The sequence below is a fragment of the Crocodylus siamensis genome, chromosome 10 (genome assembly GCF_052110815.1).
Source record: "Crocodylus siamensis isolate JL-2025a chromosome 10, ASM5211081v1, whole genome shotgun sequence".
NCBI lineage: Eukaryota > Metazoa > Chordata > Crocodylia > Crocodylidae > Crocodylus > Crocodylus siamensis.
In genome coordinates this window covers 18,393,729-18,682,086 of record NC_143404.1, presented here as the reverse complement: position 1 = coordinate 18,682,086, position 288,358 = coordinate 18,393,729, and the positions used below count along the sequence as shown (strand labels likewise).

General features: G+C 44.4%; 3 protein-coding genes and 1 pseudogene across 5 annotated transcripts; 3 read left to right on the top strand and 1 right to left on the bottom strand.

The window, feature by feature from the left end:
- Positions 1-100,960: 100,960 nt before the first annotated feature.
- UBTD2 (ubiquitin domain containing 2) lies at positions 100,961-192,934 on the top strand. Its single transcript, XM_090064205.1, has 3 exons — positions 100,961-101,127; positions 150,696-150,932; positions 185,566-192,934. The coding sequence occupies exons 1-3, from the start codon at positions 101,058-101,060 to the stop codon at positions 185,961-185,963; spliced, it is 705 nt and encodes a 234-aa protein (XP_089920331.1). The 5' UTR covers positions 100,961-101,057; the 3' UTR covers positions 185,964-192,934.
- On the top strand, positions 140,794-140,966 carry LOC149856314 (U2 spliceosomal RNA; annotated as a pseudogene).
- Positions 192,935-197,087: 4,153 nt separating the features above from the next.
- Positions 197,088-206,557, bottom strand: EFCAB9 (EF-hand calcium binding domain 9). The gene is made up of 4 exons (XM_090064206.1): positions 203,000-206,557; positions 200,182-200,330; positions 199,060-199,236; positions 197,088-197,192 (listed from the first exon to the last, which is right to left on the bottom strand). The coding sequence occupies exons 1-4, from the start codon at positions 203,133-203,135 to the stop codon at positions 197,088-197,090; spliced, it is 567 nt and encodes a 188-aa protein (XP_089920332.1). The 5' UTR covers positions 203,136-206,557.
- On the top strand, positions 199,793-286,296 carry STK10 (serine/threonine kinase 10). Of its 3 annotated transcripts, XM_090064204.1 has the most exons (20): positions 199,793-200,292; positions 201,402-201,448; positions 229,396-229,560; positions 254,334-254,382; positions 258,238-258,387; positions 260,815-260,887; positions 261,729-261,923; positions 263,270-263,351; positions 264,790-264,924; positions 267,397-267,990; positions 273,544-273,674; positions 276,136-276,259; positions 277,740-277,919; positions 278,279-278,371; positions 278,529-278,658; positions 279,080-279,204; positions 280,660-280,848; positions 282,177-282,302; positions 282,719-282,832; positions 282,948-286,296. In XM_090064204.1, exons 3-20 carry the CDS (start codon positions 229,474-229,476, stop codon positions 283,086-283,088), a joined length of 2,718 nt encoding a protein of 905 aa, XP_089920330.1. In that variant the 5' UTR covers positions 199,793-200,292; positions 201,402-201,448; positions 229,396-229,473; the 3' UTR covers positions 283,089-286,296. The 3 variants fall into 3 exon arrangements, with proteins under 3 accessions (XP_089920330.1, XP_089920328.1, XP_089920329.1); XM_090064202.1 differs by lacking the exons at positions 199,793-200,292; positions 201,402-201,448 and adding an exon at positions 210,312-210,570; XM_090064203.1 differs by lacking the exons at positions 199,793-200,292; positions 201,402-201,448 and adding an exon at positions 228,148-228,222.
- The last annotated feature ends 2,062 nt before the right edge of the window (positions 286,297-288,358 follow it).

The window sequence follows — 288,358 nt, the reverse complement described above, 5'->3', positions numbered from 1 at the left end:
CTGTGAGGATAGGCTGAAAGAACTAGGATTATTTAGTCTGGAGAAAAGAGGATTTGATAACAGTCTTGAAATACATTGAGGGTGCTTGTATGAAGGATGCAGCCAGGGTGTTTTCTGTGGCCACAGAGAACAGGACAAGCAGCAATGGTCTTAAATTATAGCAACAAAATTTAGGTTGGAGATTAGGAAGAACGTTCTCATTCTATGAGTAGTTAAGCATTGGAACAGGCTGCCCTGAGAGGCTATGAAATCTCCATTCTTGCACATTTAGACAGACACTTGACTGAGGTGTTTAGTCAGCAACAATCCTGCCTTTTGCAGAGGGTTGGACTAGGTGACCTCCTGAGGTCCCTCCCAGCCCTACTATTCTGTCTCAGTGGCTGCTTGCAGATGTTTAAAAAACAAAATACGCTTTACCAGAAGAACCAGCACATTAGTTCAATCCAGCTCTACAGCATCTGTATAGACCCGGTGCTTCAGCGAGGCTTTCTGGCACTTTTATCTGAAGCTGATTCAATCGGTTATTAGATAAAAGTGCCCCAAAAAGCCCCACTAAAGCACCCGATCTATACAGATGTTGGAGAAGCCAGGTACAACTAATGCACTGCCTCTTCTGGGCATGCTCTGAGCTCGGCATGGGGGTGCATGGAGTTTAAAGTAAAGCGCCATTTTATTTTGTTTTTTAACGTCTGCAAGCAGCCAACAATTCTAGCCCATCCAGCTGTGCACACAGCTGGTCTATCCATGTTCTTGCTGCTCCTGAGTTGGAGGGCCAGATCCAAAGCCAATGGAAACATTCCCATTGACTTCACTGGACATTGAATCAGGCTCCTCAATACAGCAGATATTCCCATGCTAGGAGAGAGTGAATATTGACTGGACAAGGCTGCAGCCCATCATCTGGGATCCTATTTCCTGAGAACCAGCTATTTTCAGAGAACATAGCTAAATCTTTGGGCTGGGAAGTGGACAGTTGTGTCAAGTGCTTGCCGCAGCCCTCTGTGAAATCACAGAATCTTTAATGAGGGTTAACACTATAACCTCCTGGGCTGATTGGCACAATCTCTGTGTTATTTAACACAGCTGGTTATTTTACTCTGAACTGACTCTGAGGAAGGAAGAGAGGGCAAGAGGCAGAAGCTGCCTTTAGATAAACTCCAGGGCATCAGAACCTAGTGAAAGTGAATGTCCCTCTTCAAACTTTCAAGTTTTAGCTTTTTGTTACTCTAAGGAAGAGCTAAGGTGTCTCCTCTTTGAGGATCCAATAATTATTTTATCTCCCAAGCTTCTCAGAACAGCAAGAGGCAGCTCTCCACAGGCATCTGCCACTGAACTGTAACATGACACTTGGCTTTGACAAGGGGTCAGATTTGACGTCAATGGGAGTTGTTGGCTCTCATCATGGGTGATATTGATACATAAGTACCCTCCTCCCTCCTGTCCTTTCTTCCTCCGCCCCTCACCCTAAGGCCTTGCCAACTCCCAATGAGAAGAGAGCTGGTTTTGGAAGGAAGGGAGGGCTAAGTCAAAGCTGTGAGGAAGAGCAAACTTACGGCTCAGGCAGAGTCTGTGGCATTTCTTCTCTTTGTCACGACTCATCATATGATCTCAGGTGTGACACTTCCCTTGACTGCACCTCAGTTGTTTCCCTGTAAAATGGAAATAATACTACTTATCTGCCTCATGGGGGCTTGTGAACCTCCATGAATGGACATAAAGGGATTGGAGAACTTCAAATAGGAAGCACTGAAGAGGAACAAAGCAATCTCAGGTGGAAAGAGGCAAATTGCTATTGAACAAAAACAGCCTTCCCTTCAATGGGATGTGAGACATGGCGGCTGTTCTCACCCAACTTCTGTACAGCCAGCACCATCCTTCCAGCCAAGAAACACTGAGCAGGAATCCCACTGAAAAGGCTGGTCGCTAGCTGGCTACAAGGGGCAGAGCCCAGCAAGGCAATACACTTATCCTGCTGCCCCAGGAGCTGTAGATACTGCATGTGACTGACCAAAGAAAGAAAAGGATGTATATGCACAGGACCCTCCCACTTACCTGAATCACTCTCTGTGCAGTGCAGAGCCAACAAACCCAGGAGCACATCCAGGTGTGGAGACAGTTGCACACATACAGTACCTATGTGTCCCTGGAACAGCTCTGAGCTGGGCTTTGTTTGTGTTAGAAGAGGACCTTAGGAGAGTTGCCAATAAGGTGATCTAGCAGCATGCCCAGAGCCAAAGCAATGAACAACAGACAACAGGAATAATGGCTGGTTAGTGAATAATGGCACAACCTCAGACCCCAGAGAATCCTGAGCTTGACTGAAAACGTGTGGGGTTTTAAAAAATAATAATCTGTTTTAGTTTCTTTGTATTGGTCTCTTGTTTTTCAGCTTTTTAGATGCGCAGCATGCATTTTCATGCTCCTCTTGGCAGCCACAAGGACTGGCAGCTGACTTCATTTTTAAGAAATTTTGATTCATGGGTACTAATTCACATCCAGGGTCTGAGCTCCATAAAAGCATCACGAAGTATGAGGCTTGGGAGAAAAAGCCTGAGAGTTGGCAACATGGGTCACTGGGGATCCTGGCAGGGCCTGATTCTGATTTCATTTAACTGAGGTTTTGCCAGCAAAAAGCCTCTGAAGGGAGAGAGTTGTGGACAGGAGCAGGGTCAAGCCCATGGCACTATTCCCAGGGAGCTTCCCCTACCAGCACAGAGTGGCTCTGAAGGTGACCTTAAGATGGGCCCCCAGGCAGAGTTGTCTGTTGCTTGGAAATCACATGGCACCTCATGGACAGCTTTGAATCTTGGGCTAGGTAAATAAACTGCCTGAAAAGGGCTGAGGAATCTCAATGGAAAGCTTGCTTACAATGCTTCATCTAACAGCGTGACATGTATGTGGATAGACAGCAAGGTGGTGACAGGGCTGGCAGGAGCAAGGGAAATCTCTTGATACTTGATACTGCTTCCATGTCACCCGCTCTCCCTGGCTCGACTCTGTCAGGCCAACTGCTGTCAACCCACACTGCATGCCACCCCACCCAACTTGGGACCCACAGGGAGCAGTGGCACCTTTGGCTTCACCTCTCCCTTGGCTCCTGAGGGTTGTTCCAGTGAAGGCGAGCGCTCCCCCAGCCTAGTACCTGAGGGCGCTTGTCTATGTACTCAGCATTGGGATGCCTACTCCAGTTCCATCTTCTGCTGGAGGCAGGTTTGCAGGCCAGGATCAGTCCAAAGCATATCTTACAATGGAGGAACTTCTGCATTGGCCCCATGCTATTGCAGTGGCATTTGCTGCACAGCTTCCAATTATGGTTTGCACCAGTGGCCATGGCAGCTAGGACACAAGGCCCCTCACAGTCCTTAACCAATTATTTTTGTTCTTTTCAAGGACAGTAGACACTTCTCTGGGATCCAGGACTTGGTAAGAGCACACTGGGCACTTCCAAGACCAGTCCCCAGTAGCCAGGGCACTTTGGCTACAACGACCTTCTTCCTGTACTAACCCAAACCCCACCACTAGGTCTGTGTCCCTGGAGTCCATCTGATTCCCTCCCAGGGAACCAGGCCAGGAGAGAAGGGGCTGATTCTGGTTTTCTGCTTAGCAAATTTATTACCCCCTCCACCTAGGACTTACCCCTGCTTCCAATGAGAGAAAGAGTGCTTGTACACCTGGCAGGCAGCATTCACCTCACTTGACCCTACTGCTTTTTTTCTTACGGTTGCTGCTCTGCACACATGGACACTGAGCTGCTACCTGAAAGAGCTACGTGCTGGCAGCACAACAAAAACCACTGGTTGAGGTCTTTGCAGTCAGCTCATTTCAAGTAGCTGGGTACACACTGTACTGTCTGCCTGTGTGAGCGTGCAAACCCCTCACGTCAGGCTTTTAGCCACACTTTGTCTTGCTTCCTAAGGATACTGTGCTGTGTGCATGCGTGCATGTATGTGTGTGTAGGGAAAATAGGGCTTCTCAGCCCTGAAAAGAAAATCCTAATATTTATCCCTCTCTTGATGATATAGATGTCCCTAGCCAGTGTATTTAGCTCCAGCAGACTTAGGGTCCAACCTGTTCCTTTTACAGACCTAGCTCTCATTCCTGTCAATCTGGGATGAAAGTAAAAGGGGAGCATTGACTGCTCCTGTCATAAGTATAGAGGCCCTGAGATCTGAACTGCCATAATTTTGTTCAAGCCCTCAAAGGAAAGTCATCAAGATTCTGAACAGCTCGCAAAATAGTGACGCTGGGTGAGACACCCACAGTCTAGCCCAAATCAGCACTGATCTCACTTGGTCTGGAAAAGTGACAGGTTTGTCTCAAGGGCAAAACTCAGGCCAAGTTTATCCTATAGACCCACAGCCCTCCTTGGTTTAGAACTTGGGATTGGTGTGTGGTTTTTATTCAAAACGTGGAAAATGTTGATACCTTGATAACTTGAGTTTGAATTTGATTCCATTTATTTCAGTATCCTGTCTCCTGGGTAGTTTACTGTCAACTGATGATAAGCATGCTCACATCCCACTTTGAATCCCAACCTGGCAGAATTCTAACTCTTGACCACATCCACCAAGTGATCTGAGACCACTGCAACTTGCTCAGCACAGGTGAAAATCAAAATTAAAATCCAGCACCTTCTGACAGAGAACTGAAAATGGCCCCATTTATGGGTGTGCTGTATATTTCTGCAGCCAAAAAATATAAGGAACTAGAAGTTAAGTGAGTATGTCATGCTGACAGTGATGGCATCTTTATCAATACTGGAGAGAGAAAGTTAGCAAGTAGGGAAGCAAGTTGTGTTGGTTTGTATGACATCATAACCTGATTGAAAGAAAAAATAGTGGCAAAATCACAATCCTTGTAGGGCCAGAAGTAGCACCAACAGCGTGTGACAGATTGTTGATGCTGTTAAATCATTTACCAGAACAATTTTTCTAATCCAGACCATCTGTAGATTAGGGGATCTGACTGGCATAGCAGCACAGTAATGAAAAGGACTTTATTTATTTATTTTTGGTTTTTTAAATAAATTTATTTTTATTTATTTATATTTATATGTATATTTAGGAAGATATGGAGAATAAATTGTGCAATTTTCGTATAAAATTGTGTTTGCCTCAGAGTGAAAAATTGCAGAAAACTGGATAAAAGATGAGAATGCCTTCTACATTAATAACTACAGAGGGCAGGTAACAGCACAAATCATAGACAGAATGATGAATAGCCTGCCACCCAGGTTTCTAAAAGTATAAGAGCAAAAAATCACATCATGACCCCAGGTAACCAAAGAGCTGATCCAAGGATGCATTCTGGGCTTATAAATGCCATGAAGAATACTGGATTTAACTTACACATGTTATGCCTCTGAGGAAAAAATAAAATATACAGACTTAAATATGACAAAGGAAGATATTTTGGAAAAAGTCTGGACTTTTCGTGTTGAGTTTAACCTCAAGGACAGAGACATAAGTAACCGGTATGGCTTCTCTATTACAGTCAGTCTATCCATCATATTGGATATGTCTTTACTCATGTAACTCACTCACAAGACCAGAGAGCTTTTCCAGTAGAGATCAGGACGTGACTCTCTTGACCTAAAGAAAATCTCCCAAGACAGAAAACACAGCATATAAGAGGCAGAAGTTATTTTACTGCTGATAACCAGAGTTCCAACAGCCATGCAGCATTACTTTCATCCTGATTTTCCTGTAGGCATTCATCTGCTGAATACAATGATTACAAGAGCTAGTGTAATGTGGCAGACTGATCAGTGTCCCTTCTAGTAGCAATGACAGGCTGCCACAGCACAGGTGCATTGGCAGGCTAGAGAGGTGCTTTCACAGGGGAGAAACTTTTGCAGCAGCACAGCACATACACCAGCCTTAGGTCTCCTAGTGATTTTAGTCCTTCAGAATCTGTGTCCATTAAGTTAACCCCAAACTTATTTCTGGGGGGTGAAAATACATTATGAAAACCAATTCACATCAATGTATTGATTTGGGAGAATTGATGCAGGGTCAAAATAAAAATTAAAAATAAAATAGACCAAGGTAGAATTTGTGAAAGCCACTAATTCTGAAAGCAAAGGTAATGTTGAGAAATGCTCCCTCAAGTTTATTTCCTCTAGGAGCACCTAATAGAAACTACATAATTCCCTCTGACTCTATACACAAAAGCACCAGGTTTGTAATTGTGTGTGGCATCCCTTTTTCATATAAATTTAATATAATTAATGTTAATTTAAGGTTAATTTAATTGGGCCAAAAGATAAATAAACCCTATGAATCATAAACACTCTGAATCATCCTAGCATCCATTTCCAACCCAGTGCGGCCCACGAATTAGAACCAAGATCGAAGTCCTTCAGTACCAGTGAAACCACAAGCAAAACGGACACATTGGTAGATGAAAGAGTGCCGAAGAAATATTTCCTCAAACTGTGAGCACAGATGGAAAAAAGGCCTAAAATTTGGATTTAGATCAAGCCAAAGAACAGTGAATAACCTAGACTGGCAATACGTGGACTTCCCATTTACATAATTAAGTCTAAACTTTTCTATTAAAAAACAACCCACAGAGGCTGTAATCCTTCATCAATGGTAACAACAATAATGCAGACAAAACATTGCTTCCCCTCCTACTAGACAGCCAATGCAACAATTTCCACAGTCCCAAAATAGCACCTATTCTTTTATTAAATATATTATATTATTTTCCATCTCCCATCAATCATGCTGAGGAAACTGGGGGACTGAGACATATGGGTTAATGCATTTTGACAACATATCAGTCAATGTGACTGGCAAGCACTGGGAAAGAGTGCTGGAAAAATGTGGTCTACTTTGCATATATTGCACTTCGTTCTACTGATCTGGAAATGACATCTTGTATGATGGTTACATTGTAAAAGAGGATTCAGTTTTCATGTACAATGCCTAGAACAATAGGCCACTGCTCTCACCTGGAACCTTTAAGCGCATTGTAGTGCAATAGATGTTCATCTTTCTGAGCCCCAAATTCAAGGCTTGATGCACATGGATAGGATAGGCAGACATCTAACTGCTGAGATCAAACACACAATGCATTGCAAACGCCACAGTGCAGCTTTATCTTAGAAAATGTAGCAATGTGCTGACCGATTTCTCATTTATAAGCAACCATATATTAAGTTGAGGCGTATACAGCTCAGAACTTAAGAAGCAACTTTTAAGATACAGCATTTGTAGCCAAGCAGAATAAATCAAAGGAAATGAAAGAGAGAGCTTCTAAAATCAAGTTCAAATCCTAACAATGAGCTAGGACCTGCCAACGCAAGCTTTCTGGGTGTCACAGATAAGGAAATTTCCATTTATATCCACAGGTACAAAAGGCTTGAGAAGAGTTTTTTATTGCACTATATTTTAAAGCTATATATAGACATTACAAATTTATGATGTCCCATAGCTGCAGCTTTGTTACAATGAAACAAGAAGTAAAAGGCAGTCATATAATAGTAATTCAGACAGAAAACTGAACTGGAAGTTAGGGAGAATAAGTTTCTGTACTATGCATCTCTGTTGTGCTTTATCACCCATATAAACCCAAATTCTCAGCTCATGTTTTGATGGAGTGGTTGGTTTGTTTCTGAGACACTTTACTTTTGTATCTTGTATTTTCTCTAGTCTATTACCTCTGTTATGCCTTGGTTGTAAAACATAGTGTTTCTCTGAACCATTAAGCATATTCATTTCCTTTTTCTGTGGAGCAGTCTGTTTCCCCATATTGTCACAGCATGGAAGGGATAAATACAGAAGCTTAGGAGAAAGGAATGAGGTTCTTGGCAATTCCCATCTATGCCTGTGCACAGGAGGAAAAGAAAAAGTTCGAGCCACAGTGTAGGCCACAGTCATAGGTTTGCGTCAAAGGTCTTCAAAGCTCCTGTTGATGAGTGCCAGGAAACACACTAACAGGCAGGCAGCTAGAACCTGTGGTGACAGAAATCTGCTCAAAAAGAGCATTCTCCTTGCTCATCACCCTGATTCAAAGGTATTATTCAAAGAAAAAATAAATATGATTCCAATCCTGCAAAGCTTACTAACTTTTGACACATGGTAAAGGTCACACAACCTTATATTTGCAGTGATGCTAAAGTATCTCTAGTATTATCTCACTGCTTCATGGCTAAGTGGGATATTAGGAAATGGGAACTGCTTAGGGTAAGTGATTGATGGTGAATTACAGAATCTCACACGTCTAAATCCCTGATTTGCATCTCATTGTATTCCATGTGTGTAGAAATCCAATAAACAAATATATAGTAAGATACTTACCACACCTCCGCTGTGGGCTTACTGGAGCTTGCTTGCCTTATTCAACACTAAGAGAGATCAAGGACTGGTCGGGGTCTGCTCTGAGCTGGGCTCTGGGCTCTGGATTCCTGGAATGGGATCTTATGCTTCCATGTGATAACCAGAACAGGAGACTTCAGCCCCTTTCAAGGCAACAGGCTGATTAAGAAGTACTATACCAGTGAGTCTCGTCTGACCATAGAATAAAAGACCAGTCATCTCCATGCTGGGTCTTCTTTGAATCAAATAAAGATCTCTTAAGAGAGAGCATTCAAACCAGAGGAGGAATGATGCCAGCTTTAAGTCCTGGCAATGGAACAAGGCACCATAGTATTTCCCATGATGGATGGGGAAGAGAGAAGATGCCCTCTGAATGAAAGTGCTGTCCTGCTGAAAATCCTGGAGAATGACTTCCAGCCCTGGTACTGTATGCAGTTTGCAAGGTGGAGAAGATGCATAACAGGTACAGGCCTAACTATTCCTCTGCTTCCCTGACTGCTCAGCACAGCTTCTTCAGGGTAATACAGTGGCCACTCACCCTCTGGCAGTCCTCACCCACTCCAGATGACTAGGCAGTAGGTGGCCTGAATTGCCCCTGGTATTCCAGACTAATCCTCTGGACAGGGTTGTGCACCCAGGCGGGTTTCAGACTACTGCAGACTGCATGCATTGATTTGATGTATTAGTTAGTGGAGGGCAGGGGGAATGGAAGGCAACAGCTGGCCTGGGTTGTTTTGTTGTGATGGGTTGGATATATAGTACACAATCACAGCATCATGAGATACTCTGACCTCCATGTCCAACTCAGAAACAGTGGGATTATTAGCTTCCCTTATAACGAAAGAACCTCACTAACCAAGATCCAGGGGTCGGCTTGAAAGAGACTATAAACTGAATCATTCTCGCATTTCCCTTCCAGGTGCTGTAATGAATTAATAATGGCAATGCATAAAGTACTGTATTTTTCTCTTCCTGCCTGGCAGGGTAGAGGCTCTGTGCCTTCAGTGTGCTGCTTATATTGACTAGAGCATCTAGCAGGCAGTTCAAAGGCACCCCTTAAAGACAACTTGTAGGCCCATCCATTCCCTGGCGGCATAGTGCTGGGCCTCGACTTCTATCCTCTATCCCTTGTGTTGCTTATCCTCCCTATTCAAGGACTCAACATGTAACAGACTGCCAGTGGGCTCACCAGATAGGCTTGAGATGCTTACCCTGGGCTAGAAACAGTGCCGGTGAACTCTGAGCGACCCCAAGGGTGGAGCAGGGAGCCCTGCCCCATGGAAAAGGGGAAGCCAATCTAGAGAGGGGGTTTTCAATCCCCTCATTCGCAGGGAAGGGGGATGGCCAGGGTTGGGGGCCCACCACCCTGAGCCCTGGCTGGCTGGTTTGCAAGCCAGGGAGGGGCGGCCGGAGGGGATAAAAGCAGCAGCCAAACTGGCATGTGGCGGCTGCTGACAGTGACTCTGGGGAGCGACGTGGGAGGCCTAAGAAGAGCTGGGGTGAGCTGACCCAGCAGAGGGAGGAGAGAGACCCCGCCGAAGAGCCTCGAAGGCCCTGGGAGGAGAAAGCAGCGGCAGTCGGCCGTGCCTCCAGCCCTGCAGCAGAGAGGGAGCTGCGGCCAGGGCTTGGGGCAGAGAGCTGGTGCCCCAAGGCCCCATCCCAGTGTGCTGGATGTGCCGGGTGTCCCGGAGGCTGGGGGGGGACAGTCAGCCCCCCACTCCACTGCGGAGAAGAGGCAGCGGCCAGGAGCGCATCCTTATCCGGAGCAGGGAGCTGGGCTGGTGAGTTGAGGAAATGTCTCACCTTCCCTGGGGAAGTGGGACAGCAGCAGGCAAGGCACTGGGATCCTGAGGAGCGGCAGAGCGCCAGGACGAGGGTCCCTGGGAGCTCGGGGCGCAGGGCGGTGCTCGGAGTGGGATTGGCGAGGCATGTGGGGTGCCTGGCCAGTCACCTGGAGCAGGGGTTTGGAGCAGCAACCCCTGAGAGCTGCCTGTGCTGTTGACCCTCAGCCACTGACTGCCCCAGAGGGGACTCAGTCCTGTCCCTTATTCTGCAGCTGATTGTCATCGGATGGAGTCCCTGAGCTTTGTGCTTGGGTCATGCTGATTGCTGCAGAAGCCTACTCTTGCTTGTTGCTTGCCTTTTTGGTTGCCATGGAGGGTCACCCTTCAGCCTCTTTGGAGGGTTGGGGTTTGATACAATTTGATTGCTGCAGACCAGAAGAGTTTAACCTGTTGCAATCTGTCACTTACTGGGAAGCCTGTTGGAGCTGCAGGGAGCGACCACCTTGCTTCCTTGTGGTAGCATCTCAGTAGTGGCTGAAAGCTGCCAGTTACCGTACCTGTGGTTCTTGAGTCAAGGGTTGACTAATGTGTTCTGGTCTGTTTTGTGAGTGTAGTTATGCCATTTAAATTCACTTGTAAATAACGTTTCCTATTATTCTTTTGTAAATAAAGTGTAACTAGTTAAAGCAGTTAAGTGTTAGACCTTCTTGGGGCCACGGGCTGCTCTGGTGAGCAGGGGCCAGTTGAAAAGTAAATTGGTGCAGGCCGGAAGCCCTGCCCTACTCACCACACCATCCCTGATATTGGGCAGGGGTGGCAACTATTGGGCTGCCACCTGGGTTACAAATGCAAAGTTCTTGGATTGAGGACCATTCAGCATTACACCATATCAGAACCTTAAAAGCAGCCACTGATTTGAGACCAATTCTGTCTGACCCCCATTGACTGACTTAGAAACTTTTTGATCTTCTGCATGACCTGAAAAACTATTCCAGCTGCTCCACACTTCCCAGCACCCATGTAGTTACTTGCCAGTATATGTAGTTCAGTATCTCCAGGGCTGGATTGTGTTTTATTAAGCATCCTTGTTATGTATACAGATGTTCATGTTCAAAGCACTTCATAAACAAATATCTTGCCTTACAGCCCCTCTAATACTAAAAAGGAGGACTCTGAAGCAAACTGAGGTCAAGTCACTTGTCCAAGGTCAAAAGACCTGGAACCAGAGCTCTGGACTCCTTAGCGTCTCCTGTGTTTATTCTATCAAGCTCCATATCACGATTATAAACACAGGTGAATAAAACAGGGTTGCATAACTCAAAATACCATGTCGCTGTTCTTTTAACAGCTGCTCTGACTGGCATGTGGATGGAATGTAATCCTACCCACCAAAACAGGGGATCTTTCTGTTTGCAGACAATACACTGCATCTCGAATAGTCTGATCCAAAGAGCAAGCCAAGGGAAAGTTTTTTCCATTCCTCTTTGAAAGCTGACTGGCTTCCTCATGGCTCCCTAGTTGCTCACATCCTGACCCTGAATTGTTCAGTTGTTAGGTGTCACAGTCCACAGGTTACACTGGTCCTGGGCAATATAGCATGATACAGCATTTAAGAAAACTAAAGACAGAATATTAATCCCTGGGTTTGGTTACATGTGAAGTCAAATTCATCCACTTTGAAGAAAGGTGGATGCAGTTTTTCCGCAGCACTCCTACCTGGTCCACCCTTCCGTTCTACTTTCTGAATACAGCACATGATTCCCAGCAAGGCATTCCATGGATGGTTTAGGGGTTGAGAAAAGTTTCTGAGGAGCTATTGGCATCATATTTATTAGCACATGTAAGGCATAGAGAGATATTTTTGCTACTGTTGTGCACACAATTTGCCCTGCATGATTGAACAGCCTTACATTTGAATGTTATGGCACTGTACGCACTTACTTCAGGTGACCTAAGCACTATCATGTTGTGCTTTATGGGGAGTACTCTGAGAAGTGAATAAATTTGCCTTCTGTTCACCCTCCATTCCTTTACCTCACCTCTATCCAAATGCAGTAAAATCATTTACCTAATGCCTCATAAAAGCTGTGCACATTGACAGGTAAAAAATATGCATATTTCAAATGTACAGTATTACAGAACCAAGCAATTTTTAAGGCAGGGCTGTCCAAGTTCTGGGCCATGGGGGTCCCCATGGGTCCCTGTCCCCACCTCCACACCCCAGCTGCACAGCTAGCCTGTTCCCCCCTTGCCACAGGCAGCTCTACTCCCCTGCCTGCTCCCAGAGCATGGGCAACATAGACCTCTTCCTGGCCCCATCTCTCATCATTTATATTGTCTCCTGCCCCTCCCCCCCAGCAGGGCAAAAAACACAAGCTGGAAGAGAGAGGGGGAGCCCAAAGCCCCCAGTCACCATAGAAGCAGAAGCAGTGGAAGGAGTGGAGACTGGGAGGGAGACCACAGGCCACATTAACCCCTCACAGGCCACCAGTTGGACAAGCATCAATTTTCACTATAGTTGACTAAACATGGTGAACATTCAGAGATATGCAATGGGCCTTACAAATGAGCAAACTTTGAAATACAATTCAGTTCCTAATAGGGACTGACATTCTAAAAGCCTGAGCCTGAATTAAATCAATCTTTGCAGGTTAGTCTAACTTGTCTAGGCTAAATCAGTTTTGTAATGTAGGCACATGCCTGCAGTGGCTCAGGCTAGAAGCTGGGGGTGCTAGAGCAGCCCTCCTATCTCTTCCACAGCATGGAGCTGAGGAGGAGGCGTGGCCAGACTGGCAGGATGCTGTGATTAGCCCAACAAGGAACTGATAACAGTTTTTATCACCCAATTAAGAAAACAACAGAGGGAAATTACCAGCTACTTGTTGATTCTGCCTGTTGATTCAGCACAGACTGTAGCCTAGCCAGCATGTGGTCTGCTAGCTAATCCACAGACACCTCCTCAGCAAAGCAGAGGGAAGGGGGAATTCCTGCTTAGCAGGGAGTGGTGAGGAGAAGGGGGAACAGCTGCAGCCGGGAGCAGAGGGGAGAGGGAAGACCTGCTGTGCAGCAGAGAGCCCCATCCACCCCAAAGAGCATGCCGAGATGCTGGGGGTATCTGGTTTAACTTAAACCAGCAAGGGGTCTGGAACAGACATTGAGTAAACCAGTTTGACCCAAATCAGTTAAGTTTGCTATTACATTCAACCAAGGTTATCTCAAGCCAGTTTCAGCTCAGTTCCCTTCCCCAGCACTGTGATCGGCGTCCTGCAGCCTGGCCACAGGAGGCAGAGAGAGCCAGGACTGCGCTCCCCACCCAGCTGAGCCACATGGGGCTGCAGAGCCGCTGGGAGCACAGCCCTGGTTCTTCCCTGTCTCCCACCACCTGGCTGCTGACTGCTTTGAAACTCAAAACGTTTCAAAACATTTTGACTAGCCTCATTTTGTTTTGAGGCTGTTTCGAACCCCTTCGTTTCAATTTCACTGTTTCAAACTCGAAATTAGTTGAAACAGTGTTGAAATGAAACAGCTGGCGAAATTTCGCCCAGCCCTACTGAACATCTGTTCTATTACAGGTTTAAACCAGTTTCTGATCACTTAAACCAGTTTATGTTTATGTGTAACGTCTGTCCCTAATAGGTCCAGGAAATACATGGCCGAGTCCTGAATGAAGTATTTGGGCAATGGTAGGGACCGGGCATGGATGGAATCTAAAAGACCGCTTGCATATCTTGTATCTGTAGTCGATCACATTCAGGACCCTAGTCACTTTTCAAGCATTAAATCCTTTCTTCTGCAATTTTCTTGTTAGTTAGCTACTCCAAGCACCTGCATTTCCTTTGGTTTAAATCAGCATGGTTGAACGGAGGACATGAGTATATGGGAAGCTCAGTGTCTCCATATATGCTGTCCACCCTGTGGAGGTCTCTCCAGCTCTGCTTTATCTTTCAAGCATGAGTTGTATTCAGTGAGCTGATGTCTCACACAGTGTAATTATATTGTCTCGCGAGACAGACAGATGCCTGGCAATGTGCGTCTCCTCTGATTTCACAGCCCTACAGACTGGTTTTAGCTTTAGCTGTGTCTGCTTTCCCTCCGACCTGAAGATGAATGCCCTGCATTGCAGTTTGACTAAGTCTATTCCAACCATGTAGTTGCTCCCTTAAAAGATACCACCCACAAAAATCCTTGTCTCTCACAAACGTTACTTGTGTTTTTCCAGAAGCTCTCAAGTAAATCAGATCCCTTAACTCCTGCTGTACTATCAAAGAAAGCACTCAAAAAACACTGGGGTTCAACACACATCTTGTATGAGGCAGTCCTGATTGATCTGAGTCAAAACTTAGGTTTAAAGAAAAGTGGCACAACCCTTTACACACACAGCCCGTCCAAGTTGCATTGCTGTTCAGTGACCAGGGAGAACACGCTGCCTGGCAGGTTTCTCCGTGGAATGAATGGCAATTAATTGAATGTGCTGCTATTAACTTAGAGACACATGCAGTATTGTGAGGGCAGGGAAGGGGGAGGAAATGTTAGCACAGTTTATCTCAGGTCTGATCACAAGGACCCAGGCCCAACATAATAAAGTTTTACTATGCTATGCCTGGCTGGCTGTGATCAGGCCTGAGGAAGAATCTCTTGAATTCAAAATCTTGTCTAACTCTATCCCAACTACATAGGGTTCGATGCAGGTAGGAAGCCCATTCCCAGCTAAGCGGGGGGGAGTTCCCAGCTCCACTCCGGCCCCGGCCCCGGGGAGGGAACCCAGGCATCTCCAGTACGTGCTGCCCCTACCCCGTGCCCCCCGTAGCACAGCCCACATGTGCGCAGCCTGGCCCCAACTATTTTATTTCAGTGAGTTTATACTGCAATTAACCACAATTTTGATTTTTTTCAATGGATTGGGGGGCCCAAAACTATAGGGGGGGGGCAAAAAATTGCAGGTCGGCCTTGCACTAACTTCACCAGGGCTTCAAATGGGACAATGGACAAGTACAGCTGCAGGATCCTAGAACAAAAGATTTTTTTCCTGAGACCCTGTAAGACCCCTTTATACTGAAATTGTTCTTACTGAGCAAAGGAAGAACTCTGTCCAGTCCACCACATCTTCCGTTAGCCAACAGGAATGCATTTTTGTCCGGGGTATACTGTACACTTCTGACTCAGTGAACCCAAAGGTATGAACCTGACCACTTCTTTTCCTTCCTGATCTCTGGAAGACACCTACTCACAAATGAACTGGATAAAGTCAGTCAGGGAAGGTCCAGTCCAATGAGGTTGCTTTTGGTGTAGATATGTTTGCACTGGCATAACTCAAAAGGGAATTTGATGTGAACTCTCTCGGGGAGATTTGCTCTCTGATCTGACACCGCTGTAAGAGGGTGGACCCAGGTGTGCTGATATCGCTGACAGAGTGATTGTACCCTGAGGAGATATTACACAGTCCTTTGGCACCATCTTTCATGAGAGGCGGCGGAGGTTCCCTCTGGAACATTTCCCAGTGCTGTGAAGAGAGATCCTAACCTTTACAGATCTGCACAACATTTGTCTTCAGTTTACTCTGATGTGCTGCTAAGTGTTATTGTTATAGGAAATGAAGGCCTCCTGCCACACAGCACCTGCTCTCTCATGCTGAGTGATTTGCAGCCATTAGCTCTAGCGAAGTGGGACAGTATATTAGTCCTCTCAAGATCCTCAAGCCTTGAGTGAAGCAGGGGACTTCCCCCTCCCTGACACCACAAAAGATCTGTTTGTAAAAATGTCACTGCACTCACTTAAGAGAGTGTATGAAAAAAATTTTTTCCCTCTCTATTTATCTGCTCCCAACATCTCACTGAATCATATCTGCTGCTTCAACTGTCTTTGCCTTGCTTAATACTGCACTGGCAGCAACACAACAGGAGAACAAACTTCTAGTGTTGCCGACCAAGTCCTCACTGAAGAGTCTTATTCAGGGGAAGACCTTGATACTGAGGAGGGCTCCAGCAGGTAGCAACAGACCAGGTGCATGGATCCTATTTCCCAGACTGAGTCTGTAGCTACAGTGAGCCAATAAATTAACTTTTGATTCGTAAATTAGAAGGGGAAAAATTCTGGCACTCCTGAGAGAATAAATTTGAAACTGCATGGAGTACTGCATCCAATTTTGGGCTCCGTGATTTAAAAAGGATGTGGAGAAGCTTGAGAGAGTGCAGAGGAGAGCCACGCGCATGATCAGAGTCAGGAAAACAGACCTTACGACGACAGGCTGAGAGACATGGGACTCTTCAGCCTGGAAAAGCGCAGGCTCGGGGCGGCCTGGTGGATAAGTTTATCAGGGACGACCACCAGGATCTGGGGGAACATTTGTTCACCAGAGCCCCGCAAGGAATGACAAGGTCAAACGGTCACAAACTCCTCCAGGATGGTTTCAGGCTGAATATAAGGAAGAACTTCTTTACAGTCTGAGCCCCCAAGGTCTGGAACAGCCTGCCTGCAGAGGTGGTGCAAGCGCCTACTCCTTTAAGAGACATTTGGAAATTTATTTTGCTGGGATTGTTTGACACCAGCTGACTTCCTGCCCCTAGGGCGGGGGGCGGGACTCGATCTTCTGAGGGCCCTTCCAGCCCTAGTGTCTCTGAAATCTATGAAATTCTTACCATTTATTATTTGTGACTGAAAGATTGTGAAGGACAGTGTTGATGGATGTGACTAAGACAATCAGAAGTTATGGAGACCCATCTCTTTTTACAAATCCAATATCCCCAAAACATGGAAGGACTGTTTCTGAGTGATTTGTTTCAGATATCAGACTTCTTTCTTAGATTCCATTATACATGTCTGTCTGCTCTGGAAGAACGACAGGGACTGTGCAGAATAACTTACTGCACTTTGAAAGAGGCCATTAAGCATTTATCCTTCTAGTTCAGTGAGCATGGAAAAGAGTGACCATAGAAAATGACATTGTGCGGTTTCATATTTATTCTCTCAGGAGTGCCAGAATTTTTCCCCTTCTAATTTACGAATCAAAAGTTAATTTATTGGCTCACTGTAGCTACAGACTCAGTCTGGGAAATAGGATCCATGCACCTGGTCTGTTGCTACCTGCTGGAGCCCTCCTCAGTATCAAGGTCTTCCCCTGAATAAGACTCTTCAGTGAGGACTTGGTCGGCAACACTAGAAGCTTGTTCTCCTGTTGTGTTGCTGCTGTGGCCTTACCAAGGGAGGATTACATCCTGGGATTTGCTTGAGAAGCATCTATGGATGCAAGCCAGAATTTTGCTCGCTTTACAAACTGCAACATCACATTGGTGGCTCATATTCATCTTGTGGTCAATCATGACCCCCAAGTCCCTTTCGGCTGTGGTGCTAGCAAGTGTAGCACTGCCGAGCCTATAAGCATGCTGCAGGTTTTTCTTCCCAAGGTGGAGTACCTTGATTTTTCAGTGTTGAACGCCATCAGGTTTTCTTCTGCTCGTTTTCTGAGACTGTCAGGGTTGGCCTGGGTCACCATCCTGTCCTCGGCTGTGGATTGTTGATTAGAAATGATCGTCCAAAAGGATTCCTGGAGGAAGAATGCTCTGGATGAGATGTTTATTCATCTGCTGATGGCTATGTTCCTTCAATTGTATCTCATTTTTGTATGGTACATATAAAGAAAACAACCCCATTCTGGTGCAGAATATGTTCAGGATGCCACATGTTCCACCTTTTCCACATGCAGATTCCCCCACCATGTCATAACACTTCATTAAAAATAGGAGACAAGGGATAAAAAATAGTCTGTTAATTTTCTCATTGTCACCACAGTGACAGCTCTATCATTTCCACAGGAACCATCCTCCACACTAAATGAAAATTAAATACTAGGTTCTCTGCTTCATGGATTCCACATCCGTGACAACTATCAATTGAGATTCCTGCATATCTCTCTGATGTTTTAAGTGGATAGATCATGCTCATAGGCACCTGGAAGTCTAAAGGAAAGAGTATTCATTGATTTTTTTTAGCTACCTCGACCTCTGTAAAGTGTGGTTAGGGTACCAATCAATAAAGTGGGTATAGACCAGAAGAATCATCTACCATCTCACTGCTTCAGCCTTCTGATGTTATCACCACACAAAAGAGTTAAATTGCTTCCAAAATTAAATGCAGAGGAAGGAAAGTTTTAAAAATTTAATAATACTTTTTAATATTTTAAAATAATTTTAAAATAATTTTTAATCATTCAATCATTTAAAACCTCAATACTGTGAGGAAAATGATTATTGCAAACAGCCTGGCCTCATGATTCACTTCAGGGACAGGGAGTCAGGACTCTTGGGTTCTAGTCTCAGCCCTCTCTCTAATTTGATGGACAAGTCACTTGACTGCCCCTGACTCAGTTTCCCCAGCAATAACATGAGAAGAAATGATGCAGTGCAACCAAAGTTTTTCGTTTGATAATGTCTGACACTCATCTTTAGCTGTTCCTTTTGGAAGTGAGAGAGGTCTAAGAATGATTTCAGATCAGGTTCTTCTGGGTAAAAGTTCTTCTGACTAATCACCTGCATCCTGTGTACTTGGGGGTGACATTGGACCAAACACTTACCTTCAAAGCCCATGTAGAGAAGACGAAAGGGAAATTCAGTGCCCACGATAACATACTTTGAAAGTTTGTCACCTCAAAGGGAGGAGTAAACCCAGCTACATTACAAACCATTGCTATTGCCTTGTGTTACTCCATTGCAGAGTATGCATGTCCAGTATGGGAATGATCAGTTCATGCCAAGAAACTAGAACCAGCTCTAAACATCAGCTGTTGTGAAATAACAGGATGTCTAAAACCAACACCAAAGCATAGTCTGTACTTACTGGCTGGCATTGCACCATCTGATACCAGAAGAAAGGTAGCAAGCCAAAAACAAAGATCATGGCAGATGGAAGATCCCAGGCATCCATTCTGTGGTCACACAGAAGTAACCACAACAGCTGACAGGGCATAACTAAGGTTATGGAAAGAAAGATTACGGGCAATCAGATTCCCTGAAATGGATCTGGAACCCCAGTAGATCCTTCCCAGAGGGGCTGATCTAGACAGGCTGACATGGCGATGCCTGCACCGCCTGTGCACACGAACTGGAAGATCAAAAACAAACACGATCAAATGAGACTACTTTAATGGATACATATGAGTGCTGTGAAGTGAGGCCATGGAGCACCAGCTTGTTTGTCAGCTCCTTGGTAAGACCTCTGAGAAAAGGCCCTCACTGCAGCAACAGAAAGACCCATTGCTTGTGCAGGATTCTGGAAAAACATCTAGCTTATGACAAGGACATGAGGAGGAGAAGAAGAAGAAAGCTTTTCCTTCCTCCTCTTTCCCACCCAGGAAACTCTTCAATATTTAGTAAAGCCTGTTAGAAAAAGTAAATGAAATGAGAGTCAGAACTGTACTATTCCCACACTATAGAAAGGAGTGATACATGTAGGTAGTAGGTAGCACTGCGGTGGAAGAGGAGGTGGGGAAAGGGCAGGATGAGAATGTATGTGATGAGCAGATGGCTTATTACTCTAGCTGCCTTGTCCTCCCCACTTTGTCTGCTTGTCATTTTTGCTGTTATTTCCCAACTGCATTGAAAACCCTATGGGACCATTTTTATGCACATGTTAGACACCGTGCAAATAACAGTTAACAAGAATCAGGTTGTGCTCTATACATGTAGTGAGTGAGATACACGAATGTGCCAAATCTGATCATTATCTGCACTACAGCTGAAACCAACAGGAGGATTATGCTTTGGGGGGCAGAAACCATCTTCGGGCAACATGTTTGTATAGCATGTAGCGCAATGGGCCCCCAGTCTATGACTAGGGTATATAGGTGCCATTGCGTAAATGGGCCCAATGACCATACATTCTCAGGTAATATGGATCCCCTGATGATGTGCTAGTGAAGCACTAATGGGAAAGAAGGAAGGAGGAAGTCATTCTTAGTGATAAGTTTCCCAATAAGTGGCTGCAAGTACTACTCCTGACCTTCGAGAACATAGTTCCCAGTTAATTAGTTGCATCTGGGCTCAGCATAAGCTAAGCATCCAGTGTACATAAGAGTTTTCTGAGTAACTATGGAAACTCATTCTAAGGGAGAGCACATTTGATATATCTGAGCTAAAAGACTCCCATTGTCTTCTGTTATGAGTCAGTAAGGGCCTTTACCATGTGCAAATGAAGAACTCTGCAGACAAAAGACAGGTTAATGGTTAGACTGGAAAAGTGCTTGTTATCAGCTCCCACTGGCCATAATGGCATATGTGAGGGTTCAGTTTAGTTCTGAGAAGCACAATACTTCTGCTACACCAGGGCTCTTGCTTGCCAGCACTGCATTTTTAATGACTTTCAACTCTATGTCTAGTGCTAACAGGACAGGTGACAGTTTCATGTATCTAACCACAGGGACTCATCCTGCTCCTGTAGAAGCCAGGTAGTCTTCCCATTGACCTCATGGGAGGCAAAAATGGGCCATTAGCGTCTGAAGGAATAATAATGCCCTGGACTTCATTCATTTGTTATCTGACATCTCTTCAGATCAGGGCTGGTTTTACTGGGATGACATTACTGATGGTTATACTTTGGTTTAAATCTCAAGCATCCATCTGCTGAGTAGAACCGATAAAACCAGAGACCTTGAGAAGAGGAATCTTAGGAACTGCCCCTCTTGCTTGTTTTCCTGTGCACACCCATCCAGGAAAGTTTATCAACCTTGAGCAGATGTTTCTGAGACCCCAATGGCATCCTGAAGCACCAATAATGACCTTTAGAAATGCTTATATACTACTGCCTATTGCGTTCACACACACATCCTGGGACAGCTAGCCACACTGAGCATTCTCACTTGCACAGCTTGGGGTTTAGTAGGTGACAGTCATGGCTGGAAAATTGTCAGGGCTAATACGCACTTGGATGGGTAAAATGAGGAAAACTAGATAGCAAGGGGGCTTCTGGCTAACCACTTCTCTGTATTCTAGATCTGTCCCTGACTTCCTGGTTTTTTTATTTCCTGAGCTAAGTATCTCAATGAAAGCACATTTTGTCCCAAAACATCACTGATTGTAATGGATGTCAGCAACAAAGGAGACAGAGAAGAACAAAACAGTCAGTGCATAATTCACCTAGGAGGGGGAGCCTATTGCTGACCTGTCACTTTGGAGAGCCACACCAAGGAAAGTGGCATTAGGGTTCTTTTCATCCTCAACTTAGATAAGCACTGTATATTGCTGACTTCACCTCGACATGCCCTTTTATGGTCTGGAAGTGTTATTAACCTCATTAATAAGGAGAACTAAGGGGAAGGACCAACATTTTTAAGGACAGCCAATAATGCTGGGCCTGCCTTCAACACATTATGCACTCACAACTTTATGTGAGTGCATAATGCAGTCAAGTTATTGGGAGCTCAGTGCTTTTGAAAACCAGCTTCAAAATGCTTCAAAGTAGGATTCCAGCATTGGCAGCCACTGAAGCTGACATTAAACACTTGATAGTTTGATGACATTTTTCCAGAAAAAAGTGGTATTTTCAATCCTTTTCTGAGCAGCCTAAGAGACTGGGTTTGTCCTCAGCAAGTGTCACAGGCTCACTCTGGGTATCTGTGGTACACATAGGGATAAAATCTAGCTCTCCTGGGTCCCACGTTAGTTAGACCATTCTGTCTGACAATTAACAGAAGACTCTCAAAAGGTCTGCTGCTTCCCAGAGGCTCATATCCGAGACATCGAGGAGAAGATCCCTAAGCTCCTTCAGCCCACATCCACAATCCTATGTTCCTTATTCATGTGAGCACCAATGACATGACTCGGAGTGCTCCTAGCCAGGTCATGAGGCACTACAGGGATTTGGGAGCAGGGCTAACGGGCCTGGGGGCACAGGTGGTGTTCTCTTCAATCCTCCCAGTCTTGGGCTACGGGCTGAGGAGGGAGAGGAGGATCCAAGTAGTTAACCAAAGACTGCGGCGTTGGTGTCGTCGGGAAGGCTTTGACTTCCATGACCACAGCCCGCTCTTTGGCGAGAGAGGCAGCGAGCTGCTGGGAAGAGATGGCCTCCTCTCTCCACTGGGGAGGAGGCTCTTCTCAGCCCGATTGGCTGAGCTGCTCCACTCCTGCTTTAAACTAAGCTCGTTGGGGGATGGGGGAACTACTGCCACTGCTGACCCGCTGAGCAACCCTTGCAAAGCCAGCGGACCAAGGCACTTAAGGGAGCCTACCCTTGCCCCAGCCCTGGTACAATCTGTGGGCAAGGCAAGAGCCCCCAAAGGGACACTTGCCTGCCTGTACACAAATGCCAGGAGCTTGGGGAAATAACAGGAGGAACTCATCCTCCTGCTTAACACAAATAATTATGATGTCATAGGGATAATGGAGACCTGGTGGGACTCTACCCATGACTGGACCTCAGGTATAAATGGCTATACCCTGTACAGGAGGGATTGAGTAGATAAAAGGGGCAGGGGTGTAGCTCTCTATGTTAAGGAAAGCTACATGTCCCTGCAAGCTGATCTTGGCAACAAGGGTGGACAAGTGGAGACCCTCTGGGTTAAAATCCGTGGGGAACACGGCACAGGGGACACAACGGTGGGAGTCTACTACAGACCTCCCACTCAAAGTCCCGAGCTTGACCAGGAGTTCACCGGGACCTGGCTGAGGGCGCATGCACCAGGACCATGGTTGTCATGGTTGACATCAATTACCCAGACATCTCATAGGAGGATCACTCAGCAAAATCCGAGCCATTGCAAAGCTTCCTATCATGCGTGGATGACCTGTACCTGACCCAAGAAGTCTATCGGCCAATGAGAGGTAAAGCGCTGCTCGACCTGGTACTGGCTACTGGGGATGACCTAATCGGCAACCTAGAGGTCAATGAGAAGCTGGGTGACAGCGACCACGAGCCGATCACCTTCACTATCCGCTGTAAAGCTGGCAAGTCAGTCAGCAACACAGTAGTCCTTGATTTCAGGAAAGCTGACTTTGACAAGCTCAGGAGGCTTGTCAGTGAGGCCTTAAGGGACCATGACCCCAGGGGGAGGGGAGTTCAAGAAGGGTGGTTGCTCCTCAAGGGAGAGATCCTCAATGCACAAGCTATTTCGATTCCATCTCAGAGGACAGGCAGCAAGAGGGCACAGCAGCCCCCCTGGCTCTCCAGGGACGTAGCAGACCTCCCGAGGCTAAAAAGAAAGGCCTACAAAGGATGGAGGATGGGAGTCGCCTCCAAGGAGGATTATTCTGCACTGGTCCACTCCTGCAGGGAGCAAACCAAGAAAGCCAAGTCTGCAACTGAACTCCAACTACCTTCGAGCATCAAGGACAATAAAAAGTCCTTTTTCATATATGTGGGGAGCCAGAGGAAAAGCAAGGGCAACATTGGACCCCTGCTAAACCAGATGGGACAACTGAAAACTGACGCCCAGGAAAAAGCCAACCTATTAAATGGGTACTTTCCGTCAGTCCTTCATCAGTCCCATGGGGCACCCATACCCGCTATGGGACAGGGAGGTCCGGGTGAGGGAGATCCCCTGCCCTCCGTCAATGCTGACCTCATGAAGGAACACCTTGAGAGGCTGGAAACCTTCAAGTCAGCCGGCCCTGACAATCTACACCCCAGGGTACTCAAGGAGCTGGTTAGCATCATAGCCCAGCCCCTGGCACGCATCTTTGAAAACTCCTGGTGCTCTGGTATAATGCCCGAAGACTGGAAGAAGGCCAATGTGGTGCCTATCTTCAAGAAAAGGAGGAAAGTGGATCTGGCTAACGATAGGCCTATCAGCCTGACTTCTATTTAAGAGGCCATCCTTAATGGACTGGCCAACGCCAACTTTCTGAGGGATAGCCAGCATGGGTTTGTTGTGGGTAGGTCTTGCTTCACCAGTCTCATTTCCTTCTATGGCCAGGTGACCTATCACCTGGACAAGGGAGAAGAGATTGATGTCATATATCTTGACTTCAAAAAAGCTTTTGATCTGGTATCCCATGATCACCTCTTGGCCAAACTGGCCAGTTGTGGCCTTGGCTCCACCACGATCCGCTGGCTGGGAAATTGGCTTCGTGGTCGGACCCAGAGGGTTGTGATTGATGGCAGTCACTCATCATGGTGCCCTGTGACCAGTGGGGTCCCTCAAGGCTCTGTCCTGGGACCCATCCTGTTCAACATCTTCATTAACGATGTGGACATTGGAGTCAGGAGCGGACTGGCCAAGTTCACCGATGACACCAAACTTTGGGGCAAAGCATCCATACCAGAAGATAGGCCGGCGATCCAGGTTGACCTGGACAGGCTCAGCAAATGGGCGGATGAGAACCTGATGGTGTTTAACACCAAAAAATGCAAGGTTCTCCACCTTGAGAAGAAAAACCTGCAGCATCCTTATATAGGCTCGGCAGTACTATGCTGGCTAGCACTACGGAAGAAAGAGACTTGGGGGACATCATTGACCAGAAGATGAACATGAGCCTGCAATGCGAAGCTGCGGCTAGTAAAGTGACCAAAACGCTGGCTTGCATCCATAGATGCTTCTCAGGCAAATCCCAGGACGTCATTCTCCCCTTGTACTTGGCCTTGGTGAGGCCGCAGCTGGAGTACTGCGTCCAGTTTTGGGCTCCACAGTTCAAAAAGGATGTGGAGAAGCCTGACAGAGTGCAGAGAAGAGCCACACGCATGATCAGAGGTCAGGAAAACAGACCTTATGACGACAGGCTGAGAGCCATGGGGCTCTTTAGCCTGGAAAAGCGCAGGCTCAGGGGTGATCTGGTGGCCACCTATAAGTTTATCAGGGGTGACCACCAGTTTCTGGGGAAATTTTTGTTCACCAGAGCACCCCAAGGGATGACAAGATCGAATGGTTATAAAGTACTGCAAAACTGTTTCAGGCTGGACATAAGGAAGAATTACCCCCAAGGTCTGGAACAGCCTGCCGTCGGAGGTGGTTCAAGCACCTACATTGAACACCTTCAAGAATGAATTGGATGCTTATCTTGCTGGGATCCTATGACGCCAGCTGACTTCCTGCCCTTTGGGCAGGGGGCTGGACTCAATGATCTTCTGAAGTCCCTTCCAGCCCTAATGTCTATGACATACATGAATCTATGAAATTTTCTAGCCACTACATTTTTCCTAAGACAGAGGCATAATAGGGCAGCTCTGCACCCTGGCAGATTTGGCACATGAAGCAGTGATGGCACAGCCAGCCACCAGCTGTGGCAGGAGCTATTTTTATGTCCCACAAGCAAGTTGGTGCCCAAGGTTGCTGCCCCAGTCACAGTCCCGCCCCCCCCCCAATTATGCTCCTGATCCAAAGGCGTCTAAATCTCAGCTTCTCCTGGATAACATGAGACGCAGCTAGCAATGGAGTTCAAAATAGACTGCTGGGGTGCTTATCTGCTATCAAACTGGATTAGACATTGAGATTCATTGCAAGTCCCAGCTTTTCAAACTCTCTGGCACGGGTCAGCAAATGAGAGAAGATTGCAGAAATAGATTTACAGTCTCTCTTCTATGCCCCTTCCTCCAAAAAGCCAAAGTTATCAGTGGTGAAAGATGCTATGTTTGTATGATCATGGAGACTCCTATTATTTCCTGTTCACAAAGGCATTTTTCTTTTCACAAAGTGTACACAAACTAAATATAGCAGAGGGAAGAAATGGAAAAGTGCTTTGGTTGAAAGGAAATGTGTTTTTGCAAATGACATCTCAATAGTTCTCTAGTCACCTTGCAATTTCATTATCTTTTTAAAAATGAAACCTGAAATGATCAAACCACGGAGAGAAAAAGGCAATATTATCACCAGTGAGGAATAAAAAGAGACATAGAAGCAAGGTGTGAGCTACTTAGAGACTCTATTCATCTTACTATAGTCAACAGAGCTGAGGAAAGAACCTTGTCTGTTTGTCTCTTGTACACTTTTCTTTTTCTTTTATTTTCTTTTGTCAGAGGGCTGTACGTCCAGTTTCTTCAGGAAGATTTCTTAGGTCTTTGAAGTGCTGTATGAGGGCAGAATACACAGTGGGGGAAATGCAGGACTAGAAAGATAACAGAGGGGGGGAAATTATCAGTGGAAACCTACAGAAAAGAGAATATTGGCTCAGTAAATAATACCATATTAAGCAGAATTCAAGAGCTGTCATGTCCTGTTAACAGAGGGTGAATAATTAGAGAAGAGGTTAGAAGGTGCAAGCCTGTCTCCTGCAGGCAACAATGGAAGGGATAATAAGCTTAGCATACTCACAAAGACAGCCAAAGAAATCTGACCCCTTATTAAGCAGTTATCTGTGGTCAAGTAAATGTGATTAGGCCTATAATGGGATTGATGCCACATGAAGCTTTGCATTTCTGATGTTGCAAGGAGGTTATTGACACCAATCCCTGCTAATTTATCAAATTTCTGAAGTAACAATGTCTCCCCCACTGAAAATACCAGGGAGTAACCGAATAAACCTCTTGAGTAAAAAAGGGATTCATTGCCTGAAGAGGATTTGCAGGGCACCATCATTATTGAGTTAGCAGCTTTGGAAGCAGCCAGCTTCTCTTACAGCACTTGAACTGCATAATGATGCTTTGCCCAGCTGCTGTGCCTTTCATCTGAGGAACATGTCACATTTTACAAAGGAGACTGTGTCTTTCTCTTTACCATTGGGGTTGGAGCACAGTGAAGGGAAGGGCCTTGTCCAATTCATCCCTACACCAGTGTTGAATGAAGTGACAGGATCAGGGCTCTGGTGTTCATGCTTCCCCTGTTCTCTGGGAGACTAAGGTCCAGGGTAGAATTGCCCTTATTTGTAGCCCCTGTGAGCCATATAATGGTGGGGATTCACTGGACTACACTGGCCTGCCATAACCACACCTCCTTCCCTCCCCTTACACATCTCAGCTGGTCCCCCATCCCCAGCACACGTCTCAGCAGCTCCACACCAGGGATCAGGAGCTGCAAGAACTGCTTTGGTGCTGGATGGGGACCTGTTCTGTGCTGGGGGAGAATGTGAGTGTCACCGCAGTGGATTCCTCCAGGTTTCCTGTGTCAGAGTCCCATTAGATCTTAATGCAGCTCCTCTTTGACGCAATATCTCTTCCCTAGGTAAAGAGCCAGTCCGTCAGCCACTACGTAAAACAGGTAGGAGAAAGAAAGAGTGTCAATGAGGCAAGGAATTTTCTTCCTTTAACTCACTGGAACAAATGCATGTTAGAAAGGCTAATCAACATTCAGAATAATGGGAAGAGACTGGGCTTCATCTGATAATGGCTAAAATCCAGATTGTTAAAGGTATTAGGCACTTAACTCCTGCTGGTTAAGTCTGTTGCCTCAAGTTTCAAAAAGAGATGGAAAAGTTCGGGACCTGGGTCATAGGAACATCCAAATCTATTTTTAAAACTAGCTGTAACATTGAGAGGCCCTTGGTCACATCACTAAGGGCTTGATTTCTAAATGTAAGCAATATGCTTATACTTGTAAAAATGTGCGCAGTCATGTGAGTAACTTGCATACACAGTTAGCCATGACTGCATATGCAACCCAAATCACTGAAAGTGCCAAATACTATAGCAGTTATACAGTTGACAGCCTGCCAGCAAAATGTACCTGTAAAGCATGGGGGGGTGTTAATTTTGAGGGCAGAGGGAGCAGGGAAAACAGACAATCACCAATTAGTTTCCATTAATTATGCCTGTCTACTCTGCAGCCAGGAGATTCAAGGTTTGTTTAATTAACTTCTATAAATTGTTTTGAGATCTGTTAAATGAAGGATCTGTTGGTGAGTGAAACACCTCATTTATATCCATCCAAAATCATCCAAGATGGAAATGTTTGCCTTTGCAAAAAAGATTATTTTTATAATGATGGCTAAATCTAGTCAGAGAGTCTCCATTTAACGTGTTCATAATAGATGTGTGCCAAGGTCATGACAGCTGGGAAGAAAATTAAGATCTTCCTAGACCTGAACTACTTCCATTGCTGCATATGTTGTCCTGAAAAACATTTCAATTATCCTGCTATACAGGAGTGAGACAATCAAAAAGTTGTCAATCACTGTGCAACCTACATGGATTTTTTCCCATATTAACTGATTGCAGGGGGTTCCCTTCTATTCTTCTTTTTCTGGCTATTGAATTTCGAATTAGACAGACTCCAATCTGTCTGTCTGGCTTCAACTTTCATTTAAAGTAGGGTAGGTCATGAAGTGAAGCATCCAAAAGGAAAGGAAGGAAACCAAAAAAAAGTCTTAAAAATCCTAGACAGCAGCACTCAATGAATTTAAAAACAGCCGAATCTAAAGAGTGGAGAAAGGCACATGCTGCTGATGTCCCTGCCCTGAGTCAGAATCACGACATGAAAAAGGGATGCAAAAAAACCCCAAACAAACTTGGAGCTTCCAGACATTAGAGAACAGCTTCTCTTCCACCAGGGGCCAAGAGTACCAGACAATGATCCTCAGATTTTTAATCCCATTCTTCCCCATGTATAAGTAGTTGGTACACTGCCTTTATAATTCCAGTCAGTGTCATCACAATGGACCATATGATTGCTGTATGCATACTACCTGTGGCCCAGGGACGTACGAAACTCTGTCTGACCTTGAGACATTGCAGGTGAAAGATCAGGATCCTGCTCCACTTCACAGAGATGTTCTGTGTGACCATGAACAGGTCACCTCACTTGTCTATATTTCTATCTCTCCAACCTTCCACACAGATGCTCATATTTGTTTGCCTCAGCCAGAGGCTCAAAGGTGTATTCATTCACAGATTTTAGTGAAATATTATTTTGGTCCTCGGACAGAAAATACTAGAAAAGGACTGAGTACGAATCCCACTATCCTGGTGAAACATCTGTCTCCTTGTTCCTTCTGCTAGCTGTTTCTTGAATGTATCTCTTCCCTGTGGTTTAATCACTTTCATGGGTAACTTATTCCATATATTTCTCATCCTTAATGTGAAGCAGTAGACTTCATTCATGCTGTGTACCAACATAAAGTAAAAGTTTGGCTTTTCTAATTTTGGATGCCTCATAGATTCTTGGACCCCCCTCCTCTCACCCAGCTGATTTAAAGAATGAATATGTTAGAAAGGCTAAGCAACATTCACAGTCTGAGTTTGAGTTTTTGAGTGCACACTTCCTTCTCAAAAAATGAAAGCATTTACTGATCTCCTCTTTGACCAGGAGTAGAACTTCAGTTCCTTAGCAGAATATTCATCCTAAAGTTTCTGGTTTCAAGAAGCATCAGTGAGGCTTTTTGGAGATACACTTCTGTTTCCTCATGTAAGAAATGCACTTATTATTCACACTTAATGGAATGTGCCCAAACTGAAGGTTGCCAATTGACTGTCCTTAGGGAAAAGTTAAGTCATTTGGGAAAAATAAGAACCCAACTGAAATGATAACCACACTTATCTCGAACTTGCTGGAGGTTCAGAAAGTTGAGCCACTTATTGCCCCCCTAACCACTATCACCATCCAGCTCTGTACTCCCTAGGTTTATCCATAACCTCATTTGAAACAAAATGGGACAAAACACTAGGAAATGTAACATAGGGAGCATTTACTGTCAATAGGGAGATGATCTGGATTATCCAACAGTACATCTCCATCTCAGACTCATTTCAATTGCCCTGCGCTTTTCCTGATCACTTATACCATTGCAAAATGAATGTAAGAAATGACTACTCTGATTTGGTTAGTTTTATGGCACTTGCACTTACTTTGCTGTAATGTGAATGATATCACAAGGTGCCAGGACAGTGGTGAAACAGCACCATATGATCTCCAAAATGTTTCTGACTCACCTGGAAGTACGTGGTCTGGCAGAAATGACCTATCCATCCTGGTAGCCAGACCACAGAGGTGAGGAAAAGCTGTTAGACACTTTTCTGAGTTTGTTCTTCTGAGATTTTGCCATCACAGACCACAGAAGGGAAAGCCTGTCAGTCAGGCATTAAATGTGCTTTACAAAACTTCTGACTTTTTACCATTTAGCACATGGCTGACTTTTCTTCCCCATCTTTCTGTGTGTGTCTCATCTGTTCATGTGGCAACCCCTTCTCAGATGCATTTGTATCTTGGGAACCCACAGCTGCTATTGACAGAAAGAGATTGTGTAATCAGCAACTAGTGATAAAGCACAGCTACAAATTGCTAGATATTTAGGGGAGGAGAATGTAGCTGATTGTCGATGGAGAAGGTCAAGAACAGAGCTGTGAGAAAAGTTTTCAATTATGGTAATTTTGCCAAAAATGTACAGTTCTGAGATAAAAAGTATTTGCAAAAAATGGAGAGGAGCATTTTAAAAATGGTCCACTCATTCAACATTTTCCAAAAAAAAAAAAAAAGTTTTGTCCTGGAAACGTTGAAATGTTTCATTTTGAAAACAATGTTTTTCAAATTTTAATTTATAACCTACGTGTTTCATTTGAAAAATTACATAGTTTTTGGTTTTAATTAAAAGGTTTAAATAATCCTAAAATAAAACAAACATGTCATTAGGGATCAGGTTAAATGTTTTCTGCCTTCCCAAAATGAATTTGGGAAGAGAGATCACGTGCTTATTTTGTCCAAAAAAATGAAACATTTCTATTTTGGTTTGACCAGAAATGATTTTTTCCCTTACTGTTTCATATCATACATTGAACTGAAAAATCCACCATTCATTCAGGTCTAATTAAAGATGTCTTTGACAAGAAGGCAGAACTTGGAGGTACTCTGGACTGGAGAACTAGCTCTTCCTTTTTGGCCCCATAATGGTACTTTAGGATCAAATATGTCAAGTCCCAGTGGCATAAATAGGCAATTTCTGCTTGGAGAAAAACCTGGGATGGAACAGCAGATGCCTTAGGACAAAGATGAGGAGCGCCGACAGAGCTGTATGGGGAGCTGAGTCAGAACTGGAATCCAGCAGGAATGGATGCTGCCGTTCCAAAGGTGGATGGATGCACTGACAGAGCTATGAAGATGGACGGGATTAAAAAATGGAACAGCAAGGGAGGTGACGGGTGAAAATCCAGTGGTTTGTCATAGCTGGGCAGGAAAGAGGGATCCGGGCCTAGAATTCAGAATTTTCCTCCTATACTTATTTTCACTCTTTGCCATTTGCCTACTGCTTCCTGGATCAGCTCTGTAGCGCTCTAGCTGGGTCCTAAAAAGGCCAGTAAGCAAACCTCTCATGATACCAAATGGGGCATGACTTATTCTTCCTGAAGGATTTTTTTCATCATTGCTGGAAAAGTGAATGAACGAAGCAGCCTCTCCCGCACAGGGAGCCCCTGGCACTATTGCAAACAATGAGAGTTTTGTCATCTGCTTCAGTGGGGCCAGAATTTCACTCATGATCTTCATGCCACTTTGTGTTATTAAAGCAAAGCTTATTTAGGCATGATTCTATTGGCACGCTAGTGTAAATCAGGATTAATACAATGATGTCTATGTAAAACTGGGGTGAAAAAGTAGAAAGTCAAGCCCCAAGACAGAGCATCCAATTCAAGGTACAGAGCCAGGTGGCAAATCCAGATAGCAATAGGCACAGAACAGAGGGAACCTGCCCTAAGCAGCCACTCGTGGGACTGAGGAAGGCTGTTCCCTCAAGAGCATCGGGGATTTTTAAGTGAAGATGGTTAAGAACAGCACTGAACAAGCAATACGTTCCATACATCTTTTCTGGCAGCAGCTGTTGTTATAAAACCCTCTTCTAGATTTTCTTAAGTTATGTGACTTGCATAAAACGCAATAGCCAAATATTTAATGCCAGGATTTGTTAAACGTCCCTTTCAGCCAAATCCTGCTTTGTTCCTGGCAGGAGCAAATAGGACTGTCACATCATGTTTATTATATCTAATGGTTAGCTGGTCATTCAGAATAAAAATTAGAAGCCCATACAAGACTAACCCAACAGTGCCATCCCCTGCATGTGAACAACGGATCATTTCTCCAGTACTCTGCAGTTGGTTAGCATTTTTGCTTCCAGAGTGAGCGTTAACATTGTGCCATTCAGATTTGGTGGCACTTCACACCATTTCCAGAGGTATAAACGATGATTTAGGATGAAAAACAGCAAACAATCAGATCTTCCCCACTCCCTTTCCTGCAGTTTACCGTACCTTTGCCTCCTTTTGCTCATTTAATTGGAAAGTATATTTGCTTGCCCTACTTTCCGATGCTTGCCAGGTGTCAGGCTCCATGCTGATTGTTTCCACTCTGTTTGCTGAGGTACTAGTTCTTATGCATCAGTGACTGTGTCTGCAGAGAAGGCCATCTCCTCCTGAAGGCAGTCTCTTTATCAACCACTCATGTCCTGTAGACGTGAGGCTACTTGACTTTCTCACTGTATCGCAAAAGAACATGTTGTTTGGAATAACATGTTGAATTTCAACTCCCCGTGAGAGTGGAGCCAACACAAGATTTTAAGGGTGGCAGGGGACTTGTGCTCATGTTGTATGGTAATAAATAACAGCGCAGTACCCTAGAAATTAGACATCTAGAACTAGGCCTTCTTGTCTGTGTCCTTTGGCAGGGCACGCTTACCCCCTAGGGCTACACCTTCAGTGCTTTGTCCAGAGAAGGGGGCAGGAGATCTTCTTGGTCTCTGATCAACAAGAAGTTTAGCCTTATTTCACTACTTGCACAGCACCTTGGGCTGGGCTATTCATGTGGTGATTCAGAGGCAAGGTGGGAAGAATAGCTTTGGGAGGAAAGACTCCAAACCCAGGGTTCTTGGGACCGCTTCTCTATTTTTGCTTTCTTTTCATAAACCACCTGTATATGTCTTTTTTGGAGTCATTGTGCCCAGTCCTTCTATGATGGCTGTAAATCTGCGCTGAGGTATCTCACTGGCCATTCTGGTGGACAGAACACGCCATCCTCATTCTCATTGTATACCCCTCTTATGCCCTCAAAGAGCCCACCATCCACACTAAGCCTTTCCTGCACCATGAATTTTGACCTTTTCCCAAAGGCACTGACTGCTTTTAAAACTAAGGCTGGCTTAAATGTGACTGTATGTGTTACTGGCCATGAGGATACAGGAGGTCAAGGCAGAGCTGCTCTGAGATTCATCCATCTGCTATATTTAGAGTGTGTGTTGTTGCATCAGGCAGGAAATAACTTCAAGGTGTCATCTATTGTTGCATGATCATCATTAAGATGATTTTTCTTCATCTTAATTATAAGCCTATTATTATCCCTTGGCAAGCCCTCCTTTCCCCCCTCCCCCCCCTTTTCCCTGAGCTTGCATGTGTTTTTTCTGATGGTTTTGGCACTCTCACTATCTAACTAGCTGCAGTGGTATGCTGTGCCCAAACAATCTGCAGCAATCATGCTGCTCAATTCACATCAGGCAGGCACCACATCCTGGCATTGGAGACATCTAGCTCCATTTCCTGTGGCCTTCCCCTTTCTTACTTGATCTCTGGATATTTACTAATATACCCATGTTGTTCCTTTCACAGGATTCCCCCTTGGAGAGGTAGCTTCCCTGTGGCTCTGTTAGAAATTTTGTTTTGAAAATTGAACCTTTTTTATGATTCCTTTTCTTTGTTTGGAATGAAGTGGAGATGCAGCTGATGAGAAAAGCACCCAGATGTGACAGTCCTTGACAAAGATAAATTGACCTGCACTAGGGTTGTTCTTTGATCTCTTAGGGACAGGCGATAATATAGAAGGAATTTACATTCAAATCACATTATACATAACCACTACCGTGTGCCATTTTAGCTGCCCTTGTGTTCAGACCTTTCCCTGTAGAATCACAGTGTTAAAAGGGACCTCAAGAGTCCTCTGGTCCAATCCCCTGCATGAATGCAGGAATAATATTCCTAAATCAGCCCTGACCAGTGCATATCCAGCCTCTTCTTGAAAACCTTCAAGGAAGGAGATTCTACAACTCTCCTTGTCAACCCATTCCACTGCCTCGCTGCTCTAACAGCAAGGAGGTTTTAACTCAATGTGTACTTTACTGTAGTTTGAAGCCATTGTTTTGTGCCCTGCCCTCTGCTTCAAGGAAGAAGAGTTGTTCCGTCCTCTTTATGGCAGCTTTTCAGATATGTGAAGGCTGATATCACATCCCCTATAACTGCTTTTTCTGCAAGCTAAACATGTCCAGTCCTCTCATTCTATCCACATACTGCTTACCTTCCAGCCCCTTGATCATTTTTGTTACCCACCTCACAGAACTGCACACAATAGTCTAGATGAAGCCCAAAAATGCTTTTCTTTTTTTTTTACACCTTCATCACATTACTGATTCATATTGAGTCTGTGATCCACCAAGGCCCCAAGAGCCTTCTTCACAATGCTGCCACCTAGCAATTTGTCTCTCATTCTCTATTTGTGCTTTTGATTACTCTTCCCTAGGTGCAGTACCCTGCATTTGTCTGCATTGAACATTGTCCCATTGTCACTAGACAAGCTTTCCAATCTATGTGGATCCTTCTAAATTCTACTTCTAGCCTTCAACATGTTTATAGTTGCCCAGTTTCATGTCATCTACAAGTTTACTCAATAAGCTCTTTATCCAACATTGCAATCATTAATCAGTGTGTTAAACAGTTCCAGACCCAGGACAAACCACTGTGGAACCTCACTCAAAACCTCTTGCCATTCTGGAATTGATAAAGGTACAATTACTCTTTGCTTCTGGTTAGTGAGTTATTTATCCACCTTGTCATAATTTCATCTAACCCATAATTTTTTTCAATTTGCTTATGAGAAGTTCATGAGGACTTTATTGTAAGCCGTACTAAAGTCCAGGTATACTATGTCCACTGTATTCCGTCCCTCACTCAACGTTTTCAGAAAAAGAGATCAAGTTGGTTTGGCTTGGTTTGTTCTTAACAAATCCATGCTGGATGCTTGTGATCAACCTTCCCTCTCCCAGACGCTCACAAACTGACTTCTTGATAAGTGTCTAGATGAGGAAAGGCTGATCATCACCTACATGTGAATCTGTCTGACTTCTTTTTCTGCAGTCTACTAAAGTCAGCCATTCTAATCAGGACCGCATGGTCCAGGGCAGGACTTATGTAGATCTTGCATGGTGACATTGACAGCAGGGAATGTCTTTTGCCAATTTCAAGCTACAGAACTAGAGAAAAAGCCAGCTGTTAACAGCAGCCTGAATAAAGAATCCTCTTTCTTTGTGATTTAAAACCCACTGAATTTGATGGAAAAATTCTCACTAAATTTCAGTTTGTTTTAGATCAGGCCATATATCCATTAGAGACAAGTAACATCTTTTTTTTCTAACATTATCCAAGAGACCATTCCCTCTCATAAAAACTCCTATATAGAAACTTAACAGTGATGACCACTTTGATATATCTGCACTACACAGAGATAGGACCTTCACGGATGACACCATGGGCATGTTTAGGCAAGCATGCACATGTGGTATTTGGCACTGTAGACCCATCTGTGGAACTGCAAACCACATGCACCACACATGCAGGCATTCACTGCACTGCTAACCTGCAGCACCGTGGGGGGGTTTGACACTGAGAAATCCTGCTACCAAAAAAACCTGAGCCTAAAAAAGTGGGGCGGTGCATGTGGTGGCAGCGTGCACCACCCAAAACCAAAGCCTGGTCAACCAGAGCCATGCTCCAGCTGCTGGCCAGGCTCCATGTGCCAGGTTGCCTCCACTGTAGCCCTGGGAAACCTCCAGAACTGCAGATAAGGCTGCTGGGGCCAGCCCAAGAGCTGGCCCCAGCCTCCCCTACCCCACCTGGGGCAATTTGCCATGCACTAGAGCATATATGCATGGGTGTCCCTGGGGACAAGTAGCAGCGGCACAACTATATGCCGCTGTTCTTTGTCCCCAGGGAAATGCATGTGCGTGCTCATCTATGTGCACCCTATATGTGGGTAAACAGGAGACTGCAAGGTCCATGGAGCAGGGACTGTCTTTATGCCAAACACACTCATGTCACTCAGTCATATGTTTGACATAATTGTGCTTCCTATCAAGAAATAATAACCTAGTATAACTGTGAAAGGTAGCATTGGTTATCAAACTAGATGACAAGATTCAGATGGAAAGGAATGGATGAAAAAAAACATTCACTAGATAGAAAAATGTGAGGCTGGAATGCCTTCCCATTTATCTTGTTTTGCACTGCAGAGGGGGCTGATACATGCTGGTTCAAGCCCTTAGTGTGGTGAAGTTTCTTGCAAACATTTGTATAGCCCTATCTTTGGATAGTATCTACCTACTCATATCATGTGTCTGTCTTAGGCCCCTGCCACACATTACACTTAATCACATCTTAAGATGCAATCTGGCCACATGTTAAAGCAATTAATGGTATCATAAAACAAGGAATAAGCCACAAAGTTATTCCATAAATATTGCATGGATCATACATCAGATCCCATCATGCCTTTACCTGCACATCTGGCAGGGGTCTTATAGGCACATGCACTTATAGGACAGTTTAGTATTAGCACATCTTATACGTCTGCAGAGAGTGCATCAAGTACCATTCTGGTTCTGCCCAGCCCTATGATCCTGTGATCCTCAAGCAAGACAAAAAATAGCAAGATATAAGCACCACTTCCAGTGTCACAGGGCTGCCTGGAGCAAAGAAGCCTCAAGTCCTTTTCAAATCTTATTTCCAGAAACAACATTAACAAATTAGCATTTATCCCCAGTCTTTCATAGAGATACTGAATCAGCTTAGACACACACGCACATATACATCCACTTGAAGTTCTCATTGTGCCTTTGATTCATTACACTACAGTCACAGCCATAGGAAATGCTTAGTTTGAGTTCTTGTACAAGGTGTCACTAGGTGTGGTTTGGCCAGACCTACCTCAGATATCCTTTTCCACTCAGCAAAATAGCAAAATATGTGCAGGCAAGCACGTATTGAAGGTGCGCCAGAACCCTGTAGCCCTCAGGCAATTCTTCCTATTCATCCCTCCTCTTACAGGCTACTAGCACACCTCAGTAATTCTAAGACTACTTCACTATCTGGGGCTTTTTATTCCATAGGCCATTGCAAACACTACCTCCACCAAATGAAAGGTCAGGCTCATTCTCTGCTCTGTTGCATAAAGAAACATTGAAATGTAGGGCGGTCTTGAAGAGACTGAAAAAGATTATCCAGTCGATCCCCTGCTCTGAGATAAGATCACATTTATCTAGATCACCCATGAAAATGTTTGTCTAATCCATAGAGAGGTAAAGATGATGCATAACTAATCTATACTATTACACATACTGCGTGCCATCTCCTTTAGAAAGTATGAAGACTCACTGCGTACTGTGCGCCATCTCCGTTCGTAAATGAATCCTTACTGCAATAGATTAAATTGTTCAGAGAGAGAGTTGGGTGAGAAACCCTTGCCTATTCATCTTCTCATGCCTAGCTCTAGGAGGATGCTGCATGGGGCAATGCTGCCCAAGGCATACATATTCTTATGCCTTGCTCATTCTTGGAAGACATCTGCACTCAATGGCTGTCAAATGCATTAGCAGAGGAGCTGTACTATAACTGGCAGGAGCAATGCCAAATTGCTCAATATTCACTGCCATATATGCTTCCAGCTCAGCAACGAATGGTGGATGCAATCTTGAAAGCAGTGGAGAATTAAGAGCCACTTTGTGCATTTGTTGATGCACCTGGTGGTACAGGAAAACCATTCTGCTTCAACACGATTTTTTCAGCAGTGTGGGGGAGGGAAGATTGTATTGGCTGTGGCATCCAGTGGAATTGTTGCTATCATGCTTATCATGCTTAGAGGAGGCAGGACTGTGTACTCAAGGTTCAAGGTACCTCTGAATGTGCTGAAAACCAGCACCTGCAGCATATCAGCACAGTCTGACCTTGCTGAGCTGATTCAAGAAGCAGCTATCATCATCTGGGATGAAGCACGAGTGGCTCATCGGTACATGCTGAAGGCTGTAGAACGGATGCTGTGAGATTTACTGCAGAGCAATTTACCTTTTGGTCTCAAGGTAATAGTGCTTGGGGGTGATTTTCAGCAAATCCTGCCTGTTGTGCAAAATGTCTCACGGCCACAGATAGTAGAGGCATGCTTGAAGCGATCTGAGTTGTGGAACCACTTTCAGATTTTCCAACTTCGTGAGAACATGTGAATACGTAAGGGAGGTTTTGATGCACAAAGTGTAAAATACACTTAATGACTTTTGGATCTGGGAAATGACCAAGTTCCAAATATTGACAAAATCATTACCCTGCCTCCTGAGCTCTGCATGCCTCTGGATCTCTCAGCAATGTCTCAGCAATGGACATTTCCAAATCTATTGGATACTTATCAAAATCCAGGATGGAAGTCTGAAAGAGCTATTTTGGCACCACATTACTCCGTTGTACAGGAAATCAACAATGCTATTGTGGCAATATTTCCAGGCCAAGGATGGATTTGTACAAGCACAGATGCTCTTTCAGAGGATGAAAGTGTTATGGCTGTGCCAGTTGAGTACCTGAATTCCATGGAGGTGTCAGGTTTGCCTCCACATCAGCTCAACCTTAAGCCTGGTATGCTCATCATGCTTCTGCAAAACCTTGCCCCTAAGGACGTGCAATGGAACGTGGCTATTGGTGCAATCCGTCATCAACAGCAGACTACTTGAGGCAAAAATTGTTGGACCAGAAAGAACAGTACTAATTCCTCAGACAGCACAGAAGCCGTCTGACGACACATTTTCATTCACATGGACACGTCAGCAGTCCCCTGTGCAGGTGGCATTCTGTATGACCATCAATAAAGCCCAGGGACAAACATTAAAAAGAGTAGGAGTGTTCTTTTGGGATCCTGTCTTCACCCATGGACAACTATATGTGGCTGCTTCTAGAATCTCCCATCCAGAAAACATCTGCTTTGCAGTGACTGCCCACTTGAGTAACAAAACCAGGAATGTTGTGTATATAGAAGTGTTGTAAAACTCTTACAGTAAGAAAGCGTGATATGTTTCAGGATTTTGTGTATGTGGAAGTACTGTGAAGCTGTTGAAGTGCAATAAAATGTGATCTCAAGCAAAAATTGGCTCATTGGATTTTCATGCAAGCAACGCTCCATGGGGCATCTAGTTATGTATTATCAAAGGGTTCATCCTTTGTAGGAGACATTGAAATGTGGTCTCTTTTACCCCACTCTGAAGTTGGTCCTGGTAGAAGCCAAGTCTCCTTTCCAAGAGCTATAAAGGGTGCTTAGTGGCATTACTCCTCTTTCAATAGCAATGTCCAAGGCTATGAGGGCTAATGAAAATGCAGAATGACAACTTGTCTACACCCTCCATGACTTACGACTACTCAGTAAGAGCTCTGGGAAACACTGGACGCATATACACGTGATGCTATATCACTGTGGTGACATGCTATGGTGACGTAGCATGTCACTATGGCAGCACATCACTACAGCAACGTAGTGTTGGCAGGCACAAACTGTGATGCTGATACTACATCACTGTAACAAGGAGCTGCCTCCCTACAGCACTTCGCTATGGCGACGTAGCTGCTAGAAATAACCATGCACTGCCAGGATGGTGCAGTAATGGCTGCTTCTGCACCATCATTTGGTACTTTCTAAAGCAAGTACAATGAACGCAGTAACAACTGTGCTGGGGAGAGAAGGGGAGCACATGTAGATGTGCCCAGTGACTATGAATGGTGTTTTAGAAAATCCAGTCTCTTGGAAGACCCTTAGGTATTGCCTTCTCAGGGTTTCCTCATGTGCTACTTTTTCTAATACCTTTTCCATTTATAAAATACAAAGAACCTGAGCAAAGCCCCTTGAATGTCATAAATATTCCTATTAGCTTCAGTGAGCTTTGACTAAGGCACTCACAGGGCTTTCTTTCCAATGACCTCAAAGCACAATACTGATGTGAATGAACTAAGTCATCATGAAGCACAGTTGCTCAGTGTGGTTATCACCCTTATTTTCAACAGAGGAACCGAGAGGGGAAGCAGCTTGCCTGAGTTTACAGAACCAACAAGGCTGAGGTTTCCAAACTCCCAAGCCCATTAGCACAAATATAAGAAACGGAAACATCAGATGTCTTCTGGGACTGCTACATCACTCTCTATTTCCTTCACTTTGGACTTGCGGAAATTATTCTGTGGTAACCAATCAGAGAAAAACTTTTCTTGTCAAATAACTCCTGACTGAGCAGAAGCAAGCAGGTAACTAAATGATGCGGGGCTCTCGAGTCGTCCGCTCAGCCAGGCCATTGTTCCACTTGCCTCAAAACACTCAGGCCGCAAACAATTACACAGGCAGAGCAATTTGTCATATTGTCCTTCCAGTGATTAAAGGAACATATCACAAGCTCCTGCGTCGCTTCTGGGAAAGAAACATAAAGAGCTCATTGATCCTCATATTTTCCTGTATTTGGAGGGAAACTGAGTACATTATTTTAAACTATTTAAAATTATCATCTTCGTATTGAAGCTTATAATTCCCCACAACTGACATTAGGTTGCTTTCAAGCAAGAAAAGGACAGGAAAATTACTGTATAGAACATCTCCTACTGCTCATTGATTGCTGTTCTGTAGGCTGCCTGGATCTGTATTTTAACATCAGCTAATCTCCCCTCATTTCCTGCAAAGGCTAAGAGTCACATGCAGTTCTACCAGTGCACATCATGCCTGCCCCTCTACTCCCCCACTACTCCGATTTTGTTCTCCTTTTACAGTTGTGCTAATGCACTTCAATGAGGAGTTGACATCCGCCTCCTAGATATCCCTACAGCACCGCTGGGAAAACTCTGCCAAATTGCAGCATTATCTAATGTGCCTGCACTGGGCCCATTTTAAAGGGAGCCTTTCATTTCGTACCCAACTCTCTTATGGGGGCAGGTGCTCCCTGAGACTCTGATAAGACTTATGAACTCCTGTGTCTTATGAGCCAAACCAAGTTTTGTACTCATATCTCACGAACCCCAAATTTCCAGAGACCAGGTAGTCTAGCTGTGTCAATGAGACCTGCACTGCACTCAGTTATGCACACAAAATGGGAGCCTTGCGGGGCCTTGGTATCACTCAGAGCTAATTGTTCAGGAAAAGAGATGTCTGAAAAAGCACCCATTACATGGTAGAAAATAGAGAGAGAGACATAAGGTGGGGAGAGATTGCTTCCTTCTGTGGCTTTGTCTACTGTGATGGTCAAGCACAGGGAGCACAGCCCAGGGGGAGGCAGGACAAAGGTGGGCTCTAACCCATCTTTGCCTCTTCTAGATGAGGAGCTGCTGCAAGAGGCAATGTGGCCCCAACACAAGGAGCAGACCTGGGGTAGCTCTGACAACTGCTTTTGCTGGGCTTCTTAAGGTATGTTTAAAACCTGCAGAGCCTCCATAGGCACCTGTATTGCCAAAACACACTCCACCAGGCTTTGTGAGAGGGGCAGCGCAGAGCTGATTATAGAGGGTCTACTCTGCTCCAGTGTGAGTTCTTCTTTGGGTCCTTGCAGATTGTCTATGCTGACAGAAGTGGATAAGTGCATCCCACCCTGGGATTTTAGCAGCCCTTGTACCTTCATTGGTACAGTCCCCTAGCACAGACATGATGTCAGGTGATAGTACAGCAAAACTTGTACTTATTTGACTGAGCAAAACCTGTATCATAGCCATAAGATTTGATACCAGGGCAAGCTGTACAATGTGGATGTTGTAGCACTGACTAAATCAGAACTGCTCTTATGGGTCTGCGCTGGTGGAGCTGTAACCCCAGGCCAGATCAGGATTGAGACCTGAGAGCAGGGTGAAGAAGGGGTGGTGATATACTGGTACATCATGAGCAACAGTGCCTTGGTCCATAAGGACAGCGCTGATTCTGAGTGATGTGATATCCTCGCACTCAGCATGGAATATCCAACCATGATCCCACCAGGCAATGCCAAGCTATTGCTGTGAGATTACCACGTAAAGATGCATGCACTGCTCGTTTTAGAGCGCTTCCCGAACTTCCTAAGGCACAAAAGGGCTATGTTCCCTTGGATGGATTTGCTTTCTTATCCATTTCTGAGGGAAGGAGTGCAGGGTCCTATCTATGCTATCTATAAACTCAGTGAGATTTCCAAGTGCTCGTTGAACCCCAGGGCTCTACAGAGCTGCTATTGTATATGGAGATACAGCTAAATACCCCAGTGGGGTTTAATCCCAGTTAAGTCCCTTTATGAGTACTTCGGGCACTGAAGATCATAGACAGCAGCTTGAAAAAGTACCTAAAGCTTTAGTGATTCTTTCCCACTCAGCCCTGCCAAAATTTGAACTGAAATATCAACGTGGCTTTCAGAACACTTGGCTCTGATGCAAAGGAGGGACAAGGTGCTGGACAGATGGATCAAGTTCCCCTTCCTGGGCTTTGGATTCAAGCCATGTCTGAGATACAAATAATTCAGAATTGCTGGCCCCATTTCAGTCTCCTCTGGGCAGGGGTCCACAGTGAACACTGCTGCACACACTCAGCTCAGACCCCCTCTGCCCTTGATCTGGAGTAACCATGGCCAAGGCAGAATGTATCGACACCAGATGATATTCCATTATCGCACCCCTTGAGCAGAAGATGACAGCTCAGTGGATGTTGTCTAGCCTGAACGAGCAAAAGGGCCACCTTAAAACAAGTCAGGCAGAGTCTGCAAAATGCCACAGTCTCTTGGAAATGCCGATGTCTAAATCAACTCCCTAAGGATCCTTCCCACCCACTGAGGGACAATATGGTCAAGTAGAAAAACAGGACACCTGGGCTCTGCCGCATGATGCCATCTGTGCGTTCCTCTAAACTGAGGGAGAATCTTGAACTACTAATGTAAAGCTTGTTTAAGGCTCCTTTTCATGGCTCTGGTGGTACAAAAAGCTTATGGGAGTGTCATATCTGGCCCACTCAGCATTATGTTTCTTCTGAGTCCTTGACCTCTACATTAGCAATTTGAAATGGAAACTTTTCAGGACTAAGGCCCTCTCTTCATACATGTCCAAGAAGTACCTTGCTCACTGCTGCTGCTGTATGAATATGGGTCATTGCAACCATCATGCCAGCATATGAGTGGCTCCATTTCCAATATGTGTGGGAGCAGCTGCAGAGAGATGACCCAAAGCAACCTCACTGGCATATTTCTGGGTTTGGAGTGTACAAGCCTCCACCCAGATATGCTGCTGCCACAGCCTAGGCATATGCTTTCTCCCTAAGTTAGAAAAGCACAGTACTGAACAGAGCTAAAGTTTCACGTCAATCTGGTTTCATTCCCCAGGTTGAAAAAGACCAAGTTGACCCAGAGGATCCACCCACCCACCCACCTGTTTTACCTACGTGACATGTAATTAGTGTTGAGACACTTGCAGCAAGTGCCCTATTATGTTCCATATTCCAAAAACTAGTGCTTTCCTCCCTCACCCCCTCCACACACCCTCATATTCATAACCACATAAAACCCCATCTTCCACTCCTGCCTGGCAATACTTATATATAATCAGAGAAGCTACAAAACCCAATTTACTCATAGAGGGAGTTACAGAAACCTCCCACATCTCTCTGTAGCGATTCCCATATTCGAAGCTGGTCTGATGTAGATGAGCTCTGCAGATGACTCTCTCTGTATTTTCTTTAACTCCAGACAGAGACAGTAGCCTCACTTTCAGAATATGGTTGAAAAACATTCTCCTTCAAAAATTTAAAACATTTTAGAGGATCACACACACATATATAGCATCATTTTAGCCTAATTCTGTTTGGTGCAATTTATAGGGATTCATGCTATTTCAGATTTTGTTTCATATTTATTACTCACCACCCAGAAGTATAACAGTACAGTACCCAGGGCAGCTGCAACACACAGGGGCAGCAGTGACTTCCAGTTCCTGCCATGCCGATAGTGTGGCAGTGTCAGCAGCACACCTCCCCATCCACGTTGGCACCTGGGGCAGCTCCCTTGATCACCCTCTACCCACCTAGTTATGCTACAGTCCCTGCCTGATTTTGTTAGATGTGTGGAATCCTAGCTGGCTATGGAGTTTTCTCAGTAACTTTTTTAATTATGACCTACTTTTATACAAAACCAATTCTAAAAAAGTTCTGAGTAATGTAAGAAATTGGCCATGCCATGGGCACAGTTCTGTCCTACGCTGGATAGAATCAGAACTGCCCAAACAGTGGATGTAAGCCCTCTACTGATAACAGAGTTAGCTCATGTGGTAAGGAAGTATGATGCAGGACAATTGGAGTGCTATCCTTCCATCACGAGTACGTTTCAAGTGCCCACTTTAGTAGCAAGTGTGAGATCAGCAAATACTACACAGCCACAGATTTCCTGCTAAATACTCAATCTTATTTATTTTCTAGCGATGTCATTTTTATTTGCTGTTATGAGCACCTAGTGTTACAGAGAGAGGGCCCAGCAATAATTTGTCATTCCTTAGGTATACAAACCTACATCTTACAAGCTGGAGAAAGAGTTGGCTCCCTCACCACATTGTGAGGTTACCCTGTTGGCATCTCAGCCTTTTTGTTCTTGCAGTGTGCTTTTTGAAATAGTTAAGCATGGGCATGTTGGCAGGGGCTCCCAGTGGGACATGCCAGGACTCCGTCCACTTAGGGGCCTTTCCTGGAGCCTTGTTTGCTATGGAAAAGAAGTGGGATATTTGGCAAGAGATACCATGTCCATAGGTAGAACCTTCTGGGCTTCAGCAGCTGTCCCCTTCACATGGGAAGCACAGGGGCAACAGAGCTACATTTAGTCTGTGGGCTGCAGATGTTTGGTGCCATTACCTCCTTCACCCTCAGACCACAAACATCCCACAGCTCATGCCTCAAGAATGGCTGCAAAACACCCTCCAGACAATAAGTGAGTGTACCTGAACTGCAATTGTGCCTTTTGATGCTGGGCACGTTCTGCGAAGGGCAGGGCAATCTGTGAGCAGGGCCAAGAGGGACTGTGCCACTGTTGCAGCGACGGAAAACATCACAAGAGATATTGCAGCCCATTCCAAGGATGGGAGTGCTGGCTGTGGGCAGCAGCACCCAGAATCTGCCTGCCCTTCAGCATCATAAGAGTTTATAGGGGCTTTTCTCTGCTGTGATATGGAGCAGACACTATTACCAGTTGTACAAGAGTACCAAAGGACCAACCACCCAGCACTGTGCTTGATGGAGTCAATCTACCTCATTATTCTCAAGCTATGTCTGTGCAGTAAACTCACCATGGCCAACAGTGGCCTACTCAAATGCATGGTACTGCCTCCCAAGCCAGAAACAGTGAGGTAGGCAAGTGTCAGTCCTCTGGATCATGCATCAGGTGTCTGACAAATCTGCTTGCACAGGGTCCTGCAACCAGTACACCAAGAGCTTCGACACATACACCTAGGCAGGAGTATGGAGGAGTGGAGGCTGTCCTAGACCACCCCCTTTAGACCACTGCAGACACCACTGGTGAGGGGGAAGGGTGGTGAGCAGTGAGTGCCACAGGTGCCGCTGATGCTGCCTTTTTTCAGGGGTGCACATGCACCCGCATGCACCCCTATGCATCTCCAATGAGCGGTTGCTTGACTGCCTAATGCCTCAGTGAGGTCGTGTTTCTGTCATAGTGTGAATGTGCCAGTCGCCCGCCTGGCGACACGGTCCCAGTATCCCCTCTTCCGGTCACCACCCTCCTGTCTCTGCGCCCACCGCGCTCGCCTGCCACGACTTTGTTGTTATCCTGGTTCAGTTGGATCTTCCTGTGCGGCACCTGCAAGAGTGTCCAAAAATGAGACTGGTGATCTGGGGGGACTCCTGAGGGCTCCTCCTCCCCTACACCCTTGCCCGGTCCTCCGGGATGAGCGTCCTCACCGCTCCCCTTCATCAAAGTCTCAGTCCCTCTTTTTACCAGGGGTGTTGCGGGGTACGACCCTGCAGCTTCCATCCTCCGTCCAGGGGGTTCTCACAGTTTCCCCTGCGTCGTATGGCGCGGCCACCACTTGGGGTCTATCGGCTACAGCCGGCCCCAGGCTTGCATTACGCCCTCTGCCCACCGGGTATTGCAATCCCCGGGTGCCTGACTCACCGCTGGCTCCCCATGTTCTCACCGGCTGTCCCTGCTCACTGCACCGGAATGTCCGGGTTCCATGTCGGACAACGCCTACTTGCTCCTCCACGTCCTCACCCGCAACCGCGGTCCTGGCCAACCACTCTGGCTCGGCGGATCCTCGCTGGGCAAGGTGGACCCGCCCCTCCTCACTCTTGCCTGCGGCTGGGGACCACGCCATACAACGTGGCTCTGTGGTTCTGCACTGGGCGGGGTGACTACGCTCCCCCACGCCCTTGCTGTCGTCTGGAATCCACGCCAGCAACTCTGGCTCGGTGGCTCCATGCTGCATGGAGTGAATCCGCCCCTCCGTCCCCTTACCGGAGGCTGGATAGCCTGTCAACTGCTCCTGCTTTGCGGCTTTGCACTGGACGACGTGGATCCGCCCCTCCGCCTCCTCCGCGGCTGCTGAGGACCACGCTCGCGGCTCCGGCTCCGCGGCTTGGGGCTGGCCGGTGGGGATCCGCCTTGCCGCTTTCTCCCCGACAGCTGGGGACCACCCTCGCAGCTCTGGTCCGGCGGCTCCTCGCTGGGCGGCATGGATCCACCCCTCCGCTTCCGGTCCCACTGCTTGCCATCCCCGGACAGGTCTCACACTCTTCTTTAAACTGCCCGCTTCATCCGGGGGCCTGGATCGGGGAAGTGATTGCTCCACCCCCTGCACCCGCGCCGCAGGAGCCTCCCGGAGTCCCCTAGTCCAAGTAACTCCCGGACACATAGTGATGTCCCTTAGCCTTTTCTAACCAAGACGTATCCACAAGGCAGGAGGGTCTCAGTTTCTGAGGCACCCCATACTTGCCCTACAACGGAGGTTGCAAAATTGTAGCCCCACCATGTTGTCACCAGGCCCTCCAGTCAGATACAGTTAATAGTCATACCCAGGACCATAAACCAGGAGCAGTGAAGTGCATCCTTGTTCATTTGCATTGGAGTGAGCTAATGGGGTATGTCACTCAGCTGTGCTAATTAGCTGTGCTAATTAGACCTCCCTAAGTGCCACATAGACGTGGCTACACTGCTCTGGTTTAGGAGACAGTTTGGTTGAGAAGCAGTACAGCGGGCTTTAGGGCACCATTGTGGGCCACAGTAAGTTTACTGTGCAGCCATACCTTCAGACACTACAGTGGTGAGGCCTTCAGAGATACCTGCATCAGCTCACCTTCTATCCTAACCCAAACCAACCATGTTGCTTTGGCAGTCCTTTGTTTCCTCTTCCTTTCCCTGGAGGACCCTGATCCATTCCATATGTAGCAGTAGGTGCCTTCAGATCAGGGAACAGGAAGAATTCGATGGCAAAGTAGGCCATGTGGTGGTGGACTGTGGAAAGACACTGGAGAACATAGGTGGTCATGGGTCACAATGACACTAACCTGGGCCCTTCTCTGGAGTGCTTGAGTGGGCAACGATTGCAGGAAGCTCATTTCAAACCTGCCAGCAATGCCAGATGCAGGTTGGTGAATGCACAAGCTAACAGGAACAGTGGAGACAATCTCATGTGAAACTGATAGTAAAGACCAGCCCTCAGATCCCTTAGGAATGAGGTCCATAGAAGGATCTACATGCACATTATTCCCACTTCCCAGATAAACCAGCCAAATGGCTTCCATTTTTTCCCCTTCTTTCTCTGTTCTTCCTTTTTGCATGTTTTCCCACTGCCTTTCCCCTTGCCAGTTAAGAAAAGAAAAAGGCCCCTTATCTGAGGCTTTCTCAGACAGCCACCAGACAGAAAAGGCCCTTATCTCGTGCTGTTTAAACAGAATGGTTCCTGGCTGGTAAACAGGAAAAAGCCTCTTGTGGTGAACATCGCCTTTCTCCAAGGAGTATCCCTCCTCATATTAACCTAGGAAATTATTGGGAGCTTGGAAATACCCTCTGGATATAAAAATAGTATGTGGGAAGCCTGAAGTCACCCTAGGCTTTTGTGTGCCTCATCACTTTATTTTTAATTTCTAAATTGGTTCCAAGTCCTCTGTTTCTGAGGCAACCAGTCACAAAAAAGCAAGGACTTCTCCCTGGAGATCGGACCTTTACAAGGCCCATCAAAATGGCATAATTAATGATCTTCCACCTGAACTTGGCCCAAGGACTGGGGGAGGAAGCCACAAAAATAGATGTGTGTGCCTTGAACTGTTGAGTTCTGGTAGAGAAATCTGTGTCTGCTGCTCTTTAAGGGCAGTGCTGCAAAAAAGTCTCTGCATGAATGCAGATGACTGACCCCCTCATTCACTCTCTTTCTCCAGAATTCTGTTCCTGGCATCTAACTAGAAAGCCTAGCTCTGTTTTGTCCTCTAACCTCCTGATTATTCCCATCATTCTCTGGTTTTTAGGCCAATTTAAGATTAAGGTGGCTTTGCTGTGGCCTTTCATATCATTAGGACTGACATTTCTGCTAACTAGATCTCACAAAACATTTCAGGGGCAGAGAGGGGTGGCTAGCCACATCAGTCTGAAGTATGGCAGAAGGCAAGATAGAACTGCAGCTTAAAGGATAAACAAATCAGAGATGTGTACACATTAGTGAAAATTTCAGCAGCTGTTTCATTTCAGAGGTGTTTCCGCCCATTTTGGCACCCAAAACACTGAATCCAAAATGAAATGGAAGGCTCCAAAACATCTCTGAAACTAAACAAAACCATCCAAAACATTTCGGATGTTTTGGAATGTTTTGGAGGCGGGCTTGTGGGGAAACAGAAACTCAGAAGAAAGAGCGGGAAGAGAAGAGAGGAAGGACTGCTCTGATATTGACATCTGTAGCTGGCCAGTGTCTGTGATCTGCCCCTGAGGTCCCTTCCACTCCCAGTGCTCTGGTGGAAGGATGGAGAAACATCATATAAGGCTCTGTGTGAAGTTGTTCTCTGCCTTTTGTGAGCTGTCTGTTTGAAAGCAACAGCATGTGAAAGGTACTGGCTAGCTGCAGTGGCTGGTATCCTAGTAGTCAGTCTCTTGCTAGTCTCTCTTCTTGAAAAGGATTGGACACATCTTTCCAATATATTGCAGATAGAAGATATATTGCATGTAGAATATTATAACAAACACACACATATATTAAACAGATACAAGAAGATGTATTGCACAAAGAAGATATATTACACACACATGTACATTAAACACATACAAGATATATTATACATGTACACACACATTTTCCAGCACAGCAAACATTATGAAGTGTGCTGGAAAGGCAGGTGCCAGGTCTCCTGGCGAAGGAGCAAGAGGGTCTACAGGGGGTGGGGGGAGAGCTGCAAGTCTCCCTCCTCTTCCCCCCCAAATTTAGACACACCCTCTTCCCTAGCAGGCATGAGGCTTCTGCTGCTAGTGGCAGCAAGGAGGTGGGAGCAGGGTCTGTACCTGCCCCGCCTCCACTAACACTCACAACAATAATAACCTCCAGCACCACCAGCATGACAAGCTCCAGTATGACAGTCTCCTCCACCCCAATTTCAGTTCCCAGCCTGAGCCTTCCAGTGTCAAAGGAGGAGCTGGATCTGGAGCCAGGGAGCTCAGTACCATAGCCAGAGAAGTTCTGGGGAAGGAGGGGAATCTGAGTTTCTGCTCCACACCCCTCAAAGTTCCCCTAGAACCAGGTCTCTCTCTCTGGAAAGCACCACAGTGTAGGTTGAGGTTGTGGAGGCAAGTGGATCAGCTGAGTCAGCTCTTTCTATTGTTGTGCCTCTGCCCGCTGAGGAGGGGGATAAGGCAGGATCCAAACCTGCACCCCAGAAAGAAGGGAATAGTGTAGTGTGGGATCATTTTGAGGTGGCAGATGATCCCAAGTATGCTATCTGCCTGCACTGCCAATGCAAGACCAGCCAGGGCAAGGACAAGAAACACTTCAGCACCACAGGGATACTGATCCATCTCAGGGGACACCATCTCCTTGCCCTTGCTCCTCCTCAGCCTAGCACCAGGGGGAGCATGCTCAAAGGGAAGTCCCCCTCTTGCTTTAAAGCCCCCATCCCCCAGAATCAGAGACAGGTCACCCTGGACTAGTGGGAGAAAGATAGAGGGAAAGGGAGGCACGTTCCCAAGGTGAGCAAGGTCATTCAGAGCACTGGGGAGATGCTTGCTCTGGATGGCCGGCCCTTCTCCTTAGTTGAGTAGCCAGGGTTCAGGCTGCTCATGGCCCCATCATACCGTGTGCTTGCATGCACCAGCTTCAGCAGAAAGGTGGTGCCCTCCCTGTATGAGGAGCTGCACAAGGCAGATCCGCAGGTGGCCTTATACTTCACCTCAGATTTCTGGAGCAGCTGGTGTAGAGATCATGCCTAACTCTCCCTTACAGAGCATTGGTGTGATGAGTCAGGCCATCGGTGGTGGGCTGTCCTTCAAGCAGAGGTGATGGATGAGTCCCACATGGCAACGGAGATCATGGGGGCCATGAACCACATGGTGCAGAGGTGGTTCATTGGGCAGGACAAGGTCACTCGTGGGCTCATGGTCACTGACAATGGGGCCAATATGGTGAAGGTGGTCCTTGATGACAACTTTGTTGGCATCCGCTGTGTGGCACACAAGTTCCACCTCATTGTCAGGGAATCCTTGGAGGGGGACAGGGCTCCCATCAGAACCAGCCAGCTCATTTCAAAATGCAGGAAGGTAGTGGGCTACTTCCACCGGAGCATCAAGCGGGGCAAGATGCTGCGGGACAAACAGGCAGAGCTGAGCATCCTGCAGCACAGAATCATGCAGGATGTGGAGACTCAGTGGAACTCCACATACCTGATGCTCAAAAGGTTGATCAAGCAACAGAAAACCATCCATGAGATGGCCTTGCTCAGGGAGATTGGGATCAGCATCCCCCTTAACAAAGCTGAGTGGGATACCATCTCCCAGATCTTGGTGGTCCTCAAGCCGTTCCTTAAGGCCACCGAGAGCCTTAGGACTGGTGATGCCCTCCTTATCCAGGTGGTCCCCATAGTGAGGGAGATTGAGAACCAAATGGAGAAGATCCAGGGGATCGATGTTCCTGGCTGGGGCAAGATGCTGACACCAGAGGTGCAGGCACTGGTGAAGCAGCTGAAGGTGGACATCAAGAAATGGCTGGATCCATTGCAATCCAGTACGGTTCACATGCTAGCAGCCATGTGTGACCAAGTTTCCCTCCAACGTGTGCGCGTGCGCAGCCACACACAATTTAATAGTGTCACGCACTAACTTATTAATACCGCGCACCCTCCTGGGGAGAAGCTGGGCTGCGGCACAGCAAGGCAAGGCAGGGGCTAAGGGCTGGCATGGTCTCTCCTCATTTCCGGAGTGCCTCCTCACTCCCAGAGGTGGGGGCTGGGGACTGCTGCTGGGAAACTGCTTCACTTCCTAGCCCTGAAGCCATGTACCTTCTCCCTCCCAGAGGTGAGGTGAGGTGGGGGCTGGGGCTGGGGCTGGGGCTGGGGCTGGCGCAGGCTCTGCAGCTGCCAGGGAACTGCTTCACTCCCCAGCCCCAAGGCCATGTGCCTCCTCACTCCCGGAGGTGAGGGCTGGGGGTACTGCCAGGAAACTGCTTCATATCCCAGCCCCGAAACCATGTGCCTCTTCACTCCTGGAGGTGAGGCAGGGGTGGGGGCTGGGCTCTGCCAGCTCTGGGAAACTGCTCCACTCCCCAGCCTGCATGTGCATTTTCCTCCTTGTTCCCAGATCAGGGACACGTGGAGAACTTGGCTTCCCCAGATCTCAGGTGCATGGGGTAGATCAGGATGGTGCAGAACCTGGGTCTGCATCAGAGGAAAAGGAGCAGGCACAGGGAATCATTCCTAACCATGATGTAGTTTGGGGGTGCTGGTTACAGCTGTGTTAGTCTAAGCATATAGACAGACAAGGTGCTTTTGGTAAATTATACCACATTTACCCAAAGCACTTTGTCTAACCATGACAAAAGATTTCTGCATCATGAATGGGGAGTCCCCATTACTGGCTCCAGGGAACTGCTCTGCTCCCCAGCCCACAGTCTTGTGCTTGGAGAATTATTGCAAAATCCATTGCATGAGGATCCATTACATGAGGATTCTAGTCTGTTAGGCTTAACATAGTCCGGATCCAGGCTTAGCGAAAGGGGACTAAAGTGGCACACTCAAGGACTGAAGACGTTGGCTCATGGATCGCTACACCTTAGAGGGAACATTGTGTGTGACCCACAGGTGAAGGGGAGCGTGTGTGCCAGCAAAACCCTGGATCACTGGACAGATGTGTTGGTAAACAGTCAGGGAGGCAGACAGGCAGAGGTGGGGAGGATGTGGAAGAGGGGGAACCATTGACCCATGCCACCACTCCATCCACCAGCTAGCCTTCCCCACCAGAGGTGCTGCCAGTGTGGACCGAGGGCATGGCTTCCATGTTGGGGCTTCCATGTAGGCACCAGACCCCAGCATCGGGCAGGTAGCGCTGAGGCCTCAATGGCTACCTATCTCACCTAGGATGTGAAGCTGCTGCTGTGCAACCCCTTGGCCTACTGAGCAAGCCACAGCCACATGTGGCAGAATCTGGCCCTGGTTGCCCGGAAGCACCTGTTGTATCCACCGACCAGTGTACAGAGTGAGAAGGTGTTCAGCATTGCTGGGGATGTTGTGCCACCCCACCACACCTCCTTGGATCTTGGTTTGGTGGAGCAGCTGGTGTTCCTGAAGGTTAACCTCCTGCTTCTGAGGTTCCCTAAGCTCCATGTGCAGATGGAGTGAGTACCATCTGCCTCACTCCATCCGCACCTATTTCCTTTTCTTATTTTTTTTTTTAAACTATTTAATGCCCCGCTCTCAGAGCTGGAGTAGGCACTCACTGTATCACCAGCCAGCAGGGGAAGAACATCTCTGTGCTGAGCTCCTGTGCCAGGATAAACTTGGAGGTATGGGCTGGGGCTATGGGGAAGGAAGAGGCCTCAGATCCTGGGCATGACCTAAAACTGCACCCTGCCAGGGTTGGGAGGCCTGATCCTTGAAGGGGATTTACAAACCAAGTTTCACAGATAAGCCTATGAACTTCACTTCATCAACCTCCTGGATACAAAAACTCATGAACTCAATATTGATGTTGGATTTATGACACACTATAACCTGCCTGACATCTGACTCACCAGGTACCTCTCCACTTTTAGCTGCTACATCCCCTTTCTACCCCCCCCAGCCAACATGCCCCTCACCCCCTGACATCTCAATTTACATTTTCACTGACTGGCTTTCTTGCCTGCATTGCATGCCAGCCTCCGGCTTCTTTACAATTCCTTCCATCCAGGAAGAGCACACACCAACTATGGATGCTTCCTCAGCCTGATGAAGGGTTTTTAAACCCAAAAGCTTGCTAAGATATATTTCTCCAACTATTCAGTTGGTCTAATAAAAGATATAAGAGGTACCCTCAACTGGTCCATGCTGGGGCCAGGACCCAAAGCGCGGTCAAAGGCCGGGGGCCCACCGCGTGGAATGCCCAGAGCAAGAGGCTTGGGATTCCAACAGGCCTGAAGGCAGGGCTGGGGCCTAAGTGGGAGCCAAAGGTCCCAGACAGGGAACCACAGCTGGAGGGTGAGGAAGCATGCGATGTGTGAGGCATGGGCTGCAGTGTTAGGGGAGGTACCGAACTGTGGAATGATGTCACCCCCAAGACACCTAAATGGGCAGCCTCCTGCCTGGGAAACATCTGAATCAGTTTTCCATTAAGGTGTGGCAGGAAAAGGGGGGCAGGTGGCTGGCCCAGAAATAGGTGGGTAGGCGGAACTCTAACCAGCACCAGGAAGGCCCCCTGTTACAGGCTACCATCTCTGCTGGTTTCATTCCACTCTGCCTACACACACAAACACGTGTCACAAGTTTTGCTTTGAACAGTTTGAGGTGCAGTTTCACACAAACCCCTGCACCTATCTCCTTGAAATCTGGCAGGCTTCATGGCCTCAGAAGGGGCTACCATGCCTGCTGTTTTCATCCTGCTGTGCCTTAACACACACACAGTCAAACAAGTCACAAGATTTGCTTTGAACAGTTTGAGATGCAGTTTCACATAAACCCCTGCACCTATGTCCTTGAAACATGGCAGGCTTCATGCCCTCAGAAGGGGCTAACACTCCTGTAATTTTCATCCAGATCAGGCAAGAAATGACAAAGTTAGAGGCATTTTAGTGATTCCCCAATATAGCCTATGGCCAAATCACCAAAACAGTATCAAAACTCTGAAACAGATTCAGCCAAATTGAAACAGAACAGCGATACAAAATACTGAAATTAATCATTGTCCCTCCAAAATGGCTAAAGCTGAAACTGAAACAAAACTTAGACATTTTATACAGCCCTACACGACAGGTCAGAATTTTGTGACACTATGGATTCCTGTTTGAAATCTCTGAGTTTTTCTTATGAGTCATGTGTAGATGATTGCATACCTAACAGTGCTAATATTGCATGGCACTGTGCTGCACCCTTAAAAGGATCTCACAGCATGCCAGGTTGCTATGGCATCCTGGCTGAGAAACACGGTTCTAATCACTCTCTCATAGAACCATGTAGAATCATAGACGTCGGGTCGGAAGGGACCTTGTAGATCTTCAAGTCTGACCCCCTGCCCTGGGCAAGAGAAAAACTGGACTCAAATGAGTCCAGCCAGGTAGGCATCAAGCCTCTTCTTAAAGACCCCCAGGGTAGGAGCCAGCACCACTTCCCTTGGAAGTTGGTTCCAGCTCCTAGCCGCCCTGACCGTGAAGTAGTTCTTACACATGTCTAATCTAAACCTCCTTTCCAACAACTTGTGGCCGTTATTCCTTGTCATGCCAGGGGGCGCTAGGGGAAACAGTGTCTCCCCCAAACCCTTCTGGTCCCCCCAGTGAGTTTATAGATGGCCACCAGGTCCCCACTCAGCCTTCTCTTGTGAAGGCTGAACAGGTTCCGGTCCCACAGTCTCTCATTGTAGGGTCTGCCCTGCTGCCCCTGATCATGCGAGTGGCCTCCTCTGGACACTCTCCATGTTGTCCACATCCCGCTTGACGTGCGGTGCCCAGAACTGGATGCAGTACTCCAGCTGCAGCCTGACCAGCTCCACATAGAGAGGGAGGATCACCACCTTGGATCTGCTCGAGATGCATCTGTGGATGCACGACAAGGTGCGGTTGGCCTTCCTGACCGCGTCCCCACACTGCCAGCCCATGTTCATCTTGGTATCAATGATGACTCCAAGATCCTTTTCTGCCTCTGTACTGATGAGAAGGGAGTTCCCCAGCCTGTAGGTATGGTGCTGGTTCTTCCTCCCCAGGTGCAGCACCTTGCACTTCTCAGTGTTGAATCACATCCTATTCTCATCCGCCCACCCTGTAACCTGTCTAGGTCTGATTGCAGCCTATTCCTCCCATCTAGCATGCCCACATCCCCCCCACATCTTAGTGTCATCAGCAAATTTGAACAGGGTGCTTTTTACCCCCTCGTCCAAGTCACTGATGAAGATGTTGAACAGAGCGGGCCCAAGGACCGAGCCCTGGGGGACCCCACTGCCCTCATCCCTCCAAGTTGAAAATGACCCGTCCACCACCACTCTCTGGGTGCGGCCCTCCAGCCAGTTAGCAACCCATCTGACTGTGTAGATGTCGACACCAGAGTCCCCCAGTTTTTTTATAAGAACGGGGTGAAAGACAGTGTCAAAGGTCTTCCGAAAGTACAGAAAGACCATGCCCACTGCTACCCCTGCATCTAAGGATTTGGTGCCGTGGTCATAGAAGGCCACCAGGTTGGTCTGACAGGACCTACCTCTAATGAACCCGTGTTGGTTGCCCCTAAGCATAACTTCCCCTGCTGCCCCTCTCAAAAAGCTTCCCCAGGATCGAGGTAAGACTAACTGGCCTATAGTTTCCTGGGTCCTCCTTCCTCCCTTTTTTGAAGATGGGAACCACACTGGCCCTCTTCCAGTCCTCTGGCACCACACCAGAGCACCACGAGTGCTCGTACAGCCATGCCAGGGATCCTGCAATGACCTCAGCTAATTCCCTCAGTACTCTGGAGTGGAGATCGTCCAAACCAGCTGATTTGAATACATCCAGTCCCTCCAGGAGTTCCCTGTCTAGTTCCTGATTCACCCTTGGCCTAGGTGTGCCTCCCCTGGGGCCTGAGGGAGGCCCAGAGAGGGGTTGGCTTTTCCGGTCCCTGCTCAGGAAAATGGAGGCAAAGAAATCATTAAATATGTTAGCTTTGTCGTCTAGTGTGACGACCAAATTTCCTAGCGTGTCCTGCAGGGGCCCTACGTTACCTGGTACCTTCTTTTTGCCCCCTATGTATTTAAAAAAGGACTTCTTGTTGTCCTTGATCCGGGAAGCTAGTCCCAGTCCCATCTCCGCCTTGGCCTTCCTCACTGCCCCCCTGCATCCCCGAGCAACCACAGTATAATCCTCCCTGGTGATGGCCCCTCCCTTCCATTGGGTGTGTGTCTCCCTTTTAGCTAGAAGACATTCCTGGATGCTTTTGGTGAGCCATGGGGGCTTTTGCACCCTCCTGCCCGCTTTGATCCGTGTTGGGATTACCTCTCTTTGGGCTTGGAGGATCGTCTCCTTAAGAAGCAACCACTGTTCTTGGATACCTGGCTCCCCTCCCCTGCCCCCCAGGACCTCAGTGCTTCCCCAACTATTCTCCTTAGCTCATTGAAGTCCGCCCTCCTGAAATCTAGGGCTGCTGCCTTGCTCCAGGCCTTTGCCACCTTGCACTGGATGGTGAATCCCAGCAGGCGATGATCGCTGTTGCCCAGGTGGTCGAGCACCCGCAGCCCCCTCACCAGGTCATCACCGGTGGCCAGCACCAGGTCCAACAAGGTGTCTCCCCTGGTGGGGCTGTGCACCTCCTGGGTTAGATGGAGGTCTGCATTTGGGCTAGGAACCTATGTGAGCAGTCAGACCTGGTTGACTACTCTTCCCAGCAGATGTCTGGAAAGTTCAGGTCACCCATGATGACCACGTCCTTTGACCTAACTACCTCCATGAGCTGACTTTTGAATTCCTGGTCTAGCTCTCCCCCTTGGTTGGGTGGTCTGTAGTAGACACCCATCATTAAATCTCTTTCCCCTCGACTGCCTTGTTTTTCTAACCCAGAGCACTTCCGTGTGCCCCTCCTCTGACTCTGTGCTGCCTGATGAGGATGTGTATTCCTCCTTAATGTAGAGCGCCACACCCCCACCTTTCCTCCCTGTCCTATCCCTCCTGTACAGCCTCTAGCCCTTGATATTCACTGCCCAGTCATGCCTTGGGTCCCACCACATTTCAATGAGCCCCACTATGTCTGGGTTGGTGTCAGCTAGCAGGAGGGTAAGTTCCTCTTGCTTGTTTCCCATACTACGAGCATTTGTGTAGAGGCATTTGAGGCCCCCTGAGGATGTGTGCACTGGCCCCCTACTTTCAGCATTACCCTGGCCCCTGTTGCTTACCTGCGTATATGTTCCGCTCATCGGTCTAGGCTGGGCTGTACCTGTGGGTGTTGCTTGTTTTGGCAGTCCAAGGCTTCCTCTGCCCTCATCTTTCCCTTCCCCCAATGAGCCTAGTTTAAAGCCCACCAGAGGAGATCCGCCAACCTAGAAGAAGATACACACTTACCTTTAGGGGAAAGGTGGAGTCCATCCCATCCGAGCATGTGTCTTGTCGTGATGTGCGGGTCGTTGTTGAGGAAGCCAAAGCCTGCCTCGAGACACCATTCCCGAAGCTGTCAGTTGGTCTCTGCGATGCACGTCGCATGCCGTCTTCCACATCTGCTCACTGGTAGGACAGAAGAGAAAACCACCTGTGCACCTATCTCCTTCAGCACGCCCCCCCAGAGCGTGGTAGTCTGCCATCAGTTGATCAGGGCTTCTCCTGGCCTCATCATTAGTACCCACATGGACTAGGACCATGGGGTAGTAATCGGTGGGCTGGATCACAGCCTGGATCATCCCCTTCATGTCCTGAATCTTTGCTCTGGGTAGGCAGTAGACCTCACGTGTCAAGGGGTCCTGGTGACAGATGGGGCCCTCTGTACCTCTCAGGATGGAGTCGCCTATGACAATTGCTCAACGCTTTTTCCTCTGGGACTGCTTGGCTCCTTCGGCCTGCTCGGATCGTGGAGAGTGTGGACTTGCCTCCTCTCCAGTTGCCTCCCCTCCTTCCTTCTTCTCCAGAGTTGCCAGGGCCTCATACCTGTTATCCAGCTGGACTGGAGGAACTGGTACTGCTGTGTTATGAGCAGCCCTGGTTCTGGAGGTGACTGTCTGCCACTCTGCAGTGAAGGGCACTTCCCAAGGTGCTTCTTCCTTGGGTGTGTGGCCCTGCAGGGAAAGGAAATAGCCATCAATTTCATCCTCCACCTCCCTGATTCCCCTCAGCCTGCTAACCTCCTCCTGGAGCTCCCTCACCTGCACCTCCAGGGCCCTAAGATGGGCACCTGCAGGACAGGTGTGGGGGTCCCCAATCCCTGCCCCCCTGGGACCCACTCCCGCAGGCCAGGGGGTGGGGGATGCCATCCTCCTCATGGACTCTGTCTGGGTGGAGGCCTCAGACAAGCCTCAGGTAGGCTGCGGCCCCCGGGCAGGGGCCCTGGCAGCACCCCATGTCAACACCATCGTAGGAGTTGCTGCTTGTTTATGGCTTAGTGTGGTGCCTTCACCCTGCCCTAGCAGGAGTCTCCCTCCTGGCCCTTCCTGCTCACCCACTGGCATGAACGCTGATGCAAACGCCGGCATGCTCTTACAGAGCCTTTTTGAACGCTCTGTTCACCCAGTGCGGCTCAGGAGCACAGCTCCCTACAGGCTCAGCTAAGAGGGATCCAGGGGGCTCCCCCTCCAGATCTGGCTCAGCTGTGTCCGGTCCCTCTGCCCACTTACCTTAGGGGGATCAGCTGCTGCTGCCTCTGCTGCTGGCTCAGTTGCTGCTCCGTCCACCTCCACTTCGGGTCAGGTAAGGGGGCACACGTGCATGCAGGACACACGTGTGCTTGGATCCCTCCTCTTCTCCCCGCTCCTGGCTCTTCTTGTTGGGATGCTGAGTATTCTCCTTAAGGAATGACCACTCATCTTGGGCACTGAGTTCCCCTGCTCTCGAGAACCCCAGAACCTCTCCCACTAATCTCCGCAACTCGTTGAAGTTGGCCCTCTTGAAGTCTAGGGCTACCGCCTTGCTGCAGGCTCTTGACACCCTGTGCTGGGTGGGGAATTCCAGCAAGGAATGATCGCTTTCACCCAGGTCAAGAAGCTGGAGGCCCCTTATCAGGTCATTGCCTGTGGCCAGGACCAGGTCCAAGAGGTCATTTCCTCTGGTGGGACTGTGCACCTTCTGAATTAAGTGGAGGCCCGAAAATTCCAGGTCCAGCTCCTCCCCTTGGTTGGGGGGTCTGTAGTAGACCCCCACCGTTAGATCCCTCTCCCCATGGCCCCCTTGTATCTTGACCCAAAGCACTTCTGCTTGCACTTCCTCTGACCCCATTTTGCTGGCAGAGGATGTTGTATTGCTCTTTGACATACAGTGCCACACTGCCACCTTTCCTTCCTTCTCTATCCTTCCTGTAAAGCCTATAGCCCCTAATGCTAACTACCCAGTCATGGGATGAATCCCACCAAGTTTCTGTAAGCCGTATTATGTCTGGGTCTGAACTGGCTGTTCTGAGGGCGAGTTTCTCCTGTTTATTCTCCATACTACAAGCATTGGTATATAGGTATTTAAGGCCCTGCCTGGCTGCGTGTGCCACCCCCCGATTTGGGAAACTGTTTGGACCCCTGTTTCTTACCTGGACACTCCTTGCATTTGTCACCTGTCTTGCTCTGGTAGTGTCTCCTTGTCTTCCTGCAGCCCCCTCCCCGGCGAGGCTAGTTTAAAGCTCGCTGTACAAGATCAGCCAACCTGGAAGAGAAGACACGCTTTCCTTTAAGAGAGAGGTGAAGCCTGGAGGTAAGGGAGGAGCTGTAGGTGATGGACAGGAGGCTCCTGGTCCTGGGTACAACCTAAAACTGCACCCTGCCAGGAGTGGGTGGCCTGGTGGGGCTCCCAGTGGCACAGGAGCCCCCAGGAAATGCCAGGCCAGTTACCACCCTGGTGAAAGGCAGGTTGGGGGCACCTTAACCCCTAGCCCCCACAACTGGGTGGGTTACCCCTTGGAGGGCCCTGTTACCAGATTTGCCCACTACTTTGGGGTGTGCTCATTTATTAGGGCTAGGGTCTTGGTAATCCTATCAATGTGCTGCTTGTGTTACTTGTGTTTCTGTATGTAGCTGTATCTCTCCCTTCTGCAAGCCCTCACCCCCCAATGGAGCTATCTTGCAGGACTCAGTTGAGTGGGGCTGGGTTCCTCCAGTCCCCAAATCAGTCATACACACAAACACACACAGATTAATGTGACACGCCTGACCTGGCCGGGTTGGTCAGCATGGACAGGCTGACACCCTCATATGCCAAGAATCAGTTCATCAGAGCAATAATAACCACAGTCAGACACAAGGACACAAGTAAACAGAATACCTCTGAATCTGGCTGGGTGTCCAGATGACACCCTCATGGGCCAGCATTCAGTTCATTAGGGCACGTCTGAGCCAAACTGGGTCAATCAGCCTGTACAAGCTGATCCCCTTACGTGTTTCAAACTCAGCACGTCCCAATCTTTTAGTCTTTTGATGAGCAGACCCCACAGTATTTCTGGGCTACACAGGGATCTTTAGCTTAGGTAAGAGGGGCATTGCTACAGAGCAAGTGGGGAAAGAGAAGTAAAGAAGGCAAAATATACCCAGTTACCACCAGTTTGACTATAAAAGTTATTTATTGCTAAGTAGATGAAATATATATTGACACTAGTAGTGATAGACATGCAAAGGAAAAACAAACACAAACAGTCACAGTATACCCTGGTTTCACTAAGTATTTGGGGAAACTTAGCTCAAGCTTAACTAATACAGTTCAAGTTCAGAAATCTATGCCTAGAGGGAGAGAAGAGAAAAGAGAGAGAGAGAGAGCTGGGATCTTACCAGTCCAAGGCACTAGGGCTGCAAAGCTGACAGCTCAAAATTCTCAGCACGATGCTTGAAGGGAGATGATCTTCTTCCTGCAGGCTCTCCAGAAGAAAGCGAGTGGTGTCAGCACACACTGCTGCTTCTTTTACAGATTTTTATACCCTCAGTTCAGTTTCTTTCAAGCATTCTCAATATTGTAAATCAAATTGTCTTTTCTATTGACAAGGGGTTATCTGGGTGGAACATCTCAGGAACTTGATTGATACTCAGGAAACATCTACTTGGAGCCAGCTTGATAGCAGATATACTTGATGGGATCTCTCTTGGAGTCTTCAGAAACAATAGATTGCAGCATCAGGGTTTTTGGATTTTTACTTGCTGTGAACAAGCCCCAGCTTAGCATGACTTTTCCAGATCTTACTATAGTCTTTTAACAGACTTAAGGCAATTATTAGAGTGTTCATAACCTGTTGTGGAGAGGACTTCCACCAGTCGTCTCGGGAAAAGTATGACAACACTTGTGGTCAGGACTCCAACAGGCTGGACGCTGTGATGAACCCTGTACCATTGTTCAAATGTTGCCCATACCCCTTCTGACTCGGTCTATTGCCTCAGCATTCCCTAACCCGGCAACCAAGTTGTAGCCAATTAAGTTTACATAGGCCTCCCATAGTGGGACCAGGGAATGTACGGCCCGAGTTGCCTAATAAACTTACTTTTGCTTAGAGGTGTGGGGGGGGGCGGGGGGGGGGGGAAGGAAAAGTCCTTTGTAAATGCTGAGCTGGGTGTGGGGGTTGATTAGCATTTGGAACACAGCTTCCCATCATGCAGTGCTTCCCTGCTTTGCTGATCCCAGAATTCACTGCAGTCTCTGCTTCAGGTTTTCTGTTCTCCATCTCTCATGTAAATGAATGGTCATCTGTTCCCATCTCAGATGCAAATGAGACCTAGGGCACTTGTTGCACTTTTGTCACCCTTATCTGGAGGGTTTTAGATGTGTCTCTCACTGCATCTTAATCAGTTTCTGTTTAGGTTGGGGGGGTGATTCTTTGTGAGTCAGACAGTCTGTGTCCTGTGTCAGGGTTCCCCAAGAACATGGAGCTGACAGGTAACAGCCCAGAGGGTGGACCCTCACAGAATGAGAAAAGGGTCATAGACTCAGGCCTGTCTGAGTTTCCCCTGACTGGCCCGTGCTGGGGCCAGGACCGGAAGGGTCAAAGGGCCAAGGGGACCCACCATGAGGGACGCTCAAGAACTGAGGACCTGGGGTCTTGACTGGCCTGGAGGTGGGCCAGGGCTAGATGAGCCGAAGGTCTCGGTGGGGGGACCACACCCAAAGGAGAACAACCACAGGGAGCTATGCAGCCCGGTATGATGGCAGAAGAGGCCACCTGAGGGGAGGAATCTAGGTGGGATTTATTAGAAGGATTCTAGGGCCCAATGTGGGGGCCGGTGATTGAAGGAACATAGAGATGCCATCTGTGAGGCTTGGGCTGTGGTGTAGTGGAGGAAAGGAGCCACAGATAGTGCCCCCTGGCATTGGGGCAGAAAATGGGCAGCCTTCCGCTTATTTGACTTCTATTAATCAATTAATATGAAGGCATAGCAGGCGAGAAGGCATGGCAGGCGAGAAGGCGGGCGGTTAGCCCAGGAACAGGTGGGCAGGCCGCAGGGAAAGCATCCCTGAGGAGGCCCCCTGTTACAGGCCCGTTTCATACAGACCTACTGATGACATCATATGCACTACCGGCCTACTACATCAGTAGGTATGGGTGGACATGGAAAGGAAGATCTGCCAAAGACACAAATCCTAGAGAGGGGCTTTCTGGCTTCAGCATAAGACCAAGAGACTCTCAAGAGGCTCCTTTAACCTGAGTCTGTTTCCCAGTCTGAATAATTAAATCTCCCTGGTTCTGTGAGAGAAGGAACATGCTGTATGGTGAGCTGCAGTTCCCATGTCAACAGCCCCTGAGCTTCCTAGATCATCAGAATAGACATTTAGCTCATGTACCAATCCTTCACTTTAACACTTCTTTGTTAATCGCTGCCATTATTGAAGCATGCACAAGGCTACACTGATGTTGAACAAATATTAGCCTGTATTTATACAGCAGATATGAAGCAAAAGGTTCTGGAATCTATTAGTTAAACAAATAAGGAAAAAAAGTTTTAGAAAAAGTGCAGTTGAGGTGGCAGAACTCACCCAAGTCCCAATCAGGAATGGCAAAACCTTATCTAAGCTGAACCCACTAATTTCTGTTCCTTTATTATGTAGTGTTTCCCTGCATTGTAGTGAACCAAGTAAAAGTAGCTTGTTGGCTCCTGCCCATTACTGAATCTATTGCCAGGGCTGTTCTAATATATGCAATTATGTCACTCTCTGCTGGCTGCAACCTGCAGTGGTTATAAACACAGTGGCTGCAACTATATGAGACGCCGACTGCACAGTAGCCTGATACTACTGCGCCATAACATCACCTGGCAAAAGCCAGAATGCAACACTACTGTGCAGTAGTATTAGGCTACTACACCGTAGCATCACAAAAAAGGCATTCACTGGCACTACTGTGCAGTAACTTGGGTCCTGCTAGTTTATTTCCTGCTTGTTTATACAAATACTAAATAAATGTGCGGTAACAACTGCTCAGTAGCATCTCATGTAGCCATGGCCAGTGACACAACAAATAATAAGGAATCTTCTTTAGCTGCAAATATAGGGTCCTTGGACCACAAAATCCTGAGTCCTGCCCTCCATATTATAGGTACGTATTTGAATGCAGCACAGACTTGAATTCATTCCAGTGGAAAAGTACAAAGGATGACAGTGAAGACAAGGGAAGTACCATTCCATGTAGACATACCAGTATCTAATGCAGAGGGAGAAGGAAATTAGATTTCTGAAGAACCTTATTTTCCTTCTGTGCAGTATGTGGTATCACAGGGCTCTAACCTAGTTAACCTCCACATGCCGCTACCGTAAACAATAAATAAGAGTGCAAACAACATGTAGGATAAAGAAATGATGAAGGCTGGGCACCTCCATGAAAATGTTCCTTTTTGTTTTGGGGCATAGACAGAAATCCTTAATTTTAACTTGTTCTCAAAAAAATATTTCTTCAGAGTTTCAGTTGTGCTCTTGCAAGAATTAACAGCGTTCTTTTTCTAACCAGTTCATGCTCTGAGCAGAGAGCTCAAATCCCAGCCCCCTCTGAGTCTCTGGCCAAGTCCAGTACACCCCAGCTCCCGTCCCAGCAGAAATGGCAAGGGCTAGTTAGTTACTGTTTAACCAGTGTTTTGAACACTGAAAAAGGATCGGACAATTTGCTAAGTAGTAGTAGTAGTAGTCTTCAAGTATACTACTTTCAATGACCCCTTCTTCCAGCTCTTTTGGGGATGAGACTGGGATCAACACCCTTAGCTGTAAAGGGGACCCCTTCTTAAAGATCTGAAAGGAAAACTGACACTTAACTAAGGGGAAAGAGAAACCTATTTGTTCCTGCTGATCCATGACACTTCGGAGAGATGAATATTTCTTTGATCAAAATTCACCTTCCTGCTTTCTCAGCAGGGTGATGGGTCAGGGGGTTGCAGGCAGTTTCATCATATCCTTATGGATTGTGTTTTTGTGATGGCCCACACTGTTTATTCATAGCATGTAGCTGGAAAGAAATTGTTAGGGTTGGCAAATTCATGACATATCACACTTTCACTGTGCTCTAGCTGCTATTCTGAGACAGAGAAGCGAGAACAACTTTTCCAGTTTCCTGCTCAGAACACGGCAACCGCCTTGGAATTCTTTGACCAGCCAGTTCCAGGAAAACTCATCAGCCCTTACTTCATTTGTATTATTTGGTTAGAAGAGAAATAACTGAACATTTTAGCTTTCTCACATTCAGTGAATCAAAGATAACCTCCTCAGTGGACTTCAGTGGACTCCCTTTCTCTTGGGATAAATTTGGTTTTGTGAAGTGGGCTGTGAAGTGGAAAGACTCTTCCATCCAGGGATGACTGCCAATGTTCAACAACATTATTCTTTCTCTATCCCATGTCCTTCAGGAGTCAACTCATCTAAAGACAAGAGGTGGTGAAACATTGCAAAATGTATTCATTTTTAAATGCGTTACCATAACAGCAATGGAAGAGAGAGGCAACAGCCCTGAGCATATAAGCACTTATTAGAAGTACCCTCTGTGAGTGCTTATTCTTTGTACCTGCAAAGTACCCTGGGTATATTGCTAGCTGAACAGAATCATGTGTTTTGGAATGTGAAGGGGGAAGGAATCTCTTCTCTTGTCTGGCAAAGAGAAAAAAATCATTATGGTTATGAGCCTGATGGATGAAGTATCTCTGGATGGAATAGTTTTGTGGGATCAAGAGGGAGGGTGGCTCTCCTCAATGCTCTGACTTGCCAAAGAGATTCCCCTGCAGAATCCCTCTGCTTTTACTTGGTATGGCTGCCTGTCTCCGCATTTTACTACCACCTCATCACCTCTTTTGTAGAACAAGGTTGTAATGCAGCACCCCTCAATGTGTGTGTGTGTGTGTGTATGGCACAAACAATAAACTCTGGTGCTGTTTATACCAGAGTGTTTTGCTCCTGGGTGCTGAAAACCACAGCCAAGTCAGAGCAGCCCCAGCTGACAGGGACCCAGGGGCTCATCCTGCCAGCCTGGGGCTGCTCCAACTCAGCTCAAAGTGCTGCGGAGGGGCTGGCTGGGGCATGAGGGTGGTACTGTGTGGGGCTAGCCAGCAGGCAGCACCTGCACTGAAGCACCCTCATGCCTCAGCCAGCCCCGTCAGCATCTGCACATGCATTGCAGTGCAGTAAATAATGCAGCCATAGAATAGTACTTATGGCTGTTTGTACACACCATGGTTTTTGCCCTTTCTTGCACCACAATGGTGTGACTGTTCGCCTGGCAGGATTTCCCGATGCTTTAAAAGTCTTCCTGGTGTATTAAACTTAAACTTCTTGGATGTAGTTTAGTTTGGCTCACTGGGAATCAGGGCTGTCCCGGGAGGGTGGGGGGATGGGGTTTGGAATCAGGGCAGCTGTCCTGGGCCCCGCGCTTTGGGGGGCCCCGTGGAGCTGGGTAGAGTGGCCACAGCTCCTCCTTCAGGGCCTGCCTGGTGCTGGTGACTCCATGCCACCACCACCACTGGCTTCACATCCAGTTGCTCACTACCTCCCTGCCTGTTGCTGCCGCTGCCGCTGCCGCTGCCGCCAGCTTCTTTGCATCTGAGCCCTGCACAGGCTGATTTGCCCTGGGCCCCGCACCCTGCTAGGATCATCCCTTCCAGGATTTAAAGCATTGCATCCATGGTTTCATTCCATGCAGTCACTCAAAGATGTGTAATGACCCACTTTGTCCACCAGGTGACACTGTAACTTTTTTGTAGTTGTAGTGCCTTAAAATCGCTGCCTTTTCAAATTGCTTCCACTTTTTTTTTTCTTATGCCATTTGCTCCCTGCTCCCACAGCTGCATGGCAGGGCACCAGGTGGGAGACCCCAGGCCAGGGGGGCAGCGCAGGACCATCCTGCTGTCCTGTGGTGCTGGCCGGGGGGGGGGGGGGGGACCAGGCTTAATTAATTCAAAAACCTAGTGCATGCAACACTGACTCAATGCTCCAAAATAAAGAAGTTTAAATTTTATAAACCTAATTAATTTAATGAGAATTAAACCCTGTGACATGTCCTATGTTTACAAATACTATCCTATGGTGGAGTTAATTAGTTTACTGCAGTCTAATAGGGCCACATGTAGATGCTGAGACTTTACTGTGGAGCTAATTAGTCAGCTCCACAGTAAACATCTTATGTAGATGCACCCACAGAGGACCTCTTCAAATGTTCAGAGTCCTAGGTTTAATTTAAAAACTACCATAACTGGCTAACTGTGGCCTCAGCTTCACCACGATCTGCTGGCTGGAGAATTGGCTCCATGGTCGGACCTAGAGGGCAGTGGTTGATGGAAGTCAATCGTCATGGTGTCCTGTGACCAGTGGGGTACCACAAGGCTCTGTCCTTGGACCTGTACTATTCAACATCTTCATTAATGATGTGGACATTGGTATCACAAGTGGACTGGCTAAGTTCGCTGACGACACCAAACTTTGGGGTAAAGCGTCCACATTTGAGGACAGGAGGGCGATCCAGGCTGACCTTGACAGGCTTAGCAAATGGGCGGACAAGAACCTGATGGTGTTTAACACTGAAAAATGCAAGTTTCTCCACCTTGGGAGGAAAAACCTGCAGCATCCTTATAGGCTCGGCAGTGCTAGACTGGCTACCACTATGGAAGAAAGGGACTTGGGGGTCATGATTGACCACAAGATGAACGTGAGCCATCAGTGCGATGCTGCAGCTAGTAAAGCGAGCAAAATGCTGGCTTGCATCCATAGATGCTTCTCAAGCAAATCCCAGGATGTCATTTTCCCGTTGGACTTGGCCTTGGTGAGGTCACACCTGGAATGCTGCATCCAGTTTTGGGCTCCACAATTCAAAAAGGATGTGGAGAAGCTTGAGAGGGTGCAGAGGAGAGCCACGCGCATGATCAGAGGTCAGGAAAACAGACCTTATGATGACAGGCTGAGAGCCATGGGGCTCTTCAGCCTGGGAAAGCGTAGGTTCAGGGGTGATCTGATGGCTACCTATAAATTTATCAGGGGTGCTCACCAGGATCTGGGGAAACGTCCATTCACCAGAGCTCCCCAGGGGATGACAATGTCAAATGGTTATAAACTACTGCAAAACCGTTTCAAGATGGACATAAGGAAGAACTTCTTTACTGTCTGAGCCCCCCAAGGGCTCAATAGACTGCCACTGGAGGTGGTTCCAGCACCTACTTTGAACACCTTCAAGAGACATTTGGATGCTTATCTTGCTGGGATCCTATGATCCCTGCTGTCTTCCTGCCCCTGAGGCGGGGGGGGCTAGACTTGAAGATCTTCCGAGGTCCCTTCCAGCCCTAATGTCTATAAAGCCTTCTGGGCCACTGACTTGTGAAGGAAATCTTCCAAAGATGAATCACATGTATGCCCTCCTGAATCTGCAGCCAGCCTTGAAAAACAAGCCAGATACGTGAGCTCCCGGTTCCCTATTAAACACATTGGAGTGTTGACTCTGAAGCCCCGTGCTAACACTCCAGTGTTAATGTAAAGGGTGGGAGGGAAACTCATGGGGAGATGGGCATTGAGACCTGTTGCAGGGAAGAAAATATGGAGAGGGGAAAACAAAGGAAGGAATGCAAGAAGAAAAAAAATAAAGAGTAATTTTGTTTCTCCCCCACTGACCTACAGAATGATTACTAACCTCCTGTGTCTATCTAGAAAAACAAAACACTGAAGCTTTTACTGACATTGGACTTTCTGGAATACATTTTCCTCCTAGAGGAAGGAAATCAAAAAGTATGTGTTCAACTCCCAGAACCCCAGTTTCTCAGCTTTTACTAACATTTTACATACCTCCATGCTGAGGGTAACTTTTTTGTATGAAACTGACTCTGATGGAGCCACTCAAAAATGGGGCCATACAGCAGCATGAAATGACTCCAATTTTTGTGGCTGCAAAAGGTTATTTACAGCTTCTTTCTTCCTTAATTTTGTCAGCCAATTCTTGCTGGTAAATACTGTTTTTTCCCTTCCTATGATGCTGATGCTATCACTGTTGTTTGGCGGAAATGAGTTTTCCACTTATGGCAAGTAAGTGAAGTAACCACGGGTCAGTTGCACTGGTGGGAAAGCAATTTAACCTTGCAAATGATAAAAAAAATGTGGGACTCTTAAATAACAGGTCAGATCCTGCATACTATTTGTGGAAAGGTAAAGTCACAGCATCCCCAAGCTCCCTTCTCTTGTCATCTCCAGAACTTCCAGGAGCTTTTAGAGAAAAGAACCCTGAATAATTTGCAAGTTGTTGCAAAGTCCTTTGAAGTCAGTAGGTACCTTCCCACTGACTTAACCTGGACTGGAATCCATTCTCTGTTTTGGAAGAAAAGCCTTACTTGTTATCCCAAAATCTTGTGGAAAGGGGAAAACAGGAATGGTAGATGCACAAGTCATGGATAGGGCGACTCGGACTTTCTTTGTTTACTTCTTGCTTGGCATTTACTGGCTCCGAAGCAAAGCTGGTTGGAGAAAATACCACACATTTTCCCCCCCAATATGTCCCCCCCTTACAAAATTGAGGTTTTTGTAAAATTTCAAAAAAATTATGTTTTTAACCAGCTCTTTAGTTACTTGAAAATTGGTAAAGAATATTCCTGGAGACATTATCAGTACTTTCCCTGTGTATGGTTTAAGCTTCAAAATTTATCACAGCGATCTGAACTCTAGGGCTTGTAGTGTCACTCAAACTGTAAAAGACAAAATTCACAGTTCTTAGCACAGTGGAGACCCTAATCTACAGGTCCTGGGTGCGCACACAGATATGAGCTCTGCCTTGCACAGGAAGGGACACAGCTCATGCTGTGCATTCTCCACACTAGGGCTTCCTAAATTCTGGTCCACACTGAGAAATCAATGAATTGGGTTTCTGGTTATATTACAGGAGGTGCAGACAAAGCAAATATTCACAGTGATACAGCATTACAATGATGTAAAAAAAGTAGTGGGCAGACATTGCAAACTGCTCTGCCAGGGTAACATCATCCAAACCACTGGAGAATTAGAAGAATCAGGGGTAAAATTCTAATGGTATCATCTACACCTGCTTAGATTTCCTCTGCTATGAAGTGGCCATTTACCAGATACAAACAGGCTATTATCTGGTACCTCTCTACCAGTGGGGAAGTACTGCAACGGCATCTACTACCTTAGAACAAATATCTGTCCATCTGTCCATTCCTGACCCCAGGGTATATATCTGTATAGAAAAATGTTATGAACCTGGTTAAGTGAATGTCTGTCCACACTGAGGTTTTAACCAAACCACTGAACTTTAATGTCTGTTGAAGATGCCTTTTGGCTGCAGCAAGTCCTTTTAAAAAAAGGCTAGAAGGAAGTTAAAAACAGGGAAGGTACACAGAGATAAAGTAGCAAAAATGTAAATCTGTTTTTGAGCCTGGCAGCCACATGCTGAAATTCAGGAGGCAAACCTGCAGAAACTTAAGTCTGTGAAGTTTCATTATCAGTTAATTTGTATGATGTTTATTACAGTCCTCCTGTATATTACGTGACACAATACTACAGTGGAGCCTCTCTGCATTAAAATGTGAAACCTATTCTTTAGTTTCCTGATATTTATCCCCACTCGGATATTACTAGGCAACACAATTTGATTATTAAAACATAGAGCAAAAATATTGAGAGGAGATGAGGAGATATGCTGAAGGCAGCAGCAAATGTTGATCTCAGGCACATAACATAGGGGAGATAGAATTGAAAGTGCAAGTCAAAATAGTAGGTATCTCACTGTTCATGATGGGACTTGTATCAGCTCAAATAAGCCACTCACTGGAGGACTGAAATGGATATGAAGCCACCTACCCAGGGGAATCACAACTGCTTCCCTCTAAATATGCAAAGAAGCACAGAGGACACCGAGGTGGACAGGAAAATGCTGGTCTGAATCAGGATTACTCTTAACTAGGAATTCCTTAATTCATTAAGTTATATTAATAGGTGTCCCACTCTCCATATCCAGCCCCCCATAAGACAGAACGTAATTTGGATGACAGTGGATGCATCTACACGTGAAACCCTGAATAAACTCCAGTACAGTTCATGCTGAAATGTATTGCTCCTGGGCACATCATTTACATGTGTGCCCAGAACTGCAGCATGTTAAGCAAAGATGGAGCAGCCCTGGCTGGCAGAAGGCCCAGGGGAGTCAGCCTGTCAGCCAGGGACTGCTCCACCCTGGCTCAGCGTACTGCGGAGGGGCTGGCGGGAGCATGAGGGTGCTCCAGTGTGGGGCTAGCTGGCAGGCCCTAGTAAGCCCTGTCAGCATCTATAAATGCATTGCGGTGCAGTAAGCAACACCACCATTGAATGGTACTTTTACAGCAGAGTTAATAAGTTTACTCCAGCCTAATTTCACTGCACGTGTACACGATGGTACTTTACTACAGAGCTAGTTAGTCAACTTCACAGTAAAGTACACATGTAAATGCCCCCAGTGGCAACCAGATGATGGAGTTCAAGATCAAAAGGGAGAAAGGAAGGAAAGCACCAGAACAAGGAGACTGGACTTCAGAAAATCAAACTTCAATATACTCGGGGACCTGGCAGGCAAGATCTCTTGGGAGGTAACTCTAAGGGGAAAAGGAGACCAGGAGAGCTGGCTGTAATTTAAGGAAGCTCTCTTAAAGGCAAAGGAATGAGTTCTCCCCATGTAACAGAAGAATGGGAAGTGCATCAAGAGACCAGGCTGGCTAGACAGAGATCTCAAGGAGCTGAAAATCAAAAATAAAAAGTAGAAGTTTGGTCATAGTACTAGACAAGGGTATAAAACTATCACACAAGCATGCAGAGAAAAAAATAGAAAGGTCAAGGCCCAATTTGAGTTGTAGCTGGGAAGGGACATAAAAAGCAATAAAAAGGGATTTATAGGTATGTCAAAAGTAAGAGAAAGACCAGAGATTCCATAGGTCCTTATGAAATGCAGAAGGCAATCTGGTCACAGACAATGCAGAGAAAGCTGAAGTATTTAATACCTTTTTTACTTCAGGTTTCACAGATTGGGGCAGCTACCAGATGATGAGTGCAGTTGGCAGCAGAGATAGGGAAGGAGACACACAGCCTAAAGTAATGACAGAACAGGTTAAGGATTAGTTCAAGAAGCTAAATGTTTTCAAGTTGGCAGGGCCAGATGGGAGGCACCCAAGGGTACTGAAGGAATTGGCTGTGGAGGTTGAGAGAGGTTCCAGGTGACTGGACAAGGGTAAAAATAGACTGGACTGCTCATCTTTAAGAAAGAGAAGAAGAAAAATATGAGGAACTACAGAACAGTCAGTCTGACTTCTATACCTGGAAGGATCATGGAGCAGATCCTTAAGGAATCTACTGTGAAGCACCTAGAAGACAAGGTGATCAGAAACAGTCAGCATGGATTCACCAAAAGTAAAGGCATGCTTGACCAATCTGATTTCTTTCTATGATAAAGTGATAGACTCTGCGGATGAGGGGAGAGCAGTGGACATTATATACCTTAACTTTAGCAAGGCTTTTGGCACTGTCTCCTACAACATTCTCATTAACAAGCTAAGGAAATGCAGACCAGGCAAAAGTACTGTAAAGTGGAAAACTGGTTGGATCATAGTACTCACTGAAAATGTCTTGTTGGGAGAAGGTATCAAGTGGGGTTCTCTCCTGGGTCTGTTCAGTATCTTCATTAATGACTTGGATGATGGACTGAGTGAATGCTTAGCAAATTCACCAATGATGCCAACTCAGATGGAATTACAGACACTTCAGAGGACAGGGCTTGGATCCAGAATGACCCAGAAAGACTGGAGAAACTGTCCACAATCAATGAAATTTGATTCAGTAAGAATAAGTGCAAAGTTCTGTACTTGGGATGAAATAATCGTATGCACAAATATAGACTTGGGAATGAGTGGCTAGGCTGCAGTACTGCAGAGAAGGACCTGCGGGTTATGATGGACCATAAACAGAATATGAGCCAACAGTGTGCTCTTGTTGCAAAAACAGCCAACAGTGTCCTGGGTTGTATAAACAGGAATGTCACTTGCAAATCAACAGTTTGGAAAGAGTGCAGGACAGGGCAACAAAGATGATCAGGGACCTGAGAGGCAAGATATATGAAAAAACGCTGAAAGAGCCAGGGTCATTTAGTTTGAAGAAGAGAAGATGGGCGGGGAGGATTTGATATAGTCTTCAAATACCTGAAGTGTGATTACAGATAGGATGGAGGTGGGCTTTTCTCTGGCCATAGGAGACAGGACTAGGAGTAATGGCCTCAAGCCACAGCAAGGGAAATTTTGGCTGGAGATGAGGAGGAACTTTCTGGCTCGGAGGATGGTCAAGCATTGGAACAAGCTGCCTAGAGAAGCTATGGGATCTGCATCCTTGGAAACTTTCAAGAGCCAGTTGGCCAGACACTTGGTTGGGATGGTTTAGTCGAGGATGATTCTGCTTGGAGCACGGGGCTGAACTAGAAGTGACCTCACAAGGTCCCTTCCAGCCCTACTTTCCTAGGATCGATCAGCTCCGTCATCAGGCAGGACATGGGCTGGGAGATAAGGATCTCCCAGCCTCAGCCCCATGACTGCAAAGTGGGGGGACTGGAAGCTCTGTGCTGCCAGGGTGGGGGAACATTGTCCCTGCTCAGGCTCCAGTAACAGAGCCTACCCCGGTGGCAGGCAGCTCCCAGGGGCAGGGAGAAATCTCCTGCCCCTGCTGTCCTGCTGCCCAGGAGCACATTTGCTCTTGGTCAGATGTCTGCACGTGCACTACTGCACAGTTGCTAATCACAAGTAAATTTGCTATTTGCATTTGCAGGTAGCAAATTTACTCACAATTAGAACCAATTACTGTGTAGTAAGCATCTGCAGTAATTAGCTCTACTGTGCAGTAAAGTGTCTCGTGTAGAATAACCCAGTGGAATGGGAATAAATGCCCATGACAAGATATCAAACTCAATTTCACTGGCACACAACAACAGTTTTAACTCAAGCTTCTGAAAGGGAAAAACCAATGCCCTGATCAGTGGAACTACACAGCCATCTGAACCTTTGTGTCAGCATGAGACACATACCCAAACAACCAAGATTTTAAGTGCTACAGGAAATCTTAAAAAACCTGAATGTCATTTCATTCTTTGATGTCTTACAAGCCCAAGCAATCAGCTCTAGATCAACCTGCTCTGAGAGAAAAAAGCAGATTTTACACTGTTTGTTCAAGCAGTAATAATCCCTTAGGGAGTATGACTGATCTGCGTTAATTAATCTGGGGAATAAATGATGTCAAGCCGTAGCTTTTGTTTTCTGTTTTTGGAAAAACATGGAGGCGGAGATTTATGCAACCATTTAATCTTAATGGTGCAAAGCTTTATATGATCACATGAGGAGACCTGTTTGTTTAACTAGCAATATTATACACAAAGACTTGGCAGGCTGTTTTAAAACTATTTCAAGAAGCCTTTTTTAAATAAGAAAGACCCCTGCTACCCTTTTATGTTCTGCAGCATGAGTGTTGACAGAACTTTCACCATTCATTCTCTAGGGTGACTGAACAAGACCTCAGGAGCCTGTGAGGGCTACAAATCACTCCAACCAAGTCCCCGCTGAGTTTTAAATTGTATTTATTTTGATTATATTATGTTTCTTGTCCCCACCTTTTCCCATATGGCTACAAAGGCAGATGAATAAACAGATAAATATCTGAGTTCCTGTGTTCTTTAAAGTTCACAAGTCGTTTCTGTTCCAATGACTTCATGCTCATTTTCTTTCTACTGTCTCTGTGCAAAAGGCTCCTTCCTTAGGTCCCTTTGTATCATATTAAAATATCCCAAGATCCCTGCACAGGCCTTTGGGACAAACCAAAGAGATTGCAGACATTCCAGGGCTTGTTGGGACAGGACTTTGCCATCTTAGTCAATGTGATGTGGATTTTCATGTGTTGTAGATAAGAAATACTTAAAGTTTATGCACCTCATCATTGACCTTCCATGCTTTGAGAGTGAGATGTATCAGTCCTAAGTCACCTTTGATACCTCCATCTATTTCCTGACACTCTTTCGTCAGCCTGTGGACATAGCTAAATTGAGTTTAAACTGTATATTAAGTGTTCAAGACTAGGTAGTCAACTACAAGGCCCTATCTACACTGACATTTTCCTTTACATATCCCACACCAGCCTTTGCCATAGTCCAGTTGTTGGAACACCAATGCGTTTACTACCACATCGTCTAATCCTGCTCAGAGTGGGTCAGAGGTAACAAAACTCAGGCAATTTCAGAGCAAAACTTAAGGCCATGTTATGACCATTTAAGTGTTTTTAATAGAACTGAAGATAAGACAGAATATTTTCAGCATTCCTAAAGAGATCTGGTGAAGTATTGGCTGTGTAGCAGCGTTCCTGCCTACCACACAGGAGATCGGGATTCAAGTCCCAGCAGAGGTGATTTGGGGTGAGTGAGATAACAAGAATCAAATCTTCTTGCTAGCTGATACCAACTCAGACATAGTGGGGCTCACTGAAACATGGTGGGACCCAAGGCATGACTGGGCAGTGAATATCAAGGGCTAGAGGCTGTACAGGAGGGACAGGACAAGGAGGAAAGGTGGGGGTGTGGCGCTCTACATTAAGGAGGAATACACATCCTCATCAGGCAGCACAGAGTCAGAGGAGGGGCACACGGAAGTGCTCTGGGTTAGAAAAACAAGGCAGTCGAGGGGAAAGAGATTTAACGATGGGTGTCTACTACAGACCACCCAACCAAGGGGAAGAGCTAGACCAGGAATTCTTAAGTCAGGTCACAGAGGTAGTTAGGTCAAAGGACGTGGTCATCATGGGTGACCTGAACTTTCCAGACATCTGCTGGGAAGAGCAGTCAGCCAGGTCTAACCGCTCATGTAGGTTCCTAGCCCAAAAGCAGGACCTCCATCTAACCTAGGAGGTGCACAGCCCCACCAGGGGAGATTCCTTGTTGGACCTGGTGCTGGTCACAGGTGATGACCTGGTGAGGGGGCTGAGGGGGCTCGACCACCTGGGTGACAGCGATCATTGCCTGCTGGAATTTACCAACTAGCACAAGGTGGCAAAGGCCTGGAGCAAGGCAGCAGCCCTAGATTTCAGGAGGGCAGATTTCAATGAGCTAAGGAGAATAGTTGGGGAAGCACTGAGGTCCCGGGGGTGGGGGGGAGCCAGGTGTCCAAGAACAGTGGTTGTTCCTTAAGGAGATGATCCTCCAAGCCCAAAGGGAGGTAATCCCAACACAGGTCAAAGGGAGCAAGAGTGTGCAAAAGCCCCTATGGCTCACCAAATCATCTAGGAATGTCTCAAGGCTAAAAGGGAGGCGTGCACCCAATGGAAGAGAGGGGCCATCACCAGGGAGGATTATACTGCGGTTGCTCGGGGATGTAGGGGGCCAGTCAGGAAGGCCAAGGCGGAGATGGGACTGGGACTAGCTTCCCGGATCAAGGACAACAAGAAGTCCTTTTTTAAATACATAGGGGGCAAAAGGAAGGTACTGGGTAACGTAAGGCCCCAGCAGGACACGCTAGGAAATTTGGTCGTCACACCAGACGAGAAAGCTAACATATTTAACAACTTCTTTGCCTCCATTTTCCTGAGCAGGGACCAGATCAGCCGCCCACCGGACCCCCTTCAGGCCCCAGGGGAGGCGCACCTAGGCCAAGGGTCAGTGAGGATCTAGTCAGGGAACTCCTGGAGGGACTGGATGTATTCAAATCAGCTGGTCCAGACAATCTCCACCCTCGAGTATTGAGGGAATTAGCAGAGGTCATTGCAGGACCCCTGGCACGGCTTTACAAGCACTCATGGTGCTTGTTGGGGTGCCAGAGGACTGGAAGAGGGCCAGTGTGGTTCCCATCTTCAAAAAAGGGAGGAAGGAGGACCCAGGAAACTATAGGCCAGTTAGTCTTACCTCGATCCTGGGGAAGCTTTTTGAGAGAATTATTCTGGCATACGTCCACAAGGGGCCAGCAGGGGAGGTTATGCTTAGGGGCAACCAACACAGGTTCATTAGAGGCAGATCCTGTCAGACCAACCTGGTGGCCTTCTATGACCAGGTCACCAAATCCTTAGATGCAGGGGTAGCAGTGGACATGGTCTTTCTGGACTTTCAGAAGGCCTTCAACACTGTCTCTCACCCCATTCTCATTAAGAAACTGGGGGACTGTGGTATCGACATCTACACAGTCAAGTGGGTCGCCAACTGGCTGGAGGGCTGCACCCAGAGAGTGGTGGTGGACAGGTCTTTTTCTGGAGGGATGAGGGCAGTGGGGTCCCCCAGGGCTCAGTCCTCGGGCCTGCACTGTTCAACATCTTCATCAGTGACTTGGACGAGGGGGTAAAAAGCACCCTGTTCAAATTTGCTGATGACACTAAGATGTGGGAGGATGTGGGGATGCTAGATAGAAGGAATAGGCTACAATCAGACCTAGACAGGTTACAGAGTGGGTGGACAAGAATAGGATGGGATTCAACACCAACAAGTACAAGGTACTGCACCTGGGGAGGAAGAACCAGCACCATACCTATAGGCTGGGGATCTCCCTTCTTGTCGGTGCAGAGGCAGAAAAGGATCTTGGAGTCATCATCGATGCCAAGATGAACATGGGCCGGCAGCGTGGGGACGCGGTCAGGAAGGCCAACCGCACCTTGTCATGCATCCACAGATGCATCTCGAGCAGGTCCAAGAAGGTGATCCTCCCCCTCTATGCGGCACTGGTCAGGCCGCAGCTGGAGTACTGCGTCCAGTTCTGGGCACTGCACTTCAAGAAGGATATGGACAACACGGAGAGGGTCCTGAGGAGGCCACTCACATGATCAGGGGGCAGCAGGGCAGGCCCTACGAGGAGAGGCTACGGGACCTGAACCTGTTCAGCCTCCAGAAGAGAAGGCTGAGGGGGGATCTAGTGGCCATTTACAAACTAGTCAGAGGGGACCAGCAGGCATTGGAGGAGTCCCTGTTCCCCCGAGCACTACCAGGATTGACTAGGAATAATGGTCACAAGCTGGCAGAGGGTAAATTCAGACTAGACATCAGGAGGCGCTACTTTACTGTCAGGGAGGCTAGGATCTGGAACCAACTTCCAAGCGAAGTGGGTGCTGGCTCCTACCCTGGGGGTGTTTAAGACAAGGTTTGACAATCACCTTGCTGGGGTTGTGTGACCCCCAGTACTCTTTCCTGCCATGGCAGGGGGTCAGACTTGATGATCTGCTCAGGTCCCTTCCAACTCTACTAACTATGGAACTATGAAACTATGAATTCTTGAGAGTACTGAAGAAAGAAATGTTTCATTAAAACTAACCTCACTGTGCACAAACGCCAGATTTTCAAGAGGGACTCAAAATACATTTTCAGCAGTACCTACAGCTGGGACCAAATTTTCAGCTCCCACTATGCCAGGAGAATAAGGGAAAAAGACATAAACCAGTCCAAAGGCATAAGATAGAAGTTCTAACTGATGCTTCACTTATTCAAACGTATTGCTCATATTACTGATGTCTGAAAACATCGTTGCAATTATTGGTAGATTTTGTGCAAAAGTTAGCATTGGATATAGTTCAGCACACTCTAGTGGTCTTAAGTTGAATCAAATTTATGTTATATTGTATAATTGCTTTAGGATGTTTTTAGTACAGAGCAAAACTATTCTGTTGCTTTTGTGCACTTAAGCAAACAAACTGAAAAACAAACTGGGAGTTGCTGAATATTTGATGATTTGTTTCCAGACAATAAGTGTTTTTTTATAAATCACATAAAACCCCTTTTGTTCACTGCATTGCAATATAACTTCATTGTATGTGGTACATTTTATATTACTCAAATAGCAATTTCAAGAATACACAGCAGCAGGCTTTATCCTTTGGGAGCCCCATACAAAGATTTCATCTTGAGTCCCTACTCTTTATGGGAATGTCATGTTAAACATAACAGTAATGCAGCAGGGGACCCCTGCCCAAGTTCAGAGCCCCATGAAATTGCATAGTTTGTACAGTCATAAGGCTTCCCCTGCCAACGCAATGTCCCTCCTGCTGGACAACAATATAATCAAGAGCTGAGCTATGAAGAAAGACAAGAACATGACCAAATCTTGCCAGATCTTGCCTCTCCATCTCATAAATATGTTCGTTATGGTCTAAGAGTTTATTCTTAATAAATTTACTGCATTTTCTTTCAAACAATACACCCCACACATAATATGCATCTTGTCTTTGAAAGGCAGAATGACGAAATAAGATTTTTTTTCCAGAGTTATGTCTACATAGAGGACAGACAGAGCTTAATCTTCCGTTGACTCACTCTCCCTTTTCTGCATAAGTAAAACTCAACCCCTAGCTGCTGCTGAAGACTGTCTCAATGGGTGGGTCTATGATTTTTTTAAAAGCTAAAGAGTCTGTGGCAAACCACTAAACAGTCTGAGCTAAAAAGCTAAAAAGGCTGTGAAATAGAGATATCAAGAGCAGCTAGCAGGCAACAAAATTGTCCTCAAAAGGATTAGCTTGATTAGTGGAACATAAAAACCAGGGATCCACAACCTCCAGCCCATGGACCAAATCTGGCCAACAAAGAAATTGGATCTGACCAGTGATTAATTGGTGGCGCACTGAAACCCTGTTGGAGCTTAGGTGTGGAAACCAGTCCAAATTCTGCATTCCTCATTTTTCTAGAAGCCTGGCTTCTGGCTTCTGGCTTCTGGCTCCTGCAGAGGGCAACACGGAGTTCCTGCTCCAGTTCCCCTTTAGTTTTACGCAGGGGATTGATCTCTCTCCCAACACTGCAGCCTCTGCTTGCTGAATAAGTCACTCTGGAAGATGTGGCAAGAGACAATTTAGAGGAGGTAGCCATTGGGGTAGTGGGAGACCGAGAGTTCAGCCCTTCTGGCCAGAGCAGGGACAATGGGCACAGCAGAAAATGGGCAGCCTACGGCATTGGCCAGGTTGCAAGGAATGGCCTGCAGTGAGTAAAAGGTTGCCAGCCCCAGATCAAGACCATTAAAAGGTGAAGCAATTCTTAAAAACGATGAGCCAATAAGTCAACTGACTCTCTCAGCTGCCTGAAGCAAGAATTAACCCAGCGTGCTTCCACCCCAGCCAGAAAATCAACTTCTCCACTTAAAACACCACCCCAATTTGGAGGGGGCTGAATTTGGAGGAAAAGTGTGTGTTGTACATTAGAAAATATGGTGTTTGAACTTGCACACTTGGACTCTTTGTTCCCTACTCATCCAGACAGTGATAATCAGTACTTCCACATCTGGCACTACATGAAACAAAATGTGACAAGTCATAGGGCACAATTAAAAATTTAGACCTTTGTGTGTATGAGCATCTTTCTGCATTAGAACAAACCCTTTGGTTAAGTGAGATAGCCTATTTGTACACAGCTGTATGCATGTGAGTTTGTAGGATTAAGATTTAGGCAAAGATATGCTCAGATAAGTGATAGGAAACAGCCAAGCCTTCCCACAAAACATTACACATTGGACAACCAGCCAAGGGCTTGAAACAAAACAAACCGAAGTCAATGGAAAGATCCTCGTTGACATCAGCAGGTTTTGGATGAGACCAAAAGCAACAGCAGAACAGCTGTAAAAATCTCTGGGGATGTTCAGAAATTTGGGTTCTTAAACCCAAATTTAATTGTTAAATCTCCTTCGTCTGGGGCTTGAATGTCCTCATAGAGCCATATCAGGCCTACTATCCTTCTGGCCCAGGGCAGTTGTCCTACAGGATTTCATGGAAAATAGGAACAGCCTAATCAAACTTCCAGAAATGTTTGTTGATTCACCTCATAGAACTGAACATAGTATCCATGCTAGGTTGGATTAACAAAAACAAGATAATAAGCTTTTCTTCAGTGCCATAGGCTTTTAGAATAATTGAGATACAGCCCAACAATTTTCCCAGGTCCATTTATGACATTCCATGATTGGCTAAAGAAACCCTGTTTAGGAACCCGACCAAGTCTAGACAGAACTACTTCCCCAAAGGCCCACCCATCTGCACATCTTCCTTTTTCTGAAGCTATTTGATTCGTGTAGAAAAAAGAACACAGCATGTTCCTGCTTGACTTTTGCTGCCCGTGACCCACCAGATGGAGAGGTCAGCTGTGGCCTATCTTCTCCTGTCCACTGCTTCGACACTAGGTGTGCCACTCTCCTCATACCACACCAAGCTCAACAGAACAAAGTCTGGTTCCATTAACCAACATTTCACAATACTACTGTCCTGTGGAACAGAAACACCCATTCACCTATATGTGAAGTCACCAGTCTTCATTTGGTACCCATGATGCAGACTCAGCCCTACATCCAGGTGAATGGGAAGCAGAAAGAGGTGTGTGTCAGGATAACTTTGTGCAGGGTCACTGGCACTTGCTGAAAGAGATTATATTAAAGGAACAACAGCAAAGTATCCCAATAAAGAGGAATGATAGGAAGCCTGGTAAAAGACCTTGTGGCTGAAGTAGCAACTCTTTATGGGCCTGAATATAAAATTGTGAGTCATACAAAAAATAGATACTGTCATACAAAAAGTAGACTAAAGAATAGCGCAAGCATGTAGGGCTAAAATTAGAAAAGCAAAGGTGCAAAATGGATTACAATCAGCAAGGGAAATAAAGGTAAAAAGTGCATATAAATACAAATTTGTATAAGACATTAATAATGTGTTATTTATTTATATATTCACATATCTGAATATTAGAAGCAGGGGCAATAAAGGAATGTAAGGTGCATCACTTACAAGGAAGGAGAGCAAATAACAGATGATGGAAAGAGGGTTGAAGTATTTAGGGACTTCTTTGCTTCTGTGTTCACAAGTGTCATTGTGACCGGATACTTACAAAATTAAATTTAATAAGGGGATAGGAACACAAGCCACAGAGGAAGGAAAGAAAAAGTTAAAGATGGATTCAGGGCAACAAGGCCTTACAACATTCAACCTTATGTGCTTAGGGAACTGGCTAAAGCAATCTCTGAACCATTAGTAATTATCTTTGAGAACTCAGAGGGGAGGGGGGAGGTCCCAGAGGACTGGAGAAAGGAAGGCACAGTACTGATATTTAAAATAAAAAGAAACAAAAACATCCCATGGAATTATGTACCACTCCACTTACTTTCAATCCATGGAAAGATAGTAGAACAAATTTTTAAACAATCCTTTTATATGCACTTAGAGGATAATAAATTGTTTTTAAAAATAGTCAATGTGTTTTTTTCAAGAACAAATATCAAACCAATCCAATTTTGTTTCATAACAGGATGACGTGCTTAGTGGATAAAAAGAAAGCAGCAGATGTGATGTATCTTAACTTTAGTAAAGCTTTTGGCAATGCCTTACATGGCATTCTTCCAAGAAAACTAAATCACCATAACATGGGAGCACAACTAATTGAAAACCACACTCAGAGAGCAGCTATGCCCAAAGTGGACATTTCAAATGGGGTTTCATGGTACCAAATCTTTTCAATACCTTCATTAATGTCTGGGGTGACACAATAGATGTATGCCTCTAATATTTGTGGATGGCACCAAGTTAGAAAGGTATACCAGCACTCCTTAGGACAGAATCAGGACTCAAAATGATCTTGATACATCATAAAAGTGGTCTGAAATCAATAAGATTGTAAAGATCTTTTTATTTCTGTATAACTGCCGCATGGCACTCTCACATTTATGTAACCTTGAAGTTTTAACTTTTAATCAAAATGAACGCTTTGTACTTTTCTACGCTTGTATTAAGCTGCACATGCACATTCTGAAAATTTCATTTCTTATCTGTAGTGTCATTTCTGCCGAAACGAAACTTATGTAGAAAATCTACCTAGTAACTACTGTGTAAAAGAAACTATCCTATCCCTGTATGCTTGGCTTATATCATAGTTAGTGTCACAGAGGCAGTCCAACCAACATCTATAAAAGAGGCAAAGAAGCAGAAAGTAGCAGAGACGACGACTGGACGACCCTGCAGGCCTGATCACCCTGCAGCCAGTCCTCAGCCTCCCCGCCTGGGCGTATCCCAGCGAAAACCAAGGCCTCGAAAATCCGACAATTGACAACGATTCACCGTGTTACAGTTTTGTATTCACCATCCCATTTATGAGCTGTTGACCAGTTCTGGGACTTAAGGAGCCGGCAGCCGCACCCATCATTAGACTGGTTCCAGTGGTGGAAAGCAAGGGCTTGCTCCCGAACCCCATGAACCAACAGACCCCCTTTGTATCCGGCATGCTGTAACTGAAAAAACACCGGAGACTCCACTTCTCAACTGCCTCTCTTCATAGCTTAGACAGCATATCTACGCTCTCTATACTTACATTTACTGCAACTTCGTTCCAGCCGGCCTCCCCTCTTATTCGTAAGACAGTGAGGCCAGATGAGTAAATAAAACAAATTTTTACTTCACTTTATATCTGCTCCGTAATAACTTCTACTACTAACATCCCATCTCAATGAGCTGTTAACCAGTTCTGGAACTTAAGGAGTCAGCAGCCGCACCCATCATTGGACTAGTTCCAGTGGTGGAAAGCAAGGGCTTGCTCCGGAACCCCATGAACCAACAGACATCCTATAAACTTATTATAAAAAAAAACTAACAACTTACTCTAAGTTGTCTACTTGCGCCAGCTCGGCAAACCTCGAAGGCAATTATAAAGCTACCTCCAATCCTGCCCCACAAGCCGCACGCTCACCCGCTCCGTAAAGCCCGCGGCTCCCCAAGCGGTGCCGGAATCGCAAGCCCGGCATTCCGCAACAAAGATAAAAGTCAGTAAAGACCAGTGCGAAGTATTACTCAGGAAGGAAAAATCAAATGCACAAATTCAAAATGGGGAATTACATAAAACCCAATTTCATCAGCTTTTCCTCATACGTCCCATGTTTTAAACCTCATCATTCTTGTTCTCCTCTCAGGTTAAAGAAAGCTTAAATTGTGGTGTCCCAAACACAGGGCACAGTACTCTAGCTGAGGCCCCACTGACTGATTAGCATCGAGTAAACGTCTCCTGTGTCTTACATATAATACTTCTGGGAATAAATCACAAAATGGGATTTGCCTTTTTCGCTATGGTGCTACACTGGAATAATTTACTAAGAGACGTTATGGAAATCCCTTCAATGTACTTTTTAAAAATAAGTTAGACAAACACCTGCATGTGATTGACTAGGTATATTGAAATTTGAAACTGCCTCCTTGTAGGGGGTTGGAAGAGATACTTTCTCTTGAGGTCCCATTTAGTCCTATATTACTATGTTACTATTACATGGTTTTGTGTGGGGAGGAGAAGAGAGCTAGATTTCATCTAGTGGGCATGAAATCACACATATGTAACATCCTGTGACATTTGCTCATGTTGTTGAATGAAATGACTGGGAAGGTGTTTGCCTGGGAGGCACTTCCCTGTCTTCTACCAGGGACTATGAACATGATATTTCAGAACTGGGCATAAGCCCCCCATCCTCCTGGATGGCAATGAAAAGTATGTCTCTAGCATGGCAGTGGGATCTCAAAGTGATGGGAGCAATTACTTTGCTCTGTACATGCTCAGTAGCTTTCTGTTAGAAAGGGCAAACAACAAAAAGCCTGAGATCTGGTGGCCTCTTGAGATACTCTTATTCTTTGTCTGCAGAGTTGATGAAAGTTCATGAGATTTTTCTGTAATAGAAACTTATTTTTCTCAAGATGGATTTGTAACAAAATCCTTTTATTTCCCTATCCGGCCAAAGGGAGATTTGTACTACATGCCATGGTGGTACCCCCTGCCACCAAAATCTCAGGTGGTGTATGTGGTTTGCACAGTTTAGTTTTCCATTAGAATGTGCCTCTCTCCTCCTTTCTGCTCTGTTTTCAAAGTCTCTCTATATTAGGTTCCCCTCCCACCCATTCCCTTCTCTTTGCTGCATTTTTCATTATTACAACATAGTTTCTGTTATGTGAAATGGAAATAGCAGTCAGTATCAAATGTAACTCAAAACCCATCATTGGGTACAGGCTTAACAGGAGACCACTGGACTGGGACTCAGGAGATCTGATTCTAGTCTTGGCTTTGTTGTGTGACCTTGCTCAAGTCATTTCCCTTCCTTCATTTATCTGCCTTGTCTATTTAGGTCATGAACTCTTCAAGGTCATGAACTCCATACACATTGTATGCGTGTTTGTACAGTATCTAGGGTCCCAGTCTCAGCTGGGTCCTCTAAGAGCGCTGCCATATTCTAATATGGAAGGACTGAGTATTTTTCTGACTGATAGTGCAACTAATGAATATAAATGAATTTTGCCAGGTGCTTATAATAATAAAATTAGGCAAATAATTTTATATGAAATATCTACAGCATACAAATGCAGTGAGCCAAATGCAAACCAGGAATCAATATGGGTGAATTCTACTGAGGTGAATGGAAGTTGCATCTGCTTAGATCAGGGTGAAATAATTGTCCTAAGAATGGAGTCATGTGAGTTTTACTCAGCTGCATGCAATAGCTTCTGGCCTTCAGCCAGGAATTTGAACAAGGAGCAGTTTTTCATTTTTAAAAGGAAGTTGCTTGAACAATTTTCCTACATGCACTTAAAATCAGTCCCCATCCCCCTGGCAGACACTCAGACTGATTTACTTAAAAATGAGACAGATAAAAGAGTGAGGATTTGTACTGTGTTTCTGTGTACCTGTGAACTAAAGAGGCAGTATAGTAGCAAAGCTGGTGGGGAGAGGGAGCAAGGAGGGGAGAATCACATACGTACTACTGGCCTTTTCCCCACACAGACAAACTCTTCTCATTTAAAGCAAAATTATAATCAAAGTTAAACTGTATTTTCAGAATTGTGCTGCCATCTACAGATGAGATCTATTGTTCCCACACAGGAATATGGGATTTGCCGTACTTCATCAGGCAAGTGCACCATCAAGGTACTTAACAGGAAGGCACAAGAAAGCTCAAAATAGGTTTGTTCATTGTCTCCATCAATGCCCTGGAAGATGGCATCAAGTGCACCCTCAGCAAGGTTGCATATGACATCAAGCTGGAGGGAGTAGTAGGTACACTGGAGGGTAGAGCTAGGATTCAGAGTGACCTACACAAATTGGAGGATTGGGCCAAAACAAATCTCATGAGGTTCAACGAGGACAAGTGCAAAGTCTTACACTTAGGACAGAACAATCCCATGAAGCTGGGGTCTGACTAGCTGGGCAGCAGTTCTGCAGAAAAGGACCTGGGGGTTACAGTGGGCAATAAGCTGAATATGAGCCAACAGTTTGCCTTTGTTGCAAAGAAAGCTAATGGTATACTGGGCTGCATTGGTGTTGCTGGTAGGTCAAGGGAACTGATTCTTCCCTTCTACTTAGCACTAGTGAGGCCACATCTGGAGCACTTTTGGACCCCCCACTACAGAGGATGTGGACAAATTGGAGAGAATCCAATGGAGGGCAACAAAAATGGTTTGGGGGCTGGGGGACATGACTTATGAGGAGAGACTGAGGGAACTGGGCTTAGTTTTGGAGAAGAGAAAACTGAGAGGGGATTTAATAGCAGCCTTTAACTACCTGGCAGGGGGTGTGAAAGAGGATGGAGCTAGACTGTTCTCAGTGATGGCAGATGACAGAACAAGGAGCAATGGTCTCAAGTTGCAGCAAAGGAAGTTTAGGTTGGATATTATTTTCTCACTAGGAAGGTAGTAAAACACTGGAACAGGTTACCCAGAGAGGTAGTGGATGCTCCATCCTTGGAGGTTTTCAAGACCCAGCTAGACAAAGCCCTGGCTGGGATGATCTAGTTGGGATGATCCTGCTTTGAGCAGGGGTTTGGTGGACTAGATGACCTCCTGAGGTTCCTTCCAACCCTCTTTTTCTATGATTCCGTGGTTCTATGAGTGGAGAGAAAGGAAACCAACCAGTAGAGCTGTATAAGCTCTCTGTATAATTTGCAGTATTATTCCAAGAAAGGCTCTCTATAAATGCCTAGCTGCCATCTGAATACTTGCCTCTATCCCACCTGCAATTGCTGTCCCACAGAGGGTGCAAATAGGGAAATGGCTTTATTGACGTTGGACTAAGAATGCAAAGTAAGAACAGATCCAAAATAATTCTTTGCATGCATAATAACACCCTTGTGTGCTCTCTACAAAGGTGGGTCTGGCTTAAAGTACTGCAAAACTATAAGGAATTGCAATGATTCTGTCTTCTGTATAGTGTGTCATTCCTCTTATATGACCATAGGGGACAGGAAAATTTCTGAGGTAATTCAAGATGGGCAATATTACAGACTAAAAAACACACATTAATATATCTCCAATATGACTCGTTTTAAGGGACAGCATTTGCTTCAGTTCCAGTCTACATTCTGTATAAATTAGTGTCACTTATTTTAATTGTTTAAATGAGTTACACCAAAAATGCAGAAGTATGAAGCAGAGGTTACAGAGAAAATGTTATTTGCACTGAAAAACAGCTTTTAAGTTTCTTGCATGTGTTTGTCACTTTGGGTCACTGGTACATATTGTATCCTATTACTGGACCAGGGCAGGCTATGCTGCATATCCTCGCAGACATTTTATTTCCTTGTCTCTGTTGGGTGTAGGTCCAATAAGGCCACAGCCCATGCCTGCCTGCTGTCTTACTGGCGTGCATCATCAGTTAGGGTCCATAAGACAAGCAACTCAAATCAAATTCATTCCAGGTTCACAGGTCAATCAGTTTCGATCAGTTCGTTAAGGGTCCTTAAGACAATCAATTTAAATCGATTAATTCCATGTGCCTTGGTCAACTTACTTTGTTCTCCCCTGCAGAGCTAACAACCCTGTCTAAATATCAGTTCCACCCAGTTAACTCCACAGGGGCAGGGCCAGGAGCTTTGCAAGGGGGGTTCCCTCCCTCTTGCCCCTTTCAACAGAGAACAACAAGGGGACTTAGAGAGGGAAAAACAAAGAAAAGAAAAAAATCAAGGAAGGAAAACTCACAGACTCACTCCCTGTGCTGGCGCTGGCTCTCTCACTCTCTTCCCCCCCCGTCCCCCCACTTGGTAGGATGATCTCTCCACTTCAGTAGTGGGGACATGCCATCCTTGGTTCTAGCCAAAGCTGCACCACTCGCACCAAGCCTGTGCAGCAACCCGTTGGCATCAGCTCCTTGCCCCAGGCTTCCTGCTTCAGTCTCTGGCAGGCTGGATCAGTCCAGTTCCCTGGTGCTGTGAGTCCATGGCTTTGCCAGTGGTACTCCAACCGCTCTGGCCTGGGGTCCCACTTTCTTCACCCACTGTTTTCTGCAGGATGCTGCTTGCTGGGGAGTCCTTAGGGGTCCCCTCTCCCAGTCTTCTCTCCAGGGTTGGAAATACTTGTCTTTGCTCCCTCCACCAATCCAAAGGGAACACATGCTGCAAACACACAGCGGCACACTGCCTGCTCCAGCTAGGCTTCTCTCCGCGCCTGCAGTAAGTACCCCTTGTCTGTGATTCCCAGGGCTTTCTCTTTGCTCCATTCTTCTCCCCTCACAATTTCAAATAAAAGTTATCTAATATGGAGTATAAAATGGCTCTTCACTTAAAAGAAACATAACAAAAAGGTTCTGTTCTATATCTCTGGACCAGTACACAGCATAAATTGCTACTTAGGTTCTCTTCCAAGACTGACAAAAGTTGTTGCTGCCAATTCTTTTTAAATCTCATAGTCAAAACTTCAAAACTTAGTTTGAGTCAAATTCACCCTTGGTGAAATTCCATCAAAGTAAATAGAAATACAGCAGGATTAAATTCAACTTATTCTTGTTGAGTACAATTATACAAGGAGACAAGCTCTCAACTTAACAAGCCAGGTCAAAGCTGGGCTGCTGCCAAAAATATTTTTTTCTCTCTGTGAAAACTCTGTGATATATGAGAGAGAGACATATTTCACTTCTGGATCTTATGCAAAAAATTCTGAACTAAAATTTTGTCACCTGGAACTGATAGCCCTTTGAGGAGCCCAGGATGAAGGTGTTGCCATTTTGAAAAGGGACCCTTCTCCTTGGTACTTTTATTATCTGAAGTGTCAAAGGACAAGGTATTCCCCAAGTTCTAGGCACATCAAAGCATCTATATTCTCTATCTCACTGAGCTTAATATTTTAATTGATTTTATTAGATAGGCCATCCGATTGCAAAATCTGTTGTTTTTTTATAATTGTGGATGATGTTGGCTTTCTTGTACTGTACCTCTTTCATTTGTTTTTACTTGCTGCATGGTATATATTTGGATCTTACATGCACACACGTGCACAGCTGGGGGAGGGGACTCTGCCCATAGACTCAGTCATTTGCACAATACCATTTCCTCCTCCGTGGCCCACAAGGGAGAATGCTCCACATGGCCAATAATTGACGGACTCTGAGGAGGAGTGAAGGGGTCAGGTGTGTGCACATCATCTTCCATTTAGACTTGCAGAGCTCAGGTGAAAAAGATCATAGTAACTGTGGTAGATTCTATGCTTCTGCTAGTGACCTGCCATGTGACCTGTTCATCCTTTTCTGCTCTTTCCAAGCCTCAGTTTCCCTATTTCCTAAATGGGGGTAATGGTAAACACCTTCCCTTGTAAAATGGTTGCAGCTCTATAGATGATAAGAGCTAAGCAATAGCTGTCAAGGACTTTCTACTTGTGTTATTTATCTGCTGAAGAATGTGGAAGAGGAAAACACAGAGAAGCTATTGCAATTCAAGTGGGCGCTTCCCAAATGTATGACTTCTATAAAGCAGGCCAAGAGATAGCTCAAGATATATACCACAAATATTTTAAATAATTAATATTAATTTGGTATGTCAATTTGCTACATTTCTTAAAGTAGCATATTTCCTGCATGGCTGATCCTACCATATGGGGCCATTAGTCTGCATCATTACCATCTGCTTCATCTTTTTATTTTATCAAGAAACTTTTTGTCAGGAGATAGTATTTTCCATCTTTCAGCACTCTCTTCCCACCCCTTTGAAAAGCTGCATGATTTCTCATTGAATGAAACACCCCATTACATCTGTACAGTGCTTAGTACCTTGGGGTGCAGAGCTGACAATAGGCAAGCAATTTTTTCCCTTCCAAAGGGCTTCTTGATGCTCATTAAAGTAAGGCAGAAATTTTCCATGAACTCTTATTCAAATTCCGAGTTTTATTGTGTCTCCTCCCTTCCTTTGCATTCTGTGCTCTACTAGTGATGCCAGCTTTCTCTGCCTGTTTGTTAATATAGAAATCTCCATGCTTTCTTCCATGCTGCGCCTTCCACACAAAACACTCTGGGCTGCTTTGGATTAAGAGAAACGGAGAAATTGCCACTCTGGGTCAAACACAAGATTTGTCCAGTCCAGAGACCTAGTTCCAACAGTGCATTGGGTGCCTTAGAGAAGGTGCAAGAAATCTTGCAAGAGGCAGATGTAAGATAGTCTGCCACAAAGAAGAGTTTCTTCTTAAGCCTTATTAGTTAAAATGATTGCTGTAAGTCTGTAGCATGAATTGAACTAATGTAGCTGATGTTAAAATAGAGTGTAATAATAGTAAAATATAACCTTGTTAGTCTTGTCCTGTAAGCAATTTGAAAACTCCATTTTGTATCCTTCTGCTTGACATAAGTGAATGAACTCTATGTAGCCTTTATGTATGAGTGTGTGTAAAAGAGTGAATGGTGAGAGAATGGCATAGAGACAAGAGAAAAAGATTTAACTGCTTATGTAAGCAAGGCGCCAAATGTAAGTTACCAGTCAGTAAACTAATTAATGAATGGCGGAAGAATCCCTCTTAGGCCTAGGGCACAAAGAAGATAACGAGGAGAAGAAATGCACTCATCCTGCCAGATGGGCAGCAGAAACACTCCAAGGCTAAGATAAGCTGAAGACAAAAGAAGAACAACCTCAAAAATAGAAGCTGGGTATGGAAAAGCCCCAACGCACTGAAACAAAGGATGCCAATCCCTATAAAAGAACACTTTGAAAATGCCAAGTTGGGTGAGTCTCTTTCACTACTGCTGTTTCATCAGAGCATAGATGCATCTGTTCACCCCACTCCTGCTGTTATCTTCAAATCACTGTTGTCTACTCAATAAGGCCAGGTTGCCCACCCTGGGCTGATACAGAGCAACTATTGCTGGTAACTATAGCTGGTGTATGTGTGGATGAAATGGTTGTTTTGTATATGTGTATGCCTGTGTGTAATGATGTGTATAATGATTTGTGTGTGTTTCGTATGAATGGTGTGCCCAAACCTCTCTATCTAACTCATGTGATCAATAAACATGGCACCTTGCCTTATCCCCCTTTTATAAAGTCTCACTCATGATTTGAGCAATTGGCAATTTGAGTAACAAGTCTTAGATGCTGATTTTACACACACCACACACACACACACCACACACACACATACTATAATGTGTTTATGGTATTTATTATTTAATTCTTGATATGCTTGTTATCCATATAAAAGTCCAGTCTTTCAATCTTCTTAAGTACTTGGCTTCAGGAATATCCCATGTACCTGCAGTCCAGATTGACATTTATTTTGCTTGATCTTGTTTGCACCACCTTTCATTTCTATTGAATTTTCCCCTTACCCTTGCATTAGGAAACAAGTAGAACAAAATGTCTGGATCCTGATCCACTCCCCCATTCATTATTTTAGATCCTTTTGCCTTCTTTGAGCCTAGGATCATGTTCTTTGCTTGGGTTGCCTTAAATACTTCAGTGTTCTTTTTTTAATTTAGCTGACCAAACCCAATGAGTATCCCAAATGAGGCCACACTAATGATTTTATACTTGCATTATAGTATTTTCCATATTATTCTCCATCTACTTCTTCACATCTGCTAACATATTTTTTGCTTTTTTTCTACAACTGCCCTTTGAGCAGAGAAAGGTCTTTGAGCAGGCCTTCTGTAATGGGGCCCCTACCCCACCACTGAAGAAGAGAGGGACCCAGGGAGCAGCTAGCTGGATCCAGGCCCCTGGAGGAACTGATAGGGGCAGAGGGCCCTTCAATAAAATAGCCACCTGCCCCAGGTATGACCAGTATAGTTGGGCCAGTGATTGACAAGCCTTGGGTGAAAGTAGGGGACAGATGACCCAGAGAGGGGGCTAAAGGCATATAATCCCAGGGCCTGAGGCAAGGGGGGCAGTCTGGCCCTGCCAGCTGCAAGGAGCAGAGCCTTACTGGCCAAGGAGGAAAGACCCCAGACTGCAGAGAAGCTGTAGCTCATTGTCATGGGGTGGTGTTGACTCCGAGTTGGAAAACCTTTTGATTGGGAATGGATGCCCATATTTTTCATTTACGTTGAAGTTGGACTGGAGGATCGGCTTGTGGCTGGAGGGGAGGAAGAGACCCCTGAGGAGGGTGCAAGAGGGGCCCCAGGTCCTATATCCTTCCAAAGGGGAGGGAGTGCTGCTGTCAGCTGAAGGACTGCTGCATGAGACTGTAAGCTCCTGTGGCGTTCACTAGTACGCCTAGCTCTTGGAGACCTCTCAGGTTTCACCATTTTGTTGGGATCCAGATAGCTTGGTCTTGGAAAGCCTTTAGGGGGTTCTCACCTGCCATGTCTGATGGAAAAATAAGATGTTACCAGGAGTAGGATGTTATGTCCCACCTTCCCTGGGACTTTCTGTATCTTTGCTTGTCTAGTTTCCTGATTCAAGGCTCTGCCCCCCCCCACACCCCATCTTACACCAACCTTAAGTTGTTATCTTCTGCTCACCTCTAAAGTGAGCCACAGTAGTAATTTTTTTTTGTCTTGGCCTTTTGACCTTAAAGAAAAATAAAATGTGAACCTCATTTGGCCTGAGCTCCCAGATGTAGTGAAGATTGGCTTATGGTCCTTGCTGTCCCTGGATTACCTTGTTTCCAGGGACATCTCTGCTTTTTGGCTATGTCATTACTGTGGTCCAGACTCCTCGCTCTCTCTTGCCTTTGCAGGGTCCTTGGCCATCCAGTTGTCTCTCCCCAGAGCCCACAAAGGGCAAGACCAGGGCTGAGAGACCCAGAGTCCATGAACAGCAAGGCTGGATCTGGGACCCAGAGCCTAGGGTCCTGGGACAGTGGACCTTGGGCAGAGTGGCCCAACCAGGGTAAAGTAGGCCAAGGGCAGGAGGTCTCAGCCCAGACAAGGGCCTAAGACCTGAAGTGAAACCCCGCTAGGCAGCTTCCCTATCCAGATACAACATGAAGGTGTGTCAGGAAAGACAATAGGGTTGGGACCCTGAGAGGCCAGAGCAGGTAAGCAAGTTGAGATCTAGGCAAACACTAAAAGGGTAACTTTGCCACCCCAGCACCAGACTGTTACACCTTCACAGTATTGCCAACAATAATGCTTAATTCTTATGTAACACCTTTTATATCAGTAGATCTCAACATGCTTTACAAAATAGGGCTACACCAGTGTCTCTGTTCTACAGATAGGGAAACTGAGGCACACAGAGGTAAATTTTACCCAGCAGGCTTGTGGCAGAATGGGGAATAAAACCTAGATCTGCTGTGTCCCAGTCCAGTGATTCCCTGGATCCTTTTCTGAATCGATCCTGTTATTTTAGAACCCAGTAAGATACATAAAGTCAAATAATCTCTCCAATGTGCATTACTCTACATTCATCAACCCCAAATTTCATTCACCATCTTCTGCACCTTTCCTATCACGTCCCTCCATAAGACTCCCAAAGCTGTGATGTCTACATTAAATCAACCAGCAAATGGTGGTCTGGCTGCATGTCATTTGTAGAGAGTTCATTTTGGTACCTTCTGGGCCATCAATTTGTCCAATAGCCATCTATGAATCATATGACCCTAGTCTCATAAAACTTCCCTTCATTCTTTTCCTATTCCTGTTTGTCACACTTACATGTTACTTCTCATCTCTAATCAGGCTGTAGTAGCCTTGCTAAGGTCTGAACTGTTCCTTAGTCTGATTTAGTCCAGCCAAATTACTGCTGCTGGCATAACTGTTCACTGAAGACTGAAAAGATCACATTGCCAGCCAACAGAGCAATGCCAGAAAAATCCCCTATCTGGACTCACCTATACCAATAGAAGAGAGCTTCTGCCAGCAAACCTACTCTCATTTGGGGAGGCAGTGTAAGGATACCACTAAAAAAATCCATTGTCTGCCATATGACACGTCTCTACCAAGGGGCTATGCCGTTATAGTTAGGCCAGCCATGCTAAGACAGCAACAACCCTATAATGTGGACAGACTCTGTTTGCTCACCTAATTCAGCAAAATTCTGATCCTGCCTGGGACCTCTGGGCATTACACCACCCTATATGTACTGATAACAAGTGTGGAAATGTTGAAATCATCCACGACAGGGTCAACCATCCTTATTGGCCCTGTAGTATCCAATGACCTGTAAACCAGGTCACACAGCATCATTACATTTTACAAGTAGGTCTCAAGCCCACATCTATGTTTATTTTCCTGTCCCAGTGTCTAAGCTACTCCATTATTTAACACACTGATACATAATATCCATGCCCAGAAGGACAACAAGTGAATTAAAATGCAGTCAAAAGCAGAGGAGGATCCGTATGGATCCCATCTCTTCAGTATGTAGTAAGACACGGGTTCTGCTAGAGGAGACTTGCATGGTTTGTTGAATTTCGTAAAGTTAAATGCTGGTTACATTTTGAAAGAACGCAGTTCCTGAAAATGGAATGGTACAGAAGAATATGATTTTTATGTCTCTTGTATTGTACCTTTAAAGGATCGCCAATGACACTTTAATAAACATTTCTTAATAATACATATTGTTATTATTTTTTGAACATTCTAGCAGTCTAATATTTCTGGGAATTTTTCTGGTGAATTACAGTACAGTCACCACAAGAGGGAAGCAGAGTTTCATAAGTTTCATTTTTATTACCTTAGGCTTCAAGAATAAAACCAAAACAGTACATTTTGATGGCTAGAAAAGCTACTATTCCTCTGACAACTGCACCAGCCATTAACTAAATCAATCAGAAAATTGAAAATGGCAGGAGCTAGAGTGATTGTGGATTAAGAAACTCATTCTGATTTCAGAATTCCTTGCAAAAGTCAGAATGTATTAAAACTAAGGTATTTTCAAAGCCAGAAGAACCAGCAAAGCTATCGTGAAACATAAAATGAAAGCTGACAGTCCACATGCTAGCTGTCTAACATGCCATCTCTCACATTGACACCCACCAGCCAATAGCTACTACTTTATGCTGTATTTGTAGCACTCCTGGAACCAAACACTCCAGAAAATTAGCCTGTAAATTTTTTATTTTTATGCTGTGCAAGAAATGGAATTGTATACATAAAAATGTTTGGCCATACTAGCTGCTCAAATTATAGCCACATTTTAAATACAGAAAAATAAATATTTGATAAATATGATCTTATAAAACCCTTTTTAAAGAGTAAAATAAACAGTGAAATATCTTTTTCCATTATACAGATAGCAGGGAAAGTTACCAGTCTGAGTTTTCAGCCTAAAAGGCAAAAGATTTTCATGGGCCTTGCTAAATATACAGGCTTTGGGATGAGCAACTAACCAATGCTAGAGTTTTCCGAGTTAGAAAAACCTGGAATATCACCAGGAAGCTAAGGATGTTTCAGTTCTACTCTATTGTTTCATCCTGTCCATTCGTGACTTTTGAGAAGTAGAAGTGCCTGCAAAAAGGAATGGAGGCAATTCTGTGGGAATCTACAACGGGGTCTACCTCACGCCACCTAGATTCCTGCTGAAGAGGTCTGACAGAACAAGGGCCCCTGTATATTTCTGACCAGTCCTAAGAAACCCCTTTCCCACAAGTTTATAGCAAGGGCAGAAACTGCACAGAGCCCCAGCATGCAGAGGAACTTAAAATATGATGACTTCTGTTTGAACAGAATGGATTAACACAGCAGAAGACCTGCAAAAATAGATCATGCATCAACCTTTTTCTTCCTCCAGTCTCTAAATATTTTGGGCTTTGTGTGTGGGTCTGAAAAGGCGAAGTAGATAAGAAAACTGCTCTCCATTGCTTTGCATACCACACCAATCTGCAGAAATTTCCTCACACTATACCTGCTGTGAAATTGCCCTATGCTCTTTCTGAATAAAGTGGCTGGACCACTGAAAATCCACCGGAGCAAGGCTACCAAGGGAGCTCTATTATGATAAATGAGAGGTACCTAGGTAGTAAGATGTAAGGATGTAGACATGCTGCAGCCAGCTGCAATGTCCTGACAACGGCTGAGTTTCCCGAAACAGTTTGGGAAGACTGTCCACTAAGAAAATTATCCTCATTGCTGATTCTATGAGAAAGGAGTAAACTCAGCCCAATATGACTGGTTGATTTAGAAAATCTCTGGGCTGTCCAGGTTCTGAAGGATTACCTGCCACTTCTGCCATCTCTAGGGTTTTTCAGGACAATGTAGTTTGGCACAGAGACATGCTAATTATTGGAATGGGAGCTGGCATTCTAGAAACTACATCTAAATGGGTAAGCTGTTTGCCCTGTATGGTAGAAGGGAGGGTAACCTTCCACACATCCTCATTATTATGAGGAAAGAAAATGAAATAGAAGTAAGTATAAATGTAGTAAAAAACTAGATATCCCGGGACTCTAAGAAGGATGGTCCCAAATTACGCCAAACTTCTATTGCACTCAATGAAGTTGTGTTCATTTTCTGGCTCTACCACAAACTTTCTGTGTGCCTTAAGCAAGTCTGCTAATCTCTCTGCCTCAGTTTCCCACTTATAGAGATTCATTCTCTACAGTCTAGTGTTGATGTGTGGGTTAGACGCTGCAGTCATGGGTGCCACAGAAAAGCCTCTAAATAAAAAATCAATATGCTGATGCACAAAACATAACTTTGATCACTGGTGCAATTTGTCAGCATCTCATATTTGTTCCTACGCAAAGATGAATCATCAGAGAACAAGGATTTATCATATTCTGTCACCAATGTGATGGCAAAAACACCATCATTCACTGCAAGCAAACAGTAGGTCCAGGTTGGAAAAGGAAGACTGGCAGTTCATACAAAATATGTTAATGTGTAAAAAATACTCTTGTAATACAGAAATCCCAGGCTGCCTAGGGACTTTACAGAAGCCTCAGTGCTGTACTCCAGGAGCACTTGGGTAGCCATGTTACAACTCAGATCCATCTTTTACAAAAACAGAGACTCCTTAGCACTCATACTAAGGGAAAAATCTCTTTTAGCAGTTATCTCTACAAAGATTAGGACCACAGGGGTGCATCTACATCTGCATATTAATGAGACACAATAAGCTCCAGCACTTATTGCACAGAAGTTTATTGTTTCGAGGCACCATGTTTACAAGTATGTCTGGACTGCAGCATGTTGAGCTGGGTCAGAGAAGCCCCAGCTGGGAGGAGACCTTGAGGGTCAGCCTGCCAGCCCAGAGCTGCTCTGACCTTTCTCAATGTGCTGCAGAGGGGCTGACTGGAGCATGAGAGTACTCTAGTGTGGGGCTAGCCAGCAGGCAACACCCACACTGAAGCACCCTCATGCCCCAGCCATCCATGTCAGCATCTACACACACAGTGCTGCAGAGTATTTTACTCTGCAGAAGGATAATATTTGTATTTACAAGTACTACCCTGCTGTAGGGTTTATTAATTTACTCCAGCCTAATGGCCCTGCATGTATAGACACCAAGACATTTACTAATTAGTCTACTCCCCAGGAAATGTCTTGTGTAGAAGTGCCCTATATGAACAATAATGATTCTGTCTAATACAGAGCAGTTAAACATATATGCACTAATTTAACACTTATTTAACATTCCTGGTCTCTAAAACACGATTGGCAGTTAACAACTTAGGAAGAGTAAGAAGTAATTAATTATAATCATATTCTTGAAAGGTATATAGATAAATTAGCTGACCTGTAAAAATAGAGAAATTGAATTAGAGGAGTCATGTGGCTTGTACAGAGTTAGTCTGTGGCCAAACCAGGATTAGCATACAAGCATTCTTTAGCCTGCATTTCAAATCTTGGTCCATGCCTCTCATAAACCATATGGGTGGACAGGATAACATAACTTACTCTTCGGAACAGAATTTCTGTTGTGAATCAATCATTGGTGAGTCGCCTGTGATCTATTTTAAAAGTATACCTAAAATATGGAGGTCACATGCATCTTGCGGTAACTGTGCCTTCACTATTTTGTTCAGAAGACTATTTCAAGACTTTAACGCTTAGTGCTTTCATCTAATTTCCAGTCTAAATTTGTTCATTCATGACAGGTTTGTGCATTTGATTTTTATACAATATTATCTATTAACTTATATTGCTCTTTCCCTTCCCTGATATTTACACCCCAAATGTACTTGTTAAATTGACACTAAACATACATTTTGCTAAGCTAAATAAATCAGGCTGTTTTAATCTCCCCTCATAAAACAGGATTTCCATTTCCCAAACCAAGCTCAAAACCCTTCTCTACACCTGTTCTAGTCTGAGTTACACTTTAACATAGGTACATTGGTACATAATTGGGAGATCTGCTTCTGTTTGGGATTTTAAGTATTCACAGATGCATTGCCTTAAAGGTCACAAAGTTTTGTTTTAAAAAGACACAAACGCAAAAAAAATCCAGAAATACGTTTGTTCATAGATGTGTTTCTTTAATTGCAGTGGATTCCCATCCTAGAAATGTCTGTGGTTTTCTAATGATGAAGAATATCCCCAGAATGTCATTTTTAAACAGGTGAAATAAGTTATTAAGTAGTTTTGTTTCTACTGTTTTCTTTGTCAGAAATGCAGCAGACTTCCTCCTTGCACAACACAATTTGCAAGGATCCTAATTTTTAAAGAGCTGCAACGCATCTTGTGGCATACGTATCCATAATTCTCCAAGCTCATTGTGAGACTGGAACTGAAATGATGTAATCCCAGTAGACATGCAAAACCAACCAAACAGGTTTTTTTCCTCACAGGAATGAAGGTAGATGCTGATTAATTCAGAAGGTGATTCTGATGAATTTTTTGAATGTTTAATTGGAAGTGACAGGTTATTAACTCAGATTCAGGATTTAACACATACAGACCATCAGTGGGAAGTACAGTAGATGTCTTTGTATGTGTTTGGGCATGTGACGTCTTATTGTGTGAATCTAATTATTATGAAACTAAACATAAATTAAGGCAAAAAGGGGGCTTGGGGGAGCAGAGGACCCTTCAATAGAAAAGTAAAAGCATTTATAAGTCTAGCTAATCTTGCTACTCTCCCAATATGACTACCACAAAACAAAATTATATCATAAAAGTAAGAGGAAACAAACATAAAAAGGCCTAGTGTGCTTATTTTTTAATGTTCTAAATAAAAACATCTGTAGAAATAAATTACTCTAATCTAATTACTCTTATCTGTTAATACACATACAGCATACCACACACAATCTTTTTGTGCTACAAGATAATACTTAAGGGTGCTTCATGTGTAGAGACCACTATATACAGGTTTCCCTCGCCAACCACAGTTTTGCCAACCACGGTTTTGAGTATCCACCCTTAATATGCTGTATACATGATATACAGTTCTGAGTAACCATGGTTTTACATGGCCATGCTTCAGCCTGTCAACTGTGTGAAGGGGTGGGGTGCTCACACGTGGTGGCCGCCACATGCCACACTCCTTTCCTATGGCCAGTCATGGCTCTGCAGGCTGCTGACCATCCAATCACATGCTGCTGGAGGTGGGCACAAAACACACCTACCCCACCATTCAGACGGGTGGGTGCGGGGAGGCACCACGATGTGCAGCGTGGGGCCAGTGGCACCTGGCGTGTCCCTCCCCTTCCCCCAGGCAAGAAGTAAACACACCGGGGTGACCCCACTGTCGTGGCCTAAATGCACTCCATCCCCACCCACCCACACATACCCCCTATGACCTAAGTACCCTAGGGGTATGCATACCCGTTGACAACCCCTGTATTAATGGTAAATAAACATTATTTGTATACACTGTATGTCCCTTTATTATTCATATTCAAGTTCCTAACTGCATTTTTCCCATAAGCCTTTTGTCTTACCAGCCACAGTTTTGCCAACCACAGGAACCTGACCCCCATGGCTGGCAAAGGAAACCTGTATTTTCTTTAAAGTATTTAAATGTCTTTTGTTTGTAGCACAATCTGCATTCAGCCCAAGTGTGGAATACAAAATACCTTCAACTAGGTACGTGGAACTGCACCCACGTTAGGTCTGAGAATCTAGTCTCTTTGTTTTTAACCAACACGATTAGACGAAAAATTGAGTCACTTAAGTAGAATCATTGGATTTTATTAGCTGCGCAAACAAATGAAACAAGGAAGAGCTGGCAATTGATGGTTGGAGCGCAGAACTGGGAATATCTGAGTTCAGTTCTTCACTGAGCTGCTGGCAAGGATTTCTTTAGGGTGATATCTTTTATTGGACCAACTGTGTAGCTGAGAAAGTTAGACAAGCAAGACGTTCTTCGAATGCAAGACATTCTTCCTCAGGTCTCACATTTGAATGTCTTGCATTCGAAAGCTTGTCTAACTTTATCCCAACTACACAGCGGGCCCAATAAAAGATATCAGCCTAATATATCCTTGCTTTTCACATAACTGCTGCATCACTCTTGCACTAGTCGTCACTGAGCTGCTGCCATCTGGCATCGATGAACTCGGTGAGACTGGGAGTGCTCCTGGGTTCCTTGTTCAGGCAACGCTCCACCAAGCAACAAACCCTGCATGTCACCTCTGACTCTCTTGCAAACTCTTTGGCACCACAGGCTCAGTTTTGTTTTTTGTTTTTAATTATATTTTCCATATTCCAAGCCAAATTAGCCAAAACAAATTCCACTAGCCAGTCCAGAACCACAAGTGGCCCTACTACTAGCAAACATCCTGTACCCCGCATCTGAGGCTTCAGATGTTTCCAAAACCTTTGGCGGGCGTCCTGCTTCCGGGCCCAAGCCCGGACCCTTGGGGCTCGGCCACCCCCGAGCATGGGCCACATGTAGGGGCACGTGGCATCCTCCACGCCTCCGCAGTCACCGTGTTGCCCTTGCCAGGCAGCATACTGAATTGTATTGGCAGACGTTAAGAGTTATGAATCCATAACGCCACGATCTGAGCCCACAAGAGGCCGAGCAGCTGTTCCTCCTCAGGGCTTCTTGCGGGGCGGCGGGGGGGTTGAAAAGGGCCGCACGGAGGTGACGAGCGCATTTGTCCAGCGGGGAACCGGGCGCACCGGCCCAGAGCAGCGTCTCGCCTCAGTCCTCCGGTGCGGGCTGCCCGGGGGGCGGGGCCGGGGCGGGGGGCGGGGCCGGCGCAGCGCGGGGGGCGGGCGCGGCGGCGGCGGCGGCAGGAGGCGGCCCCGCAGCCATCGCGCCTGCCCGGCCGGCGGCGGCGGCGGCGGCGGCGGAGGTCGGGTGAGCGGCGGGTCTGCGGCCCCATGGGCGGGTGTGTGGGCTCCCACCACGACTCCTCGGGCAGCCTCAACGAGACCTCGGACGGCACCGGAGGTGAGCAGTGGCCGGGCCGGCCCGGGCCGGGCTGGGCTGGGCTGGGCCGGGCCTGCCCCCTCCGCGAGTCGGGCCTGAGGGAGCTCCCCGCACCCACCCGCCTGCCCTCACGGCAACTTCTCCCGAGCCCGGCAACTTCGCCGCCCCCTCCCGCCCCGCGAGCAGGTGCCCCCGTTGCTGCGGGGCCGTCCCCACAGACTCGTCCTGTCTTGCCCGGACTGAGCCCCCGTCCCCGCCACACCGCTGTGTCTCGTCTCTCGGCGCAGTCCAAGCTGAGGTCGTTCCCCCCCCCCCCCAACTTAAATCCTTGCTGTCCAGTCATGACACCCTCACCCCGTGTTCCCGTGTCGAGCACGGAAGCTGCAAGCCCTCCCGTCTCTCCAGTTTAATGCACGCCTGCGTCATGCGGGGTAGGTCCGTGAGTGCTATTGCAGCATGGAGCAGCTTCTTCTTTTTGTTCTTTGAACTTTTCAGTTTAAACAAAAAAAAAAAAAAGGAAAGAAAGGAAAAGAGAAGAGGGGATTAGAAATGACCTGTTGGCTCCCCCGAATGGCTTCGGCGGCGGAGCGGCGTTGTTCTTCACAGCAAATGATGGGCAGCTTTGTTCGCTGGTCCCATGTGATGGGGCGTTCTTCGTGGTGGTGCTGTTTTACACGGCGTGTGCAAAGTAGCAAAGTGACAGTGCTTTGACGGGCTGTCTGTAATGACAGGAGCTCTGCGAGGTGGGGGTGCGTGGCCACAAATGCTTAAATATTTAGAGGTATTAAGGATTTTTGTCTCCAGACTCCATTTAAGTAAATAGGTGGCTGTCTACAGCATGACTCTTTTTTCAAACTTTCAGAGAAATGAGTTATGTAATGAACTCATCCACACCAAGCTAGCAATGGCCAGCTGACAAATGGTAGTAGAAAGGAGAGAGACAGGTTCATGTGGAAAGAACAGCAACAAACTATCATAAGGCTTTTATGATTATTATCAGATGTGGATTTTTCAGCACACGTGTTCGGGATTGTCTGTCGAGACCTACGGCAGTAGCCAGGCGTTATGAGGTGAAATAGTTTCATAGAAACACCCTTAACTGCTTACTTTTCCCTCCACTATAATAATTAGTGGATTAGATACAGTATCAGCCAAACATAATGCCATGTTATTACAGTCTCAATGATAGCATATAAAACAGGCAATTTCAACAGAATTGCTGAAACCCAGAGTCCCGGATCTACTTGTTAAGAGCTTGCTTCTACGTATGGTTACATAGCATGCACCCTTATTTATTTGGGCAAGTAAATTCCTGTGCATTGGTGCATTAATACAGCAGCTGTATTTTCCAGGATGTGCAGAAGCAAAGCACATATTGCAGGGCTCACTGGCTCATGCTTGAAGGGTAACGTACTTTGAGACTATCTCTCTAAAGTGATATCTGATGCGATTTCAGCTAAACCGTGTGGGGCTAATTTAAAAGAAACTATCTTCTATTAGTAGTCATGTATTTTGAAATGTTAACTCAGGTTTCTGTTGTTTAAAATAGGTATAGTTAATCTGGAAGTACCTCAAAAGATCGTTAATGACTGTAACTTGGAGCTTCTGATGTCAGAGACCAACTTTCTCACTTTTTTTTTTTTTTAAATGTAAAACCTTTATAAAATGTGCTAAATATTAAATCGGACTCCTCGTAGTTCAGGGAGAGGACAGGACTCTTATGATATAAGACATGTAAAGCAAAACTGGCCAAAGCATATGGGAATATGATTGAAGGAGGAATACAAGACTAGAAGGGGGATGGAACCAGGTAGTTCATTAAAGCATTTCTGTCTCTAATTTTCCATTCTGTGATCTAGTACAGTGTATCAGCTTTCAGCCCAGTGCAAGTGAATGGGGCCAGATCATAAACCCCAGGAAAACAGTTTAGAACTGAAACATTCCAGTTTTTAACTACAGCAGTTGTTTTCAATCTTTTTTTTTTTCATTTACGGACTCCTAAAACTTTTTGAATGGAGGTGCAGACCCCTTTGAATTGTAAGTGTGGGTATTCACATACTTTTCATAGATTTCATAGATGTTAGGGCTGAAAGCGATCTTGGAAGATCAAGTCCAGCCCCCCCAGAGGCAGGAAGTCAGCTGGGGTCATAAGATCCCAGCAAGCTAAGCATCCAACTTACTCAATATAGGTGCTTGAACCACCTCCGATGGCAGGCTATTCCAGACCTTGAGGGCCTGGACAGTAAAGAAATTCTTCCTTGTGTCCAGCCTGAAACAATCTTGCAGTAGTTTATAACTGTTTGACCTCGTTATCCCTTGGGGTGCTCTGGTGAACAAACATTTTGATTGATCATAGTTATCTATCGCGAGCCCTTTAGACCAGTGGTTTTCAGCCCCAGGGGTCTGCAGGCTGTGTCTAAGGGGTCTGTGAAAGATGACTATAATCACTCAAAATATGGGAATACCCACATTTACAATGCCAAGGAGTCCACACCTTCATTCAAATTTTTTTAGGAGTCCGCAGATGAACACTGCTGCCTCAGCCATAGTGTACAGCAGTGGTCTCCAAACTTTTTTGATCACGCACCCCTATCAGTAAAAAATTTTTGAGCATGCACCCCCAATATATGTATGTATATGTATTTATTTATAAATTATATACATGTACTACTGTACTAATATATTATGTACAACATATATAGATAAAAATAAATAGAAGTTGTACTGTTTTCTTCCCACACCCCAGTGGATCGTTTTGTGCGCACCCCACTTTGGAGACCACTGGTCTACAGTACAGATCCTCCATAGTTTTCAGTGGACCACAGGTTGAAAACCACTGAACTAGAGCATTTCCAGGGTTCAGAAAGATAATTTACTTTTCCACTGCTTTATCCTTTCTTGAAAAGTTTCTTATTTAATTAACCTTTCCAGTGATCAGGCCTGTTAGCTAGTAATAAGTGTTTGCTGCTGGAGGACTCTTGGGGTCAGATCTTGAATTTATTTACTTTAACCTGACTTAACTCCATGAGAGTTAGGGGAGTTTTCCTGTGAATGAAATCCCGATATTCCTCTCTCTGTGTGTTCTTCTGAGTTGTGTAAGCAGTCCCTAGTGTTTTCAGATGAGTATCCCTTGCTACTCAGTCAGGATACTAAAATGGCTTGACCGAATACCATTCCTTTTTCTTCTAATGCTGACATATTTCAAGGGCAGCAAGAGATTTACAAATAACTAGTTCTCAGGGTAAAGGCAGCAGAGTGGGTATATATTGCACAATTCGCTGAGTGAAAAGTATTGGCATATTTCTCGTTATGCGTGAAGCCTTGTAGCTTGCTTCTGCTCACATAGTCTTCAGCAGAGGTAGGAGCTGGCTGTTAGTAATATATGGTTATCAGCAGATGATAATGTCCTTGTTTTGCTGAAAGAGAAAAGTTTCCTGTCCAGGTTGTTTCCAACTTTTCAGTATGACTGCTCTTATAGAACCATAACAGTAGGCAGCAATTTATAACCATAAAAATATTGTTTTATGCTTAACATTGTTGCTCTGAAGTGTTCACTGGCTAATAGCCAAAGAAGTACCAGGAGGATCCTGAGTACTGCTATTGGCAGGCTTCGTTCAACAGGTGCCTTTTCATATCCCTTTGGATATATGCTAAACAGGAAGTCATGGTAAATAAACACAAGATACCTTTTTCTCTTTATCCTCCTTTAGTGTCTTTCAGGATGCGGGGCCCAGACATTTCCTCAGGGGTGGCCAACCTAAATTGGTAAGAGAATTTTCTTCCCTAGATGCCCCATGCTTAGGTGAGGGCTCAGCAATCTGCGCAGAGCAGCAAGCTAATTAGCACAGCTCACTCTGAGGTCAGGCTCTTGCACTCTCTGATGCCAAATTGTCCCTAACATGCTTCTGACCCAGCTACTGCTTTCATTGGAAGCTTTACTTTTTTGTGCTTGTTTTTAAAATGTTAATCGTTTTGTACCAGCCATGTTCAGTTTGGTTCAGGATTACATAAACACTGAGGAGATTTCTCTTTGCTGGAATCATCAATATCTGGGTCTTGCCCTATCATGCAAGTTCGTCTTTATTCTAACTTTGGCCCTTTGAAATTCCTCTTTTATTCTTTGTCAAGTCCTTTTCTTCTGGTAGGTCTGTAAAAACCTTACCCCTTTTAGGAGTCTCAAAATGTTTGTTAGTTTTGCCTTTCTTTTGCCTACTAAGTTTTTAGCAAGACGGGTATTTATATGAAGTGAAGGGAGGATAAGAGATCCAATATCTTAAAATACAGGTACGACAAGTCAATACAGATTAAGTCTTTGGACTGCAGTGGTCTCATTGCTGCTGTTTTTCTTTCTGTCATGTTTCTAGCCTGCCTGCTGGATTGCTGCTCTTCCCCTTTGTTACAAAATGCTGTAGTCATTCTCTTTCAGACTTTGTCATCTTTACTACCTACTCGTTAACCTGTATTGCCAATAGGAACAAGTAGAAATAGATTGTATCCTCCTCTGATTCACTGGACTAACAGATTATGAGTTCAAATTCTTAGTGCAGAACGTAGGACTATGCCAGTCTCTCACTGAAATGATTGGTAGGCCAAATACAGTTCTTGGTCTTCACTTTGTCTACTGAAGAACAAACAATTCTTCAGAATTTTCATTAGGAGATTGTGTAGGTTTGCACTTATCCTGTCTGTTTTGGAGTTACAGTAACAGCTTTTGTGGTTTTTCTGTTGAAGACTGACTAAAGGAATTTGCATATTAAGTAATCAGATTTGTCATTCAACTCTGACCAGTATAGTAGTTCACCCTGTGGCAAGCATAGGGTATTTAGAAAGGATCTTTTGACTGAACAGTTAATAGCTTTTAAAACACCTCTTAGATCAGCACATGTTATACAGCATGTCTGAGCTGCTTATTTCAAGCTCTGAAACTGGTGCATTCCAGGACATAGGTGTCAATACAAATCACTGCCATTTTGCAGAAAAGACTGTACTGAATTTCTGGTAATTCCTGCTGTAAACTGTGCAGAGAATACTGAAATAAGGTATCTTGTGTGTATGTATATTCAGGACCAGTGTGTGTTGTTGTGTTTTATTGTGTTGTATGTCATTTTCTTTAAGGAGTTAATTTTTGGAAAGATGCAGTATTAAAAGTTGCACTGTTTTTTAACATGAAATGACATGCTTATATTTTGAAGATATCATGAAAATTATACAACAGTAGCCTTTGAGTCAGAGCTTATCCTCAGGTCAGTCTATATAGTTGCCTGATTTCTGGTTGTGATGAGCACCCTGCAGCACTAATTGAAGCTCTTAGTGACTATAGGTGTTTTGTCCAGAACACCTCAAAATCAGATGCTAAACATTTTTTCTCTTGAAATACCCACCCCTTGACAAGTAAAACATGTCATTTCTTCGGGCTAATGGGCCATGTTAGATTTATGCTGTATAACTGCAGTTTTGTTTTACACACTGAAATAAGGCCTAAGGACAGAAATTACACATAAATCGATATGTGTGATCAGCAGGGATCCAGATTTTCCATGGAGAAAATGGAGAAAGCCACAGATTTTCCCCTTTACTGGAAGAAACTGCAGATTTCTCATTTAGCCAGAGAAACCTGTGGATTTTGCAGTCTTGCAACAAGCTCTATGCAGGATGGCAGAGTTCTAGCCTGCAGGGGGCTGAGGAGAGCGGTCAGGCAGGGGGCACCATATGTATGCACATAGCCACCAGGCAGCCTGGGGAGTAGTTCCTGCAGGTAGATGAAAGAGGGAGAAGAATGGAGGGGATGGAGTTGGGCAGGGCTGGGGCTACTGTCCAGCCAGGTGGTGCATGGTTCAGATCTGTAACGCAACAGAAGTTCAGTGTGCACAAACCTTTTCAAAATGGCCAAAACCAGTTTAAGTAGAAGTGCACCGATGCACCAGTCCGATATCAGATTGGCACCAGTGTAAGGAAAACTGACTATATAAGAAATTAGTCTGAAGTGCCAGATAATTTGCCAATTAAATGCTCATGCATGTACGCTGCCGTAGCGCGGCAGGCAGGAAGAAGCACAAGTCCAGCAACTTGGAGAGCTGTGTCCAGCTAGTAAATCTGGTGTGGTGGAAGGGGCATGGAGGGGCAGATCAATGCCCCCACAGTGAGGGAGGGAGTAGGGCTGGGCCTGGGGTAGGCACTACCCAGCTAGGGCAGGGCAGGCAATGGATGGAGCTGCAGCTCATCGGGAGGGGCTCCTGCTGCTGCGTACTGCTCATCCAGTAGCTTGTCCCACTGCTACTCCTACCACTTGGCCCCAGCCCACAGCTGCAGCCTGCCCTGCCCTGTCCCACGCAGGTCCAGGGACATAGTCCCCACCCCCGTGCCCTTCCAGACAAGTGACGGGAACTACCGGACAAGCCTCCAGATGAGCGGTGCACAGCAGCAGGAATTGTCCCATCCCTGCCCCCCACCCACACTCCCTGGATGAGTTGCAGTTCCGTCCTGCATCAACCTCACCACCCCTGGGCAGTGCCTGGCCCAGCCCCACTCCATCCCTCACTGGGGGAGGCGTTAATCTGCCTTCCCCGCTCCCCCCTTTCACCACAATAAACTTATCAGCTGGACTCAGGTGTATCGGAAATCAGATTGGTATCAGCTGATGTGCCTTCTTAAAAATCAGCTATCCGTATTGGCTTCCAAAATGTCCACCGGTGCACCCCTGGGTTTAAGATAAACCTGGATGGATATAGTATCGGACGTAATTGATTTAGGTCAGGGGTTGTCAGCAAGGGGTATGTGTACCCCTAGGGTACTTAGAAATGCTGTAGTGGTTATTCACAGGCAGGCTGGGATGAAGCGCATCCTGGGGCACATCAGCATCTCCCCCGGTGCATTCCCATATTTTGCTTCATACCCCGAGGAGACGGAAGGGTGCACTGAGCACCACTGGCCCCACGCACTACACTGCAGAGCCTCCCTGCCCCCCACTTCAGCTTGATCCCTGTGCCTGCTCCTAGAAGCAGAGCCGGGGTGGTGGGGTGAGGGCAGTGGTGTCCCTCTGCAGATTGCACATGTGCCGTTCAGGTGGCCAAATGGGGGGGGTTGTTCCACACAGTGGCCACCACCATTGCCATCCTGCACTGCTGCACCCCACGCCACTTTCTTACGGCCAGATGCATGTGTGGCTCCATGGGCTGGTGACAGGTGGCACGCTTGTCTGGGCATGTGGTCCATCATCAGCCCACAGAGCTGCATGTGCGACTGGTTGTGAGAAAGTTGTGTGACAACAGCAGTGGCGTGGGGCAGTGGTGGCAGCAGCCATCGCATGCGACACCCCCCGCCTCCTCCCCGTCCAGCCATCCGAGCAGCGCGTGTGCGGCCTGCAGAGGGGTACCGCTGCCCTCAGACCCCTGGCCCACCATTTGCGATCTGGCCCCGCCTCGCCCCTTTCCCCCACACACATTTACCTGCTAGGGGGGTGGTGTCTGTGTGTGTTTCTGCATCTGTGTGTTTGTGCCTCTGTCCCGTGCCTGCCTGACAGCAGCAGGCACATGGAGTTGCATAGCTCTTGGGGCAGTGGGGTGCAGAGTCTAGCCTGCAGCAGCAGCTGCCTACACCCTGTGCACAGGTCTGGGGGGGCACACACGCCTCTTCCCACACACCTCCAGATGAACCGCTCTCGCGGCTCCCTTGCACACTCCGCCTCAGCTGTGCAGCCCTGCCCCACTCCCTCCCTCACCACAGGGGCCTCGATCTGCCCCCCTTTAAAAACAAGAGAAAAATATAAAGGGGTACATGAGGTGAAACTTTGAAGCAGAAGGGGTACATTTGTTAAAAAAGGTTGAAAACACCTGATTTAGGTTAAATCAGTGTATTGAACTTCTGTCCTAGATTAAGGTGTTATCTCTTCTGTCTGTGGAGGCAGACCAGTTAATGAAACTCCTCCTTTCATTTGCTTTTTCTTTTCATTTGCTCTCTCCACCTATCCCTCCCACTCCTGGCTTTTCCCCTCAGCAGTGGTTTGAGCTGGATTCTGATTTGAAGTGATCTTTTTTTAAAAAAAAGATCCTGCTTGGAGTTATGGTTTCCAGAGCTGAAAGTAGCAAAAACCTCCACTGAATTTTAAGTAAACATAATAAATGAAACATTAGTGGTGCTTTAAAGATGTATGGCCAGAATAAATGTGGGGGAGAAGGTAGTACAATTATTAGTATTCTGTCCTGAACTGAGCTTTCAAAAGTAGTGACCACTTTTTTTAGGGAGGAGGGAATGTTTTCTAAGAAATAAAATTTTGATTCATAAGTAAGCTGGGTCAGTTCCCACAGGAGTGTTTGCAAGTGAAAAAGTCTCCAGTTGATTACAGCCAGCCTCCAATGTAACTTTAAAAGTAAGGTTGCAAAAATTCCTTTGTTCTAATGTCATTTTTAAAAGAGAAATCATAATAAATAACCACCCTACTCTTGAATGGTGTTTACTTTTTATAAGCAAACAAGGACTGAGGTACTTGAAAGTTTTGATATATAAAAGCAGTCCCACTCTTCCTCATGAGTTCATGATCAAACATTGTACACAAAAAGAGAAATTCTGAGGCAGTGATTTTTTTCAATGTACTGCGTGTGCTGTACTTTAAGATCCCTTTTCTTGTGCTGTAACAACTTAATTATTTTTCTTGCTTTTGTTGTAGGATAACTGTTTTGCAACCTGTTACACCAACTATATGCAAGTACACACTAGTAGTTTATAGAAGTTTCATGTTCCCCAGTTCCTGTCTCATCATATTCAGAATAACTTTTTGAACTGGCCTGATGCAATGCTACTTCCTTCTGTAGAGGAGTCACTTCCAGTACCTCTGCTGTTCATTGTAGCTTTCCGAAGCAGTGCTCAGGGTAAAAACTAAAAATAAATAAAAGCTTGGCTTCACTGCTGGCATTGAGCACCCATGGAGGTATACTCATAAACAAGGCTAGTTAAGGTACCGAAGACTAACACATACTTCCTTCAGCAGTTGGAAGCATCTGTTTACTTTTTGGTGGGGAGGTAGGAAAAGTTGTTGGTATAAAATAGGCAATCTTTTATTCACCCTTTTAGCTGCCTTTGGATAGCAGGCTCCTGGGACATCATGCAGAAGTTGAAAAGTTATTTTAGTATGACTTTTTCCCCTTTTGAGTTAGAGACTTAGTAGCAATGCTGTGTTTTGCTTATTGACCTCAGCTTAGAGAAACTGGAAACAATCACTTTCAGGAACAAAGAGTATTTGACATAAAAGTTTATCGCACTTCAGACTCCCAAATCCTGAATTCCCATAGGAATACAATACCATGAGCTTATCACATCAACTTGATTTTCATCTTGTCCACTTCATACACTCTAGTTATGAATTTTCACTTGCTGAAAGACTGCTGACCTTTAGTTGATGCCAAGGCCACCAAGAGCTTTATATATGTGTTTGGCCTTCAGAGTTGTCTGTTTGTCTTCTTCACTGAAAACAAGAGAGTTTTATTTGCTCACAGTGATGATAAGCTTTTGGCATTTATGTTGTGACTCTGCAGTCAGGGATTTGGCATGGTTGGTGAATCTGCTTGTCAGGAGCTAACGCACAGAGGCTGTTCAGCTGAATTCTTGATGGAATTGGCTGTACCATAGCTCCAGATTTCTAATGATGGATCCTGTCACGTGACATTCCTTTGCATAAGGGTGCAGTGAGCAAGGCCGGGCTCAAAATTACCCTGCATGTGAAATGAAAAGCTATGAAATGACCCATTGCATAAACCAAATAAAATACAGGGAAAGGGGAAAGAGCCTGTAGCCACTTACTCTGCTATTCCTCCCTGGTAGGGCTGCTGAATGAGACACTTAAACTGTAATTAGTGATCTGAAAATGGGAAGAATCTGCTTTCTATGTGGTAGCTACTTAAAACCTAAGAATTGGAGGAAGAAAGTTACTTTTTATTGTTCTACATTGTCAACAAATGTTATCCCTTCCCTTTGTTGTTCTGCATCAAATGCACAAAGTGGCATGAATCCATCACTGAAATTGGAATGCGAGTTACTGAAGTATCAGCAAATGCTAGAGTTAACCTTCTAACAGCAGGCTTCACTCGGTCACATTGTGCAGCTTTTATAATTTATGGAAAATGTTTTACAATGCACTGTGTGTAGCTTGAGATTTTACTGTCTTTATCTGTACGCAATAAAATATGCAGGATGTCGATCTCATGTGGTCTACTTAATGTTGTCGTTGGATACTTAACTTTGCATCCTGGCTTTTGCTGACCATAGCCCTCATGCTGCTGGCATTACACACTCAAGTATTACTCACTTTTCCTCATTTTTAGTGAGCCACATACTACTAAAGTGAGTAATAACTGAAGCATGTGGCTGTGCAAGTTGGATGTTGTACTGAGGATTTTAAAATTTCCTAGTTCTCTGCAAAACGTATCTCAGGAAATGTAAACGCTTATTTACTGCTCTAAATGCTGAAGAGGCTTGATATCCTTCAGTTACCTTAAATATTTACAGTGACACAAGTGCTGTCACATCTTGACAGCTTACAATAGTGTGAAATGTAGAAGCAGTGCAAATTCTACAGGCAACAAGTGCAGAAGTTGCTCATTTCAAATGCCAGCTAGAGTGCATTTATGAATTCACTGGAGCAGTTTTCAAGCCTTTTTTTGCTAGTTAGGACCTACTATCTTAAACCAAAAATAGCACTCAATGACATAGTACAAATAGTGACCAATTGATGCTTTCAGATGTACATGCATTGTAGCTAATTTTCATAACTGTTTTTCCATTGTTTTTTTCTAACACCAGTAGAATTAGGGACTTTCCAAAGAAATCTTATTACGAGCAGAACTTCAAAGTACGGGTGTTTTGAAGTTAACTGTGGGAGTACCTGGTAGAAATTTTACAGGTTAACATGAGGCTTTTTCTGTCACTTTGCAGAACTCAAACATGACCAGAGATTTTGAAGGGGGGAACTCTTATGTTGAAGTTACCATGATCAGTCCACCCAAAAAAGTCACTTTTGCAGGAAAATAAAAGTGTGTGAAAAACATACAATCAAAAATATTTTTGAGTCTTGATTATAGTAGTCTTACAACTTGCTCACTGTAACATGGGTACCACAGAACTAAATGTGGGAGTTAGGCTGAAAACTTATTGCAATGAAGATTGCTAGTAGCAGAAAAGAGATTTTTTGTTTTTCTGGGTTTTTTTTAAACAACACTGAAATTTGAAAATAATAATTCTAGAGATTTCTGAAAAGGGAAAGGTTGTTTTTGTTTTTGTTTCTAGTAGGTGAGTTTGTTACCCATCTTAACTTGAAAATTTACCTACCCTTTCATGCTCTTCAAGTTACAGTGTAGAGGAGATGAAAACACGAGTTTCCTTAGTGAGAGTGAACTGTTCCAAAAAAAAAAAAAGAAAATCAGAAATTAAATATCAAGAGTTTATGATATTAATGCCGTAGTTAGTATGGAATGATGCTATGTGATCTAAATAAATGAGCAGACATTTAGCAATGATATAGCTGATTGAGCTACTATTATTGACGCTTAACTTCTCTATAAATACTAGCTCTGACAGTTTGACCAGCATAAGGTAAAAGTGTTTTTCTGTTTCAATACAGTGAGAAGATACCAGTCTATGAGAATTTCAGTCCCCTTGAGTGTTGCATCAAGACACTGTATTAGCTTAGATACCATTATAACTTAATATGGCACGTGCTACCTACCATAAAAAGCTTGTTTCCTTTGTATTTTAAAATGAAGTCCCAAAGCTAAGTCCTATAAGCAAGAGCACTCTGGATTTGTGAGGGATTTCTCTCAGCATTTGGTTTTTTTCTTTAAAATCTTGTCTGTGAATAGGTTCTTTTAAAATAAAGTACTTATAAAACGGTGAGTAAATACGCTCCTCACCAGCTGATTTATCAGCATCCCAATATCTGTGCAAGCAAGAGCATTTTAGAAGATTGGGAATTTCTGCCTGACAGCTGTCTGGTGAGGAGGTAAATTGTTTAAATGAAAATTGCTAATCCACACGCTTGCAATTTCTTGTATAAAATATTTTTTGACAAAGGCATTACAGAGCACCACATTAAGTCCCATATACCAGACTTAATATTTTCAAGTGCAGTTCCTTGCAGATATTGAAATACCAGAATTACAAATGGCAAATGTTTTGAAGAAAGGAACAAAATGTTTTTGATTCAGCCTTCCTGAAACTTGCATTCAGTAAGTCCCCCTTTCAGCAAACACTGAAGTGGGTGCTTCACTTCAGGCACCTAAGTAGTGCCCCTGAGGTTGATGGGAATACTGCTGTTCATATTTGAAGGATCAGTGCCTTGCTCACTAAGGAATAAATCCTGCTTAACCTTCACATGGCCAAGTGGCACTTACATAGCTGCATAACTTCAGTTTTTGGCACTTAGGCACAGTTTGAGATTCTGTTTTCATCTGTCAGAACAGGACTACCATGTGGGCATGCTTGCTAAAAGAAGGGAGGAAGCCCTATGACCTTTTTTAGCTTAATACCGTAGTGATTAAGGCACTTGTCCTTGGAGTGGAAGACATTGTTTCTATGCCCCCCACCCCATTGGAATTGAGTCCGTCTCCTGATTCCCAGTGAAGTACTCTAACCACCAGGCCATGGATAGGTATCACTCAGAGTGCTCTTCTGCCCTAGCTCATAGCCTGGTAGTTAAAGCACTTTGCTATAAAGCAGACAGCACAGATTCAACAGCCCTGTGAGTGAAGGGGGCTAGAATGTGGTTGTCCTGCTCCCAGGTCAAGGGCCCAACCACTAGGTTATTGAACTAAAAAGTGGGTGGTCCTTCCATCTCCTCCCCTCCCCTGGTATCTAACACCCAGTAGTAATGAAGTTTCAGGACTTTCCTGGCATTATACATTCCCAGTCAGTTCTGTCACCCCCCTGGGTAGTCATGTGGCCAGAGTACATCCTGGTTAGCATGCTCAGCTGGGCTGATGCAACTGTGCTGAGTCCCAGCCTGTGCCTTAGTGCCCAAACTGCAGGTATGCAGCTGCGTGAATGAGAAATAAGATGTGGCCTAAGTCATACCAAGTGTCTTATTACCAGGATGAATTAGTTTGTGCATGCAGAGCCAAGTCGCTTTCACGTTTCTTGAAAATACAATATGTAACCCAAGCCTGTGTCACCCATTGGTAGATGGTCTTAATTTTCTTAAGGTCTGTTTTTATAGTTTGTTGATAGCAAAGAAGTTCCCTCTTCTAGCAGTCCTGGCCCAAATCCCCCTTGCCTGTTAGCACATAAAAAAAGAAGAGAAACGAGCAGTAAGGAAATGTTAATGGTGAAAAGGGTAGTGGATGAGGACAGTGTAATGAAATTGGGCATGAGGTAAAGGTTATACTGATGTTTTCTGTGATTTGCTGTGCAAAAAAAAGTCAGCAAGAACATTTTAAAAACATATTTTTGAGGTCTCCCTATAATTCCTTCATGCCTTCAGCTACCAAGGAACTTCTTTCCTGTTTCTTACTCACTGAGAACAACAGCAAATCTCTTCCTTTGCACTGTGTAACTCATTTCATGCATCAGGAGTGTTCAACTTCTAAGGGGCCTTGGGCAGCGCAGCCCAGTGTAGGGGCAACATGCCCATCTGGGACAGAGGCAAGAAGCAGAAGCTGAAGGAGGCACTTTACTGAGGGAAGGCTGGGGGGAGGGAGTTGAGATTGATGCTGATGCTTTTATAGTGCCTGCTGTCAACTATCTATTGAAATCAATATTTCACCAAATGCCTGGAACTCGCTTTTGAATGGTATTTCTATAGCTCATCTATGTGGCTGGGCTGAATAAGATACATACCAGAGGAGGCTTTGTAGTTACAGGAAGGCTTCAAAGCAATGTGTATTTCTGCAAACAAGGAATAGCAGCAACAAATTTGCCTGGTTAAAATAAGTTCTGCAAAGTCCTTATCTTTCTTGGATTTATTAATGTTTGCTCCAGTACTACATAATGAAGTTTTTGCTGTCAGTTGTATCTTAATTAGTTCTTAACATTGCAGTTTATTTTCATTTTATAAATATCCATCTCTCTCCAAATGAACTCATTCTTTTACCAGAAAATCTCAAATTGAAAACCTAAAAATGTTTGTAGTGAACATAACGCCACTGGACAAGCTAAATCCACAGGCTTTAAACTGGTCACAAATTATACACATTTGTGTTGATAGTATTACAGCAGCTTCCCATGGGTTTTCTAGGTCAACTGAAATAGAAATACATTAATTGTGTGTACCCCAAATATTTTGTGTTACATATAAATTATCAGATTCTCTCATTTTGCAGGGGGCTGGACCCGATGATCTTGTCAGGTCCCTTCCAGCCCCTAACATCTATGAATGAAACATCATCAGAGTAGAAAAGGAGGGAAAGACAAATTGCAGTCTTGCAGTTATTATGGCAATAGCATCACTCCTACATTCACAGAGACCGGGAATGAATATTATAATTTGATAATGCATGAAAATACAAAGAAATGAATACACTGTAGATCCAAATAAGCCTCTAATTTTTATAAACCCCTTCTAATGCACATTAAAAGATGATAAAGTTTTGTTTTCCTTTGTATTGAGTGCTACATGATTCATTCAGTAGGCAAAAGGATTTGTTTTTTCTGTTGAAGTCAAATTAATTGTATTTAAGTGGAATCATTTGCGATGCTCTTGCCATTATTTGAATGAAGTGAATCATTGCAAAACAGCTGTTCCTTTTTTAAAACAGGAAACTTTGACAGTGTTGCCCAGACCTCACTCGCATAGAAGAGAGGACATTCAATGAATAATTTTTGCATTGAAGTCCAGTTGTCTAAAATCTCCACATTGCTGTGCCTTTCTTGTAGAAGAAACAATTGCTTAAATATATGTTCCAGAGTCTGCTTGCTGTAATGGGGGAGGAACTCAGTGCTTTCAGGAGTATTTTTTTTCTTCCTTTCATCTCATGTTGTGGTTGCTTTGAGGATTCTGCCTGATTAATCTCACTCAGAATTACCTTTTGCTGAAATGCACTTTCAGTGTGTGGTTGTCCTTTGTATTATTATTGTACGTAGGAGCAAAAATTGTGAACCAGGAGCTTCTTATGCTAGGCAAAAAACACACAAAAAGGCAGTCCATATCCTTCAGAGTCTGCTAATATAATTGACTGTCCTAGGTAGGCAAGAGCAAGGTCTTTTCTCTGACTTTTCTTCCTTTTAATTTGGGTTTGGTCTACCTACCCGAAACTATGTAAGGAGAAATCTGATTCCTAATTTGTCAGGATTTTGCTAGTCCTCTTCTCTTGCAGGGTTAGGGTTACTTACAGTGTTATAACTGAGTTTCACTGTCTTTTGAAAAAAGACAACCCCTTTTATGTCAGAGTTGTGACTGAGAAGAATCTGCTTCATAGTCTTGTAGCATTATATCTGAACGCGCAGGGACCAATGAGCTCTTTGTGTATTTAAATATAAAAACTGGACCTGTCTCATCAGATACCGTATAAGAACGATCAGGTAGAGTGACAGTGGCTGATTGTTGCAAAGGAAAGAAAAGCACCATTCTTTCTAGAAACTGGTCTTCAGTCAAAAGTGACATCATCTGATTAAATTCTTACATTGTTTTGTATATCACTTTAAAATATGATATACTATTTTACTTTGGGAAGAGGGTGTTTAACAGATGGAAAAGTATGATATACTAGTTTTAACTAGAAAGGTTTCTTTTAAATCTAAAGTATGCTGGGTTTCATTTAATAGGAAAATTATGCATTCTTAAAGACTGCCATCATCTGCAACTGCTTTAGTTTCATTAGCAGAGAATTCTAAACATGGTGTCTGGTCAATAAGGATTTTATCCAAATCAGGAAACAAAGTTTCTAGATTAGTATGTAGACCCCAAAAGGAATGTCATTCTTTTTTCTGAGCAGTAGCAGATGTTGGGACCTTGGTGGTTGGGTTCCTGTTAGATGAGACATGAATGATATGGCATCTGGCTACATACTTTAATTAATTTTATTTGTAAATGTACCACCAGGCCTAGAACAGAGGTGGCCACAAGTGGCAGGCAGTGCTCTCAGAGATCTCATCCCAACCATCAGTGCCAGTTGCAAGGAAGCAAGTCTATCTGACTTTTTTTAATTGGGAAAATAATGCATTTCAATATGGTCCAAGTGCTGAAATCATCTGTGTTAATGTGGTTTGCTGGCTGTTAGTAATAGCACACCCTGGTGCTGTTTTCCCTAAATACTTGTTGGATTTAGATTCTGCCCCATGTTTCAGAGCAAAATGGAAAAGAAGTATCATTTAAGCTCTGTTAGTTTCTTGTTGTATATTTGCATCATTTACTAGCAAGTGCTACTGGGAGGGCTACCATTTCATATTTAAACCTGTAAATGTTCCTAAATAAAGCATTAAAGCTTGAAAAAAAGTGTTGCATAAAATCAAAAGTAGTAATTGGTGGACATAACCTTTTTTATTTTTGGAACTGACACCTCCTGTCAAGCAGAAGACTGTACCTATTGATCTAATCTTGATTTTTAACTCTTTTCTGAGTTTACCTGTTACTAGATGATTGTTCTTCCTGCTAAATTTCTGAGCTGAATTTCATTTGTTTGACGGTCTGCTCCCAGCCTGTAATAATATCCCACCTTTCCCTCATTTACCTCTTACATATAAGAATTACCTAGTTGATTTTCCTAAATTAGCAAACTCCATTTACTTCCTGTAAAAGCCAGATTAAAGTTTTCACACCATTTTTCCTTGCTTTTATGCTCTTATTTTGAACCTTTCTTTTATAGGTGTCTTTGTTTTATGTTACAGTGAGGTGAACAAGGAGCACAACTAGAGACTTTGGAAACTTTTTAAAAGTATATAAAAATAAATCAGATGTGTGTGTCTGTGTGGAATAGAGGTGAATTTCATACACTGCTGCCAAATGAAGAGGCTTTTGGTATGTAACTGCCAGTAGCTGAGTTTTTGGTATATTATTCATCTGAAGCTCTAATCAACAAGAAAACTGAGTCGGTTTATAATTTGATGACAGTTTTTTCACTGAATTTTATTCACAATGAGAAAAATCTATAGGTTTCCTTACCCCTCTCCTGAAAAGAGGAGAGGTTAAAATGCTTTTTAGCTGATCCATCTTGGCTTTTAATGTTTCAACTGTTGCTCTGGTATATAAGCTATCTCCGCAGGTCTCAACACACCAACTCTCATTACAAGATTGGGTCCTAAATCCATGAAGTTGCTGTGGGTCCTTCTGCATTGAAATCCTGGTGCAGGTCTGGGGCTGGTAAATTTAACTTTTTGTGAATACACCTCATCTGAACGTCATTTTAAGCTAAAGTGAAATAGTATTCAAACTGTTAAGTACCATGTCTCGTCTAGGTGGACAGTGTGAAACCATGTTACAGAGCTGCTCTTTACAGAAATAAAACTTACTTGAGCTCTGAACACCAGGGATGCTACCAATCAGGATCTAATTTTAACTGTTATTAGAACTAGCTTTTCCAAACAGTGCAACTACAGAAAATATTTACATTTCAATGGCTTTCTTGGGCTGGAAGCTTGTGCAATTTAGATTTATTCTTGCCATTCCAGGTGCACGTCTCTTAAATGCCAAGACTTTCTTCCATTTGTCAGTTTTTTCCTTTTTTATGCTTAATTTTTTTTTAATGTTTTCGGATTATGATAAATCATTGTGGTTGCTAAACTACTGTTATCTGAGGTAATATGGCAGTAGTTTAGAATTGCCAATTTAAAACAAATTAAGAAAAACTAATGATGTTGGTGTTTTTTGTCTTTAATCTATGTTGAGGTCTCAGAATAATCTCAGTTAAAAAACTGAGGGCATCTTAAACTTTATAATAATATTTTTGTACATTTTCCCAGACAGTTCTTACTTACCTAGAACCCTGAAATGTAAGCAAAATATGAATCTTTGTATGGGACTTGATCACAGAACTGGTAGCAAATACTGGCATATTACTTGCAAAAAAAAAAAATTAATTTTGTATTACTCTTGTTTTTATTTTGGACAGGTGATGATTGGGTCTAATTTTGCAAGCTGCTTTAGAGCCAAAACAAAAAAAAAAAAGAATGAAGGAACAATTTTGTTGTGATCTTGTTGAATGAGGAATAATTTACAAGGTGAAATTGTTTTTGTATTTGGATATAAAATCTGGTTTTTGCAGTGGGCAACAAATATACTAGCCTTGCCTATACTAAAAGTTTGACTCCAATGCTATTTTTAATCAGGTGTCCAGGATAAAATCCCTCTAAATTGTCAAAAACTTCAGTAGCCAACACTGTAGTTACAAGTTGTTTGGACTGCTCAGAGTGGATGCTGATGTACAAAGAGTCTAAATGATCAGGGAAAAAAATCAAACTTAATGCCTATTATTTAGCACTGGAAGATGCTGTTTAATCTTTTAAGCATTTTAGAATTGTTTTTTATTGGTATTAAGGAATATTAGAGGGCTAGATAGTCAAGCCACTGAAAGTGAAGCTATTAAATGAAATTTACCACTTTAAATCCTGCAAAATTCTAAAAATCTCTACATTCAACTGAAATGCTTGCTAAAACATATTAGGATTCTTTTTTAGTGTGCATTGTCAGTATAGCAGCTGAAAATTTTACCTCATGAAATTTGTTAGGCAAAATATGCCACAGAAAAATCAGTATTCCAGCTAGTACAAAATTCTGCATTAGAGGGCTCTGTACCAGGTAGATTGAAAGCCTCATGATCGAAGGCAAAAGGCCAGTGATATAACTGTATGACTTGGGGGGGAAGGCGGGGGAGGGAAGTGTATTTCAAATACAGACATAAAAGCAGCATCGAGATTTTCTGTGCTTCATTCTAGGCTTCCACACAAGTTCTAAGGAGTTTGCAGTCTTTCTTCTTGGTTAAATACATGCAACAGAAAGCATTGTCAAATGAGCAATTATCATATTTTCTCACATGTAACAAACCCTGGAATATAGTATACATCTTGTTTTCGAAAGGCAGAATGAAGGAAAACATATTTTTCTAGAGTTATGGCTGCATAGAGCAGGATAGAGCCCAATAGTCAGCTGACTCACCTTTCCTTAGCTGCTTAACTAAAGCTGAAACCCTAGCTGCAGCTGAAGACTGACCTCCACAGGTAGATCCATGATTCTGAAAAGAGCTGAAAAACTTCCAAGGCTGAAAATAGGAGGGGAGAGAGACCAGGAGTACCTAATAGACAGCAAAATTGTCCCAAGAAACATTAGCTGGACTAATGGAACATTAAGGACATTAGAAAGGCGAGACTGTCATTAGCAACTTCTTTGAGTGGACAATAGCAATCCATTAAACTAACTGACTCCATCAACTGCCTGAATAGTAATGCAACAGTTGATGCACTGTGAATCAAAGCAGAGTCCTTTTATTGCAGTCAGAAAATCAGCATCTCTGCTTAGCACACTCATCCCAATTTTGGAGGCTGGTTTTGGGAGGAAAGTTGTGCACTGCATGCAAGAAAATACAGTATTTGTATGTTTTGATAGGTTTTGCAAAATTGCTGAGTAACCTTTAAATGATTTTTAAAAAAACAAGCTTTTTACAATAGCTAGCTAACTCCTACTGGCACAAAAGCATCTTTATAATAGGGAGGATCCTGAGGATCCAGAATCATAGTTCTGTGGGAGTGATAATACAAGGATTAAATACTAGGGAATATAGGAACAAGCCATAATGAAATTTTTACTGACTCTGGATAGATTATGATGAGTGCAACTAAATTTGCATGCACATGAAATGCAGCCATGTGTTTAAGGGTTGGAACACAGGCTAAAACAATACAGGAGCTTGAGGATTATCTAGTACAGGGCTTTCCAACTGGCAATGCACTAGGGGTGTGCGAAATGGGCCCTATTCGATTCAGATTCAGCCTGAATCAGGGGCAGTGATTTGATTCGGATGACTGTCTCCAATTCAATTTGACTGAAGCTGAAGATCCAATGCTGATTTGGAGAATCAGCGATTTGGCCATAGACACAGCTTTAAATAATTTTTCCACATACTTCAAGGTACCAGGCATGGCTTGTGATCGCTGCATGCTGGGACAGATGGAGCGTCCCACAGGAGCACAGGGCAGGGGACATACTCAGCGGCAAACCTGGAAGTGGACCGGAAGTACTTCCAATCCACTTCTGGGTCTGCCAGGGAGTGCTATAGGGGTCCTGCCACACCTCTCTCGCTTGGCAGCTGGCCACGGGGAAGACCCCGGGTGCCCCCCTGAGACCCAGAAGCCAAGCTGGAAGATCATAGGCCCCAGTGCACTCCCCGGCTGGACCAGAAGTGCTTCTGATCCACTTCCGGGTTTGCTGCTGAGCACGCTGGGGATCCCCCCACACTCCTGTTGGACACTCCATCAGCCCCAGCATCTCTGCATTCACAAGCATCCTAGTACCTTGAGGTATGCAGAAAAAACATTTAAAGTTGTGTCTATGACTGAATCTCTCCGAATCAATTCAGAGGGTTCTGATTCGATTCAGAGAGATTAAAGGGTCTCTTGATCGGTTCTGATTTGGAGATTCAGCCACCGAATCGGGCCGAATCATCTCCTCTGAATTGAATCAGGGACCAAAGCTTTGCACAGCCCTACAGTGCACAGGCCACATGTGGTCTGTGAGAGGTTAAGTCAGGGGCAGGCAATTATTTTGGCTGGAGGGCTTCTTAACGAGTTTTGGCGAGCTGTCAAGGGCCACAAGCATAGCCCCACTCCTTGACAGGTACCGTGCCCCCGATTGCCATCTTGGTACTGGAAGTCCTGGCCCCTGACCTTTGCTGCCAGAGGTCCCTGCCCTTGCCCTGGAAGTACTACTTTTGGGAAGAGGGCTTGCCATCTTGGCACCAGAAAAAAACCGGGGTTGTATACTAAAAAATCTAACATCCATAATAACATATTTTAATTTTATTTTAAAAAGAGTCATTTGTCCTGATTTGTGTGTGTTTGCATTGTGTATAAAGAGGTAACTGCATAATAGCTCAAAATGAAATCTTACTCTTGTATATTGTGGGGAGGCGCTGCATGCGGGTACCTGCCAGCACCATGGGGCTGGTGCCAGCAGCTGCCTAGAAATGCAGTCCACCATGGAGCCACCCCAGCCCCACTGTGTGCCCAGGGGCAGCAGGACACACCACTGTGGGACAATGCCTGGGCCAGGTGGGACCAAGGGACTCGCCACAGGCTGGACAAAGCCCCTCCATAGGCCAGAACTGGTTCGCAGGCCATATTTTGCCCACCCCTGGGTTAAGTTGTCCCCTGGGCTTCTGCATTTCTGCCTTTCCTTCTCTTGCTCTGGCTGCAGCAGTAGCAGTCTGTACACAGTATGGCAGGGCAGGAACACCCACACGTGCACATTCACACTTTAGCTGGGAGAGCATCTGTACAACATGTAGCCCTGGAAAACCATGGATCACCCTAGTGAGACCTTAGTGGCATGTTGCTCTGGCTGGTACAGCCCACAGTGCAGGTGTTCCCCAGCCATCTGCAAGTTGGACATCCCTGATCTAGTATTTCCTCTAGAAATCGTGATGGGATCAGAATAGGTTGTTTACATGTCAGTAACACCTGGTGTTTCTAGCCAGGATTTGCATCCCCATTGTGTTGGACCCTATACAAATGCATACGAGGATACTGTCTCTGTCCTAAAGAGTTTGCAATCAGAATTCATAAATGAATCAATTGGTATGGAGTTTTTTCGTGTTGTGCTGTGGCAGTCGCCTGTGAGGTTCAACTAAAGCACAATTATGGCTAGTTTATAACTTTTCCACTAGTGGCCATGCCGTCCTAGCACAAGATTTAGTTTTGTACAGTCAGCTTTTAACACTTCTTAACTCTAGATAAAAGACCCTTCCAGTGCTTTCATGTTGTTTTAAAAAATTTCTACCATTTAACAGAAGTGGCACTATACTTCCATAATAAGAATATCAAACATATAGAAAAACATATGGCAGGAGTAAGTCTATGCTGTTTATGCTGAAATTGATTTGGAATTTTTGCACTTGGTAAACTCTGTAACAGCTGCACCTAAGCATGTTTTGTGCTAATGCCGCTTGACTCATTGCCCACAAAATCCAAGTCCTTAAAAAAAATGTAGACTAATTTAATTGCAGTCCAAGTAAATGAAAAACAAGGATCTGGCTGGTAATGTACACTTCAGGATTAAATACTGGACCAAGAAGACAGTTCTTGCCAAAACTTACTTTCTTATTCCATTAATTTAAATACCCATTTAAAGAGGATGCATGTGGTGCTTAGACTCACTTGAAAATATTTGTTTCCTTTTAATTATATGGGAAAAGAGGGAAAGGTGGGTTTGGCTTGATAACTTATATTCCCAGTTCCATCTCCATGTGGGATGTTACAATGGGAGGCAAAAAGCACCCCACAGCGAATGCCTTTCAAAAAGCAAGAGGATGCCTTTTGCTCAAGTTTGTATTTCAGCAATGGGTGCGTCTCTTTTGGCTGATACATTTGTTTTCATCATCACAATACTTTGTCTATCTCATGAGTATTTAGTTCAGCTTGTAAAGTGCTCTGATTTCCTTCTTCGATAAAAGCACCCTTTAATTCTGCACATTTCTATTCTGTAATTATTCTTGCCTTTAAAAGGAAGAGAGAGGTAGTCAACTGTGTTAGCTTGGAGTCGGGCAGAAGCCAAGTGAGGGTGACACTTTAGGGCGCATCCATACATGCAGGCATGTGCACTTGTAGCAGCTCAAATAGAAGCAGTGCAAATTTGAGCTGGGGCTTTTGCCTCAGCACACATGCCCAGACATGCACTTTGGTGTGGGGCAAATTGTGCAACTTGGGGCAAAATAACACTGTCTGGCTTATCCCGCATCTGCAGCCAGGGAAAGCTAGAGGCTGGGACCAGCACATGTGCTGCCCCAGCAGTGTAAAAAGCTGCCCTGGCAAGTAGCTCAGGGCTACTCATTCTCAGGAGCTTCTGAGACCTGGCCACTTGGTACCTGAAGACACTACCCCTTGTACCAGGTGGACTGCTGAAGCAGCCCTGAAAGTTCTCTGCACCTTCTACCCACTGCAGCAGTCTGGCAGTGGGGGCTGCTGCCTGACTCTGACCTGCTGCCACCTGCGGCAGCACGTGGCCCCAAGGCTGCACGCTTGCCAGACCCGGATGGGGACCGCATGACTAGTAGAGACATGTGCACCTCTGGGCCAGCCGCCAGTGGGCTGTGCCTGCACAGTTGGCCTTTGTGCAGTACTACTGCTATTGGTGCCACCGCCCAGCCATCTAGACAGCTATTGCCCAGAGGATGTTCTCAGTGTGGTGGCCTGCTTTGAACTGTCAAAACATGGCCTCCTGGTCTCAAGTGGCCAAGAGGTCATCCACCTCCAGCTGGGTCCTGGGTGCCAGCTCTGAGCAGGCTTCTCTTCCTGAGTCCTGCTGCTTGGCTCACTAGTAGGAATTTTGGTGTTCCCTATTTAAAAACTGCAAAATCCCTGATAGAAAAAGCCCAGAGTCACTCTTTAAAATACCCTCAAATCCCTGTTCTTCCACAAATGAAACAAAAGACTACTAGACATGTATATGTAGGGAGAGAGAGATCGATCAAATCAGTTGGGCAATGTATTATTGATATATTTACAATTTTCAAGCAATTTGGAAACCTACCAGTGCCTCTATCTTCATAATAAAATAAATTCTAAGTATCTATACAATTTGGCATTGTCTTCTGGCTTTTTTGTCATAGAAAAATCAGACTGCTCCTACCCCCTTCACTCACCAGGATGTGTAGTGCTAGGCAGCACTGATATGCCAGTGCCTTCCCCCTGCCCCTCCCTCTCAACCCACACACTTCTCCTCACCCCACCCCCCCTAACTCCTAACTCACAGGGCCAGTTATGTGGGTGAGGGGTTTGTGGGTGGGTTGTGGGAGGACTGGGTGTGGGCGGGCATATGGGAAGGGCACAGCCCCCCCTCACAACTCACGAACTGCCGCCCAACAGGGACTACAGTCCCCCACCCAGCCCCAGTCCCTATTTGCTTCCCCCGATTGTCCCCCCCAACCCAGTTACAGCCCCCAATTGCTGCCCCACCCGGCCCCAGTGTCCCTGCACTCGCCAGTAGTAGCAGTGGCCATTGGGGCCTCATAGCAGAGCCCCCCCCAACAGCATGGGCCAGCAAGAGTTGGCTCCGGTCGCCTGGCACCCACGCTGAGCCAATCCCTGCTGCCCTGCAGTGTGCATAAGGGCTCTGCCATGAGACCCCAGTGACCTCGATGGCTGCTGCTACAGCCAGTGAGTGTGAGGATGCTTGGGCTGAGCAGGGAAGTGATTGGCGGCCAGAACTGGGCAAGGGACTGAGTGGGACTTGGGACCAGGCAGGGAGGGCTATCGGGGGGAGAAGGGGGCTGAGGGAGGGCAATCAGGGGCCTGGGGCCGGGTGGGGACGCCCCCCATAGACCCCTCCTTGCTCCAGCCCCTCCCTCCCACTTACCTTTCACGGAGCCTGAGTCCAGGCGCCTGCAGCTTGCATACTGCTTGACCTGCATAGGCAGGTAGTGTGCTTCAGCACCGGGGCAAGGCCCAGGCATAAAGACACTCTGGCTGGCTACCAGAGTGGCTCTGTGAAGGACCTGAGCCTCCGGTTGCCTCAGGGCACAGTCCAGGACTGTGCGCTGCCATGCTTTTTTCACCCGGGTTTTATTTTGGTACCTGAATATGCAAATTTTCTGCCCCTGCACAGCACAGGGAAGGTTTTTTTGTTCCTTCACATGCATCTTGCAGCATCTCAAAGGGGTTTGAGACTCTGCAGGAGGCACACACGCACTAGTCTGGACGTACCCTTAGGGGCTAACTTGTTCAGAAAGGCATAAGCTTTCATAGGGGGCAGACTTCATCAGATGGTAAAAAGGAAAGAAAATTATTTAAGTGACATAAATGTTGCAGTGTATATGGTATAAGTAACTACTGCATGCAGAGGACTAAATCAAAAAGGATGTGGAGAAGCTTGAGAGAGTCCAGAGGTCCCTTCCAGCCCTAATGTCTATGAAATCTATGAAATCCATAGTCTGTATAATTCATATAAGGGGCTAGCTGTACAAGGGTGCATGGGAAATTAATCAAGCTATGAAGAAGATATATGTACGTTAAAGTGCATTTCTTCCCTGCCTCCATGTGGTTGACTCCATTCAGGATTCAAGTGACCTAACTTCTCTGTAGCTTACTCCCCCAAAATGCTTTACTCCCGAATGGAGAAACGCATGTTTGCTAATGCTCCTCAATTTATCGCCTTAATACTCTTTGTTGATTTGCCGTGCTTTTCCTGAGAGCTTCCATGGAGATGAGTGAAGATCTCAACTTGAGGAAACTAGGTCTATAGTAAATTCGGTTATTTTAGTCTTTACTAGTCATAAACTAGGCAAATTTCTAGTCTATATCTTTTTGGAAAATAGATCTTATTTCTGCATACATTGCAGTTCTCTCTGTGTATACAGCATGTGACTTCAGCCATGGCTATGTTTTACAACTGGAGGTGGTGAGATCTGTTCAATGACAATATTTTCTAAGTGCTGGATGCTAGATTATTTTATTTCCTTATTAGAAGTATATGTTTCCTTTCCCCAAAATACTCAGGGTAGCTTACAGTAGGAGAGAAAATCTATTAGAAACAAAATATTAAACTAAAAGCAAATAAGCTCCCACCCCACTCCACCCAGGAGGGAAAAAGGCAAATTCAGAAGCAAACTACCCCACCCCACCTGCTCCCACTTCCCTTTCTCGGACCAAATCCCCCTCTACTGAACCCAACCTTGTTTCCCAACTCACGTTCAATAAAAACAACAATTTCCTCCTCACCCATATTCTGTAACATCCAGGGCCGGATTAACCCTTTAGTGGGCCCTAGGCAGACAAACTTGTGGGCCCCTACTTAATAGTGTATATTTATATTACTTTTTTAGACAGTAATTATAATACGCAAAATAAGCACAACTGGGCCTTTTCTTCATTTACAGCCCTAGGCATGTGCCTAGTTTGCCGATGTGTTAATCTGGCCCTAGTACCATCCAACTTCCTGTCCCCCACCTCCTTCCTGTTCCTTCTAAGCCAAACCCCACTTTAAAAGGGGGGTCTGTGTCTGTCTCCAAAACTCATTGGTTGTCCCCACAAGGAAAAACGCATCATTCAGTCAAAGCAAGAAACAAAAACAAAACCCCCATCAATTCACCCCATTTCAGTCCCTGCCAAAGGGAGCCTTTGAGGAGACCCACACTCCCTTTTAAAGTTGTTATTGCTAGTCCCTGACTCCAGGATAACTGTAGCCTTTTTTTACACAAAACTATACATGAAACAAAGGATTTCTTTTCACCTGAGATTTGAGTCAGCCAAGGCTTGTGGAGCTGACTGTGCACATTGGTAAATAATGCATTGAATTCATGTAAGTAGGATGGCATCTCTGCATATTTATAGGTGAAACAGTTTAACATTAACCATGCATATGCAATTGTTTTTGTTCATAAAAGTAGCTCTGACGAATTAGGTTTTTAGATAAGTGTAAGAATTAATTTTCGTAATATGTTCTGCAAAATCATAGTCACCTTGTGTGAATATATAAAAATGCATTCTGTTTTGTCGTACTGAATGCTGATTGTAGTGAGCCCTTTACCAAAAGAAAATGCTTTCCTATAGAACGACTCAAGAGTGTAGCTGTTCTGTACTGTTTAGGGAGCTGTAGTCTACCAATTTAACACAGATTAATAAAGACAGCAGATAATCTAATGGAAACCTGAAGTTTGAAAGCTGCTGTGGCTTTAAGGATATTTCTTTTAATGTTATTGTCTCATCCTAGAAGAAGACAACCACTTTCTTGTATACTTCACTGATGTGAGGTATTACTATTTTTAGGCTAATCTATTGATTTTTTTTTCTGTGTCTCAAGTTAATAACTAGTTCTATCTTTAGACAATGTAGTTCTTAAAATCAGATAATGTAATTTTGCTCTGTGAAGCCCCATTTACCTATGTGTTGCTATATAGATAATAAAACAGTAATTGCATGCTTTGTAAAGCTCACAAAGAAGTACAGCTCAGAAATAACTAGTTTTGAATTAGAATCACTTTGAAGGTTCAAATGTTAATTAATTTATGGAAGGCCTCTATGAGAGGATTTTTGACAATCATCTAGCCCTGCAAATTACCTCAATTCTGATGTGGGGGATCAGACGGAAATAAATTTGGAGACTATACCCAACCATTCCCCTGCTAAAACATTTGAATCCAGAGTTCATGTTTTCATTCCCCTCTTGTGCTACTAGTTCTTGTTATCCTGCTTTATGCATTAATAACAAACATGAGGAATTCTCATAACTTTCCAGCAGGAGATGGATGAATCCAAGGTAATGATGCTAATTGATAGCAAATACAAGATTATTTACAACCTTATTAAATTCTGTGGTAAACCTTATTAGATAAGTGAGAATGGAAAGCAAGCCCTGTCTGCTGACTACAAAAATCTAATTATTAGAAATATTTTTTCCTTCTCAAATAGCTTGTTGCTTTTCTTTCTGCAAAATCTAAATAGAAAAAAAATAGTGACTGTAAACCTGGCAGTGCAGAATATGGTCCAGAGAGCACATATTGGATAGCATTACTATATCCTGTATGTCTGGCCATCTCTTCTATACAGTACACCATGAAATACTGTATAAGGCATTTTAAATTATTCTTAGCACCTTTCCTTTTGTAGCAGAGTACATTCTCTCTTCTGTTTGCATGCTCTCATCGAGTTGTAGTAGCATGGCATTTCTTATTTTGAGTGTGCTATCCACGTCAGTTTGATTTTTCTCAGTGGTTCATAGTCTCTGATATTTTCTATTAGAATAATGTTGTCTATCATAATTGCCCTGTCTTTGACTCCAGCAATTTGCTTTTAAACTTACTTGGATTGCAATGGATAGTAATTTCCAAACATTTTCTAGTATCTACTAAGGTTTTCCACCAGCCAACTTGAACATAATTTTTATAAGGACGTAGGGTTGCCTCAGAACTACTGGAAATTGTTGGGTGATTTTTCCAGTACTTAATCAGATCTTCCAGTCTTCCTTTTCAGGCATTCTCTATATCCAACGCATTAAAATCAAAACAAACCGGGAGCAGAACTCTGATTCCAAGTTCAACCCCTGATGATTTAATGTCACTTCAGTCAGAGACAATTGTCCATGTCATACCTCCTTCACCAACACCTGGAACTCTTCAACTACCCTTTTTGAAGTTCTGTGTGCACAGTCCAGTTAATAAACATTGAAATACTTGTAGCTTCATGTTCCTTGTGGTGTTTGGATGTTTGAACAACCTGAAGATTCAATAGAAGGTTATAATGATTTACTAATGTTGAGGATAACTTTCCTTTGAAATTATTCTAATAAGGGGATTTCCACTGTTTGCATTACTGTACCACCTAGTTGTGGACCAAAAACCCCATGCACTGTACACACACAAAACTGAAAGGTAGCCTCTTTCTTAGAGACTTGCCTTTACATGTAACCAGACCTCAGGAAGCACATCACTTGTACAGGTACTCAGAGGAAAACATTCATACAGGATAAGCTCTGCAGAGGCTTTGATTGATACTGCCATGCCATAATCCGTTAACATTTTTCATCTTAAACTGAAAGAATATGAAATGGGTGAGTCTGGTTGGCTTTCTGTCCCTAAATCATTGTTATGTCAAGGCTCTGTACTAGAATACCTTAGTCAATAGGTATCATTGGATAAGACTAGCATCCACTCTTGGGAGATGGCTGAGAGATTATTTCACAGAAAGAAGCTTGACATTTGAGGAGTGTAGGGAATACATTATCCCATCATTATACGTTCAACGTGCAGTCTTTGTGCAGCCGCAGGTGGTCTACACAGTTGCATGCACACAGAGCTGCCGTGTTCAGCTCAGTGACAGAAATGTTTTTCAGAAATTACAGGGCCATAGTTGTAAGAAAAATGAGAGCAGCAGGTTTTCCTGAGACTCGTATAAAAAAAGGATACAAAACAAGCTGGAAGCATGTAGAAATCATTTCTGTTACTGATTTAAATGACCATGAAACAGTAATTATATCACGAAATACTGGCTTGCAAAATAAGGGGAGAATGATTTAAATGCTTTGCTTAAACTCCTAGAAACACAGAATATAAGTTGGATTTTCTCCTCCTAAAGAATAAAAGATGAGGATGTGTAAGAAATAAACAGACATTTATGCTGAACAATTGTCTTCAATTTTTCATAAAGTATTAGTGGATCTTTATATGACACTCTATAACTAAATCATTAAAGGTAATGCCTAGCAGGTTTATCAGGTAAAATTCCTGCTTCAGACTTTTAATTAACTGATGAGCTTAAGTAGCTGAAGCACACTATTAACTGCATTTAGTTAATTGGTTAATGCAAGACTTGATCCTCAGCAGTAAATGTCATGAAGGGATAAACCCTAGATGGGTTGTTAGCTGAAGTTACAGGACATTACTTCATTGCTTGCTATTGTAAAAGCAGCTTTCAGACTTGAGTTTTTTAAGTTGTTATGTATTCTGTCATAGAATTTGTAACCATTTCATGTTGGAAATTTTAGTGGTTTTTTGTGCTAGAACATCACATTTCTTAAGTGCAGTAATTGAAGGAATCTCTATTTTGAGATTTACAACGTATCAATGTATGTTTGTCTAGTATAAGTTCCATACTTTCATGGAAAGCTACCAAGGTTTTTGTAACAAAGTATATTCCAGAGCCCACCTTGAAACCACCTGGCTACTGAAGCTAGTACAGAATGCTCTTATTAAGCAATTTCACACTAGAAACGTTTCATTAGTAATCTGGGGGCTGCTTGCCGAAGGGGATTTCCAGCTAGAATTCAAAGCATTAGGGGCAACTTGTAAAGACTTGGACACTTTTGGAACTACTTATTGAATAGGTTTATTCCACTATGCTGTCACAGTTTTGATCATAAGAGGTATACAGACTGGAGTCCCTTAGCTACAAGAAACAGCTGTCAGCAACACATTTTCTCTGAATGTGTTGCCAGACTTTTGGCAGACAAAGTTCTTTGGGTAAATCTGATATCTTTTATTAGACTAACTCAAATAGTTGAATAAATTCTTCTTTGCAAGCTTTTGGGTACAAATACCCTTCATCAGGCTGAGGAAGCATCTGCAGTTGGTCTGTAGAGCACAGACCAACTACAGATGCTTCCTTAGGGTATTTGTACGCAGGGCGTTTGTACCCAAAAGCTTGCAAAGAAGGATTTTTCCAATTATAGTAAAAGTTCCATTAACCAGCACCTTACAAGCCGGCATGCTCTATTAACCGGCATGCCGACTTGTAAAGTGAAACCGGAAGTGCCCACTGTGGCACTTCCAGTTTCTCTGAGCCCCCATGGCCCGGGGCATAGCAGACTGCATGGGGCCCACCTCCCTGTCCTGCAGGACCCGTGGGAGGGCCAGCAATGCCCTGGATGCGGCAGGAGAAGCGGAGGCTCAATAAAGCAAGGATGGTTGTTCGGGCCACTCAGTTAAGCGGCATATTTTGTTATCCAGCATTCCCCATTCCTGGGGAATGCCAGATAACAGAGCTTTTACTGTATTTGAGTTGGTCTAACAAAAGATATCAGACTTACCCAAAGATCCTTGGCTGCCTGTGCCCGTAGACCAGGGGTGGGCAATTATTTTGGGCAGAGGGCTGTTTACTGAGTTTTGGCAACTCATCGAGGGCTGCATGACAGGCAGCCACAGGCAGATGAATATTAATTTCCTAAATTTTTGGGGGGCCCTGCAGGCCGGATAGAATGGCCTGGCAAGCCACATCCAGCCCGCAAGCTGCATTTTACCCACCCCTGCCTTAGACCAACATGGCTACAAACTGAAACTTGCTAGACTTGGAATTCAAACTCCACATCGTCATTCTTAATCTTGGCTTTCCTCTGACCTTGTGGTGAAAGGGGGCTGAAGATTGCAGAAGTTTGGGTGTACTTTTTTTGTTTTGATTACTGAAGTTCCTTCTCAAACTAGGCAGTCTTCAGATTTAAAAGTTGACGGCTAAATTCAGCATGCATTACGTTGTACTGATGTCTGTATTGTATACTGGCTTCTAGAATAACTACCTTCATTACATACATTGTGGAAGAGGAAAGGCAACTGCCGAAGAAGAAAAAATACTTTGCTAAATGCATGTACCTTAATTTCTAACTGAGAATGTTGTGTTTTGTTTTTAAAATGGAATTGGTGCTGAGTATTAAACTTAACTTGGTGTGTGGCAAAATGTAGACTAGATATACACCAGATGTTCCTGTCTGTCATTTAATTGAATTCTGAGGATTCCTGCTGACCTGCTTCAGTGTGTTTGAGACTCCGAAGTAGCTGATGTCTCTGACTGTTATGCTACTCTAATTTGGGGTCAACATAAAAGCACAGCTTTCTTGAGACTTCCAATGAATTTTATTTTCATCTCACTGAAAGCATACAGAACTGATGGTTAGCATGTCCATGCAGGGAAATGCATTTTAAAATGCAAGTTTATACTGGGATATACATTATATATCAGCTTACAGTAAATGCCAGTTATTTTTTTCTGTTAAATCCTTTTGCTTGTAGCTCACAAAAATAATTGTTGTGCAACACTTTAAAGAAAAAAAAGTGGTGCCTGTAACAACAGACAGAAAAATCCTGGACTGGGATGACATTCATTTGCAACAGGAAGTGGTCTGATTCCTGACTTCAAATCTGCACTGTATAAACTAGCAGATGAGGCAAGTTTTATGCTGTTGGCTTTGAACAGCAAGCAGGCAGTAGCGTGATCAAAATAAGCCAGGATACAATTTACCAGTCAGTGTAACTCCATACTCTGCTCTGCCATCTGAGGTGCCTAATGTTTTGCAGTTACCTGAATATATGAGAAGATATAAAAAGCTTTTAGGTTTGTTTGGGGTTTTGTTCTTTGTTTTTGTTTTGTTTTGAAACAGTGTTCTTGGTGAAGTTGCTGAATTGCACTTTTCCTGACAACAAGAAACTGAAAACATTAGATAGTTTTTGTCTAAACTGTATGTAAGGTTTCCCTTAAATTCCCAAAGAGGTTACAAGTTATACCGAATGAATTGTGCTGTGTCTGATAATTTTTTTTTTTATGAGGGAGCCTGCAATACTCAAGACTAAATATAAACCTTCTCTCCAGCAATGAGAAATGGTATACATGGTTTTCAGTGTAGCTCAAAGCCTAAGTACAGGCATTCAAAAAGCCTGAGCCCAAACTGATTCAATCTTTGCAGGTTAGTCTACCCTGCATAGACTGAACCGACAAGCAACTGAATAGACATTCACTTTTGATTCTGGAAATGCAGTCACATGCCTGTAGTGCTTCAAGCTAGAAACTGGGGAGTGCTGGAGCAGGCATCCCTTCCCTTCAGGCTGGAGGGAAGCTGAGCTGAGGGTGGGCTTAGCCAGGCTCTGGCATGCTGAGTATGACTGGGGAGGGGTTTAAAACCCTACCCTGGCCTGCAGGGACCCCAGCCAGGATCTGCCCAGCTTTTCACCGCTGCTTATGGCTCAGCATGGCCTAGGACCCCACCAAAGCCCCACTTCCAAGCCCCTGCTGTGCCTCCCCAGCTGCCAGGACTGGAGTTTTGCAGCTCGGGAGCAAAGGCCAGTTCAGGAGGGAGGTAGGGGAGCGAAATGGCCCCCGGCCGAGGTGGGGACATGCACAGAGAAATTGCAGCGGCTCCATACTGGACGTAAGCCCCACTGAGCAGAGGGATCCCACCTAGGGGGGCAGAGAAGGGGCAAGAGTATGTTGGCATTAGCCTGGGGTATTGCCGAGCATACAGCTGGGGAAGCAGCTCCTGCCCAGCGGCCCCTTCTACCTGCTGGAGAACTGCACCCAGACCAGCCACAGCCCACACAGTAGGCTCGCCCCCTCTGCCCCAAGCACTATTACTTGTGTCCCCCTGGGCTGCCAGGCACTGAGCTGGGTGCACCTTTCTCACTCGACAGTGGCGGCACAGCATAGCTCCATCTCCCAGGTGTGAGGCAGTACCCCTACAGTTTCCCTGCTGCCGCTGCCACTGTCAGTCCACCTGGCAGCCAACTGGAATTTCGCGTGGGCAATACCTACCAGTACGGCCAAGGCAGGTCCCTCTGATGGTGGCAGTGATAGGAAAGCCGTAGGGGTAGTGCCCAACGCGTGACACCTGGTATACCATGCTGTGCTGCATTGCTGCCACCAGGTAGAGGAAGAGTGAGCAAGGCGCACTTGGTGGCCAGGGGAACTCAGGTATAGCACTCGGGGCTGAGGGGGCTAGCCCACGCCGTGCATGCCATTCTGGGAGCCAGGACCAGCCCAGAAGCCAGTCTCCAGCGGATAGAAGGGGCCACCAGGCAGGAGCTGCTCCCCCAGCTGCATGCTCAGCTTGGCTCGGCTCTGTTCCAGGCTAGCACAGACGCACTTCCCCACCCTGCCACCATCTGGGTCCCTCTGCTCAGCAGGGCTCATGTCTAGGATGGAGCCACCGCTGTCACAATCTCTGTGCATGTCACCACCTGGGCCTGGGGCCATTTCACTCCCCTCCTTCCCCCCAATCTGGCCTTTGTTCCTGGGCTGCTACAAGCAAAACCCCAGTCCCAGTGGCTGGGAATGTGCAGTGGTATCATCCCTGGCTGGGGCGGGGGGTGGGATGTTCAGGGGGTCCCAGGCTGAACTGAGCCACAAGCGGGGGGGAAAAGCTGGGCTGATCCCAGCTGGGGTCCCTGTTGGTGGGAGAGGGGAGGCAGGGGGGTTTAATCCCTCTCTGCCTGAGCCTGCTGTCCCACACCCCACCCCCTCCATTCTAGTGGAGAAAAGTCTGACGGAGGCTGTTCCGCCCATGCTGGGCAGACTGGGCTGCATCCCCAGCGCACCCATTCCCTTTTCAGCCAACTATCACTGCTCCAGCTAGAGAACAGAGGGGCAGGGCCAACCCTGCTCTGTTCCAGCAGACAGCACAGCCTAGGCCCGCAAAGCATGCTGGGATGCTGGAGGACTGTGATTTAACTTGAACCAGGGAGGGTTGTGGGACAGAAGTTCCATAAACTGGTTTGACCTAAATCAGTTAAGTCTGATACTGCATTCAACCAGGTTTATCTTAAACTAGATTCAGCCATGTTGTGTATCAAACTTATGTTCTGTTACAGGTTTAAAACAGTTTCTGATGGCTTAAACTGGTTTATGTGCAACTTCTGTCCCTAGCCAAAGCGATTGCTCTATGTTGGTCATGTTTCAGAGAAGCATGGGCTTGACATGGACCTTCATGACTGTCGTTTAAAGATGTTAAAGGATTCAAGGGAAGGTTCTGTGCAACTCTTACTCTGTTTTAATACCAGAATTCTTGCAAAGGTCTGGGCAGCTTTGGTTTTGTTTGTTTTTTTCAGTGTCAGTCTAGGATTTGTATAGATCTACCAGTTGCAACAGTACGAGCACTTTTGTAGATAGTATTAAACAGCACTCTACTGAAAATGCCTTTCTTTGCTAACACTTGCATCACAGCATTAGTGAAGCTGCAGTTTCCAATAACAAATCTGAAAAAAGGTGCATCTAAAATGGCTGCTATTGCAGCATATATGTATACACTAGCGGGGGGGCATCAGGCAGTTTATGAAAAGCTTGGTCTGGTTCCTATATTACTGATTTGTGCTCAGAGCTTCTTCATCAGTATCTTCCCCGTTGTGGCTCAGAACATTCCTGATTCATTTGCAGCAGTATGTAAACCAAGGAGTAAAGGCCTTGATATCTTAATTCCCACAAGACAGTCACTCTTAACGGTTGCAATCTCTCAACAGAAATGACTTGAGCTTTGTACTGTATGATAAGTGGGGAAGATTAGAACATATCTCCTCTCTTATTCGTTACATGGTCAGTTGGGAGGCAGCCAAGCCAGGGGGCCTTAAAAATACTCCTAATGTTCTCTTAAGCATAACTTTACAAATTTAATAATAGAAATGCTAGAATTAGCATGGGGAAATACAGCTCCATGAGGGAGTCTCTTAGAGCCAGTTGGCTTTTGAGCTCACTTCCTTGAAATGCTCTTTAAGTGACATGACGATGAATTGTGCCTTTGATTTTTACAAATGGAATTGGCCTGTCCTATAAATACATATTCAAGGCATTTGTAAAATTTGCGTCCTTTAGCCTTCAGTACTGCAGTGCTCATCCTTGTGAAGTCTTGGAGTCCCAATTATCATCCTTATTTAAAAAAAAAAACCAACACAAAACTGGATAGTTAAACTATACAGAGACTGGTGCTTTTCTATGTTCTGGCTCACCAACTTGCTTTCTTACAGGAGGTGGTTTTGAAACAGTTGTGTTTGTGACCTCTTCTAAGCTGTTGAACAGTCTCTCTGCACCTTTATTTCTTGTTATGGAATTGATACTACCTTCTTCAAATACAAATCTGCTGTTCATAAGCAACTCTTCACGCTATGCTCCTTGTTTTCTCTTTGACAAAACCTCACAAAGAGGCTGGTGGTGGAGGTGCAAACCAATGACAGTTTCCTCTCCTTGCCGCATCACACTTCTTCTCCCTTCTCTTCCCTTGTGCTTTATATCTCATGATGCAAAGGAAGCCTTTGAGCTGATTTCACAGTGATTTAGTGTTTTGTATGTAGTAGGGAATGAGAGAGAGACTTTTTTGGCTTCTAGCTCTCCTTGGCTGCTAATAATTAACAGTGGAAATTACATTTTATTCACCACTTAGCAGCCTCCTCCTTGCACTTCCATAGCAGTGCCTGTTCAGCATTGTCCATCAGTTCTGAGAAAGGTGAGCAGCTGTCTTTCTGGCAAACACAGTACTGCTTGTGTGGCTGGCTAACAGCATAAGGATGGCATGGATGATTGATTCCCTCTTCTGCAGGGACTGTGTACATCATTTAACACCAGCACATGTAGTGTCTGGCAGTCTAGTCATGTAGGAGTTCAAGCCTTGTTTCAAGTGCTTCAGTCCATTGTCTTCCACTGGCTCTTCTCTTCAGCCTTTCACCTGCTTTTTTAAAAAAATTATTGTTGGTATTTCATAGATTTCATAGACATTTGGGCTGGAAGGGACCCTGGAGGATCATCAAGTCCAGCCCCCTGCCCCAGGGGCAGGAAGTCAGCAGGGATCATAGGATCCCAGAAAGATAAGCATTAAAATGTGTTTTGAAGGCATTCAGAGTGGGTGCTTGAACCTCTTCCAGCAGCAGTCTATTCCAAACCTTGGGGGCTAGGACAGTAAAGAAGTTCTTTCTTATGTCCAGCCTGAATTGGTCGTGGTAGAGTTTGTGACCATTTGATCTTGTCATCCCTTGGGATGCTCTGGTGAACAGACATTCCCCCAGATCCTGATGAGCACCCTGATAAACTTACAGGTGGCCACCCGATCACCCCTGAGACTGTGTTTTTCTAGGCGGAAGGGTCCCATGGCTCTCAGCCTCTCATCATAAGGTCTGTTTTCCTGACCTCTGATCATGCACGTGGCTCTCCTCTGGACTCTCTCAAGCTTCTCCACATCCTTTTTGAATTGTGGGGCCCAAAACTGGTCACAGTACTCCAGCTGCTTCCTCATCTAGGCAGAGTATAAGGGGAGAATGATGTCCCGGGATTTGCTTAGAAGCATCTATGGATACAAGCCAGCATTTTGCTCGCTTGACTAGCCACAGCATCACATTGAAGGCTCACATTCATCTTCTGGTCAATCATGACCCCCAAGTCCCTTTCATCTGTAGTGCTAACCAGCGCAGCACCGCCAAGCCTATAAGCATACTACAGGTTTTTCCTCCCAAGGTGGAGAACCTTGCATTTTTTGGAGTTGAACGCCATCAGTTGGTGTTCTCATTCGCCCACTTCATGAGCCTGTCAAGATCTGCCTGGATCACCTTCCTGTCTTCAGGTGTGGATGTTCTACCCCAGAGTTTGGTGTCATCGGCAAACCTGGCCAGTCCACTTCTGACATCAATGTCCACATCATTGATGAAGATGTCAAAAAGTATAGGACCTAAGACAGCCTAGAGGGACCCCACTGGTGACCACACACCAAGACAATTGGCCTCCATCAATTACCACCCTCTGGGTCCTACCGCAGAGCCAATTCCCCAGTCAGCGGATAGTGGTGAGCTCGAGGCCACAGTTAGTTCCACCAAGAGGTGATCATGTGATACCAAATCAAAGGCACTTTTAAAGTTAAGATATACCACATCAATCTCTTCTCCCTTGTCCAGGTGATAGGTCACCTGGTCATAAAAGGAAATGAGATTCGTCAAGCAAGATCTACCCACAAGAAACCCATGCTGGGTATCCCTCAGTATATTGCCTTCAGCTAGTCTGTTAAGGATGGCCTCTTTGATAATCTTTTCCAAGACCTTCCCCAGGATAGAGGTCAGGCTGATGGGCCTGTAGTTTGCTGGATATATTTCTGTCCCTTCATTGAATATAGGCATGACATTGGCCCTTTTCCAGTCTTCAGGCACTTCACTAGAGTGCCAAGAGCTCTCAAAGATCCATGCCAGGGGCTATGATGCTTGCCAGCTTCTTGAGTACCCTTGGGTGTAACGTGTCAGGGTCGGCTGACTTGAAGGTATCCAGCTTGTCAAGGTGTTCCTTCATGAGGTCAGCTTCTATGGAGGGCAAGAAATCTCCCTTGCCCGGGCCTCCCTGACCCACAGTGAGCAGGGGTGTCCCATGGAACTGGTGAAAAACTGACACAAAGATGGAGGTGTTTTTAGTTGCAGGTTCACCTTTGTTAGAATGATGGCTCTGAGGTCATAAACAGCAAATAAATTGGTGAATATCATTTATACATATACTGATGAATATTGCCTCCAACTGTGGTAAAGAGTACCCCAGGATAACACCCCCTTCCTCCTTGCTCCCACTCTGTGCCCACCAGATGTTGGAAAAACATGTAATGTAGTTGCTATTAGAGTTGCCCTGGGCATGTGCCAAAGACAAGCTACTCTGTGCTTGTCTGATATGTGGTGTGCACAGAGCAAGAACAGATGGTTTGGGCTGTCATGGCGGCACCCCATAGCATGGGCAAAGGCACTATGGACAGACATGCCTTGAAACATTTTACCAGGGCTGGTCATTTTCACAGTGCATCTCATCATGTGGCTTATGTCTTCATAGCATGAATTTTCATTCTTTTAGTCTTAAATGTCATTATAAATTAATGGAAACAGTCACTTAAGCTGCCATCCAGAAACACCTTTTCATCTTCTGTGTTCTGTCCCCCATTCTCCTACTCCTCATTCACTCTCTCCTAAATAAAACAAAATCAGAAACCCCTAAATCTGGGGCTTCTAACCTCACATGCTGACTAATCTATGAGTCTGTGTGGCATTTGAAACACTCCTGACTTTTCTCAGTAGAAAGTCTCTTGTGTCTTATGTATCTTTTCTTCTCCCAGGGAACCTGTGGAAGAGGGCACCACTTTGGGTCCCATAGGATCTCCCTGAGTACATCACTGTTTTGAACTCCATGTGGTAACTCTTAGCACCTGGTGAAACTAAAACATGAATAAAAGGGAAATTTACAAGTGCAACATTTGTTAAAACAGTTAGGGTTGGAAGGGTTTAATTAGTGCCCATGCACCATCCAAAACACGATACTTTTGCAAAAAAATCCATGTCTTAAAATTCAGCGAATGTTGCAGTTTTAGATGTATATAGCTGAGGGTTTCAGCAATCCCTGTGCTGCTCTGGAATCCTTCACCACTTGCTTTGTCCTTAGTTAAGTTGTCAACCTGATGTAGACAACACTTTCTATTTCTCTTATTCTTCTGTATAAGATTTGACTAGTTGGGGTATGGTTTCTGTTTTTTCTTCTCCCACTGCAACCAATGTGACATAATTTATTTATTAGTGGAGTTGGACCAGAGGAAAAGATGAGAAAATGATCAATTCATAATGCAGTACCAACTTATACAAGTTTATGTGAGGGGAAAATTGGACACAAATCTACTTAAAATAAAGAGTGATTTGCTAAAAACAAATGACGTTCAACAACAAAGAAAAACATATGAGATTTATGATTTTTAAATTTCTGCAAGAAATCAATGGCCAATTCTTCTTTTCACAGTTGTTTTGAACTCAAAATACTTGTAAAAATAACTGATCAACGTAAAAGCAAGAGAATTGTGTATTCAAACATTATTCATATTTGTAATTGTTGAGTAACTGTTTAAAGACATAGTTAATCTGTTCTCACCGATCTCTCTTTTTTGTACTAATAGTCCGCTCTCTTTCAAGTTATCAGAGTTAGGAAAATGCAGTACAGGTTTCCCTCGATTTTATGCAGGTTCTTTATATGCGAATTCGCTCTTATGCAATGAGCATATTTAGATCCATAATTTGTTATGTGAGGTAAATTCACTCTTATGAGATCAGCATGCATGCCTCCCTGCCCAAGCAGGTAAGTCTGTGGGGGGAGGAGAAAGGACTGTGGCCCCACTCACCCCAACACCGGCTGCAGCGGCCCTGGGAGTGGCTGGTGCCAGCTGCCTGCAGCCACTGGGCTGCACCATGCTCCGCCTATCCCCCCACACCTGGGCTCACCCCAGCTCCTGGGCTGTGCCACGCCATGGTGCAGGTAGCTCGTGTTGGCTGCTCCCAGGGCTGCTCCAGCATGGGTTGGGATGAATGCAGACAGGTGGAGCCTTACCTGGCAGGGGAGACACCATGATCAATCAGGTGGTTTTCCCAGGGTAATTGTCTCTGATATGTCCTCCATAGGAGGTCTATATTGAACAGATTCTTTTTGATATTGGTTGGTGGACCTGGAGCGTGCTCCATCCACTCCATGCATTGACCTGGTATTGCAGTGCTTCCAGGACCGGTGCAAAAAAAAAAAAAAAAAAGGAGCCCCAGGAGGCATGGGGGGCAGCACTCACCCCAGCTCCGACTGCAGCGGCCCTAGGAGCAGCCGACACCAGCTGCCCACACCAGGGCACGGTGCGGCCCAGGAGCAGAGGTGAGTGGGGATAGGTGGAGTACAGTGCAGCCCAGTGGCTGCAGGCAGCTGGCATCGGCCACTCCTGGGGCCACTGTAGCCAGAGCTGGGGTGAGTGCTGCTCTGTTCGCTTCACTTTGCTGCTCGCTCCCTCCCTCTCTCACCACCATGGGAACCTATCCCTATTTGTTACATAGTACAGTAGGTTCGCTTTATACAAATTCGATTTATGTGCCATTCTCCGGGAACATATGTACAGCATAAATTGAGGGAACCTGTACTTGCTGTCTAATATATAATTGTTTTATAAAGCTTAAGAAAACCTGCTGTGCTACATGCTATTTACCTCCATTCTCCATTGCTTTCAGTATCAGCAAGCTCCCCTGCCCTGAAAGCCAGTCTTATAAGCAAGCTCTGTTTCACTTCTTCCTTACAATTTGATGGACCTCATTGAATCCTGTCCTTTCTTCTTTCAAGGTATTGCAATGCTGTTCAGCCTTCCCATTCCAGCTGCTGAGAATTTGTGTGTATTTTGATCCTCTTTGGTTTGTATTGCAGTCTTCTTCCATTGGGCCTTTCTACTTCTGTTCTCCCTGTTCAAAATCCTCCTCTGCTCCCAGTGTTCATAATGCGTTTATCCCATCTCTTCTACATACTCCTCCATTTTTATCCTACCCTGTATTCCTGTCAGATTCTCCATCAATCCAACCTTCTGGTGTTCGCTTTCCAGTCTTTCTAAATACCTCTTGCTGGTTGTGTCCTTACCTTAAATTCTTCTTTGCTCCTACCATATGCCCAGCAGCGCTTTATATCCTCTTCCCATTGTTATTTTTTATTCCTTTCTTCATATTACCCTGTTTTTGAAGGAGGCTTTCCCCTTGTATCCCAGCTTGACCACCTTTTAGTACATCTCCTTCATTCACACTCTGTTTTGAAGCATCTTTTGACTTTAAATAAATCAATACTATACCAAAAAGCTAAAATATTAAGAGTGCAGCTGAGCACACTGAAGTTAGGAATGTTAGGAATTTAGGAAGGGGGCACATAAATCATATGGGACTCAGGGAGTGAATAGGGTCATGTAGTGGAGGAAAATGTTGACTCTGGGTGCCTACCTGCCTGTTACAGAAATATGAAGGTGTGTATTAAGTAAGGGAGGGTACTGTGGGAGGAAAAGAATGATTTCAGGGTAAGTCAACCAAATGCACCCCGGAACACTGATTCTCTATTCCTTCTGCTACTACAGAACTCTTATGATTCTAACTGAGGTTCTGCTTTGAACACAGTGCTGTAAAATACTAGATACTATGACCTTCACAGCAACATCATAACTCTAACTCTACCACAAGTGTTATGAACCTTAGACTTTTCAGCTGGAACACCCAAAATGCGTTGACGCTTCTGTCTTTTAATCTTTGTGCCTCGGTTCCATTGTCTGAAATTGGGGTAATAAGGAGTTTGTGAATATAAAATTACTGATTCATAAAGAACTAAGGTATTGTGAAAGCTCTGCAGGAAAGATCAATGGGAAATTAATAATTCTGTATGCAATGCAAGGTCTGAATGCGGAGAAATAAATGAATTGAGTCACATATTCATTGAAGGGAAAAAAGAAATATTGAATAGCTTATTCCATTCAGTAAGCTCTGTCCATCCTGTGCACTAAGAGCCTCTAGGGAAAAAATAGTAAGTAGTCGAGCAAATAAAGACTGTATCATAATATTCAAACACAGGAGGTGCATTTTAAGATTCTGTAGACACCATTACTGCTTGCATTTCTTCATTTTAGTGATCGACCTTGCACTAAGGTCAGTCACTTTGTGATTTGTGATTGACAAATGGTGCTTTCTTGTGTACTGGCTTTTACTTGAGTCTTCCTGCCTAGAGCAGGGGGACTGGACCCGATGATCTGCAAGGTCCCTTCCAGCCCCTAACATCTACAAATCTATGAAAATAAGGAAATTACATTTTGTAACTGTACTGACCCTCCCCTCCCCGTGGCTTCAGCATCAACATGGAAACTTTGTAAGTTCACATTGCAGACTTACCACTCTAACTAACAAAGCAGCCGATACTCCTGCTGTGTGGGTTGGATGCTCTAGAGAGAAGAGTCACACCTTTGTGCCTGTTATTTTTACAGGTGTTTGCTAATAGTGCTGTTATGCCGAGACTTGGGAATTGGGTTCTCTTCCAGATTCCAAGGAGAGTTTACTATGGCCTATTATAAATGGTTTACCTCAGTACCCTGCCCACCAGTCACATTCTGGATTTCCCCAGCATCTCCCTTTCTTGTTTCCTATCTCAGCCTGCTCTCTGACAATGGGAAAATTCACGGTACTTTTAGTAAAAAGCTATACCCCAGAGAATTATGCAGTTATGCACCCGCGCAATTGTGCACATAAAACGTATGATTGTGCATAATTGCGTAATTTATGCATAATTTAATATGGGCAGGCTCTGTGACTCCACTTTCATGGGGTTCCCAACACTCCAGGTGGGAGCCCCATGTGGAGGCATCAAGCATGGTGGCACATGATTGGACAGCTGGTGAGTGGGAAGAGGAGCTCCTGCCTGCCGGAGGGGAGGGTGGGTATGGGCTGATGTGGGCCCCCCTGCAACATGCCTCTCCCCCCTCCACCACCCATGGGGCACAGTCAGTGCCAGCGGCGGCAGCAACAGCAGGCGGTGGGTCCTCAGGGCGCTCATGGCTGCAGCGGACAGAGCCCCCCAGTGGTGTGCAACTCTGGCTGAGTCCTGGGGCTACACATGGTGGCACACAGCTGGCTTGGCCAACCCACTGACCTGCTCCTTCAACCCAGACCAGGCTGTTTCTGCCAGCATGTGAGGCTCACAGCTCTGGAAGTGGGAGCTGTGTGCCATTGGGTCAAGCTGACTGGCTCTGTGCCTCCACGTGGGGCTTTCAGCACTCCAGTGGGAAGCTGCATGTGGAGGCATGGAGCCATCCCAGCCTGATACATCCACATGTGGCTTCCTGCTGGAGTGCTGGAATTCCCCATGTGAAGGCATGGACCCTGCCCAGTGGCATGCAAATTCTGCCTGCAGTGCCACATGCAGCCCCCAGGACTCAGCACATAATTTAAAATCTTTCTGCATATAATTTTGTAAGATTGGACAGTAATTTTGATGGGTCTTTATATTAGGAAGGTCTCTGAAATATGACTTCTTGACCTTAATAGATAGGGATAGTTCTCAGATGCCCTGTGACTTGTTTAGCAATGGTTGATTCTTCCAGATCCTAGTGTAGGTATGAGAGGTCACCTAGACTAGTGATGCATATGCCTAGGCAGGAGTTTTTGGGGGGAGTGGAGGCTGCCTAGGCCTTCCAGCCCCTGTTTTAGGGCACTGAGACAGAATCTAAAGGCCAGACTGAGACCAGGCATTTGGTGCTTCCATAGCTGTATTTGTATAAGCATCCAGGAATTGAACCCAGGTCCCTGTGTGGCAGACAAGGATTCTACCACTGAACCACAGGGGATTTCCCCTGTACGCTGATTGAAATATGAAGACTGGTTTAAATTCATGGGAAGTAGAAGGCATTTTATTTGGAAGCACTGGGAAAAAGCAGTCGAGTCCCAGGAGGATAAGAAACCTCTCCCCTCTTTGCAGTGACCCCTCACACCAATCTTGGAAAAATGATTCTGAGGTCAGAGGGGAGACCCATCTGGTTGTCATCCCCTGGGGGAAGGCTTCTCTGGAAGGGGCCTCAGAGGAAGAAGGGGAGCTGGCCACAAGCAGAAGGGGGTGAAGGAATCTTCCATCCTTTGTAGAGGATTGCAGTTCTATACATAGGAATAATTAGAAATAATAACTTGAGATATAGAAATGTCTTTGTGCAGCAGCTTGTCTTTAGACCAACAAACACAAATTTGGGCATCGGCCTCTAAAGCCTGAATTTATTTTAGAGGTGGAAAAACTCCTAAGCTTAAAGTTGTTCATTTTTATTTATTTATTGGGAATGGTTTGTCACTATTATGACTGAAAGATTTTTTTGTCTTTAATTTATCATCTGTTCTCATATTCCACTTAAAAAAAAAAAAATCATAATACTGAGAGGCATGGGGGCTGCATCCAGAAGAGCAGGGCAGTATGTGTTGCCCCAAATGCATCTGCAGTGCTGTGTACCACACATTTAGATGTTCTCCTTGCTGCACTGCTCCGCTTTTTTTTATTTTCATAGGAATTTTTGGATATCCAGGGGTCAAAAAACCCACAGAAAAAAACCGCAGAGCAGCGCATGCACAGACAGCACGCACCACTCAAAAACAGAGCCGGGCCGCTTGGAGCCATGCTCTGGCTGCTGACCAGGGTCTGTGCAGCAGAATCGCCACTGCTGCAGCTCCAGGAGGCCCCCAGGACCCCAGGTAAGGCTGCTGGGGCAGCCTTCCCTACCCCACCCCAGGGTAACTTGCCATGTGCCAAAGGTCTCATGACATGCATTCCCTGGGAACAAGTAGTGGCAGCACAAGGTGCGCTACTGCTACTTGTCCCCAGAGAACCAAACGTCCACACTCATCTGGACACAGCCATGAGGTTTTTTTTCTGGTAGGTGTAAATTGTTTGCAATGCTTTTTATAATCCGTTTCGCTGCACGTTGGTTGTCCACAATAATCTTGACTTTTGTGGGGCTTAGAATGCTACTTTTAAAGTTGGAAGCTGTTCAAGCAGTAATTTTGCTTAAATGTCAGTTAATAAATATGCTTTATTACCGAATGTGCTCGTCTCCAAGAAGATAAGCAGTCAAATCAGGCATATGCTAAAATGGTGTCAGATGTCACTGACAAAAGTATTCCACACCGAAAGTGGTCTGATAATGTCCTTTTTGTATTGCTACTGTAAATAAGTCTTTTAAAAAAAATTGGGTTTCATAATTTCAAGAAATGGGTCATTTATAATGTTGCTTCAGAGAGCAAAAAGATCTGTTTTGGCCTTTAGGGACAAGTACTTCTTTCTTTCATAACAAAATATTCATTTTTTAGCATTCAGTGATGTAACATGAAAAATGAATGTAGGAATCGCTTCTTATTCCAGATTTTACAAGCTGATAGTGCCTGTGATGTACATGGCCTCAAAGTCTGCATATTTTTTTTCAAACTTCGTTTACCCAGGAAAAGAAAAAAATAAACTGTCACTCTCAAAATTTATTATGACACAAACATTAACCATCTAAAAATACTGCTTATTTCACTGCTTATTCCAATCAGAAATTGTCAGAAGCTTTTTTTTTTTTTACAGGAAATTATGGGCTCATCTGCTCTGAAATACAGTTCAGCACTCACTGCTTACATGAAACAGCTCCTTGATATCAAGTCCATTTAGTAGAATCTTTGCCCAGTGAAAGCACTGAGCCAGGGACTAAGACATCAGAGTCCTAATCCCTGTATCAAATATTTTTATGTAATCCTCTGTTACAAAAAATGCATAATACCTCATGGGTGGAATAAGACTTGCTTTAATATTTGTAAAGCACCAAGAAGCTCCCAATGGAATGAGCAATAGAAATACTAGGTATCTTATTAAATATAGACCAGTTCAGTTGAAGGGGGGCTCCAAGGATAGACCATGGGATATGTAGCTGATCCACATCCATTTTTTACCCTGATATGGCTTGTAAATTGTTCACAGTTCGGCACCTCTCTCCAGCCTGAACTTCAGCATTAAAAATGAAATGGTAGTCATGGGATGTATCATGACTGTGCTGCCCACATGGGATGGATTTTCTTGTCAGAGACCAGATGTTCTAGAGTGGCAGTAAAGCAGGAAGACCAGATCTCTCTCACTGTCCTCCTAATCAGGTGTAAACCAGTATAGTTGGAAAGAGAGGAAGAACCAAACTGGGGTGTTGGAGTGGAAGAATCTGCTTATTTCAGTGCTCTTAGACATTGTTGTGTGGCTTGCAGTATTTCCTGAAGGTAAGTGACAGTGTTCAGGCACTGCGGGAAGTGTCTGCAACCCACTTTCATAATGTTTTGGGGAGGAGGGAGAAGATCCTCTGAGACAAATTAGCATTCATTGAGTGTATGTGGAAACGAAGGTTAGGCCAACTAATATTAAATACCCACTGACCCAGGCGTATTTTATTGGCCTTTTAAAACTAACTGTTAAGGTGTATTTTTCATGTCCTATCTGCAATCTGCTATTCAGGAAGCATTTTTCTTATTGCTGAAAAGTTTTAATAAGCTTATGTCTTGTAGCATTTCAAAATCTGTCTCCTAACAAACTTGCACAATCCGTTTTGTCTGCACTGCATGTGTCACTCTTTTTTCCAAACTGAAACATCATTAGCTTTGAGCCTTTATGTGCTCAGCAAAGACTTAGAAAGTTAACATCTGGGCTTTGCCATTCAATTCTGTGTCTGTTTTGTAAACAGCTATGTTGGCTGTTCTGAAATCTGGTATATGGTCATCACATTTCAAATCAAATGGCAGCAGTCCTGTGTGAACTGAAAGCAGCAAATGTATACAGTTGCTTTAACTTCCAAAAGAACATCAGCTTTGCATCTTTCTGTATAGGATTCACGATAGCAGTTTAAACAGTGTATGGGCTGTTCTTTCCTTTGGCTTTCTAGTGATTTCATTTTTGCTATTTAGATTCTTTTTTCATTATCTGACTTGGTTGCAATTCTAATGTTTCCCTTGACTTTTTTTTTGTAATCTGAATATTTCCAATACTTATGTATAATGGGAAATCTCACCTTCATGTCTGAAATTCTTGCAAATATCTCATTTTTTAATGAACTACAGTCCCAGGTTCTACGAAATGTATGTGACGTTGAATTAGTAGTAGTTGGCGTTTCAATTTGACTTTGCACAGCCAGTGGCAAACAAGAAGTAATATTGGGTGGTTCTTTAAAAAAAAAAAGTGTGGAGTTAGAATTCTATCTACATTGCAAGTATAGACACTGAATAAATTAGGCCCTGTTTGATTTTGAATCCTGTTTGCTTTTCTAAAACCACTTAAACACTTCCTTTAAAAAATGGGGGCAGATAATGTATGTGGATTCCACCTTCTGTCAGCACTTGAAGGCATTTCATTTTTTTTTAAAGTAACATCTAGCCCTTACTTGTTGAAAGTATGAGAGAATTTCTGCCACCAGAGGTACATTTAAGGTAGAAAAGTACAAGCTTGGCAGAACATAGTATTTCATTGCAGATGTAACTACTGTATCATACCAGAAAGTAACATTTTCAGTTAGATCTGTTAGCAAATTCCTGATTGCAGTTACTTACCGTTCTCCTTAATGTTTCATAATGATTTGTTGTTCCAGCTCTTTGCATTACATTAAAACCTTAGTGATTCCCATAGAAAAATGACTTGTGGTTGGCTGTAAACATATGGAGCCTGTGAGTACAGGAGTGGATGCTTTGAAGAATTTTCACACTTAAAAGAAGATCTAAAGCATCAACATCTGTGGAGTACAGTTGAGATGGAAATGTGTTTTTGCTTTGCTGATGCCATAACCTTTACGAAAATGGTCAGGGTGTGGGGAAGGGAATGTCACTCCCATCACCCATGGTGGATGTGCATATTTAGAGCACTGAAGATAAACATTCCTGCTTTTTACATCAGTGCTCTGAGATTTTTGAAGACTAATAATCAGGAGCTCTGTTAAGCAGAAACAATTCTGTTAACTGGGTCTTGACGGCATAGCAGCTGCAGAGCCTTATTTTGATCAGAGACAAACTGGCCACTGTATTGCAGACGTGAGAGGACAAATTAAGTCTTTTATTGCCTTCCTTAACCAGACGGAGAATTTTGTGATTTCATCATAGTACTGGAAATGTTAGGGTTCTTTCTCCCAAGAATGTCACTGGGAGTCTTCCCAAATCACATGGAGTAGATTTGCTGGTTGGGACTATATGTAGAGTGCTGTTCGTAAGAGATGGGCATCAGCTTTTCTCACCAGCCATGCATCCATGCCCCACATCTAAAATATTTTGTTCAGCTTCAGAGAACATCTTTAAATTTGGGTTAATGAATGAAGAACATTTGTTCCCTACAGAAACATTAAATACTGTACAGTATTCAAAGTCCTGTGGTATTGCACCAGAAAGGGAATTATTTTTATTGCTTTTCACTGCTTGTTTTCCACATATTGCTACATGTTGCAAGACAATGACCCATTTTTATGGGGTTGCTGCAGCCAGAAATGTTTTAAATTCAATTTTTACACATGCAAGTTGGCTGTTTTTCCTTATGTGAAAGGAAGTTTTCCACTATGCCCTCTTTTGTCTACAGTGCAGGAGTTATGCAGTTTAGGGGCACTGTTAAAATCCCAGTGCACTTTTGTGACAACCCAAAATTTTAACTTTATTTTCTGAAATAGCATTCAGGACAAAAAACCTTCTGAGTCCCAAGCATAAGCTTGGTCTCCTTGGTAGAACCAGTGTATTTGGGAAATTCCTGGCCTTTTTAAACCAGGGTCTCCAATGTTGTTACATTAACAGTGACTGCTGGGCTACATGTCAGCAAACCCAAAGTGATATTTGTCTTTGATCACCAGCACATGCTTGCATATTGGGCAGTTCCTCTGCTCTGCCTCAATAATTCTGCCTCTATAATTCTGCTCTTGTCAGCAGGAAACCTTGAAATACCTTGCTGTCCAAAATATCCTTGAACAATGTTCTTGGACAGTATTTGAAATAGCCTTTTTGTTAAATGTTTATCCCAATGTGCAAACCAAACTTGAATGGATAGATCTAATAGTGTCATATCATAAAGGCTGTGTTATCCTTTTTAGCTGACTTGTATATGAAAATAGCTTTTAGTTAAAGTGAAGCAAATATATCGTATAAACGAAATATCCAATATGGGAAAGCTGGTCAAGTAACTGGATTTTTTTTTAGGGATCTTCATGTATCCATTAAGTTGCTAGCCTCAGAGTTTAAATATTTAAAGGCTCAATATATGAATGCCTTCAAGACACATTTGGATGCTTATCTTGCTGGGATCCTATGATCCCTGCTGACTTCCTGCCCCTGGGGCAGGGGGCTGGACTCAGTGATCCTCCGGTGTCCCTTCCAGCCCTAATGTCTATGAAATCTAAGAAAGGCAAACGAGATGCACAGTGATGCAAAAATTCTTTGCTTTATAAAACTCTTGTGTTTAGTAGCAAGCATCATTTGTTGTGCAGTGTTCATTGCTCACTGTACAGAAATGGAAGATCTTGATGCAATATTCCCTCTGACAGCAGGGTGCTTCTAGTTAATATGCTTCTCTCACTATATTGCTGCTGTAGCATGCTGAAAGATTTCTATTGTTTTAGAGATGAGTCATGCAGCTTGTAGCAGATGGTATAAGTAGCAGAGGCACAAAGTTACCAGGGGAGCTTACAGGGAACTTTTAGGGCTCCCAGGGAATATAGAGAGAGTCAGAGAGGCAGGTATAATTGGATAATGGAAGAGAAACCCTTGAAAAGCTGAGGAGTAAAGCCTGAGGGCAGAGACTTTTGGAATAAGTAAATATCCTTAAAAACAGATTAAAGCAATGTAGGGAGCACAGGGGAGACCAGAGATCTGGGTCTCCAGAAAGAAGGCTAAAGCTGCTGAGAACTAAAAACCAAATTGACTTTAATGTGTGTGTGTGTGTGTTTTTTTTTCTCCTCACAGTTGCTTTAGGTCGCAATCAACCCCTGAAAAAGGAGAAACCAAAATGGAAAAGTGATTACCCGATGACAGATGGACAGTTGCGCAGTAAAAGAGACGAGTTCTGGGACACGGCACCAGCTTTTGAAGGTCGTAAGGAAATTTGGGATGCCCTCAAGGCTGCTGCTCATGCATTTGAGAGCAATGATCATGAACTGGCACAAGCGATCATTGACGGTGCAAACATAACGCTACCACATGGTAGGTTTGTTTAAGATAGGTGGATCCTGTGGAAGTATAGCAGTAATTATGGGAAATACAAATGGAAGGGTTGTGAGTACACATTTCCATCTGGGAGAGAGTGACTCTCTCTCGTCTCACCTCAAAACACTTATTTCTTGATACAGCTTTCATTATGGAGTAATGTATTTCTCTGTTTTCTGTATTGATGTTTGAAGAAGCCAGAATTATGCTGGGACATAGAAAAAAGATAGACATTTCCAGTTACCTAAAACTTGAAGGTATAAATTTTACAATGGGCATTAACACCTATACTTAAATCATGACCTTCAAAGGTGACCCTGCCTTTTAGGAGGTTGCTGGGAAATCACGTGTGGGTACTTTTAACTTATAGTTTTGTTAGACCCTTCCAGCCACCCATATTAACCACATTTGTTTCCTGGTCTTTAGGGTGACTTTATAAGACAGGGTGTATGGTGATTTAATTGGTTCTTTGGGGAGGAAGAAAATCTTCCAAAGCATCTCGTAATGTTTGCAAGCTGCTCTGAGATGTTAAATGAAAGGCACTATGTGCTGTGAGTGCTTTATTGCTTCATGTATTTTCCCTTCCATTCAATCTGTAGGTTTGATATTTGATTGTCCTTAAGCTTTCTTTTCCATATGTACAACATTTAAGCATAGGGAATTGAAAGCTTCTCATTCATTATTTTTATGCATGATAGGATTTGGTTCAAATTATCCTTCACTAAGATTCTTAATATTCAGAGGGTAAGGGCTTAAGTACCTGCTTTTAAATGCACTTGCAGCTGCTGTTAACTGAGAGCCTCAAGGTTTTAGAAAATTAAGGGAATATGCCCAAACTGGAGCCTAGGTTTTCCATGCTTGTATGTTCTCTTTAGGCTGTATCTGGAATCTTCCATGTCTAAAGCAGAGTAAAGAGGATGCAAGTATACACATGCTAGATTTGTGGAACCTGAACCTACTTTAGAAAAAGTATACAGATGCACTTCACACCCCAGGGGAGGCAAGTGTAATTTGGCTCTCCGAGATTCAGTTAACCCTGCTAATTAGTAGCAAAACCTGTTTGGGTATAAGATTGAATTCCAGACAAATATGAGAAATATAAAATATCCCATCTCTTGCTTTATGTATTGATCCTTAGGTACTCTTCTAGTGCTGCCACATTAGTTCATTCAGTTGTTCCAGCAACTGTTATAAGCCTACACAACTCTTTGGGGGAAGCCTGCTGAATAGGCTTACTCATGGTTGATTTACTGATCCCTGTAGTCCCCTTCCTTGCTAACCAGAAGACTTTCCCTATTCACTAAGCAGAGCGTGTAGACAAGGGAGACATTACGTTATCCAGCGTGAGACCAAAGCCTCTGTATACTTGGACTTTTGTTCTTCTGTCTTACTCCATCCTAAGGTACTGTGGACTCTGCAGCAGTCTGTTGGTGCTAAATTCTGCTGCCAGGCTGCCTTGTTCTTGCACTTCAGTGATGACTTCTGTAATGGTTTCAGTTAAAATTCAGAAATTGATTTCAATATGAAATGAAGTGAAACCAGCAGTAAAATGTTTCTCTGTATTGTTTGTTTTTCCTGTCAAATAGCACTTCTTGTATTGTGCCTCTAAAATGTAGGGTGCTACTGGATTTTTATATTTCCAGCACAACTACACTGTAGACATTTTTACAGATAAGCTGGTGATGTTGGCAGCTGGGGAGATGGGGTGGGAGTTCAGGCTTTTAGGAACTGGATTTTCAGGAAATTTCTGCCAAAATGAGAGACTAAAGTAATTAATAGTTTTAAAAATCAACGTGTATTGGGATGAGTGGGAAAGGCTAACATCATAAATTTTGAGCATGTTCTGAGTCAGGAATACAGCTGAACTGATTTGCACTCTTTGCCATTCCAAAGGGGTTTTGTTTTTGTTTTTGTTTTGTTGTTTTTTTTAAACAAAGGGGTTACAGATTTATTGTTTAATTTTTATAATAAAAAATACTGGCAAGTAGATAGTCTCCCATCATGTGTTCTTATTGCTGTAACCTTATCCTTCCTTTTGTTTATTTATAGTCATTGAGCCTTGTTTTAAATTGGATTTTAAAGCTGTTTAGAATAGATTCCGTCTCTTAACATGTGGTTGTGCAGTGCCCAGGAAGATGGGGATATCATCTTAACTGAAGCTTCTGGATACTATCAAAATACAATTGATCAGTGAAAAATTAATTATTTTAAAATATGAAAGCTTAGAACCCAGAACATTGTTTGTAGTGGAGAAAGGAGGGTGACATTTTGTGAGATTCGGTTACACATTTGTTGTAAACATTGAAGAAGAATAGAAAGGAATTGCCACGTTGATCCGAAATGTGAAACGTGTGGCATCAAGTCATGCAAAGGGGGCTTGATGCCAGACCCCTGAGCACTCCCTGACCCCCGCCTGCTCTCCCAGCCCCCTCAATGGCTGCCCTGCTCAGCCCCAGCTCCTGGCTCTTTAAAAAATATAAGAGCCCTGCACTCAGCAGCTCCCGCCAGGTGGGGGAACAATCCCCGCTGCCCCCCACTGTCCCGCACTGTGTGAGGGGCACTGCCACGAGCCCCCATCCACTGCCCGCTCTCCCAGCCTTTCCCATGGCTGACCCCCTGGCCCCAGCTGCTGGTTCTTTAAAAAAAATCCCTCAATCACTGGCTGCTGCAGCAGGCGTCGGGGCTTCTGGGGGCTCGTGGCAAAGCTCCCCAACATAGCACAGGGCAGTGGGGGACAGCGTGCAATGCCTCCCCAGCCTGGCAGCAGCCGGTAAGTTCAGGGAGTGAGATTTGGACAAGTCGATTTGGGACAGTGATTCAAATCACTGAACCGAATCACTGTCCCCTGAATCATTCAAATCCAAAGTGAATACTAGCTGCTTCACACAGGCCTACTGCTTATTCACATGTGTATTTGTTTATTTGTAATGGTACTGATGTGTGTGTGTGTGTGTGTGTGTGTGTGAAGGCAGGCATACATTAAGTAAATCGGGTTACATGCACCGTATAGCTTTGACTTGTTAAAAGACAGAAAGAGAGATTTTTTTTTTATCAAAGGGCTTGTGAAGCATATCTTACTCATGTACAATCAAGTTCTAAATCCCAGTGGTTTATCTGTATTTTGTTGGGGGTTTTTTAAAGAAAAGCAAACCCCTAAAACTGGGTAATTCTCTGATGTTTTTTCTTAGAACACTCATTGCAATTTAGGAGAAGCATTGTAATGTAAAGCATAGATATCTGTCCCTTCGGTGGGGACAGCACCAGTGTCACTAGTTCACGCCAGTAGCTTTAAGAGCACAAGCAATAGTAAATTTATGGTGGTCTTTAGATGGTCCTAGAATTGGATACCTTTAATCTCACCTGTGCTGCCATTCAGCTAGACTGTTGTACATTTGTGTTTGGAGATGGGAAGAAGTGTGTGCACATGTATTTTTATGTACATGTGTGCACATCTTGGAGTTCTGGCACTTCAGCATCCCCACAGTATTACCTGCAGGCTGGATCCTGTCTTGGGGCCTATAGAAGATGTGTTGTATACAGAGCATTTTTGAGAAGTTAGAAGTCAAGGCTGCCTGTAGACAGTTAATCAAGTCTGCTGGAGTGTGGTAATTACTGCACTCCAGCAGCCTCCTGTGTCTTGTGTATCAGTGTCCCTGTGCTTAAAAATGGCAGTGGGGCACTTGGGGCAGTGGGGAAACTAAAGCTCATCAATACACTGATACATGAGGCAGTGCTATAATTAGAGCAGCTCTCAGAGCCATCTTTATTAAAGCACCACCACCCCACCCCTGGAGCATGTGTAAAAGTGCCCAGGTTGTAGCTGAACCACACTGGACACAACTACACATGCAAATAATGCAAAGCAATAAACTGTGGTGCTTCTCACACTGGAGTTTATTGCTCCCAAAAGTGCCTTTTTTGTTGCCTTAGCTCATAGACATGAACAGCACATCATCTGTAGTTTATAGTGGCAACTTTGACACCAACCAGTTCATCCGAGAGCTGGAGCAGTTCTACTGCAGTCAAGGCCACTTCCCTGAGAGCAAAGTCATGCTGTGCTTTGGCAAAGAGTTCCCGGATGCAGTACCTCTGCACTGCAAACTTTAACTAAAGCTTGTCAATACACTGATACACAAGACAGGGCAGTGCTATAATTAGAGCAGCTCTGGCTAATTTACGGTGTTTAAATTTTAGGCAGCACTTAAAGAATTCTTTATTTTTAATCTTACACCACCCAAGTACAACCCCCCCCCCCCCCCCAACCCACCTCCAAGCCCATCAGGAATACAAACATGATAACTTGGACTTCAGGCTATGAACATTAGAAAGTAAGATCCTCATCTTCTGCAAAATCATCCATAAAACCATTCCATTCCATTCTTCCACTTACTTAAAACAAGAGTTTCAAGCAAAGGTGTTTTAAAAAATTCTTAAAACTTGATATTTTAAAGCATTTAAAATTTGTAAATATTTTAACTTAACAGTTGGCAACTGAATTTAGTGTCAAACATTTATACGTCTAGAGGTTTCTGATTTTGCTTGTTTTGCTTTTCAAGGTAGTCCTATAGGTCATAGCTTTCAATACTAAACTAAACTTAGATTTTAATGAACCTTGAAATATTAGTGTCAAAATCTAGTGGAAATTCAGGAAATTTGTATTTGTGTATGTTTTTACCTTAATGTTATTGAAACTTGGCAAATTTTTCATGTAACTTTTTATCCTTTGAAGGACTCACTTTTATGGAAAATGATGCAATAACCTGTTTACTTGATAAACTAGAATATCCTTTTGTCTCATTTAAATTTATGCATAACTTAGGGCATTAAAAAACATTTCTACCACTTTCACTGTGCCTGAAAGCTACATATGATGTGACTATATATTGATATAGACAAAATTTAAACTTTTGAAGAAATCTTTACAAAATTTAAACTTTTGAAGAATTTTGGGTGTTGTGCACTTTCTATAATCCTATAGATAAGCATGGCTCAAAAATGGATTTCCAGATAAATTCAGGAACAATTCTTCCCATGAATCCTTCTTGAGCAGCATGTTGGAGAAACTTTGATGTAAACTTGTCTGTCTGCCACTTCTTTCCTCTTCAGCATACACATGCACAAAATAATTCCTCATTCAAAAAAATGTTGAAAAGAAAAGAAAATCAGAGTCTTCTTGGTATTGTTTTTAAATGGATTGTCTTAAGTGACTGTAATTTTTTCCTCATCCAGAGTTTAGTTAATGTGAATATTAGACAGTTAAATATTTGTAGCAAAAGTGTGTGCTTTTAACAGTAGACTTAAAGAAACAAGTTGAAAAATAAAAAAGCTTATGGTGTGGATTTAGAGTGACATATCCCCTCTGTCATGGTCCTGTCTTCTTGTTCATCTGTTTTAAATTTAAAAATAAGAAATAACATTATCCCTAACTTCTACATTTATCTAACATCTTAAAGTAGTACCACTTTTATAACATACTAATATGGCTGTTTACATTTAACAAAGAACACTTTTTATATATACCTCTCAGCATTTGAAAAGAAATGCAGAAAGAAGGGTCTGTTGGGGCCCCACTACAGATTGCATTTATGCCGAGATTAACAAGTTAATCAGAGCATAAATGGCGAGGGAGTTATATGTGCACCCAATTTAGGGCACCATAAAATGGCAAACCAGCCATAAAAAAATGTTCCACATTATAATGTAGACCCTTTCTGTGGTTGATTTGCATGATGCTTTAAAATCAATGTATGGCACATCCTGAACTGTGCCAGGGCTAGGCCAACAATCAGGTGATTGTCAGCCCCAACCCCAGGACAACACCAGAGCTGACAATAAACTGATAGACTGGGGTCTCAAGGTGGCCCTGAGACAGACCTGGGTCATGCCGGGCTCCAGGCACCCGGCTTTTAACTTAACGGTGTGGGGAAACTCAGAATTATGTTCCTTCACTGGCAAGTAGAAAGGACATGATTGGAATCTGATCCATGATTCCGAAATCATGCCTCCTGCCATGCACAGGTTGCATGGCAGGAGAAGCAGTTATTGGGGTTGGGGTTCAGATAGCATGGCACCTTTGGGGTTGGGGATCAGATCCCATGACACATTAAATGACTTTGTGCCAAGGGCCTTAGGATCTTGTTAGATTAACAAATTCTGTTAATAAAAATTAATTGATATGCATTAACTGGACACTTTAAAAGATGTAGCTAGGTATTTACTGTAGTTTTGGATTCTTTTTTCGATTTATATTATATATTCCATAACATGTTTATTGTTAATAGATTTCATAGACATTAAGGCTAGAAGGGACCTCAGGAGATCATTGGGTCCAGCTCCAAGGGCAGGAAGTCAGCTTAGGGTAGGACTTTTCAGATTGTTCATCAAACAGACCAAAAAGGACTTCCCTACTAAGTCCAGTAGCTTTCCGTTCAGGAGCAGTCATTTACAATGGGCACGTCTACACAAGATGTTTACTGCAAAGTAAACTAATTGGTGCCACAGCAAGCATTGCACATCTACCTGTGCACCCCTATTAGGCTGGAGTAATTAACTCTACAGCAGGTTAGTACTTGTAAATACAAGTGCTATCCTGCTGTGGAGCATTTTACTCTGCAGCAGCGTGCCTGTAGATGTTGCCCCAGTTGGCTGGGGCACAAGAGTGCTTCAGTGTGGGGGCTGCCTGCTGGATAGCCCTGCACTGGAGCACCCAGTCAGCCCCTCCACAGTCTGTTGAGCTGGGGAGGGTGGGGAGGAGCACCCCCAGGATGGCAGGCTGACCCCCAGGGCCCCCTGACAGCTGGAGCTGCTCCATCTTAGCTCAACCTGCTGTGATCCCAGGTGCATGTTCAAATGGTGCACCTGGGAGCAATAAACTCCAGTGGGGTAAGTGCCAGAGTTTATTGCTTCACATTATCTCTATATATGGATGTGCCCACTGTGTCTTAAAACACTGCCAAGTAGTCTTTCAGTGAGTGGTCTTGCAGCATTACTTCTTTGTACATCAGCAGAACTGTAGCATTTACTGTTTGTAACAGTTGCAGTGATGAGAAGAAGTAGGACGGTAGTGTTAAACACGGGGAAACCTGGAAAAGATATAGTCAAGTAAAGGAAGGTGCATTTGTCATCTAGAAAGGTTTTCTTTCCTTTCAAATGTTCCACAGGTAGTGTGTAATTAAAGTGCAAAGCAAAATCTATATTTGAATGAAGCTTGGCCTGTCCTAGTGCAAATAAATAACATCCAAACACAACTAAACAGCCCACTCTAACATTTCCTGCTAATGGGAATGGCAAAATTCCCATTATTTTCTGAGACATCTGACTGTAATTATGTGCCATAGAATGGTGTTTGCTGCCTCTGGGTCTGATGGTTGACTGTAGTAAAGATTAGCTTTTAATGTAAGTGCCTTAAGTACAGCATCCATCTCTTTACTGCCCTTCCTTTGAATGCATTTTGCTTTAGCTGCACTACTCTGTTTGAAAAGGGCATCTTTAGTACTTTATGTAACCTAAAGATGCTTATGTATTTTTTTCGGTCTTTTATTGCATCTTGACACACTGTATTACAATAGTCTACTGAACTCCAGTTGTGTCTGTGACCATCATGTTGCGTATATTTCATATAGATGTAGATTGATTATAGGTTTTTTTAAGTGAGTGCTATGTAGGTAAGTGTTTGTAAATATGTATTGGATATATTATAAAACAGTGTTACAGTGTACCATTTTGAAAACTCCAGGGTGTAGCAGCTAAATGCAGTCCTTCCTATAGTAATGGCATGGTGCAAATATAAATGAGAAAGAAAAAGACGACAGGTAAAACAGTTGCGCAAACAATGTGATTGCAGGTGGATGGAAAGATGAACCATAAGTAGTGTGTGTTTGGCAGAGCACTAGTGTTGGTTTTAATGGAGACTACAGCAAGATGCACTACTTCCTCATATTGGGTATTAGAGTGGGCTATCCTGATAAGTTGTTTTTGTGTTCTGATAACAGTTAATGAAAAAGAAAGCTTCTTGTGGCAGTTGTCCTGCTTAGGGCCTGTTTCACCTTCTGCAGCTGGATCCATTGTGCCCTAGAGTTTTAAGAAAGATGCCTGAGATTTGTCAGACTTTGTAAGTAGTGCAAGATGGACATAAGGACTACTCATTAAGTTATTTGTATAACTAAGACACGTGTATGTGTCTGTAGTCACATGTATATGCTCATTCTCACGCATATTCTAATCCACCATAAGTATTTAAAATTTTAATGAGGTGCTAACATTCCCTTGTTTGCAACTTTCAGAAAATTCTGATGAGTTAGGATAAGACAAAAATCTAACCTTTTTATTACTCTTCTGATGTTCAGTAAAACCTCAAGAGTCATAATCTCAACAGTGCAAAACAACAGTAAATTATCATATGAGTAATGGCCACAAACGCTGGAAGACCATTTCAGGCTCAACATTAGGAAAAACTTCTTCACAGTTAGGGTGTCCAGACAGTGGAATAAGCTCCCTCCAGAGGTGGTGAAATCGCCTACCCTGGAAATCTTCAAGAGAAGACCAGATGGTCACGTCACCGGGGTCGCTTGACCCCAGTTGTCTTTCCTGACTAGTGCAGGGGGCTGGACCCGATGATCCTCCAAGGTCACTTCCAGCCCCTTACAATATATGAACCTATTAAATGCAAATTGTTTCTGTAGAGGAATGCTGTCAACTTAAGAAGGTCACTGTTAGAGAAAATTTACCCATTGTAAAAAATGCCAAAGGTTAGATGTGGAGAAAAAATGGCAGGGAATGGGAAAATGTTTAATTATTTTGGGCATTGAATATACTTTATTTGCTGTGTGTAGTCAGTTTCTTTTGGGTTTTTTGGTTGTCTCATTTTTGTTTGCAACTGTCTTACTGCAATCACAATGTTGAAGGATGTTTAAGTTAGGATGATATGCTTATAAAAACCATAGAAATTCATAGAACTGAATGAACCTGTGCAAATGTAATATCTGAAATTAGTTTCCTTTTTTATGGGCTAGTTTATAAGATGACAGTTCCCCTTTCAAGTGCCATGTATAAACTGACACCAAGTGCTTGTATGCATGTGTGAAGTTGATATTAATGAAACCTATATGCATCTTTTTAATTGTTATGTGTTTTCAGCATTTTGAATTTCTGTAAAGTTTTATAGATTTCTTGTTTTCCTGTTTTAAAATTATTAACCACCCTCATAAAACTATATATTTTAACCATCGAGGCTTTATTAGAGCTAACCTATCGTATGTTTCTCTATGGGTACAGCACTTTCAGCATACTGCCTTGTTTACATTTACTGCAGCTTTAATGCACAGTAAGGCAAAACAAGAAAAAAATGTATTTGTCAGTTCCTCAAATGGCTAACAAGCAAACAGAGCAGTGCTGGACAGAGAAACAGTATGTCCTTTCATTAATATAGCCCTTGGTGTTCCCATCCAGCCTTGACCTAGTTGACAGAAAATAATATGTTAAGAACCCTTCTTTGCACTGCAAAACTACCAGGAGCTGCATGTGACTTTTTTTCAAAGTAGATTACAGTAGCTTGTTTTTGTAGAAACAGAGACCAAGGATGAAAATAGCACTTGCTGCTTTTATTGAACGAGAACCAGACAGCTTTCTGTCCTGGCCAGACAAAGTTAGCTACATAATGCCACAAGTCCTTTTAAGGTTATACCAGTGCCATATGGCACTGCCATTTGTATGTAGTCATAACTTTTAATTATCCTACCCTAAGACTATAGGGTGAGGTTGTAAATGGACTGACCTTCTTTGTCAAGACCTCTAAGAATGAAATCTGATCTTTTTTTATGATGAGATGAAGCATGGTCTAGTGGCAAAGGCAGAAGACTGGGACACAGCAGATACGAATTATGTATTCTTCCACAAATTTCCTGTGTCACGTCATGGAAAGTCATCAGCTCCTCCCTGCTTCAGTTCCCCTATGTGTAGAAGGGGGTACTTGCATTGCATTTATGCAGGATCATTAAGTTCCCTCTTCCTGACACAAATGGAGCTCATAGATGTTCAAGAGGTACCCCACATGGGTGCCAGTGCTTGGATGATACATAAGTAAGCACTATATAATGGCATATACATAGCCAGTATTATTTCTGCTGGCTATTCATATGCTGATTACCTGACTTTTAGAACGTTAATCCTTGGAAGAGTGATATGTCAGGCCTGCTAACTGGAATGAAAGGAGAGGCAGTGGGGACATTCCTTAGGGAGTTGTTAAGTGGGTGCTCAAGGGCCAGTGTTTGAATTGGGGGGAGAGATGTGTATTTGTTAGTCTAGAAACATGCTTTGCAAAATCATGTAAGAGCCTTCTAGCAGTGAACACTTAACTCAAGTCTCTTTAAAAGCAATAAATAACTTCAAAAATGGAATGCTAATTTTGGGAAGGACTACTGTGTCATTGCTATTTCTTGCTTTTCAGCTGATGTATTGATGAAGCGGTGGCTGCAAAATGGTTCTGCTCTTCGTTCTACTAAGACGTACTAGCTTCTTCCAGTTGAGTTTACTTTTGGGCTGCTTACAATAAAACAATAGGATTATTTTTTCAAAGCCAGTATATTAATTGTTTGGCCTCTGATGTTGTTAGACTAAGGATTTAGGGGGTAGCCCTCCTTACTATCTCAGTAAAATAGCTTCTAGTACAGATGACTGAAAGTGGATTTTTTCAATCCCAGACTGATACTCATTAGCCAAAAAAATCAGTCTTTTCATGATGTGATGTATTGTCTGCACTGGAACATAAAACAGCTTTTGAGCAGTATCTTTTTATCTGGGCCTTGAACCATCAGTCACATTTTCTAAAATTTCTCTTCAAAATTATATTGGATGGTATTTACAGTGATTGTCGTTGTGTCTTATTTTAGACTTCAGCAAAATTCTGAAAACCTTTGGAATTCTGCATTTGAAGACCTCTGTCAGAGTCATTATCAAAAACAATCGGATAGGCCAGGAGACTGTAAGAGGTCTCAGAGTTATAGAACCTTTCTCTTCTATCTTTCATAATGGTTATAATAGATATAGTCACTGCTAACCTGGGTTTTTGACACATTAGCTTCCTATTTATTATTGAACATTTAAAAGAAAGGAATTGCATATTACCAGGTAGTGTGGCTTTATACCAATCTGTCAAAGTAACAAAAGCAGGGTGTAGAATAACAGTTTGGGAGGCACTCATTGGTTGAAGTTCATGGCAATGTACTTTAGAATTCAAGATTAATGCCAGTGTCTTGCAAGAAGCCAGGTTAGTTGCAGTGAGCTCTGAAAAAGCAGGGAATATGTATTAAGAAAGTCTGCAGACATGAAGGATTGATTTAGCCTCCTCCCATGGGTATTATTTGCGATATGCATTAACCTATAATAGTGGCTCACTGACATTTTGATGCTTTTAAAAAATTGGCATTGCAGTTCAGAAAATTTGCTTGACATTAAAGTTACTTCCTTAGGTTTTTTTTCTTACTCAAATTTCAGCAAGTAAACTAAATGATTCCAGCTCACTGAATTAAAATGTTAAGTTTTGAATGTTTTCCCCACCTTCATTTATGATTGTTACTGCTAGTTTTCTGGTAAGGAGCCCCAGGGTTGAATGCTAAACTAAACTGACAGCAGCAGAATTAGGTTTTGATAGTGTCTTTTTAATCTCTGGTGTCTTTGTCACCGTGTTCTTGTGTGATTGTGGAGCCCAAATATAGTTCTTTATAAATAAGAATAAAACAGGGCATAGAAAAAAATTCTGCCTAGCCACTTACTGTTATCATTTGACTTCCTCTCTTCCCTTCAGCCAAAAGAGTATGCTTTTTTCATTTGGAATAAACAAGTGCTGGATAAGAGCAGCTCATTTGGCATTTAAAGTCCATGTGAGGAAACCATTTCTTTGTATGCAGGGAACTAAAGTGTGAAACATTTTAGGTTTGGTTTTGGTCAGGCATAAAACCTGCCATTTCTCTGTTAATTTTGGTCATAACTCTCACTTACAATTATTGTCTATTCATTGCATATGATATTGAAAATACTACTAATGTTAAACATAGAGCCCTTTTAAGTCCTCGTCACCTTTTCTACTTAGCTATAGGTTGGCATTGTACTTAAAACACCCCTGGCAAACTGTCTTTGCCTAGGGGGATAACATTTAGCTGTTGTGACTTCTTGCCATGGATCTGTGTAAAATGTAATCTTTAAATTCTTACACTTGTGTCCTTCTGGGCTCATAGAGAATAGAAGGAGAAAACTAAAATGTTAAGTGATTTCTAAGAATATGGTTATGCATCCTAAATTTAACCTTTTTTAACCACTTTGCATTGATCTGGGTGTCAACACATTGTCAAGTCCATAAAGCCTTGTCATGCTAGAACTTACCACACTACACAACCAGTGGGTTTACATGTGCATGTCCTTTCACTAGGGTGGTGACATTCAGAATATGAATGTGCCTATGAAAATGCTTCTTCCTACTTGAAAAAAATGGCATATTATAATATGCCAGTTCCTGGAAACTCACTTGAGCAATAAATTTCCTGAGATGTCCTGAAAAAAAAAGGCAGCATTAATTTATAGTAGAAGCATCTCTGCCTCTGAACATAACCCATTGTTTTATTAAATGGAGAATTCAAAGTGGTGAGAGAGCCTTTCTAGTAGCCTTTGGTTTGTTTTTAAAGTTTGTACCTGGGGATTTTAGTATTTATTTTTCTGATGTCCCTTTTAGAGCACAATTATTTAAAATAACACCAGGTCCTGCTCTGACCCTTCCCAGTGCCAGATGCTCGGGTTTTGCAACCATATTTTCTTTTTGAATAGTTTCTTCTCTTCCTTTTTATTCTGTGAAAGACCCACAAGGGAAATGGGAAACAGTGCTCAAAGTAAGCAGAAGTTAATTTTTCAATTCATTACAGTTGCAATATCTTTAGGAGGTGTAACAGAGCTAAGTAAACCATTTAGGTCAGGGTGTCAAACTCATCTGGTCCCATGGGCCAGATGAGTGGCCTAGGACCACTCTACAAGCCGGATGAAGAGCACAGATATGATCCTGTGGACCAGATAAGCCCCTTCCCCACCACCAACCCTTCACATGCCAGATCTAGTACCTGCAGTGCTTGCTCTGCCCAGTCAGAAACTGAGATGTATGTGGCACCCACTCCAGCCCTTTACCTGCAGCCGCCGTGTGCAGTGCAGGTCCTGAACCACCTTCAAGCAGGTGCTGGATATGGCATGCATGGAGCACCCATCCCCTTTCTGTCATACCAGATCCAGTGCCCACTCTGGCTGGTCTGGGACTGTGCCATACACAGTGCCCGTTCCAAAACTCACAGCACATGGCATCCACCCCAGGTCAGCCAGAGCAGAGGCTGCATTCAGCTCATGTCCCAGAGCAGGCACCACATGTGGTGCGTTCCCAAATCAGCCAGAGCAGGTGCTGGATTCAGCATGCAGGGGAGGCAGGAGTCCCAGCCTGGCCCCATACTGTGGGCCAGCACCGGTGGCTGGATGTTGGGGCTCTGTGAGCTGGATCCAGTCCGCAGGCAGCATCTTTGATACCTTTGATTTAGGCACAATTAAGCTGACCTACCCTCTTAAACAGTAAAGTACCTGTTTCCATGGAATACAGTTCCTATTTTCCTTTCCTGAAGAAATAACTCAGAAGTATTTTCACACTGGAGACATTTTTTTTTTCAAGTGTTTCCAATGTGAAGGAAGATGAGGGAGTACAAGAAAATACTGAGACCATATGGGACACGGTGAGAGGGTTGTCCTGTGTTGAGACCACTGCTTAACAGTTGTCAAATATGTTGTATACCGTCATAAAAGGACGTGTTAAGGAGAGATTCAAAAGAGGTTAATGAGTAGGTTTTGCAGATGTTTAGGGGGTCTTCCAAGTGTGAGGTGCAACAGACTTGACCATTTGAACAAGTGGACAGTGAAAGCTCACATCTGGGGCCAATTAGAGGCAGGGTGGGAGTCAACTCTAGTTACTGAATAAGTGATAATCAGTAGGGTAGAGAGCATCTGGGAAGGTCCTTGAAAGCCTTATGCAACAGAGTGGAGGTGACAGGCTTGGGAAATGATCTCTGCAGCTACATTCTGAATGAACATGAGCATTTTTCAAGGCCAGAGGTTGTTGCAGTACCAGAAAATGATGAGAGTTTCATTTGTTTGTATAAGGGAGGGATGTAAATGTCATGGATAAGCAAAAGCTGGGAAATATAGACATAGTCCAGTGATGAAGAGCATGAATGAAGTAACAGCTGAAGGTTACAGGCCTGAGTGAGAGAGGCTAGATGGTGTTTGAAGTGGTTGAAATAAGAGATAGTGGTTAAGAGCTGTTTTAGCCAAATTGAGTTTGTGCTGATGGTTAATTTGTGGAGGAGGATGAGAAGCTCTCAAGAGGAGTGTGGTCATTGGTGTCAAGGGCAGCTGAGGTTAGAGAGGATGAGAAGCAAGCACTGGTTCTGAGGTTTGGCTAGGAGGAAGTCACTAGAGAGCTTCAGTTTCAGTAATTGTACAAGAGATGGAAGCCCACTAGGAGAGGATGTAAAATGGAGCAGGAGGAGCAGAACTCCTGGAAGGGATTGTAAGGAGTATTCAGTTAACTTGGAGGTTAAAAGGGGCATCGTTGGAGATACGGCTTAGGTCAAGTAGTAAAAGTTCTTGAGGTATAAAATGCAAAACCTACCATTCTAATGTTGCATCTGAAGGCTTTTGAAGGTGTTTGGCTTAAAAAGCAAGAGAGCTGACTACAATATACAGCATGAAAAGAGTTCATATTCCAATTTTACTACCAAAGTGTATTTATCAAACAGAAGGCTAAAGCAGTCCTATTTTAATGTGCTGTGCTTTGCTTGGGAATTGTAAAATACTGCACAGTAAAGTTACCCTTAGCGATTACTCATTTTCTTTTTTTGCTGCTGTAAAATCATAGTCTAGATTTAATTCTTCAGCCCCAGCTTTCAACTTCCACTTTTTAATAGAGTTATTTTCAAATTATTGAATGTGGTGCGGAGGAACATGAGGGATGGAAAAGCAAGGTAGACACTTCCCTGATGTCCTCAAATGCCTGACTGTGGTCTCATAGACTTGCACTGTGTGAGTGCATAACAAAATAAAAGCCACGCATATTACTGTGGTAGTTTTGATTGGATGAAAGCTTGTTTAAAAATGAAGAATTCAGGAGATCTCATGACTGAAATTTAAAAAGTGTTAATAAAGTGTATTCTATTTCATGATCACCATTTAAGAACTTTACATTTTATTTATTATGACTACAACATATTACTGAATTACTAATTGTACCTTGTGGTTAGAAGAGGAAATGACTGGGTGGTACAGTATTTAATAAATGCTCTTTCCTAAGTTGCAACCACGGTATATACTGTGTAGTAGTAATTCTCTGCAGAGAGGTGATTGTGGCTGGTTAATGTAAAATGTGGGAGGAATACAACAATGGATAGTTTATGGTGCAGTTGGGGACAATGAGGTTAATAAACCATATGCCTATTACCACCCAGGTTGCTTTAGTTATAACGTTGTATTTCTTTTTCCTATTTCAATTTTTGTTTTTGTCCTTTAAAATTGTTAGACCGTTTCTTGAAGAGGTTTCTCTTCTTCCGTTTACACCGGGCCCACTACATTTTAAGCACTGTAATATTGTAATAGCAACAACAAATAGCAAGTATGTGCATACGTCTCATGTCACGTACAAAGTCATTTTGTATATGGATTGCAACCATAGAATACTTGGACGTTACAGAAAAGCTGTGGTGTGAAGAGCTTTGTCTTTTGGGAATTGATTCACATCTTCATTCTTTTCACCCCCTTTATTATTTCCTACATTAATTCTTGTGGTTCATTCACTATTGTGATTCTTTTCTGAGGAAACTCCCCTCCCCAGTCCCACTCACCCTTTATCCTGTCTCAAGTATAAATTGAACAAACTTTCTTTTTTTAGCTTTATGCTGGTGATTTGTGGGGTTGGCTTATTGTGCTGCATGCTGAGATTGATGAAGGAAGCCTTATAGCGTTAAGCAGGAGGTCAGACTAAATGGTTATAATAGTTCCTCTGGGCCTTGAAATCTATTGAAAAATGCCTCCTTTTCAATGACATGGTGTGGAGATCATGTATTAAGTTACAGGTGGTTTGTTCATCATGTTTTCTGTAAAAAATTGTCTGTAACTGATTTGTGTTCGTAAAAATGTGTTAAACATGCACAGCCTCCTTCCAGAAGAGCATTAGCTCTCCATAACTTCTTTCTTCAAATGGAGAATTCGTTATGAAGTCATTATGGTCAAAAAGGGGACATGGTTAACTTTAAGTTTTAGATGTAATTTAATTGTGTATTAACAAAAAAAATCAAGCTTTCTTATATGGACACTTGTCCTGATATGTGGTCAGAAACCATTTCTTAAATACCTTTTATTTTTTTCTTTAAATTTCTAGTGTACTTGACAATTAAAAGCGGTCTTTTGGGCCAGCCCAGGAACACTGTCACTAAATATGCTTGCTCCTTCCCTACCTCCACTGATCTCCCTTCCTCTCTCTGTAAAAATGCCTGTACTTTGCCTCTTCAGTTGCTTTGCTCCTGTTTTCTTCGTGGTGTTGGGGGAAGATTGCTTTACAAGAGTTCTTTTCCGAACAGACACACTTGGCCTGAGCTGGGAGGTGCCACAAACTATCCATAAAAACTGTGTGTAGTGGGCTACTTTGGGTATTAAAGTGGAACTAGAAAATTGGGACAGGTTTTCTTTCAGACTTAATTGATAGTCAACTTACATGTTACTGCGTTGTAAGTGTGGCTTCTCGGGTAAACAGTCTCCCTTAGTTAAAGTATAGGTGGTCACAGAAAAATGCTTAGATATATAACAAGTGAATGCATTTGCTTTAAAGTATATTTCTAATGTTTTGTCTCTTCAAAGAAGGCAAATAAATCTTTCATGTTCACTGCCGTGGCAATCAACTTCAATTAAACATTAAATATTTGCACTTCTAGTCTGTTTTCTGACAGGCATTTATAACTTCTGTCGCAATGACTAGGTTCTTTTTAAGGTGCTGGGGAGCTATTGTAAGTAATCTCATCAAAGAGCGAGATAATTGCATGTAGTGAAATCCTATTTGTTTCCATCAAAATTGCAATTAGGAGTAGTTTAGTCTTCAGAGCCATGCACAAACTAATCTGCCTGTCTATCTCAAGCATAGTTAAAAATCTATTCCTGTGTTTAAAAGTGTGCAACTTCCAAAGTGATGGACAATAAAATACTTCTAAGAGTTCAGGTACAATTCTGTATTGTGCCCTGAAGCTATTTTGCAGAGATTATTTGAACAGTCAGGCAACAGCTTTTATATGAATGGATTTTTCCCTCGTAGCTTGATTATTGATTCCACAATAAATTTCAGTTTTTGCTACAGCCTGTACAGCTACGTAAAATGGTGGTTCTTCAAGAGACTGTCCATACAGATTTCCAGTCTTGGTAGGCATGTTCCCTAAGGAAGGGAGAGGGGATTCCTCTGGCCATCAGTGTCAGTTGAGGTTGCATTTGCTCCTTTTCCCCTCTTTCTACCAGCAACACAACTGAAGCAGGCTCAACTATTCCTCGGTTTTCTGTTACCACCTATGGCAGCAACAGGAAATTTCTCCAGTGTACCCCTGCTTCTCTACCCATCATGCAAGGTTAATGTTCTCTGTTTAGCATTTCTGATCGATGGAAGTGGAAAGAGTAAGTGCTTTGTTTTTGTCATTCTGGTTCCAGGGTAGAAACTCCCACTCTTCTTTATGAGCAGATGTAAAATATCATGTTTTAAAACCTACTCCTGCTTCAATGCCAGTTGTTTAGGGGCAGTCTAGTTTTGTATACATTAGGAAAGGGAAGTATTTCTGAGAGAGACATCATAAGTTCCTTCTTTTCCCAGCAGTCTCCAAACTAGAGAAACTCCCCTGAAACTGGTCATACTTGAGCACTCTGCAAGTTGCCATGAACATTGAAAGTAAGGGTTTAGCTAAGCCTTAGTTCTCCATGCCTTGCCTTTCTATGAATGCCCCAGTGTGCAGAGGTGCAATCCTAGGCTACTTTGATCAAGAGACTTCAATCATCTATCTCCTTTTCGGCTTCTGCTACCTCTGGCAGGAAGACACTCTGCTCCAGGGTTGTGCTGAGATGGAGGTAGCCAACCCCTTTAGTGCCCACAAGGTTAAACTCAAGACTCTATTTGACTCATGCCTAGCCTAATATTCATGCTGCAGCCAGTGGCCTGAGAAAGGTCCTACTAGTACGCATACTAAAAAAATCATAAACCTAGAAATTTTAAATGGGAATTCATAGTGTTAAAAACATTCTGACTCACTGTTGTTCGAGTTCTTCACTGCAACGGAATGGCTACATTACTTTTCTGTAGCCAAAAAATTGGGTGAAAACTCAGAAAATGTCAGCTCTTGGAGGTTCCTTCAGTCTAAAAAGGTTGAAAACTTCTGATATATAGGCCAACACAGCCAGGTCAGCACTACTGCAGACTTTTTGATGCTGGAGAGACAGAAATTACAGAAGAGGCATGAAGCAACCTCCACCAGAGGAAGCAGAAGTTGTCCCTGCTGTATTCTCATCTTCTTCCAAAATACTACAAAACCCTGGACACCTTCAGTTATAACATGAAGGCACTACAGCACTTTATTAGGTGTATGGCAAAACCACTTCTTTGGAAGTGGTGCAGGAGAAAACTGTCAGATTCCTGGACTTCCTATCAGGGTGCAAAGTTCTTTCCAAGGATTTGATAACTAGGGTTATGACAGTCTTGGAGACTTTCCAAAAAAAAGAGGCCAATTTTGTTAGCACCCAAATAGTTCATCTGCCAGCCTCTCTGTTTGTCCTTGATATTTCTAGCAAAGTGCTCTGCTTTCTTGACATTATGCTTTTATGAGCAGAACATTGATTCAAGAGCACATAATAAATATGAGTGGTACTTTGTTTCATAGTCCTAACACAGAGACAATGTGCAGCAATAAAAAGAACTTGTTTACACACACAATTTACTTCCAAGTATTAATTATTGCATAGAGATAAAGGATGGCCTATGGAGACTTCATTTTTTGCTAAGTAAACCAAAGTCTCTATTATAGAGATGCTACAACTGTATTAGGGTCTTGATTTATTAACCTGCCTGAAGTTTCATGGTCCAAGTGACGATCTCAGAAGGTCTTTGATAGTTGCTGCAGAACAGGAAGAAGGCATGACTTTCTGACCAAAAAAAGAGGTTTTTCCATCTTAAATTAATCAAATTGTATTTTAAGTGATATATACATTAAAGGTGAAACAGAACCAGATCCCTATCGCTAAACAAATTATAAATTGGAAGTGAGCTACATGTTACAATCCTGTTAACAACGATTAAAACTTTTTGTTATATAAGAAATTGCCCATTTTCATATAGATTTGCACTGTGGACTTCCTTGACTTGTGTATGTGGAATTACACTGGTTTGCTTGACTTCTCTGGACTCTTGTACTTGGACTGCATGTGCATTCTCTAGCCTAATGTTGCATGAATTGGTGCCATGCTGCTAGGAAAGGTCACTGCAAGCTTATCATAATGGAGTGCTAATGTGTAAAGTTGAGCAGGTGGCCAGGATGTGTGCTGGCTCCAGATTAATTCTAAAAGGGAGTGTCACTTACCACTGAGCATAATGATTTTATATTCTAAACAGCATTTTGTAAGTGGGCAAATTTAGTACAGCTGTGCCAGACAGACTTGGAAAGTAACCAGTTGATGTGAGCTGTTGAGATTTAATAATGCAACCATTCTTATTTTGTCACTTGATTAAAAAAAAAACCTGCGCTTCATTTGAAGTCTCCTCGACTTCAGTGCAACTTTGTGTAGAGTACGGTGCTATTCAGAGTAACACTGTGCAAATCTGGCTTTTAGTGTGTACAACACAGCGTGAGTGTACAGGTCTAGTAAAAGAAAAATCCAGCACCTGTTGACAGAAACACGGGTCTGTATCATTCTGTTCTCAGTGCTGTGCCTTTCAGCCCCATTTATTGTATGCAGCCAGAGTTTAATTTGGAAGTGTAGCTTTCCTACACAGTGCCAGTGTCATTTTAAATCTCCCAATAAGAAGCCCATACTCGTTCAAGTGTGTGTTTAGTCCAAGCGTTTGCCTTCACTTTAATGTCAGCTCAGGTTATGATGCATGTAAATTCCATTTACAAATGTCTCTAAGAAAGCTGTGTTTTAGGCTCAATCCAGCTGGCTGAGAAAAGCATCAGTGGTGGAAAAGTGTTATTTGAAGGTTAAGGGCTGCTGATGGTTGAGCTAGTAATGCAGTGGAGAGGCAGCATCTGGAGTTACAGCAGGTCATCAAGCTGTGAATCAAATCGCACGGTAAAGCAAGTGTTTTGCGGTGTCTCATTCGGGCTGTGTCTCCTCTGGTAAAACCCGTGTGTACATATATGTGTGTACACGTCCTTCTATCCTCATGTCAGTATTAAACCCTGACCTCTGTTTAACCTAGCCTAGTGTAAATAGAAACACTGTTGCCACATGTTTTGCCTTGTGAACCTGTATGTACATTAGTTACCCTGAGTAAAATGCACCTTTTTTGACTGTGAGAGCAAGGCCTCGAGTAAACTAACTTAGACCAGACAAACTCAAGTGTATTAACTCGAGCTAAATAGAGAGCATAAGTCCAAAAGGAGTCTGTTGTGTTCATCTGTACATCACCAACTTGTTCATACAATACTGCCATAGGCTTAGGTGTTACCATCAATGAGGCTGTGAAGTAGTCAGCCTGGTGGGTAGCATGCCGCTCATCATGCTTAAAGGAAAACCTTTTAAGGCCAAGAGAATGTAAGCAGAAACCTAGCACGTTACCTTAATTACCAGAGGTTACTATAACTGCGAAAGTTTTTAGAAGTCAATTCATCCCTCTTCCTAATATAGGAGGCTCCTTATTTAGGTTTTACTCAGTACATAACATGTTATTTCCTGCTTTAATGTGAAAAAGGGTGTATGATTTCAATGACGTTGACTGAGCTAACGACCAGACTCCTCTTGGCTCATGAAGTCACACATTTAGTATATATGAAGTTACCCACAATATGTTTGCTATTATGGTCAGGGACTCTGTGTTCACTCATATTTGGAAGGACCCTGAATTTGGGACTGATGCTGCTCCTCCTGTCTGGCTTCACCTCTTAGAAGTGCAGAGTTATTCCAGGAGCGCAGTGGTTCTCAGCCTTTTTAGACTCAAGGCACTATTCAGTTGTTTTTTTAATGGGTCAAGGCACCCCTCAGAAAATGCAGACTCTTAGTTTGCACTCATTTTTTGACCACAGAAAAATAATACAGCAATTTTTGTGTTGCAAGGAACTCAGAAAGATGCAGCAGGTCAGAAGGCTTCTAATCCTATGGATTCCTGTAGTGGTTGCTTTAGAGTTCCTAAATTCTCTGGGTATATCTTGTAAATCATGTTTGCTCACCTAACAGTGCTAGTATAGTGTGGCACCTTGCGGCACCCTTGAAAAGGTCTCACAGCACTACAGGGTGCTGCAGCAACCTCTTAGAAAAGCTGCTGCTACTCTAGTAGCTATTCTGTAACATCACAACTGGGCCAGTGAGGAATCCAGTTAAATGTGACAATCCAAGTGTTGTGGCTTCTGCCCCAAGGAGCAATTGAAAGCATTACAAATCTGGTGAGAGAGAAAGAGTCCTCAAGTGGATGAAGGTAAAGACAGCTGCTCAAGTCCATGCGATTAACAGCTGGAAGAAGACGTGTCTGTGATTAACAGCTGGAAGAAGACTTGTCTGTTACAGTTGGGTTTTTTATGGGTCAGTGTTTTATGTGCAGTCTTGGCCACTTGGTTTTATGTGAGTATTACAGGCTGACTGCAAGGGCTGTCCTCTAACTGCTGGGACACAGCACCAATTAAAAATAAAACCCAGTGATACTTAAAGGCTGTGACAGCTTCTGTAAATCTGCTTAGCTCAGCTTCCATCTTTGAAATTGACCAGAGGTCTGGTCACAATGTTGCTAAATTAATAGCCCTTAGGGAGGGACTTTAGGGCATAGTTGGTCCTGATCACCAGTGTGTCTTTTTTTAAAGGAGCCAAATGGTGGAGATCAGTGAATGTATTTTAAGAAGGTGTGAGACAACCAGTTAACAAAGATGATAAAGATTTTTAAAAAGCCTATCTAGACAGGCATCTGTAATAATGACATTCAAAGTGGAATAGCACAGGATGCTTTATTGCCAGACAGGACTTGTCATCTTTGAACTCTGATGTAATGTGTCTTGAATGAGAAACTCTTTACTACTGTCATATAAGATCCATGTTCTACAGAGTGGTACAACATATGGCTTTGCTGACGTGAACGTTGCAGAACATTAATACACATTTTTCCCCCCAAAAATCTGTTTTTTTGCATAAACATTTACTGACACATTTCTTCCCTCTATAGAAATTTTGTTGTAGGAAAAGTTTAACAAATTCCTTTGCTTGGAGGAAAGAAGGAAATTGATTCAGAAACTTGACCTGAGAATATGTACATTTGTGTGACTGGGCTATTGCTCAGCTTTGGACCAGGCTGGTTGTGATTGAAAGCCATTAGCTTCTCACACTGTTAATTAATCCAAATTGCTGATACTCTTAGTCATTTATCAACATTGGAAGCCTACATGTTGACCTGACTTGCACACTTATTAACTGCCCCAGCAAGGGGCTTAAACCTAAATGAGCTGCCTGTACTGCAGCTACTTACACTGTGTTTAAATTTTGCCAAGGAACAGTTACTCAAATAACCAGGGGAAGAAAGGAAGGAGTTGGAAAGAAGGGGTGTCAGTTGGCCTTGATTTTTGTGCTTTCTGGACATGTAGGTCCTTTCTCTGCTCCTCGCCCCCCCCCTTTCACCTTTGGACCAATAATTCACCAGGATGTGCAAGCCTCTGGATATCTCCCAATTTCTTGTTGAACTGGATAATTATTTGTTGCAGACAGCTTTATTGAACACCTGTGCTGCTTTGGTCCCCTGTAAATAACTCCCCAGTTCATGCTTCAAGCTTAGGTTTGATTGCCCAACCAGGAGCACTGTAAAGGGAAAGAAAGGGAAAAAAAAGTTCATACTATACAGTACTAGAGTGTGAGTCAACATTGTTTTCCTGTGCTGTCCTGTTTTTGGGACCCGGATGGCTGTCTCTGAATTGGCTGTAGTAAAAAGGATGGCAATGAGCTACTGAAAGCACGTTATAAATAGTGTTGCATGGGATCCTCTGCATGTAAGTTTTATAAACAGTTAAGACTTTCTAAGTATGGGGATTGTCATGGGGTGTGAATGAGCATTGCCTTGCAGATTGAATTGAACATATGGGTCTTCTGGATGTTGCTCAAAGGTGGCAGAGGGAAGGTTATATTAATTTGATCAAAAGAATAAAAAGTGCCCTTGCAGCCCACTGGGCTAGAGTAGTTTAAGGCACCCCAGTTCCTGTAAGCAATGACCATAAAGGGAGTGCTGCCAATATTATGTCCAGCTGCTTTTCGCTCCCCAGGTGATGTGACCACTTACAGGTATGTTGATGGGAGGTGGCCTTTGATGTGAGTCTGGAACAGGGCCCCTGTACCGCTTAACATGAGTTCAGTTCTGCCTGTGCTTTTTGATGCTTGAATACTGCTGAACCTGACCTTCTAGAAGAAGGCAGGACACTAATTTTAGTTACTATTTCCTAGTTTCTTTTAACAAAGAAGTGTGTTTTGTGGGAGTTAGTGCTGCCTTAGGCAGCTGCAGTTATTGCATCATCTTGCTGTTGGGGTCCCAAGGGCAAAGGCGGCTGTCAGTGCTTCTCACCCTATCTGCTGTCTCTTACTATGGGAGGGCAGTCATGCTTTGAAATGTCTGGCAATGTGGCGTTACTGACAAGGCAGGGAGAGAAATCCAATGTGGTTTGTCCCATAATCTTGTTGGTTGCAGTAACTAAGCATGTGAAAGAAGACCAGTGCTTCCATATCCACCTATGTCTCCCCCCCACATTTCTAGTTTACAGTAGCATAACTAGAGGGAAGAGAGTGTGAGGGGCGCCAGCCCTGGGAGTTGACTTAGGGGGGTGCTGGAATGATACCTCCTCCCCGAGAGTCTTTCCCACAATTGGAATAGCTCTGTGCCCCCTCTGGAACAGCCTCAAGCTGCCTGAACACATGAAATATGCAGGGACATGGCAGTAGCAGCAGGGCCCATATAAGTCCCCAGTGCAGGTATAAGGCCTGGCTGTGGCCGGCAGCCTGGAGCTGCTTCAGCTCAGCTTCTAGGGCTGGACAGCATGGGGCGGCTCTGGCTGTGTCCTGGCACCCAACTGCTATGGCCTGGCACCAGGGGACTTCTCCAGGCAGGGGGATGCAGGACCATTCCAGATGTGCAAAGGAGCACTCCCCACCCCTGAAGATTTCATAGTTTCATAGTTAGTAGGGTCTGAAGGGACCTGAGCAGATCATCAAGTCCAACCCCCTGCCATGGCAGGGAAGAATTCTAGGGTCAAACGACCCCAGCAAGGTGATTGTTTTGCTCAGGGCACCAAAATTTATAACACTTCTGCTGGTTAACTTTTCTTTTTCCGTTGTCTTTAAGCCATTCGGCCTTCAGAAGCCACAAGTACTTAAAATTGGTAGTTGCTCTGGGGCCCTCTGCTGTTGCCTGCTTCACGTAACTGAATGGTCGTGCACTAACTTGGTTGCGCAGGCTCACCTGGGTCCTCTGCTTCTCTTTGGTCTCTGGCTTCTTGGCACTGATTACCTAGCTGTGGAAACCCCTGGTCCCTTCACTGCCTCCATCTTTGACAGTCAAGCATAGCTGGGGTCTCTCTGGGCAACTTTCTTCCAGGCAGAAGCAGGCATCAGCATGGGACAAACAGGTGGAGCAGCTGTAGAGAGGATGCAAGGCTGGGACCTTCAGGAAGTCAGCAGGGACATGTTTTGAATGGAGACCAGAAAGAGCACAAGAGGAAAGATGGTCCAGCACTTAAAGGTTTGGATGTAGGAGACCTAGGTTTAATTTCCTGCTCTGTGATACACTTCCCAGGTTATTGTAAGCTAGGGATTTGGCCTCTTATGTCTCTCAAAATGGACATGAAGGAACTTCCCAACCTCACAAAGTAGGGAAGTTGTGAGGATAAATATGCTGAATAAGTGAAAGTACTTTGATACTCCAGTGACAGGGGCCATATAAGGGCCTATTACTCTTTCCTTGATGTGGAAACATATTTTTGCCACTCTAGGCCCCTGGTGATTGTGGGGGAGGGATACAGGAATCCGTCTATCAGCTGGAGACGTGAAAAAGCAGGATAGTTGGGACAGAATCCCGGCCTGGAGTCTAGGCCTGGTATAAGGTGAACAGGCTCTGTGCTTGAGATCCTGTGTTATCCACACACCATCTGCAGCATAGGAAAGAGAAGTGTAAAGAGATGTATTCATTTTAGCGTGGACCTTTTCACCCAGAAGTCTGCATTTGAGAGCCTGTGCTATGCACCGAACATGCCTGTTCTTAGCTCCCCATAAAGAAGGGCTGAGAACCACCAGGCCCTGGAATCCACATAAGGTGAAAAGCAGAGGTGCTCAGACCCCATGAACTGGGATAGGGCCACCCAGATGCTACCTTTTATGGCAGCAGCCTGCAACTTTTAACAAGCCAGCTCCAGTCTGATGTGGGACTGGGTGGCTTTGGCAGCATGTCAGGGGCCAGAGGGCTTTCACTTGCACCCATGGCAGATCCAGGCAGCTGGGAGCTGTGCCTATACTGCTACTGGTCTTCCCAGCCCCCTGCTTGCCAGTTGGAGAGCAAGCACAGCTTCCAGCCAGTAAGGAGCTGTGCCAGGGCCATGCAGCTGCAAACTGTCTCCATGCTGCTGCTGCTTCTGTCTGTTCCTCCACATCCCCACCTCCTGGCCCTGGCATAGCTGCCTACCATCTGGAAGCTGTGCCCACTCCACAGCCACGGGAGTAGAAGCAGCAGCTGCATGGGCACAGCTGCTCACTGCCTGGTACAAGTTGGGGCCTGGGCACAGACAAAGCTGTCCAGTTCCACAGGCCAGATCCAGTGTCTCTGAAGGCCATATGTTGTAAAGCCCTGGCTTATGAGATTAGAGGAGCAGGACACAGGTCCCACACCCCCTCCTTCCACAGGGACAGGCCTCCTTAGACACTAGTGTGCATGTAGCAGGGAGACTGTGGAACTAATAGTCCCCCCACCCCACCCTCACTACACATTTCATTTATCCCACAAATTGCACTTTTCCACCTTTAAGCCCTGCTCCACATGCATTCCTTACTATCCCACCTTCCTACATTCCCTAATTTTTTCCCCTGACCAAAGAATTAAAAATCTACAAGTATGAGCCCCTGATAGTACAGTGCCAGCATTCAGAATCATAATATTATTCTAATGGTCTTGCATCTTCCCTCTGGTTAATCAATGCTAATTAATTAATCAATGCCAGGGCTCTGCTATAATAATCCCCCATGTCAAAAAAGTAGCAACATGCCCAGGAGTCGATCTTGTGTATCTGCAGAGATTGCATGTAATTTATTATCTTTCAAAAAGAGTAGTTAGAACCTTTTCTAAATGATCTCCATGGATTAGTAGGGCGTGGGTCCCCAGAGTGTAAACCCCACAGCAAACCCCTGTTTACCTGACACTATCACAATTGCAAATCGTTCTTAAGGTTTCTGCTGAGGGCAGAGCATGTGCTGACAGTGCGTGGGTGTAACTCAGGTTCAGTGACCACAGCGTGTCCCCTGCAGCCAACAAATTACTGTGAGAATGAGGTGCCTGCAGACTCTTGCTGCACAGGCACATTTCCGAATTGAGTCGGGGAGGAGGTATTCAGCAATACCATTCTAGAGAGTTAAACTTTTCCTTTCCCTTTTAGCATTGCTTCTCTCAAGGGGATGTATGTGCCAGACACAAGCTGAAATAAATGTTTATTTGCTGAGATCCACTGGGGCACAACCAAGAGCCATAGCTTGAACCTCAGGTGTGCACAAAATGTTACAAAACTGGATTTAGTAAAATATTGGTTTGGGGCATTTGGGAGCAAGGAGAGGACTCCTTCCTCTGATAACCCCAAATTTGAATCCCTACTGCTGCCCAGCAAATTTTGAAGGGGTCTGAGAAAATGTGAATTTTGGATTTTATGTAGTCAGCCTTTAAACAGAAAAGGTTTCTCAGCCCGAACTGTAACAGAACAGGAACTCTGGTCTAATGTAACACAGTATATTGTACTCTGCCTAACAAAGTGAACAGTGTGCTGCGCTCCATCAGTGATCTTGAAGGAGTACAAGTGATTCTGGGATTCTAGTGGCCTCAGGGCCTTAATGCTCAACATTCACAATGTTGGTGCACAGTGAACATATACTTTAATTTGGCTTAATTTCTGCCCTCCCCTCTTTTGCTGCAACACATTTTCTGCCACTATCTGTGTACATTCTTTAGCCATCCCTCACTCCATACTCAGCTTTTGGCACAGATGTTAAATGATTTTCTTCATAGGCTACTAAATGCCACCTTGAACTGTGTCCCCTCCCCTGCCCATGTTGCTATTTAAGTGGGAATTAGCTCTTTTTTATTTGCCAAGCAGCTTCTCAAACACTCAGAGCTCCTGTTGGCACCTGAGGTGGTTTGTGGACTTTGGCCAGGCCCACAATGTTCTCTTAATGAATTCAGAATGAGACTTATTAATTGCTTAATATCTATTGTCCACAAGATCCTGGGTTCAAAGTGTCTGAATAACTGTTTTTAGGTAGCAAAAAAGAGGATACAGATAAGAGCACAGTTGGAACTCTTTGGTTACTTAATCAGTTGTCCTTTCTGAGGAAAGCTTTGCAACTTCATAGAATGCTAATGAGACAATGCATCATACAGTAGCTTTATGGATATTAAAATTTGCATAGCTTGTGGAGGTTTAGTGAGACAGTTGAGAGTAAAAGAAGCAAGAGGATTTCACGCTTGTGTTTACTATCAAATGCTTTATCCGCATCAGTAATACTTAGAGCTGTTTGATTGTTCAGTGCACTTAGTGTGTGGCATCAGCTTCCAAAAATACTGGGATGCTTGTTCTTCCAGAAAAATGGAAGATTGCAATATTGCAATATTAAACTGCTGTTGTCATTATTAAGTTATATGGGTCTGACAGCAAAACAGTACCGTTTTACTTTCCAAGGTTGAATTAATAGCTGATATCACGGGGGCAAAGCATCACATATTTGACTTTTTTCAAAGTGAATTAGATGCTGACTCAAGTCGTCTTTTTCTTCCCCCAGTTTGGCAGGTGACACAGCTGATGGCGGTGTAAGGTTCTCTGCACTGATTTGTCAGTATGTCCCAACTGTGATCTGAAGCCAAGCAACTTCAAGGCTGAAAGGATCATTCAGTGTAGTCACTGATTTTCTGGAGACAGTATAAGATCAGTTCTTTTCATACCAGTCTTCCAGCTGCTATGAGATGGTGATGACTTTCAGGCATAACTGATGCAGACAGGATTCAAATCAGGTGAAAGTCTGATTGTTACCGGTTCCTAGAGGAGTCTTCCCCGTGTTTATGTTTCTGAAAAGTAAATTTTTTTTGATAATGAGAACAAATGAACCAGCTGTTTCTAGGGCAAATCTTAAGAACTCCTGCTTACAATTGGCACCATCACTCTTTCAGAGCATGGTATATGCACCAATGAGTTCTCTGATGGCTGCCGAGTCCAATGCATGAATGACAGTCCCACCCATAGTCTGGGCATACCCGCACACTAGCTATGCTCTGAATCCGAGCAGCAGATTCTTTCCTCCTCTGATGCCGGTCATCACAAACTTGATCCAGTTCGCCTCACAGTGCCTCGCTCCATCTGCAAGTATTAGGTTGGGTTCCTTCCTTGGAATCCTGCAGATCAGTTTGTCCAGCTGTTGATAGGAGCTGTCCTTCTCATCACGAGCCCGCAGAGTTGGAGCATAGACACTAACAAGGTTGATGAATCCCTTCTGTAGTCTAACTCAAAGTGTCATGGTACTTATGGACACTTCAATCAGAGCTTCACATGGTGACAAATTCATTTCTGATGGCAAAATCTACACCATGCTCTCTCCTTACTCCTTCAGGTTTTACCATACTAGTACATGGCGTAGTCTTCTTCCTTTATTAAGCTTGTATCTGAGAGCCAAGTTTCCAAAAGACTGCAAGATCAGTTCTGAAACATGCAAGCTCATTACTCAACACAGTTGTTTTCCTCAGATCTGAATCAAGATCAGAGTCATATCTGGGGTCACTATATTACAGCAAGCAATTCTGTTCATAAAATCAGTTGAGCCAGGTTGTAAGTAGTGAGGCAAAGCTCGTTTTAGCCATCTTTTCTAGGGTTACCTTCATGCAAGGCAAACAGGCCATCCCTAAATAGGGTTGCTTGGAAATCTTGGTAGCTGCCTCAGGGCCTTTTTGCCTCTCAGATCCCTGTGACCATCTTGCCAAGGCCTTCAGCATGTATGCCTAAGCAGAGTTTTGAAGGAGCAGAGGCTGCCATAGACCTGTCATCCCTCCATTAGACCACTGAGCCAAAATTCAAAAGCCAGAATGAGTCTAGACATTCAGTGACACAGAGATTGTAGCTTCTGCTAGAAAGCAACTTGAATAGAGCTGCTAACTGCCTGTCACTTCAGCGTGAGCACCTTTTTTGTCAGGGTGAAGTCCCTCAGCCTTTCTTCAACCAAGAAGTGTCCACAGGGCAGCGGAGGATGTAGTTTAATGTCATGCTCAGGGCATCCTGCTTACAGTGGTGGTAATTTATAGTTTCTTGAGGAAGTGATATAATTATACCTGGCCACCTTTCGAAGTGCTCTTATGTAGCATCAGCCTCCCCTTTCTTCCCATTGTTGCCATTTATTCTGCCTTCCCAGCCTCTTATGTATTTGGCTGTGTACACTATACTTAGCTTACCAGACAGTCCAGAACCCTATTAAAGCTGAAATGCTGGTTCACATCTGGATGCTAGTAACTGCTTTAAATAGGGTTCTCTCCTTCTTTCCCCTTTCCTGAAATGTGATATCTTTACAACAGTAATTTTACCAAACTAGAAGGAGAATTCAGATTTATAAGATAACATTCTAGGTAGATATTGTGATTCCTGGATTTATGTATTGTTTCTTTGCCATTTTTGCTGGAATATCATAGTCCTCCCAGGAAGAGTCTGAAATTAGACCTCATCTGGTTACCTGTTCTTTTTATGTCTTCCCAGGTATATTGTTTGGTCTGTTTAAATGAGTCTGTAAGCCTATTGGACATGAAGCATCTCCCTCTGAGTTACAGCTTTGAGCACACTGTCAGCATTCAATAAATAACATTAATAATAGAAAAAGCAGAGGATGGAGCCATCTTAACTTTGAAGTTTGTTTGTGCTGCTGTATGTCACAAGTTTAAGAGAGTCCGTGTCCTTAACATATCCACATGGGATCCCGTTAACTAGTTTGTTAGGCTCCTTGTTGCCCAGGTGATATAGGAAGCTATAAAGTGAATTTTCTTCTTTTCATCATATTTGTTAAGATCTTACGTTTCTATTAATGACACTTCTTATTGGATAACTTTGACCTAAACATAAGCTTGGGTGTCACGCAGAAAAGATCAAAACAGAAGGTTTTCAACTGTAACCGCAAAAACAAAAGTTTTGAATGGTTGTAGATTATTCACAGCTTTCATGAAAACAGTGCAATATGATGGAAAAAAATATGTACAGTATAATAATGAAATGATATAGCTAAAACACTCCTCTTTGCAATATGTATAATACCCGCTGCAGGTGTCTGAATGCAGAACATTCATCCACTAGTGAGACAGGCTAGTGAATACGTGACAAACATTGTTTCAACTAATATGAATTTCACTGTATTTCTGTCAACCACTCTGAGTTTGCCTGGTTCTAATTGTGAATTCAGCCTACATCACTTTTAAAGTTATCAATATGTGACACTCATTACAGGCCTCTATTATATAAGCTGTTCTATGCAGGACCCTGACATAAGTTGCCTGCAAGTCTGATGCCCTGCACTTTTGTAGCTAAAATGTAAACCTTTGCCTTAGTTAAAGATCCTGGGTTTCTTAGTCTAGAGACTGCAGAAGATTCGTAAACCTCTATGAATTACCAGCTACAAGGGACTAGAGCAAGATGTTAGTTGAGTTATATTTTCATAGTTCTGTTCTTCTCTGAAGTGGCTACTAGGTCTTTAAGAAAGGGACCCCTCTCTTTCTTTGATCTGCATAATGCCAGGCACTTTCTTTGGAACTCATCCAGTGAAGAATAATGTTAGATGTGTAACACTGTCTCCCAGGTAACATAAACCTCTCTCCATTGGCAACCAGCTCTATATCAGGATACTGTCATTTTACTTGTTCTACCTACCTATTGGTGCAATTTGTTCCATGCCTCAGTTGAATTCTCCTGTCCTGAGGCCATGTACAAATGGTTTGAAGATGATCAAAAGTCTTAAAAATATTTTTCAGTGGGGAAGGAAGAATGGACCTTACCAACGCAAGGTTCAGAATCATTATTTATGGCATAAGTCTTTCCTAGTCTCCCATTAGGCTGTGTAGTTTTCAATGGCAAGAGAGTAACTTTAGATTACCCCAGTCCCAAATCTTTAAACAATGGAATGCACATACCAAGAAAAGTGTTCCGACTTAGCTGCTGTTTTTTCAGTTTGCTTATCTGATTATGATTAAGCAAGCTGGTGTTTATAGCATAGGCCTTGACCTTGGTGTTTGTTCAAATGGGTAAGGATATAGAAGATGAAGAAATCTCTTAGTAAGCCTGTCTTAACTGTATATTACCATAATATTTTTGTGTTAACCTTTTGATGGCCTGGCTCTGCCACAGCCCAAAAAATAGCTTTCTTGTAAGGCAAATGCATTTAAAATTTATATTTTAATAGATGCTATATTGTTTAGATATCTTGGGACTAGAACATAGAAAGTCAGACCCAATGATCCATCTAGCCCTCTATCATGTCTCCAACAATGGTAGGAGTGGATGCTTTAGATCAATGGTTCTCAACCTTTTTCAAACTCAAAGCACCCCTTAGAAAATCCCAGCTCCTAGTTTTCATTCACTCTTTGACTACATAAAAAATGGGACAGCAAGTCTTCTGTTGCAGAAACCCAGAAAGACCCCACAACAGGTTAGATTATTTTTTAACACTATAGATTCCTATTTTAAACCTCTGGGTTTATCTTGTGAATCATGTTTTTGCACCTAACATTACAAACATCGTGTGGCATCCATGGCACCCTTGAAAGGATCTCAGGTATTCTCAACCAAGGTGCCACAAAACCCCGGTTGAGAATCATTGCTTCAGAGGGCGAGCACTGAACTAGGTATATCAAGAGTAATCTCTCCCCTGTAAGCATTCCTATCCTGTTGGTTTTGTTCAGCCAAGCACTCAAACCAGAAATTAAATTTGCAGCATTGGATTACATTGGCTATATGAATTAGGTGTTAAATGTAAACAGTTATAGCATAAAAATGCTTTGAGATGAGGAACTCCAGAAATCTTCTCCTGTCATACTCCAAGCTCCTGGTGAGCTATAGATAGAGTATTAATTAGTCAAGGTTGGTTTAGTGTGAAATTCATAAGAAGCACAAGCTGATATGGATGGTGCAGCCTTTGATCTTCCTCCTTTCATGTAGTGGAACTGTCCTCTATACAGCTCTCAGAAAAAGGACTTTATATTAAATGTGAGCAGGCAAGGTTGGGACAAACATTCACCTGGGTGTTTGTTCTCAGTGATGTTTCATATAACTAAAATACTCCATTTTCACTGTTGTTCCTACCAAGTTTTGAATCTACTCTAATATGGTTTGCTTTCTTTGAAAGGCTTATTTTGCTGCAAAGCTTATTCTTCTGGATTATTTAGGGAACCCACAGTGAAACAAATTCAGTGCAAGTCGCAAAAATGGATAAGAGATTCCTGAAACACGGCTGCTCCTGAGGCAGTTGTATTTTAACCAAACAATTTTTGTATGTTTAATTTATGTAGGTGAGGAAGGAGATAAAAAAGAGTCTTTAAAAATTGATTTTTTTTTAAAAAGGAAACATGTATACTTCTGTTTCAAAGAAAGTAGCTTTGTGGCATCAGATGCAACTGTCAGAATGAAATAAGCTATATGGTATGTCCCCAAGTTATAATTTCATATTGCAGTAATTTTTGCTGATCAAACAGCAAAGTTTAAGGCAACTTGCTGTCAGCATGAAAAAAAGCCTCCAACCAGAAAAGGCCTTAATTTCTAATGAGGAACAGTTGGGGTAGTGTGTGCAGAACTGCAGAGTCAAAGCGTTTTTTAAATATTCTATAGCTCAAGGACTTGGCTCATCTTCAAACATTTGTAACTACAAAAGGATGGATAATCCTGCCAGTGAATGTGCCCCATCTAGGGGCAAGAATGTGAAAATTCATTAAAACAGGTAAATCCAAGACAAAGTAGCAGCATTTCCTTGGCATGCAAATGCATCCTTTCTACCTCCACTGAGAAGTGATTTCTATTCCAATTTATGGAATCAAAGACTGTCATTTCTTCCAAATTTCATTTTCCTGATTAATGGTATGAATGTGGTTTGTGACATAAGTAGCTAGGCTTAAATTTTAGGCTGTAAGTTACTTAAATCTTAAACTGCAGTACTAAAGATAAAGTGCTGCTGCTGTTTTCTCAATGCAATCCTTGGGACTTCTGTGGTGAGAATTATTTTGTACTGTTTACAAGCTGTGACTCCTATTGAAAGTTTTGTAAAACTCCTGAGTCTTCATCTGATCATTATCTGAAACATGAGTAATGACTATCTGAGGCTAAAAAATGGATAACTTTACATTCACTGCTAAATGTCTTTGTCGTTATGGCAGACCAGCATGTGGTGTAAATGAGATTCAAATGTGAAGTTTGAGATATATGGTAGCATACTATAGATTCAAAACTTTTTCTGATTTTTAATTGTTTCTGTAAACTCCTGTTTACCTTTCGTACCTTTATGTGATGATAACTCAGCTCTCTTCTACATGGATTGGCAGAACTATCTAAATGGGTGATTAAGTCTCCCATTAGCAGTGAGAATCTTTTGAGCCAACTTCAGCATTTTTGCTGGGTGGAGGGCCTCTGCAACAAATTTTCTTTTCTCTGTGCCTTTTTTCCTGGCTCACCCACAACCTGATGTAACTGGCTTAGGTTTGTAATTTATCAAACTCACAAAATGCCCCAAATATTTTGGGATGAGTTAGTGAGCTGAATCTGTGAGTTGCATTTCAATTTAAAGGACTCATTTTGTATGAAGTGTACGAGAGAATAACATCTCTCTAAGTTCTTACACCACCACTAAAGTAATTACGCTTACTTCTTTTTTCTTTCAGTTTTTACCATCTTTCCCTGATGAAAAAGAAAGAAACATAGTTTCTTTGTTGTGTTTTTTTTAACAAACCCCAAGCTTTTTATATAACTTTATATCCCGCAAATCCAGGGGCTGCTGAGCCTACATGGCATTAAGCTGTGCCTCTACATGAACACAAGAGTTTCAGAGATTTCTGGTGGTTTGCTTTTAAATATAATAGGCATTTATACTAGTGTTTTTCCTCTTTCTCCCAAAGGTGCTCTTACAGAGTGCTATGATGAACTGGGCAACAGATACCAACTTCCAGTCTACTGCCTGGCCCCACCCATCAACATGATAGAGGAGAAAGGAGACCTAGAGACTCTAGATATTCCTGATCCACCACCCAATTCTGGGCATGAGTGCCAGCTTCGCTTACGTCTTTCCACAGGCAAAGACCTCAAACTTATGGTCCGCAGTATGGACACGGTGTATCACATGAAGAGGCGGCTACATACAGCGGAGGGAGTGGAGCCCAGCAGCCAGCGCTGGTTCTTTTCAGGCAGGCCGCTTGCAGACAAAATGAAACTGGAGGAGCTGAAAATACCGAAGGACTACGTGGTGCAAGTCATTGTGAGCCAGCCCTTAGCAAACCCAGCCCCAGTGGAAAACTGATCCTTCTTGTTTGTTGATTCTTCTTTCCTTCTTCTCTGTCACGTGGGATTATTTTCACTGCTCTCATTTTGGGGTTTTTTTCCTACTAAAGGATTGGTTCTAAGAAAAGACCAGCAAAAAGAATTCCATCTGTGATGGAGCTTTGCAAAAACAAACACACACAAAAAATAGTAACTGTCCCTTGGGATTTGCCTGATCTACCCTCACAAGAAATGCAGAGCAAGAGCAATGAAGGAGATGTAGGGTATATGGGTGGGGAAGAGATTTGTCACTTAATAAAAATGTAGTGACACTTGGAACTGTAGGCAGTGTGCTGATGCATGGAGAGAGCACTTTTATTAGAATAAAAATAAACCAAATGGTCGTATTTCAGGAAATCAGCACCGCTTACAGTTCATCCAAGAAGCATAGCTGTTCACGGTAGTTCCAGGCTGCTAGCTGTTTCTGTTTTGGCTTAACTCATGCTTTGTCAGATTACTCCTGGGACATAGTGAAACTTGTCCGGAAAGAGTTGGACAGAGGGATGGATCTTTTTGTTGCTTCCTAATTCTGTGTTCCACCCTAAATGTGGCTCCTCTTAATGTTCAGACCAACAAATTTTAGTACATTCCAAGATGTTGGCACACAGTCCCGTGCCATTGCTGGCTTCAGTGTGTTGGTAATGCTGCCTTCTGAAGCACTGGGCAATAATTTAGTAAATGTACACTTTAAAAAACCATTAATGTACTGTACTGTACTGTACTGTAAACTTACCTGCTATTAGGGTAACTTGTCCTACAGTTTCGGGCTGACTGGCATCTGAATACATGCCTACCCAATTACTGCATACATTTCAAGCTTGTAAAACAAACTTAACAAAAGGCGAGCTGATCACAAAAGATGCACTGACCTGGGATTAAGAAACAGAAGAGTGACCTTTATCAGCAGACACTAGTATGCAGGCTGTAATAGTCTAATCTCAGTTATACCCAAACATGACTGATTGCTGTTTTCTCCTTGCTAAAATCTCAGATGGCACACACTGTGGAAAATGGTAGGAAAGAAAATATAAAGCACACTAAGTTTTAGTTATTCATTTGACTGCTTGTAGAAATAGTAGTTGTTCTCAAGGTCTGTTTTGGACTTGCTGACTTTATAGTCAATAAAATTGGAAATATTCTCACTGCATTGGCAGCTCAGGACATAGTCCCTAGGTTTAATACTCTTGCTTTTCCCTTCAGAATGCAAAAGGAGTCCCTTTTTGTGGGACTAGATAAATCCCTTTCCTAAAGTTTTGGACAACAGTTATAGTTTTCACCTATTAAAATTAAAATTGAAGAGGATGTTGAGAAAATAAATCTAATTACTGAGTAGTGTCTTGCTTAAAAAAGAAACTGAATTTGTTCCTTTAGTGGCTCTTTGCGTTTCTGCCTCTGTGGTCTTTCTTTCACTGAAACAATTTGCCCCATCCCTATTAAATACCAAATTTAAGTTTACAGTCATTGCTCATTTAAATTACTTTGTTCCTCCCAAACTCCTATTTTATCTATTCAGCCTTTATTATTTTCTTTCTTCCATCCCTAAATCTACACGCATCAAGTGTGGCTCTTAATTCGCTGTGATAGTAGAGTCATTTTTAGTATACACATTTTTAAACTTGCAGTGAAAAGCTGCTTTAGTAATGCCATAAAACTTAATTTCACATTCTTGAAGGAGCTTGTTTCTTTTACGAACTGCAATATAAAGTTGGAACGAGCACAGTTCACTTGGATTGCAAGCTCGTGAGACCTTCCAGACTACCCAGATGCTTCATACATTTCAGTAGCTAGGTGGCGCAGTGTGTTTGGTGCACTAGACTACCTCTTTGGAAGCCCCAAGATCCCTTTTTTTTTCTTTTTTTTTTTTACTTCATGATATACAAGCATGAACTTAAGTTTCATCTTAGGCACCATATTATATGTGTCCAAAAAAATCCCCAGAAAGCTCCTTTGCAAAATTCACTACTGACCATTTACTTGAGGAAGGCTGAAGCCTGGCAACAGTTTCATGGAGTGCATTGACTCAGCTCTCATGAAGGAGCCTGTATTTAATCTCTTACTTCTCATTAACACTAAATTGACTTCCACATTTATTTTTTAATATGAGAAAAAGTTAAACAAATAAACCCTGATCTATACAATTTTTTTTTTTTGGATTGCTTTTGCCCATAGTGGTGATTGAACTTTCACAGTAAACTCTGGATTTTTAAGACAAAATCCAGCTCATACACACTGAATCTTTCACAGTATGTATTTTGCTTCCTGAAGGGAAAACTAATAGTGGATTTCTGCAAAAAGGCCTTAAAATTTCATGGGTTTTAACACTTCAAATGGTGCTTGGTAAGACAAGAGATGCTATGCTTATCTAAGTGATGGGTAGTAATTTCCTACCAGGAGCAGCACGTCTTTTAAGACACAGTATAAATCTTTGTTTAGCTTGTTTTTATGACACAGTTTCCCTGTAACCACTTCTAGAAGAGGGGAAAAGTGCTACAGCTATTCAAAAGGAGCAAAGTTGTAACTAGGATAAAAAGATTTTGTACCTCCCATCCTTTTGTAGGATGTATTTTCACACACAGTTTAATTGTTACCAAATATAGTTTTTAATAATACAAGTTTCTGACAGTTTGAATGAATTTCCACACATAGTTTGAGACGCTTCAGCTGTAGAATGTTGAACTGTAACATGTAACAAGATTTTACATAAAATAATTTAGTGAAGGGGACTGAGGAGAGGATGTATTAAGTTCTGTATTTACTTGCATATCATATGCATCTTTCCCTCAAATATCAGCCCTCAAAAATTGGGATGTGTGTCTTAAGCAGGGAAGTGGATTTTCTGCATCAGAATTGAAGCCTAGTGGCTGCCATGAAGCAATGGGCTTCTTCCCTTGTCCAGAAAGGAGGGGCAGAGTGCATCCTTCAAGGTCACAGTTGTTTTAACCCTATTACTGCTGCTAAGCTGTAGAACTGTAGTTCTGACTGCACTCTGCTTGTTTGGGACCAGCATTCAGCTATGTTCATCCCATGATGTAGCAGTTAAGATTCTGGAAAAAATCTTTCTTTTTCAGTCTTTCTTCTCAAAACAAGTTGTCTGTATTATTTGGGGGGATATGGTGTATGAATAGATATGATACCTTTGATTGGTCTTCATGAATGTAGGGGTGAGCATTTCTGGTTATGATCACTGCTGGAACCATTTTCTAAAAATATACTCTCCTTTACTCACTCCTTCTGTTCTCTTTTCCTGCAAGCACACATCTAAAAAAACAAGCAATCTGATGGCAAAACCATTTTCTTAGATATGAAAGCAAATATTAACTTTCTCCGTCCTCCTGATAAACTGCTATATATTACCCCCATCCACCCAACTGGAAACAAAGAAATGTCATGCAATACATGTCAGAAGGTGTAATGATTCTCCCAATAAGAAGAGGAGACAGTTTCTGAGAGCATACATATGTAGGTATGTGGTACTGGTTAAACGCATCCTATATAGACAAAAATGTGGCTATACACATTGAAGGAATACTGCACTTCTGTCTAATCTGTAAGATGGATGGTTTCGGTAGTCATGCAGAATTCTCTTCTATGAACACAAATGCAAGGGACTGAATTCTACCCTCCGCTGAATTTATGCATCGTCCACTGCACTTGGTGAGATCTTTGTACGTGCATCTCGGAGCAGAATGGGTCATATGCATGTTAAAATGCAGCTTCTGGCTACAAACTTGCCCTCACCAACGCAGTGAAAAAGTCTTGCCAGCTGCTGGCCTGAAAACCTAATGGTCTCAAACCGAACAATTTCTGTTCATTGCACAAGAAAGGTAAATATGTGCAAATGCAGGTGTATATGATTTTATTTTAATACGTACATTCAGATTTGGTCAGGACTAGCTGACAGGTAGTAGTACGAGTGTGGTGTTCATTTTATAGCATTGGCATCCTGCCCAAAGTGCTGCATTACAGAGTACAGTGTCCTTGGCCACAAGTATATAACCAGGGATGCATGTATAACAAACACAACATCAGGTAAAACAGAGAACAGACAAATGAGCAGCAATAGGACAAAGTTTTCATTCGACCCACAAGTCCACTGTATGTCACTCTTGATTAACTTTGGCCATTAAGTGATTCCAGTGGGTTAAATTTTTATGCACAGTTCTGAGGGGTTTTTTGTACTTGTTAATGCAAAAGTGTCACTTACCCCTGACCGAGAAGGGGCTGGCTGATTTCTCCACTCCTGATATAGTTTTAAGGTCAAGGAGCACTAACACTACATCTATATTGCTGCAAAAGAATGACTAGAAATGGAACAAATATCTAGCTCTGCTACAGGGACCCCCATATATTTTTCCACAAAAAGAACAAGCAATTACTGTCATCCATAGCATGTAAGTTTGGATTATGGACCACTCCATTAGCCGGTTGTGTATTACAATAATGGAATACACAGGAAATTCTTATTTGGGACAGTAACAACATTTTCAGCTTAAAACCAACAATTTCTTTGCCTCTGGAGATGGGAAATGTTTTGGAAAACGAAGTTCTAGTTTTTAATGGTAGTTGGCTGGCTGTAAGTAATGTTGAAATAAAAGACTCCCTTCGTTTTTCGCAAAAAGTTGCATCTTTTCACTTGGGGAGAACCAATCAGGCTTCACATTGACATGAGAAAACAACATGGTCAATTTATATAATATTTGATAAAGCAGGTGGCCTATTGTTGATAAAATATAGATATATCATACATGCTTCTGCATCTATCTATCCATTGTTAATTTTTAAAAAAGAAAAAGAAACAATTCTATTAGTTGATGCAATGATGGGCTGCTTTGAACCACAGAATTGTGAAAGCATTTTAGCTGCATAAGTGTTAATAAATTGAATGCTATACATTTGTCCATCTCACTCGTATTCATAAATGCAAATGCTAACGTTTCATTTCTGACTCTTGGTTTATAGTTCTCAGAATCTTTTGTATGTCATTGTAAATATGTTCTTAAAGGCCTTGCACCTTATGCAGAAAATGTTTACGTTTAAAAAAAACTTTTTATAAAGGACTCTTGATTTTTTTTTTTTCTCCCTATAATCTACTCTACTTGTTTGAAATGGAAATAATTTCCATTAGTGAAACAAGCTTTCTCTCCTGACTCCCCCAAATGTATAAGCCTAGAGGATAACTGCTTGTTAATGTTGGGCATAGCATTTTTTTGGAGTAGGGAATTTGGATGTTTGAGAAGCAAGGTCTAAAGAACTTGATTTTTGGAAACTGGGTATATTTTGTGCAGTCCACAAACTGTTTAAAAAGAGAAGGAAAGAAAATAGGTAGTAGGTTTTGGCACTGCCCCTTAAACTTTTTTTAGCCCTCTTAGGAACTTGATGAAATTTAAAACAGACTTTTCCACCAACTTTGTTTCTGTTTTGTCCCAAAGGTGATGAATGGCCTAATTTGCACAACTACAACATTTTGGTCTGTTAATGGCTCTGTATAGAGTCTGCCTGTTCAGAACTTCCATTTTCACAAAGCTTTCTTAACTGCTCCATTTTGCAAATGGATTTTCTCCTTTCATGTTTCATCAGTTTAAATATTCTTCAGCTGTGTAGATGCAGTTTCTATAGGAAATGGTAAAGTATAGCCCCTGAAAGTCTTTGGGGCTATACTTATCCTTCCAGAGGAATATAATTGTGTACACGCCACAAAAAACTCAAATAATTTGAAGGCAATGGATTTTAACCCAACTGGGTTTCTTACTATGGACTTTGAAACTATTCTTAAATATGTCAATTGTGCTGTCCATGAAAAAGTGTATTGCTATCCTTTTGAGCAGAGCCATTTGTTGAGAATCTATCCAATAGAATGCTGTATTTGTACATTAAAAAATGAAGATGATTGGATCAGAACCACGTGGCAAATAGAGAACTTAAAATCCTGACTCCTGCCTTAAATTTCTGGTTTATCTGGGGTTCCAAAAAGTTTTTGGTTTTTTTCTAGTTAGTAATTACTGTTCTTATTTTTAATCCCTTTTATTTTTTTGACCGCTTGAATCTGACTGGAGGATGGCTTAAGGAAATTTTAAAGCAAATGAAATCTCAGCTGATGTGGCTTTATTAAAATAACAGAATATGGTCTTATATGAAGGACCCTAATTGTGCCTCTCTCTAAGTCCAGGGAATGTCAGAAAACTGGGGATGGACTTTGACCAATGACTAAAATTGTGCATTAGTCCGCTGGAAGTTTGTAAAACACTTCACTTTCACATGTTATGAGCAAGGGACTTAAGTTTATGTCCTCTTTGCCTCATGGTAGTGGCTTCCAAAGATGGCTGGTACCATCAAATTTGTACTTCTTGAATAAATATCTTCATTTTTATGGTAAATCTTTTTTGTACGCAGTTTGTTGTGTGCGTGCCATGTAACAAAGAAATATTCATATTAAGTAGGATAAGGTGCTAGATTTGGTACTGATGCAAAAAACAACACAGTTCCAACAGGTTGTGAGAGAGAGGTGAGGGAATTTCAGTGATGTGACTTTTTTTCCTTGTAACTTTTATAAAATTAAATCTTTTAGAACTGAACCTATTCATTGTGCAAGACACGCTCTGGTTCCTTCAGTCCACTAAATAAGTCTTCACCTATCTGGAGATGCTGTGAACATTGGGTTACATTTAAGATACATTGTATATTTTGTTGTACCTTTGTTACTTGGTTGACATATCACATTCGTGTGCACACACATTTTTTAATAAACTGCAAAGCACAAGTAGGTTGTCTTTAAAATGTAAATTATGTGAAATTTTTACATAGGAGATATCTATAACAATGAGAGCAAAACATCATGAATTTCTAAGAGTTGGACATGCTGTATAAAATTCCCTGTATTTAAAAGGAAAAAAAAGGCAAAAAGAAATAACTTTTTTCCTGGATTTAAAAATAAAATTAATACTGGAAACGCCATGCCTTAAGAAACAAACTCGGTGTCATTTTTTTGTTTAGGTTACTTGATTCTGGTGTATCCCTCCAATCTTTAGACAGATAGATAGCCAGCCATAGAAGGTTACAATGCTAAAATCCTAAAGATAAATATGAAAAAATTCTTCTAGCACAGTGGTGTCAGAGAGATGCCCTGCAAAGCCCTATCTTTGGGTTTGCAATGCTGCCCTTGGGTCTTGGACTGGACTTCCACGTGGTGCACACTGGATTCACCCCCTGTGCTGTATGCACAGGGGACTGGGGAGGCACCCACTGCACGCAGCACATGGGGCCAGACTGGGACGTACGGTATATGTGACACTTGCACCAGATCAGCCCCATGTGCTGGGTCCAGAATGCAGGGCCAGTCTGCATGCCCAATCCAGCTCCATGCCATTCAGTTTGACACCCATGATCAAGCAGCATCTTTCTGGGAAATAAGGTTTGCAACCACTAAATAAACAAGCTCTTGGGGAAGGACAGAAAAGAGGCCAAAAGGTAAGTTACTCCAGCACCCACAAAATACAGCAATATCTCCATCACCGCAACACTGAGTGGTTTGATTACACTTTTTGGCCAGGGACAGAAATTACACATAAATCAGTATAAGATGTTGGAAACTAGTTCAAATCTGTAACACAGCAGGTGAGTGCACATGAACCACTTTCAAAATGGCCAAAGCTGGTGTCAGATACACCTGGATGGATATAGTATCAGACTTAACTAATTTAAGTTAAATTGGTTTACTGAACTTCTGTCCCAGATCTTCTCCAGATTCAAGTTAGCTCACAGTCCTGCAGCATCCAAGGATGCTTTGCATCTGCCCTGCAAACCTCCTGTTGCAGGGTGGGTGGGCTAGCCTTGGCCCAAGCTGTCTGCTCCAGCTGAGCAGGGAGGTGTGCTGCAGTGCCCCCTGGCTTCTAGCCTGGCCCAGTGCGGGCATGTGGCTGCATTTCTGGAATCAAAAGTGAATGTGTGTTCACTTGCTTATTGATTCAATCTCTGCAGCCTGGACTGACCTGCAAAGATTGAATCAATTCAGCCTTGGTCTTTTTTGACAGTCTGTACTTACTTAGACTTTCTAGTATTTGGAAGTTTCTGAATACCCCAGGTTATTTGGATGGTGTAGTTGCCCTGTAGAATGAAATATCATTATGGCCTTTTAACTAAGCCAGAATTTGTAGACTTGATTAATTAAATTATGAATTATCCTTTTTTGGTTCATCTACTCCCTTTCTCATCCTCCATTAACTCTTCTTCATGAATAAGTACAAGGTTTGAGTGCTTTCATAGCACAATGTAGGAAAACCAGCTGAACCAAATGTAAAGAAATAAACATAAGGGTTGTTCTTGAAGTCCTTCATGGCTTTCTTTCCTTTTGTGGTAGGGGAAGAACAGATATGCTTATAACATATCTTCAAGACTTGAATACCAACTTCCATTCTTTGGGGGGTGTTGGTTGTAGCCGTGTTGGTCTAAGGACGTAGGCAGAGAAGGTTCTTTGGGTAAATGTGACATCTTTTATTAGACCAAATAGTTGGAAAAATTGTTCTTTGCAAGCTTTCAGGCACAAATACCCTTCTTCAGGCATAGGGGGAAGAGTCTGCTGTAGTTTTGTATTCACCTGGATGGAATAGAAGCCAATATGCAAATTGCAGGTCTAGGGTTATTGGATGGCAGGCAGGTTATAATGTGCCATAAATCCAATGTCTGTATTTAGGGGTGCTGCAAGGTCCCATGAAGGGTGCCCAGGAAATATGAGAAGATAAGCAAAATGTGACAAGATAAGCAAACAAAGGCATGCATAGGCTTCAGGTGTGAGGAGATAAGCAGATAAGGGAAGCCTCAGGTTGTCCCTGCCTGGCTACTTCTCCACCCCCGTTTCTTGCCCCTCTTTAAGGAGGTAAACACTGTAAGTAATACATAAGTTTTTTAAATGGGGTGCCACTCAGTTCCCAGAAGTTAAAGGAGTACCTGAAGTCTATAACAAGGGGTGCCTCAAGTCTGAAAAGTTTAAGAACCACTGGTCTAAAGGGAAAGTGAATTTCAAGTCAAAAGGTACATAATAGCTGAATCTCAGTCTTGGTTGCTTCTGGAAAAAAGAGTGAGGTCCAGAGCTTGGTTACACTTAGCACTTGTGTGTATATAAAACTAAATACAAACCATTGTGCAGCTGCTGTAGTTGTGACTATAGTTGACGTATACAGTTTATAGTGTTGAGGGCATTTAGCACACATTCCTAATGGACATGGGATAAATGTGCTTTGTGTTTGTGAATATACTCCAGCTTTCATCTGTAGATATTCAGTTATCTCTCTCTATACCAGACTACATAATCTATGTAGGCTTAACTGGGGAAAGTGTTAACCCTGCTATCCTGGCCAGACTCCAATACGGTATTTACCTTCCAAAATCCCATCAGAAGTTTGTATTCTTTCCTTCTAGTCCCAAGCCCCTGAGTAGGACTAGTGTGCACTGTGTTACAGACTTGCCTGAGTTTGGTCCCCATGGGTCACGTTACAGCAGAAAGTAAAACAACCCTGAGTTGAAGCGAGTCTTTGGCTTAGTCTACACCACTACAGATTTTTGCTGGCACAGTGACATTTGGAATATTGGCAAATACCCTGGGGTAGGTGAAGCTGTATCAGCAGAAAAGGGATATTATTGGCTTAATTTAGATCATTCAGGGAAGTGACCTACCTACACCAACCAAAAAAACCTCATTAGCATATGCTGTGCCTTTGATAGGGTGCATTGACAACAGCAGTATAGTGACATAGTACAGAAGCTCAAGGTCTCATTCTGCTCCTTTGTTATATTGGTGTGGATTTACCTCAGATAATGCAGTAATTCAGGGTCTATAATTGGAGCCCTGAGGGGTACCTAGTTAAAAATTTGGCCAGTTCTTTTTTTGTGGGGGGAAATATCTTTGGCTATACAAATGACTTGGAGAGAAACAGATTAATCTTGGTAAGATATCTTTGGCTATAAAAAATGACTTGGAGAGAAACAGATTAATCACCACTATTCCACCCTGGCTTACTTATAAAACCTGCATCTCTCTCTAGACAAGCCCAAAAGGTTAAGGTTTCAATAGCTTAATTACCTCAGTTTGCTTAGAGCAGAGCTCTGTGACTTTGGGGAAAGACATAAACTGGTATTTTTCTCATGAGTTGCACACCTACACTAAGGTTAAAGTAACAATCCTTGGCAGAAGTCTGGAAAATGTGTTTTTTTTTTATTTAGCTGTCATGCTATGCCCTTACATTTTTAATTATATTAGGTGGGGCTTCAAACTGAGTTCAATGGAATTTAAGCACTGATGCTATCGAATTCAGTATCCCAGTTGCAAGCATACAGTGAAACAGGGAATTGGATTTATTAAACTGGGGTTTTTTTATATTCAGGCAATGAATGGTAAATATTTAACATAAGAAAAGCCCATCCCTTCTGTTCTCTTTTCACATGGATTTAATTTTAATTATTTTAACAAAGAAAATGGCATTCCCTGCAATTGACTCCATTCTCCACAACAAAAGTAACAAGGTTGCAGGGAGACTGGCCAAATCCTATTCCCTGCTCCACTATTTTTAATAGAAACATCTTAATATGGAGCAGAAAACAGTAAAGTGGAGGAAAAAGCAGACACAAATGAGTGAATCCAGTGGTCGATGGATGATCCAGCTGTGTTTGTTGGCTTTATTTCATCTGTCTTCAAAGGAGGTAAAATTGGTGTGTTGGGGTAGGTGTTCTGTCTCAAGCAAACACAGTCTATTCAGGGGATAGGCCAGGTCACCATACTCCGAAACTCAGGCAGTTTGATATAGCAGGGAAGGAGTGACACCAATATCAACACCCTATTGGGGGTGAAATATGAGGCATGAGGCGGAAGTCTAAATTGCATCAGCTGTTCCATATGGAATGACACCAGATGCAATTTTGCACTTTCATATGGTATGAGACAAAATTATACATATGGGCAATGGTTTGCGCCATTACTTGCATTATCCATTTGTTAGCTGGTGTGTTAAACTCACCCAAAAACTTTTGCTAGGGAAGGTGGTTATCTGGGGCCCTACTTTAAATAAAACCCAGGTACTTTACCAGTGGAATGGGTAGGTATTTATTTTGGTGAGGTTTATTTTTTACTTTTCTTCAATATGGTACTTTTTTTCTCCTCCTTTTTCTGCTGTCTGTCAATGCAGAAGATTGTGAACATCTTGAACTCCTTGTAGTTCAGGGACTAGTTTTTGAAGGAGAGAAAAATAAAATAGTATTTTAGCAAGATAGTGAAGATGGGTGCAACCCTAGTTTCAGACATGAACCTGATCTACAACTAGGGCTCTGGATTCCTCAATCCTGCTCAATACTGTTTCTATGCACACTTTGAGGAAGTGGGATCTGGATTTAATACCCTACACCCATCTCAGATAGACACTTTACTAAGTAATGCACTGCTCAGTGACTTTTACTGTACTATTCTGCAATTAATTGGTAGAAATTCAAGCGTCTTCAGAACTGTATTAACCAATACCACACAAGATCACCCTTAAACAACGGCCTTTAAGCAAGCAGCTCAGTCATAGAGGAGTAATGAGAGTAGCTAATATCCAAAACTGGGTACAGTCCATTATTTGTATTACAGCAGTGCTTAGAAACCCCAAACTCTATCAGATCCCCTCTCACCATAGACTGATCTTAGTGATCTATGTATTAGGGCTGTGCGAGGCTTCGGATCTGGAGAAATGTCGGATGCTTCAGCGTCAATCAGTTGCACAAGCACCCATGTCATGAGTTTTGTCTGTCAGCAGCTAGGGGTGCAGGGCCCCAGAACCCCCCTGCACAAATCTCCTCGACAGCTGGCAGGCTTTGTGGCCACAGCAGGGGCCACCATCCTTGCAGCTGTCTCCCCGCTGCGCCTTAACACATACAGGGTCACCCATGTCACGAGTTTTGCTTGTCCACAGCTTGAAGTGTAGTTCCCCCCAAACCCCTGCACTGATCTTCCTGAACCTTGGCAGGCTTCGTGGCTTCACCGGGGCCTATCACCCCTACAATTTTCACCCACCTGTGTTATAACACATAGACGTAACATGAGTTTCGCTTTCAAGAATTTGGGGTACAGTTCCCCCCAAAGCCCCTGCACCGATCTTCTTGAAGCTTGGCAGACTTCATGCTCTCAGTAGGGGCTACCACCCCGGCAAGTTTCATCGAAATCAGGCAAAAAACAACAGAGTTATAGATATCTTGTTGTTTCCCCATTATACCCTGTGGCCAGATCTCTGAGGCAGCTTCGGAGCTGCTTCAGCCAGATGGAAGCAGAAACCCAGTCCGGAGCTCCGGATCAGATCACTGGCATCCAAACTGGCTGGATCAGATCGCAGCCGACTCGCATAGGCCTACTAAGTAGCCTCCAAGCCAGCAGTGCTAGTAATCAGAGACATTTAAGAAAAGAAAATGTATCATTGTATCCCAGAGAGAATTACTTCCCTGTAAGTGTCTTGCTATTATATTTAAAACATCTTTTCAATCATGACTACTGCCAGGTATGTTACTCATAAATAAAATAGCTCATAAGCATGCAAAGTCTCACCCTGGGGACAGGAGGAAAGAAAATGTCCATAACTTCTTCATAACTTTTGTATGGGTCTTGGATACCAGGAAATAGCTCAGACAGACAGATCAGGCAAACGCAAAGTGTCACATTTGTATGTGGTAAGAAGTCTTCAGAGACCTGATCTGAGTTGTTTCAAAGTCGGTAACAAAACTGACTTCACCGGAGGAGGCAGAAGGAGGAATGATAAGCTGTTTGTTACCACAACCACATCATCTGTTCACAAAAGAAGTCGTCCTCCTGGCAAGGCAGTACTGTCTGTACACACAGCTGTGGGTTGGGACTCTGAAACCTAACTTCTACTACAAACAAGCCCGTTGCAAGACCTTTAGCGAGTTGCTAAATCTCTGAACCTAATTTTCCACCCCCTCCTTGTCTGTTTTGCCTAGTTTGGGACCTGCTCTGAGAAGTGTCCATCTCTTGACAAGTATAATGAGATTCTGGATTCATTTTGGATTTAATTAAGGGCCTTGGTACTCAGTGTCTTTACTATTACCTCATCCCCAGACACATCAAAATCCCTGAATATCTTCTCAAGTTCTTCTTTGTTGATATTAAAGAGGAACCTAGTAGCCTGAAACTCCTTAGGACCAATTGTATGTCCTCCATCCATATCCAGCAACTCAAACACAGGCCAAGAGTGACGATAAATGAACTGCTTTTCGAGATGGTTCTGTTTCAGGACACAAAGGGTTAAGAGCAAATAAAGATTTTAAAAAAACTTATATCAAACACAGTTAAAGTCTAGAACAGAAAAACAGAGGTAACCTTCCTACAACACAAACAGAAAAGTACTCAGCGCTTCCTTTCACACACCCTTCTTGTCCTTTGCCTGAAGGTTTCTGTTTGCTCCCCAGGAGTGGGACACTGGTACAGTTACGAAATAATTGTCAGCAGGAAGGCTCACTGGGTAAATTGCATGCAAATGTGCTGAGGGCACTGAATGTCCCATTTTGCTTCACATGGGCAGCACAGCCTCAAGTCCCTCTTGAATGGAAACAGCGTTTACTCAGGCCAGTTGTGTAGCCCCAGATGTGTTTCATTCTCCAAGAAGTCCCTAAGCTCTAACTCCAGGCAGCCTGGCCCACTGAAAGAAAAGCTGGGGCTACAACATATCCCATAGGATTCGAGACTTGTCTGCAGCTCTGCTTTTAAATGAATTCCCTTCCTACAACCTGAATTCTCACTCCACGCTATTTTCTTTCTCATCAGGTCTGATGGCCAGTAATGAGCTATCAAGGGACAAACAGATTTGACCTACAAAGATGGCTGAAGAAAGATCGTGTCGTCTCCTGCGCAGCACTGACAGGAACAGCAAATGCTGACCCATGAATATGCAATCTGGTTCTATTCCTGCTACCTTTAGGATCAGGCAGATAGCAGCAGGTGACAGCAGCTTATTTTGTGAGCTGAGATGTGTTTGCTGCCAGCAAGCTGCTTCAGGAACGTATCGTAAGAGCTAACTTGTGCAAGATTCCTCCATCTTCCACCTCTCACTAGAAATGAAGGGCCCACCCAATCAGCTGTGGGGCCACAGCATTTTATGAAAGTGCTGAATAATACAAGCTTCTCTGAAGCCATCGGCTCACCGGGCTACAGAGAACTGCCTGCTACAGACCTCGTGAGAGAGCAGGATGCACACCAGCATGTAGAACTCGTCAAGGCCAATCTCCCCGGTGGCGTTCCAGTCCAGCAAGTCAAACACCAGCATGATTTGCCTCCTTGTCAGGTCTGTCACATAGTGGAGAAAGTGATAAAACTGCAAATCTGGAAAACAGGGGGATGTGAGGCCCAATCTGTACAAAGTTGTTAGCGATAATGAACAGGGGTTATTTAAAAGCAAAACATCTACAGTTTGAAGGTGCTTATGGTACTACATCAGCAGTGGGCAAAATGCAGCCCGCAGGCCACATGCGGCCTGCCAGGCCATTCGCAGGGCCCCTTCAAATTTAAAAAATTAATATTTATCTGCATGGGCTGCCTGTCATGCAGCCCTCAATGGCTTGCCAAAACTCAATGAGCGGCCCTCCGCCCAAAATAATTGCTCACCCCTGAACTACATGCTAGTAAACTATGCTTGCACACAAACAGAAATATTCATAATACACACATGTTGCCATCATTGCCAAGAGAGAGACCTGTGCATGTGTTAGTAATTGTATCACTGCAGAAGCCGCTGCTAAAATGATGATTATTAATTTTCCAACAAAATGTTTTTTGACAAGGTAAATGCCTTTTGCAGAAAAACAAAAACCAAAAGAACAATCAGGAAAGAAATGTTTTTGCTGTTCCTTGGTTGTTTTTTTAAATTGCCTTCCCAAAAAACCCAAACAACTGAAAAATTGACAGTTTTCTTTGGGAAAATAATTTTGTGAGTTCTGAAGATACATGTTCAGTGTGACTTCTTGAAAGAGGATCCAGGGATGGGCTGCCAGTAAGAGCCACGTGCCAAAAGAGTCTCAGTCATGCTTTCCTCAGATATGGCCATGGAGCCTTGGGCAAGGACACACAGGAAGAGATACCAGGCCATGGATCTGTTGGCTTTCATAACTGGTTGAAAAGACATAGCCAGCTCTTTAGTTTCACCTTTCCTTTGTCAATCATTTGGGAAGCCTGTGAGATGGTGAATGGCCTCCATTTACATTGATTTCAGGAGGATGCGAGGGCACTCAGAATCGTCTCTACTGTGCCATTCCCTGTGATTTGGGGCTATGGGAGTTGTGTGAGGGAGGACAGAGTTCAAGATTTTGTATCTTTTACATGGCAACAAATCCCTCCTCTTTTTAATGATTTCTTTTGTGTTCTTTTTATTCCCTTCTGCTCTGTCACCAACATCAGTTAACTCCAGCACAGCTCTTGGAAACGAGGCTCAACAATGCAACAAGGTAAGATTCCTGCCATTGCAAGGGCAGCCTGGGGAACTCCGAGCACTGGTTTTGCTTGTGGGTTGTGATGGAGTGATGGCTTTGCTCTCATTTAAAAGACTTTTAAAAGTCCATGTGATATTTTTCCTTCAAGAAAAGAAAGTGATGAGCCCAGAGTATGAAACCTGAAGTTTCCCCCTTCAGGGGAATTGAATGTTTAGGGTCCTAATCTGTGTCTATTAAACAGATGGGCTCTAATTATGTACTCTGGATCTGAAGTTCCATGTTAGAGGGGTCTAATCTAGGGGTCCATGTTGGCCCCACTGCTAATTACAGTAGTTTCTGGGAAGGCCACGAACTGAGATTAAATTATGTGCAAATACCGCTTTGTTATTTCTTCAGACTTGACTCACTAATCACTGTTTTAAACCATGTTTATTTTACTGCAGTGATATTATACAAGTGTTAGGTGCACGTGGGGACAGAGAGAAGCCAATTCTGCATTCCCCTTCAGTGATCTCACTGAATTTGGCCCAAAGTGTTTTGTGCATATGAGGAGCAAACCATCTGCAGCTGAAATCTGCATGACTCAAACGTGACTTTGTTACCCATCTTCCCACTGAGGGACTGATATATCTATGGTTTAAATGCCAGAGACACAGAAGAGCTATTTAAACAAAAGGACAATGCTGGCACAGAATCAAATGGGTATAAACTACCCATGAATCAATGTAGGTTGGAAATTACAAGAAGATATTTAATCATCAGAGGAGTAAAGTCTTGGAACAACCTTTCAGTAGGATTAGTAGGGTCAAGAAGCTTAATTGGCATTTAAGGCAGAGCTTGGTTAATATATAAAAGGAAAAGCGTCATACATTTATCTTAAACAGGCAACTAAACTCGATGACTCAGGATGTTCTTGTCAGCCTACTTCTTTGACACCTCCTCTATCCCTTTCTCTTGTGTGTTTATATGTAGATTGCAAGTGTCTTAGTACAGAGACGTTCTTTTAACCTCTTTGTACAATGCCAGTGCTATAGATCCCCAAGTCAAAATTGCAGGCCTTAGATGTTTCTGAAATAATGGAGCTATACTAATTGCTTAGACTCTCCAAACTTTTTTATTAGCTTTCAGAAATAGGAAAGGAAGCAATTAGAGAAAAAAAATAACATCTCAGGCAAGAGTTAAAAAAGTATTGCAATTACTTTGGATTATCCCACGAGCACTGAATATCATTTCATAATTAGATGTGGTGCTAGTCAAGCCATATAACCTTTCAGAATGGATGGAAAGTGCTACAGCAGTCAGGACACAGTGATATATGCCATACCTGAAAGTCATTTGGGATATTGCCAGGACCTCATATTAACCAAGCCAGCCAGTCAATTAGCATTACAGGGTGCTACATTTGTTGTAATATCAGAGGTTCAATATTTATAATGTGTCTGAGGTCTGTTTTCAAATCCTGAATAATATAGCACTGTATGATTCTTTTCTTTAATACGCATATACATCATTTATTTTAGTGATATCAACATCTAAACTCTGCACAATGTTTTGGAAAGTACTCACCATTCAGGGTGTTCTTCTTATGAACATCTAGCATTTGGAAATATTCTGCCAATGCCCTGGCATTTCTTACTGACAGTAAGCAGTACATTTTATCTAAATGTAGAAACTGCAGAAAACACTCCCGCCTCAGTTTCATATTGGTACTGGCTAAGTCTGTTTATCAGTGAATATTCAGAGCTAACCAAGACAATGACTACATCACAGTAAGAGAATTCCATCCTGGAACCAGAATCTGATTGCTCATCCTCTGACTGCAATGGGGGTTTTTTTCTGTTTTTGCCCAGAATTTTCATCAGGTATGTGGAGGAAATGGCTCTCTTAACGATTGAGTATTCAGGGATAATTCATAAAAAAAAATTATATATGGGAATTAGTCTTTTGTTACATATTTAAAGAAATACATTCACATTTACAAGGTAATGTAGATTTAAAGACCTGTTTTAGCAATAGACTTAATCACGTTACTTCAATGGGATTATTTTAGTTTTAGAGAGACTACTTTATGGGAAAGTAATGCATACACTTAAACATCTTCTTTAGGGCTTTAAACTAAGGGCTTTAAACTAAGATTGCTGGGGGACAGGCAGTCAATAAACAGTTCTAGCCCAGGTCATGCCAATCACAGTAGCAACAGCTTGGGTAGCCCAAGGGAACCCATTCTGACAACAGCCCAAGGAACGGTCATGTCGCATCACACAAGGAAGCCTAGGGCTTCCCATGGCAGACTCAACTGCCTGTACACAAATGCCAGGAGTTTGGGAAACAAGCAAGAGGAACTGGCTCTTCTTTTGTGCAATAAAGATTATGACCTCGTAGGGATAACAGACATGATGGGAGTCCACTTCTGACTGGTCTGTGGGTAAAGAAAGCTATACCCTGATAGGAGAGACCATGTTGGGAAGAGGGGTGGGGGTGTAGCTCTCTACATCAAGGAGCAGTACACATCTCTACAAACTGGATTCACTAACCAAGAAGGGCGCCTTGAGACCCTCTGGGTTAAAATACGGGGAGAGCATGGGGAAGGAGGTATAACAGTAGGAATCTATTACAGACCTCTTAACCAAGAAGAAGAACTAGATCAAGAATTCTGTAGGGCACTGGCTGAGGCTCCAAGCTCCTGATGCATGATTGTCATGGGGGAATTCAACTTCCCTGACATCCTTTGGGAAAAGCACACAGCCAAATCCGACCAGTCGCATAGCCTTCTCACCTGCACTGATGACCTCTACCTAACACAGGAGATCTACAGGCGGACTAGGGGAAAGGCACTGCTGGATTTGGTTCTAGCCAAAGGGGATGATCTAGTGAGCAATCTGAGGATCGAGGGGAAGCTTGGTGACACCGACCATGAACTGGTCATCTTCTCCATTCAACGCTGGGTGGGCAAATCCCTCAATTAAACAGAAATCCTCACCTTTGAGAAGGCAGACTTTCACAAACTCAGGAAACTGGTCGATCAGGCACTAATCTTGGGAAGGGGAATCCACAAGGAATGGCTATTCTTTAAGAATGCAAACCTAGAAGTGCAAGGGAGGTCCATCCCATCCCACAGGAAATGAAGTCAGCGGGCAGGAAAGCCCCCTTGGCTAAACAGGGAGCTGTTGAACCTCCTGAAACTTAAAAGAGAAGGCTATACCAAATGGAAAATGGGAATCATCACCAAGAAAGACTACTCAACAGTTGCCTGCACATGTAGAAAGCGGTTCAGAAAAGACAAGGCAGAAACTGAACTCAGACTAGCTGCTGGAATCAAGGACAACAAAAATTCCTTCTTTAGATATGTGGGTAGTCAGAAAAAGAACAAAGGCAACATTGGACCCCTGCGAGATAAAATGGGGCAGCTGACTTCTGATGCCCAAGAAAAGGCCAATCTCCTAAATGAATACTTTGCATCAGTTTTCCACCCACCCAAGAGGGTCACACTGTCAGACAGACCGCAAAACTGCCAAGAGTGGGAGATGGGCCCATAATTTAGATTGATCAGGTGAAGGAACACCTTGAAAGGCTAGATGTTCATAAGTCCGCAGGCCTGGATGGAATGCACCCGAGAGTCTTGAAGGAGCTGGTGGACACCATAGCATGGCCTATGGCAAAAATATTTGAGATCTTGTGGCACTTGGGTGAGGTACCAGAAAACTGGAAAAGAGCCAACATGGTCCCAATCTTCAAAAAAAGAAGGAAGGAAGATCCAAGGAACTACAGGCCAATCAGCCTGACATCAGCAACCTTCTGAATGCCAAGCACCATGGCTTTGTCACTAGAAGGTCTTGCCTGACCAACCTTGTCACCTTCTATGACCAGGTGACGCGTTGCCTCAATAAGGGAGATGAGGTTAATGTTATATACCTGGATTTCAAGAAAACCTTTGACTTAGTCTCCCATGATGTTCTCATGGTTAAGCTGGGGAACTGTGGCCTCAACCCTCTCATGGTCTGATGGCTGAAGAACTGGCTCTGGGGTCGGACCTAATAAGTACTAGTTGATGGGAACAAATCAGTGTGGTGCCAGGTGACCGATGGAGTCCCTCAGGGCTCAGTTCTCAGGCCGGTACTCTTCAGCATCTTCATTAATGATCTGGATTCGGGTGTTAGATGTGGACTGGTAAAGTTTGTGGACAACACCAAACTCTGAGGGAAGGCAGTCACACTAGAAAATAGGCTGGGGATACAGACCAACCTGGACACTCTTGCAAGGTGAGTGGACCAAAACCTGATGGCATTTAATGTGGAGAAGTGCAGGGTGCTCCACCTTGGGAGGAACAACCAGCATCATACGTATAGGCTCAGCAGTGCTATGCTTGCTAGCACCATGACCAAAAAAGACTTGGGGGGGTCTCGATTAACCACAAGATGAACATGAGCCAAAGATGCAATGCCATGGCTGGTAAAGCTAACCAAACTCTGGCATGCATCCATCGATGCATCTCTAGCAAAACCAGGGACATCATCCTCCTGCTTTACTCGACCTTGGTGAGGCCTCAGCTAGAGTACTGCGTCCAGTTTTGGGGGCCCCAGTTCAGGGGGGACGTGGATAGGTTTGAGAGAGTCCAGAGGAGAGCCACCTGTATGATCAAGGGCCAAGAGAGCAAGCCTTATGAGGAGAGGCTGAGGGACATGGGACTCTTCAGCCTGAAGAAGAGAAGGCTCACAGGGGACTTGGTGGCAGCCTATAAGTACATAAGGGGGATACATCAGGATCTGGGAAAACAGTTGTTCACCAGAGCTGCCCAAGGAATAACAATGTCCAACAGCCAGAAACTCCTAGAAGGCTGATTTAGATTGAACATAAGGAAAAACTTTTTCACAGTGTAAGTGTCTAGGGCCTGGAACAGACTTTCCCCCAGAGGTGGTACAAACACCTACTCTGGACTCATTCAAAAGGTTTTTGGATGTTTATCTTGCTGGGATCAGGAGGGCTGAACTCAATGATCTTGTGAGGTCCCTTCTAGCCCCTAATGTCTATGAAATCTATGAAATCTATTATAATAAAAAAATTGTACGACAATAACTGCTGGTATTGTGAAAGTGATGCAACAACCTTAGCGCTGGTTCTGTTTCTTACGAGGAAGGGAAATAACTAGTGCAAGGCACATTTATACCAATATAATTGAGTCCACACTAGGGGTTGCACCTATTGTCCATAGGTGACAGTTATAGAAGTGCAATATCTTTACATAGACACACACTAAATTACAGCGTAATATTTAAGCAGTCTAGCAGAGTGAAGTCAACAGTTTCCCTCCCATAGGATGGAGATCTTGTATAAAAAGCTCGATCCTACACACACCGCTGAGTATTGTACATTGACTTTGACTACTGTGAGTAGTTCTATTCACCTCAATGGAACTATTCAGGTCTGTGACTGGTGTCAAGTGCTTGCAGAACCAGGCCAACTATTGTGAGTCTACAGCAGATTTTCTATGCTTGTTGATAGCATTTTTAAAACTAGAAGAATAATCATGGATTGGTGAGAATGCATGTGCTGATTCAGCTTAGCTTTAGTGAAACTTGTTCCTGGTGCTCAGGGGTTGGGAGAGTTCCTAACCAGCCTCTTGCCTGGTGTCACTCTTAGTGTTCAGGCAGGCTGCTTGGGTCGGTGTGCTCTCAGAGGCTGTTGCTTGCAACCAGCTTCCCAGAACTTGGGTGTGATGCAGAAAGAAAAATTTAAATTCATATTCAGTGACAAAAGCTCTGACAGTTTGATTGTCTTTTAGGATAATACACTAGCGGGTCTGTATAGCAATCAGCCCGGTTCAGAGAAATGGCACAGACAGTAGTAAGTGATGCATCATGCCCACTGACAACCCCTAAGTCGCTACAAAGGGTGAGTCTCACAACCCCAGATGCCCCTACCCCATTCCAATTCTTATTCCTCTCTTTGTCCAGCTGTCCCCTTTTTACTTGTCTCTTTGCCAAGTCTGGATACCTGAAGCCCATTCCTTGCCAATTTCAGCTCCCCCCTACCAACTTCGGGCATCTAGGGCTTATTCCCTGCTGATTTCAGGTATCTGCAGCTCACCCCCTGCTGAGTACAGCTGACTTCTTTCTCTACTTTACTAGTGAGTTCGAAACTTTTTACTCTAAATTTGTTCAGCTACTATTTTTTACAGCATTTTGGCTCACTGAATCTTTTATTAGGTCATCCAGCAGTCAATGAAGCCTGCTACTCTCAAGGTCCTTTGCAACGCCTTTGCAGCTTAACTACAGCCTAGCATGACCAAAACTCCTAAAAAATCCATGACACAAGTGTGTACAGAGGACACATATAACTATGATTGTGTCCTTTGGTTTTCTCCTGCCTTTTTAGCTGGCAAGCCGTTTGGGCTGGGATTGTCTTTGGATATATATTTGTACAGCTCCTGGCACAACAGGGACTGAGATTAGGGTTGGGATTCCCCATCACTAGTGCAATTATGAATAAAAGTAATTCACAATAAGAATTAACCACGGGGTAAGCACAGTGCACGCAAAAAGGATGCACATATAACAAGTTTAAAATGCTGGAAACAATAGCCCTGATTCTCTTCTTGCTCTAGTATTGCCAAACCCACATGTTGAGTCAAGTCCCAGGAAAAATTAAATTGGCTAAGAAACAAAACAATGTTGGGCCATTTCATTTGCCTTCTTATTTCTAAGGTGCAACTGGGTCACATTTTCAACATTTTTCCTATATTTATCAGGGCTCAGAACTTATCTTTTTTAAAAAATGAAACTCAAATCTGGGAACCAGAGCTTTAAATAATGTATCATATATTGTAGATCTGCCAACAGAACCACAAGGGTTGGCCGCATCAGTACAAATCCACAACAGCAGCAGTGACGTCCATGTCAAAGAAGCATCACGTTCAATATTGTAGAAAGGAACCATTTCAGGAGACGCAACATAAAAACCGGTCAGGACCAGATGGTCTCTAGCCCAGTGCTGCCTACACTTAAAAGTTTTGCCAACATAGCTATTGTAGTGATCACCAGGTTCAATGAACACGGGCATGCATGCATGAGAAGAACTAGACACGTTTTATCCTGGAGCAGTAGGCAAACCTCTGCAGTCCTTTAGCCTAACTAAGTAGCTCGTAATTACCAACTTCCTCAGTTTGCATCTTAGAGAACATCTTTACATTACAACTTCTGTCACTAGAGTTAAAAAAAACCTGTTTCCCTAACCAGTGTAGCTGTCATGCTAGTATACCTGATTTGGTACAGGCAACTGGTACAAGCCATGCTGTTATACTTGAGGATACAACTGAATATGTTGGGTCTTTGCTGGTGGGGAGTGTTGCTGATCTAACTCTCTACCAGCAAACTCAGTTCTAAGCCCAGGCAAGTTCCCAGGCATATCACTGCAGTATCAAATAATTCCCCTAGATGTCCCTGCTTTATACTGATTTGAAGTTCTCTGTAGGTAATTTAGGATATGCAAACTATTGTGACTTAAGTGATTTGGGTTCCAACCCTTCAAAATCTCCCATTTTCTAAAGATAAAAACAACTCCCAGGTTGTTAATTTCAATTTTAGGTGTGAAAAGTTTCATGACAATTCATCTGGCCGCTTTTGCTGATGCTGAACTTGAGGGAAGAAGTGCTTTTCTCCTGCCAGGAACATTTTAGTTTTTTGGGTTAGAATCAGATATCTATGATTTTATTAAAACTTACAAGCATGACTCAATCATGCAAGCACTGCACATGCGAGTGACCCTACTGTGTTCAACTGGATCAGTCATCTGTGTAATGCTTAAGTGCATGACTGGATCTTAGTATGTAGCCACGAATGAAAACAAATAAACTTTGACTTGTGTGAAACCTTTGTAGGGCTACATTTTATTATTCATATTTCGCACAGGCTGTGTGTTGATAAAGAAGTCAAAAATAGAGAATTAGGAGAGCCAAGTGCCGTTCTCAGCAACACTTTCCACTGGGGCCAACCTATTTAAACTACTTTGTGATTTAAACTACTTTGTGACTTAATCTATGTATCTGTAAAATGGGATATATGTTCAGGCTTCATGTCATTAATGTTTGTAAATGCTTGGATGGATGAATGGTGTGATCTGGAAGCAAAGTATCATAGTGATTTCTTACCGTAATACCAAATGTACCTTCTAAAAAGAGACATGTTCCAGCATAAATCAGTGTACATTTTAAATATATATAATTTGTATGCAAAGCCAAATTAGCCCAAACTAATTCCAAATCCAAGAGTGCAGAACCGTAAGTGGCCCTACTACTGGCAATCGTCCTCCACCCGCACCTGGGACTTCAGATGTTGCCAACACCTTTGGCAGCATCCTGCTTGCAGGCCCACGCCTGGAGGCCTGGGGTTCGAGTTTTGCTTGCTTTTAGCCAGAAGGCCCCGGGGCAAGCAAGGGAGGAGACTCCCGTTTCCAGAAACTGGGCCACACCTCGGCGGGTACTGAACCACGCCAGAAGGGCAGTTCTCCTGCAAAGCGGTTCAGGAAAACTGCCTTCTGGGACACAAGTCCGTGGTATTTCCCTTGCCGGGTTAAGAGGCCACCACGCTTGATCGGAGCATAAATCAACCATCTGCATCTGCATCTGCATCACTCTAAGCGCTGGAGGGGCCTGCTGAAGCCAGGCCAGCCCTTGCAGGAGCTGGCCCGCTGGAGAGGTGGCTGGTGAGCAAGCACCTCTCTCCAGCGGGTGCGTCGCCGCAGCCACCTGCGTCCGAGCGGGACCGCGCCCCGCCCCCGCGCAGCAGCCCACCCAGGGCAGGACGTCCCGCGCCCGCTGGGGGGCGGGGCTCCTGGAAGGAGGCCCCGCCCCAGTGGAACGCGGAGGCGGGGCGGGGCCGGCGGAACGTTCCGGGCAGCCAATGGGTGGGCGGCGCCGGCAGGTGGAGCGGCTCGGGCTCCATGTGCTCGGCGCTGTCCCCGCGGGACGCTTACCGCCGCCCATGCCCATGGCGTTCGCCAATTTCCGCCGCATGCTGCGGCTCTCCACCTTCGAGAAGCGGCGCTCCAAGGAGTACGAGCACGTCCGCCGCGACCTGGACCCCAGCGACGTGTGGGAGATCCTGGGCGAGCTGGGCGACGGCGCCTTCGGCAAGGTCTACAAGGTGCGCGGGCGGCACGCGGCCCCGCTCCCCCAGCGCTGCCGGCCGGGCAGCGGGGACGGGGCTCGCTCCGGGCGGGGCGGGGCGGGGCGGCCGGGTCAGGCACGGGGGTGGGCGCCGCAGCCCGCTTCCGCGCCGGTACCACGGGCGGGCGGAGGAGCCCCGGCACCCACCGCCCTCCTTGGGCACCTTTCCTGGCCGTCGGAGTCGGGCGGCGCGGTGGGCCAAAGGCGCTTGCGCCTCCGCGGTTCGGGGCTGGTTTGTGATTTAAGCCTCCTCGCCTGTCAGACAAATCTCAGGCTGTCTTCAGCATTACTGGGGAAATCCTTCTGGGAGCCCGGCTAGGCTCCGCCGGCTGCACGAGCTGCCGTGACTGGCAGCGAGAGGGAAGGTACGGCGAGGCGAGCTTGGCCTGGGCCGGAGCCCGCTTGCACATGCGCTCCGCTCCCGGCCGGGTGCCCCTGTGGCCCCCGCCACCCCCCCAAGCCCTGTGAGTGAAGGAGCCTGCTTGGCAGTCCGCCCTGGGAGGGCCGCACCCCTGATGAAAGTGTTTGTAGTACTGTGGTCCTTGCGACCCGGGAAACTTTGAGAAGGAGACCTGGTTGCTGATTCTGGGAGCAGATGCAGTCCTATAAACACTCAACCTTCTTAATAAGAGACTAAGGTTGTTGAGGCATTTTGTTTTGTTTAAAAAAAAAATTTAAATGTTCTCCCGTACTTTCCATCCCATGTCAAACAGCAACCTTGTGGGATGCTGCCTGCAAGGCAAACAAGCCTTCTGAATAACAATTAAGGCAGCCAGTGGGTTGTTGCTTGGGACAAGCTGGTGCAGTGGATTTATGTTCCTGCGTTTTGCAGCCAGGTCTTTTAGTGCAGCTTTCTGAACTTAGGGGTCCCATTCGATCAACCAGTAGGCATTGCCATCTCAGATTTGTCAAGGAATCTGATGCATAATCACTGCCAAAGAAGGGTTTAAGCCTCTCGCTAGGTAGGAAGCAGGTTGCAAATCAGGGTTGCGATACTTTAACAGAGGCCTTTGGGGATGACTGCCTGTCTGTTACATGTTGGTAGACCCTCACTTTTAGCAGTAATAGTAAGCAGAAAATTTCTGCTGAAAAAGACACCATCTAAAAAGTCATACTTGCCTCTCAAAACTCCTTCCCCTAAAGTGAGGAAGTAAAATGTTTTTCTGTCTATAGTCGCTAATGACTCATATTTTGTATGAGTTTTCCGATAATGGCAGGGAAGGGGATAACTTATTAAAAAGGTAGCAAAATATGATTGCTAGGCATATTGTGATAGATGGAAGAGGTTCTCTGGAGCAGGCATAGTTATTGCTTTACATCCAGTCTATTTTAAACTCATCTTCAGGTTGTTCTGAATCCATCACTCTCAAGTACCTTTACAGTGCACTGAAATATTCCATCAAATCATAAAATCAACCTTGAAGTCGAGCAGGCTGCTTGTAGCTGAAATTACTACCTGCCAGATCTTGCATGCAAGCTCTACTCCAGCTATGTCTCTTCTCTAACCCTGTCTTTATTCATTTATTCTCTCCCATGTGTCTGGAAAAGCATATTGTAGCATACTGTGCATGCTGCGGTATAGCAACCTAAAGTTAAACCACTTAGCTTCTAGTGCGTTTAGCTAAGCATGTCTGCTTTGAAGGTGTTTTTAACATGGTTGATGTTTAAATGGGACATGCAGAGTATCAACAAGGATCTAAAGAACTACTTTTTTCTGTCAGAATGATGAAACTTTTTTCCAGTCCCTGTGCACTCTATCCCTTGGTTTCCTGCTTAAATGTGTATAAATGTTTTATGTTGAAGCCTGTCGGATGTGGATCATTAGCAATTAAAGTTTCATTTAGAAAATATATAGCAGTATTTTCTATAAAGAAGCAGCCTTCTGTACCCCAACTAGAAATTAACCCCTTTAATCTTTCTTCCTTTTTCCATCCTCTGACTTTGTACTAGAATCGGGCATCAGTAATCACGGGCGTATATAATCGGGTGACCTGACCTAGGATGCTCATGTGAAATATTAGGCGCATCCTGTTGTTCTAGGTGTGTGCGCGCGCATGCACATGCACATCTAATCATAGATAATCAAGAAGAGCTTTAAGTCATTTTCTTGACTGCTATAAAATCATTTTGCTGTACACAGCAGTGATATACTGCTGGTCACTTAAGCTTCTTGAGGAATCTGGGATATTTTAATTGCTTTTCTTCTTGATAGGGAAGTGATACTATACAATACTGCTTCAATTTTTGTCCTCTGCTATGTTTTCATCCTACTCCTATCACCAGTTTTTGAGCACTCTGTCTCTGTGTCTGTTTCTAAAATGTATCAAAAATTTTGCTTCTGGCTGATTTTAGGCATTTGGTAAAAGAAAATAAATGTTCAGGCTTTGTTTTAGCAGGATTTTGTTTTCACTGTTGAAGGCTAATGAAGGGAATGGTGTGTAATGGTTTCATTGTTGAGTGCTACTGTGCTGTGAAGACAACTTCATTAAACATTTTTTCTATATACTCAGCTGAGCAATTTTGAATTGTGGCAATAGTCTTTACGAAAGTGGGAGTAATTTTGAGACCTTGACAACTTCATTTCTTTCCTTAAATGAATCGGGGGGGGGGGGGAAGAAATCCAGTCTGTACAGCCATTCTAAATACCATTCACTGAATCTTGAGCTCTGCAACCAAATACAAAAATTATTTGGATTCCCCTACTGGTGTATAAAGGTTTTGCAACAAAAGAGCACCTGGGTGTACAAGGGAGACAGTGAAGCTAATTATATAAAACTGGACAGTCCGAGGAGAGGGAAACCAGTTTCTTTCCATCTTCTAGTTCTAGCAGTCTATTACTTGTAGTTTATATGACTGTTGGAAAGAAAAGTAACTTTCAGATTAACAGCAACCTACCATCTCTAAAGCATTTTGTTCTTGCCCTGACCCAGAGTCTTCCTGTGGACTTCAGTTTGGAGACCAACGAAGACCAGTGTCTGTGAATGCTAAGCAATGTATCTTAAGGAGTTTGAACACTAGATTTGAGATCTTTTATTTAAAGAATAATCTTTAGTTTTTAAAACCACCTGATTTCAGGGCTGTCTTGGGAAAGGTGTAGTGATTGCTGGAACTCTCCGTATCTCTGCTACAGACACTTAAGGGCCAGTCCTTTAAAACTTTACTCATAGCTCCACTAGCTCTCCTCTTTTTTGGACTTCATGATTTGTGTGCATGTGTATAATGGCATTAGGTCTATTATGAGCTAGGCTCCTGTATATCTTTATTCTCAAGGGTTGTATATGCCACTCTTGCAATCTATCAGATTGCGAATGTTGGCTAACAGGATGATTAAACTGCATGCTATCAATTTAAGGAAGCCTTTAGATCTGCTGAAGCAGGGCTCAGTTCTGCCAAAACTAATAGGTGCAGTTCTTAATATTACAAGCAGTTGTACTAATATCAATGGGACTAGATAAAATTGTATACATTATGCCTGATTTTGAGTGTTTACAAGATCAGGTTCTTTGCTATTAGCTTTTCAAAAAGGCATGTCTAAGGATTTCTTCCATTAGAACTTTCCATTCAAGGCCTGTTTTGTTGTGTGTTTGTTTTGTGTAATGGTATCACTGTGTTCCAGCATGTACCATTGAGGACATTTATTGTCCTGATAGCACATGCAGGGTGTGGTCAGGATGTCCCATCTAGTAGCGTGGTCTAGGATGCTGCTTGCAACCCTAGTTTTGCAGCAGACAGAATGTGTTAGTTGGATACCAGGGATTTTTGGTTAAAAGTTCCATATATCCCATATATATATATATGGATATATGTGGTTTGGATGAACTAAAATATATAGATTTGAGTTCATCCAAACCACAGAGGCCATAAGCTTTCAACTTTAGCAACAACCGTTCATAAAGAGATTGTTAGAACACATTTTCTCCTTCTCTTTTTCTTCCCTACTTCAGTTTAATAAAAATCCCACCCTAGTAATTCAGTCCAAAAGCATAATAAAGGGCCCAGGATTATGTACTCTGTAGACAAAAGTACTTGGAGCAAGGAAAGCAAATGAAAATAGAGTTGCAAAATGCATCATTTTTACACTGTACTGTATGTATGCCTGATGGTTCTGGAGGCCATGGTGACAGGTGCCTTAAAAATACTTGGATTCTTCCTCCCCAGTGCTAATTACAGCCACGGTTCTTCTGTATTGGCGGGGTTTTGGTGATTCAGGCTCTGCTCTTATTGTTTGATTGCTTCATAGTTGGTAGGGTGGGAAGAGACCTGAGCAGATCATCAAGTCGAAACCTCTGCCATGGCAGGAAAATGTACTGGGGTCAAATGACCCCAGCAAGGTGTTCATCAAGCCTCCTCTTAAAGACCCCCAGGGTAGAAGCCTGCACCACTTCTCTTGGAAGTTGGTTCCAGATCCTAGCCACCCTGACAGTGAAGTAGCGGCTCCTGATATCCAGTCTGAATTTACCCTCTGCCAGTTTGTGACCATTATTTCTAGTCACTCCTGGTAGTGCCTGGGGGAACAGGGACTCCCCCAATGCCTGCTGGTCCCCTCTGACTAGTTTGTAAATGGCCACTAGATCCCCCCTCAGCCTTCTCTTGTGGAGGCTGAACAGGTTCAGGTCCCGTAGCCTCTCCTCTTAGTGCCTGTCCTGCCCCCTGACCATGTGAGTGGCCCTCCTCTGGACCCTCTCCATGCTGTCCACATCCCTCTTGAAGTGCAGTGCCCAGAACTGGACGCAGTACTCCAGCTGCGGCCTGACCAGTGCCGCATAGAGGGGGAGGATCACCTTCTTGGACCTGCTCGAGATGCATCTGTGGATGCATGACAAGGTGCGGTTGGCCTTCCTGACTGCATCCCCACACTGCCGGCCCATGTTCATCTTGGCATCGATGATGACTCCAAGATCCTTTTCTGCCTCTGCACCGACGAGAAGGGAGTTCCCCAGCCTGTAGGTATGGTGCTGGTTCTTCCTCCCCAGGTGCAGTACCTTGCACTTATCAGTGTTGCAACCCATCCTGTTCTCATCCGCCTACCCCTGTTACCTGTCCAGGTTCGATTGCAGCCTATTCCTTCTATCTAGTGTGCCCATATCCCCCTACATCTTAGTGTCATCAGCAAATTTGAACAGGGTGCTTTTTACCCCCTTGTCAAAGTCACTGATTAAAGATGTTGAACAGTGCGGGCCTGAAGACCGAACCCTGGGGGACCCCACTGCCCACGTCCCTCCAGGTTGAAAATGACCCATCTACTACCACTCTCTGGGTGCAGCCTTACAGCCAGTTGGCGACCCATTCGGCCGTGTACGTGTCGACACCACCACAGTCCCCTAGTTTTTTTCATGAGAATTGTAATAACATCCCTCCTTGCTATTTCACTTAATTCTATTTGAAGTTGTTTCGTCTACTTGACTTTCTTACCACTGTATAGCAAAACAGAAAATAGGTATATACTGTGTATATCCCATGCAATTTTGGCTTGTTGCTCAAAGAGGCAAGGTCAAAAGCAACAAGTAAGTTGGGAAGAGAGAGAAACCTCTATAGTACTAAGCATCAGCAATCTAGTGGCCCCATGATGAGAAACTGTTATGGTGACTAGTATAGGCTCCACTGAAGTAGTGACAAAACACCCACAGAATTCAGCGGGGCCTAGTTTTGCTCTTATGTCCCTAAGGGAGGCATGTGGTAAATGACCTGACTATAACTTTAGTGAATACCTTTTCAAAGAGCTTTTCAACTTTAAGAGTGGCTGACGGGTTGGAAGAAAGAAATTGGATCTAGGGTACTATGTAGCCTTTCATTTAAGGATCTTAAATTACTTGGCAGCCCTCTTGCCTTAGAGCATTCCTATACCAGGTTTTTAAAAATGGGCACTGCAAAATCATAATACATACCTTTTTTGCAACGGCTACTTTTTCTCCTTTCAGAAAGAGCTTAGCAGCTGATATCTGAAAATCTGGAGCCCTTTGAAGTGTTTCAGATTGGGCACCCAAAAACAACTAGTCATCTGAAAATCTCAACTCATCGGAGTATTGCCCCGATTTTACAGATGGTGCCTGTATTCTACCCACTGTAATTATACTTTGCTGTTAATGTTCCAACCTTTCAAGTACTTCTGAAGCAGTAGGTATTGGTTAACATGTGAATGACATTTTCAAGAGTACCAAAGTGACTTGGGCACCTATTGATATTTCTTTTTGTTGTTTTTGTCTTTTAAACTCAGAGGAGCAAGTAGTGTAATAGGTTGTTTGTTTCTAGAAGTTGATTACCCCAGGACGGATGTGGACAGACAAACCCTAAACCAGCATAATTTATACTGTTGAAATATTACCTTTGATATCCTCCGTCTTCCCCCCGGGGTAACTTTCCAGCATATTTGGTAAAATTACCCTGATTTAGGGGGTTGGATAATGTGTCCATTAGTCATTACTCAGGGCAAACATTTTGCTATTCATACCCAAAGTCACTTGAAAAATTTTACCAGAGGCCTCCAGTTCTTAACACTTCTGTCTCATAAGATAGCGAGGCAGTAGCGTTCATACTGGGATAGTTAAGATGTCCCAGTGTCTAACAAGTGTGATCATGTGTTAGTGAACTCACAAAAGCCCCTGCTTAACTAAATAGATTGTTCTGTCTCTTTTGTCTGCTTTGGTGCTAGGTCCTGAACTTGATTCTCACTTCCAAATCTTGCTTAGTTCTCAGTTAAGTGGCGTGGGGAGGGTCTTCTTATTTTCGCAGCGGTGCCTGCACGTTGTATCTCAGCATAGGCACCTGGATGTGGTGTTGTGGGAGTTGGTGGGGGACTGGCAAGAGGAAGCCTCAGCCATTCATAAGGAGGATAGTGATGGAGCTGCTTCACACGTTGGAGATTGGAGAAGCTTCAGTCCAGTCTTCTGTGTTCATCCAATTCATTTATTGGAAAAAGAAGTCCACGATGCCTGTCTTACAAAATATTAAGCCCATAAAACCACCTGTCAGTATTAATATCATTCTGTTTCCTTCTCTGGCAGCTACCTGTGCTGTCATGCAGATGTCCAGAGCGTTTATCTAGCTGTCTGGAGACCACTTTCCTTGGCACTGCTGTGGTCAGAAAATAAAGTGAGAACTTGGAGAGAAGAAAGCTGGGCAAAGAGTCTATACTCTGAAGTTCCTGGAGTATTGTTGGGGCTGATTCTTTTTCATGCAACACTTGCAGACGCATTTAAACACACTGCCACTCTCACTGAAGCCCTTCAAGAGGATCTGGGCTGTAGAGCAGAAGCAGGTCATCAGCTGAATGTACCAGCAATGATTGTTGGGTTTCCAATTAAGGAGATGGGCAAGTGAAGGGCTAATCTTTCTTTGCTACAAGAGCTTAGTTGATCCGACACATTTCTGGCAGGTTGCAAAAAAGTGAAACAAAATGTACAAGAAAAGGCCCTGTAGGCTTGGCTGCCTAACTACCATTCTCTGGTACAAAGTTATGCCAGCTATTCACCCGCTGCTCAATTGTGATCTTCCTCCACACCAAGTGCGCTGCAAAGAGTTGCTAGGAAACATACCACAAGTGGTTGCATGGCTTTTTTCCCCTCTGGCCTGTAAAATTGTTTCCAAGCCGTGACTGGGAGGTTCACTGAAAGAAACAAGCTTCTTGTATTTAGGAGTTAACAATAAGCTGTGCTGCCAGCTGAGGGGGCCTGTGAGTGTAGTGGCATCCCTTGGTCGCAAAGACAAGGTCCATGTTTGCTGAGCATCTCAAGAAAACTTACTGGATTCTCCCATCTTCTTTCCTTATCCTCTACTTCAAGTCTTGGATGGGTCCCTGAGAGGGACCAGTGAGTTAGCAGATAAAGCCAGTGGCTTGTCTCATCTCTTGCTCCATCCCTCCCGCTGCTTCAGAAATGAGTTGAGCTGACCGCCTGGCAAGCGGGGGGGTGGGGTGTTGCCGTACTGGAGTCAAAAGGACCGACAAGCATAACCCTTTCATCTCGCTGCTGCTTTCGCACTCAGCACCATGGTGCTTCTGAAGGGAAGACCAGTACTGGGCTTGTCCCTGAACACTTGTAATCACCACCCTCCTTGACTGATAACCTGCTTAATCTTGTAATCTATGTTCCACTCCCCATGAAAAATGATGCTGAGCTGTTTGTCAGCCCTCCATATGAGCAGCCATGTAAAGAAGGCTTTTGCATAGCCTTTGATCACAGTTTTGGCTTGTTTGTGTGATCTCTTGCAGCTGGGACTTCCACAGCTATTGGTTAATCTCTCTGGCAGTGTGGCTTCCTGTTGCACCTCATCTGCAAAGTTAAGGAAGGCCGTACTGCATTTCATTAACATTTCACGATTTTGTTTTGCAACGCATTTCTCTTCCTCTTCCTCTTCAATCAAACTCTTGTGAAAGCATTTCCATGATTGTCAGAGTAAAAAGCACTGTATTTTGTTAAGGGTTGGGAGTGAGTCTCTGATCCCGGCTGACATTTAGAGGGGCAGAACTGAACATATTTCCCTGTGTTTACTACAAGGTACTAAACTCTCCAGCACACTGACCACCTCAGCTTCAATATTGCTTTTTATGTGGGAGGAAGTGTAAGCTAGTGGTTACAGCCCAGTGCCTTGAAGTTAATGCCTTAGTCTCTGTTCAGAGCTCTGTCACAGATGTGCTCTGTGACTTTAAACTCTCTTGTGCTTCAGACGGTTTCTTCATCTTAATCTTCCTCTGTTAGGGTTTCTCTGGGCTGATAGACCGTGGCTAAACAGAGCTGATCAGGAGGAACATATTAGTACTCTCTCAGCTCCTCTTCTTTCCTTCACCTTCCTAGAAGGAACACATTTTTTCCTTTCCATCCAGCTAATGGATAAGATGAGGTTTCCATGCAAAAGGTCCTACACACTCTGAGAAAACGGACTGAAAACGGACCGCATGTGTGCTCTGAGTGGGAGGTGGCTGCCACCCTGGCTAGTTAACTGGAGCAATAGTTGCATGAACTTGCGCACTTCAGTTTCCTATCAGTGAATCTTGGGCCAGATGTAGCATATGCTGGGTATAGATAGCTATGGGGGCAGAGAAGGACACTGAGAGCGGAGTTGATCTGCCAGAGCTGCCAATTGTAGGATGGTGGCAACTTCCTGATCAGAGAGAGCTATGTAGGTGAGGGACAGGCTCTATACCTCTTTTTAGACCCTTTTATAAGTTGAAAGGGCTTCAAAATGCTGAGCTTTGGGGCAAAATAAGACCTTGCGGACTGGTCTTATTCAAGACAAGTCTTATTCAAGACCATGTGAGCTGGTCAATGTACAGACATGGCAATGGCTGAGGTGTTGAACAAGGCTCTCTTCTTTGGCTAGATGTAGCCTGCTATGATTGTGGGGTTATATTTGGAGATGGAAAGATCACAAACAGTGTACACAGCTCTTTTTTTATTGACTTGCTCAGGGCTTGGGGGGGGGCGTTATTTTCCCTCCTGGTGCAAAATGAGCCCTCCATCTAAGCAGTTCACCATGTTATCCAGAAGGCCTGGAAACTTGGTTCAGCCAAATTTGGCAATCTTAACACCGGGGAAAATGAGTCCTGAGGAAAATGAATGAGTTTGCTCAAAGGTGAGCCCAGCCATGCAGGCCCTATCTTAGAGGAGTCAAAGCACCAGGAAGTGTGGTGTTTCTGTCCTGACTTGTAGTGTAAGAGGGCTATGGTGATATATAAACTGGGTTTGCTGTGCCAGTGTCTTTCGTTGCGTTATAACAGGTCCTAACTGGTGTTCTTAATCTTCCTGCTTTCAGTCATTTATTCTGGTATGTATGAATGTTTGCACCCTTAATACCTAAGGGCTTTTGTTCAGAACTCCTCCGAAAGCAACCCTCAATCCTTGCTGGAGATCCTTTTTTTTCTCTTGTCATCCTCCTATGGGCAGAACTTCTTCCTTAGGACAATGAGTTGAGTCAACCCTTGTGATAACGTTTGGAAGCTCGCAGAGCTCAGCTCAACGTGGCGCGTTTCAGTGAGGTTCTTCACTCGCTCGGCTGCTCAGGCTGATCGATAGACTCGCTCAGCATTGCCTCTCTGTTGCTGAGGGCGAAGTGAGGTTTGTTTGGGTCCAATCCTGCCCTAAAGGAATTCAGTTGGAGTTTTCTCATAGACTTGGGTAAGGCCAGGATTACACCTGATGGAGATTCATCATCACCTGGTACAATGGCCATGCCCAACACTTCATTGATCTGCTCACAGGGCTCTGCCAAAGGACCAAGGCCACTGCAACCAAAGAAGACTTCTGTGTCCAGTCTCAATGAGTTCAGCCAAATCTTAAAGAATCCAATAAATGTCAGCCACTTTCTACCTGCCCGGCGCTTGAGCATCTGTTCCAGTGCCTAGTAGAAAGGGTTAGTGATTCCTTTAAAAAGCAGCAGCTAGTTGATATTGGGCTCACATTGCTGTCCTTCACTCCTGAAGATGTAAATAACAGTCTGCCATGTGAAATGGCCTTGGAGTTTACTTGTTTCGTCACAGATGAGTCCCCTGTCCTCTGCCTGTTATCTCACTCTGCTGGGTGTTTACCAAAGGGTGGATTTGGCCCCTTTTGTTGCGACAAACTGAATTTGCTCTAGGGGGCATATCAGCTCTTGATGTAATTTCAGCTCTCATTGATTATTTATTTATAATATGAACATTAGCGTCTCTATACTGCATTAATTTATTGATGCAGACAGCTAGGCTGAGTTCATCTGAAAGCAATTAACTATCCTGCTGTCTTTGAGAAATAGCTGAATGAGCCATGGCTTTATCTATAGTCTGAGGATGTTTGTATGCTGCTATCAAAACCATCAGTCCTGAAAGATGGTACAGGATGAGCTTACAAATATATCAGGGGAGAGCATCAGGGGCTAGGTGAACCACTATTCACCAAAGTGCCCCAGGGAAAGACCAAGAGCAATGGTCATAAAGTCCTAGAAGAAGGTTTCAAACTGGATATAAGGAAAGGACTGGTTTGCGTGACCAGACTCTGGAATAGACTCCGAGTGAGGTGGTGCAGGCACCTACCCTGGAGATCTTCAAAAGGAGACTGGACATGCACCTTGCTGGGGTTGTTTGACCCCAGTACTCTTTCCTGCCCAGAGCAGGAGGGCTGGACCCACTGATCTTACAAGGTCCCTTTCAGCCCTAAACTCCAGTGAATCTGTGCAGAGCTCTGGATTTGATGCTCCAAGATCTATATGAAAGTTAGACTCTTTGCAGTGTGAATGCAAGGCCTGGATGAAGGTGGGGAGCAGTGGGAGACAGAATTTGATACAGAGCATGACCATCAATGTGGGATGACCTTTGTGGCTTCAGAAGGACCGTGCTTTGCTTTGGAAGGGATGAGTGGGTACTTGGCTATGCTGGCAGACAAATGGAGGGAGACCATATTGTGACTGGTACATATTTTTACTAGTGATATCTTAATTGCTAGTTTTCCCTTTAAAGCTGCAGGTTCATTTGGAGCCTTATCCAGAATCATCTCCACACTGAGACTCCTTTTTCTCTCAGCAACAGTTTTGCCTAGGGTAGCACAAGATCAGGTCCTCTAGTAGCATGCTCATTTAAAGCCTTAATGTCAGCCTCTAAATTTCCCTAGAGTGTATGTGGTGACTCATAGATGCAGAAAAAGATCTCTTTGGCCTGTCACCTAGGCTCAGGCTTGTGCAATCCAGTAAATCACTTTGGCATCTGTCTAGGTATGTCCTTGTCTGAATTCTGGTAAACAAGTCTTTTATCTTGGGTGATGGGCATGTCCTGTCTAGAGGGAAGATGATTTGCCTTTATGCAATTGTAAAAGTTCCTTTCTTTTGTAGAGTTCAGGCTTTATTACTTAAATCCTTAAACTGGGCAGTAACTTTTTTCCCTCGGCCTCCAAGTAATACTACAAGCATGTTCTATGACCCCAGGTATTACCAACATGTTACAACTGAACGTTTGGCAGCCACCTCTAACTAGGACTGCAACTACACCCCTCCCTCACTTCTTGCCTCCTGTCCTTAAATTCTGCAGATGTTGTTACTCAGTGGGTGACTTGATCAGATAACTTTTAAAAATCAAGACTGGGATGTGCATTTAAAAACTGGAAAAATTATCAGCCTCAGCTATTGCCTGGGCTAATTTGCAGAATGGATGCAAGATTTCAAAAGCTAAGGCTATAATGATTCTATCCAGAGGTCGCCAATGTAACCCAGGCACCTCTGGCAGCTCTTTGCTTTCTGCCATTCCTCTGTTGATTAGCAGTACAGGGATAAATGTTCTTTGGCATTAAAATGCCCTGAAGTGGGGCTTTAAAAAGCAGAATTAGATGCACTTTGGCATGAGCTGCCATGATCTATAATCAGTCTGGCATCAGGCATTTTGTATTCTTCGCATTTGAGCATTCACCTGCTGAGTTCTCCACATTCTCTGATATCAGCAAACTTCAGTGGAAAAATTCACGACTGAAATTTTGCTAATTCTTTAAAGGTTGCACAGCTGGGAGTATTTTACCTGAGAGCAGCAATACTACTTAATCTTCCCTGCTTCTTCATGGCTTGTTATTGGGTTTTATTGCTCTGCCACCATTGTAAGCAGAGTGGTGTGTTCAGAAGACTCTTGGGTTTTGGGCTAGATTATGCTCAAAGTGTTACATCCCAAAGTATTTCTTTTTAAACAAATCTGCCTCATAAAAGTGAGCAGTAGATCACCATAGTTTAAAAATATGCTTTCCTTTCCAATACTCGTGTAGCTTAAAGCACTGACTAGAATTACTTGCTTCCCAACATGGAACAATCTAGTTGTTGTCTTTTCCCAGTGTCCGCTCTACCCGCCCTGGCAATAAAACCCAAACAAGACTATGAAACCAGGTAGACTGAGGCAGAAAGTTGGACTTGTCCAAAAGCCCAAAGGAGATCATATATAAGTGGAAATTGGAGAGAATTTGGCAACCGCCCTTTCCTATGTTATCGTCTTGCTAGTATATTCTGATTGTTTTCACTAATGGCCGAGATAAGTGTGAAATTTAAGTTTTAAAGGCCCTGTCTGGCTTGTAAATGTGAAGTGTGCTAACATGGATGGCAGTGCAATCGTGGGACCTTAGAATTAAACAAATCTGACTGGAAGTATGTAGTATGTCATGCCTAGTAAAATATCAGCAGCACAGTTCAGGGAAATGGCCAGCCATGAGTTACAAAAATATCACATACCAGAAAGCAGCCAAAATCTGTCACTTGTGTATCTGGCTTGCTCCAAATGGCTTTTTTAGGCTGGTTGGCTTGCTTAATGCTATGCAGTACAGCTGTCAGACTGTGCACAGATATAGCTATGCCATTCAGCACAGTGTGGTTGAGTTTGGCAGAGAGAACAAGCCTCAACTTTCAGTTCAGGGTTTGGTTGGAAGGGGAATATAGGGACACACAATATTTTTAAAGACCCAACTGGAAAAGGTACCATGAATGCCAAGTGTCTCATGTGGAAGTAAGTGTGACCTGCTTTTAGTACAATTCACATGTATAGGCAAGCGCATGTTTTGTTTTGTCTTTTTTAGACCCCTCTGGCTCAATCTGGTGTAGTAGAAGGACCAGGCTCGGCTCCGGTATGCGTAAATGCTGCCTGTCCTCTCATGCATTCACTTGGGGCAGGGAGCGTAGTCAGACTGGGGCCCAGCTCTGCCAGTGACCTCTGCGGTCTTGGATCAATTAACTTCTGTGCCTCGGTTTCCCGCTCTGTGAGTTGGGGATAACAGGTGTCTTTTGTGAAGCACACTGAGCCCTTCTGGGCAGCGCAGTGCCACAGTGGTGATGTTGTCACGAGCTCCCCAGCAGCACAGCTTGCCTTTCTTAGTCACCGTCCCATTCCTCAGCAATGGGCCTGGCAGGCAGTCTGGCTGCTTTCTCAAAAGGTTGTCTGGTCTCAGCCAGACTCCTGCTGATGGGTGACTGTGTAACTTCCTCTTCCCATGCTCTGCAAATCTGCCTGCCTTGCACCCTGCACCAGATGGCATGGAAAAGGAGTGGGGGCTTCCCTAGCTGGGTCGCAGACATGCAATTTTCTAACCCAGTGCTGCTGAGACATGGGGTCCTCTCCTTTGCTGAACTGCTGCCAATGACCTCCTGCACTAATGGGCAGAACAGACCAGTAAACTGAGGGCCAGGAGTCTAATTGTGTCATGACTGCTTAATGTACTAAGCAGACTGGAAAGCTTGGGCTCCAGACCTTTATTATGGGCATCCATGAAGCGTCATGGGATGGAAACTGTTGTCTAGCAGTGGGTAGCTTGAAAATAGCAATTGTGCCAAAGTGGGTAGAGGTGCATGGTTATTGGGCCATGATTTATGCTTCATCCTTGCCAGTATGATAGAAGTCTGGCCCAAAATTGTGTGAGATTAGCTGAACAGTCAGTGGTAAGAGATGCAAGGCCAGGGAGAAGGCAGTCCCTGTCCTAAGGATCTTCCGGCCTGCACAAGTTCTTCCTTAGCCATTCCATCAAAATTGGATATGTAAGCTAGTGATGTGTTTTTTAAAGCGCTGTTTTCTGAGTAAGAATTGCTCATATCTGGAAGAAAAATGTAACCCAGAGGGTTACCTGTTGGTCATCGTTGTTCTCTTCAGTGACTCGGGTGGCTTGTAACCTTTTTTTACTCATTGGGAAACTAAAACACAGAGGAAAGCAACTCCTCCAGATTTCATATGCAGTTAGTGGCCAAGTTGAACAGCTATCCAGCCTCCTGTCTAGGCGTACCTCATTTGTGAGCCTGAGACCGATCTCTGGCTTCCAGTTGTGATGCTTCAACAAGACATAGATATGTAAAGCCCCAGTGTAATAAATGTCCATCAGAAAGTCCTGCGAGTGCCTCTGCCTTGTCATTTCAGTGTTGTGTCTGCTTTCTGCTCAGCACAGCAGGGTGTTCCGATCATGGGCACACACCTCTGCCCCAACTCCCAGCACTGCCTCCAGCATACACTTGCCACAGACCGCCCCCCCCCAGCAAGGACCTGTGCTCCAGGTTTGAAATTTCTGTTAGGTCCCTGCCACTCCTAGTGTTCAGTCTGCATTTTCAGTGTAGTGCTTCACAGAGCATTGCTCCATAACTCTTCATTTTCAGTATTCGGTGATTAGCATGGTGGCTAGTGAACCTGGCTGTAGTTGTAAGCTTCATAGGTTTAATTGTTTAAAATAAATAAATAAATCTTCAAAATCCAGCCCTACCCAAAATCCCCCTCTGTTCCCCAGAGTGCAGGCTCCTTACCAATGTGTATATCTGGGGGTGGGAGGGAGCCTCAAAAACTAAGCACCTTTCTGCCCCATGCATTGGGTATAAGACTTCAGAGGAGATGCTGTGCTGCAAACTTACCTTCTAGGCATCTGCAGAAAGGAGGCTTTATCTGGGGACCGTCTTAAAAAAAATCCCCCAAAAAACCCAACACGGCAGAGCTCAGCAGGAAGGCAGGGCCTTTCACAAGGGGCTTGTGGTTCTCAACAGAAGTGAAGCTCTGTTTGTTGAAGTAATTGTATAAGTCAGCAATGCTGCCACGGGGTGGCAACTGGGTGGTGGCACCAACTCCATGGAGTAGCCCGTGGAAACCCCCCCACCTGCATTGCAGACAGGGTTCACTTAATACCTGGTGAATGCTCACTTCCGCCTGCTATTTATATTCGTAGGCTACTCCACACTTTCAGTGAATATGTGAACTGTATGGTGCTCTCATTCCTTCCTGATGCCCCTTGAGGCCTGGACTGTAGTATCTTGAAATAGACCCCTGGCTTCCAGCTGGAGGGTGGGTTGATGTAGACCGGAGTGTTTCTGGGGAGCCCCACAAGGCACATTCATAGAGGTGGACTGAGGACAGTAGGGCAGAGGATGCAGTATACAGAGTGAGAGAGCATACGCAGAGCAGATAGGTGTGTTTAATATGGTCTGGAGAAGAGAGAAGACTGGCAGTACTGGAGAGGCAGTGTGACATTATAGACTTTGTCTCTTTTTGTTCAGATCCATCAAAACTTGGACTGATCCCTGGCTCCCAATTGTGCAGTACTGCACAAGTGTGGTGAATATGGGTAAAGCCCTGTGTCTATTAATACTCCACCAGTAGAGGCAGGGATTGGCTTAGGGCATCAGTAATGCCCCTGTTTCCTATTTCAGTTAGGGATAGGGATTTCCTTTTCTGAAACAGCACAGTTCACATTTGTGCACTTGGCTTTCATGTGCCGACTAAGTGTGTCAGCGAAGTGGAGAGTCTGGAGGACGCTATCAGAAGGGAAATGTTTATGCATTCTGTGACCACGAAGGGAAACCCCACCTTTTCTCACAGCACTTATCCCCCACTCCCTGGATCTCCACCAGCCTCTAAAGTTGAGAGTGAATGTACTGGGGCTTTTGTTCTTGCTCTGTATAAGTTCTTGTCCGTTCTTAGAAAACCTCTTAGTTTGGAAGACATTACACTCCTGCATGTGCTCTGCTCCCCCACAGACCCACTTACCCTCCCATTTTTCCAGTGACCTGGTGGCAGTGTGTTAATTAGCTAGTCATTAAAAAGAAAAACTCACCCTTGTGAAACCATCCTGAATGGATGTTTTGCATTCAGAGAGCAAAACCTGAAGGCAGCAGATCCTGTCCTGCTGTACAGGTGCACTTGTCTCAGAATCCAAGTTGGGCACATCTTCAAAAACTATTTGAGACTTTGATGCCTGTGTCCTGGGCTGGGGAGAGTTGTTTTCTTGTGCAAGAAGCTCCCTCCCCGCATCCTGTAGCTTCCTCTCCATTTCTTTACCATTTTACTTAGCCACTTTCTCAGTACAAGGTTGTTTTATATCATCCAACTGCATAAAACAAGTCAACTGGACCTAGAATGTTTATGCCAGGAGCAAATCCTTCTCTAAGCTCTCTGCACAGAGTTTCCAAATGAGAGAGCAGGAAGGTAGGTCATAACTAGAGCCTGCCACTCTTTCCTGCTCTGCAAACAGGAATGCACAGCAGTGTGACTCTCTCTTCCATCACATCCCTGTGAATGCATCATGTCAAGCAGTTACATGCCTGCCTGCCCAGAATACTTGTGCAGGTAGGAAGAATAGACATTCAGCATATGGGGGACTAAGAAGGAACCAGAACAAGAAAAAATACCTTCTGTAGAGCAGCCTTGTATTTATGGGGAAATGGGTTAAGGGAGTCGCTGGGAGTTTCCTCCACCATCCTGACTGGTGATTCTGTGAACTTCTGCAAATGCCTTTGCAGAGGGTGCAATAGTTTGAGTCGAGCAACCCAGGGCTGGTGCCTTTCTTCTTGGATGAAGAATGCTAGCAATCATAAGCCTAATGGGGAAGCCCTTTTTATTGACTCTTGCACTGGGTCTGCTGTGTAAAGTGCCGGCAGCCAAGTGAAATAGCCTGACATCCTGTTCTACGAAGGCCCCTCGTCTTCGCTTCTGGGAGCGCTGTTCGGAAGACCTTCAGGCGGCAGCTGCCGCCAGCACGCTGGTCTCTGGGGATGAGAGGGGAAAGAGCAGAGCGGGGAACTGAACTGTGGAGGAAGGGATGTTGCTGATTGTGAGAACAAGCAGCCACAGGGCCTACGATCTGGGAAAAATGCACAGTGGCTCCCTCGCTCCTCACACATGCCCAACTTTCTGCCCTCCGCGTTGGGCTCCTCAACCTGGCAGAGGTTGAAATGGTTTGTGAGTCACTCTACTATCGCCTTCACACTGCTTATGCCTGGGTTAGGGAGCTGCTAGCTGTTTGGTCAACAAACCTTTTGTTTAACCTTGTTGGCTCAAGGTATTGGCTTAAAAATTTTTGCAAGTGTTGGAGGCATGGGAGGGGCTAAGGAATGGGAAGAAAATAACTGCACACGTTCCTTGATAGGTATGAGCAGCCTTTTTTTCTGGGGCAGCTACCCCAAACCTGTCAGCAGTGTCTCAAGAGATCAGCTGTGTGTTTGTGGCTTCAGCTGTTCAAATGCACACACTGTCTCCCAACCCTCTCTTATTGCTAAGAGAGATTTTTTTTTTTATATAGACAAGAGTTAATCATGGAAAGCTCTTCGAGTGCCATTGCCTTTTTCCAACTACCTCTGATTTCCACACCCTTCCCCCTGCTCCTGTAAACTTAAACTGATTGCTGTATAATCCCTTGCATTTGGCCAGAGGTTACTGAGCTTTTCTGTTACCTGCGCTCACTAGTGGTCTGTCACTACCTCCAGAACTGATACGGTAGTGCACTGGGTAGGGTGACTGAGATCCCAACAGCAAGACTGACAGTCGGGTCCCATTCAGGAACAGAAGTCAGTGCTACCCACTTGCATGTGTTGGCATTTCACCTTTGTGACAGCTGTACTGTGTCTAGGAGAGGAGGGGGAGATGAGAGAAGTGTTCATTCGGGGTTGTGCTATGAGGCTTTACTTTTGGAACTGGTCTGAAGTTTTACAGAAATGCTGGGCAGATGCTCCTACTGAAATCATTGGGATTTATAGACACTTCGAACCTCCTGAAAATCAAGCCTTTACCCCTCAGGTTATTGACCTTGCTTTTTTTTCAGTTGCCTTCATACTACAATCAGTGAGATCTTGTCTCTAGATTCCCTTTTTTTTTTTTTTTTTAAAACATCTCTTCCTTTTTGCAGTAGGCAGTGATGAAGAACAAGGAACTATTGGTAGAGAACTGTCACTGTAATAATAATCCCGTTCCTTGAGTTTCTGAACAAAGATATGTGTAGCATACGTTCTCCACACCACCTGCGGCAGGCACTTCCACATTCATACTTGTCCCATTTAAGAGAATGGCACAGTGATTGCCAAGGCATCGACTCTTTTCCTCAGATCTATGTGCTTACTTCTGTGTTTTATTTTGCAGGCCAAGAACAAGGAGACAGGTGCATTAGCTGCTGCAAAAGTAATTGAGACCAAGAGTGAAGATGAACTGGAGGATTATATGGTGGAGATTGAAATCCTGGGGACTTGTGATCACCCATACATTGTCAAGCTACTGGGAGCATTTTACTATGACAGCAAGCTCTGGGTAAGAGGCTATTGCTGCGTGCCACTCCCCATCCCATGTTGACGGTTTCTCTCTTTCTCTCTCTGCCGTGCTGTGGAGGTGGAACACACTAGTTGAGGTCAAAGTAGCCGACTTAGAGCATTTAGCATTGTAGAAATCCAAGCCATGCTCAAGCCACTGTTCTGACCGTCACTTAATCACCTTGGTTTTTGTGCTTATAAATAGCTTAGAAAAGCTCCCAGGCTTTTCCCTGATGAGAAGAACATTCTAGCTGTTTGGTTGCACTGTCCATCTCAAGGTGCATTTATAGCACTTAAGTCCCATTTTCCAGTTTAGGTTATAGAAGGGTTCAAAGGCCATCTTTAATGCCCAGCCTAGTCCTCCCTTTTTTTAACCTTACATGGTATAAGAGGAAACTGGCTAACTTGGGTTTCTAAACAGCTCAAGTTTTAATTTCAGATTAGGCTGCTGTAAGACTCCACATTTTGTACAGGCAAACTTTTAGCATCTGTGCCTGTCCTTCCCCTGGAATGGGCCTGTCTGTGTGCTTGCAAACTTTGGGCATTCTCACTGTAGCATAAAATGCAACCAAACTGGTTACTTGAGGTGGCCACTTACCACAAGGTTGGAAGAACGAGTTTGTTCCACTCTTGCATTCCAGCTCAAAAGATATAATTTTCCCTCATACTTTCTCTGTAAATTGATGCTGTTTACTAAACTTCCCTTGTGCCAGAAGAGAAAAGCCCTCTTTTATTTTCTGGGTGCTGCCCAGAGGTGGTAGAGAAAGACACAACTCTTCACCTCACCAGCTCCCTTTTCCTTGCTCGAGTCGGACAGCAGGATGCATTTATGCTGGTTGGGATGCCTGTGTGCGGTTTCTGGAATCTAGGACACGTGCAGGATTTTCACATGTCTCTCTCCTGACGATTTAGGGATGTAAATATTTTTTTTAAAAAATCTGTTTAACCTCTTCTAATGATATTGGTTAAATGGTTAACCCTTAACATGGCAAATCAGACACTTCTGCACTTCTGGGGCCTTTGACAGTTGGGGGAAGAGGTGGCAGCAAGCCTCCCAGACTTCACACTGCCCTGTGACTTCACATGGGCTAGCAGCAATGCTGGCAAGTTGGGAGCAGCTAATTGCTTAATTGAGTCCTTAAGCTGCCTGTTGTTTTTCCCCTCTAACTTCATAGGCTGTGGGTACTAGTCCTATGTCCCTCCCACCTCCTGCCTGCCCTACTGCCTACCAGTGTAAACCTGTCTTTTAAACGCTTAACCTTTCACACCCCCAGTCCCAATATCTATCTTACAGTTGCGCTGGTGTGGGCACAGCAGCCTTCGAGCAATAGTCTTAAACCGTGAGAGTGTAGGAGGCTCCCTTTCAGCTCCTTTATAATGCCTCTCGCCTCATGAGCCTTCACGGACTCCCAGCATAATTTTTATTGTTGACATTAAAAAGCTGCTAGTTGGTAGGGTTTTGCTACCTGGTCAGAATGAACATCGGGGAGAAGGGTTAATGCTCTGGCTTCTTGCTTTGGGTCGCCATCCCCATGCTAGGGCACAGCCTCGACTGAAACCAATTGTGGCTACTCTAATAATACAGCCCATATATTTTTCAGGCAAGTAGCAGAGCTGTGCTGCTTTGATAATATTGTGCTTTTCATAAATTTGTCATCCTCATCTTTCTCTATCCAGTTTTAATCTGGTTTGTAGCATTTGAAAGTTTGTTTTGTTTTTTGGTCCCCACCCCGATCAAATGAGAGATACAGATACTTCCTTCTTGTTAGCCTCCTTGTTCTGAAGGGGAAAGCTTGTATAGTATCTCAAGCCCCTAGCATTTGGATGGTAACTAGTATTGGTATAGAACAGTGATTCTCAACCAGTGTGCCTGGAGATCCTTTTGAGGGTGCCACACAGTCAGCATTCAAACAAGATTTGCAAAATAAACCTAGACATTTTAAATAGGAATCCTTAGTATTAAAGACCACCCTGACCTGTTGTGGTCTTTCTTAGTTCTTTGCAACAGAAGGATTGTTCAGTTGTTTTTCTGTAATAAAAAAAAAAACCACAAGTGAAAATTAGGACGTGGCATTTTTTTGAGGGGTGTTTTGGATCTACTGAGGGGTGCCTCACTCTTTTAAAAGAAGGGATGAGAATCACTGATTTAGAAGAAAGAAGCAGAGTGAATCTGCACCAGCAACAGGAAAAACCAACATCCTTCCTAGGGGAGGATTCGGGGGCTGCAAGCTCCCACTGACAAACTGACTTCTGCAAAATTCATCTTTCCCAAAAGCCCAACAAATTGTAACATTTGGAATAGGAGACAGACTTGTGCATTAGTATCTACATTCTCCCACCCCCATTGCTGCCTCCTCTACCATCCCTCAGTCCTGCTAGACTGCCCAGTTTTATTTATTGGCTTATTTTTAGAAAATGTCAGCTTTTTACATTTCCCCCAGCCCTGTCAGTAGGAAGCTTTGCTTTCCTTCCTGGAGGAGACTCCTACAAATCCATTTTCCCTCTGCTCTGCTTTTGTCTGTAAAGCACTTTGTAATGGTCATGTGCCTCCTGCCCTACTAAAATTACACGTCCCCTTTGAAGCTAAGGGAACAAAACCTCCTGTATCAAAGCCTCCCACGAGGGGAAATATTATAGCCCAGCCCATTGTTTGTGGGGGGTTAGTATCATCCTAGTTAGACTATTTGTTTAAATAGTCCTGTGTCTCACTGGCTTTGGAGGGGGAAAATAGACCAGTCTGTTCTCCTAGTCCATTCCTAGCCTTTGTTTTGAAGGTATTCTTGAAATAAATATGAAGCTGCAACTTCTGGATCGCTCACACCACAAACAAAATTTTTGCAACCAGATTGTTCTTGGAGATTTTAAACACTCGCTCTGTAAAATAGTTTCAAAAAAAGATTTTTTTTTTTTTTTTCCCCCTGGAAGTGTTTAGAAACAGGGATGTGGACCTTGCTAAATTTGTGGGATGACCTTGTTCACAGGGTGCCAGTGCAAGAAAGGAGCCCTATTTGAACTGCTGTGAAAGCAAGCCATGAATGCCGAACCTTGTGGGTGGCCCGTGGGGGTTTCCCAGTCTTCTAAGCCTTGTGTGAGAAGAAAGTGCCCTGGGTGAGAGTGCAGTAAAACTTCAGGACGTTCCCCAGCTGGTGAGGAGAGAGTGATTCACATATTCCAGAATCCTTGTTGCCAGGCCATGCATTAAGCAGCGCACACATCTCACTTGACTGATGTGCTTGTTCCAGCCAGGCCAAGCACCAGGAAGGGCGCTTGCTTTGTCAAATCCATGGACTGTTCTCCTACACTCCTGAATTAATAAGGAAAATGTGAAATAACCTGACATTTGTCGACACCTGCTTTTCAGGAGCCTTCATCCTTGTTGTGAGTTTCATAAGTATTACTGCAGCTCTCATGTTCACGTCGGGGTTTTGCTTCTCATTTTTGGCCGTCAGTTGACCAAGTAGTGCATTTATGGAGCAAGAAGGGAAGTGAGTAAAATGTTTTAGCCCTGAGGTGAATTTATTAAGAGCGCGTAAAACTTTCATTCTTATTTTGGTCCCTTGCAATGCTATTTAAAGTTGAATGAAAAGAACCCCCTCCATTTTTGTGCATAAGGTGGAAAGCCGGCTATAAGCCACAAATAAACACCAAGTTCTAGTCTGGAGAACCCTAGTGCGCAGTCCAAGATATAAATAGCTTTATTACAACTTGCCTTTAAAGGAATTTTAAGTTGTAAATACATCAGTGATGCTGCTGTCTATGCATGCTGCCGATGGTTATTGTCTTGATCCATTTTGTTCCTGCTCAGGGTAAGGACTAAGCAATTTTGTGCTGTTTATAAGCAACCCAGAGAGGCTCACAAAATCAAAGTGTTACTGCTCTCATGATTTTTTGCTGTGAGTCTTGCAATCATAAAATGTTTTCTTGTAAAGCCCAACTACTATAATTAGGGCACTTAAAGCTGAAATTCTCATGCTAAGAAAAGTACATTTCTAGCCTGTGGTTGCACCATGTATTAAAGCTGTTCTCCCCAAGCATAGTGTAGAAAGCAAAAATATTGCAAGTCAATTCTTCCCATCTAACTCAAGAAAGATATTAAAGACATTGTGAGTTGTCAAAAACCAGTTTTACAATTTGAGGGACTTACTCATGGTTTTTAAATGTTTGCCATCCAGTTGCATCCCTTCCCCAATGCATTATGGGATTTCAGTATGATCAGTTCCAGTGTTGGATGCCTTGTTGCTTGTGACTTCTAACTACTGAAGGCATTAGGTGCTGCAGAAATGTTTAAAGTTGATAAGAAGGGTGGGGTGTCTGATTTATTGTGTGTGTGCGCGCTCTTGTGAACTGGGGTGGGGGGACAGAAAGAGAGGGGATCTTTTCTGTATCAGCTTGTATTTAAGAAATTGAATTTTGATTTCCACAGAGAGAATCTGACTTCTACCTTGATAGTATGAGTTGCATAAATCCTGTAAACCTAGTGTAAACCGCTGGACTCACTGTTCATAGATTCTAGTTTCTAGACCTATTCCATAGAATAGTCCAAAGAATTTTATATCCCTCCTATAGGATTTTGCCGGATGATTTCAGAACCCCAGGTTAAATCAATAACAGTTACCATACAAATGCATTGCTTTAATCCCATTTAACTTCTACAGGACTCTTCCATAAGGCATATAACACAACTGAAATAAGCAAGCATAGGAAGCTTACTTTTTCTGCTTCGCTGTGAACTGATTTTTATTTTTATTTATTTATTTTTTTCATGTCAATTGCCATTTTCTTAAAACCATGAAATTCATGTTACAGTCTGGTGACCCTCCTTGGCCAGAGCACACAGTTGACCCTTGGTGTTTAGTTAGCCAAGGGCTTTAGCTTTATGGCCCACTGTATATGTAGTTGATTGGAGGAGGGGAGGAAGAGAGAATATGGTGACCCAAGTAGCTTGATGGCATTGCTTTTTTTACCTCCAAGGTAAAAACATTCTGTGGGTTTTTTTAATTGGCAGATAATGACCCACTTGCTAGGGACTCTCTGGATCACTGTGCACTTGCTGTAGACAGTTACTGGGGTTCAGGAAGGCCACATGTATATAACTTATTCATGTGATACTCCTTATCCATGACAATCAATCTCCAAGCCACTGCATTCCAGACCTGGTGGAAGGACAGTGGGCTAATTTCTGTGCTTACCATGAAAAATACTACCAAGAGTATGGTGAGATTTTGGGGGCCAGGGAATTGTCTCGTAGGAGCAAGACTAATACGAGTAAAGAGGATACATCAAGGCCTGAAGAAGCAAGTAACCTTTTCATATTGGCAGATCCTGCTGTGTCCATTTCTAGCCGCAGCCTCTGCTCTCGGTAAGGTTCTCTGAAGCTGGGTGTTCCCAAAGCAGTTTCTCTCCTTTTGGTCCCATGATATGTTCAGCATGTTTCTGTTTCTTCTCCTGTTCCACTTCATACCCAGCGTCCCCCAAAATCCTACTTCCTAAAAGTATTCAGCGCCCAATGCCTGAGGACACAGTCATGTCTGATGTTGGGTGGTTCTTAACTGCATAGATGGAAATAAGATGATTTTGTGAGTATGGTTTTTAATAAAAAATGCTGATGCTGAAGTATTATATTTGCCCTGTTAGGCTGGGAAATGGTAAAAAAATTTCAGTTGCAAAGGAAACGATATTACTGCCTGCATTGGAAGTACTATAGCGGCATGAATTCACTGGGTGCCATGTCCCTAGAGTACTTTACTAGACTGGCTTTTTTCAAGTCTCTTTCAGTGGTCCTTTTCCCCCCTGGGACCTTACAGCTGTTTTCACTTGTTGATGTTTGAAATCTCAATTGGCAGGAACTCTGAAGGGCTACATCATTCTTCATGTTCCATGATGTGCTTCTAAAATTTGGAGGCAGGCTTCCTTGCCAAAAGTGCTTTGAATAGTTGGTTGCAACTGGTTTATATAGTGTTCAGGTGCTGCAGAATGGTGCAAATCCTGCCTTGGTCTTTACTAGGCTTGTCCAAAACCTGACCTGTGTATACCCATGTTATGTATGGTATCTTGTCTACACTATAAACAAGACTTGGGAGGGGGGAAGTTCATTCTTAACTTTTGTTAGCTAACCCAAGGCAATAGCATATCTTCCCCTTACAACAGGTACAGACACTTAAATTCAATCCAGCTTTAGTTTTAACAATTGCACAGGTACAGATGATGATTTATTAAATTCTCTATTTAGTTTTTTAAAAATGTTTCCTGTATCACAGGAGAAAGGTATAACTAGCACAGTATCCAGCTAAGTTCTGCCCAATTCTTGTATGTGGGCACATGTTTAGGCTCTGACACTAGTCATTCACTTCTAGGATAAAAACTTATTAATGCAAACTGGTGATTGCAGCTTGTCTAAATGAAAGTTTTGACTTGCTCAGCCTGAAATAGCCAAAGCCTGGGAATATTATCTGCAGCTTCATTGCATTCAATGGAGTTCTGACAACCTTTTGCAGGTCTGCGCTCTGTATTTTACTCCTACACGCAAGGTTTCCAGTAGGCTGTCTAGTCAACTGTCTTCTGGCGCTGATTGCTGTATCTCATATACAGCCCAGACTCCATATGCTCTACAGCAGTGACAAGCTTTAACAAATGAAGTGCTAATATTTACCTGAGGTGTACTGCTCTTCTTACCTGCATGATCTAGTGATGTCTACCAATTACTTGTCATTTCTACATTGAATTTCAGCTGGCAGGAAGTGCTGATGATCCTGCCTCTGTATCAGTAAAAACACAGGAAAAAAAATTGTTACAACTAGCTTTCATAAAGGTGCAGCTTAAGGGTTCCTGGCAAATTAAGATCCTCCACTGGGCAAAGTTTGGGAAGCTGCCCTTTTAAGTAAGGGATAAAGCTTAGTTAGGTTCTGGTCGCCAGCCAAGGCAGACTTATTCAAGAGGCAAATTTCCACAGGCAAGCCATAGTGAAGAGTCTTCTATGGGCAGCAACATGTTGATGCTAACAAGAAAAGAAGCCTTTATCTATTGTTCCTCAATACAGAATAAAACAGCAAGAATATGCTTTATTCAAGTACTACTACTATCTAGTTTTTGTATAGTTCTCTTTATCAACAGACCTCAAAGGGCTGGACAAAAAATAGCAGAATCATCATCCCATTTTTTATAGAAGGGGGAACTGAAGCCCATGGAAACAGCTTGTTCAAGGTTATCCAGTCCATCAAAAACAATTGAGAATATCTCAGGTCTCCCAAGCCACAGTCTGGTTCTGGTCAAGCAGGGCCAAGGTTGTCTGAAGAGAAACCCAAGTACAGTGAGATGGTATCCATTCCAAGAGTAAAGTTATTTGAAAGCAAAGTTCATGTAGGATGCTACTCTTGCAAAGATACCAGATGCAGCTATCATAGCCCATATATTATGAACAGTAATATTAAATCTAACTTGTGCAGCAGTATTAAAATATATTTTTCCAACCTGAAGAATATACCTGATAAATATAAGGGATAACTACAATAAAGATGAATTGCAACCTGCCCACCCATGCCATTGCTAACTTAACAAATAAAATGTGTAAAAAAAATAATAATAATAATAATAAAATAAAATAACCTATCTATTAATGCGCTTATTTCCACACGGAGATGCCACGGTGACTCGAATCCTGCAACCTGAAGCTTACAATCCCTGTTTGTCCTGAATTATAAGTTGTAACTTCTGGCTTTTACATACTTTCAGTTTGTGAAAAATGGGCTTGTAAGTAGGCCCTAAGACCAACAGGCATTTCCACTGATTAAAACACTTCACAGAAATAATTAAGCTCAAATAAATATTATGCTGCTACTGTTTCTAACCCAGGTACCCTAAACCAGTGATCCTTTAAAGGAACACGCATGTAAAATGAGTCAATAACTTTCTGCAGTGTTTCTCGAGAATCTGAGTCAAGGACTCGCTGACAAAACCGGCACTGAGTTGGTCCCAAATTCAAGGGAACTGTCACTCATTTAGGAAACTACTACTGCTGGGATCTGCCATTCGTTCCTATACTGGTTGTGAAAGGGGGAAATACATAAGTTAGCAGTCTGGTTTTACACTTGAGCAGTGGCTTTAAGACAAAACAGTGCCATACAGCTGGCTCTGGGAAATAACTTTAATTGCTGTTCTCCTGCCCTGGATCTGAGGTGACGAAAGTGAGCACCTCACAAAGACGACAGCTGCAAGGGTTGCACTTCAGAGCTGTAATGTTCAAATCATACTCCTTGAATGTATTTTTGGGCTCTTCTTCCTTGGGGAACCCGAGTAATGAGGCTAATCAAACTGACTAGTTGAAAACAGCAAGCTCCAGAAAGTTAAACTTCTTCTTCAGAGTGATATAAAAAGAAACCAAATAAGAGCAAGGGAGGGAATAGCTATGTCCTTGCTTCCTTGGGTTTTTTTTTTTTTAATTGCTATTCATTCAATTAGCCCGGAAATGTTTTGACCTCTTATACTTAAATTTGCACTTGAACAGGAGTGGCCCTGCCCAGCCTTCAAATCTGACATCAAGGAAGTATTGTCATTTCAGATTTGTATCTTGACTCAGAGAAGACCCAAGAATATGAATTTTTTTTTTTTTTTTAAATCCTGGCACAACACAAAGAACGGCTCTCCCTGCTTAGTAAATAGGGTGGTTGAATGCAACCTCACTGTTGTATTCACTATTCAGGAAGATATACTTTGCTGAAAGGGTTGTGGTAGAAGGCCTTTCTGCTCCTTGCTGCTCCCATTCAAACTTTTCACTGCATGCATTGCCACTGACTTCTTTTCTTTCAGTGATGGGGTCTTGATTTGTATTGTTGCACCTGACACCTCTGCCTGGCACAGTAACACTGCAGAAGCCTAAAACAGAAATGGTCTCTTCCCCAAGGAGCTTATAACAACAGCATGCGAGGAAGCAGATAAATCCAACAAACAAGGAGAGACACGGTAATGAAGCTACAGTGATAAGCAGCAGTCAAAGCATCACACTTTGTTGCTCACTTCTGCCTTGGCCTTTGTTGGCACTGCTGCCAGGGTGCTGCTTGGCAATTCTGCCATAGTCATCTGCCCACGTGGCATGGCACTGAAGCAGGGGAATCCATTTATGGAAAACCAAATGGCTACCTGATCCAGTGTTCTTGACCACGGGCTGCTTTGACTGGTGGCTTAGATGCAAAAAATCCATTGTCAGTCTCTACAGTTTCTTGGGACCTTTGCACGTCAGTGTGCAGCTCACATCTTTAATGTTCTAGCAAACCACTTCCTTGTGAAGTCTACAAGATATGAATTTATTACCTGCTATCCTGTCTCTTCTTCTGACTTATATAGACTGTTGTTTGGTTTGGTTTTTGTCTTTTTAATTTCAAATATTTCTCCCTGCAGGTTATTTTTGTTCAAGGAAAATGATCTATTATACTTAAAATCTCTGTGAATAGTGTCCTTGTCTTGTAAGGAAAATTGGCAAGCTTGTAGCAATCTGTCTTACAGAGAGCTAATTATTTCACTTCCACCTACAGAATACTTGCCATGTCAGACAAGCTGTTGACATTTGTTCTTTACTGTTTGAGCAATGAGGGTTTCTGTGTTGTTTTATGGAGTAGCCTGACATCACTCTAGACTGCTCTGAGAGCCTGTCACTGACAGAGAGGAGCGTGGTGCTGATGGTTTGGAGCTGATGGTGATTATTCTTTTGGGTTAACGTGCTCTCACTTGGTGTGAATCTGACCCTGCTGAACCCTCTGGAGTAGAGGACTTGTGAAAGAGCAGGGTTTTATATCGCCTAGCTCAGACTGATTTTGGAGGATCAGCAGACTCAGCTATAAAGCCAGAAGGGCCATTACTGTTACCTACTCTGACCTCCTGTATAATGCAGGCCACAGCCTTGCTCCACAGTTTTCAGCATCAAGCCCGTGACTTATTGCCAAGCTAGAGGAAGACCTTCAGTCTTGATTTAAAATCTTGCAGGTGGAGAGTTCAGCACTAGCTGTCAGGAACCGTAAAGGGCGGTTTCAGAAGTTAAATTGGTGTGATTTACATCCCTCTCTTCCAGCCCTTCAGCATGTATTAGGAAGAACAATTCACAGGAGGGTGCCTAGACATTGCCAAGTTGAGTAGGCTTAGGAATGTATTCCACCTATTTACTCTGCTTTCCAATGCAACCTTAACTCTCTGTCTTCAGGTGGCCTTGCCAAGAGGGGAGATGCTGAGTACAATGCCTGGGATATTTCCTGTTCCAGCAGCTCCTTAACTGCTTATTTTGTGGCCAGCGCATTTTCTGTAACAAGAAAAGAAGATCCAGTCAAGTGTGAGGAAATAATCTAGACCAATAAATTTGTTTTCTGCCCTGTGCTGCCTGTATTCTTGTAGAACAGTGGTTCTTGGCCCATGGGCCACCTGTGACCCAACCAGCACGCTGCTGCAGCCCATGTGACATCCTGTTAAATGGATACACAGGAAGTAAGTTGTGTGGGTGCAGCCCACATAATGCATTGAGAGCTGCAAGTGTGGCCCACTGTGGCAAATAGGTTGAGAACCACTGCTGTAGAAGATGCTTCTAGTATTTGAGGGGGGAGGAGACGATTGTGACTAAACTCTGAATAAGTTGACTTTCAGGAATAACACCCTGCCAGTCAGTGTGCCCTAAAGTGTGGTGTTCAACCTTCTAGTCCCATGGGATAGATGAATGACTTGGAGCCAGTTTGCAGGCTGGATCCCTCCTGGGGTGAGTGTGCAGGGATGGTTCATGGTTGCAGTCTAGTGCACCTTGCCAGCCTGGCCCTACACATCAGATCCTTCCATAGACTAACTCCAAGTTGACTGGATGTTAAGCATAACTGCCCTTAAGCATTTATTTACATTATTAACCTTTTCTCCACCTTTTATGCATGGCAGAACAGCACTGTTTCTTAACTGAACTTGCAGAACTTGGTCCAACCTCAGATAGCTTAAAAGGAGGGCATACTTTCAATTTCCCTAGTCTTATTGTGGCTGAATTTTATCCATTAGGTTCTTTTCATTGATTAAAAAAGAGGCTTCATACAGCCATTCAGTTCCTCCTGGGAGAGTCGCTGCTCTCCCAGGAGAAACCAAAAGTCTACAGATGGGCAGGCTTTTTTCCCAGAGTAAAAATGGCCATTCTGGGAGAAAAACAACCTGGGATTAGCCAGGGTTAAATCATTCCCAGGAGAGCTTATCCTGGAAGAGCAAATGTCTGTGCATTGTCCCCTGAATGGTTAAATTTTTGCACCTTTTTGGTCTGGCATTAAGTATCCTCGTGAATCAGTATATATAGTGCATCTAACTTTCTGCAGAATTTGAGCCAGTGCTCTTAAGGAGAGAGGGAGGCCGGAAAACACCAGCAAGATAGTAACAGACTCCAATTACAATGGACTATATGGGCTGCTTCTGCTTATTACTGTACAAAGTTCTCAATCCTGTAAAGGGGAATACCTCTGTTGATGGCCAGTTCTAATATTAGATCCACTACTGATATTATCAAGTAAACTTTAAGCTCTAGCAAGGCTCCCTTGGCACCAGGCCTACTGACACCGATAAGTGGGGCTGGATATAATCTGTTTTGTTTACTTCTGGCACATAAGCATGTAAGGTGTGGATAATCTTGGCTTTTCTCTCACATTTCAGCTGTAACCAGGTTGTGTAAGCTGTGCTATAATTCTGCATGAACACAGGTAACTTGCTGTCAAAGTCATATTTGGATGCTTTGCAACAAGTTGTTGATTCTTATACCTGGAGCTTGTCTTGACCTACCTGCCTGACATGCTTAAAAAAAACATCATGGTTCAATGGGAAGGGTATTTGACTGGAACTTGAGAGAGGTGGATTCTGTTTCTAAATCTGCTGTTCACCTATGCACAGCTTCTCATGCGTCTTTCTTCTTATCTTCCACTCTGTCTTAATCTGGCCTGTGGGCCAGAGGTTGGGCATCCCTGGTCTAAACACTGCAGGCTGCTCCCAAAAGAAGCAGTGGCAATTAATATTGCCACCATCTCCCACTGCCACATTCTCAAGGTTAAAGCCAGGCCACACTCCCTGCCCTCTCATGGCCAGATTGGAGCCAGGCTGTTCCCCTTCTCCCTGCAGGCCTGGGCCATACTCCCTTCCCCTACATGACTAGATCGGGGTCAGATCATACCCCCTCCCCTCCACTGTGAGGCCAAGACTAGCCAGATCTGGCCCATGGACGGATTAGGCATCACCTATCTGGCAACTGGGCAAAAAGTTTGAGCACCCCTGTCTAGACTGTTTGGCTTGAGGGGCAGAGACCTCCCTTCACTGTGTGTTTTGTATTGGCTGTAGCTCACTGGGTAATGCTGTTGGTTGAAGTGCTGCCCTAATCCATGAAGAGCTAGCTGTACTTTTTCACCCTTCTGTCCTCTGCATCACTTGGTTCACTGGGGAGCAAAATAACTTTGGAAACAATCACAGCTTTGCAGCCACTTAGTTGTAAGTCAGACCTGTATGCTAAAAAGAGATGAGAAATCTGGAATTTTGCCATGCCTCTCAATGTCTGTTCTCTTCCCTTTTGTATGGCTCTTGGTAACTTTTCTCCCTCTTATCTCTTCTGGCAACCAAACATCCTGGGAGAGAATCTTACTTGAGATATTATATATATATTTAACCTGCTTAGTTAAGTTCAGAGTGACCTACCAGGGCTCCTTGATGGTTTCCCATCCTCCAGTGCTTGCCTCTGCCCAGGGAATGCAGAAAGCAAGATGGATAGGTCAGGAAAAAGAAGCTCTCCTTAGCTCCTTCAAGGAATCTGGAAGGTGAGCAAATGAGACTCTCTAGTCCCACCCCCTCCCACACCCCGCTTGGCAGCCCACTCTGCCTCCAGACTACCCCTTCTCCCTTTGCCAGCTTGAAAATCTAGAGAGTCGTTCTTTGTGAAACGATGCCAGCATTTTCTATGTAATGAGCTTGCCAGGAAATCGAATACGTTTCTGGATTTGGTGCAGTGAAGGGAGACTATTCTGCACCTACAACGGGAAATGCTTTCTGTGGGCTGGGATAGTTCACAGAGAGGATACTGTTCCAAAGGTAGATTCTTCTGCCTTTATGAATAGACAGGGGTAAGGACAGCCTGCTACACCCAGAGAGTGTCCAGGATGCTTGGTCTGAAATGTTTGCATTGAAGGGACTGAGTAGTGGGAAGGAAAGGGGAATGGACCAAAGGCCACGGCTCTTTTTTTAAACAGAAGAAGGGTGGTGCTAGGTTGTTTAGCTGAAATCTTTGCACTTGCTTTCTCAGCAGTTATGCCAGAAAAATGGGAGCCCCTGTCTGAGGTATAGGTGAGAACTTGTTGAAAGGGATCGAATGGATTTTTATCACTCACATCTGCGTCTTTCTCTGAGGTCTGTTTATCACCAGTGATACAAGCTATTAGAGGAACAGGGTAGTTTGTAACGAGAATGGAAAGACTTTACTCATGATGGGGCTGATTATTACCAAGGCAACCCAGTGTTACCTAATGCGCACACATTGAATTTCAAGCAGCAGCCCATGACTTAGGTTTTTTACCCAAGATGACATTGCTTATGAGTGTTTTTTCTTAGTATGGTACTTGTGTTCCTGCCTTCAGTTTAAATGCAAGGAAAGGAGGACCTGAACTTTTGTCTTCAGACTGTTCCTTCTAGCAAGCACAGACACTGCCTCAGTGTTGCCTACAGAGACTGCAGTCTAAAAAATGACTCTTTAAAATTAGCCTTGCTGGGGTTTCTTACCTGTGGCTCTTGTTCCTCCTTCCCCCAGGCCTAAGGTGCCCAGTTTACTTTGTGAAAATGTGAGCTTTCTAACTACCAGTCAGCAAAAGAAAACCCCCAGCACTGAAAGGTTCTTTTATTTCACTGTCTCGTTATTATTAGTAATGAGGCTGGGACCTTGGAAACAGTTGCACAGCCCTGGTGTCTTCAGCAGGTTTGTCACTGTCTGAGTAACAGTCAAATCGCGCTGTTCCCCAGCTATGAACTCAGCTGCCGAGCAGTAAGAACATCAGTGGTCACTACCAGCAGAAAGGATGCTCATGCATGTGTCCTCAAAGCAGCAGTCGCAGAGCAGAATTGCACTTCCTGGCTAGGGACAGAAGTTGCATGTAAACTGGTTTCAGTGATCAGAAACTGGTTTAGACCTGTAAAAGAACGTACATTCAGTGCACATAAACCAGTTTCAAAATGCCCAGAATTGGTTTAAGATAAACTGGTTAAATGTACTAATTTGAGTCAAACTGGTTCATGGAACTTCTGTCCCAGATCCCTTCCTGGTTTAAGTTAAACCAGAGTCCCCTAGCATCCCAGCATGCTTTTCAGCTCTGGGCTTGGCTGTGCTGTCAGCTCCGGAGAGCAGGGTTGACCCCACTTCTCTGCTCTCTAGCCCAAACAGGGGTGGGGATGTGGCCAGATGCTGGCCTGGTATGGTCCCCTAAGGCTAAGGGGACAGAGGGAGGGTTTATTTCCCCTATCTTGCTGTGGGAATCACAGCTGGGTCTGCCTGGCCAGGAGCCACGTGGTGCCAGAGTGGCGGGTGGAGAGGAGCGGTGGCAGCCGCAGGCAGGGAAGCACTGGAAGTGGTAGTGGGCAGGGAGAGGAAGGCGTAGTGAATGTGCATGCAGAGCTCAGCAACAGCTGGGTGGGAGCACGAGGTCCACTGAAGCCGGGGCCAGCAGGGTGGCAGAAGCGCAGGGCCAGGCTGGCAGGGCTCCCCCCTCTCCCTGCTGGTGCAGCAGCCCAGTCTGGCTCCACAGAGCCCCTGCCAACCCACGCCCCACACCCCACGCTCCTGCAGCTTGTTAATCACAGGCCTGGCTGCTGTTCACATGGTTTCTTTTGCTTTTTCCTGTGGGCAGGTATGTGCCAGGAAACGCCTGCACTGGGTGAGAACTGCAGTGCTCCACATGTCTTGTTCCTAAAGCAGTTCAGTGCTGTCTTTCCTCTCCCTGTTTAAATGATTGTTCTGATGTTCCCACTAGGCTGAAGCAGCAAGTTACAGTTGACTTGGTGTCCCCGGCTGGGCAGCTGTGTTTCTCATGGGAGCTAGCTGTTGCCCTCTAGAAATGAAAGAACTGAAACTAGAGCTTGGTTCTTGCAGTGCCTTCTACCTAGAATGAAAACGCGGTCTCTGAAAAGTCTCCTAAATAACTCGGGGTGCAGCAGCCAGCAGACTTTGAAGCACGCTGTCCCAGTGGAAGGTGGAATCCTCCCTGAAAGCATTACATTTATTGGCTAACTTGGAAGTGGAGGGGAGGTGAAAGACTCCCTTGAAGGTAAAGCTGAAGCTGCAGCAACCACAAGGGTTACAATACTGCAGTGGCCTTCAATAAGGCAGGATCTCATTTTGTGTCAGGAAGAGTTAGTCTCCTGTGGGGACTTGAGTAAACTTCCAGCAGGCCCGGATAAATATTGCACCTCCCTTCCCATACACACACCATAATTTCGTTACTCTGACTGTAGCACTGCTCAGCTGGTTGCAGGCCCTGCAGCAGGAAGTGTGGGTGACTGCCTTACAGGCCGAGAGATGCAGATGCTGAGCTGGAGGTCGCAACATGTTTCTGAATGCAGAGTCCACATTTTTCCACAGCCTACCAAAAGCGTGGCAGCATCCCATGGCAAGTGGCACCATTTCTGCTCTTATTTTTGCTGCAGTTTTTGCCTCTTAGCCTTTCGGCGGCAGCAGGGGGCAGGAGGGAAGGAAGGCATGCTGTGGATTGGCCTAGAGGCAAAAACCGTGGCAAAAGTTAATGGGAAAGGCAGGTGTGAGAAACTAACACTTCTGAGAGCAAGATGGCAGTAGGCACTGCTAGAGAATTGCGTGCTGGCTTCATGGGAATTCAGGGCCAGATTGGGAAGGTGCAATTTCTCTTGAGGAAAAAGCTTAGTTAATACCTCTAAATGAGGCAGCTCCCCGGGCAGGCTAAGCAGCACCTAGCATTAGCAGCAGAATCTGTGACACGTAACACACATACTGCATCTTGTCCATCCCTGCAAAAAGCAGCACCTTGAGTGATCAACCAACCCCTTGGTAAGCAGTATTAGTGGATCCTAGTATCTAACGATTCTCTGTGCTGTCCTATCAATTAGGGCCCTTTGTCTTCTCCAGAAATTAACTCTTGGAAGGCATAAAGGAAGCTTAAGCTATCAGCAAAAAGTCTAATGTCAAGGGATGATGCCAGGGACCCTTTCTGCTATACCTGAAGAGAGCAGAAGAGCTAGTATAAACTTCTCACACAAGCTCAAATAAAAAGACAGCTGAAAGGTGGTTGTGCCACTGGAGCACAGACTTGTTGGTTAGTGTGCCGAACTGCAGGAAGCTGTTGGTTATCGCTCTGCTAGTGCAGCCTACTGTGCAAAAGCACCCTACTGCTAGCAGTAAAGATTAAAATCCCCAGCACAGACCTAGAGAGGAAATTGTAGGAGTTGCTGCTATTAAACAGATTCTAGCATTGGCAGCTGTGGCTGGAGAAGAGGAAAGTTGATCCCTGGGGCATATAAAAACCAGCACCCAAAAGTTGCAACCTGTGCTGTTACGGTGCTGTGTTTTAAGTGGAGATGACCTAGAATCTGAAATACTGCTGTCACGAGCCCTGGTACAGTTTGTACCCTCTAGTAGCAGCCTTGACACTCCAGAATAGCATTCTGAAGGAACGCTGAGGCTTAATGTTCACCTGTAAAAGTATTGCTGCTAGGTGCTAACCATTAAACCAGTGTCAGAGCAAGGCAGAAACTGATACTGTGGACTTTCCCCTCAGGAGGTGATATGAGGTGCTCAGCTCTAGTGGAAGGGTTACATGTCCATGCTGCCTGTAATATGTTGACTGGCCAGCCAGCATGGGTGACTTTGAGCATCCCTTGCCTTCCCACTACCATGGAGGTGGTAGGGACAATGACAGGAAGGGACTTCCCCCCCAACAATCTTTGGGAGCAGAAAAGTGCTCAGCCAGTGGACTCAGGCCAGTGGCACCCAGCCTTCTAACCACGTGAGCCGGGTGGATGACATGGGGCTGGCTCCATGGGTGCAATCCAATATGCAAGGACCTGGGTACACACTGACCTGACTGTGTTTGCACCCTGATCCACCTGTGCCTTGGCTTGAGCCAGCTGTATGCTGGCATGATTTGGCATGCAGGGCCATGTCATCCAGCCTGCAGGGCTCCCCACAGGTCTGGAATTTAGTTGCAAGGGAGCGGGAGTAAACGTTGGTGCCGCTTCTCCTCCACCACGTGTCTGGATCCTTGGGAAGTCCCATGGGCCGAGTCTGGCCCATAGGCTGGTGGTTGAGCGCTCCTGACCTAGGCAATTGCTGCTTCAGATGATCAATAAGAAGTCTGTGATATCAAAAACTCTTGATTTTATTCAACTTTACTGGCCACAACTGTGATAGCTTGGAGACATCAGTTGCTCCTCCCTGGTCCTCATTTAACTATATCAGCAACTTTTTTTAAAAAAAAAAGAAGTTTCATCTCTTTAGTGCCCTTTGTTTAAACTCACCCTGGGCAAAAGCAGCTATGGTGGAGTGCAAGTTCCCTAGAGTCAACAAGTTCCCTAAACCCTACGCAGACTTTAAGCAATGTCCTTCCTGTCCTTTCAGATCTCCCCCACCCCATGGCATCTATAAGAAATGAAATTCGTAGCCTGGAAGCCACATGCTCTAGATTAGATACAGGTTGGAATTTTTTGCTGAATCTAAAAGGCTTTGCCTTCACTCCAGCTTCTTTATATCAAATATAGGAACATAAGACTAGCAGGTCCACTCCCGTGTTGTCACAGGCAGTGTCATAAATTCCTTTAGTATGGTCCACGCCCATTCTGCGAGGGCAGATGCAGTGCCCTGTGAGTGGGAAACGCAACTTGCCCTTTGTTCACATTACAGGCATTGTTTCGGGGGAGGTTTCAGTCTTGCCTATTACTTGCTGTCAGCAGAGCTTTATGTGTGGCAGAACATTGCATTGTGACACTAGCAAACTGGAGCTTCGAGTAAAATTGGGTTTCACAGCAAGAGTGGTGCTCATAACTTTTTATCCATTGGAGCTGTCTAGGGATTTTTCAGCAAAAGTTAGGTAGCCAGATTTGATGTGCTCAAAAGAGGGGACACTTGTTAAAAAGCACAAGAGTGGGTAGACTATGGACTTTGAGCTCATCAGCTTAGCTGGAACACTGGACCCGTTTGCTCCCTCCAGTTACTCATTGAGATTTCTTATGACACTTCAAAATGGGAAAAAGCAGCAAAAAAAGCAGGCCATAAGCAGAGTTGGACCCAGCTAGTCCAAAGCCCTGCCTTTTCTCTACATGGTGCTAGAGTTGTTTTCTCCTGAATAAGCACATTAACAATACACCGAACAACTCCATAACAATTTGAGTCCATGGTATTTTTTACGTTAAACTGGGTGACCTTTTTTTGGACTGGCAAGCTTCCACCTTTGCATTAAGGGAAACACATGTTCCCGCTTTCTGCATAAACACAACTGCAGGCTGCACAAAGACCAGGAAAAGGGAGTGAGGGACGGATGCAGCCCATGCATTTGGAAAGAGTTCATAGGCCTCATCTATGCTGGGCTGAGCAGGAAAGCTGAAGCAGATCAGTCGAGGGCATTAAGTTCCTCTGGGAATATGCTGGTCCAGAAGCAAAGTGGTTTCAGTTTGCTGTGGGATTAATCTTTGGTGTGGGGCATTCAACATCTCACTGGAATTGTCTTTTAAGACAATTTTAAGACAATTTCAGCAGAATTGTCTTAAAAGAACTTAAGCGAAGGCACAAGGCCTGTACATGTGGATGCACTGTCAGAACTGAAGTACAACTTCATCCTAACGTGAGCTGAGGTCCCTCCACAACTTTAATTGATTGGTCTTCACTTTTCCTGTGTCACGCCTTGAAAAGAGTGTGGATTCTTGACTCCTCCCTTAAAATCCTGCATGCTCTTTTGCTCCAAATGCACAGGGTGGGGAGGTGGCAGGTCCTTCCTTGATACTTAGATGCTTCTATAAGCAGGCATCTTTCATGTGTGCAAGATCAAAAGTGTTGCCCGCCTGGTTTGAGAGCTAAAATATGTTCTCCCTTGTGATCATAGAAACTCAAGTCACGTGATTGATTCTTGGAGCCAAAATGAAACCCTTTGAAGCTTAGGGCTTTCCATTAAATTGAAACCCAAGTCAGTGAGCATGTAATATTCTGCTTGAATCTAAGCAGTGGGCTCCAGCCTGTCACAATCTGGACCGAGTCCAACAGAGTCTAGAGTAGCAACATATTTGGGGAGCTGGGAAGGTCAGGGCAGGAGGGGTGAACCTCTTTTGCTTTTAAAGCGCCTGTATGCTAATATTCAATTCCAAGATAATAGACTGCGCTTGTTGCACTTCCCATGCCTCTATGTCTGTCGACTCTATTGTCTCTGTAGTCTGCCTACACCAAAGAATGGCGTCAGCCTATTTCTTATCATTGGGATATCGTGTGACAAAAAAACAGTTCAAAATGCAGTCTGTAGTTTGACTGATGTAGTTGCAGTTGCACTCACATTTCAAACCAAATGCTGAAGACGGGCACCCAGCAGATCAATGGCAGCCTTAACTGCTTGGAGATGGTGAGTGGGGTAAGGAGCTTGTAGCTGTTGAGGCTACACCTCCACTCCTGAAGCCTTGAGCCTGTAGCCAGGCTCAGCAGGCTTCACTCAAGAAGTCCCTGACCTCATAGCACTGAGGAAATAATTGTAAACAGGATATTTGCCAAAACCCCTCCTAACTGCTGTAAGAGACCCAGCAGTGGGTTTTCCCTCTGTTGTTGAGTGCAAGGCCCTGGACGGAGGAGGGGTGCGTTGGCTCACCACATCACCCAGTTTCATTTTGTATTTTGAGGAAGTGGCTTTCTGAGAAGGCTGCAGCCCAGCAGTACTGTTACCTGTGCATGCAAGGGGTATAAACATTTAATGTCATCCGTGTGCAAGATCCAGTAAGGGCTGAAGGTGACTGAGCCAAGCTTAAGTCCTTTTGGTTAGAGGGAGGCTAGTGTCTAGCTACACCAGGCCATTTGTTCCATCATTCCTGTGCGATGCCATTGTGCCAAATCAGTAGAGCAGGTGCATCAAACTCGCCTGGGGCCTCAAGTCAGATCTGAACTGCAGAGCTCCTCATGGGTTGGATCCATCCCGGGGCATGGGGACAACTGCCATGGTTGCCTCAGTGCCAGGTTTGGAGGAGGCAGGTGTCTGCCAGCAGTGTCAATGGGTCTGGGCTCAGAGGCAGCAAGCTAAGCTCACTACCAGCAGCCATGCAGCAAGCTAAGCTCACTACCAGCAGCCATGACCACCAGAGCCAAACAGCTTGAATTGTGTGGCAGGCCATGCCGCCCCGACTCTCGGTGGCTGGACGGAGAAGCTCCATGGGCCGGATCTGGCCTGCAAACCATATTTGACACCCCTACAGTAGAGGAATTAGTGCTCTGCTGCTGAAGGGTAGTTTTAGGTCCCAGCCATGTGCATTGCACTGTAAACCTGCGTTTTCTCTCTCCCAAAGAATTTGCATTCTGAAAGGTAGATGCATGAAGATCCAGGGTGGCTACTCAGTCTGTTTTTATTTACCGTGTTAGCCGCCTCTTCCCCAGAAAAGGGACAAACGGGTTTAAGAGAGGTGCTGTCTTAGTGAGTGGATGGTAAGGGCAAGCTTCCCAGAGATGTTAATGTGGCATGGGGTGTGGAGATGAAAATGGGCATAATCAGAGGATAGAAATGAGTGCCATCCCTGGAATGACAAGGTCCCAGGCTAGGTGTGGTTTGCAGAGGCACGTAGGCATGGACCCGTTCAGCCAGGCAGCACAGTGAAGCAGGTGAGAGCTAGCATGGGGCAGAGTTAATCTATATCAGAAGTCTTTTAATAAGTTACAGGCATGATCAGTGCACAGGCAGATCCACTCGTATCACAGTCCTTTTTTTTTTAATGACTGTCTTAAACTTGTCCAGATTCTCATTTAAACCAGAGTGCTTGCTCTCTGGGGCGTGTGAATGGCTGAGAGATCACTGCCCCCTCTCTGCTTTTAAATCTGACGAGGCTGTCTATGCAGTGGCCAATCCCTGCTTTCTGCGGATTTCCTCAGCCCTCTTATTTCATGGCTTCAGATTTGAGACCACAGTTGCTGCTGACCATCCAGAACAAGATTTCTACCTGACTTACAAATTAATGGTTGTAAGACCCAGGCGCTGATGTTTTTGCTTTGTGCTGGCCGTGCTCCCAGGATGGGCAGTGCGTGCCTTAGCCTTCCACCCCGCAGACTGCAGCATTGTGTGGAACAGCGTGTCCTGCACTGAAAGATGAACTCAGGTCATTGGACTTGATGAATTTAGGTCTGTGAGTAGGATTTATTTAAATTAGGATTTCAGGGCTGAAAAAGAACCCAAGTGCTTTCTAGATGTTTAGACCAACCAGCCCCACCCTGATTTATTCTTTGGCATCTCTGACTTCGGAAAGTTAAAATTTTTCAGCAGACTCCCAGAGTCTGACAATGCTGCACGCACATGCATAGACACCCACTCAGTCATTTTCTACTGTTTTAGATGTACTAGCTTTCCTGGCTTTCTCCTCCCCCTTCCCTTCTCCTACCATAAACCAAAAGAGAGGTTTTTCAAAGGTCTAGTGCATCAAATATTGATGCAAACAAAGCTGGGTTCATCATTTAGAGCTCTCCTCTGGAGATGAAAGCTAGCCTCTGCCTAAGCAGAGCCTCTGGAGTACCATGGCTTCTCGCACTGCTGAGTAGCATGCAAGCTCTCCCGAGTGGAGCATCTATCTAGGAGTGCTGAGGAGCTGGAGGGCTGGTGAGGACAGCTGTATGTTAGCTTCTCTACCTCTGCAGATCTCTTCTGAGTGACTGAATTGGAGAGGGGAGGGATGGGGAGGGAAATGTCAAGCGTATTTTAACTTCACATGCTTCCAGCAGGGGAGTGAATGTTGCCTGGCTGCCAGTTCTAACCTCCTGTTTTGGAAGGGGCTGAGGTGCTCAGCACTGCTCTGAAGTTACATATGGTAGGGCATCAAGACTGGGTCTCTAAATCCCTGACTCTTACTGAGGCTTTGCCTTCTGACATGTGCATCCCCCAAAGAATTCAAAGTGCAGAAATAACCTGGACGCTCTGGAGCAGAACCTGTAGGTGGGTGCTCCTGTTGGACATGGACTTGCATGCAGTTGGGACTCGTGGCATAAGGCAGGAAGCTTGGTGACTGATTCAGACACAGGTCACATGGAACCAGTTTCTGGACTGAGCTGGAGGTTTCTGAATCCTTGGAAAAGGATAAGTCCCAGAACTGAACCCAGTCAAGCTGCCTAGTAGTAGTTCAGGGGACTGCCGGTGAATACAGGTGCCCTCTTCTTTTGTAGATAGGTTTCCTTCTGGCCCATATGCCCCTAGAAAGCAATAAAGAATTTTTTTTTGTAATAGATGTAAGTGTCTTGTTCCTCCCGATGATTAGTTTGCATGTGCCCTTTCTGCAAATCCCTGCCATCCTGAATTGCAGGCAAATAACTTGCCTCTAATCGTCTGGATGGAAGTTCATGACTAAGTGCTGTTTTGCCTTTAATGCTTCTGGAAATCCAGGAGACTCCACAGGTGAAGAACTGCTTTGCAGATGGGTGGGGCAGAATCCACTCCTACTGAATGAAGTGAGGACTGACATTTAATCAAGGCTGCTTTGGCCTCGCTTGGTGACAGGGGGATGCAGTGACCCCATCTGGTGAGATTTGGGGCAATCTTTGCACTTCCACTCATGTTAAACTGGGGATACTTAGGTTTAACAATCTAGGTAATGCTTCTGTCTAGCGCCAATGGGTGGAAAAACGTTGTCCCAGTTCCTTCCCACTCTTCCCCGGGCAGTACTGATCAGTGTGGCCACATCTCAAAAGCCGGCCCCATGGACAGGTGACATTTATGTGGCTCTGTCCTGTGGCACTTCAGGAAACAGCAGTGCTGTCCTTGGTCATTGCCCTCCATAGTAAACTGTGGCGTTTCACCAGCCTGGCTAGTTGTCAGTAAGGCACTGTGACAGACAGGTATGGCCAGGACACTTTTTAAAGTGTCTTTTCACACTCTTCTCTCAACTCCTGAAAGCTTGAAGCTGAGCTCATTGTTCCCCTGCACCCTGGAGTACATAGCAGCCAGTTATTAGGTCACTTCTTAGGGCTAAATTTTAGCCCAAAATAGCAAAATTCTCTTAGAAGGCAACAAGGCAATTTTAAATACACTCTTTGAGCCTACCATTGTGGGAACTCAAAGTTATAAATCAGTACAAAGCGGGGAACGAGGTCAGTCATTTTGGGTCAAACCTTTGTGGACGATATCTCTCTTCTGACATAAAGCAAAGCAACCTGCTGTGATCTGACTAAGTCTCCAAGTGGCCAAACTTAATGATATTTATAGTCTGTACTGCCTACAGTCCACTAAAGGGCACAGCCATACAATTCTGTAGCACATTAAGGAATCATCTCCAAATGGCATTAATCCATTCTTGTGTCTAATCTACTAAGAGGCTTTTGTTCTTGAGTGAGCAGTAAATCGTTGACCATCACTAATACAGTTATAATCTGGCTACTCCGTTTGGAAAGCCTTTTCCATGGAAATACAGCATCTTCATGGTTGCTGCTGATGTTTTCCGTGAAAAATGTGCTGGCAAAGAGGGCTAAACTGCAGCTTTGCCCTCCACGTTGGAGATTTGACACATTTCCAGTAACCCTGAGGTGTTGATGTAGGCATCCCTGACCAAAGGGGCAAGAGGTTGGAGTAGAAATTCTGAAACGTGGGAGAGGGCAAGAGGCATCTCGCTGTTCAGCAGAGATCAGGCCAACAGATAAAGGAGCAGTGCTAGCAACCAACTTTACAGCATTCTTTTAGCTATGACTGAACTTTGAAGGGTGGTGGCAAAAATCAGAAGAATCCTGGGTTATTGGTAAGGAAATGCTAATTCCCCTAGGGTAAGCAGCAAAAATCTGGCTATTGACTGCAGCTCTGTGTTGAAACTTTTTTTTTCTCAAATTGCTTAAGATCAAGAGCTGTGAACTATTGAACAATGAAAAAAAATAAATTCCAAACTCCTCGTTTTAGAAACAAAATGCTGCATAGTTCTTCCAGCCACGTCAGCTCCTTGCTATGACAGCTATCTCATCCTGTTGGCAAGTTCACATATCTGGAACTGCCCCTGATCCTAACTGCAGTTGAAAACTGTAAACAAACATGAAGACAGGATTTAGACCTTTAGCTTGCTCCAGATGGGCCTCCAGGTATGAGGATCTGGGCTGGGTGGGATTCGCTTGTGTGAGTATAAAACAAAATTGCCTGTATGTTGTTGCCAAGGAAATGCCGTCCTGCTTCCTACAGTTCTGTGCAGTGGGGACCTCCAACAAGGTTTTTGGTGGGTTCTGCCATGTGCCTGTGTGCCCTGTCTGTTGGAAACAGCATAAAGTAATGTAGACTCTGTCCCGTCGTTTCTCATGAAATGTCTTGCATGATGAGAACATAACGGCTGAAGACTATGCGACAGGCTACCATGGGAATGAAACTGGTTAGCAAAGCCCCTAGGCAGCTCCATGCAGCTGCTGGAGTGGAGAATACATCTGGCAGCACAGAGAACTAGTGAGAGCCAGCTATTTTGGAAGGGCAAGTAAGTAAAGCAGATTTAACTCAAAAGGAAGTCCCATCCTTTCCCATCTCATGGAGAGCTTCCCCTTTTAGAAATATTTTAGGCCTTTTATTTGTACATGACTTTAATCCCTTTCTCCTTGTTTCCTAGATCATGATTGAGTTTTGTCCTGGCGGAGCAGTGGATGCCATCATGCTAGGTGAGTGCAGCAAATTGTTTTGACTAGAGGCAGATAACTCGGCACCCCACAAACTGCAGGGAAGTTCCTACCTCCTTGCATAAAGCTCCTCTGCTTTTCTTATCAGCAGACTTCCCATCCTCCTGCAACTCCTAGCGTGTGGCTTGCTGCAAATCTCCTGTCAGATTATACTTTTCTGTATAACTTCTACCAGAAACCCTGCTGCAACCTTAACAGTGGAGCAGCTACTTCTCTTCCATTGCTTGTGCATTGTTCACATTTAACCTGAAGGTGTGGTTACCTCTATGCATCCCCTTAGCGCAGGGGTGGGCAAACTACGTGGACCAGATATGACCCACAAACGGATTTTATCTGACCTGCGGCAGGTCCTTTGGTTCCACCCAGCCCAGACACAGGGGGTAGCTGGGACCATAACATATGTAGCCAGTCTGTCCCTCTGCCCTCAGGCACACAGCAGAGCTGGAGCAGTAGCCAGACTCGCTTCCCAGCAGCTGCAGCTCCTTCCGGCTGCTGCTGCTGCCAGGCCTGGCCCCGTTGCATTGTATCCAATGCTGGGGGCAGGACCTGCATGGTCAGGGAAGATGGGATTGAGCCACAGGCAGCTAGAGAGCAATGTTTGGGTGCAGGATGGGCAGGTGGGGCCAGGACCATGGGGAGCTAACAATGTGGGTCTGAGGTCCTGGGGCAGAGCCATGATCTGCTCCCTGCCTGGCCCTGTGACAGTGGGGTAAGGGAGGATGCTGTCCTGGCCTGTGACAGCTCACCCCAAGTCCCTATTCAGGGCCCTCAGGCCCAAATAATTGCCCCACCCTGCCTTAGCTCCTTCTGTTTCATTCTGTAGTCTAAATCAGGGCTGTCCAACTGGTGACCTGTAAGCAGTTAACATGTGGCCTTTGCAGCCACTTCTCGCACTGTTGACTTATGCCAGGGATAGGGAGGCTGCACGCAGCCAACAGTATCCAGGGGTTAGAGGGGGGCACCCCTGCAGCATGTGGCCCCCATGTAATGCAGCGCCTGGCCGAAGTGGGACAGCCCTGGTGGGACTATTACTGAGACTGGCAAACAGCCAGGCAAAGAGGGAAATCAGTGTCTGAGCTTTATGGCACTCCAAATGCTTCTCTGCCTCTGGCAAGTCTTTTGTGGGGCTCCATTTATGCCACAGGCTGACCTGTACACTTGGCTATGGAAATCCTTTAGTGTATAAAAGTGAAAATAAAGGACCTAGGCAATTAAATCTGACTGTCAGTGACAAGGATTCTCTCAAGTCTCCACTGGACCACCTCTTGCACATGGTCTCAGCAGTCCCTTTTAAAGAGCAAGTAAAGCGCAAACTGAGACTTGTTTTAATTCCAGGAATCTTCTTCTCCCTCCAAGTTGTGATTCTCTCTACCTAAGGAGAGTTGGCCTTGAAAGTAGGTTGATGTTGGCTAGAGCAATGCAATGCTTCCTAGCATCCACTGTTGGTGTCGCAGCCCCATTGCTACTGAGCACCATACAACTGTGTTTGAGGACACAGGCCCTCCCATAGAGTCAACAGTAGCATGTCTGGGCTCTGCCCACCCGGAGACTGTGGGGCCGGGTGAGATGTGTGGCATGGGTCAGTCTTTCCCTTGGCTTTTTTGGAATGCCATGAAGATCCAGCTGCTTCTCGCTCACAAAGGTCCTAAGTCAAGAGTTGTCACGTCCAGGTCCAAGAGGCCAAATCAGAAACATAATTAGTTAACTGTGGTGTCCTGCAGCAATGTCCAAGCTACTACACATAACAGTTATCATGGTGTCCTGGTGATTTCTTCTTCACTATAAAGCAACTGTCATGGTGCTGGGGGAGGAAGCGGGCTTGTTATGATTGAGCTGTAAATGGTAGGTGCCAGTCCAGCACAGGTATCGTTACCATCAAGGGACATCAGGTCTCCTGAAACTCGACACTTCTGCTCAGTTGGGCAAGATATCATGTCTTTGGTAAGAAATTCCTACCTTTAGAAAGGGCTGATTTAAAATGGGTGTAACAAGCCAAACTGTCAAGCCGTAGAAGCCAATGGCTGTCAAAGCTCACAATCTTCCAGTTCTTTGGCTGCTAAAATAGGGAAATAATAGGCAGTGGGGCATCAGAAAAGTCTACAGTCCATATTGATAGATCAGTCCCAGCGATGTGTGATTTAGAGTTACTAAACAGCAAAGCAGGTCTGAAGAGTGGCGGGGGGGAAGGGTGAAAGTCGCAGCAATTTGCATTTTCTTTTGAAATGATGTCTCTTTACAAATCTTCTGCCCAGCTGTACATTTAAAAGCCTTGCTTTTGCCAGAAACTCTGCTGAAGGGAACTGAAAATCATCAGCTTTCCTAACGCAAGTGAAATCACTGTGGGGAGGAGGGGGAGGTGGGAAGGCAGGGAGAGAAACAAACAGAATGGCTGAACCAGCATCTTTCCCTGATTCTGCGATTAAGTTCTTTGCTTTGAATGAATGGCTGTCCTACTTACCATAAGCTCACTGTAGTCCTTTAGTCTCTCCCTCCTTTCATGCACAATAGGTTATTCTGGCTACTCGGACCACATCTGATCTGGTTCCTGTGTTGTTCGGTGGGCACAAAGGGAGGATTTGGTACGTGAGCTGGGTGGGGAGAGGAGGGCAGAGGCTTACCTCTTCTCAGTGTTGTGAGATGTTGCCTTGAGCGAAGGTCATAGAGTGAGGATGATCTCCTTGTGGGAGATCACAGGAGCCTAACTTTGGTTCTCAGTCTTCCCAGCAAGTTGTAGGAATACAAGGTACCAAAACTGGGTAGCTAACATATACTAACTGTCTGCAGGCCTTTTGTCACTGGCACCCCACAACTCTTCTGTGTCCCTGTGTGCCCCCTCTGGGGGGAGCTTTATCAAGACCCTGCTTGGGGCAGGGATTTCAGTTGGCCTTTCCTTAAGCTAGGTCTATACTGCACTTTTGCAGACATCCAAGTTTCATTTTGAGTGTGAAAAGAATTGTGCATCTAACAACCATAACCATTAAGCCTGTGTGAGTAGGCAGCTATTCAATCCAGCTTTGGATCCAGCTGCTTTGGATGCCAGTGATCTGATCCACAGCTCCGGATCAGGTTCCCACTTGATCCGGCCGAAGTGGCTCTGAAGCTTTGGAGCCACCTCGGAGATCCGGCCATAGGGTATAATGGGGAATCAATGAAATATCTATAACGTTGTTGTTTTTTGTTTGATTTGGATAAAACGTGCAGGGGTGGTAGCCTCTGCTGAAAGAATGAAGCCTGCCAAGTTTCAAGAAGATCGGTGCAGGGGTTCGGGGGGAACAGCACCTCAAGTTGCTGACAGACAAAACTTGTGCCATGAGTGACACTGTGTTAGGGCGCAGCGGGGTGAAATCTGCAAGCATGGTAGCGCCGTGAAGCCTGCCAGCTGTCGGGGAGATCAGTCCAGGGGTTCTGAGTTCTGGGGCCCCGCACCCCTAGCTGCTGACAGCCAAAACTCGTGCTATAGGTGCTCCAAAAATAAGTACTCCCATCCAGTGCTTTACAGGGATGGGAAGGGAATCGGCATCTCAGTCAGGAGTCTGAGAAATTTTCATATCATGTTCACTGCTCCAGTGCCACATGACCCACAGCTCTGTGTCTGAGGGGTGCTAATCGAACACCAGTTCAGGAGACGTGGAAGTATTGAACTGCAAGTGCCCTCTCTGGGAACAAGCTTTCCAAATTGCATGAGGCCAGTGACCTCTCTCACTGATCTGACACACATGTGGTGCCTACAGTCTGTTGTACAGCCTTGGGATTTCAGGCTGTATTTGTTGCTCTTGTGTAGTCATGTTTGGGAACCATTCTAATCTGCACTTGGTTTACCTGGTGGGTTTTCCTTAGAGTTGGATCGAGGCCTGACAGAACCCCAGATTCAAGTGATTTGCCGCCAGATGTTGGAGGCCCTAATCTACCTCCATGGTAAAAGGATCATCCACCGTGACTTGAAGGCAGGCAACGTGCTCCTGACCCAGGATGGCGACATCAAACTTGGTGAGCTTCTTAGCCCAAGAAAAACCAGCATGTCCTTGCATGAAAACAGGTGCTGGGATGTCATGGAAAGGATGGGTGTGTATCAGCGGTCTGTTCCATATGTGCTCGGTGCGTTGTGTGATTTGGTGTGGTTTACACCCGCTGCGAGTAGCTTTACTTCACGTCTGACTGGTTTGTATTAAACATATGGCAACTGTACACAGCTGTCTGATAAGCCGCATGCACAAGAGCCCTGGCTGTCAGCTGTGTAAAAGCAAAACTTCAGGTTGACATTCTCTCAAGGGAAAAATATTCCTCCACGGTTGGCAGAGCAGAGTTTTATAAGGGTGTTTCATCCTCCAACACTGCTTGACATCTCATAAAGCAGAGGTGTCAAACTCGCTTGGCTTCATGTGCTGGATCTGGACTGCAGGACTTCCTGTGGGCTGGACAGCCTGCAAGCAGCACCCGTGACATTCCCGCTACCGCCAGAGCCGTTATTTCAGGGCGACTCTGGAACCCAGAACTTCACATCATTGCTGCTCATCTCTTCTTTTCTCTTGCCACCAGTTTTAGTCATTCCTGGGTTTGGTGGCAAATAAGGTGAGCAAGAGGGATGGAGAGTAACACTGAACCCCCTGGGTTCTGGAGCTGCGCTGAAACAGCAGCTCCAGTAGCTGCAGAGATTAAGACCTCTGTGGAGGGGCTCGGGCAGCCACGGTGACAAGCCCACAGGCTGAACCTGGCCTGCAGAGGTGGGTGGTCCAGCCCCAGGGGCCAGACTGGGCTCACAGGCTGTTTGACGCTTCCCACCCTTAAACTATTGGCTAATGAAAAAAGAGAAACTTGCTGTCACTGTGCAAAACACAAGTTTGGAAGGTAAAATATGCTGTGAGAGTAGGTGACCCGTGTAATCTGGGGTGTTGTCTTAATAGTTGCCAGGACTGACATATGGGGTTTTTTTTACCACCTACTGGCATGAATGAGGAGAAGAGAAGGATGTGTTTAGAAGGAGCAAGAATGTTGCTGCCTGAGTAATGGATGCTGAAGACTGCCCCAGCTACTGGCCTCTGGCTCAGCCTTGAGAAGCCTGCTGCCCTGTATAGATAGGCTTCCTTAGCCTGATGCTCAGCAAATGTGGGGTGGGAATGAGGAAGCAGAATGCACACTTTCTTTCCCATCAGATCTCTTTCTCCACGGGGAATTCCCAGTGTAAGATTGCCCAGCTTACGCCTTCAGGAAATTGCTTCAGCATGCTTTCCTCCTGAGTGTCACAACATGCCCGCTTGCTGAGAACAGTTACTTGGGATCAGGCAGTGGCTTCAGAGTATGTGCTCTGAACTGATAAATGTACTCTAGGTAGTGCTGATACATGCATAAAAGCCACGGGATTGTCTTGATGCTGTGCAATGTGGTTACAAAGTGGAGAGGGAGTAGTTGTCTCATGTCTCAGGCACCTCTTCTTCCTGAAGGCTCTTCTGCTGTCTAGTTACTCTGGTTACAGCAGGAATTTTGCAGTTAATTTAATTGCTTGGTTTCTGTTTCATTTCACATCTTAGAGTAGGTGTGCCTGGAAATTGCCATCTGGGTGTGGAATAAATTCTATGCCCAGCAAAGATGCACAGTGTGTGTGTGTGTGTGTGTGTGTAATGTGTGTATATGTGTGTGTGTGTGTGTGTGTGTATGTATATGTATGTGTGTGTATATATATATATATATATATGTATGTATATATATATATATGTATGTATGTACACACAATACAGATGCCCTTCAGAAGAAGAATATTAGGACTGGTGAAGTCTGTCACATTCAGTGGTGGAGGCTGGAGTAATTCTTCTACTCAGGCCAGATTCAACAAAAGAAGTGCCTTGCCAGCATGCTGTAACTCTGGCCTGAATTGACCTCCATATCTGACCCATCCAAAAGATGAGCGAGTAAATCCAGTCCCTTCAGCCCACATAGCATTGGGCATCTCTACTGAGGGTGTCAATAGGGGTAGTAATACCAATAGGTGGGACTGTGTGGAACAGGACTGAGAAACACTCGCATCTTGGCATGTAGACCAGTGAACTGGCTCTTAGCATTTTTTATCTCAAGTAGCACTCCAAATAGTGTCACTTGGAGACTTTTCAAGTGGTCCATTGCGGAGCTGCCCTTTCATGGCCCATTACATGTACACTTGCTAGAGCCGTGAAAGGCCTAGTCCTGATAACAGTACCATGAACATGGAATATGTGATGTCCTTGGTCTCATGGATGGAAGTAAATGGCCCTTACAACACATATGTGCCTGGGTTCCTTTCATTCCCAATACCTGGTTTAGAGGGAAAAAAGCATATTGTCGCACTCTTAAACTTGCTTGAACTGAGTGTTCTAGCTGGCACTCATGATTCTGAAAGGCTTTTTGGTTCCTTTGGAGCCTCTAATGCAATTAATCTGTTTGCAGCTGACTTTGGCGTTTCTGCCAGAAACATGAAGACTTTGCAGAAACGAGATTCCTTCATCGGGACCCCTTACTGGTGAGTGAACTGGCTTGATAAGCAGCTTTTCCAGAGGTACAGTAGGAGCCATGGGTACTGAAAATCAGGCCAGAAGACTGTTGCGTAGCACTGTTGTACAGGGGACAAGGATGTGGTGGTACTCGGGGTCTGTTTCCGTGTTGCCTTATTATGAGTGGATGGATGATTGTAACGTACATTCAGAAGCTTCATAAAAAAATCCTGTCCAATGCCCTGCAGGCGTTGAAGGATTGCCACGTAAGAGGGCAGCAAGGAATGTAGCGAGGCACCTGAAGAGGCAAGTCTTGAGACCTGGTTGGCTTGGAGGGGCATTTAGATGATGAACATACTGTACGTCCTGAAACTTGGAAGAAGGTGGTATCTGGGGACATGCATCTGTGTAGTCTGCCATCTATCTCCCCTTCTTACCCCCACTCCCACACTATTTAAAGCAATTCTAAGTTGCATGGGAACAACAACTCGCTTCAGGAATTTAATCCCAGTTGCTGAAGGAATGGCCTTAGTGAGCATTAATTTATTGTCTATAGCAGCATCCACACCAGATGTCAACGGCCTGGAGGTTTACACAAACTGCCTAGGCCGTCTCGGCTGATCAAGGAAGGGGGAGGGAGGAGAGAATATAAAGGCATGAAAAAATCTAGGGTGAGATGCTGCTTCCCTGTCTCTTAGCTAGCTAGGAAGTCCTTTTTTCAGATGAATGTGCAGCACAGCAGATAAATGGGCTGGTTGAAATATTGTATTGTGTCATTGTGTGCAGCTGCGATTTTCTTCAAACATGTTTCTGGTCGTAGCAAGAAGCCTAATGGACACTCCCCCCGCCGCCTTGTTCTCTTCCCTGCAGGATGGCTCCCGAAGTGGTAATGTGTGAGACCATGAAAGACACTCCCTACGATTATAAAGCTGATATCTGGTCCCTGGGTATAACGCTGATAGAAATGGCTCAGATAGAGCCTCCTCACCATGAGCTCAACCCCATGAGAGTCCTACTGAAGATTGCCAAGTCTGACCCTCCCACACTCAACTGCCCTTCTAAGTGGTAAGAAGATAGTCTGTTAATGAGCACAGGCAAAAGCTTGGAAGCTCTTTCCCAATGACATATTTGCATATTTGTATTTTTATGCTATAGAATCCTTCCCAAAAATAAATCTATATAGCAAAGCCTGGAATACAAATAGCTCCCAGTGATATGGCATTTGGAGGAAAGAGAAGTCCAGGCTTGTGTAACATTGCTGTTTGACTTGAGCCATTGACCTGGAATTTTAATATCACTCCTCTGCACAGCTCTACTGGCGACCTCGCTGTGAGTTCCAGCCCCAGGGGCTCCTTCCCACTTGACTGCTCTAAAGACAGTGTATTCAGCTTTCTGAAGGAGAGGGTTTATGGTATAGCTGCTGTAGCTACACTGGCCACTCCATTGCACCTTCAGTTCAGGAGTGGCATGGGCAGTAGCTTTCTGATACCGCATTTGTACAGGGTTGCGGTGGCTGCAGTGGGATCTTGCAATACAGTGGCCCTTCTTAAAGACATGAGAAACAAAATTGAGGATTTTTGCACTAGAAGATGAGCGGCCCTTTTAGTCTTAGTACAAATTTACCATGAGGCACAATTATTCTCCTAGAATTTGAGGGAAATATGTCATCCTTTTAGAACAAATCCAAATGATTCTCTCTTTCCCCCCACTTCACTCCCCCACTCTAAAATCTCACATAATCTTGAATAGCTGCATATAGGGGGAGCACTGAATTAGTTTGGATAATCAAAGGGATTTTCATTGTCATAGGTCTGAGTTCTGACAAGCTAAAACCCTCCCATGAAGCATTCTCTTGGATTGGCAACACAGAAAAAACCCAGATAAACTGAGGAAGAGGCCTGCCTCAGAGTATTTGCAGCTATTGTGTTGATCAGATGTCTTGCACAGCTTTGGATATTGGGTGTTTCAGCAAGTCTTGTGGCGCTCTCTTAAATTAGGAGAGTCAAAAGGAAGGGTCTCCGGCATCCTAGCTGTTAGGCAGTGCCAGCACTAGGCCTTGTGTCATGTTGAGTAACCCCAAGCACCCCTTTGTGATCTGTCTAGCCTTGGCTCCATGACAGGAGTTGGGATTGAGTGGCAGCCTAGGATTTGCTCCTGCCAGCTGGTACCATTGGGATTAAGGGAAAATCCAATTCTCCAATTAGCCAGATCCCTTGTTCTTTTCTCCTTTTAAAAAATCAGCCTCTCACTGCATTTCCTCCAAGGTGGATGAAATGCTGATTGTGCACAGAGACAGTTCAGGCTACAGTTTGGGATGAGCGAGAGAACAGATAGAAACACTGCAGCCCATTGGGACTTGATCTTTCTTCCCCTGTTCTGAGCTCCTTGCCAGTGATTGTGTGCATTTAAAGGTCCCTAGAGTTCAGAGACTTCCTGAAGACTGCCCTCGATAAGAACCCTGAGACTCGGCCAAGTGCGGCACAGCTACTGGAGGTAGGTGGACATTCTCAAGGGCTTTGAACCCTTCAGATCTGCGTTATTTTTATGTTAAGCTTGTCATGAAGCCCCCAAGCACCTAATAGGAAGTATCTGAATAATCTGTGCATGTCCCAAACATATGGGGAAGCTTTAAGGCAAACATATGGCTTCTCTGTAAGCCTGTAGTTCATTTGTGCATCTCCAGAGTCCTTTGCTTTGCTGGTGATGGCCTCCCTGGATGTTCCTAATCTCATTCTCTATTAGGAAAGTGCACTTTGGGAACTTTCATTTTCTAAATAATTATGGTAATCCTATTCCTGCTAAAGCCCGTAGCAAAACTGATCTTGACTTCAGTAACTGCTCTGATTTCTAAGGTAGCAACCAGCATAGCTTGCTCCAAGTTAATTCATCCTCTTCCTTCCCCCAAAATTGTAAAGTGCGTTCTCCTGCCTATTAAAACACTCTGAATATTGACAGCACATTTGCCATGTGCTACCCACCCTGCCTGGTGGTCGGTGGGGCATCTTGTTTGACCTCAGAGCGTTCTGTTTTGTGTGCAACACAAATAATAGCTTAATCGCTCCTCCTTTGGAAAATGAATCTGGCCTAGTAGCCAGAGTGGAGATCTTGGATATAGATGGTAAAGAAACGTGCTTGCCTGTGGCTTGCCACTTCAAAAAGTTCACAGCGAGTGAATGTTTACCTTAGTCAATAACAGGAAGTAGACAATGCGCTCGGCAAACCAGAGGGACTCCCCAGCCTCTTGATGAAGCTTAACACAAATATATTGCTCTGTGTGCTGGGAGATCTGACCCCAATTTCAGTTGCACATTCCTCTGCTCTGTTTGCACATATGGATCCCAAGGATTTTGCTCCTCCCTTCAGCTGACAGGGAGAGCTCAGCTCCCACCCCTGAGTCAGTAAGTGTCAAGGAGAGGAGCTCTTAAACTATGGTGTCTGCAGCAAAAGCCTCTTGTTTAAATGCAGCTGTCGCTTTGTTTGGTAAATGTTGATACTGTGCGGAGCAGGGCTGCTCCATGTTTAGAGCATATGCTTGCATGAGCCGTCACTTGACCTCGGCACGTCTCTCGTGCGCACATTTTTTTTAGTGTACAGAACTGAGTTCAGATCAATGCAAAGGTCTGGATTTAAGCCCACAAGTACAAAGAGGCTCAACTCAAGGCAGAAACCATGTCCTTGACTGTGAGGCTCTTGGATTGCTCAAGGGATATGTGAGACTCTTTTTGAGCGCATTGAGCTTATTTAAGTGTGGGGAAGCTAGTAAAGGCCAGACCTGGGTTTTTACAGTTGCTTGAAAATGAAAAATACTTTCTGCCTGCCCCAGGGCTATTAAAAAGATTTAACGGGCATCAAGTCTGCTCACCCCAGTGTGTTCTGATAAGGCCTGTCCTAAGCGGGGCTGTCTCTAACACACACACATTTGGGTCTTTAGCATCCCTTTGTGAAAAAAGTTACTAGCAACCGAGATCTGCGTGGGCTGGTGGCAGAGGCAAAGGCTGAAGTGATGGAGGAAATTGAAGACAATCGGGAGGAAGGAGAAGAGGATGACTCATCAGAACCTGCATCTGTAAGTCACGATCATGCCCTCTCCCACCCCTTTTCCATGTGCCTCCTTAATTTTCTTTGAGGGTAGAAAGTTCCTCTAGCTGGAGATTGAGGCGGCTCTGGAAAAAGGACCTGGGAGCTTTCTGGTTTTAAAGGGGTGACTTTGTTTTAATCTTCTCTCTCCCAGACTCCCTTGGGGGGAAGGCTGCTGCCTTTGTTAGTCCCGTTCAGGTGGACAGGAAGGCAGCTCCTTGAGTCAGGAGGGGCCACGGCTCCTTGCGCACCAAGGGTGCTGGAAAACAATGCAGCTAGGAGGCCAGGCTTTCCCTTCAGAGGAAGAAGCCACAGCGTTTTGCTGCTTTTGGCAAAGCTGGATTCCCAGCAGCACGGCAGCCCTGTTAGACTGGCTGACAAGTTCCAAGGTCAGTGAAGGCTTTTTCCATGACTGACCCCCAGCTCAGTGCAATGGCAACCATGCTGCCTTCATGGGTCAGTGGAGGCTGCAGTGACAGCCCGTCCCTGTGAGGCCAGTGTGTTCATGTCCTGGCTCTGTTTTGCTAGCAGCGGTAGGTTCTGGCTGCTGCTGGAATATTTATGGTGGTGTTGGTTCCTCGACGTGAGCATGGGACTGAGAGGAAGTGGCAAGCTACGACTCAGAACAGGGACTAAAACAGTCTGGCCCGCCGGGTGAACTGGTGGTCCATATCCTGTGTGTAAGGAAGTGCCAGCCTCCTCCCTTTGTGGGTCTGAACTCGACAAGAGGAAACCATGTTGGAGGCAGTTTCACTGAACCCAGACCCAAGGGAAGAGTAGTCAGCATCTTTCCACTCCTGTTGGTTTAAGGAGCCTTGTCTGCGTATGAAGTGGGCCAGGGCTGCCAAGAAGAGGGTGAACAATAAGGGCACGATGTGGGCTGGGAGGTTGGGATGGAGACAGCAGGGTAATGGACATTGGCAAAGCTGTCTCTGATGCCACTGTTTAAGGGCCCTGGAAATAGGCCAGAGTGAGGCCTCTGGGAAGCTTTGCTGTGCAGTATCGCCAGTGAGTGTCAGGATTCTCCGGATCCAAGCAAGAGATTCAGCTCCCACAGTGCAACTGCTATCAAAATCCCTCCCTGCTGCAAAGGGGGAAGCTATTAAAACCTGGCAGTGTTTGCCAAGGGTAGACAGAATTGACAGCCTGGGCTCAATACAGCATCCTTAGAAATCTCCCAGGCGGACCCGCAAGGACTTCAGTATCCCAGAGCCCCACCCCCCCCAGCTAAACACATCACTCGAGGGTTTTCAGAACCGCTTGTTGATTGCTTCTTTGTTAGTGCACCTGTCCCCAGGAAGGCAAGTGGGAATACTGCTTTCACATCCTGCAACAGCTTTCTGAAACAGAGACCACTTAGTATAGCATTCCTTGCATCAAAAAGGCTTTGATAATGGAGAGTGCAGAGTGGATGAGGGGTACAATACTGCTACATGCCTTGCCCTTTGCTATTCCCAGAGCTTTTTTAGGTGAAAGAGAGATCAGGTCTCCCACCTTGGAGAGTGAATTCCTGTCAGAGGCAAAAAAGAGGTGCCAACCCTCTGTCCTAAAACACTGGTAAAGCTATTTAGTGAGGGGATCTCCCCAAGTGCTGGTTACTCTGGGGTTCTAAAGAGTATTGCATGTTTGAGCTCTGAAAAGCACTGAGGCCAAAACAGGACGTGCAGTTCTAGATCCAGGCAGTCTGGGTGCTCTGTGCTCACTGAGCCCAGGCTTGCAGCATCACCCTCACAGCTCAATCCAAGCCTCTGCCTGTGGATCCTGTTTTCTGGACCACAGTGGGTCAGCATTCACCCTAACACTTTGCTAGAATGGGAGGAGAGGGGAGGGTAGAGCAGCTTTCCTGCATAGCCCCACTCTGCCAGGTCACACCCGCTGGGCTGCGGAGGCGGCAGGGCAGGGAGCCTGCAGCAGGCAGCCCAGCCCCACCCCTCCCTGTGCACAGATCTGGGGGCATGGGTACCCCCTGCCACCCTGGGAGTGCATGCAGCAGCAGGGAGCTGGCCTCACCTCCCTGCCCTCTGGACGAGCCTCCCCCACCAGGGCCCTGCAGCCGCACATTGCAGCCCTGGGCTCCAAGCCGCACGCACCTCCCGGTTGGGCAGCAGCCCCAGCCCTGGCTACAGGGGCCTGAAACTTTCCCCCCCCACCCCCCCAACCTAGAGGAGCAGCTCTCCAGGCTGCCTGGCGGCCAAGTGCGTATACATGCACACGGGGCTCCCCACCTGAATGCCCTCCTCCTGCTCCCTCCCAGCCCATTGCAGGCTGGAACTCTGCAGCCTGCAGACAGCAAAATCCGCAGGTTTCTCTGGTAAAGGGGAAGATCCTTGTTTTTCTCTGTTTTCCCATGGGAAACAGAAAACCCAGATCCTTGGTCATTACATAATTCTGTGCCTATGTCTCTCCCTCTTCCCCTTTGTAAAGATGAGAAAATAACGGTCTCTGTTCTCTGTCCTTTTAGCCCCATGGTACTCACAAACGAGACCCCTCTGAGGTGAGCCAGCTGAGTTTTGAGGGAGAGAAACGCCCAGAATCGCTAGTGATGAATGGACCCAACTTACCTGTGGAGCCAACCCAGGATGCTGTTGATGGACAAAGTGACAAGATCTCTGACGAAGGGATTAGCAGTGACAATGACAAGCCAGAGAGTGAGAACTCTATGAAAACCATCAATAGCTCTGACTCTTCTGAGATGGAGGATGGGAAAACTATTCCCAGCCCACAGGGAAAACCAGGCACTTCTCCCCAGTCAGGACTGTTAGACATTGAGGTTAGTTCAGCAGCAGAGAGAAACCAAAGCAACCAGCTGGAACCAGCAAACCAAGAGTGCAAGAGTGCCGGGGACCATCCAGAAAGCAGCCACCTGGAAAACCTTGCTGAGGAAAGATTTGCTAATGGGAGTCTGGATTCTCCCACTCAGTTTGCCAGCAACCAATCCAAGAGGGACTCCGATTCTGGCAGCACTTCTGCTTCAGAAAGCATGGACCTCACCATCTCTCTGTCTGGTGACCTGTCCCTCAATAGGGAGAGTGGGTCTGGATCCATGTCGCTGAAGGTAAGGATGGGTAGTCATGGTAGTGGGGGAGCATAGGTGCAGCTGAGCATTCAGATGTTGATATCAGGAGACTTGTACTCTTTCCTAAAAGACTTATATGAATCCTTCCAGACAGACGGACAGTCTTCTTTCTTTATAGTCCTAGTACACTTCTCCAAGGATTTTCTTCTGGAAGCTTGATGGGTCTTGAGCCAGGGAAGAAAAAATGGGTTGTCTCTGGTACATGATGTTCCATATCCCTTGGGGATGATGGTGGAGGACAGTGCAGAGCGCTTTATAGGTGGATAGTCCAAGAACAATTATCTTGAATTGGCAAACTCTGCAACAAGGTTCAGCAAGTTGTTATTCCAGCAGAGGGGAATGCAGTTAGACAAGGCAAATAGAAAATCTCATCAAATTATCCGCCATTCCCATTTTCAGGTTCATGGCCTTGTAATTAAAAACAAGGCCAGAGAATGCTGGTCTCTCTCCAGCACTTTCAACAGTGGATGATGTATCAGGAAGCAGTTATGTATGGTGTATAATGATTATGAAATTGTGGTATGGGGCAGTACATATTTAGTTAGCATGGGCAGGCCTTCTCAGGGTGGCCACTGTACACTGCATGCTCTTGGCAGTTCCAGGCTCCAATCGACTGAAATCTAGTGAAGGTTTTACTTCCTGCAGCTAACTTAGGTTTTTGATAAAAGCAGTGGGAAACCTGAGGCTGCGAGGACTGCTCCCACCCATGCCCTTGCATCAGCATAAGAGTCTGAACAAGCCACAGTGTGAAAAGTAAAAAACTCTTTCCGTCAGCACTGTACTGATATGAGGATACAACTTAATTTGGTTGTAGTCGCTTATGATTCTTCAAATATGCTGTGCTTTGGGTCTGGCTTGTGTCAGGTTAAACAGTGATTTGATCTAAGATCTCCCAGTCATCTTGGCTTTAGCTAGGGTTTTATGGTGGCTGGTGGGAATGTTTGCAAATCTGAGCAGGAAAGGTCAATATTGCTTTGATTGAAGAGACAAAATAAATGAAGTGACATATTCACTGAGCCCCGAAAGGAGAAATAAGGCACTGCACGACTGGGAGAGCCAGAGATGTGTGTGTACTGTACAAGATCTCTATCTAATTGTCTCTGCGTGTGATGGTTTCCAGGCACAGGAACATGCCCAAATAGCATTCATAACAGAATTTCTTCCCCAGCTCCTCTCTCACTGTGAGAACAGTAATTGGCATCTCCCTGGGGAGCCCACCGCTCATACAAACCTACTAATGTGGGGAGACTGCTCTTGTGTAGCAGTCTCATCCCTTCTAGCCAGTCTTTCTATAATAATCACCTATTTACAGAGGCCAGCCAAAGACTTTTACTAGACCACATGTGTTAGCACTCTGCCGAATTGTTTCTCTGGAAGGGGAAATGAGCACCACCTTTTGGGTGTTTTTTCCGGGAGCAAGGAACAAAAAAAAAAAAAGAGGCTGTGGTTCTGTTACAGCAGGAGGGAGCTAATCTGTGCTAGCCCGAGATCCTGCTCAGAGCAAAGAGGTCATCTTTGGATCCCCTGCTGTGTTCAACAGGAAGCAGCAACCTGGTTTGAAAGGTCACCAGGAAGGTAGCTTCTGATTTTAGTCCTCTCCAAAACGCATGCTGGGGACTGGAGCACATCTCTAGTGAGTGGATCTGTCCTGAGGTCCTGGACATCCCTTTATGTAGTCTCAGAGCTAACCATAGGGCAGCCTTGTTATATAGTCAGGCCCTACACACACATCAGTCCTCACTGGAGTCGAATAGTGTGGCATTAATCCACATCTGTAAAATATGACAAATTAGGTCTTCAGATGAAGTGACTTGTCCAACCCAGGGTGGAAGGAGAAGGGAAGTGGGGGGCTGAGATCCGTGTCTTAGCCAAAGTATAAGTCTCGTTTTCCTGCCTCTTAGCCAGTGTGATCAAATCTTACTGACACTGTTGCCTAGAAAAGAAGCTGCTTTCCTGGGAGCCTTTCAGATGGGGTTACTGCTTCTCAGGGAACACTGAGCTGGATCCAGAGGCCTTGCCAGGCACTAGCCAGGACTTGTGTTTGTTCGGAGGGCGCTCTCGGGATGATTTTGAAGTAGTTGCTTCCAGCTGTAGTAGAACCACAGTCTCTCTTCTCTCCCTGCAAAAAAAACAAAGCACTCACTTTTCCTTTCAAGGAAACAATTAGGGAGAATGCTAACACATGTGGTCTGCAGAAGTCTTTGGCTGACTTCTCTAAGTAGCTGTTTATTAGAGGACGATGGCTTAAAGGGCAAGGGTATCTAATCTACCATTGTATAGAAAATTCTGCCTTTGATCTGGTTATACTATTAACAAACTCAAGTGCACTTGTTAGTAGCGTGTGTAACAGTTCGGCCGTGAAAGCAGAGCCCACACTAAATTTCCTCTCTGTGTCATTCCTGCGACTTAACATTGACTTTGGTCCCCTCTAGACAGAGGTCTGTGTGCTGAATTCCCTCCCTCCTATCTGGCGGGACCGCCCCCACCTTCGGCGGTGGGGAGGGGATGTGGGGCATCAGCGCTCTGCCAGTTGATGTGGATTCTGGCGAGTCTTGAGGTTTCCCGGGCCTCCTGCTCATGCTTTTGGGAAGTAGCTGTGCTTGTCTGTTTGTCTCGGACTGACCAGGTGCAGGAGGGAGCTGAGAGAAAACAGGGACCTTTCTGGCTGCTGCTCCTCATCCACTTACATGCACCATAGAAATGGTTTCACAGGTTTCCTGTCTGTGTCGGTAGGAGGGGCTGTATGTGCATTGTACAGAACTAAGAGCTTTGCTTGAATGAAGATTAGCATCTATCTAACTTAGGGTGTGAATTGAAACTTGTGCGGCTGCCTCTGTGACAGGCTGAGCTGATAAGGCTGTTTCTAGTTAGGGAAGCCCAAACACATTCCAGTACAAGTCCCTGGTTTCAATTGCTTATAACAACAATTCTTAACCTCCTTAGACTCAAGGCATCCCTTGGGAAATGCCAGCTCTTAATTGTCAATGGTTTTTTGACTACAGAAAAATAATAGGGCAATTCTTCTGTTGCAAAGAGCTCAGAAAAATCGCTGGAGGTTGGAATGGTTTTAATGCTGCGGATTCCTATATTAAATCTCTGGGCACATCCAGACAAGTACGCACATGCAGTATGCGGTGCTGCAGATCCATCTGCAGCATCTCACCCCTCATGCGCCACACATGCAGGCGTTTCCTGGCCTGCTAATTTGCAGTGCAGGCATTTTTTTCTGACACTGGGAGATCTCAGCATCAAAAAAACCCACAGAGGAAAAAAGCAGGGCAGCGGGTGGCAGCATGCACCACCTGAAACCAGAGCCTGGCTGGCCAGAGCCACACTCCAGCTGCCAGACAGATCCCTACTGCCGGATCACTGCTGCCAGAGCCCTGGGAAGCCCCCAGGACCACAGGTAAGGCTGCTGGGGTCAGCCCAGGTGCTGGCCCAGCCTCCTTACCCCACCTGGGATAACTTGCCGTGCCAGAGCTCACATACCTGGGTGTTTCCCAGGGACAAATAGCAGCAGCACATATTGTGGCACTGCTGTTTGTCCCCAGGGAAACACACGTGCGCACTCATCTAGACACACCCTCTGAGTTTGTCTTGTGAATCATGTTTGCACACCTAAGAGTGCTAACATTGTGTGGCACTCTGGAAAGGATGCCAAGGCACCCAAGCTGACAGTGGCACCTTGCTTGAGAATCACCAGCTTATAGCATGCTCCAACTTTGACCTTTTGGGGAAGAAGTTTTCTAGAGAAGCCATCTTTGGAAAACTTTTCAGCAAACAATGTTTGCCTTTCTTGGAAAGATTAGACATCAGTGAACTTGTACAAGGAAGATGCTTCCACTTTGCCTTACAGAGGTGGTGCGAAAATAAGTTTACTGCTATTTTTGAAGCACTTGGGTAGTGTAGTGATGAGAGCCATAGAACTCCCTGCGAGGAAATTAATGCTTCAGTCGTGAAGGCAGTTTGAACTGTGTGTAGTAAATAAGGCCTAGGCCCACTCGCTCAGGAACAAGAAAGTTAACATCTAATAGCTGCTCATTAACTGTGCACTGAGACAGGCATGCTGTGAGAAATTAATAGCTATTCCTACAATTAAAGATAGTATCATGTTGTATATGCCGAAAGGAGCTAAATTAAGTTTGCACAGGCAGCCTGGCATTGCTTAACTTTTGTACAGTTGTCTTTGCAATATACATGTTAATTCAAGACTACTTAGGTTTTTAAATGCTGGGGAAAGGAGCACTATCTCTCACTGTTAGCTTGCTGAGTCCTTCCTTAAGTTAAACCAGACTGAGCTGGTCTTATACAAAGGGGTCCACTCAGGCTTTCGCAGCACCCGTTTATATTTGGTGTAAAAACAGCTATAAGTTACACTGCGAAGCTCTCCTGCCCACACGAGCCTCAAGTTCCCTGGTTCTGACTGGTCCCTTTTGTTGCTGAATTTAGCCACCAGCACTTCCTGGGCACACTAAGCGCTCAGCTTTGCTGGTTCACTGGAATCTCTTGCAACCTCCTCTAATGCTAGAGTAATTCTTGCCAGGAAGGCAAGAGAAGCAACTCCCTGCAGTTCGTATCTGCTCCCCCCCACCCCCCTCTTCAGCTCTTCCTTCTACCTGTAGGGCCAATATCAGAAATGTTGCATGACTTGTCACTTCTTTACCTCACTCTTCCAAAGGAAATTTAATTATGAGGCCCTATCCTCCATGTCTCCCTGCCTAACAGCATGCTCATAATCTCCAGAGGAACAGATGGTAACTAAAGTTGGCAGCATGGCTGAGGAAGAGTGCAAACAGCTTTTGGCACTTGTCCCTACCACTGCTAGTGAAAATGGACCTGGGATTCGCTTATTAGTTTCATGTTCTCTAAGCAGCTGATGATCAGCAAAGTAATAACAAGAGAAAGAGAGAGGGGCACCACATTCTGGGCCATGGTGGCGTCTCTTGGCTCAGCTCAAAATTTAGACCCTAATTCAGAAGGTGCTCAGCACTCCCTCTGCTCTTGCTTTCTTTACTGTGAGCTGCAGCAGCTGATGGTGAAAGACTGAGAGCTGTTTAAAAGGGAGTATGTTACAAAAATGATGTTCATAGATTCCTAGATGTGATTTAGAGTTGCCTTGATGTTGTTCATCAGCTTCCTGTATGGCTAGGCAGGCAGGTGAGGTTTCCTAGTCAGGGCATTGCTTTTCTTTCATCTCTTTTAAGCGTTGCTTTTATTAAGAGGATAACAAACTCATCCTAATGTGACCAGAGCTGATTCTGCTCTCTCAAATGAGAGAGCACTGTTTGAACTTGCAGGTGAACTGAGGTAATGCTAGAAACCCGCTGTTGAGTTCTGGTGGATGCAGTGGTTTTTGTGTACACTGCTGGAGGGCTGACATTTCTGTCCTTAAAAATGCTAATAGGATGATTTTGAGCATTCTGGCTGCTGTGCTCAGCTGTCAGAAAGGCCCCAGGAACAGCCATCACTGCCAGTGTGTGATAAGCCTAGCACTGCACTTTATGGCCCATTTTCTCTCCTTCTGAACATCAGGACGCGAGGATGCACAACAAGACGCTGAAGCGGACCCGGAAATTTGTGGTGGATGGAGTGGAAGTGAGTGTCACCACCTCAAAGATCATCAGTGAGGATGAGAAGAAAGATGAAGAAATGCGATTCCTCAGGCAAGTTGGAGGGTGGCCGTTGGACAGGTGGGAGGGTTGGCTTAGCCAGTGCGGAGGGCGAGTGATGGAGTGCAGACCCTCTGCCTCTGCACACACCTGGGGGAGACTTTAACGCTCCATCAGGCGACCTCTGTGAAACGTTGGTGAGCTCGTTCTAGCTCACTCTGAGCAACTGTCTCCAAAGCCCGGACCTCCTCCTTAGTTCCCTTGTTGGCAGCACCAGGAGAGGCAGGAGCTCCATGTGATGCACAAATTTAGCTTCTCTCTCCCATAATAAATTCAGAGCTGAGGCTTAGTGGGGGTGCTCTGTGGAGGAAGTCCGTTTCACTGCTGGCTTCCTAAGTCTGTCCTGCGGCCAAATTTACTCCTGTTTCTAGAGCTGTCAATCCAACACATCAGCTCGGCTAAAATAACTTAATCGAACCTCAAAAGGAGCTCCTCTTCTGCTATTTTGTCTGCTCAGACTTTAGTCAGCAAAAGGCCAAGATGAGCTATAGACTCAGATGCTCACTTAGTATTCAGCATGCTCAGCCTCTCTGAAAGTTTTATGATTCCATTATTTTTTTATAGCCTTCAAACCTCTAGGATCTTTAACATGGGCAGAAGAGGCTGTTTCTAACTTCATTATTAGTAGCAGCCACAGTGAAATGAAACGGTCATAAAAATTATTGGGTCTGATTCTTTGTTACAGGCTTCCCATATACTGCTTTAAAGAATGCCCTGAGAATGTAACCTACACAGAGGTTTAGTCATGCCAGTCTGTTCATTCTCCCAAACAAGAAATAAATAGCTGGAGCAAAGTGTTCGTTACCTGTTCTCCGAGTATGGACGGACAAAACAATTATAATGAGTTAAGGCAGGAGAGGGGCTTGTCATGTATCACACTGATCCATTGCAACTGTTTCATTTGTCTGTTTTATCCCATGGTAAATGAAAGCTAAACCATGGTAATTTAGTAGTTGTTTCATTAGAGGTAGACCGCTCTAGCTTGGTTTCTGCTTGCTGCTGGATAGAGTGAACAGTCTAAACAGTTGCAGCGAATCAATTTGATGGGCAGCAAGTCTACCCCCATGCCCTCCAGTTTAGGACTGCTTTGTCCAGAGGCTGTGGGAAGCCTAGCATAATTTAGAGCCACCTCAGGGGCTTGTACCAAGCAGTGCCATGAACACTGCAGAATAGAAAGGTGACTTTAGGCCACCCTTGCCCCAGGCTCAGAAATGGAGTAATTGAGAATTGGGCCCCTCTTTTACTAACTGGCTCACTCCACCTATGCAACAGATAGATGGGGAAGAGGCTGAAAATCTTCAGCTTTCTGCACCAAAATGTGTTTGAGGAAGGCTGCAATTCAACATGAGCTGACCTAGCAGCTTTACTCATTTTCCTTGCACCTTTTTTTCCACCTGAGGATTTCAGATCAGTTATTTCCTGCTATTTGTTAGAACATACCAAGGTACTGCTTTTTTTTTTGTTAAGGCCGCAGTGAAGAGGAGCTGGCCTTTTGGGCCAGTTGACTTAATGGAGCAAGAGTTTGTTTTGATACAGGAAATTGCTCTAAAGTGGCTTTCCCAGTAGAGCACCAGGCGTCTGTATGCGTGTGTTACACTGAAGCATGAAACATTCAGGCACAGTAGTGAAAGTCCCAGTGCATATTTCACATGTAAAGCTTTGGATTTTTTTTCTTTTTCCTTTTTCAATTTCCAACCAAGCCAGATTGTAACCTTGGAAAGTGAGCATTGATGTGCCTCTGAAACCAGGCCAAGACTGCATGCTTGTTAGATGCAAAGGCAGATGACTTGTCCAGAGATGTGTTACAGCTCCTTGATACACAGGCAGACTCTGGGAAGATCTCTTCGTCCTGCTACCAGGTTTTATCATAGAGAAGTAGGGTTGGAAGGGACCTCCATTGGTCTGACCGCCTGCCGGAGGCAGAGTCATTCCTGGGAATGAAGGCAGTCCTTGAACTTGAACAGTCGTAGCTAATGCTGAACTCTATTTTAAAGACCAGTTTAAATTAAACTGGACAGGATGTAGTAGGCTTCATCTTTCCTGCTGGCTAGGAGAGGGTTGTGCCAACACTATAATGATGTCATGAGTTTTACCTCGGCACTTTTCAAATGTCCCAAGCAGTATGGTTCCCATTTACTGTTTTGCTGGTGGGTAGGTCTCACTAGCACAAACTGACGTTCTGGTACCTGTTAATGTTGTTAAAATTTCTCCTTCCTATAAACAGAGAACAGCAATACAACCCTGGGAGCAATCACTCAGTCTGCATCTACCCTGCTCCCCACGTTCAAAGCAGTAACAGTTGAACATTAGGAGGTGACAGAGTGCTTTCTGTTTCCTGCCCATTCATTGATGCCATTTCTGCTCCCATGTTACTTCACTTACAAATGCTGCCTGCCCTGATGAGGGACCCAACCTTGAATTTTACTTTTTATTTTCTCCTCCTTAAAACCTTTAGGCGCCAGGAATTGCGAGAGCTGCGTCTCCTTCAGAAAGAGGAGCACAGGAGCCAGGCCCAGATAAACAGCAAACACCAACTGCAAATGGAGCAAATGCTGAGGCGCTTTGAGCAAGAAACAACGGTATGTGGGAAGGAGGAAATAAAATACCCTGACTGGTTGGGACTTCTCCCTTCCAGCTCATCAGCAGAGAGTGAGAGAGTTCAGGAACTCACAACATGTGCTGAATAGCTTGGCTAACCGGCCTGCACCACATGCCAAACACTTGCTTGCTCCCCAGAAGTAAAGCTGGCTGCATTTTCAGGGATATTTTGAGAGGGTGCAACAATCCAGGAGACCCTGGAGGAACCATCCTCCTTAAGGATGCGTCAGAGCCCATTAACACTATTTCTAAAACTTCCTTATATACCTCAAAGGAGCATGCCCTCCTCCAGAAATAAATTGGAGATGCTGGGCCAAACTCCACGTTCCACCCACAGCCAGCTTGTGTGCTGTAGTGTCAGAGCAGAGCCAGCTGGTATGTCTCTGGCTATAGATAGAACGAAGGTGAATTGTGGCTTTAGAGGCTTTTTTATAAAGAAGTCCCTTTTTAAGAAAACAAGAAAACAAAACCCCCCCACCTTTTTGGGACCCAGCAATGAAGTGTCTCCTGTTTCAAGCAGTGTGTATAGCTGGCAACTCCAGTGTCCTACCTGGAGGGCAAGAGGCATAACTGCATGTGTGTTTCTCTTAAATTTTTAAATCTTGCCCTGACCACACAGCATTTGTGGACCACACGGCATTTGTGGACCCTGCTGTTAAAAGCAGTTATTGCTTGCTAAGATTTGTCCATGTTATGGTGTGATGCGCAAGAAAGGGATGTGCTTCCCCTACAGTTTTTCTGAGGCACTTAGCAATCAACCCACATCCCACAGCTGCCTGCATTCCTGCTGACACTGGCGTTATGCTGATATGGCTCAGAAGTAAGGAGAGGGCAGATATGTGGGTGTCCCCAGAGTGCCTTCTACAGTATTTAAATGTCTTTCACTTGCAAGCCTAAGCCTATGTTTTGAGCTTCTAGAAGCACTAAACTCTACCCCAGGATGTTAGATACCGGATGTATATCAAGATGTGAAATTCATCTGCTGATCTGTCAGAGTCCAGAGCTGGCTCAGACTGAGGTGCTTTGGCAGGAGTGGACATGAAGTTGGCACAGTATACGTTCACATTAGCTTTGGCTTTGCCCTGTCCACCAGCTTGTGCTTGCATGCACCAAGCCTGTAAATGCAATGGTGAGGCTGCTCTGAGACCACCTTCCTGTGGCTGCTGTTCAGGTCTCAGTCTCCAGCACCCGTGTGAGCAGCCTCACTGCTGCAGTTCTGAGTTTCAGCACATGTGAGCAGGAGCAGGTAGGTGGAATGTGCTTGAAGAGCCCCCTGTTGGCAGTGCCAGGAGCTGCCAAGCTGATGTGCCCTTGATATTTCATTTTTGTAAACTTCTATCCACTTTTGAAAAAGATGCTCAACTTCTTTCAGGACTTGTTTTTTTTCTCTTTAGATTGACCCTTCTCTGGGGTTTTTATTATTTTGACTGCATGTGTTGCCCCTCCTTCTCCCCAATTTAGGGAAAGAAGAAATTCTATGATACTGAGTTGGAGAACCTGGAACGTCAGCAGAAGCTACAGATTGAGAAGATGGAGCAAGATCACACCCTACACCGGAGGGAGGAAGCAAAGCGCATCCGCACTGAGCAGGAGCGAGATTATGCCCGATTCCAGGAGCAGATTAAACAGAAAAAGAAGGAGGTAAAAATGAGAAAGGGACAGGCAAAAACCGTTTTGCTGTAATTTTTAAGGATGCCCTCACCCTTATCCAAGGGAATATGCAATTAACTGGTTAATTACACAATAAGTTTAGACTGGCCACAAGTGCGAAGTAATTATCACACCATAAAAATGACTGTCAAGCTACAAAAAGAGCCAACCAGCTTCAAAGTTAGAACTTGAAAAAATGTAATAACTTTATAGCTGGTTTCCATCTGGCTTGAATTTGAATGGGTTGCAGGGCCCACAGTGAGGCTTTTGCTCTTCTCCTGAGCTCTTGGATTGCTCTGGTGGTCCAGCTCCTGAAGTTCCCAATGAAAATATTTTCCCTTTCCTCAAAGGTCAAGAGTGAGGTTGAGAAGCTTCCCCGGCAGCAGCGTAAGGACAGCATGAAGGTGAAGATGGATGAATTTGCTCAAAGCAAGCAAGTCATGGTAAGGCCAGAGAGGATCAAACCAGAGTGCAGAGTATATGGGGGGGAGAGTGTGACAACTTGACTCCCTGCCTGAAGGTGCTGCAGGGCTTAATGTAGAAATGTTGTGCATCAAGTAACAGCAGGAAGAGGGCTCATTGTAGGGTCTTGTCTTCTAGGAACAGGAATTCTTAGCCAAACAGAAGGAGGACCTGGATACAATCATGAAGACTATCACAATGCAGAACCGGAAGGAAATTTCTGACAAGGAGCGCGAGTGCCTGAACAAAAAGCAGCAGCTCATGAGAGGTAAGTAGGATGGGCAGGGGAGGGAGAACATGAATACTGACAAAGCTGGGTTTATCCAGCACTCGCTCTTCCCACATAACAGATGCTGACATTGCTGCAAGCTAGCAGGATGGGATTGGGGGTGAGGTGGGCATGGAGCCTTGCCAGAGTCTTCCTAAATGATTAACAATAATAATAGTTAACGCTTTAATCTTCAAAGTGTTTTACAAGTATGAATCAATTAGTCTTCATAATTACAAGAGATGATTCTCTGATGTGGTTTGCCCCTGGTGCCTCTTGGAAAGCAGAAGGTGAGAGATCACCTCTTCATCAGCTTTACAGCTCCTGGTTGATGGAATCACTAGAGCTTGGGAAAAGCTGCATGTGGAAGAACGTATGTGCATTAGTAGGTATCCTTTTAATTTTGTCTCCTTTTCCTCAGACCGAGAAGCTTCTCTGTGGGAACTAGAGGAGCATCACCTGCAGGAGAAACACCAGCTTATCAAGCAGCAGCTAAAGGACCAATACTTCCTCCAAAGGCACGAGCTAGTCCGAAAGCATGAGAAGGTAATAGAGTGCAATCTTCCCAGGTGGTGCCCTCTACTGATCAGCAGGGTCTGGAGCTACTGCAGTAGAACCTGTTCTTGGTCTGCTTGGCTGAAAGTGGCTTCATTCCCACTCTTTAAGCAGTGTCCTGCTTTCTGGCTTTCAGGCCCCCTTCCATCCCGCCCTCCTGGAAAGCTCTGAGGCAGTTGAACAGTCTTGGAACGGGAGGGAATTAGTGTCCCATTTCAAGACAGGGAAATAAGGTCACCCTAGCTATAACTGCAGCTGCTTATGAGCCTGCTGTTTTCTTAATATTTTATATATGTTTTCTAGGCTATGTTATCTCTTGCTTTAATACAGGGGTTGGCAACCCCTGACACACATGCCGAACATGGCATGCGAGGCCATTTTTCTTGGCACACCGCAGCCAGCCCTGGCTCTGGGTAGCTGCTGCCAGTGACGGAGACCGGGCTGCTCCCTGCTGGGAGCCCGGGAGCCCGGCTGGCAGCAGCTACCCAGAGCCAGGGTAGCTGCTGGCAGCCACAGAGCTTGGGCTGTGGGTCAGGGGCTTTGGGTGGGGGACAAGGGGCAGTAGGGCTGGGGGGGCAGGGGCTTTGGGTGAGGGGCAAGGGGCACAAGCAGGACATCCTGCCATGTACTCCTTGCCCTCATTTTATTTTTCTGCCATGCCAGCACTCTAGCACCTTCCAAGGCAGGCATTGTGGAGTTTTTCGGCACTCCAGCCAAAAAACCTTGCCTACCCCTGATTTAATAGCAGCACTGTGTTCTAATGCTGAAACGTTGTCTGATGTGGTGTCAGTTCCAGGGAGGATCAGGGGAATTAAAAGTATACCCAAAATTGCTGCATGAAAGCAAAAAGCTCTTTTGTCATTAACACTGTTAACTTAAAATATTCAGTAAAATGCCTATGACCCAGACTTGCAGATAAAGATCTTAGTAGTTTCATGGCGATGACCTGTTTTAAGTCCCACCCCGTACCCAAGGGATGGTAAAAGCACTGTATCTAGTTTTTCCTTCCCAAAAATTACTTGGAGCTCAATCTGCTGCAACTGTTCAGCTTCTTACATCTTGTCTTGGATCAGTTGTTGTCTCATTTGTTCTCCTGTTTGTGATAGGAGACGGGGAGGCCCATTCGCACCTAGAGTATGGATAGTCCTGGTCTATTGGGCCTTGTCAAGAATTCTGCAGGGATTGAGTAAAAAATGTAACCACAAGCTGATATTCCTCCTCATTTTAACCCCCATCCTTGTCTGCCTTTTTGGTCTATCTAGCAACCACTTATATTATGGCTCCTGGGAACTGAGGCTGTTTTTACCTCAGTGAGACTTTCAGGCCTCACACCACCACTAAAAGCCCTTCAGTGTTCTCCATTTCTCTTCACTGCTAAAGTCACTCCTTCTGCCTGACAAGTCTTTTCTGTACTGAACCTGGTTTCTTTACATTTTATCTTTGTAGGAGCAGGAACAAATGCAGCGGTACAACCAGCGAATGATTGAGCAGCTGAAGATTCGGCAGCAGCAGGAGAAAACCCGTCTCCCCAAAATCCAGAGGAGTGAAGGGAAGACCCGTATGGCCATGTTCAAGAAGAGCCTCCACATAAATTCCAGTGGGAGTGCGTCAGAACAAAGGGAAAAGATAAAGCAGGTAAGTCTCACTGTCCCGGGTGGTATCCCCAAAAAAAGAGAGCCTGTGGAGATGGTCCCATCGCTACGAGTGAAGCACTGCACTGCACTGCCTTGCGGGAGACACTGGAATGCTAAGAGCAGTGGCTCCCAGTCTTTCTGCGTCAACCTCATTGCCAGGCGTGTGACATCTCCTGATGTGAGTCTTTGGGGCTTACAACTCCATTTGCAAGCGTGACCACTAGTTTGGGACCTGTTCTGCTAGAATGAAGTACCATGATCCCACAACAGCAACATCTGGAAAAATTTAAGGTGCAGCACTGCTGTAACTTAAGGGTTTGTCTATATAGCAACACTTGGGAATATTCATTTAGATTTAAATGTTAAAAAATGGTTTAGTGGATTTAAAGCAGGTTACAAAGGGAAGCAAGATAAAACTCAGACTGATGCCACTTTAACTCTGAAAAGTGTCCACATAGTATTTTAGTTCAGTTTAACTTATTGCCTTTGCTCACCTCTTAAATCATTCTGATTTCCTGAATGTAAACAAGTCCCAAAGGAGGAAGCAGTGACATTGTCATACCTCCAACACCCGTGGATCTCTGTGGCAGAGTAGTGCAGGCAGCTGCAGTAAGGGATTTTGAAAAGCTCCCAAGTAACTTGCAGTCAGAACAGACTGCTGCACTAGCATGTGCAATACTGCAGTTCTGGTTATTGGAGGAATGGGGAAGCTGTTTCTCATTTCTTCTTAAAACAAATGACTGTGTTAATTAGCACTGGGAATGCAAAGTGAAAAATGTTTCTAAGGTCTGGCATATCTCAATCCCCACCCATCAGGTGCTCACCTCAGGACCAAACCCCAGGCAGAGTGGGTCAGTCAAACTGCTGAAGATGCCTAGTGGACCCAAGCCCTCCATCTGTCTTAAACAGAATAACAACAGCTTGACAGAACCAACAACTTAATGATTAACTTGATTATTTACCCGGTCACAAGAGCTCTCAGTCATATTAAACAGCGTGGGTGTGGGCATGAGACTGATATCCTTGAGACTGGATTGGGGAGTGGCAGCAGCCCTTGTGTTGAGATCTACAGTGTCTGCTGTAGTATAGAGTTTCATTTTGAAATGGTTTTTTTCAGTTGGGTGGGGGATCACAGGATCTTTTAATTGAGTGGGATCTGCAGTTTAATTTTTACCAGGCTGTTTTGAATGGGTTTTCTGTGGATATAACTTTTGTATCAGTTTGAGTATTTTAGGACTCCACCCTTCCTTTTCTCCTTCCTTGGCTAGTCTCTTTACCAGTCTCTGAGCTTGGGGCCCTTGGGTTATTGGGGCCTGGTTTCTCTTCCAGTTTGCTCAACAAGAAGAAAAGAGGCAAAAGGCTGAGCGGCAGCAGCAGCAACAGAAACATGAGATGCAAATGAAGGACATGCAGGCCCAGTGTGAGAGCAATGTACAGGAGCTCCAGCAACTGCAGGTAACTTTGCACCATTGACTGACCTTACAGACCTGCGTATAGCCCGAGGATGGGAGTATCCTCTTCTCCAATGACCTGTGCTGCAGGTCTTAGTCACTGTGGTCATGTGGAGCAGAAGTTTAACTAGAGTTGAAATCACCCATCTGTTCATATTAAGTAGTTCCCTTAGGCATGCAGGAGTGTTACCCCCAAGCTGCCTCAGACTTGGCAAGAGTGCTGGGATATCTGAGAAGGAACACAGGTGAGGAAGGCATCTCCATTTCATCTGGAGTCCATGGTTTAGTGAGTTTCTACGTGGACACCAGGATCCAGGAAGAAGGCTTTACAAAGTTTGTTTTTTGAGTGGGAGGGATTTTGTGTCTAGTGTTGTTGCCACCCACAGACTCCTTATGCCATCTTCTGGCTGTTTTATTTAGAATGAGAAATGTCACCTCTTGATGGAACATGAGACCCAGAAGCTGAAGTCCCTGGATGAAAACCACAACCAGCACATGAAGGAATGGCGTGATAGGCTGAGGCCACGAAAGAAGGTAATATTTCCTGCACCGGTGCCACTGCAGTCTGCTTGACTGGAAGGGGCTGTGTCAATAGCAACAGCATACTTATGAATCCCACTCTTGTGTGTTTTCCCTTTTTTGCATGAAGGCTCTGGAGGATGAGCTGAACCTGAAGAAGCATGAGCAGGAGATGTTCTTCAAAATGAGTGAGGAGGCAGATGGTCAAACCCCTGGATCCCCCAACAAACCTGCCAAATTTGTCCCATTCAGCTCCACTGGGTGCTCATAACATCTGGATCTGGCCAGACAAGCTAGCCAGCCAGCTGGCAGTCAATGTAACCTCATTGGCTATAGACAAGCAACCTGAAACTTTTGGGACCTTCTTGCCCACGCTGCAGTGTCTTCTCAGAACAAAGTCCTCCTGTCCTGCTTGTTCTCTCTGAGATCAATATGTCCTCCTGCCACTTGTCTCTCTGTGGGAAAGGCTGGATGGATTCAGAGCATCAGTAGTTTTCCTTGGTGCCAAGCTTGTCCACCTAAAGCTGTATGCCAGGAGACTGTGCCTACCAAATGAGTAAAGGCTGTAGACCAGAGAAGCATTTGGTTACTGAGCACTATTCAAGATGATTAATATTCCTGTTCTTCATGGCTAGCCCTCCTTCCACTCTGTCAGACTAGTGACTGATCCAGTCTTTATCAGCATACAGTATTGTCTCATGCTGTCTGGGTCTCCTGGATCCCTGAGGCCTGAAAGGGTTCAGAAGCTAACCTACCAGAAAAAAAGTTAAAAATATGGGGGGCAAAGGAAAGTCATCTCTGTTTACTGTGGTCTCCATCTCCCTAGGCTGTTCAAACAAGACTCAGCATTTCTTTTTCTCCAGGTTTAAAATGTGAGGGGACTTGGCTGGGCATTTCCTTTATTTGTCTGGGTTATTAATGTTAAATGGCACAGCCCTCTCTCTGGGTCCTAGTGACTCTGGCACTCAGCACCCCTCCAGGAGCTTGAAGAACATGGTGATGAGGATTCAAATCCAGGTCTCCTAAAAAGTAGTGTGTGGAGTATCACTGCTAAGTTGCCAAGCCAGCCCAGGCTTTTGTCTTCTAAGAAAGGATGGGGCTGTGCATTGAGAGAATCTGTGGTTTTATTCAGTTCTGCATATTGACACGGTGAAATATTATTGGTGGTAATCATATTCTTTCTGTCTGGTGGTGATTGCTGATGTGGCTCTTAGAGGTACATGTATGATGGAGCTTTGGAAAGTGCTGTGCATGTATGGGACAGGGAGATTACTCAGACTTCTGCAGTGCAAATTGCCTAATATGAAGCTTGGTTTGTAAAGAGTAATACATCTGGCAAATACCCATGCAGTTCAGCTCCTGAAACTAGTGCTCTGGGAAAGGAATATGCAAGTGACGGTTCCTACTGGCTTGTTGCAAAAGTAATGCCTAAGCTCCTTAAAATTGTTCACAATTTAGCTCAAATTCTTCTCCTGGCTTTGTGCCTCGAGTCCTACAAAACTAGGTTGGCAGTTGTACTACAGGTTCTGCCTACCTTCTCCCTCCGCATGATGCTGTGATGTAGTCAGTCTTTGGTCTGTCCTCACAATATGCATTTTGGCCCCAGTAGGGTCTCTGGTTGCATTCAATTGTAAACATGCTTTGCAGTAATGTATGGCTGGAAGTTAAACTTCCCTAGCTTCTTTATCCTAGCCTAGACACTGTCAATCCACATAAATCACCTGTGTATATGCAGACTGGGGTCAGTCTCGTATTATTGTTCCAGTTAGCCGAATAGCACGCGAATCTGTTGTGTGTGATGCAGCCACCTTTCAGCTTGGAGCTGCTTTGACCTGGCATAGAGAACAGGGAACTTGCTATATAGCCTCCTTTTCCTTATGTGACTACCTGGTCACAGAACAGCATATAGTCACAGTTAGCTGTTTCTTTTTCCATTGGTTTATGGGCTGAATTAACTTTCTGCACATAGATCATACTTTCCAGTTTAGAGAGTCTTATTGGAAATATACCAGCATCTCCATCAAAGTGCTGCTCTGTCACCATCCCAGATCTCATGTGGTGTTTCAGGAGACTCATTAACTTTGCAGTGAACTAAGGCGATGGTACCAGCTAGAAGAGATGTATGTTAGTTGTGAATCCTAAACGCTTGGAAAGCTGAAAGACCTGGCAGCTTGAAGTTCTTAAGCACCTTTTTAGCAATTTGGAGTAAATTTATTATCTGTTTAAAGTTATTTTTAAAATTCTAATTTCCTGAAAATGTTCAGGGATGTGTCCACTTGGCCATTCAGAGTTCCCTCTGAATTAAAGGTATTAATGTTTTATTACTTGGCGCACAGTAGCTCAGACAGGCTTACCTGGGCAGTCAGCCATGGGTAGTGAAAGCTTAACTGATACATCAAATGGAAAAGTAATGTAAACAGAGAAAATGCATAATTGATTGATCAAAATGCTCAAAATGTTGTGAGATCTGGAAGACCCCCCCCCTTTTTTTTAATAGACCACCTGGGATCTTTTCAATAATAGCTAATTCCCCCATATACATATTAACTGTCCTGTCTCCATAAGTATTGGCTTTACTTTTATTGAGACATCCTGATGTCATTCTGGGAGCTCATGTGGGAATGAATGAGGGTGGTTGTTCTTCAAATGGAGGGTTGGCTCAAACCTTCAGATAGTGTTAGAAATGAAGTGCTACAGCTCAGAGGCCAATTTTTGTTTCCAGCCCCACTGATGTAAGTCTGAGCAATCACTAATATCAGACTCTGGTCTTTGACTTGTCCTGTGTATTTGCTTTTTGGATCATTGGAAGGATTTTCTCCAATATATATGCAAGAGATGGTTTCTGGCTTAAGTGTTCAGAAATGGGTGGGGGAAGGTGCAATTGTGACCCCAGTAGTCTAGACAGATGCATCTCATAACAGTGTGTAAGGCAGACGGAAGTATTCCTAAGTAGGGTGCGAGTAGTATATGTATATTGTGCAGCAGTGAAGATGGGGACGATTTTTGCAGACGTGTTACTTTTCTTGGTAAACCAGTCCCTTGTTCATCCAGTTAATCAAAGATCTTGCTGGAAACCTGTAACTTAATTGCTGTTTTCCTAACAGGACAACCTTTTTTTGTTTTTTGTTGTGTGCTATTTGTCTGACCCCAACTGGTAAGTTAACAAAAGGGCAGAGGTGATGCCCAAGAGGAGGGCAATAATGCATGCCATGAAAATATAACGTTTAAAGGAGACTTGGCTTTTTTCCTTGTTAAGGCAGGAAAGATCCTTCCCCTCTCCTCCCCTTTCCACTTTTGGAAGTAACTTTTTTCCCTTAAGTAAACAAAACCAACTTATTTTCACATGGGGATGGGGAGAGAGTCTTTTGTTTTTTTAATTCATCTTTGAATGATTTTTTTTGAAAATATTTTGTAAAATGTCTTTAGTGGTGCAGCCACTAAAATGTAAATAATTATTCTAATAAAGTAACTAAGTGATATATTGGGTATGAATCTAATATTTTGTGTATTCATTGAACTTTGCTTCTTAGTGGCATAGTTTTAGTTGTGTTATTTGTATCGAGAGCAGATAGCTGGGTGGAAAAAGTCCTGATGCCTGTGCTAGGATATTATCCTCGCAAAGCTGGGCACTTGTTCTCTGAGAGGACCAAGCTACACCCAAATGGTTTTGTTGCATCTTTGTGTGGATAGGATCTGTGCAAGTAAAATAGCTCTCCTCTCTTGCAGCTTGCTGTTCCAGCCTGGAGTTCTTTGAAAGTCCTTGTTCCTGTAAAAATAGTTGAAGGGTGACGCTGTTTGGCAGAGAGGGGGAATTACATCTTAAGTAGGACCTTTTATTATGTTTTGAATGCTTCAGTAATAGTGCTTAGCCTTTTTATAGCACCTTCCGTCCAAGCAGCTCAAACACGTCATATCTGTGTGAATTGCCGTCTTGAAAACTATGAAGTCTCCGAGATGCAGATGCTAAGTCATTAATCCAAAATCACAGAGCTGGAAATAGAACCTGTGTTGACCGATGCCTAGTCATGTGCCTTTGACCACTGGATGATGCTCACTTTAGCCAGGGAGGACTTGAACCATAGAAACAAGTTATACAGTGGTATTAACCCTACTTTATCCCTGTTGGAAATACTTTGACTCTGCATCCTTTGCCTTTTTCGTGTCAGAATAGCATCGACTTAAAGTCATCCCATGATTAACAGCTAAATCTTTTTCTTCTTGGACTTACAGTGGTCAAATTATCTTTCCCCACCCCACCCCTTCTTAGACATCAGAACTTCACATGCTATTTTTCAGTCCTACAGTGCCCCAGTGGGATGGTTTTATTGCAGATGTTAGGCATTGGCCCAATCTCATGTCCCGGTTCTTTTGAACCTCTCTACATGAGAGGCTGAAGAACAGAAGACCAGAGGTTACTACAGACTGCACCGGCAGTGCTGTGGTGGGAATGTAGGCAGGGGCTTCTGCAGGTGGGGTGGAGGGTGTATCTGCACTGCCAAAACTGGAGATTCTGCTTCTCTGCCTGGCCAAGAAGAGCAGAACTTTGTCTCTTTACTCTCACATGCAACTGCTTTATCTGGTGGTGTGAAAAAAACAACCCCAAAACTCCTCCACTTGTTTCAATCTACTTATAATTCCTGAACCCCAGAAGTGAAAAGCTAGGTGTGCCTATGGGGTGGAAGCTTGCTACCCATCTGTCAACTCCAGGTAGCAGCCTCAGTCCCCAAAAACACATGCAGCTGAAAGCTTGGTCAGGTAACAAAATGTCAAAGTTTGCTGGTGAAATCTCTTCTGCTGAGCTGCAGAGACTAGAACCTGCAAACGTGTAGCCCAACACAATCAGCTAATGGGTTTTTATACCAGCACCACATGGAGAAATGTCCAGTCAGCAATAGTGAGACAGCTTGGCTCCCTGCTTCCCTCTAATAGAGATGCTGCCTGCAGGCAAACACTTCAGTAATGAGGTGGCAGATATCTAAGGAGAATAACACTGTGCTTCCCAACAAGGGCTTAATATCTTCTGGTAGGAAAGTGGATCAGCAATAATCTTCCTTGGCTTTCAAATTACCCCAGTGTGAAACATAAGATCCCAGAATATTCTCATTCTTAAAATGTGCCTCCTTTACAAAGCCTGGGGGCAGACTTCAACATTGGAATAGACATCTTTTTATGAAAGTGGTGGCAAGATAATGTGATATATTCCAAAAATATCCATCAACCTCTCTTTCAATGTCAAGCTAAAAACGCATCGGGCTCCTATGCAAAATGTTTTATTTTTACTACAGCACATTCGGATATAATGTAACCTTCCAGAAATGTATATACCTAAACTGTGAGTTGTCAGTGTTTCTTTTATCTTGTCATTATCTTCTCCCTGCCATGCATCATGTCAAATATGAACTGTCAGCCCTTCAGAACAGCATCCAGGTCTCCTGTGAAGTTCATACATTGTTCAAGCTATTTATTAAATAACTCATGCTAAAAAGAAAGCAAAAGTAGGGCAGTCAGGGACGGTCAAGGTGTTGAGACTCCTGCCTAGCG

What these genes read in the sequence shown, in the direction of transcription:
- EFCAB9 (XM_090064206.1), bottom strand. Translation starts at nt 203,135, where the DNA reads ATGAAACTGAGGCGGGAGTGTTTTCTGCAGTTTCTACATTTAGATAAA. An exon ending in TAAGAAGAACACCCTGAATG is followed by an intron (nt 200,331 to 202,999) that starts GTGAGTACTTTC and finishes CCTGTTTTCCAG; the next exon opens with ATTTGCAGTTTTATCACTTT. An exon ending in TTGATGTGTCTGGGGATGAG is followed by an intron (nt 197,193 to 199,059) that starts GTAATAGTAAAG and finishes TTCAAAAACTAG; the next exon opens with TCCCTGAACTACAAGGAGTT.
- STK10 (XM_090064202.1), top strand. Translation starts at nt 210,328, where the DNA reads ATGGGTGGGCGGCGCCGGCAGGTGGAGCGGCTCGGGCTCCATGTGCTC. An exon ending in CCTTCGGCAAGGTCTACAAG is followed by an intron (nt 210,571 to 229,395) that starts GTGCGCGGGCGG and finishes TTTATTTTGCAG; the next exon opens with GCCAAGAACAAGGAGACAGG. An exon ending in AAAGCAGCAGCTCATGAGAG is followed by an intron (nt 278,659 to 279,079) that starts GTAAGTAGGATG and finishes CCTTTTCCTCAG; the next exon opens with ACCGAGAAGCTTCTCTGTGG.
- UBTD2 (XM_090064205.1), top strand. Translation starts at nt 101,058, where the DNA reads ATGGGCGGGTGTGTGGGCTCCCACCACGACTCCTCGGGCAGCCTCAAC. An exon ending in GACCTCGGACGGCACCGGAG is followed by an intron (nt 101,128 to 150,695) that starts GTGAGCAGTGGC and finishes TTCTCCTCACAG; the next exon opens with TTGCTTTAGGTCGCAATCAA. An exon ending in AAACATAACGCTACCACATG is followed by an intron (nt 150,933 to 185,565) that starts GTAGGTTTGTTT and finishes TTTCTCCCAAAG; the next exon opens with GTGCTCTTACAGAGTGCTAT.